The following is a 253,945-nucleotide window of genomic DNA, read 5'->3' as shown; positions in this document are numbered from 1 at the left end:
CTGGAAGCACCACCCACCTTGACCTCCCTGGTGACAACATTGCTTCCAAGGCTTTGCCCCCTTTGAATTCCGGGCGAGAGACGGAGGCAGCCGGTCACTCCGTGGTCCTTCGGTGCATGGAAAGATGGCTGAGCAGCTGCACTCAGGCAGGCAGGAGAGGGGAGGAGGGAGGGAGGGAGGCCTCCAGGCAGGGGGACCACCCACCCACAGACTCCCGGCCCTGGCAGCCCCAGAGCCCCCCTCCGCCTCCCAGCAAACAGAGCGCCGCTGGAGTAGGAGCAAAGCCACCCACGTCCCGCTTTGCAGGCCAAGAAGCGCAGCAGCGTCAGAGAGCAGAGAGGCACAGAGGGAGCCTGTTTGGCGGAGAGGCCTGGCCTGCGATGGAGCCTGGACTCGGCCGGGAAGCCCGGAAGGCTGTTGCCTCGGTTTCTAGCCAGACCTGTTGCTCTAAGATGCGTCCAGGATTGCCATCGATGGCGGATTCTCTCTGCGCTGCCCGGAGAGGCTCGTCTCCAAACCTGGCTTTGCAAAGCAATGTGTGAATTTCACCTTCCATAACGCCTGGTGGTCCTCAAGATTGCAGGATTAATTTCTCCCTCTTTCTCTACCCCCCCCACCACACACACCAGCCTTTTTTTGAGGGTGAGCGTCCTCTGAATAATAATATAAAATAATAAAAATTTATTTACTTCCCGCCCTCCCCAGCCGAAGCCGTGCTCAGAGCAGCTAACAACAATAAAAGTGACACAGCATTCTAAAATCAATTAATTCTAAAATCAATTCAGAATCAAATTAATGGCAACCATTGGGCTATAGTGCTTTAAGGATTACAGAAGGATGGGGTCAGACTGTGCCTTGGCCAAAGGCCTGGCGGAACAGCTCTGTCTTGCAGGCCCTGCGGAAAGATGTCAAGTCCCGCAGGGCCCTGGTCTCTTGGGACAGAGCGTTCCACCAAGTCGGGGCCAGTACTGAAAAGGCCCTGGCTCTGGTTGAGGCCAGCCTAACCTCCCTGTGACCCAGGACCTCCAAGATGTTTTTGTTTGAAGACCGTAAGGTCCTCCGTGGGACATACCAGGAGAGGCAGTCCCGTAGGTACAAGGGTCCTCAAAGCGATTCCGCCACACCGTATAGGAACATATAGGAAGCCACTGCAGTTATAAAAACATTGTTAAAACCGTTAATGAAATTGATGGACTATGCAGAATTGGATAAATTAACTGGAAGGATTCGAAACCTGCAGGCCCAGAGATTCTTAGAAGACTGAAGTAAATATATGAACTATTTGAAAAGTAGTAGTAATTAACAGATTACACTAGTAGGACTGCAAGAAGTTTTGTAAGGAGAACTATATGAAATATTGCAAGAAAGACTATGAGGAGAATTATTAGTTGATGATAATCAAGAGTATTAGATATATTAAGAAATGCAGAATAAGTGATAAAGAATGGAAATCATCAGAGGTGTGGATGGAAGTCTAAAACAATGTATAAGATAAGAAGTTATGTGATTGTTGGAAATTATATGTTAACAAAACCTAATTTAAAAAAAATATAAAGATAATAAAACCGTTAAACATACATACACAGGTAAAACGCTCGCAAAGACTATTTCAAACCCAGTAGCGATAGCAGCTGGGGTATTTTAAAAAATTATCCGCGGCAAAAGTGGCTTGTTGAAGACTGAAAGGATAGTGGCTCAAGAGTGAGGAAAGGGGGTAGGAAAGGGAACATTAATGTGAATGGCGCAGGATTTCTCTTTCAGAAATCTCACTTGGGGAAAATATCACCCGTTGCCCGGGGTGCTTCCGAATGGGGGTTTATTGTGTGAAAGGGGTTCCTCATGCAAGCGACTCTTTCAGAGAGTCCCAATGGCGTCCAAAAACCCAGGCAAAAACCAAAATACTGTAAGCTTTGAACCCGGGTTCACTGCCTAGCAAATGTGCTTCTTCATTCTGGCTCAAGTGTATTCCCCCCTCCCAAAACCCCAGGACCCCAATTTTGGATTTCTGAGTAGCAGCCTTCCCACAACACACAATGCCCACACTTAAGGCACGTACAAGCAGTTATACTTATTCTGATGACAACAGTGGATCACTAAGGTCTTCGCAATATAGGGAGCAGTGCACAAGAGGATTTTAGCCTGGACTAGTATATCCCATCTTCCCTGTGTGAAATAAATTTGTGACCTTAGGCCTTAACAGTCAGTCGGGGGGGGGGCAATGAGTAGGGTTATTCCAGCCCCAACACGCAGAAGGCAGCAGAGGATGGTTCCTGTGGTTTTCCATTTCTTAGCCAATTAGAGTCTAGGGTAGCTCTAAGCTTCCCCTCTGTTATCCAAGCTCAGGGTTGTATTTTTTCCTCAGTTTTATTGTTTTATCTTTTTGTAAACGGCTTTGAGGGATGCAGGTGGCACTGTGGGTTAAGCCACAGAGCCTAGGACTTGCTGATCAGAAGGTTGGCAGTTCAAATCCCTGCGACGGGGTGAGCTCCCGTTGCTCGGTCCCTGCTCCTGCCAACCTAGCAGTCCGAAAGCATGTCAAAGTGCAAGTAGATAAATAGGTATCGCTCCGGCGGGAAGGTAAACAGCGTTTCCATGCGCTCTTCTGGTTCGCCAGAAGCGGCTTAGTCATGCTGGCCACATGACCCGGAAGTTGTACACCGACTCCCTCAGCCAATAAAGCGAGATGAGCGCTGCAACCCCAGAGTCGGTCACGACTGGACCTAATGGTCAGGGGTCCCTTTACCTTTTAAACTGCTTTGAGGGTTGTTGTTTTTACAATCAAGCAGTGTATAAATCTTATGAAATAAATAAACGACATCCCGTTAGGATGACTTTGGTGTGTTATATGTGGGACTTCCCGTCGTTCCAGCTGTTTGAGGCAACTGGCCCCCTCCAGCAAAGAAACAGACCACACAGTGAAGTAAGTTTAAAGTATACTTTACTTACAGTCATGCATTGCCCTTAGCAACAATGATAAAATGCAGGCAAAGGTTCTTAGTTGGGGGGAAAACCCAGCAAGGGCAGCCTGAGACACATGTTTCAGGCAAAGGGATATGTTCAGGCATGTTTGCCTCTGTTGTGTGTAGCATGAATGGAGAGAGCGAGAGAGAGAAACGGAACAGAAAACAAGCCTTACTCTTAGGAGAAGGGTGTGTGTGATATAACTGAGACTACGCTAGCAATTTAGAACTCTGTGGTCCTTAACCCCTTCACATACTAACTAGCAGTTAGGTTTGACTTCAAATTTCCCAAAGAAACCCGGTACTGGGTTCGAGAAACTCTGCTTTGGTCTGGTCCAGTAGGGCTGTTCTTATGTTCCTGCCTTATCTTACAGGTTATGGTTGGGATGGCCCTTTCAGAAACAGGTTACTTTTGCTTTCCAGATGTTGAGGGATTGTCCAGTCTTCTCCAATCTGGTGCCCGTCCAGATGTTTTGGATTTCAACTCCCATCAGCCCCAGCCAGTACAGCCATGCTAGCTGAGGCTGTTGGGATTGGCAGCTCAAAACATCCATAGGGCAGATGCTAGAGTAGATTGCCAACACTGCTATGCCTAGCATGTGAAATTTGTAGAAATATGTAGCTGGTTACCATTGGAGACTTTAGGTTGTGATTGGACAAATCTCCATACTTCCAGGGGAAGGAGTTTTATTAAACAGAGACAGCACCTTCCACCGAAAGAAAGGACTCTTTGGATCCAAACTGGAATGTTGGCCCAACCTTGCTCTGATCCAGGAAGTCATGTCTAATATTCCTGCAAATTATATCCCTTTGTTGTTGTTTAGTCGTTTAGTCGTATCCGACTCTTCGTGACCCCATGGACCAGAGCACGCCAGGCACTCCTGTCTTCCACTGCCTCCCGCAGTTTGGTCAAACTCATGCTGGTATCTTTGAGAACATTGTCCAACCATCTCGTCCTCTGTCGTCCCCTTCTCCTTGTGTCCTCCATCTTTCCCAACATCAGGGTCTTTTCCAGGGAGTCTTCTCTTCTCATGAGGTGGCCAAAGTCTTGGAGCCTCAGCTTCAGGATCTGTCCTTCCAGTGAGCACTCAGGGCTGATTTCCTTCAGAATGGAGAGGTTGGATCTTCTTGCAGTCCATGGGACTCTCAAGAATCTCCTCCAGCACCATAATTCAAAAGCATCCATTCTTCTGCGATCAGCCTTCTTTATGGTCCAGCTCTTGCTTCCATACATCACTATTGGGAAAACCGTAGCTTTAACTATACGGACCTTTGTTGGCAAGGTGATGTCTCTGCTTTTTAAGATGCTGTCTAGGTTTGTCATTGCTTTTCTCTCAAGAGGCAGGCGTCTTTTAATTTCGTGACTGCTGTCACCATCTGCAGTGATCAATATAAACAATAATGAACCATAAAATAAAACTTATTTTTTGAAACGAAACGAAACCTACAGCAAGATGGAAAATAATGCTTTTTTTGTATACTTCCATTTTATTTCTATTTGAAAAAAATTATCCTGTTCTCCCCCCCCCCATTGCAATCTTTGATCAGATCCTCAGAACCAATTTTACACAACAAATCTGCTTCTATACTTAGTAGAGATTAGGCATCTGGCCTGTCTTGCTGCACAGTTTTCTGTTGGGATTTTTAATATAAATCAGCTGAGCAATTTGTGACCATTACTGTTAAAAACCCAGCAATGGAATGATGCCCTAAACACGTGCTTATTTGCTTAATAGTTAATCCAGCCCTGATCAGTATCCAGATTTCTATCCAATAATATATTTAATAGCACTAAAGTTGGAGATGGATGTATGCATTGACCGATCTCCTGGCATATCAGTTTCCAATATGGAGGTACCGTATTTTTCGCTCTATAAGACGTACCAGACCACAAGGCGCACCTAGTTTTTGGAGGAGGAAAACAAGGAAAAAAATATTCTGAATCTCAGAAGCCAGAGCAGCAAGAGGGATCGCTGTGCAGTGAAAGCAGCAATCCCTCTTGCTGTTCTGGCTTCTGGGATAGCTGCGCAGCCTGCATTCGGTCCATAAGACGCACACACATTTCCCCTTACTTTTTAGGAGGGAAAAAGTGAGCCTTATAGAGCAAAAAATACGGTAAGTGCTGACCAACACTCACCCTCTCCAACCTATAGGACACGCATAGGCAAACTCGGCCCTCCAGATGGTTTGTGTCAGAGCTGCCACCCAGTCCCAGCTCACATAGGACCAAGTCCGCCAGCGTTCACTTTATAAGAGTCTTTATTAAGTTACAGGTTTCATTTCCGAACTGCAGCGTGCAGCTCTACACCTTCTGCCCTAGGTCGGCGAAGACCCGTCTGAGTCCCCGCCTCTTGCACACCAGCTTAATACCCTAGCCTTGCTCCACCTCCTTCGCCTCTCCCTACGTCTCTGGGTCCTTCTGCCCCCCTGGGCCTCCTCCCTTCTACTCTCCTCTGACGCTGACCCCCCTGATCCTTCTGCCTCCTTGCGGCGGGCTTTGGGACCTGGCTCACTCTCCGGGCTGCTTACTGCTCCAGCTTCCGCTGCATTTGAACTTGGCGCGCGCCCCCAACTCTCTACTTTCCTCTTAACCGTTGCCTCGCTCTCTGAGGAGGGCGTGACCACCCCTGACTCGTGCCCTCCCTCCTGCTGACAGCCTCCGGAACCCGATGCCTGGCTACCTTCCTCCCTGCTGCTCTCAGTCTTGAGCGTGGGTCCCGACTTCCAGCTGCTGCCGCCCTCAGTTATGAGCGTGGGTCCCGACTTCCAGCTGCTACTCTCTGAATCTCCTCTGTTCCCTTCCTCCTGGGGTGTCCCCCCGGATCCCCCCCTTGCTCTGCTCACTGGGGCTCCCTTTTGGGAGTCCTCTGACTCACTGCTTAGGCTTGGAGATCTCGGGTCGTCATCATCACTCATTTTCCCTTCGGATTCCTCCCCCTCGCTCTCTGCTTCCTCCCTTCTCTGCGTCTCTGCTCCTGAACCCCTGACATCCATCCCCCCCTCGAAGCCCCCCCTTCCCCCCTCCCCGCTTTCAGTTGTGGGTGCTGGGTGCTCCATCATCACGGGAGGGAATGCCGGATACAGTTCGCTCCCCGTGGTTGGCCGCCAACTGAAGACCTCCGAGTCTTCCTCCTCGCGGTCGCCGACGTTGACCTGTTCCGCTTCCATCTCTGTACCGCCGTGCTCGAACCCAAGGTCCTCCCCGAACACGTCCATGTCAGTCTCTGCGTCGGTCGCTCGACCTGGCATCTCCAGCCACTTCCGGCGCCATTGCTCCTCCGGTCGATCGTCCCACCAATACGAGGTGTCTGACGCCGAACCCGCCGGCGATCCTTCTGGGGAACGGGTGCTCAGCGCGGGTTCCCCGTCCGAGTCGAATCCATGGAACGTGCTGGAAGAAAGTGTGGGCGTGAACAGCCAGTCGTCGAAGAAGCTCGCTGGCATGGGTCTGTGTGGGAAAAGGGCATGAAACTCGTCCTTGAGCAGGGGTTCCTCCAGAGCGTAGTCTGGCACCCAGCTATTGGCGCTGGCCCGGGTGCCCTCTCTGGCTAGGAGGTATTCGACTCCCTCTTCCCCCCATCTGGAGTCCAAAATCTCCGTGACCTCGTTGATGGGGTCTTGCTGCGTCACCCCTCGCGTCTCCGTCCGCTCCCGGAACGGACTCGGTGCCGTCCCTGGCTCCTGGAATCTGTGAGGTGCCTTGTAGGGAGTGAGCACCGACCTGTGGAACACCGGATGCATTCTGGAACCCTCCGGCAGCACCAGTCGGAAGGCTACCGGGTTGATCTGTGCTTCGACTTGGTACGGACCAATTTGCTTGTGCCCCAACTTCTTCTTGGCTAGTGACCTGGTCGGCACTGCGTGGGCTGCCAACCAGACCCAGTCTCCCACTTGGATCTCTTCGCCAACCCGCCTGTGCTTGTCAGCTTGCACCTTGTAGGCGTGCTTAGCTAGCTCCAGCTGCCGTCTGAGTTGATCGTGTACCGCCTGCAACTCTGACGCGAACGCGTCCGCCGTCTGTGGTTCTCCGTCCCCCACTCTCTCCCGTCCCGGGAAGGTTCTGGGATTCCTCCCATTGTTGGCGAAGAACGGCGTCACCCCTGTGGACACGTGCTTCGTGTTGTTGTAAGCGAACTCGGCGAGCGGCAGGTAATCCACCCAGGTCGCAGGTTGTTGATTGGCATAGCATCTCAGGTACTGCTGCATGATGGCATTGACCCTCTCTGCTTGCCCGTTGGTCTGCGGGTGTCTTGCTGATGCCAGATCGACCTTGACATTTAGAAAACTCATCAGCTTCTGCCAGAAATTCGAGACGAACTGGCGCCCGCGGTCGGACAGGATAGACCGCGGCAGACCATGCACTTTGAACACGTGATCTATGAACAGTTTGGCGGTTTGTTCCGCCGTGGCCACCTTCGCACACGGAATGAAATGTGCCATCTTGGTGAACAAGTCCACCACCACTAGTACAGCTGTCTTGCCTCTCGAGCTGGGTAGATCCGTAACAAAGTCCAGGGCCACCCTCTCCCACGGTTCAAACGGCGTTTGCAGCGGTTCCAGCAGTCCCGCCGGTGGTTTGTGCACCGGTTTGGCCCTCTGGCAGGTGTCGCACCTCGCAACGTAGTCCGCGACTTCCCCTCTCAGTCTGGGCCACCAAAAGTCCCTTGCGACTAATTCCACCGTTTTTTCCGTGCCAAAGTGCCCGGCCGTGGGTGCGTCGTGCAGCTGCTGCAGTACCCTGGCGCGAAGTTCGTCTCCCGGCACGTAGATGGCCCCTTTACGTAAGAGCAAGCCGTCTCGTATCTGGAACTCGTCGCCCTTCGCCGTGCCCTTGTGCACCTCTGCCATCTTCGCCTGCGCGAAGGAGTCGTCCTGCAACGCCCGCCGCACCGCATCCAGGTCTACTGTGGCTGAAGCGCACGCCCACGCTGTTGGCGCGAAGATGTGCATGGCTGCCGCTGGCGTCGCCTCTTCGAGGTATTGCGGTTTGCGGGACAGTGCATCCGCCATGACGTTGGTGTCGCCTGGGACGTACTCTATTCGGAAATTGAAGTCAGCAAAGAACTCCGCCCAACGTATCTGCCTCTGGTTCAGGAACTGAGCCGTGCGCCAGTGCTCCAGATTCTTGTGATCCGTGCAGACCTGCACCGTGTGCTTGGCGCCGATCAGGAAGTGCCTCCACGCCTTGAAAGCTGCATGAATGGCCAGCAACTCCCTGTCCCAGATGGTGTAGTTCTGCTCCGACTTGCTGAGCTTTCTGGAGTAGAACGCTCCCGGCCTCCAGACCCCCTGTGGGTCCCTTTGCAGCAGGACAGCTCCCACTGCTCTATCGGACGCGTCTGTCTCTACCCGCATCGGTCTGCTGGGGTCGATATGCAGCAGTTGCTCTTCCGACGCGAAGAGACGCTTGAGTGCTTGAAAGGACTGCTCCGCCTGCTCCGTCCAGATGAATTTCTTTTTCTTGGAGCTTAGCGTGTCCGTAATGGCCGCCGTCTGCATCGCGAACCCCTTGATAAACTTGCGATAGAAGTTGGCGAAGCCGACAAACCGCTGGACCTCCTTCCGGTTGCGCGGGCTCTTCCAATCCAACACCGCACGAACCTTGGCGCTGTCCATGGCTAGCCCCTTGTCCGACAACTTGTAACCCAAGAAATCCACCTCCGTCGTGTCGAACTGGCACTTCTCCAGTTTGGCGTACAGTCTATGCTGCTGCAGCCTCTTCAGCACCTCCCGAACATCTTGGTCATGGGCTTGCTGCGATTCGGAGAATATCAGGATGTCATCCAGAAAGCAGACGCACTTCTTGTAAAGGAGTCCCGCCAACACATGATGCATGAAAGCCTGGAAACAGTGAGAACCGTTTTGCAATCCAAACGGCATCACTCTGTATTCGTAGGTGCCCAGAGGCGTGAACATGGCTGTCTTCCACTCATCGCCCTCCCTCATGCGGATGAGATTGTACGCACCTCGCAGGTCCAACTTGGTGAACACGCGTCCATTGCGCACCGTCGCTAGTAGGTCGTCAATCCTGGGCATGGGGAAATCAGAAGGCTTGGTCATCTTGTTTAAGAGGCGAAAATCCACCACCAGTCTTTTTTGGGGCGTGTCTTTCTTCTTCACGAAGAAAACAGGACTGCCCCCTACTGCCCTGGACTCCCGGATGAAACCGCGCTGCAAATTGTGATCTATGAACTGTTTGAGTTCCTGTAATTCGTCCTCAGACATGGAATACAGCTTCCCTTTCGGCAGCGTCGCCCCTGGTAGGAGGTCAATCTTGCAGTCATATTGCCTGTGCGGTGGTAGCTTGTCAGCCTCTTTCTCGCAGAAGACCTCCAGAAAGTCTGCGTATTTGTGGGGGACTGCTTGCAACGTTCCCAACTGCAGTTGTGATTCCTCCTCCTCTCCCTCCTGTCTGGGCAGGATGCAGTGTTCTGCGCAATAAGAGGAGCCGAAGATCAGCTGTCTCTGGTACCAAGCCAGTGTCGGACTGTGCCTGTCCAGCCAACTCATGCCCAACACAATGGGCGTGTCCGACAGTTGGGTGACATTAAAACTGATGACTTCCCTGTGGTTGCCAAGGCGCATCACCATCGGTGGCGTTTGCTTCACCACCTGCCCCCCTAGCAACTCTCTGCCATCCACTGTGACGACTTGCAGGGGCAGAGTGGCAGGCAGTAGCTGTATAGCGTGCTGCTCCACAAAATCCTGCGCTATAAAGTCTGCGTTGCTTCCAGAATCCACAGAAAGCGGCACTTCGATAGTGACGCCATCGGGTAGCTGGAGAGATGCTGTGAGCTGCACTACTGGTTTGGGTGGGAGGGGGTCCGTGGGTTGCAAGATCGCTGGGGACTGCTTCACTGATGCGTCTGGCTGGGCCCCAGTGCCTCTGTCTCCAGCCAGACATCGTCGTTTCCCTGCTGTGGTTCTCCTTGCTGCGTTGCTGCAGTCACCATTGCTGAGGCTGCAGTGTGCTTGTGGAGCCTCCGGGGACACTCTTTCGCCAAATGGCCTGGATCCTCGCAGATGTAACACTTCCTGTTCCCTCTAGGAGGCTTCGCTTTCACTGCTGTCGGTGCTTGGGCTCTGGCTGCTGACTGAGCCCTTGCACCTCCAACCTCCATCGGTTCCCCTCCCCCTCCAGGCGGAGGTGTGGATTGCGCACGCGCTGCTTCTCTTGGAATGAAAGAGAAACTTCTCGCTGCTTCGCGCCCTCCACGTCCTTCATCTCTGCACCATACGTTCTTCCAGCCTCACCCCCACAGTCAGCGCCCTTTGGACCACCTCCTGCGTGCTTCGGGGCCTCTCCCCCCTTGCAATCTCATCCTTGACCGCAGAGCTTAGACCCTCCCAGAACAGGTCTCTGACAGGGGGCGAATCCCGGTCCCACTCTAAGGCACTGACCAGCGCAAAAAAGCGGGCGTGGTACTGCCGGACGCTTGCCCTCCCTTGTTTTAGTCCATGAATCTCCCGTCGGGCAAGATCCACATCAATAGTAGACAAAAAACACGCATCCATCGCTTTGATAAAGGCATCTGCATTCTGAAGCGCCGGATCTTTATCCCTCCACAAATTGCGTAGCCACGCTTTAGCATCCCCATGCAAATGGGATAGTATGAACCCCACTTTCTCTTCCTCATCTCTAAAGTCTTTTGCCAGCAGTTGCAGTGCGCACATTACGTCTGCTCGAAAATTGGGGTACTGTTGTAAATTCCCATCGAAGTGAGCCACAAGCCCTCCTGCTCTCCGTGCCAACCCAACCCCCTCCGGTCTGGGTCCTGGCTGCCCGTGTTTAACCCATGCTTCAAACCTGGCGTGGAGATCTCTGTAGGCGGCTGCCGCATCCTCCTCCCTCTTCTTGGATGCCAGTACCTCCGCGTTCAATTGGGTAACTGCCTGTTGCAGCGCTGCAACTGTCTCTGCTTCCGTCATCTCTGCTAACCGTCGTGAGCTTGCTCCCAAACACCGATCCCCTCCTCCAGCTGCCTCTCTCTCCGCTGCGAGATATCAGGTGTCCGAAGCTTTTGTGAGACGGGTCTTACTGTCAGAGCTGCCACCCAGTCCCAGCTCACATAGGACCAAGTCCGCCAGCGTTCACTTTATAAGAGTCTTTATTAAGTTACAGGTTTCATTTCCGAACTGCAGCGTGCAGCTCTACACCTTCTGCCCTAGGTCGGCGAAGACCCGTCTGAGTCCCCGCCTCTTGCACACCAGCTTAATACCCTAGCCTTGCTCCACCTCCTTCGCCTCTCCCTACGTCTCTGGGTCCTTCTGCCCCCCTGGGCCTCCTCCCTTCTACTCTCCTCTGACGCTGACCCCCCTGATCCTTCTGCCTCCTTGCGGCGGGCTTTGGGACCTGGCTCACTCTCCGGGCTGCTTACTGCTCCAGCTTCCGCTGCATTTGAACTTGGCGCGCGCCCCCAACTCTCTACTTTCCTCTTAACCGTTGCCTCGCTCTCTGAGGAGGGCGTGACCACCCCTGACTCGTGCCCTCCCTCCTGCTGACAGCCTCCGGAACCCGATGCCTGGCTACCTTCCTCCCTGCTGCTCTCAGTCTTGAGCGTGGGTCCCGACTTCCAGCTGCTGCCGCCCTCAGTTATGAGCGTGGGTCCCGACTTCCAGCTGCTACTCTCTGAATCTCCTCTGTTCCCTTCCTCCTGGGGTGTCCCCCCGGATCCCCCCCTTGCTCTGCTCACTGGGGCTCCCTTTTGGGAGTCCTCTGACTCACTGCTTAGGCTTGGAGATCTCGGGTCGTCATCATCACTCATTTTCCCTTCGGATTCCTCCCCCTCGCTCTCTGCTTCCTCCCTTCTCTGCGTCTCTGCTCCTGAACCCCTGACAGTTTGGGACTACAATTCCCATCATCCCTGACCACTGGTCCTGATAGCTAAGGATCATGGGAGTTATAGTCCCAAAACATCTGGAGGGCTGAGGTTGCCTATGCCTGTGATAGGAGAACAGTGAAGGTTTATCCTGGACAGCTTCTTTCCTTGGTGTCAAATATAATTTATGCAATATTTTCCATGATATTTTAATAGTAATTTTAATATTTTATTTATTTTTGATGTTCTGTTGTGTAAACTGCTCTGGAAGCAAGCAAATAAACAATAATACCTCTCTCCTGACTCTCATAGTCTTCTGAGGCCAATCTGCTGTTTCAATTCACCGTGTCAGTGGGTATGAAAAGAAATACAAGTCTATCCAACTAACTTTTTACATAGAGTAGACCCAATGAAGACAACAGACCTAAGTGGTCCACATTCACTAATTCCAATGGGTCTCCTCTTAGGATGACTTAGGATGCAGCAACCCAGTTTGTTGTGGGTTTTATTTGGTGTTTTTTAAAAAAAAAACTAAACAAATAATAATATAAATTAATTATATTTCTATTCCATTGGCTCATGGGGGGGCTGTAGTCAGGCACAGATTTAGGTTTGATGAGGCCCTAAGCTACTGAACGTAATGGGGCCCTTGAGATGTCCAGCTGTCCTTTGTCAACAACAAATTGTTGCTGTTTTTGGTGTTGAATATATGCCACGTGGTAATTTATGGACCCAATAGGTATCTCAAGCCATTTGCACATGTTGCCCTGCAACCAGTCTATGCAGAATGTAGGAACCCTATATATAGAAAGGAGCAAACCAGGGATATTTTAGGGAGCAGGCGGGGCCCATGACTTACATCCTTGGAGCCTACACAACACAAAACACTGTTGCTGTACGTAGATTTCATTTTATTGGTTTTTCATCTTCTGTTTTGGAAATGTACACCCAGTTTTTCCCCCTTTAATTTTTTTGGGGGCCCCCAAGAGAGTGGGGCCCTAAACTAGAGCTTGTTTAGCTTATACGTAAATCTGGCACTGGCAGTAATCCAAAACTTCTAGAAGGTACCCAGTTGGCACAGGCTGCCTCGGATAACCCAGCCGGCTCCTTAAAATCTGCGCTGCCCTCCCCCCAGATCCGTCGCTCGGTCACGCTAGACAGTGACCGACGGACACGTAACTTTTTTTTCCTCCCAGGGCGCGTCGGGAGGCGGAGGAAAGTTTTGGGTTTTCTGTGTTTTTGGGGGAGGGGGGGAGCGAGGCAGCCCCTCTCTCCATACGCGGGGCTCCTTGTTTTTCCCCTCTCTGGGCTCCCCAGGGTTTTTGGGGGGAGTGGGGGGGTCTGATTTCTCTCTCTCCCCCCCCTCTTCTCGGTCTTCTTCGCTCGCTCTCTCGCTTTCTCTCGGCGTCTCCTTCCCCCGCTGCGCTTCCATCGCGGAGGCAGAAGGGGGAGGCGGCGAGCCCGGGCTCCTCTCCCTCTTTTGGGCTCCCTCCCCCGGCCCCGCATTCTTGAGAAAGGAGCAAAAGCAACAAAGAAGCCCGAAGAGGAGGAGGAGGAGGAGCGGGCGGCGGCGGCGGCGGCGGCGGGAGGAACTGCCGCAAGAGGCGGCCAAAACTTTGCAACGCTTTTCATCTGCTTGGGAACTTTTGGCAAAAGTCCGCGCCAAGTTTTTCTTTCTCCAGCTCCTTCCTGACTTTTCGGGGGGACGGAAAAAGCATCCCGGGGGCTGCCTCGGCCGAGGGGGCGGCTCTCTGGATCATGGCCTTCGGTGGGGCCCAGGCCCAGGCCGAGGCGACGCCGAGGCAGCCCGGCCCGCGACTCCCGGGACGAGGCGCCTTGCGCGCGGAGCCCGGTGCGCCCTAGGCGCACGGCCGGGGAAACCCGAGGAGGCGCAGGCGGCGCGGACGCTCCGATGGCCCGGTTAGGGCTGGTCCGGTGGCTGCTTTGGGGGCTGCTGGGCGTGGGGCTGGGCGCCCCGGACGGCGAGGCGGCGGCGGGGGCCTCGAGGCTCAACGGGAGCGCGGCGGCGGCGGCGCCGTCGGGCCGGGGCGAGGAGCGGTGCAAGCGCGCGGCGCAATGCGAGGCGCTCCAGCAAAGCGTGTGCCTGGGCTCTCCGCTGCCCTACGCCGCCACCTCCACCCTCCTGGCCGGGGACTCCAGCTCGCAAGACGAGGCGCACGACAAGCTGCTCCTGTGGTCCGGTAAGGGGGCTGCTGGACGGGGGTTGGGGAGCCCCGCGACCGTGGCTGACATCAGTGGCGTAGCGTGGGTTGTCAGCACCCGGGGCAAGGCAAGTAATTTGCGCCCCCTAACCCGTGGATTTGCGCCCCCTAACCCTAACCCCCAGATGTTGCGCCCGGTGCGGCCGGCCCCCCCTGCACCCCCACGCTACGCCACTGGGTGACATGCAGCGTGCCAAAATGTGTGGGTGCCTGGCCCTCCATCATCCCCATCAGAATACAGTGGTACCTCGGGTTACATATGCTTCAGGTTACAGACTCCCCTAACCCAGAAATAGTGCTTCAGGTTAAGAACTTTGCTTCAGGAGGAGAACAGAAATCGTGCTCCGGCAGCGTGGCGGCAGTAGGAGGCCCCATTAGCTAAAGTGGTGCTTCAAGTTAAGAACAGTTTCAGGTTAAGAACAGATCTCCGGAACGAATTAAGTACTTAACCCGAGGTACCACTGTAATAATTTTTATTTATACCCCGCCCTCCCCAGCCAAGGCCAGGCTCAGGGCGGCTAACGAGCAATAATAAAAACAAGTTGAATGAATACAACTTCAAAACAAGATACAAAGACAACATTAAAATATGGAAACATTAAAAGAGGGGGAGGGAATCAAATTGGCTCCAAGCCAAAGGCCAGGCGGAACAACTCTGTCTTACAGGCCCTGCGGAAAGAAATCTGATCCTGCAGGGCCCTGGTCTCATGAGGCAGAGCGTTCCACCAGGCCGGGGCCACTGCTGAAAAGACCCTGCCTCTGGTTGAGGCTAATCTAACTTCCTTAGGGCCCGGGACCTCCAGGGTGTTGCTATTTATGGACCTTAAGGTCCTCTGTGGGGCATACTGGGAGAGGTGGTCCCGTAGGTACGACAGTACTAGGCCGTGAGGTACGAGGTTCCGTCAGTACGAGGGTCCTAATCCCTCCATGGGGGATTTTGTGCATGCTCTTGCACCCAGGGCCCCAGTGAGTTGACACCCGTGACGCAAAATACTGGCAAAATACAGGATCCTGCAGTTGGGGGACGATTCCTCCCCCCCCAAATCTGGTGTTGTAGTGACTTTAGAGCAATCCATTGCGATCTTTTGCAGCCTTCCAGGATGGCCATTCCAGAATTAGCCACACAGACACATGGGAAGCGGGTGGCGCTGTGGGTAAAAGCCTCAGCGCCTAGGACTTGCCGATCGCATGGTTGGAGGTTTGAATCCCCGTGGCGGGGTGCGCTCCCGTTGCTCGGTCCCAGCGCCTGCCAACCTAGCAGTTCGAAAGCACCCTCGGGTGCAAGTAGATAAATAGGGACCGCTTACCAGCGGGAAGGTAAACGGCGTTCCGTGTGCTGCGCTGGTGCTGGCTCGCCAGAGCAGCTCCGTCACGCTGGCCACGTGACCCGGAAGTGTCTCCAGACAGCGCTGGCCCCCGGCCTCTTAAGTGAGATGGGCGCACAACCCTAGAGTCGGACACGACTGGCCCGTACGGGCAGGGGTAACTTTACCTTTACACATGAATTGGTACATCTGCCTGCGTGTGGCAACCCATAGCTGGAAGACCTCTGTGGAAGACCTTCCACACATCCTTTCAAGCACATACATTTGGAGGGGGTCCCTAGCTTGGCAGAGAGGGAGGAAGGCAGAAGGCACCTGAAATAATAATAATTTTTTATAATAATAATTTATTATTTCTATTATTTCCCCAGCCACTCTGGGCAGCTTCCAACAAAGACCAAAAATACACTAAGATGTCGCACATTCAAAACTTCCCTGAACAGGGCTGCCTTCAGATGTCTTCTAAAAGTCTGGTTTTCTCTTTGACATCAGGTGGGAGGGCGTTCCACAGGGAGGGTGCCACCACCGAGAAGGCCCTGTGCCTGGTTCCCTGTAACCTTGCTTCTCGCAGGGAGGGAAATGGCAGAAGGCCCTCAGAGCTGGACCTCAGTGTCCGGGCAGAACGATGGGGGTGGAGACGCTCCTTCAGGGATACAGGGCCGTTTAGGGCTTTCAAGGTCGGCACCAGCACTTTGAATTGTGCTAGGAAATAAAGGGCAAAACTGTGCCAATGCAGGACGTAGCCGTGGACATTGAAATACGGGAGACTCCTGCATTATGCAGGACAGGTGGCAACCCCAGGCCCAAGAAAGAGCCCCCCTGGGGAGCTGGGGAGGGGTGGGGGCCGTGGAAGGAAGAGGCAGAGTCTGGGGAGCAGTTACCCGTGCAGGAGATGGAGGTAAATAAATCTTGCTTCCCAAGCAGCAAGAGGGCCTCTGAGCATGTGCAGAGTGCATGTCCCAAGGCCCCACGCATAGTAGGGTCTGCAGGGGGTGATTCAGGCCTGTGCAGGGATTTGTAGGGCACGCATATTGCTCTCTGGGAGGGTCTAACCTCCCTCCCCAGCACAGCAGGCTGGACAGGTAAGAAGGGCATCCATCAAGGTAGTGGGCATATATCACAAGGTTGGAAATAATCTGCAGGCAGCAATCTCAGGCCTATGAAACAATGTGCAGGTTTCCTACACAGATAATAATAATAATAATAATAATAATAATAATAATAATAATAATAATAATAAATTTATTTATACCCCGCCCTCCCCAGCCAAGACTGGGCTCAGGGTGGCTAACAACTAATAATAAAAACAAGTTGATTAAAATGCAATTTAAAAGATTAAGATACAACATTAAAACAATTAGGGAGCAATCTCTTCATTGGAGGAGAAAGGAAAAAGAAAGAGGAGGAGGGAATCAAACTGATTCTAAGCCAAAGGCCAGGCGGAACAACTCTTACAGGCTCTGCGGAAAGATGTCAGATCCCGCAGGGCCCTGGTCTCAAGAGACAAGGCGTTCCACCAGGCGGGAGCCAGTGTTGAGAAGGCCCTGGCTCTGGCTGAGGCTAATCTGACTTCCTTAGGGACCACTAGGGTGTTGCTATTTATGGACCTTAAGGTCCTCTGTGGGGCATACCAGGAGAGGCGGTCCTGTAGGTACGAGGGTCCTAGGCCGTGAAGGGCTTTAAAGGTCAAAACCAGCACCTTAAATCTGACCCTGTACTCCACCGGGAGCCAATGCATCTGGAAAAGCACTGGGTGAATATGCTCCCATGGCAGAGACCCCGTGAGGAGCCTCGCTGCAGCATTCTGCACCCGCTGGAGTTTGTGGGATAGTTTCAAGGGCAACCCCGCGCAGAGCGAGTTACAGTAGTCAAACCTGGAGGTGACCATCGCATGGATCACTGTGGCCAGGTCGGAGCGGGAAAGGTAAGGTTTCCTACACAGATGATGATGATGATGATTATATTTATACCCCGCCCTCCCCAGGGTTCAGGGCGGCTAACACCAGGTATAAAAACAATTGATTAAAACACAACTTAAAAACAAGATTCAAATACAACATTAAAATGCAGCCTCATTTCAGTAGAAACTCAAATCAAAAACTTTTTGGGGGTGAAAACGTCAAATCTTCACCAAGGCCAACTATCCAGACTGGTCCTACGTGGGCCTGAAAAAAGCCAGGGAAGTCCCCAAATAGGAGTTCCATCACAGAAGGAGAAAGGAAAGAGGAAAGAGGGGGAGGGGATCAAGTTGATTCCAAGCCAATGGAGAGATGTGGTCTCTGTGTAGGATATATCTTGGCCTCCCCCACTGCGGACTACGGCTTCCATCAGGTTGACCGCAGTGGCTTGGGCTGATGGGAACTGGAGTTGCAGAGTGCAAGCTTTGTTGACTTGCTTGTTTGTTGCCTTACATCCCACTGTTTTCTCCAAGGAAAACACCGTTTTCCTCATTTAATCCCCAAAACACCCCTGTGAAGTAAGCTCAAATGAGAGGTGGTGACCGGGCCCCAAAGTCACACCCGGTGAGCTTTTTGTCCGAGTGTCAGGATTTGAACCCAGGTCTTAGTGCGACGCTCTAACCACTACACCGCTTGGAAGAGGTGGAACTGGCACTTTATTCCTGTGATTCCACAGTTGCCTGGTGCAGTGTGGTGTAGTGGTTAAGAGCGGTAGTCTCGTAATCTGGGGAACCGGGTTCGCTTCCCTGCTCCTCCACATGCAGCTGCTGGGTGACCTTGGGCCAGTCACACTTCTCTGAAGTCTCTCAGCCCCACTCACCCCACAGTGTGTTTGTTGTGGGGGAGGAAGGGAAAGGAGAATGTTAGCCGCTTTGAGACTCCTGAAGGGGAGTGATAAAGCGGGATATCAAATCCAAACTCCTCTTCTTCTTCTTCTTCTTCTTCTTCTGCTTTGGCTTAAGCGTTTTCTGCTCACGTTTTAATGTCTGGACGGTACTGGGTGGAACGAATGGGAGTCTAAAGTCTGCGGAGGGCACCAGGTTGGGAAAGGTTGTGCCTCTTAAAAACGGCATGGCAAGGCTGCTTTTGGGCAAGCCTTGCTGGAAAAGGCAGTATGCGATATGCGCAGCCGGCTAGCATTCTGGTTGCCTCACCTCCAAAACGGCATTGTACAGACAACCCCCACCCCTTTATTTGCGTTCAGTATAGTGGTGCCTCACAAGATGAAAAGAATCCGTTCTGTGATTCTCTTCGTCTAGCGGTTTTTTCGTCTTGCGAAGCAAGCCCATTGACGGATTAGCGGATTAGCGCTATTAGCGGCTTTTAGCGGCTTATCTGCTGATCAGATCAGCTGATAAGCGGCTTAGCGGCTTAGAAAAGGGGGGGAAGGGGAAAAAACCAGCAGGAACTCGCAAGACATTGTCGTCTTGCAAAGCAAGTCCATAGGAAATTCGTTTTGCGAAGCACCTCCAAAACGGAAAACTCTTTTGTCTAGCGAGTTTTCTGTCTTGCGAGGCATTCGTCTTGCTGGGCACCACTGTATAGGCCTCACAAACATGCATTGCACCAAACCTGGAAGGGACACAGGTAAAGAGACCCCTGACCATTAGGTCCAGTCGTGGCCGACTCTGGGGTTGTGGCGCTCATCTCGTTTTATCGGCCGAGGGAGCCGGCGTACAGCTTCCGGGTCATGTGGCCAGCATGACTAAGATCGCTTCTGGCGAACCAGAGCAGCGCACAGAAACGCCGTTCACCTTCCCGCCGGAGCGGTACCTATTTATCGACTTGCACTTTGACGTGCTTTCAGACTGCTAGGTTGGCAGGAGCAGGGACCGAGCAACGGGAACTCACCCCATTGCGGGGATTCGAACCGCCGGCCTTCTGATCGACAAGTCCTAGGCTCAGTGGTTTAACCCACAGCGCCACCCGCGTCTCTGGAAGGGACATAAGAACGCCACAAAAAGTGGCAGGCGGGGGCTGAACAGGCTGTTTGCAGGCTTTCTGAATGGTGTTTCAGATAGATAGATAGATAGATAGATAGATAGATAGATAGATAGTAAAGGTAAAGGGACAAGGCAAACGCCCTTGTCGTGGCGAAGGGTCCTAACGCTGTGGGTTGCGGACGTGCATCTCGCATGGATCACGTTCGCAACCCGAGCGTCCACTGTACAGTGGTACCTCGGGTTAAGTACTGGAGGTCCGTACTTAACCTGAAACTGTTCTTAACCTGAAGCACCACTTTAGCTAATGGGGCCTCCCGCTGCTGCCGTGCCGCCAGAGCACGATTTCTTTTATATATATATATATAATATTTATCAATTTTAAAGGGTTACAAAAAGAAAAAAATTAAAAAAGCATATTAAAAAGATACAAAACATCACATCACAATAATAAAAAAGAAAAAAAGAAAGAAGAAAAAAACAAAAAATACAAAGAATCTTCCCATAGCTTATCTTTCATTTGCTTATTTCCTTGACCTCCTCACACCTCCCTTTTTTGTATTCTAGTTCAATTAGCTATTTCAGCAAGTCCTTTCCATCTTTTCCAATTTTTGTCCTCTATTTTATCTTAATATAATGTAAATTTACTTTCCCTCCTTCACCATCTAGCAATCTATTTTTTCTTAATCCTTTATAGCATTTCTGCTAAAACAGCATTATTTCATTCCAACATCCTTCTAACATTCCTTAATTTTACAATGTTTCTGTAAATAAGCTTTAAATTTCTTCCAATCTTCTTCCACCAACTCTTCTCCCTGGTCTCGGATTCTGCCAGTCATTTCCGCCAGTTCCATGTAGTCCATCACCTTCATCTGCCATTCTTCCCGGGTGGGTAGATCTTGTGTCTTCCAATATTTCACGATGAGTATTCTTGCTGCTGTTGTGGCATACGTTAAAAAAGTTCTATCATTTTTTGGCACCAGTTGGCCGACAATGCCCAGGGGAAAGGCCTCTGGTTTCTTCAGAAAGGTATATTTAAATACCTTTTTCATTTCATTATAAATCATCTCCCAGAATGTCTTAATCCTTGGGCACGTCCACCAAAGGTGAAAAAATGTGCCTTCAGTCTCTTTACATTTCCAACATTTATTATCGGGCAAGTGATATATTTTTGCAAGCTTGACTGGTGTCATGTACCACCTGTAAATCATTTTCATTAAATTCTCTTTTAAGGCATTACATGCTGTAAACTTCGTACCAGTGGTCCATAACTGTTCCCAGTCAGCCATCATAATATTATATCCAACATCTTGTGCCCATTTAATCATAGCAGATTTCACCATTTCATCTTGAGTATTCCATTTTAACAGCAAGTTATACATTCTTGACAAATTCTTAGTTTTGTGATCTAACAGTTCTGTTTCCAATTTTGATTTTTTTTTTTAAATCCAAATTATATGCCTCCATTATTTGGTAATAATGGAGCCAATCTTGCACTCTATTTTTTAGTTTTTCAAAACTCTGCAGTTTTAATCTGTCTCCCTCTTGTTCCAAAATTTCCCAATATTTCAGCCAATTGGCCTCCATATTGAGCTTGTTCTGAGCCTTCGCTTCCATTGGTGACAGCCACCTTGGGGTTTTATTTTCAAGCAAGTCCTTATATCTTATCCAGACATTAAACAGTGTTTTTCTGACAATATGGTTTTTAAACGCTTTATGTGCTTTAACCTTATCATACCACAAATATGCATGCCACCCAAATACGTTGTTTAAACCTTCTAGGTCCAGTACGTCAGTATTTTCAAGAAGCAGCCATTCTCTCAGCCAGCAAAACGTGGCCGATTCATAATAAAGTTTAAAGTCTGGCAGGGCAAATCCGCCTCTTTCTTTAGCATCGGTTAATATCTTAAATTTTATTCGAGGCTTCTTGCAAGATTTCTGTTCTCATCCTGAAGCAAAGTTCTTAACCTGAAGCACTATTTCTGAATTAGCGGAGTCTGTAACCTGAAGTGTATGTAACCCGAGGTACCACTGTATTTAATTTACACAAGGGTAAATTAAATACACCTGAAGTGGCTTAATCCTGCTGGCCACATGATCCGGAAGCTGTACGCCGGCTCCCTCGGCCAATAGAGCCGAGAAATAGTGCTTCATTTTAAGAACTTTGCTTCAGGAGAAGAACAGAAATTGTGCTCCGGCGGCAGGGCAGCAGCAGGAGGCCCCATTAGCTAAAGTGGTGCTTCAGGTTAAGAACAGTTTCAGGTTAAGTACGGACCTCGGAACGAATTAAGTACTTAACCCGAGGTATCACTGTATTATCCATTCTACTGTTGAACAGCTCCGTTCTTGTAACTTGAAGCCATTGGTCCTACTCTGGAGCAGGAGAAAACAAGTTTGCTCCATCTTCCAAGGGGCAGCCCTTAAGATATTGGAAGATGGCTCTCGTATCTCCTCCCGGTCTCCTCCTTTCCAGGCTAAACATATCCAGCTCCTTCAACCGTTCCTCATCAGGCTTGGTTTCCTTGTGTTCAAATACGGTGTTCTGAGTAGCCGGTCAGCTAGCTTGGCAATTTTTTGTTTCTTTTATAACTTTTAAAGCACGTGCATTTTAGCAAGTTGCAGGGAACCAGATAGAGGGCCTTCTCGGTGGTGGCGCCCGCCCTGTGGAACGCCCTCCACCAGATGTCAAAGAGAAAAACAACTACCAGACTTTTAGAAGACATCTGAAGGCAGCCCTGTTCAGGGAAGCTTTTAACGTTTAATAGATTACTGTATTTTAATCTCTTGGAAGCTGCCCAGAGTGGCTGGGGAAACCCAGACAGGTGGGCGGGATGTTGTTGTCGTTTACTTGTTTAGTCGTGTCCGACTCTTTGTGACCCCCTGGACCAGAGCACACCAGGCACTCCTGTCTTCCACTGCCTCCCGCAGTTTGGCCAGACTCATGCTGGTAGCTTTGAGAACACTGTCCCACCATCTTGTCCTCTGTCGTCCCCTTTTTCCTTCTGCCCTCCATCTTTCCCAACATCAGGGTCTTTTCCAGGGAGTCTTCTCTTCTCCTGAGGTGCCCAAAATCTTGGAGCCTCAGCTTCAGGATCTGTCCTTCCAGTGAGCACTCAGGGCTGATTTCCTTCAGAATGGAGAGGTTTGATCTTCTTGCAGTCCATGGGACTCTCAAGAGTCTCCTCCAGCACCAGAATTCAAAAGCATCCATTCTTTGGCGATCAGCCTTCTTTGTGGTCCAGCTCTCACTTCCATACATCACTACTGGGAAAACCAGAGCTTGAACTATACGGACCCTTGTTGGCGGGCGGGGTATAAATAATATATGATGATGATGATTATTATTATTATTATTATTGGTGGTGGGCGGGGTATAAATAATATATTATTATTATTATTGGTGGTGGTGGGCGGGGTATAAATAATATGTTGTTGTTGTTGTTGTTGTTGTTGTTGTTGCAGGTTCCAGGCCCCCATGGCCTCTGGAGAAAGAAGCTTTTATATTTTTGTTAAGGGGACAGGGATTGCCAATAACAGATGTCGAGGGATCATTGACTCCTGTCTCTTTTTTTATTTCAAGGTTTACGAAATGCCCCCCGCTGCTGGGACGTGATCCAGCCCCTCCTCTGCGCCGTGTACATGCCCAAGTGTGAGGATGGCCAAGTTGAGCTGCCCAGCCAGACCCTCTGCCAAGCCACCCGGGGACCTTGCACCATCGTGGAACGAGAACGAGGCTGGCCAGACTTCCTCAAGTGCACCACGGACCACTTTCCTGAAGGCTGTCCGGTAGGAGAGCAGGGGGTGTGGGGGCTGGACCTCCTGTAGGGGGAGCTGCAGTCGGGGGGGGAGTTGGGATTCTGCCAGGAAGACGGGGGCATCAGGCAAGGCCCCCAGCTGGCTCCAGCCACCGGCCGGCAGCCGGTCTCCCTTGGAACAGCATCAAACAGCGACACAAGCCTCAGATGATGATAATAATAATAATAATAATTAATAAATTTTATTTATACCCCACCCTCCCCAGCCAAGACCGGGCTTAGGGCGGCTAACAACCGATAATAAAAACAAGTTGATTAAAGTACAGTGGTGCCCCGCAAGACGAATGCCTCGCAAGACGGAAAACTTGCTAGCCGAAAGAGTTTTCCGTTTTGGAGGTGCTTCGCAAAACGAATCTCCTATGGGCTTGCTTCGCAAGAAGAAAATGTCTTGCGAGTTCCTGCAGGTTTTTTTCCTTCCCCCCCCCTTTTTCTAAGCCGCTAAGCCACTTATCAGCTGATCCGATCAGCAGATAAGCCGCTAAAAGCCACTAATAGCGCTAATCTGCTAATCCGTCAATGGGCTTGCTTCGCAAGACGAAAAAACCGCTAGACGAAGAGAATCACAAAACGGATTCTTTTCGTCTTGCGAGGCACCACTGTACAATTTAAAAGATTAAGCTACAACATTAAAACATCAAGATGCAGCCTAAGATACGTTTAGAGATTTGTGCACGCTCTGTCAGCGGAGTGTGCAAATCTCACCGCAGAAGAGGCGGCCAGAGAGCATAATGTACAGCATTTTATTCAGCATAGTTCAGGAACAAAGGAAAACATGTCTGCTTCCCTTCGTCTCCAGCAAAACAGCAGTAACACAAAACAGAAGTTCCCAGCAGACTGCTGGAAATAAACAGGCATGTGACACACAAAAGGGTCGTGCCTGTACCCTTTTAAGGTGGAATGGAACTATATCCTAACTGTGCTGGTTCCGGGGGCGGGGGGTGTTACTGTGCGGCGTGGTCTAAGTCTGGTCCTAGGTCGAGGGTAAGGAGGCTGTCTATCGGGTGAAGCGAGGTCCAAAGCGAGGAGTCGGGCGTGGTCAGGAACTCAGGAGAGCAGGTCAGGGTACCGGCAGGAACAGGTTACCAACGATGTTGCTTCCGCAACCTGGGAATGGGTTGGCTGGCCTTTACATCCTCTGAGGCATAGGGCGGCCCCGGTCCACAGGTGACTCGCCTCTCCTGGCCTGGAGGCGAGCACTCCTCCTGTGAGAACGTAGTTGCCTCCGCCTCTCTGCCCTGAGTCTCTGCAGCTCAGGAGAGGCTGGAGGGTTACTGGACCCAGGGGGAGAGTCACCTTCCCCTGACGGGGCTGGGAGAGGAGCACCTGCAGGCAATGGGTCCTCCATCACCTCCGGAGCCAGAGTGGATTCAGCTGGTGTCTGCTCCTGAGGATCCAGCACAGGTGAGGGCCCTTCAGGCTCAGGCCCCAGCCCCGGCTCAGCCGGCCCTGGAGGCGGGGACTCATGTGCAGGCTGGGATTCCTCAGGTTCAGCCTCTGAATCGGATTCCCAGGCCATCACACTAACAGGGAGATGAGCTGAGATGGAAAGCCCCTGTTCTGCAGTGAGAGGGGAGTCATGCAGCTCCGCCCATTCATTTCTCCTGGGGAGGTCAGTGGAAAATGTGCTCCAGAAGATCTGGGATGATCAAGGTCAGCGTTTTGCTACTGGCAATTGCAGCCACGTGGAGATTTCTGGGCCGCCACAGTTTTAAAACCTCTGCCGTAGTCCACAGTTTTGTTTTCTTTTGTTTTTAATTTTTATTTTTACCAACAACCAAAACACAAACATTGAAAACAAACAGTGAAACCCCCCCAAGCGGCTGATACATTGGGTATACATAATCAATAATAACATATTCAAATCAACCATATGTACAATTCTATAAACCTTAACGCTCCTCCCTCCACAAGGTTTGTTTCACTTTTAACATTTTAATTGCCCCCAATTGTTCGAACCTGCCCAAATAATTCAATATTTTCTCAAACCAATCCTCCTCCTTCTCACTGACCTTAAACCCTTCCATTTTATGTATCTTCACAGTTAGATATTCTAAGATTATGATATTTTTCAATTTTTCCCTCCATTGGTTCAACCCTAGCTCTTCTGCATTTTTCCAATTACTCGCTATAACCTGTCTGGCTGCAATTACCATCAATTTTCTCCATTTACATTCATCTTTTGTTTCTAACTCGGCGAATAAGAACCATTAATTTAGATATTTCCACCTTCCTTCCCACATTTCCCGATATTACTATACCAGTCTGTTTCCAGAATTCATTAACTAACGGACAGTCCCACCACATATGACTGCATGTTCCCATCACTCCACATTTCCTCCAACAATTATTAATTCCAGATTATGTAATATGATGTAACCTTACAGGTAAATACCATTTTTGTACCACAAAACTGTAGTCCACAGTTAATCCCATTTCCGTTTCCACTGCACAGAATGAGGTCCAGAACATCAAATTCAACAGCTCAGGGCAGTGTGAGGCCCCCCTGGTCCGGACGGACAACCCCAAGAGTTGGTACGAGGATGTCGAAGGCTGCGGCATCCAGTGCCAGAACCCCCTTTTCACCGAGAAGGAGCACCGTGAAATGCACGTCTACATCGCCTCCTTCAGCTCCGTCACCATTTTCTGCACCTTCTTCACCTTGGTGAGCATAGACTACTACAGTGCACTGTCCTTAGGGCTACCCTTGGAGACGGTTCAGACACTGCTGCTAGCGCAGAACTCAGCCGCAATAATATCGACCGGACTTCTATCATGTAGCAGCAATGATTGCAAGATCTGCACTGGCTCCCAATAATAATAATAATAATAATAATAATAATAATAATAATAATAATAATAATTTCTTATTTATACCCCGCCCATCTGGCTGGGCTTCCCCAGCCACTCTGGGCGGCTTCCAAAAGAATATTAAAATACTGTGATACATCAAACATTAAAAGCTTCCCTAAACAGGGCTGCCTTCAGATGTCTTCTAAAAGTCTGGTTTTCTCTTTGACATTTGGTGGGAGGGCGTTCCACAGGGCGGGTGCCACCACCGAGAAGGCCCTCTGCCTGGTTCCCTGTAACTTGGCTTCTTGCAGTGAGGGAACTGCCAGAAGACCCTCAGCGCTGGACCTCAGTGTCCGGGCTGAACGATGGGGGTGGAGACGCTCCTTCAGGTCTACTGGACCAAGGCCATTTAGGGCTTTCAAGGTCAGCACCAACACTTTGAATTGTGTTTGGAAACGTACTGGGAGCCAATGTAGGTCTTTCAGGACTGGTGTTATGTGGTCTCTGCGGCCGCCCCCAGTCACCAGTCTAGCTGCCGCATTCTGGATTAGTTGTAGTTTCCGGGTCACCTTCAAAGGTAGCCCCACGTAGAGCGCATTGCAGTAGTCCAAGCGGGAGATAACCAGAGCATGCACCACTCTGGCGAGACAGTCTGTGGGTAGGGAGGGTCTCATCCTGCGTACCAGATGGAGCTGATGTCTTCTAAAAGTCTGGTAGTTATTTTTCTCTTTGACATCTGGTGGGAGGGCGTTCTACAGGGCGGGTGCCACCACCGAGAAGGCCCTCGATAAGTTACTGAGCCCCTTTCAAGGTCCTGCCGTCAACCTGTAAAGCCCTTAACACCTTGCAAGCTGGGTGCTTGCCCTCGGAGCTGGACCTCAGTGTCCGGGCTGAACGATGGGGGCGGAGATGCTCCTTCAGGTAAATGTGGCAGCTTAGGGCAGGTGTAGGCAAACTCAGCCCACTCGGCGTTTTGGGACTACAATTCCCATCATCCCTGTTAGCTAGGGATGATGAGAGTTGTAGTCCCGGAAGATATGGAGGACCGAGTTTGCCTCGGCAAACTTTCAGGGTCAGCACCGACACTTTGAATTGTGCTCGGAAACGTACTGGGAGCCCATGTAGATAATCAAATCCATTCTGCGTTGGCTGGGCGAATCCGTCTCCAGCGGGGAATAGATGTGTGCAGGCCAACTGATCACGATTGAACTCCCTGCTGTCCTCAGGCCACGTTCCTCGCTGACTGGAAGAATTCGAACCGGTACCCGGCGGTCATCCTCTTCTACGTCAACGCCTGCTTCTTCATGGGCAGCATCGGCTGGTTGGCGCAGTTTATGGACGGAGCCCGCAGCGAGATCGTGTGCCGTGCCGACGGGACCATGCGATTGGGGGAGCCCACGTAAGTACCAGTTTGCACATCTCAGTACAGAAAGTCTTGATCTGATGTGTTAAGACATCTTTCCTCTTCTAACTAATTCAAGAGGGTTCTGGAAGCTTTTCTGCGTGACAGAAACAGGCAGAAGGTCCGTGGTGTTTGGGTTATTCCTTCTGAGAAGCTGAGTGTTGTTGTTGTTTAGTCGTGTCCGCCTCTTCGTGACCCCCTGGACCAGAGCACGCCAGGCCCTCCTGTCTTCCACTGCCTCCCGCAGTTTGGTCAGACTCATGCTGGTCTCTTCTAGAACACTGTCCCACCATCTCGTCATCCCCTTCTCCTTGTGCCCTCCATCTTTCCCAGCATCAGGGTCTTTTCCAGGGAGTCTTCTCATGAGGTGGCCAAAGTCTTGGAGCCTCAGCTTCAGGATCTGTCCTTCCAGTGAGCACTCAGGGCTGATTTCCTTCAGAATGGAGAGGTTTGATCTTCTTGCAGTCCATGGGACTCTCAAGAGTCTCCTCCAGCACCAGAATTCAGAAGCATCCATTATTTGGCGATCAGCCTTCTTTATGGTCCAGCTCTCACTTCCATACATCTCTACTGGGAAAACCATGGCTTTAATTATACGGACCTTTATTGCCAAGGTGATGTCTCTACTTTTTAAGATGCTGGAGAAGCTGAGTACAGCTGGTTTAAACTGGTCCTGTTATCTCTTTCTGTCTAGGTTAGGGGCAGGCAACCTAAGGCCTGGGGGCTGGATGCAGCCCAATCGCCTTCTAAATGTTTATTGGATGGGTTTCCCCCCTAAATTGATTTTTGAATTCTGAACTTATTGTTATTCACGTTTTATACTGTATTTTATGCTGTTTCTTGTTTCATCAATTAAGTGTTTTAAATTTGTTGTTAGCCGTCCTGAGCCCGGTTTTCTGAACCTGGAAGGGCGGGGTATAAATAAAAAATTATTATTATTATTTATTATAAATCTGGCCTGCGGACGTTCCAGGAATCAGTGTGCTTTTACATGAGTGGAATGTGTCCTTTTATTTAAAATGCATCTCTGGGTTATTTGTGGAGCATAGGAATTCATTCATTATTTTTTTCCAAAATATAGTCCGGCCCACCACATGGTCTGAGGGACAGTGGACCGGCCCACAGCTGAAAAATGTTGCTGACCCCTGGTCCAGGTCATGCTGACTATAAAAGTAGGGTCCGAAGGAACCTGGGTATCGCTTTCTCTTTCTATCTCTTTTCCTTCTGGTGTGGTGTTCTGTATATAGTATGCTTAGTGTTAAGGTTTAGTCTTATTACATATGTAAGTATTTGAAGAAGTGTGCATGCACACAAAAGCTTATACCCAGAACAAACCTAGTTGGTCTCTAAGGTGCTACTGGACAATTTATTTAGAGTCTTATTATGTTATTGTAAGTTTAAGTTAAGTCTGCTGCAACTGGATTTCTTATTTATGAATTTCTTATGGACAATGCCAATCCTGAATGTATTGGATATGTGACCATTATGCTCATTTGCCTTAAAGAAAAGCTTTCCTGGTGGGACGCGGGTGGCGCTGTGGGTTAAACCACAGAGCCGATCAGAAGGTTGGCGGTTCGAATCCCCACGACGGGGTGAGCTCCCGTTGCTCGGTCCCTGCTCCTGCCAACCTAGCAGTTCAAAAGCACGTCAAAGTGCAAGTAGATAAATAGGTACCGCTCCGGCGGGAAGGTAAACGGCGTTTCCGTGCGCTGCTCTGGTTCGCCAGAAGCGGCTTTGTCATGCTGGCCACATGACCCAGAAGCTGTACGCCGGCTCCCTCAGCCAGTAAAGCGAGACGAGCGCTGCAACCCCAGAGTCGTCTGCGACTGGACTTTGCAGTGAGGGGTCCCTTTGTTAGGATATTTCCGTTCCACCTTAAAAGGGAGCAGGATGTTTGTGTCACAGCCTGGGTATTTCCTGTTCACAGGATGTCATGTCTATGTTTGCTATTGCTTTCGTTTCTCTCTCTCTGTCTGAGACACTGACGCAGGCAGTCATGTCTTTCTTTGTTCTGATCAACGCTGAATAAAGCTTGTAAATAATGCTCTCCTGAGTGCAACTTTTCGCTGTGCATTATCTGCTGATAGAGTGTGCATGAGCTCTAGAAGAAACTCATGTCGCTAATTGCTGATACTGCGTGACTACGGGAGATCGATGGATCGTCCGGCAAACGGCTTGGGGCCATGATGGACTTTATCTCCCTGGCAGTATCCCAACACCCTTTACCTTTAAAGCTCTGCTGGATGAAATATAATTGCCTCTGCTGATCTATTTTTTGGGGGAATCCTGCAACCTGTTTAAGTTGTTACACTGCTAATTATACATTGGAATCTACCCTGGATCAATATTGAGTAGAATTTAAATGACAGCAAGTCCCTGTTGACATTCGTTCTGGGCCAAGTTCTCCCGCCTCGTAAGGTCACCTTGCATCCCGATTCCGTCTTCTGCAACATTAACTGCTGCTCCCAGTTTGGTGTCCTCTGGTCCTGATGGGAATTGTAATCCAAAATGTCCAGGACTGATGAGAGCATCTGGGGGGGCGGCAGGTTGGCCAAAGCTGCTTGGGTGCGGCTCAGCTGTTACGGGATGGTGTGGAGGGCTTTGGAGAGGCTGGGCTACGTGCCCTTTTCCTTCTGGTGGGGGCAGCCAGCAGATTTTCCTTTCCTTTAACTTTTTTTTTGGGGGGGGGGCCTTTTAAAATGCTTTACTTATTAGCTGAAAATTGTATAACAAAGATATTTGTTAAAGACAAAATAAAGATGAGCATAAAAATAAACAATCATTATCTGAGGATCCATGTAGATCCGTGCTTTGTAACCAGGTTTTTGCGCCATTGCGGTCCCACACAACAGTGATATGATGGTGAATTTGGGATGACCCAATGCAAAAATCCCAAGGATCCGTGGGCTTTTACCTCCCCCCTCCCAGGCAGCCTCCTTTATCTCTAGCGTCCTTATCTCCCTCCTGATCGCTTACCGATCAGCTGCTTCCTTTCAACACTCCCTTCCCTTCAAGCAGTTTTTTTGCTCCTCCTTTTCTTCTAATTTCTCTCCTCATTGCTTTAGTCTTCCTGTCTCCTCTCCTTGCAAATTTGCTGTCTTTACCTCCCCCCTCCCAGGCAGCCTCCTTTATCTCTAGGGTCCCTTATCTATCTCCCCATCGGCAAACAATCAGCGGCTTTGTTTCAACACTGACTTTCCTCTTTCCAAAAAAAAAAAAAAAAAAGCATGATCTGCTTTCTCCCCCCTGGGCAATTTGACTCCAGGGACCACACATTCGCTCCATAAGACACACAGACATTTCCCCTTACTTTTTAGGAAGAAAAAAGTGCGTCTTATGGAGCAAAAAATGCAGTGGTGCCTCGCAAGACGAAATTAATCCGTTCTGCGAGTCTCTTCGTCTTGCGGTTTTTTCGTCTTGTGAAGCAAGCCCATTAGCGGCTTAGCGGCTATTAACAGATTAGAGGCTTTAAGAAAAAGGAAACAAACTCGCAAGAACTCGCAAGACGTTTCATCTTGTGAAGCAAGCCCATAGGGAAATTCGTCTTGCGAAACGACTCAAAAAACGGAAAACTCTTTCGTCATGCGTGTTTTTCGTCTTGCGAGGCATTCGTCTTGCGAGGTACCACTGTATGGTACTCCCTTAATTGAGACTTGCTTTGTATACCATTCTGTTCTCAAAATAAATCCCTTGAATACGCGCTTAACTTGTATTTTCTCCCTGTCGTTTAACTTACTTTAAATTTTCTAAAACGATCCTGTTTGCGCACAGAAGTTCAATTGAAATCTGCCAATGGGTTAATATTTTGACAATGTTCTTTTACGCAGGCTCTGTATATGTTCCACTCTCTGATCAATTTCTCACCTGTAACATCTCATAGCCTTGCTGAGAGTCTTGCCAGTTCAGCGTACTCTCTTAATTTATTTTGCCAGTCTGATTTGGGTATCCTCTTCCTTCCAAAATTTTGCAATTAAAATTCCAGCGGCACCTGCGGCATACATAAAAACTCTCCTGCACTTTTTTGGGAATTTCATTACCCATAATTCCTAGCAGGAAGGATTCAGGCTTTGCGGGGAAAGAATATTTAATCATTTTCTTAAGAAAATGCCCTTTCCTCTACCCGCAGCTCCAACGAGACCCTCTCCTGCGTGATTATCTTCGTCATCGTCTACTATTCCTTGATGTCGGGCGTAATCTGGTTTGTCATGCTCACCTATGCCTGGCACACATCCTTCAAGGCGCTGGGTACCACCTACCAGCCGCTGGTGGGGAAAACCTCCTACTTCCACCTGGTCACCTGGTCCATTCCCTTCGTCCTCACCGTTGCCATTTTGGCGGTTGCCCAGGTAAATTTGCTTTTCTTTTATTTATTTATTATTTTTGGTATCCCACCTTTTCCCCCTAACGGAGACTCAAAGTGGTTTACGTAGTAAATCTGGATTCTTTTGAAAGTCGCATGAAGTTTTGCCTTGAATGTTCAGTGCCTGACAGAACGGACCACATTATTTCACCACTTTCTGCCGTGTGCTCTTCATATTTTTAGAACAAAAACCGATGGCAGTTTGGGAAAGTCACTTTAAATCCACCAAGATCAGAGTAGTTATGCTCCAGACATTCACTGATGATTTACTGGCAATCGCTTTTTTACATTGAAGGAAGGTGAGGACAGGTGACCCCACCTAGGCCCGAAGTCACCCCCCCCAATAATCACCCCAGGCCTCAAAACTGTAAAAATCCACAGCTAAAGTTTTCCTCTGCTCTGTCACAAGATGCTGTGCAGAGGCAAAATGTTCCTTTTAAAGGCTAATGAAGAGGCTCTGTTCAAAGCAAGCCTGAGAACGGAGTCTTATCTCATTCGGTTGCAACAAATCTGAACATGCTGAACGGCTCTCACCCCCCTTTCCTGGGAAGGGCGCCAAGAGTCCAAAAGAGTTTCAAAGCCAGGAGCTTTCTGTTCATGCTCAGAGGAACTCATGGGCAGGACTCCTGGAAAAGGAGGAGAAAGGGGAGGGAACTAGAAGGGGGATACTGTATTTTTCGTCCCGTAGGATGCTCCGTCCCATAGGACGCACCTAGTTTTTTTTGGGGGGAAATAAAGGGAAAAAAATTTCCCCACGGATGTCTGCCCGGCGCGGGGGGCGCTCTGCTTCAGGGTGCCCCTCGCGCTGTGCGGCAGGCTGCTATCCGCAGCCTAGACATCCCTGCCGGACCTCCCACAGGGCTGCCTAGGCTGCGGATGTCTTCCTGAAGCCTGGAGAGCGAGAGGGGTCAGTGCGCACCGACCCCTCTCGCTCTCCAAGCTTCAGCAAAAGCCTGCATTCGCCCCATAGGACGCACCCAGATTTCCCCTTCATTTTTGGAGGGGAAAAGGTGCGTCCTATAGGGCGAAAAATACGGTATGTACTCTGTGCAAATGCCTGTGAACTCGTGCTTGTTTGGGAACTATCACACTTGCTCCTTCTACCAGTTCATGGATGGTAGAAATAAAGCTTTTTCTCCGAACTATCCCTTGAGTGTCTGTTTGACTCCCACTCCCTTTCCCGGGTGCAATACTTTTTCCCACCCGAGGGCAAAGCCTCATAAGGCTACAACATAGGAAGGGAACCATAATTTTAAGTGATAAGACATTCGGCTAGTAGAAAAAGATTGAAACAAACTTCATCTCTGTTAAAAGAGCATGCAGAGAATATAGCTCACGTTTGTTCCAATCAGGCTGCTTGGAAATTATCAAAGGTTTTTGTTTCTGGCAGTGATCTATTTGGCTTCCCCATTAAAAAGCCTGCTGATCAAAGCTCTTAGAAATGCCCCCCTCCTCCAAAATTCAAGGCATCATAGTGCACAAGGTAAGCTTTGATTTGAGATCATTGGAGTGCGCTTAGTTGCTAAATTCCATTTTTTATGGAGAATATGGCAACAAAAGCCACAGAATTCCCCCCCCCCAAAAAAAAATTGCCTTTTTGCTGGGTGGCTTGGATTTTTCCCAGGGAAAGCGTTGTCCTTCTCATCCCGGGGAAGTTATTGTGTTGGACGCAGCAGTGCTTTATAATTGTCATTGGCTGGAAACTGCAGGAGGAGAGGGAGAGATTTGGTGTTTTGCAACTTTCTGACTAGTTGCAGGGCCTTAGCCAGACCTAGCAGAGTAAGCGCAGAATCCACGGAAGCAATTGGCGACTTGGCTGCAGACAGGATAGACGATGTAGGAGCCAGGTACTTGTAGTTAGGTGTTTATTATATACAGTGGACTATTTACAGGAACAGAACACGGATCTTTTGCTAGCTCTCTCTGACACGACTCACAACTCCTACGCTGACACACAGAACTACTGAACATGAACACTGAACTAACAGTTAGTGGGCCATTAATTATCACTCCCTTGAGAGAGCTTGACCAATCAGGGAGCTGTCTCCATGCCTCTGTTATCACCAGGCAGACTTACTCCTTCAGATTGCCTTCTGGCTGTCTGCCAAACCTTCATTGACTCTGTGTGAGTAGCTGCAAATACACAGTTTCCCAACAGTATGGACCCTTGGCCTCATCTAACAGGTGTTTCTTAAGCTCCTACGTTGTTGTCAAATGAGCCTTGACAGCTTGGAGAATGTTCCAGCGACACTCCTGCAAATTATCTTGGCAACTGAGCTGGGATATGGTGGTTCAGGCGACCCCAGAACTCCCTAAGTTGTTCATGTGGGAATGTTCAGGGAGGCAGGAGAGGATATATTGTTTATTAATATCCTTAATATAACTTAGCAGAGTTTTAACATTCCCCTTTTAAAAGCACAGCACTTAGCTTGTTGCAAGCTTGTTTAAGCTTCTCAATATTTAATTCTTGGTGATTTCCCTTATATCCCTCTTAAAAAGAATAGACACGACACAATCTTGTGTACAGTATATACAGTGGTGCCCCGCAAGACGAATGCCTCGCAAGACGGAAAACTCGCTAGACGAAAGGTTTTTTCGTTTTCGAGTTGCTTCGCAAGACAAATTTCCCTATGGGCTTGCTTCGCAAAACGAAGCTTGCCCCCACACCCCGGATCTCTTTTGAAGCAAGGGGCGGCGGGGGGTAAGATCGCTTCTCCCCGTTGCCAGCCCTGCAATCTCCGGGGACAGAGGAGAAGGCGTGCGCGCGCCTTCCCCTCTGTCCCCGGACCCCTTTTGAACCAAGGGGCGGCAACGGGGAGAAGCGATTCTCCCCGCTGCCCCTTCCCTTGCTTTAAAACAGGTCCCCTCTGTCCCCGGACGGTCTCCATAGGAACACATTGATTGATTTTCAATGCATTCCTATGGGAAACCGTGCTTCGCAAGACGAAAAACTCGCAAGAAGAAGAAACTTGCGGAACGAATTAATTTCGTGTTGCGAGGCACCACTGTATAAAAGAGGTTTACTCACACATTCATGAATTGACTTCCCCCTCACACCTGCACAATGCTTTTGTTCAAACCCTTTCCTCCTGTGTAGAAACGCTTTATCTATTACAGAAACCCCTCTAATATAATTACTTTATCATTTTTCTGCTGCTGCTGCTCCTATCTCAAATCCTGCCTGTGCTTGACTATAATACTTTGTTTCCTTTTTATCATAACTTTTTTGGTTTTTACACGTATTTTTAAACGTAACATCCGACATATATATATATATATATATATATGCAGGTTTTGGTGTCTTCGGGTGTCTTCCCGTGTAAGAGTCGGGGTGTCTGTGCGACGTTTCGACGAGGTCTCACTCGTCATCTTCAGGCTGGTGCTTTCGGCTTCTTGTTACTGGAACAGAGCAGAGTCTGGTGTTTGAGTTCCTATAAATACTGTTGAGGGGTGTGGTGTATAGCCTCCAACGTTCTGGGCAAAGAGGAAGTTCCTAGATTAGTGTGCCTTTTCTTCTTTTGTTCCTTAATTACTTGAGGGATATCTTGGGTGATTTCATGAGTGGTATTCAGAATATCCCTGGGTGGGTCATTAAGTGTAGATTAGTTGCTAAAGCTTTCGTGTCTTGACCTCTTGAGCTTGTGAAGAGTTTTTCTGAGAAGATGGCTGTGCTGCATTTAGTTGTGCTCTGGCTTGGCTTCGTGTATAGGGGCGAGCTATGGTTTTGTGCCTTGTGCCAGCCAGATCTGTGTAGGGATTGCAGGGGGGTGCAGCATCCGGAGGTGCCACTATAGTTTGGCTACTGGATGGAGTCTGTAATATGTCTGTGGAGAGGGTCTGGGTTTGGGTCTGGTGTGGTTGATTGGTGACGGCGTTCTGTGTGCCTCCTCCATAAACACAATATCAAAACAGCCTTCTGCACCAACCAAAAAATAGCCAATATCCTCAGAAACCCAAAAGACAAAATCCAGCTGGAAAACCAAGGGGTCTATGAAATACCCTGCAAAGTCTGCCCAGCCACGTACATTGGACAAACAAACAGACGAATAAATGCACGTATCGCAGAACACAAGAATGCCGTCAAAAAAGAAGAAAAAACTTCCTCTCTTTTCCAACACATGAAAGAAACAGGACATGAAATTAATTTTGCAGATTCCAAATTGCTCTTTAACATGGAACATCACCACAAGAGAATAATCATGGAAGCCATCGAGATAGAGAAACACCCTCACAACATGAACAAGCGTGACGACACGTCCCGCCTGCCAGACATCTGGAAATTAGCCCTCCCCACAAAAACCGACACCAGAACCAGAGGCACACAGAACGCCGTCACCAATCAACCACACCAGACCCAAACCCAGACCCTCTCCACAGACATATTACAGACTCCATCCAGTAGCCAAACTATAGTGGCACCTCCGGATGTGGTTTTGTGCCTTGTGCCAGCCAGATCTGTGTAGGGATTGCAGGGGGGTGCAGCATCATATATATATAGAGAGAGAGAGCATAGCAAACATTTGGCCATAAGAGCCTAAGCCTTCCAACCTCCTGGACTGATGGTTTTCCAACTTACTCTCTGATATTGCATTTTGTTATTGTAATTACTACTATTAAATCCTTTTCATAAATAAACAAATTATAAATCATACTTAGCAATAAATAATGAAGTTACTTTATTATTTTATAATTTTTATTATGACTATACTTCCCCCCCACAATATTCTTTGTTGATTTTCATTTACATACTCCACATAGACATACTGTATTACATTTTACATTTTTATTTGCTCCCCAGAGCTGACTTCCTTCCTTCCTTCTTCTGGCTTTTTATATCACATCTAATTTTTTTGCATTGTCTTCATCCGTTTTGTATATTATTGTTCTTCTTTTGTATTTCTCCATAGAGTGTCTATAGTCAAGTAAATCCTCCTGTATATACAATTCTTGTTGGCTGTCTGTATTCATTTACAACTACCACTGGTTAGATTAATCACATTATACATTTTACTTTTTATAATTTTCTTTATCCAGAAATTTTCTTTGTATTTCACATTATGAGGTTTATTTCAATTCTACTGGTTTCACTATTTCACCTTATCCTTCCTATGTATGACATAAATTTTCCCCATTCTTTTCGAAATGTTTCATCGCCCTGTTGTCTAATTTTCCCTGTTAATTTAGCTATTTCTGCACATTCCATTACCTTCTGTCGCCATTCTTCTATTGTTGGTAATTGCTGTTGTTTCCAATCCTGGGCTAACAATAACCTCGCCCCTGTTGTTGCATATAAGAACAATTTCTGGTCATTCTTGATATTTTTTCAAATAGTTCTTTGTGTCCTGAATCTGACCAGTCATCTTCATTTAATGGCCACGAGTTCCGGTGTCACAGGAGAGAGGAAAACACTTAATACTTTGTAGGGAGGAGGGGACAGAAAGCTGTTTCGGAGATGCTGTTGTGTTTTAGGTACAGTGGACACTCAGGTTGTGAACGTGATCTGTCCGGGATGCACGTTCGCAACCTGCAGTATTCACAACCCGCAGTGGCCTGTCTGCCCACGTGCGGATTGCGATTCAGCGCTTCTGCGCATGTGCAAAGCGCAATTTAGCACTTCTGCTCATGCACAACTGCCGAAACCCGCCAGTAACCCGTTCTGGTACTTCTGGGTTTCGGCGGTCTGTAAACCCGAGAAAACGCAACCTGAAGCATCTAACCTGAGGTATGACTGTACAGTGGTACCTCGCAAGACGAATGCCTCGCAAGACGAAAAAGTTTTCCGTTTTTTGAGTCGTTCTGCAAGACGAATTTCCCTATGGGCTTGACGAATTTCCCTATGGGCTTGCAAGTTCTTGCGAGTTTGTTTCCTTTTTCTTAAAGCCGCTAAGCCGTTAATAGCCGCTAAGCCGCTAATAGCCGTGCTTCGCAAGACGAAAAAACCGCAAGACGAAGAGACTCGCGGAACAGATTCATTTTGTCTTGCGAGGCACCACTGTACTTGTTTCCAGTTTTTTTAAAGCTTCCTGGCTTCTCTACCTGTCTTTCCTCCCTCCCTCTTGCTTTCCCAGGTTGACGGGGACTCTGTGAGCGGCATTTGCTTTGTGGGCTACAAGAACTACCGCTACCGAGCTGGTTTTGTCCTGGCCCCCATTGGCCTAGTGCTGATCATCGGTGGCTATTTCCTGATCAGAGGTGGGGCTCCTCTCAATTTGTTCTCTCTGGCGCTTTTTAATACTTAATGCTGTACCGTTTTTAACACTTGATTGGGAGCCGCCCAGAGTGGCTGGGGAAACTCAGCCAGATGGCCGGGGTATAAATAATTAATAATAATAATAATAATAATAATAATAATAATAATAATAATAATAATAATTATTATTAATTCTGCCGCTTCCCTCCTAGGTGTGATGACCTTGTTCTCCATCAAAAGCAACCACCCAGGTCTCCTGAGCGAAAAAGCCGCGAGTAAGATCAATGAGACGATGTTGCGCCTTGGTGAGTAAGCCGGACTTGCGTGGCAAGATCTGTAGGTTGCGGGGAGATTTTGGGAGTTCCTGCAGAGAAAAAGGAAGTTGAGACAACATTAATTGATTGTGATTTTATGTAAACTGTGTTATTTTTACTGTTGTTAGCCGCTCCGCGCCCAGCTTCGGCTGGGGAGGGTGGATATAAATAAAATTTTATTATTTATTACTCCTGAAGGACCAGCTGCCCTGGACACAGAATTGACCTGCGAAGTCTCCATGGACAGCTGTGAGTCCAGAATGACTCCCAGGCTGCGCACCTGGTCCTTCAGGGGTACAGTTACCCCACTGAGGACAAGGGAGTCCCCCACACCAGCCTGCCTCCTGTCCCCCCAAAAAGAGTACTCCTGTCTTGTCAGGATTCAACCTCAATCTTTTAGCCGCCAATCTGTTAGAAAGCAAATGGCAGAGGTGCAGAGGCCTGTGGGAAGAAACTATTGTCAATGAATCAAACCCAGTCAACGCAGTGCTTTCATAGCGGACACAGTGGCTTGCTCCATATTTCATAATTCCTCATAGCAATCCCACCTGACCCCCACGCTCTGGATATCTGCACCCCTCCATGCCCTGAAGTAGCTGGACGTGTGACGGGCTCAATTTCTTTCTCCCTCCATGGCAGGGATCTTTGGCTTCCTGGCGTTCGGCTTCGTGTTCATCACCTTCGGGTGCCACTTCTACGATTTCTTCAACCAGGCGGAGTGGGAGAGGAGCTTCCGGGAGTATGTCTTGTGAGTAGCGGGTGCCCACTGTTGTAAACAAAAAATTGCCCTTATTCCCATATGGGGTATCCAAGAGCCCATATAGAGTCCTTACGTGGGTTCCCTATTGGTAGGAGAGAATAACAGAGGCCAACCAGAGAATATTGAGAAGCAAAGCAGCTAGTAAGCCTGATCTTTATTGATCTGTTGCAACAGGGTCCTCACTCACCACACGCAGGAGAGAGGAGGAACCCAGAAAAACCTTATAAAACTTTTGAAATTGCCACCCTGTAGATCAAGACCACCCCCAGAAACATCATACATACATCACAAAAGGGGTGTAACCTAAGACCACCCCCCAGATACATTGTACGTACATCACAGAAAAGGCGGTCTACAGCAGAAATTTGAATGTTGTTTTTCTCCTGTCCTTGTTTATCTCCTGTCTGGCAGGTTACTTGATTGGATTGCCTGGGGAGCCTGGCCATTAGTTTGTAGTGATAAATACTTAGTTCCTGGGCCAGGTCACAGGCTCACACCCTATTCAAACACAGACATACCCTTAAGACAGGATTCGTGAAGGGAAAGACAATGGGGAGTTTTTTCCACTTTGACCTTGCAGAGAAAACATTTGCTCAGTTTAGGAATCAAAATGGCTTCAGGTCGGTCTTCTTGTGCTGGTCTATGTACATGCGGTTATGAACATTACCATATATCTAAGACCTCAAAATTCCTATCACAATATCCACGTTCCCCTCTTGATCTAGGCGGGGGGCCACTGGCTGCCTTTGTGGGTGGCTTTTTTTGTGGGTGGTCTCTTAGAGCAGTGTTTCCCAAACTTTTTTGGGCAACGGCACACCTGTTTACTGAAAAAAATCTCGCGGCACACCACCATTACAGCCCTGTGACGTCAGCGCGCAGCGTCACGCCGGGAGGGATGCACGAAAGTGAAAGTTTTTTCCCTCCCCCTTGCCGGGGAACCTCCAAGCTTTGGGGGTGGGAGGAGGCAGCAGAGCGAGGGACTGAGGGACGGCGGCAACTGAGGCGGCGGCGGCTGTTGTGGTGGTGGCGGCGATAACGGGCGGAGGAGGGGGCGGCGGCGGGGCTTGAGGAGCCGTCGCCGGGAGTTGCTGCTGCTGCTGTTGTTGCTGCTGCTGCCCGGACATGCCGGCCTCCTCCTCCTCCGCTGTCTCGCGCTCCTCCCTTTTGCACGCGCTGCCCCGCCGCTCGGCACCACCACCGCGGAGCCGCCCCCGGCTCGACGCGGATCCTCGCTGCCGCTGCCTCTCACCGCCCGACTCGCCCGCCTCCCTCCCATGGCACACCAGCCAATGTCTCACGGCACAGTAGTGTGCCGCGGAACACCGGTTGGGAAACACTGTCTTAGAGGCCGACCTGATGCCCTTCGGGTGCCATGCTGCGTAGCTCAAGAACTGAGGCACCTGGGTGGCAAAGGCTGGGATGGAGCAACACTCCAGGGGCATTGTGGGAAATCAAGATGGCGCCTCACGCTCCCAGCCGTCAAGCACTGGGGAGTATCGGAGCGGAGGGATGTATAAGGGATTTAAGGGGGCCCTGAAGACCCCTGGCAGATGCTCACATGCTGATGCCAAGCCTGGGAAATGCTGTATCTGCAGAAGAAACCCACTTTGAATTGTACACCAGGAAATCCAGGTTCTGCGACAACGTCCAGAATCACAGTGTATTTTTTATTATTTATTAAATTCGTATACCGTTCTTCATTGAAAGATCTCAAGGTAGTTCACAGAATAAAATATAAGATAGAACACAAGGAAATGTTTAAACCAGGGGTCTGCAACCTTTAAGACAAAAAGAGCCACTTGGACCCGTTTCTGAAGGGAAAAAAAACTGGGAGCCGCAAAACCATTGCGACATTTAAAACAAATATATCTCCGGAGCCGCGATCTGACAGCGGGCGGGAAGGTGACGTCGGGACGGTGCGTGACTAACGCACGCACTGCCCCCATGCGACGTCACAGCCAGTACAGCGCCCGCCACAGTGGGGAGTGTCGGGGCGCACAATGCGCCTCATCCCCTCCCTAGTATCCACCCGGAGCCGCGGCAAAGGTGTAAAAGAGCCACATGCGGCTCCGGAGCCGCGGGTTGCAGACCCCTGGTTTAAACCAAAACAACAAAACAATAACACGCCCAATCGCCCTCCCAGTAGAGCTCAGTTTCTTACACACAAACCATTGTCTGGAAGAAAGCATCACAATTCGACAGCAGCAGGGTTTCCCTATAGGATGCTTCATTTTCAGGCTATAAGTGGTACTTTGAGTAGCGGGTTCTACTCAAATCAATAATCTTTGCAGATTTAAAGAAATCTTTGTTGAATGACCTTATGAGCTTTGGCCAATGTGTTGGTTAAAGTATGAATTAAATTTGGGGTACTCTCATATTTTTTTTATTGCAGGGATGGGGAATCTGTGCTGTTAGACTACAACTCCCATCACCCTTGACTATTGTCCGTACAGGTTGCTGGGAGTTGTAATTCCCCATCGGGGAGGGGGCGCAGGTTCCCCACCCCTGTTTAAAAGGATTCACACATAATCCCAGAATTCCAACTCCACTCGCACAGGAGAAAATGTGTCTTCTAAGGGGGGCGTTTATTAGGCGGGGTGATCTACTCAGAAGAAAGTCCTATTGAATCCAGTAGCACTTACTCCCAGGTCTGCGTGGTTAGGATTGCAACCTTAACCTTGCAGCTATAATCTCCTGATAGCTCTTCAAATTCAGATGGCTGTTTGGAGATCTGAGGTTCCTTCCCCCTGTGTACCCCGGCTTTTAACACTTGAGGTGTATGTTTGACAGCTGTGGTCTAAACCACTGAGCCTCTTGGGCTGGCCGATCAGAAGGTCAGCGGTTCGAATCCCTGCGGCGGGGTGAGCTCCCGTTGCTCGGTCCCTGCTGCTGCCAACCTAGCAGTTCGAAAGCACACCAGTGCAAGCAGATAAATAGGTACCGCTCTGGCAGGAAGGTAAACGGCGTTTCCGTGCGCTGCTCTGGTTCGCCAGAAGCGGCTTAGTCCTGCTGGCCACATGTACTCCAGCTCCCTCGGCCAGTAAAGCGAGATGAGCACCGCAACCCCAGAGTCATTTGCGACTGGACTTAACTGTCAGGGGTCCTTTACCTTTACCTTTCCTTTTTTATTGTAAGTTGTTTTATAATAATAATATTAAATTTTTATTTATACCCCATCCTTCCCAGTTCAGAAAACCAGGCTCAGGCCGACTAACAACAAATTTAAAACACTTAATTGATGCAACAAAAAACAGCATAAAATACAGTATAAAACGTGAATAACAATGAATTCAGAATTCAAAAATCAATTTAGGGGGAAAATTCATCCAATAAACGTTAGATGATCACCCAATAAACGTTATATGATAACTTAGCTAGCTGGCTAAGTTAGTCCTACTTGGGCCAGCGAAGAGACCAGGGGAGAAATAGCTGTGGGATCCCAGAAGAAGAGAAGAAGAGGAGTTTGGATTTGATATCCCGCCTTTCACTCCCTTTAAGGAGTCTCAAAGCGGCTAACATTCTCCTTTTCCCTTCCTCCCCCACAACAAACACTCTGTGAGGTGAGTGGGGCTCAGAGACTTCAGAGAAGTGTGACTAGCCCAAGGTCACCCAGCAGCTGCAGGTGGAGGAGCGGGGAAGCGAACCCGGTTCCCCAGATTACGTGACTACCGCTCTTAACCACTACACCACACTGTCTCTTCATAAAAAGGCGAGGGGGAGGGAAGGAAGGGGAATAAAAGATCAGGCTAAGTTCAAATTGAAAGCCAGGCGGAATAGCTCTGTCTTACAGGCCCTGCAGAAGGAGGTTAAATCCTGCAGGGCCCTGGTCTCCTGGGACAGAGCAGTCCACCAGGTCGGAGCCATCACTGAGAAGGCCCTGACCCTGGTGGAGGATAGTCTGACTTCCTCAGGGATCTCTAAACTGTGATTATTCATGGACCTTAATGTCGATCCCATGAACTCTTTTTAATGCTGCTTTTAATTTGGTAACCCTCTCTGGGATCTTAGGGGAGAGGGCGGGCAACAAACAAATCAATGATAATCATAAGAATCTCATAATAATATTCTGCCCCCCCCCAGCAAGTTTCACCTCCGCTCTTGCCCCCTGCAGGTGTGAGGCCAACGTGACAATCGCCACGCAGACCAACAAACCCATCCCTGACTGCGAGATCAAGAACCGCCCCAGCCTCTTGGTGGAGAAGATCAATCTCTTTGCCATGTTTGGGACAGGGATTTCCATGAGCACCTGGGTGTGGACCAAAGCTACCCTCCTCATCTGGAAGCGCACCTGGGGCAGGTAAGAGCTGGGCCTAGCCAGCCTTGGAAGAAGCCGGGATTTTAATTTTGAGCCCATCCTGCGGCTTCCAGGCGCTAGAACCCCAGCTGCTCTGCACGGGACTTCTGGCCAACCCGACAATCCTGACCGTTACATAATACCATTTGTAAGAACTCGATATTTTAGTGTGTCAGCAGTTAAACTTTGGAACTCCTTGCCACTTGGCATTCTTTTCGCAGCACTGTTTTCAGTATCTGCTGAAACCATTTTTGTGGTTCTCCACCTGTGGGTCCCCAGATGTCGTTGGACTACAACTCCCATCATCCCTGAGCTCTGGCCTTGCTAGCTAGGGGTGATGGGAGTTCTAGTTCAACAACATCTGGGGGCCCACAGGTTGAGAAAGGCTGGGATAGACAAAAATTACCTGCCCAGCAGTTTAGAAATTTGAGGTGCATTTCAATGTATTTTTTTAAGTCTGGTTTTTTAAATTTTAAATACTTTATTGAAAAATGAAAAGTACAAAAATACAAGTGCACAAAAACGAAGAAACAAGAAATAGTACGCATGTAGAAAATGAAACAAAAAAAAGAGACTGTGCACGTTACAAAAAAGGGGGACGACGACTTGATATTTGATTTGAACTGATTTTAGAATGTTGTATTATTTTACTGTTGTTAGCCGCTCTGAGCCCAGCTTCGGCTGGGGAGGGCGGGATATAAATAAAATTGTTGTTGTTGTTGTTGTTGTTGTTGTTGTTAACCAGGCCTTAATCTCATATGGTACAGTATCTATAAAAAAGAATTCCAAATTTTGTTCAATTTCACCATGGCAAGTCTACATTTGTACACAACTTGTTAGTGTACAGCAAATTTGCACATATTTTCAATCCAATCATTAAAGGGAGCTGCGTTATTTTTCCAGTTTTTAACTTTCGAATGTTTTATATTATCGCTGGTGCTTTTTCTTAGGGGTGATTTTATTCCTCTCTCTCTCTCTCTCTCTCTCTCTCTTTTGGTAAACTGCTTTGAGGATTTTTGGGTATGTTTCCCCCCCTGATCAAGCAGCGTTTAAATTGCATGAAATAAATAAATCCCCTCCCTGCAGGCTGACTGGCCAGAGCAGCAACGAGCCCAAGCGGCTGAAGAAGAGCAAGATGATTGCCAAGGCCTTTTCCCGGCGCAAGGAGCTTCAGCACAACCCCAACCAAGAGCTCTCCTTCAGCTTGCGGACTGTCTCGCACGAGGGGCCGGTTGGTACGTATGCCCACAGGGAAGGGGGTGGTGTGGGGCTCCACGCCGGTCCGATGGAGGGCAACCTCCCACAGCCGGGCCAGGGCCGGATTTCGGTTTGATGCGGCCCTCAGCTGCTGAAGGTAATGGGGCCCTTGATATGTCCAGCTGTCCTTTGTCAACCACAAATTGTCACGCTTTTTTTGTGTTGAATATATGCTATCCAGTGGTACCTCTGGTTGCGAACGGGACCCATTCACTTGAACATGATGTTGGTATTGCGACATCACTTGAACATGATGTTGGTATTGCGACATCACTTGAACATGATGTTGGTATTGCTTGCATTTATTTTATTTTAAATAATTTTTTATTCAATTTTACACTATACATTTGAATTCACACATTAATCATCATCAACGTTTAGGATTCCCTGAATACTTAGACTTCCCTCTACCCCTCCATGGTTTCCATTATCAAACTTTTTCTACTGCATCATATTTTTTCTCTATTTTTCTTAAGATAGTCCATTTTTACCTTAGTTTCTAAGACATTACAAGCCTAACTCAAATCCTGCCAAAAGTTTTTAGCTGTTTACAGTGTTCTCTTAAGTAAATTGTAATTTTTCCTCATTCCTTGTTAAAGTTTCTATCTTCCTGGTTTCTGATTTTCCCGGTCATTTACGCCATTTTGGTGTAGTCAATAATAATAATAATAATAATTAATAATAATTTATTTCTACCCCGCCCATCTGGCTGGGTTTCCCCAGCCACTCTGGGCAGCTTCTAACAAAAGATTAAAAATACATTAAAACATCTGTCATTAAAGACATCTTCATCAACCATTCATCTCTTTTTGGGACTTTTATCTTCTTTCCATCTCTGGGGGTATTGCATACATTTAAATCATGTCATATTTAAAGAAACCGACACTTGGTGGAATATAAATGTCTTATTTTTACATTTTGTCTTGGGGAAATTCTGCATAATTGCATACAGAATTGTTTGAGCTGGGTTACAATTCCTGACACCCCTGAATGTTCCTGACCTTCAACATGACTATTTCCTTGCTGCTTTTTTTTTAATGCCATTTCTTTTTATCATTCTCCCACAAAATTGTGCCCAGTGTGGTTCACCACAGTATGTATTAACAGTTCAAACACAGATTAGAAGAAATATCATGATGGAATGCAACCCAGTGGGCAAGCGTTGGCCAAGCTGAGATAATTCTGAGGGGATTCAGGCTTTGAAGAACTCATTCTTTGAAATATTCTCCCCTTTCCCCTTTTATTTGTATACATCGTTATAATTTTCTTTTCCCAGCTGGTTTGGTTTTCGATATCAATGAGCCGTCGGGAGACGTGTCCTCTGCCTGGGCCCAGCATGTGACCAAGATGGTCGCCAGGAGGGGAGCCATTTTGTCTCAAGATGTCTCCGTCACTCCGGTAGCGACGCCAGGTAATCCTGTTTATTTTCTTCTTTCTTTCAGTAATATTCTGTTCGGCATGTAGACAAAGCAAGGGAAGCAACGACAACATTACAAAAATAATAATAATACTGGGTGTCTGCTATCAATGGCTTCATTTCACATGGCAGTTTATGGCATTTCCCTGATGTTTCCCCTAAACTGTCATTTTTGAGTGGTTTCGCAACCAATCCGTCTTCTTCACAGGGAGCTCTGGGAATTGTAGTTCAGTGAGGGAAACTTACAACTCCCAGTGCCCTTAACCCAGCTCCCAGAATCCTTTGGGGGTGAAGCCATGACGGTTTCAAGCGGTATCCCAGCCCTCGAAATGTATGCTTTGAATGTGGCCTTCCCTTTGATTCCCAGAGTTGTTCAATAATCAATCCTTCTTCTTCTCCAGGAATTGTAGCTCCGTAAGAAGAATGGTAGGGACGCAGGTGGCGCTGTGGGTTAAACCACAGAGCCTAGGGCTTGCCGATCAGAAGGTCGGCAGTTTGAATCCCCGCGGTGGGGTGAGCTCCCGTTGCTCGGTCCCTGCTCCTGCCAACCTAGCAGTTCGAAAGCACGTCAAAGTGCAAGTAGATAAATAGGTACCACTCCAGCGGGAACGTAAACGGAGTTTCCGTGCGCTGCTCTGGTTCGCCAGAAGCGGCTTAGTCATGCTGGCCACATGACCCGGAAGCTGTACGCCGCCTCCCTCGGCCAATAAAGCGAGATGAGCGCCGCAACCCCAGAGTCGGCCACGACTGGACCTAACGGTCAGGGGTCCCTTTACCCTTTTTACCTTTAAGGAGAACGGTGGGGCGGGGAGTCTCCTCATAACTTCCAGCACCCTTAGCGAACCCCCAGCTCCCAGAATCCTTTGCAGGGGGAAGCCATGATGGTTTCATGCGCCTCCACAGCGCTTACGGCCTGGGAGTGCCGTAAAATGAATCAGCCATTTCGAAGCAAGCAGCGATTTGGGGTTTTGAGGTGTGTGCGCTGGGGTGGGGGGCTTCTGATGGAGGTCCCGTACCCCCCCTAACCATCGCCTCTGCCCTTCCTTTGCCCACCCACACAGTGCCCCCCGAGGAGCGAGCCAACTTGTGGCTGGTGGAAACCGAGCTGTCCCCCCGGCGGGAGAAGAAGCTAAGCCGCAAGAAGAAGAAGCGGCGGAAGAAGAAGGAGGTCTGCCCCATGGGGCCCGCCTACGACCTGGACCCCTTCGCCCCACAGCGCCTCAGCTCCGTCCCTCGCCTCCCCCAGCTCCCCCAGACCAAGTGCTTCGTCACCAGCGCCAGGGAGGCTCAGGCCCTCAACGACGTCCTTGCACCCAGGGCCTACCCGGCCTGGCGGCCCGCGGCCCTGCCCCAGGAGGACCCTTTTTCCAGGGGGCCGCCCCCAGAGCACCCAGCGGCCCTCGGCTGCCGGCGGAACAGCGCCGTCCTGCCTCCCGTCAGCCACCCCTTCTGCCCGGATAACGGCCCCGTGGAGGAGGCAGGACCCGGAAGCGGCGCCTGGTTCTTCCCTGGACGCCGGCAGCCTCTGCCTCGCGGCAGCTTCCCCCAGCCGCCACCCCGGAGCGTGGCCCCGGGGCCTGCCTTTCTGAGCGGCACCCCGCGCAGGGCTCCGCAGGCCCAGGGGCGGAGAGGGGAGCTGCCAGCCCCTATTCACTCCCGGACAAACCTCATGGATGCGGAATTGCTGGACCTCGATTCTGATTTCTAGGATTTTGGAAGACCCTTTCCAGAGGACTTTGGGGGGACGAGGGAGAAGAGGTTTATTTGGTTGTAGAGCAGCCATGACGGGAGAAGCGGACGTTCCCAACTTCTGCCCCCACCAGAAGCGGTCTCCTGGGTTTATGCCCCGCTAGGAAGAAGCTATATTTTCTCTGCTGAGATAACAGGCGTGAAGAGACGGTTTTCTTTGAGCTCTTGTTTCTGACTGGTGCAAAATCTTTCCTTTCTTTCCTTCCTCCCACCAGGCAAAATCTTGCACGTCCCAACGCGTCCGCCGCTGCCTCACCGTTTGCTTAGGAAAACAGCCGGATCTCCTGAGATGGAGATCGCTGAATGCTTTTTCCACAGCATGGATCTTGCGGGATATTTATCGAGGGCCAGGGAGGGTTTTTGAGCAGCGACTGACGCAGCGCCTGTCGGGCAAGATGTTAGAGAGGCTCCCCAAGTCTTCTCCCTGCGCTTCCAAACAGAATGTCTTGAGGGCTTGCCAAATGGCGCTGCCCTGAAGTAGATCCAGGGTCTCTTCCCCGTTGGCGGTGTGTGTGAACGCTCCCTCCCTCCTGTGAGCGGGCGCACTGGTTTTCGTGAGGTGGGTGCAGAGAGGGAAGGGCTTTATTGCGGGGCCAGAAGGAAGGCGGTTGGGATCCATTCTGATCTTGTAGCTGAAGAACCTTTCCCACCTCATTATTTCCCGGGGGTCCCATGGCAGTGGTGGGTGGAGCCAGTGGCAAAAATGGGCGGAGCTACAAATAGAAAATTGTACAATAGGCCGAGCACCGAGTTCAGTGACATGTTCCGGCCGCCCATAAACACGCTGGCCTTGAGGCCTGGGGACAGATCTGAGGGTCAGATGTAGAGGTCTTCAGGGCCAGATTCAGACCCCAGGCCTGAGTTCCTCCACCGTGGTGTAGGATCCATGCTTTGGAGATCCAGCTCTTGCCTTGCACATTCGACGTTTGGCAAATAGGTGTCGCAAGGGAGAAGAATATTGATTGGACAAGCACAGCTTGCTGCATGGATGGGTTTGGGTAATGCGTAAGGCAGGGCTGCAAATCTGTACCAGAGCCCTTGGATATCGGCTATTGCAGGTTGAATCCCTGGAGAGTCTCCAGTCTGGAGGTCTGGACCAACTCCAGGGCTGGGGGAAGTTGTAGCTTTCTGAAGGTTCCTGGACTCCAATTCCCATCATCCTCTGCAGCACAGGGATGATGGGAGTTGTAGTGCAGCAGTATCGGGGGGGGGCGCGGGAACAGGATCCCCAGCTCTCCTCTATAGGACCACTTTGTGCAATCCTTCCAATGGGATTCATCCTACTCTGAGAACATTCCCCATAGAAAGAATTCCCAGCTGGGAATCAGGGTTGCTTGCGAGGACTAAGAATCCCAGCATGCAGTGCGTGCCACCTCTGTATTGCCTGATGGGAGTTGTAGTCTTGATTTTTGTCATCAGAATTGAATGCCCACTTGTGTCTCGCAACAAGGATGGGGGGAAAGCAACCGTCGTATTAAGTAAACACAAACGTCCTATTGGATATGGAGAGTTTGGGGGAGCGACGCCGCTCTGGTAACACATTGAAATTTTTCTGTTGCTCTTTTTTTAATTTCATGCCGTTCGTTAACATATCGACGTATAAAGCGCAGAGGTGAGTTTTTGTTTTAATAGTGTCAGAGCTTAGACTTCGTAGCCTTTTCATAGGAAATGAATTTTAAAAGAGAAAAATGCTACCCAGCAGTCCCTAGTTGGAGAAATAATGCCTTCTGTCTCGTAGTCCCAGGGTGGATGGCCTGAGGCTGCCTCCCCCCATGCTGAAGCTAAGCAGGTGTGGGGCTGGTCAGTGTCTGGATGGGAGACTGCCTGGGAATCACCCGTGGGGGAAGAAAAGGTTGACTAGGTGGGAATACAGATTTAAGAAATAAATAGTAATTGGAACAGTCCCCAAAGGACTGCCTCCTAAGGTTTTTTTTTGGGGGGGGGGAAGGTTGAGCTACAAGGGGGGAAATTACCTCTGTTGAAGGCCACAGTCCTTTCTGTATATATCTGGAAGTACAGTCATACCTCCGATTACAGACGCTTCAGATTGCTTTTTTTTGGGTAATGGACACCGCGAAACCAGGAAGTACTGGAACGGGTTACGGTACTTCCGGGTTTCGGCGGTTGCACATGTGCAGAAGCGCTAAATCATGCTTTGCGCATGCGCAGAAGCGCCGAATCGCAACCCGCGCATGCACACGCGCGGCGCTGCGGGTTGCGAATGTGCTTCCCGCACAGATCACGTTCGCAACCCGAGAGTCCGCTGTGATCCCCATTGATCTGAGAGAGGGACTCGGTACGCAACCAAGCCCTAGATCCTGTTAAAAAGAACAACCAGTGCAATCTTTGGCATGGTTACTCAGAAGTAAGCCCCATGGAGTTGAATGGGATTTATTCCCAGGAAAATGTGTATAGAATTCACAGCCTCGGTATCCTTATAGAATCAAAGAATTGTAGCGTTGGCAGGGGCCATCTAGTCCAACCCCCCGGCAGTGCAGGATCCTAACCGAATGCATTTTAATTCAGTGATCTAATTCACTGGCATTGGCTCGCTCTCTTCATCCTGCCCCCTCCCTTCCCCAGTTTCCTTGAAATGCAGGAAAAACTGATTTGTGCAAACCATAGTTCTGAAAGCAAGGATTGAAATACGATTTCAGATCCCGGTTGGAGAAGAAACAATGGCTTGACCAAGCCACATTTGGTCACTGTTGGTAAGCTGGTTAGCTGCAAACTAGAGGTACAGGTTTTCCACACCTGCCTCTAAGGTGGAGTGGGGAAGAAGAGAATCAGTGAATTATGGTCACTGCGGCTTATTCTTATCCCTATGAGCCTTGATTTCTTGGAACGTCTTAACCGGGGTCACCTTTATTCTAGTTTCACTTAGTGATCTAAATCAGGGGTCAGCAAATTTTTCAGCAGGGGGCTGGTCTACTGTCACTCAGACCTTGTGGGGGGCTGGACTATATTTTTGAAAAAAAATATGAATGAATTCCTGTGCCCCACAAATAACCCAGAGATGCATTTTAAATAAAATAAAAGGACACATTCTGCTCATGTAAAAACATGCTGATTCCTGGACTGCCCGCGGGCCGGATTTAGAAGGCGATTGGGCCGGATCCAGCCCCCGGGCCTTAGTTTGCCTACCCATGATCTAAATTAAGGGTACCTATGCTTAACACGCTGATCAGAATGTGGGAGAAAAATAATTGTGCTTTGGCGATTCAGCTGCGGTTGTTGCATTGCAAGCAGTTTGACTAGCTCTACGGTTCTGTGGCGCCCTTCCTAAGAAAACCAGGCCGTTTGTTAAACGGTGTAAAGCTGCCAGCTCTTCAAATAAAGAAATTTAAAAGTTCTGGGGTATTTCAAGTGGGTGGGATTTGAACCAGCACAAAAAGAGTTTTGTTCATCTGAGATGCACAACTAAAAATAAGAGGAGTGTATTTCATCTTGCTTTTGTGGCAGTTGACGGACAGAGGGGGAGGACCAAATGGTATTGATTGTGACGCGTACGGCAAAGAATGGAGAAGAAAACTGGTCTCTGCCCCCAAAGACCTTACAGTCAAGAACAAACTGCTGTTGGGGCATCACAGCTTGCTTTATAAATGTCATTCCCACCAATATAGCTGACGTTTTGATGGGGTGGTGTTTGTAACCCCCAGGCCAGAAGGCTGATCTGTGCTGTATTTTTTTAAGTCCTAGTCTAGGCTACTGAACTTGGGTAGGGTTAAGACAAGACCCGTACATTGTAAGCAACCAAGCATCTGGCGGAGAAAAGGAAGAAATCGTATATTTTCAATACGCAGCTGTCAAATAAATATTTACTGTTTTATATTCCAGTTGATTTCTATATGCTTGCACGAAAGTGGGAATGGGGTTGGGGCAGCTCCGATGGGAAGGGAGGCATTGCGCTGCCCAAGTCTCGCTGCCGCCGCTCTTGGCCCCCCTTCTCCGCCTTCCATGCCTGACCCACTGTGCACCGTTTCCCCACCACCACCACCGAAGAACCCACAACTCAGGGGCTGCCCAGGCTCACGGAGAAGGGAGATAGAAGCCTCGGAGGAAGGGGGAATGTGGCGGTTGAGATCAAGGCAGCAAATCGCCATCGCTGCAGCATCAACGTCCCGAACGTGTAGTATTTATTTATTTGAAGTGTCCCCGGATTCATTGGAAAAAATCGGGTAGCCTTACGATCTCAAGAGCTTTTCTTTCCACGATGATGAATTCTAGAAAGGGACATAGCTCAGTATTAGAGGTCCCAGGTTCGGTCCCCAGTGTAGACATCACTGGGCAGGATGGAGCGATGGTCTAGATTCCTAGACTTGTAAGGCTGGGAAGAGAGAGAAAAGGGGAGGTCTTCCTCGTGAGGTTTCTTCCGGCAGGTGGCACTGCGGAGCTGGATTTAGCTGCCCTGCTCCTTCCAGAGCAAGGAACTGGATGTGTCTTCAAAGCAGTTCCACCGTCTTAAAAGGGGGCAATTAGTTGCCTTCAGACTACATGGACCGTTCGTGAGCTGCATTCATGACCACTGTGCAGATCCGGCAATTATCGGCGCAGAAATCTGAGGCAGAAGGTGACAGGCGCTTAAGACAGGGGACTTGTGGGGTCGCCAACATGCTGCGGTCCACAGATGTTGCTGGCCTGCAGCTCCAATCAGCCGCAGCCAATGTGACCGATGGCAATAACAACAACAACAACAACAATTTATTATTTATACCCCACCCATCTGGCTGGGTTTCCCCAGCCACTCTGAGCGGCTCCCAACAGAATTTGTTGTTGTTGTTTAGTCGTGTCCGCCTCTTCGTGACCCCCTGGACCAGAGCATGCCAGGCACTCCTGTCTTCCACTACCTCCCGCAGTTGGGTCAAACTCATGCTGGTAGCTTCGAGAACACTGTCCAACCATCTCGTCCTCTGTCGTCCCCTTCTCCTTCTTTCCCAACATCAGGGTCTTTTCCAGGGAATCTTCTCTTCTCAGGAGGTGGCCAAAGTATTGGAGCCTCAGCTTCACAATCTGTCCTTCCAGTGAGCACTCAGGGCTGATTTCCTTCAGAATGGATAGGTTGGGTCTTCTTGCAGTCCATGGGACTCAAGAGTCTCCTCTGGCACCAGAATTCAAAAGCATCAATTCTTCGGCAATCAGCCTTATTTATGGTCCAGCTCTCACTTCCATACATCACTACTGGGAAAACCATAGCTTTAACTATACAGTCTATTAAACATTAAAAACTTCCCTAAACAGGGCTGCCTTCCGATGTCTTCTAGAAGTCTAGTAATTGTTTTTCTCTTTGACATCTGGTGGGAGGGCATTCCATAGGGCGGGCGCCACCACCGAGGAGGCCCTCTGCCTGGATCCCTGTAACCTCAATTCTCGCAGGGAGGGAACTGCCAGAAGGCCCTCGGAGCTGGACCTCAGTGTCCAGGTAGAACGATGGGGGTGGAGACGCTCCTTCAGGTATACTGGACTGAGGCCATTTAGGGCTTTAAAGATCAGAACCAACACACTGAATGGATGATGTTAGCAGCCTGGATAGCTCGGCTGGTTCGTGCGTGGTGCTGATGAACGCCAAGGTTGCAGTTGTGTTATAAGTAAAGAGTGCTCCTTTTTCCTTATGGGGTACCCAAGAACCCTTACAGAGTCCTTATGTAGGTTCTCTATCGGTAGGAGAAAATAACAGAGGCCTACCAGAGAATATTCAGAAGCAAAGCAGCTAGTAAGCCTGATCTTTATCAAACTGTTGCAACAGGGTCCCCACTCACCCCACGCAGGAGGGAGGAGGAACCCAGAACAATGGTGCACAAGCCCTTACATAGACTTTTGAAATTGCCCACCCTGTAGCCCAAGACCACCCCACAAAACATCATACATACTTCACAGAAGGGGCGGTCTACAGCAGAATCCTGTCTGCCAGGGTACCTGATAATGGTCACTGATTGGTTTTACCCAGGCATTCTGGCAATCCTTTTGTGATGGTAAATACTCAGTTCTTGAATTCAGGTCACAGGCTCACCCTGTTCATACACAAATACGCCCTTAAGACAGGATTTGCGAGCAAAGAGACAATAGGAAGGCTTTCCCCATTTCCTTCCTCCTTGCAGAGAAACATTTGAGGTCAATTTGGGAGAGTCAAAATGGTTTCAGGATTGCTCTCCTGTACGATTTCAGACACGTTTACATACTTACGTATGTGTTTGCCTTGTAAACTTATGATTTATATATATATGAGACCTTAGAATTCCTATCGCAATCCCCCCTCTGGAGCTATAATTTTTACTAAAAAAAAAATTTGCCCCACAAATGATAAACTGAGTTGCTTTGCGGGGGGTTGGGCGAGTTTATCCTCGGGGTCTATGATTCCAACTCTATGAATCTATGATTCTATGCGTGTTGTGATCTGACAACAGCTGGAGCTCAGCACATTGGCTAACGCTAGTAGTGCAAGGCGTACTAACATGCTGTAGGTGCAGAGGCAGCTGACGCGAGTTCTCATGAGAATTTGTGCCCACAGGCCAAACGCAGGAAGAGGCACGCCTTGACATCTGGCTTGCACGGCTCGAGAGTTGCCGTTGCGAAGGGAAGCTAAGAACATGGGAAGGACTCAGTGCTGGCAGCAGTGGACTAGATGGACAAGCAACCCAACGAATTACAAGGCACCTTTGGCCTCCTTGAGGTGCTGTTTATTATGTACTGAAGTTCTCACCCTGGGCCAGCAGGGGGATACTGTAGATAGTTTTCACTCAGGTCCACATATGCAAATAAGGCATTGAAAGTGACGTTCAGTGACTGGATAGTTACAGAAAGTTGTTACAGTTGCATTGTAGTGGAGCTCAATATAAGCAGGCTGGCTGAACCCTTCAGTTCAGTTCAGTTCTGGCCTGTGAATACAGTGGTACCTCAGGTTACATAGGCTTCAGGTTACAGACTCCGCTGACCCAGAAATAGTGCTTCAGGTTAAGAACTTTGCTTCAGGATGAGAACAGAAATTGTGCTCCGGCGGCAGCGGGAGGCCCCATTAGCTAAAGTGGTGCTTCAGGTTATGAACAGTTTCAGGTTAAGTATGGACCTCCGGAACGAATTAAGTACTTAACCCAAGGTACCACTGTAAACAAGAGCTGTTTGAAGAATCGCTGTGTCATCTGATATGTTCACCCACAACTTAACATTGTTAGCCCAACTTTGCAAGGGTATTGCTAAGTACCGGCGGCCGAGGTCCGGTAGTTGAAATTTTCATACAGTGTGCATACAATAATTTATTTATTTGCACAAATACGTACGTACTGCCCACTCACAAAAGATAGGAAGGCAGACCGCAATAGGCAAATGCAATAAAACATCAGAGAGCTGAGAAGCAGTACGGAATAATAAGGACACAAAAAGAGCCTATCTAGTAAAGCATTTTGTTCTGTGGATGCCTGCAGAACTTGCAAGCAAAACCTGAGCGTGACAGTCCTCTTTTAAAGCTGTCCCAAGTTGGTGGCCATCCCTGTCTCCAGTGGGAGGGAGTTCCACAGTTTTAACACTGCACCTGTGTGAAGGGCTTTCTTTTCTCTGCCCTGAGAATCTCCCAACACCCCACTTCCTTAGAGGTCCACGTTCTCGCTTTGGCAGCACGTATACTAAAATTTGACGGATGTCCATGAAAAGCTGCTCTCTCTGCTGCCTCCCTGCAATGCACCATGTTGCAGACTTCTCTTTTGTCTAAGCCCGTGATGGCCGAACTTGGCCCTCCAGCTGTTTTGGGACTACAACTCCCATCATCCCTAGCTAACAGGACCAGGAATGATGGGAATTGTAGTCCCAAAACAGCTGGAGGGCCAAGTTTGACCATCACTGGTCTAAGCAAAACGGCCCCCAGTGCTGTGCCCTTTGCTCATAGCCGAGTCGCTCCATCCCCTCGACTGCTCCTGTTTCCCTTGCCTGACCCTGTGATAGGAATTTTGAGGTCTTAGACATATGTTAAATGTTCATAAGTGTACCAACCAAGCACATACATAGATCAGCACAGGAAGACCGACCTGAAACCATTTTTGATTCCCAAACTGACCAAATGTTTTCTCTGCAAGGTCAAAGGAAAATGGAAAAGCCTCCCCCTTGTCTTTTCCTTCACAAATCCTGTCTTAAGGGTATGTCTGTCTATGAATAGGGTGAGCCTGTGACCTGGCTCAGGAACTAAGTATTTATCATTACAAAAGACTAGCCAGGCCCCCCAGGCAGGCCCATCAAGTGACCATTAAGTAGATAACCTGTCAGACGAGATAAACAACGCACTCAGATTTCTGCTGTAGACCGTCTTTTCTGTGATGTAGGTATGTTGTATCTGGGGTTAGGTTACACCCCTTCTGTGATGTTTGTATGATGTATGGAGGGGTGGTCTTGGGCTCCAGGGCAGGGAATATAAAATGTCTATATAATGGCGGGCACACCTTTGTTCTGGGTCCTCCTCGTTTCCTGCGTGTGAGGGGAGCACCCTGTTGCAACAGATCAATAAAGATCAGGCTTACTAGCTGCTTGGCTTCTCAATACTCTCTGGTTGGCCTCTGTTATCTTCTCCTACCAATAGGGAACCTACGTAAGGACTCTATATGGGCTCTTGGGTACCCCATAAGGGAAAAAAGGGCAGATTTTTGTTTACAACAACCCTTTCCCTTGGCACATTGTGGCTGTGCAAAGGGAGGCCTCGGGTTCTCCCGGGCCACTGGGCTTGCCCACACGCCACAAGCCTCTCTCCACCTGCACATGTTTTTCTCCACTGATGTCTGAACTTTCCTTCCCGCGCCTTCGCTTGGCAGAGCTGCCTGTGTGAGAAAGAGATGTGGGTGTGAAGGAACGGACGTTTGCTAGACAAATATCTGTGAAGCAGAAGCCACCGGGAGGGTTTTCTGCTAAAGATGCTGCCACGGAACTGCGCCATAAGCCCTTGTGAGTCATCTGCCTGGGATGTTGAGTGCCTGCGGCTCTGCTTCTAGGAACGCTGGCAAAAAAATTAATCCACATATTTCCCCTCGCTTTCCAGAATCTCTGGTGCATTTGAATTATTATTGATGCTGTGGGTTGTGGTGGTGGCTCAGGTTAGCTAACACCAATAAAATCACAGTAAAAACATAATAGGGGGAAAAGGGGGGGGGACCAATTTAAAATACAGTGGTACCTCAGGTTAAGTACTTAATTCGTTCCGGAGGTCCGTTCTTAACCTGAAACTGTTCTTAACCTGAAGTACCACTTTAGCTAATGGGGCTTCCCCCTGCCGCCGCGCCGACACCGTATGATTTCTGTTTTCCTCCTGAAGCAAAGTTCTTAACCCGAGGTAATATATCTGGGTTAGCGGAGTCTGTAACCTGAAGCGTATGTAACCCGAGGTACCACTGTACAAGTTAAAATGCAATTTAAAATGCAGCCTCATTTTAAAGTAGCTGATAAATAAGGCCATAAAGGGAGGAAAACATAAAGGTCAGACTGAGTCCAAATCAAAGGCCAGGCGGAACAGCTCTGTCTTGCAGGCCCTGCAGAAAGATGTCAAGTCCCACAGGGCCCTAGTCTCTTGGGACAGAGCGTTCCACCACATTGGGGCCACTGCTGAAAAGGCCCTGGCGCTAGTTGAGACCAGTCTAACCACCTTGGGACTTGGGACCTCCAAAATGTTGTCATTTGTGGACCTTAAGGTCCTCTGTGGGACATGCCAGGAGAGGCGGTCCCGTAGGTACGAGGGTCCCAGGCCGCATAGGGCTTTAAAGGTCAAAACCAGCACCTTAAACCTGACTCTGTACTCCACCGGGAGCCGGAGCATTGGATGATGACGAGGATGGGATATGAGAGAAAGAGAGAGAGACATTGATAGAGATATAGCTAGAGGTATTTGTTGTTTAGTCGTCTTAGTTGTGTTTGACTCTCCGTGACCCCATGAACCAGAGCATGCCTTGGAAACTATCACTTTCTTCTCAAAGCTTCTCCTTTTTTATGTCCATGGAATTTTCTTGGCAGAATACCGGAATGGATTGCCAGTTCCTTCTCCAGGAGCTGGACTCGCGGGGGTCAAGAATAATGTTATACAAATGTGTATACCCAGTTTTCTCATGTCATTTGTATATCACAAAAACAGCATAATAAACGTGGATAAAACTTGCAGAAGCACTGTAAAATTAAGGAATGTTGAATTGACGTTTGAATGAAAATAAGTGGTACTGGTAAAGAGATACCTAAGAAAATGTAAATAGGGACTGATAATCGAAAATGGATATTTATAATAATAGGTTAACATATGGAGTAAGGTTGAAAGTTAGAGGGTAAGGATTTGCTGAATTAAATACCTGAACTGGAATACAAAATGGGAGGTGTGAGGAGGTCGAGAAATTAGTGAAGAAAATATAAGATTTGAAAATATTAATCTATTTTTCAGTTTTGATTTTTGGCTTTTCTCTTTGTTCCTATTCTTTATTTTTTTATTTTATTTCTTTCTATCAACTGTTTTTCTATCGTGTATCTTTGCTCTGTTTTGCTTTTTGAATTTGTTGGAATTTGTTTTTGTTGTTTTATTGTTTATGAAATAATAATAAATATCATTTAAAAAAAACGTGGATAAAAATATCTACAACATTTCCCATTATCACTGGTCAATGTATAAGTTATTGGTTCATGAATTGTTCTAAGTGATAACCTTTCTCAACCTGCGGGTCCCCAGATTGAACTACAACTCCCATCTCCCCTAGCTAGCAAGGCCTGAGCTCAGGGATGATGGGAGTTGTAGTCCAACAACATCTGGGGACCCACAGGCTGAGAACTGAAGGGAAAGACGGGGAGGGGGGAAGACAGAGAAAGAGCCGTTAAGAACTCCAACCCCCAGCGTCCCCTGCGCGCCGCCTTCCCCGCCCCGCGATTGGATCCCGTGTTTCGCCCGCGGCGCCTGCCGGGAGCGGTAGTCCTCCTCCCCGCAGCCTTCCCCCTCCCAGACGGCGGCCGCGGACTGCAAGTCCCGTGAGCCCCCGCGCGTCGAGGCGTCCGAGAGTGGGCGGGGCTTCGCCTGAGGGAGCGAGGGCGCGCGTGTCCGCCCGGCCGCCAGTGTGTGAGGCGAGAGCCGGCGTCGTCGTCGTCGTCGTCGTCTTCCTCCTCCTCCTCCTCCTCGTCCTCCCCTGAGGCGGCGATGATGTCGGTGCGCGTGGCGGCCCCTCCGGCCGTGGAGCTGAAGGAGCTGGGCGGCGGGCCGCTGGACAAGGCCGGAGGAGGCGGAGGGGGGTCCGGGGCCTGCGCTCAGGCCGCCTCCGCGCCGCCCAACCCGCCGCCTCAGCCGCCCGCCGAGTCCGGCCCGCCGGTCGCGGCAGGCGGAGGCGCGCCGGCCCCCGCCAAGGCGCCTCAGGCTTCGGCCATGAAGCGCAGCGAGCCCGCGCCGGCTTCCTCTCGGGCCCAGCAGCAGCAGCAGCAGCCTCGGCTGGCCGGCGACGGGGGCGACAGCAGCGGCGGCGGCGGCGCGGGCGGGCAGCTGGGCGAGGCCCTGGTCAGCCCCGACGGGACCGTCACGGAGGCGCCCCGCACCGTCAAGAAGGTACCTGGCTCTGAACCCCCCTTCCATCCTGCCCCTTGCAGCGGGTTGGGCTAGATGACCCCTGGGGGGCCCTTTCCAGTGAGAGGCGGCACCCCGCCCTCTCCTACCCCCGCGTTTGGGTGCGCGTGTGTGAATGCAATCCGGAGGCAGGGAACTGGATAGAGCGTGGTGCTGATAACGCCGAGGTTACAGGTTCGGTCCCCGCAGGTGGGGTTGTCATATGTCCTCTTTTTCCCCCAGGGCACGCCCTCTTTTTAATGGGTAGAGTTGGCAAATGTCACCTCTTTATATATATCTCTGGAGACAGAGCGTTCCGCCACGTCGGGGCCAGTGCTGAAAAGGCACTGAACTGTAGTGTTGGAAGGGACCGAAAGGATCATCCAGCGTTATATGCAGGTTTTGGTGTCTTCGGGTGTCTTCCCGTGTAAGAGTCGGGGTGTCTGTGCGACGTTTCGACGAGGTCTCACTCGTCATCTTCAGGCTGGTGCTTTCGGCTTCTTGTTACTGGAACAGAGCAGAGTCTGGTGTTTGAGTTCCTATAAATACTGTTGAGGGGTGTGGTGTATAGCCTCCAACGTTCTGGGCAGAGAGGAAGTTCCTAGATTAGTGTGCCTTTTCTTCTTTTGTTCCTTAATTACTTGAGGGATATCTTGAGTGATTTCATGAGTGATATTCTGAATACCACTGGGTGGGTCATTAAGTGTAGATTAGTGGTAAAGCTTTCGTGTCTTGACCTCTTGAGCTTGTGAAGAGTTTTTCTGAGAAGATGGCTGTGCTGCATTTAGTTGTGCTCTGGCTTGGCTTCGTGTATAGGGGCGAGCTGTGGTTTTGTGCCTTGTGCCAGCCAGATCTGTGTAGGGATTGCAGGGGGGTGCAGCATCCGGAGGTGCCACTATAGTTTGGCTACTGGATGGAGTCTGTAATATGTCTGTGGAGAGGGTCTGGGTTTGGGTCTGGTGTGGTTGATTGGTGACGGCGTTCTGTGTGCCTCTGGTTCTGGTGTCGGTTTTTGTGGGGAGGGCTAATTTCCAGATGTCAGGCAGGCGGGACGTGTCGTCACGCTTGTTCATGTTGTGAGGGTGTTTCTCTATCTCGATGGCTTCCATGATTATTCTCTTGTGGTGATGTTCCATGTTAAAGAGCAATTTGGAATCTGCAAAATTAATTTCGTGTCCTGTTTCTTTCATGTGTTGGAAAAGAGAGGAAGTTTTTTCTTCTTTTTTGACGGCATTCTTGTGTTCTGCGATACGTGCATTTATTCGTCTGTTTGTTTGTCCAATGTACGTGGCTGGGCAGACTTTGCAGGGTATTTCATAGACCCCTTGGTTTTCGAGCTGGATTTTGTCTTTTGGGTTTCTGAGGATATTGGCTATTTTTTGGTTGGTGCAGAAGGCTGTTTTGATATTGTGTTTATGGAGGATTTTGCTAATTTTGTCTGTAGTGCCCTTGATATAAGGAAGGAGGGCCATGCCATTGTTTTCTTCTGTGTCTTGGTTTTTGGGGGGTGTTTCTTTTTGGATTAGCTTCGTAACCTTGTTTTTCTGGTATCCATTGGCGATTAACACATTTGAGAGATTCTGTAACTCAGTTGTCAAGTGGTCTTTGTCAGCCAGGCGTTTGGTTCTGGAGATGAGAGTCTTGGCTACGGAGTTTATTTGTGCAGGGTGGTGGTGTGATTGTGCATGTAAGTAGCGGTTGGTGTGTGTTTTTTTCGGTAGATAGTGTGTCCTAGGGAGCCATCAGGTTTTTTGTAGATTAGGACGTCAAGAAAGGGGAGTTGGTTGTTGTCTTCTATTTCCATAGTGAATTGTATTTTGGGGTGTAGGCTGTTGAGATGTGTGAGGAAGCTATCTAGTTTTTCTTTCCCGTGTGGCCAAATTACAAAGGTGTCGTCAACATATCTGAGCCAAAGTTTGGGTTTGTGTTCTGTGTTTGTGTTTGGGTTGTGATATGTTGACGACACCTTTGTAATTTCCAGCATTGTAGGGGGTTCGGCTGGATGAGCCTTTCGGTTCCTTCCGACTCTACAGTTCAGTGCCTTTTCAGCACTGGCCCCGACGTGGCGGAACACTCTTTCACAAGAGACTAGGGTCCTGCGGGACTTGACACCTTTCCGCAGGGCCTTTGGTTTCGACTCAGTCTGACCCTTATGTTTCCCTCCCCTTAGGGTCTTGATTTATCAGGTACTTTAAAATGAGGCTGCATTTTAAATTGCATTTTAACCTGTATTTTAAATTGGTGTCCCCCCCTCTCTTTCCCCCCTATTATGTTTTTAGTGTGATTTTGTTGGTGTTGGCCGCCCTGAGCCCGGCTCTGGCCGGGGAGGGCAGGGTATAAATAAAATTTATTATTAATATTATTATTCTATGATTCTAAGAGCCTGGCTTCGGGATCAAGTCCCAGTGGGACTCATCTTAAGTCCAGCACACTTTCATCACTGTGGCAAGAGAGATTTCCTGCACTGCAAGGGGTGGGCTAGACTAGATAGCCCTTTGGGATCCCTTACCCACCCTGCAGTTGATTCTATGACGAAAATCCCTCTTTTGCGTGTGGATGGGCACAGCCCTGTCCTGTTAGGTTCAGGTGCTCAAAAGTTCCAATTCTTCCTTTTTCTTCACCCTTCCTTCAGCAGGGCTTTTGTTCTCCTGGCTTGAGAGGTGTAGGAGGGAAGGCCAGCCCCCTGGGTCCCTGCAAGCGCAATAATAATAATAATTTTTAATTATTATTATTTATGTGCCACCCATCTGACTCGGTTGCCCCAGCTGCTCTGAGTGGCTTGCGGCACATTAAGTGCAGGCTGCTCTGCCAGCCAGCCCTCTCCCCATCAGTGGCAAAGCACCTGCAAAAGCCTCATGCTCAGTCCCCAGTGTCATCTCCAGGTAGGGCAAGGAAATACTGTTCTGTCCTGAAACCTTCCAGAGCTGCTGTCGGTCAGTGTAGGCAGTACTGAGGTAGACAGAGCAATGTATCTGCCTCAATAAGGCACCTTCCTGTGTTTCTGCTTTGGAAGGGCTATGGCTCACTGGCAGAGCATCTTCTTTGCATCCAGAAGGGCCTTGGTTCTATCCCCCCATGGCATCCCCAGTTCACGCTGGGAAGGAAACCTCGGGGGACAATACTAAGCTGGATGGATCAATGTCTTGAAACTTCCCATGTTCCTGTTTGCGAAGGTTTGTAGCTAGATGGCAGAGTTCCTGCTTTGCATCCAGAAAGTCTAGACAGAGGACCTTCTTGGCGTTGGTGCCCTCCCTGTGGAATGCCCTCCCATCAGATGTCAGGGAGATAAAGAATCACACAACTTTCAAAAAAGATCTGAAGCCCTGTTCAGGGGACATTTTATTATTTTTTATATTTTGCTGGAAGCCAATCAGATGGGCTGGGGAAACCCAGCTAGATGGGCAGGGTATAAACAATAAAATTATTATTATTATTAAGGTTCCCAGGTTCAACTTTCAATGTCAGTGTCAACAATACAGAGTTGGTGGGCTTGATATAAGATAGCCTGTAACTGCTGTACTCCATGTTGGCTGGGGTGTGTTAAAAATAAATAAATAAAGATTTATACCCCGCCCATCTGGCTAGGTTTCCCCAGCCACTCTAGGTGGCTCCCAAAAGAATATTAAAAACACAATGAATACATCAAACATTAAAAATTTCCCTAAACAGAGAGTCCTGAATGGAGGGCACCAGGTCAGGAAAGGCTGCACTAGTTCTTCCACTCATAGTTCCTTTAAATTAAATACATTCTTTGTAGTTTCTTCACCCCCTGGCCTCCTAACCCAGAAATTCCTGAGGAATTAGCCTAAGTGCAGGAGAAAGGCGTTCTGTGAAGAGTCCCCATTCTTCCCTTTAATAATTGGAGCAATGTAAAGAATGGGGCCCCCTGATCCACCTTCTCGCCCTCCCAACTCATGAAGCTCTTAGCCACAATTGACAGAATGGTTCTAGCGAATATAATCACCATTCCCTTTTCTTGAGAACTGAGTGCTGTTAGAAAGACATTCATTCTCTCTCTCTCTCTCTCTCTCTCTCTCTCTCTGTGTGTGTATTTATACAAACGCACACACGTATGTTGGTACCTTTTCCTTAGGTACCAGCCAAGGTCCTGCTTAAGAATGAGTAAGACTGTTGCTGTCCTCAAAAGTCCATTAGAAAGGGTTTTTTCTCTTCCCTCCCCATTTACATTCTTTGGATTTTTTGATCCAATCTTCCTTCTCTCAACAGGAACCTCCTTGCCAGATACTCTCAGAGCATTTGAGGGCTACTTTATTTGCCCTCCTTTTTTAGGACCGGCCTCTTTCTGAAATATCTGGTGGTTCTTGTACAGAGACCGTTTCCTTGTCTATTTGCTGATAGGGAGTAACAGACTTTATCTGAGTATGGTCGCACAGCCTCTCCCCTCCTGCCTCTTTTTTTCATAGTGGGAGATTCCAGGGCAGGTGGTGTTAGATCTCTATTTGCTGGGATCATTCACAATTTTCTCTCTCCTTACATTTCCTTAGATGTGTTTTAGTCTACAATTTCAGTTACTCTTTATTGCAGACAAAAATAATAATAATACAGGAAGCGGTGTGAGTTCATCAGAGAAAATTCCCAGCAGCAGCAATAATATAATACCTTTATTTGAACCAACAGAAAGTAATGTAAAAAAACAACAAAGCTAGCTAGCTTTTGAGTTTCACAGAATTCTTCCAGGTCATCATTTACTGACTTTTAGTCCAAATAAAAGGTATTATGCAACTGCTGCTGTTGGGATTTCAATTATGCATGCTTCAGGTCAAAAGGTGCAAGATGTACAGATCCTTGAGATGGGGGAAAATGAATTTAATCCTTGCCATTACTGTAGCAGCAAAGTGAATATCCAAGGAGGATATTGTACCTGTACTTCTCTCCAGTTTGTAGTTCTTTAATGTGGTGAAACTGTGCCCTTTCATCCTGAACTTCCTGCAACGAGACATAACAGATTCTGTTAATTTAATGATCAGTGTGCTGCTAGAGATTTGTGCCTTTGTAGCAGGAGATGAGATGTACTGAACTAGGAGTGAATGCAGTACATTCTTTCTTATCCACAGTTTCATTGTGGGGCTTGTTCTAGTGATTGGAAGTGGGTGCACAGCTCTCAAATCCAGGCCCTACTCTCCAAGGCACTATGAAGGTGACAGTAGCATGAATGCACTTTTACCAGCTTCAGCTTGAAAAATCAAAGGGCTTGTGTAACTGCCAGTCTAACACATCATTTGCAGGTAAATGTATCTTAAGCACCAAAATGCTATTTATTAGAAAGCAAGTCTGTTCAACATCTAAGCCAGTTTTTCGGGCCCCTTCCCAGGAAGAATCCAGCAGAAGGTAATGTGAACATGAAGAACTGCTTTGCTGAGATTCCTAGGGGCATCGGTCTGGCCACTGTATGTGAGAGAGAATGCTTGGCTATAGATGGGCATATGGATCTTAGCATATGAAATCAGTGTTCCTTCTAAACAGTCCTTAGTATTAAATGCTTCAGGTTTGATAACTCATACTTTCTGCTGTTTGTTGGCAAATGTGTTTTGATATCTATTTTTAAAGGAATACTAATGACACAGTATATAAAACGGTAAAAGACGTTTTTGGACATGCATCGTTTTGCGACACGGTAATTCAATTTTGGATAATTTCATGAAACAGTAGTTCAGTTTTACTAGCAAACTGGAGGTTAAACTAACCCTTTCCAGCCCCAGGAGAAGTGTGGGGAGCATACGTGCGACACACCTACACACTGCAGCTGACACATTAACGTGTCATGACACACAGTTTGAAAAGCTTTGGATTAGATATTGCTCACTTGCCACTAACTACCTCCACTCTAGTCTGCTGCTTCCATTACCACTTGCCTCCTTCCTTCCCAGGCTGTGTTCCCTATGCCTTCACTGTCATAAAGTAACAGACTAGCAGGAGAAAAATAATGAGGGTAATGAACTAACACATGTGGCTTTCACCCTGTATCGAAAATTTGATGAGTGACGGAAGTTGCAAGCAGTCAAAGCAAGCTGGAGGCCTTGCTTTCGCAAAATGACATTAGCAGGGGAACAGTAAAAGTGGTGACATTTTGTGATGTGTTGGTTGCAATGTAGGAAGTGGAACAAAGTTTATTGTGGACAAAGATGGAAAGATCATATAGCAGGAAGGATAAAAGGTCCATTTGATGTGAAAAGGTAACAGAGGGAAGATCATAAGCCTGGAGGCTTCCTTTTGTCTGGAAGGTACCCAGTGAAATGAAAGGGTGTCATTGGTTGTGCCAAAAGATATGAGGAAGAATGAATCATTGCTGATGCTGCACGAAGTTGCTATAAGTCATGGGTGACTAACTGGTGGCTCACAGATGTTGTGGGTCTCCAACTCCCATCAACCCCAACCAGCAAGGCCAGTGATTCGTTTATTTATAAGATTTTGTACCTACCCTTCACTGTAATGTCCCAGGGTGGGTTGCATCAATATAATAAACAATTATTAAAAAGATGAAACCATTGAAAAATAAAGCCCTTCCAAATGGAGCAGAACAGTATAAATTCAATGGAAGAGATGTGTTCAATGAAATGGTGGGTCCCACAAAACAAAATACCTTCATTATGAGAACTATAGTCTGTCAACATCTGGGGGACCACATGTTAGCCATCCCTTCTATAAGTGGTAGAGAGAGAGGTATGAATTTGGGGAGAGGTAAACAGGCAGGTGAGCATGCTGACAACAGAGGGTGGCAGTGGACTGTCCTAGCTAGATAGTCCTTGATGAATTGGATATGAAAGTGCTTAGTGGAACAACTGATGCTTGAACATTTAGAAGACAGAACTGTTTGTGATGTCTTCACTTCTCCAAATGTGCAATGAAACCTGAAACGAGGATTGCCTTACCCCCACTGTTAAGATGAGACATTCTTGGATTGAGTGGGACTTCCCAGTACTAAAGCAAGCTTAAAAATCTTCTCATAGTTGCCCATATGTATGTTCTGTTTGGCTCTCATTGGCTTCATTTTGTAATGTTTTCCTGCCTGGTAGCCCAGAGACAACTTTTACTTGCCACAGGTGGCAGAGCAATTGCCTCTTCACAAGCCTGTACAGTAGCCATGCCAATCTTGTATACCAAGAGGCCAGGAAGACAACTTACAGTGGTACATCGGGTTACAAACACCTCAGGTTACAAACACTTCGGGTTACAGACTCCGCTAACCCGGAAGTAGTACCTTGGGTTAAGAACTTTACCTCAGGATGAGAACAGAAATTGTGCGCTGGTGGCAGCGGGAGGCCCCATTAGCTAAAGTGGTACCTCAGGTTAAGAATGGACCTCTGGAATGAATTAAGTTCGTAACCAGAGGTACCACTGTATTTTGAAAGATTATGAAGAAGATAATGTCATTATATAGCTTTGGTTCCAAGCAAGCTTGGGCATTCCCTCTGTAAAATGGATTGTTAAGAGGGATGGGGGAGTCATTAGATATTAATCCACCCCAAAATACAGTGTAGTCAAATGATGGATGACTCTGCTTTTGGCAAAGTCGTGCTGCTACCAGTTCCTGTTCTGCATTTCATTTTACTGCCTCTTTCCATTAAGATTATACCAGGAGCTTATAAGAGGAGCTTGCTGGATCAGGCCAGTGGTCAGCATCTTGCTCTCACAGTGGCCAACCACATGCCAGCAACCAGGATTGGAGCACAAGAGCAATTTCCCTTCCTGTGCTGGTTTCCAGAAACTGGTATTGTGACGCATTGCTGTTTTCACCTGTGGAGGCAAAGTACAGCCTTCTCCTTCATGAATTTATCTAATCCAGGGGTTGGCATGGTTTACCTCACATGGGTCGGTTCACTCCAGTGGAGATCCCTCCAAGAGTGACCACGTGCTCCCATGATTTCCGCAGTCTGTGTCTGCGCAGACGCGATTTCCGGTGTCTTCATAGATGCAATTTTTGGCACCTCGGAAGCGAGTCCCTGCACCGCGCTGTGCCAGTTTAGAGCAGCGTGCAGGGACTTGCCGAGTGGGTGGCTCAGTTCGGGGGCTGCTCGGGGGCCGGTTAAACAACCCCCTTGGGCCGCTTGTGGCCCATGGGCCTTAGGTTGCCGACTCCTGGTCTAATCCACTTTTAAAGCCATCCAAGTTGGTGGCTGTCATTGCCACCTGTGGGACTTCCATAGTTTGACTTAGAATCACAAAAGTGTAGCATTGGAAGGGAACATGAGGGTTATCTAGCCCAACCCCCTGCAATGCAGGAATCCTTTTGTCCAACACGGGTCTTGAACCCATGACACTGAGATTATGAGTCTCTTTCAGTTGGGGAAGCACAGGGATACTTCATGCTTGAATGCCAGAGATTGAGCTGACAGTGCTGCTGCTTCCATTTTCATGCACACTCACAGTAAAACGCTTCCCTCTATGGAATTGTGATAGTCTGTTCTCTAGCCCAGGCTAGTAGAGGCAGAAACCTGCTGCCAGGATGGAGAAGCAGTGGTTTACTCAGTTGTTCACTTACCTCAGCAACACAGGAGTTTTTTATTTAATAGGGTTGAAATTGTGCTCTTGGCCTTCCAGTAGAAAGTTGAACCAAAATAATAGAACTGTTTGTTTGTGTTGCCTTGGAGGGAATGATGAACATACTTATAGCAAGTACAGTGGTACCTTGGTTTACGAACTTAATCCGTTCCGGAAGTCCGTTCTTAAACCAAAGCGTTCTTAAACCAAGGTGTGCTTTCCCATAGCAGCGGGGGACTCAGTTTACAAATGGAACACACTCAACAGGAAGCGAAACATATTCTTATTCCAAAGCAAAGTTCACAAACCAAAACACCTACTTCCGGGTTTGCAGCGTTCTTAATCCAAGTCATAAACTAAGCTGTTCTTAAACCAAGGTACCATCGTACCCTGTAAACCAGAGGTGGTGAATCCCTGGTCTGATCTGAACTGCATCCCCCCCCAGCAGTTAATTTTGGTACCCTAACACCCTACAGGTGGCACATTTTTTTGAATAAAAAAAGGAGATGTTGCATTGGATTGGGCAGATTGGTTTAAACTTCTCTGCAGTGCTGCAATTAGTCTGTGTGCCTGTGTGGCTGTCCTGTGTGTGTGTGTGTGTGTGCAAGCATGTCAGGTGCTGACACCAATTGTTGACATACAATCCCTGATGGGTTTGTTGAAAGTGAATCCAGCCCATGAGCCAAAAACGATTAGCCATTCTGGCTCCTAAACCTTACAAACCTTTTTCGGCTGTGGCTCCGATCTGGTGGAACACTCTGTCACAAGAGACCAGGGCCCTGCGGGACTTGACATCCTTCCGCAGGGCCTGCAAGACAGAGCTGTTCCACCAGGCCTTTGGCCAGGGCACAGCCTGACTCCCTCCCTCGGCAATCTTCGCAGAGCTCTGGCCCAATGGTTGCTAGTGGCTTGAATTAATTAATTTTTATAATGAATGATTTTAGAATGTTGTTTATGTTGTACTTTTGTATTGTTTTATTGTTGTTAGCCGCCCTGAGCCCGGCTTCGGCTGGGGAGGGCGGGATATAAATAAAATTTATTATTATTATTATTACAATTTCCCTCATATAGCATGTTAAAGCTGAGGCTAAAAGATAGTGGTTGGGTTGTGGTTGTAGAGTCAGTGCATGGCTGAACTGAGATTTGAGCTGGGGACATGCACTTAGCTACTGTGCTACAGCAGCTGGTTGGCTGCTGTGCAAACCTATTGTGCCTAATATAGCTCGAAGGTAGATTGCTGGGGCATTAAAAAAAGGGGGGAAAAACCTTTCAAGTAGGTTATACACCCACAGCTTTTCCTGATGTGATAGCAATCTGCTAACTGTTGTAGAAATCTCCCCATGTTGGCTATTTCCGTGATTGACTCTTTTTAAATGTCTGCCTGTTCTGAATCGTTTGCCATGTGAATAGATGATCCAAGGGTCTTGCAAATCCACCTTTGGCAAATGTTTAGCAATTCTGCCCTAAGCAGCCATGGTTGGGTATGCATAGCATGAGGTTTCATATGGCAGTCTTCTGTTAAATGTGCCTATATTAGGGTCGGGCCCAAAAAACCTCACATGATTACAGTTGCCCCAAGAATTGCCACGAGGCACAATTAAAATAAGTTTAAACGATGTCCAGGAGCTTATATAGTAACATTTGTGTCATGTAAAGAAGTTTCTACCTCCTTGGGGAGCACCTTCTTCCAGCAAGATAACTTACTAGTCACAGCTTAGTTAGATAAGCTATTTCTTGATCTCCTTGTAACAGATAGTGTGATCTGGTTGGAACAGATAGTGTGGGAACATCCTTGAGGAAATAAGAAATGTAGGACTGACCAAAGCAGGTATCTGGTTTGATTAAAATTTAATATGCCATTTGAAATGGACAATTTGTACGCTGCAGAAAACCTTTATTTCCTGGGATGTTAAGTATGCAGAGGGACATAGCTCATCATGCGGCGGATCAGAAATGATGCTGGTGGGTAATCCATGTGTTATGCAGATATCTTGGGAACTGCACTGTGAGGTCTTTCCCTAGCAGGTGCTAATCTCTGCTGACTGCAGTGTAAATTAGGTCTCAATGCCATTCACTGCATAACTTGAAAGTGTTTGCTTACCTTGCCAGGACTTACACTGGCAAGTCCTGCCCCCCCCCAACAAATTATAGTTTCTGTGGCTCTGAACAGTTTTTTTTTTTAAAAAAACAACGTAAACCATGCTCAGGAAATCAGAAGCAGCTTTTCACTTTTGTGCAAATTGATTGTGATATGAACAGTTTATTACCCACTCCACCTGTTCTTAGAGGACTCTGCCGCCCATTTTTATTTTAGCCATGTCCTACAAGAGCAGCTCATAGCTGTCATACGAGGCTCCTGTGAGATCTCAAATGGCCCTGCAAGATCTCGTGAGAGCTTCCAGGGACTGGTAAGCAAGGGTGTTTCTATTTATTTGGGGATTTTTTTTGGCAACCCATGCAAAGCTATGTGTAAGCAACATCAGCGCAAGTTGTGGTCCTATTGTATTGCAGTGAATGAGCTGCAATTCTGCATGATGCTGGATCCACTGTTGAGCTTCACACGTCCCTTTGTTTGCCTTAAGATAACTGTGTTCAAGAGAAGGATGTAGGTTTTAGCTTTGGTACTCGGAAGCTACAGGAAATTCGGTCTGTACTCTAAGCCATAGGAGCCCTTCAAGAACTGGACTAGGAAGGTGAGAGGAATGAATAACTTGCATAAGCTGCTCATTTGGACAAATGGGTCACATTGTGAAACTTGGGTATCTATGGTAGCTGATGGAGCTCAGGAAGGCCATTGTGGGATACTAGAGTACAGATTTTGGTATGAAGAAGAACTGAAGACTGAGAAATAAATGGATAACTTTGAGATGAATCCTGAAGAGGGTAGAGGGAATCTTGAGGGAATGGGGAATGAGGTTCTAATACTGTATATTATAAGCAGTGTGTTTTTCTGGAAGGTGTAGGACCTTTGCTTTTCTTCTGTAGAGTTCTTATAGCTGTGTTTGGCAAATACTGTAGATTATTAAAACTTCAAACTCATGAGAACTTTTTTTAGGTCTCCAAATGCTTTTTAAAAAAACAACACCGCACCAAAGAGTAATGTGCCTTGATAGTTGGTGACTCTGGCTAATCATAAATGGGTTGAACTAGTAGCAATCAGGGGATGAAGAAAACTCCATAGTATATTGTGCATTGATGGTTCATCTTGTATTCTTGTTTTATGCTGTCCAATTGCCTAACATTTGCAGTGTGTTTGGCTACCTAATTATGAATATTTGCCGATCAAATGTTCATTCTGCCAGTCAAATGGTATAGCCCAAACTATTTTGTCCTGTAACCACCAGCTTTTGCTTCTGGAAAGTTCTGGGCATGTGCAGTTCAGTCACCTGCAGCTTCACTCAGATGTTCAGTGGGGTTTAATTCCAAATCGAGTGTGTGCAGGATTGTGGCTTAACCTCAGATAAGTGATTTTGCTTAACAACCGTGCAGAAATGTTCCTTTTGTCTCTAAGCAGCTACGCTTTTGCAGTGCAAATGGTGTGTGGGCTGCATGACCCACAGGCTTTGGATTATGCTGCTAGGTTGCATAAACCCTCTGTTTAGTTGTAAGCCAATATGTCTCATTTGTGACGATGTGCATGGGACTCCTGGTTCAATCAGTTATTTAAACCACCAAGAAAAAATACAAATGTGAATAACTGTTGTGCAAATGAACTTGTCTTAAATCATTCCCTTTTTCCCAGCAGTGGTGGTGTGTGTGTGTGTGTGTGTGTGCTCTAACTGGTGGTTAGTATTTCTACTGGTGAAGTGTTCCACAGCTTCTGAAAGCATGCTAGAGGAAGACCGTAGCTCTGGGGTAGAGCATTTGCATTGCATGCATGAGGTGCCAAGTTCAATCCTCGACATCGCCAGGTAGGGCTGGTAGAGGCTCCTGTCTGAAACCCTAGATAAAGGTAAAGGGACCCCTGACCATTAGGTCCAGTCGTGGCCGACTCTGGGGTTGCGGCGCTCATCTCACTTTACTGGCCGAGGGAGCCGGCGTGCAGCTTCCGGGTCATGTGGCCAGCATGACTAAGCCACTTCTGGCGAACCAGAGCAGCGCACTGAAATGCCGTTTACCTTCCCACCGAAGCGGTACCTATTTATCTACTTGCACTTTGACGTGCTTTTGAACTGCTAGGTTGGCAGGAGCAGGGACCTAGCAATGGGAGCTCACCCCGTCATGGGGCTTCGAACCTCCGACCTTCTGATCGGCAAGTCCTAGTCTTTGTGGTTTAACCCACAGCGCCACCCGTGTCCCTCAAAACCCTAGATAGCTGATGCCAATCAAGGTAGACAATACTGAGCATGAGAGACCAGTGACTTGATGTGATATGAGGTAGCTCACTATGTTTCTAGAACAATTGTGTACATTCAACAAAAGCCTGACTTTGGGAACTCATGCTCAAATCCTCACTTAGGCATGACGCTCACCATCTTTCAGGGTGGTTGTACTGCTGAAATGCTGCTTTTAAATTTCTTGCGGGAAGGGATATGGATGTAACAAACTAGAGCATCCTAATTGCTGAACCCCCCCTAAACTTATACACCGGGCTATACTGTTGTCTTACTCTAGTCTAGCCCTAATGGCTTTTTGTTCTCTCGGTGCAGTCAGAGCACAGTGCTGATGAGTCATACAGAAGAGGACTGATGGTCCTTTGTGTGTTTCTGTGTTTTATTTGTCTTGTCAATGTTGACTTCCTCAAAGGTCTTCATACCCCTTTCTCTGCCTATTTCCCCCATAATAATAGACCTGTTGTGAATTATTGATCAATGTCAGCTAGGTTATCAAGGCAGCTTCTATCGTCCAGTAGTCTCAGGTTAAGAAAGCAGCCATTTGATAGAGCCAAATGCAGATTCCTTGATTTGCAACTCCTCCTCACAAATAGAGTTTTGGCAATAATTAGTACTGAGCTAAAAACGCAGCCTCTCCCACCTCATTGCTTGACAAGAAAGGAAAGTGGCATTTCTGGCCTTCATCTAATAAACATTGTGCAGCTGTTTTGTTTGCAGTAAGACATGCTCTTGGAAGAAATTGACAATTTCCAAATATATTCATTAGGAAGCCACTGCTACATGTTTAGAGATGGATGTCTCATCCAATGTTGCATGTTGACAAGTTGACACCCTGGCTGGCTCCTTGTGAGGCAGTTAGTTCTTGGGTTACCTTTGAAAAGGCGCAGAAGATGTTCTCTGTAAGTTGGTACTGGGATTCTCCCTTGGTGATTTTGCTAAATTTCTTGATGACTATTACTGTTTTTATTATCATTATTTAGTAGCTTTATTCACAAAAGTGACTAGCAATAAGTTTTAATGTTGATACTGTATTGTAACAAACACTTGTCCATAATTTCTTGCCTCCAACACAAGACTTCGCTTAAAACAAAACAAAACATTGGACTTTCCCTTTCATCCTCTCTTTTCTGTCTTGATTCTACCTGAGCAGACTTGGCGGATGGTGTTTGGAAATGTTGCTCTGAGCCTTTTCAGCTTATAGGTGGAATTTCAGCAGAGTCCACATCTACTGCCAGCAATCAGTAGCATTTTGAAGCTGCTGGAAGAGATAATCTTGAGATTTGGGGTAGGATAACATCAGTATATATCATAGAATTGCAGAGTTGGAAGAGACCCTAAGGGTCATCTAGCTCTAGCCCAACCCCCTGTGGTGCTAATTTATGATATTTAGCTTTATATTTCTTCAATGGTTAAAGCTTGGGATTGATCTTGTTGATGAAGATTAACAAAAATGATATTAAATACAAACAAAAAGGAAATGTAAGGTCTTAAATTAGAACCTCCAGCAACCTGTGCTACCAGTATTCATGTGGTGCAGAAAGATTTTAATAGTATAATATGCCACATCAGACTCTGGTTGTCATTGCTTTAAGGGGGAAAATGTCTTGTTCCACATTGCTGTAGACTATTTAGAACATTTTGTTTGCATGTGGTATCTGGGCTAATGTCCTAAGTAACCGGATTCTTTTCACAATGGCATACTTCTGCAAAAAACACTGGGTCGAGACCCATGAATATTTCCATTGTCAACCTTTGCTAGTAGACGTCTGTGTTACACAGAACATCTCCCGAGCCCTTATGTTTTTGTATTTTTCATACGTTTGAGAAAAAGACCTGTAACTTAAGAACTTCAGTTCTCCTCCCAACAGCAAATGACTATATAAAAATGTTCAACAAACCTTTCAGGTTTAATGAATCTGGCGCACTTGGGCCACTCTCTCGAAACTTGTTCAACCAGTTTGTTTGCCTATCAAAATCCAAACCGGGAGTTGGAATTCCAAGCTAGTAACAATCTCTTTTGACAGTAGTGTTTTATGTTCCCTTTTAGGCATCGTTTTTTGTGGCTGCCAGATCTTAATTGTCTTCTTTGATAGTTTCATTGCTGCACACACAACTGCTAGACAGAAAGCCTGGGTGTTAAGTTGCGCTCACCATTGATCTGTGTGTGCAGCCATAATTACTGTCAGGGCCATGAAATTTTTATTAAACTAGAATGAGCAAAAGGAATAATTTATCCGGTGAAACAGGACACTGGAAGGGTCTTGACTTAGCTGCCTTTCTCTTCTCTTTCTGTGGCCTAGCCTGATAAGCCTCACATAGTATATCTCATCTCCCTTCAGTTTATTTTTTTGAATCCATTTTGGTCATCTGGTTTAAGATGGTTCTGCTAACCTTGTGATGAAATTCCAACTCATGTTCTGAAGCTACCAACAGAAGAATGATGTGCATTTCTGAAACTACTGTTTCAGGTAGGAGAAGTGATCGACACTTTCCAATGTTACACCATTGAGTTGGATTTGTGGGGCTGCAGAGGGGTTGTTTTGTGCTTGATGGTGCAGCACTTCGGTTTTTTGGATATTGAATGATAGGCCAAGCTTTTCATAAGCTTCTGTGAAGATATTTGGGGTGGTTTGGGGGTCGTCCTCTGAGTGTTCACACACTACAAGCCACCCATGCCCTTATCTGGAGTTAGTTGGCCTTGTCTCAGTGACCCAGGCTTGCAGCAGATCTGCAAAATGGAAGAGGACACCATAACCTGATAACCTCCTGATTAGATTGCCCCTGTAAGTGGTGTTGCCCTTAAAGATGGTTCAGAAACTCCAGTTAGTGCAGAGTGTCTCTGCCAGAATACTGACATTGACTATGAGATATGAGTCACATGGTTCTGACCTTTAAAACCCTTCGTGGCTTGGGGCCAGGCTTCATGAACAACCTGTCTCAGCACATGCCTACCCATATCTTGCCAGCAGAGGACCTTCACCAGATGTCCCTCCCAATTGAAATGAGGCAGGATGTTACCAGAGACAGTGTGGCGCCCCTACTATGGGGACCCCCCCCCAATCTGCTTGGCACTTCCTCAGGCAGGTGTATTTTTGGCGGCGGGCAAAGACTGATTGTTCTTCAGATTTTTAAGATAGGCTTAGGTGTTGTAATTTGTTTATAGTATTATGATGCTTGGTTTGCTGCCTTTTAATATATCAATGGGACGCGGATGGCACTGTGGGTTAAACCACAGAGCCTAGGACTTTCCAATCAGAAGGTTGGCGGTTCGAATCCCCACGACGGAGTGAACTCCTATTGCTCGGTCCCTGCTCCTGCCAACCTAGCAGTTCGAAAGCACGTCAAAGTACAAGTAGATAAATAGGTACTGCTCTGGCGGGAAAGTAAACGGCATTTCTGTGCACTGCTCTGGTTCGCCAGAAGCGGCTTAGTCATGCTGGCCACATGACCCAGAGATGAGCACCGCAACCCCAGAGTCGGTCACGACTGGACCTAATGGTCAGGGGTCCCTTTACCTTTTAAGTATATCAATTTTATTATTTTTACCTTATACTTGCCACTTAAGGCTTGAATTTGATTGGCAGGTGGTATGTAAATACCCTAATAAAGAAGTAATTTGCCATTTCATGAAAAAGGGACTTGGCTACAAAAGCTTCAGCTTTTAAGGTGCAACACTGTTTTTATTCCACCACAAGTTAATAAGATCACCGTAGTCCCGTCCTCCCCGCAAATTTGCACCACATAGCTTTTGAGAATTGTGCAAGTTTCTATTGTTTTTATACCCCACCCTTTCTCTGAACAGGAGTCTGGGGTGGTTTTATATACAAAATTACATAAAACAATACAATGAAAACGTGTCTTAAAATTGCATCACAGTCAGTTAACTCAAGAGCAGCATACATTTATAGCACCATAACACTTGGGACCACTCCTTCTTGGAACCAGAGTGGCTGGGCAACTCAGTCATATGGGCATGGTATTACTCTAGGGCCAAAGATTTAGCAAGTCCAAGCTACGTGCGCCTTTTATGTGGTGTGCTATCCAATCCCAAAGCAAGCTGTCTCCCCTCAACCCCATTCATTGATCTGGGATCCACAGAATCTATGTTCTGTCAGGATTCTAGCCTATCACTGCCTCCAGACATTGGCCCTGGACCTCCTCATTCAGATGGTTTTGAGAGCTCAGGGTGTCATCAGCATATAGATGGCACCCCTCAAAACTCAAGATGATGCTTTCCATAAAGATTTTAAACAGAGAGGATGTAACCCTGCAGGACCTGGGGTAAAGCAACGTTCTGCCAATCTAGGAGTCTTGGTTGACCACAAACTTGACATGAGCCAACAGTGTGACACGGCAGCTAAAAAAGCCAATGCAATTCTGGGCTGCATCAATAGGAGTATAGCATCTAGATCAAGGGAAGTAATAGTGCCACTGTATTCTGCTCTGGTCAGACCTCACCTGGAGTACTGTGTCCAGTTCTGGGCACCACAATTCAAGAAGGACACTGACAAACTGGAACGTGTCCAGAGGAGGGCAACCAAAATGGTCAAAGGCCTGGAAACGATGCCTTATGAGGAACGGCTAAGGGAGCTGGGCATGTTTAGCCTGGAGAAGAGGAGGTTAAGGGGTGATATGATAGCCATGTTCAAATATATAAAAGGATGTCACATAGAGGAGGGAGAAAAGTTGTTTTCTGCTGCTCCAGAGAAGCGGACACGGAGCAATGGATCCAAACTACAAGAAAGAAGATTCCACCTAAACATTAGGAAGAACTTCCTGACAGTAAGAGCTGTTTGACAGTGGAATTTGCTGCCCAGGAGTGTGGTGGAGTCTCCTACTTTGGAGGTCTTTAAGCAGAGGCTTGACAACCATATGTCAGGAGTGCTCTGATGGTGTTTCCTGCTTGGCAGGGGGTTGGACTCGATGGCCCTTGTGGTCTCTTCCAACTCTATGATTCTATGATTCTATTTTCTGGTAGGGACCCAACCCTCAAAGTCACTTCAGGAGGATAACATGGTCAACGGTATCGAAAGCTGCTGAGAGGTTGGGAAGAATTTAACAGGCGTGTCTTTTCTGTCCTGATAAAAGTCATCACCCCAAGGTGACCAAGGCTTTCCCCCCATATATTCAGGCCTGAAGCCAGACCGAAATGAGTCTAGATAAATTGATGCCTTGTGTTTGGGAAAATATTTTAGGTTTATAACCCTTGAAGTCTCTTCCCGCTAGGCACTCTTCCCTTTTGTATACAATTGCTGTGTTTGGGCAAAGGGGAAAGAGACAACTCTTATCAGTCCATGCTGTGCCTCTAGCTACATTAAAAAGTGCTAGTGGCATAGACTGTTTTTTTGTGACAGCACAAATTGGAGATTAGATGGGAATTAAAACAATTGATTGCTGCAGGTGTGGCCTCTCCAGCGTGAATTTCAGAGGCATTATGATGTGACTTAATGGTGTCTGCATCTTTGATTGCATTTGTCAGCATTTCCAGGGTAATAAAGAGCTCTTCACAAGTTCAGACCTTGGTGTATAAACATTGTCTCTAAACTAGGATCTTAAATACAGAAATGGTTTCTCACACACTTTTCTTCTGCAAGTGCTGCTTGGACCACCTTAAAATTGGCATTTTGCAGATATTTGTGGGCTTTTACATTCTGCTGTATGATCGTGAAGCTGAGGCTCCAATATTTTGGCCACCTCATGAGAGGAGAGGACTCCCTGGAAAAGACCCTGATGTTGGGAAAGATGGAGGGCACAAGGAGAAGGGGACGACAGAGGATGAGATGGTTGGATGGTGTTCTTGAAGCTACTAGCATGAGTTTGATCAAACTGCGGGAGGCAGTGGAGGACAGAAGTGCCTGGCGTGCTCTGGTCCATGGGGTCACGAAGAGTCGGACACGACTAAACGACTAAACAACAACAACATTCTGCTGTATTCAGTGTATTGTGTTTAAAATATCCAAATAAAAAGCCACATGTGGGATTTTTATGGCTTGTGAGCATCCTGTCTCCACTTTTTTCTCCCTTGCCTCCTTTCAAGAAGTCAAGCTCCCTGCTGGCAGACTTTTCTCTGTTGTGCTTAATGACTAAATGCATTCCTTTTGCATTTAGTTGTGAGCATGCAACTGCGACCTGTCTGGCACTGAGGCTGCAGCTGTCATGCTTTGTCTGGTAGGAAGTGCTGGGGAGGAGTAGGCGGTCAAAGTGCTCACCAGCAAACAAAACTAGAATGGTGTATTCCTGGAAACAAAACCTAGGTTTGCTAGATAGGAAGCTGAAATTCAGGACCTTCAGGGCAGGCTTTTCAGAAATGCCACCTGTTCACATGCAGGGCCTGTTAGACAGGAGAGTTGAGCAGGGAAGATTTTGGTATGAGATTTGGTACAAGTCAACCCATATAGCAAGTCACTTAAAGTACTAGGTTTCTAGTAAGGTAAAGGTAAAGGGACCCCTGACCCTTAGGTCCAGTCGTGACCGACTCGGGTTGTGGCGCTCATCTCGCTTTATTGGCCGAGGGAGCCGGCGTACAGCTTCCAGGTCATGTGGCCAGCATGACGAAGCCGCTTCTGGCGAACCAGAGCAGCACACGGAAACGCCGTTTACCTTCCCGCTAGAGTGGTACCTATTTATCTACTTGCACTCTGACGTGCTTTTGAACTGCTAGGTTGGCAGGAGCAGGGACCGAGCAACGGGAGCTCACCCCGTTGCGGGGATTCGAACCTCCGACCTTCTGATCAGCAAGTCCTAGGCTCTGTGGTTTAACCCACAGCGCCACCCGTGTTCCAGGTTTCTAGTACTTAATATCAAGAAAGTGGCAGAACGGCTCTCTGCGGAAAAGCTGACAGAAGCTGCAGAGCAGCTGGTTTGTCATTTCTAGGGTATGAGGTATAAATATGTTGGATCTTCCAATGGGAACAGGGTAGAACTAAGCAATGTGCAATCAGTAGGATACAATAGTTAAAGAAGCCAAAGCGCCATAGGGCAAATTGCACATGCCAGAGAGGAACACCGTGTCTAGGTTTCATGATTAATTCTAGAAGTTTCTGAGCTAAGATGGGGACCAGAAAGAGGCGATGTCACGCTTCATCATAAATGGCATCCAGAGCCTGGTTTCAGGCACGACTGTTGTTTGAACAAATTGGAAACAGTTACAAGCGTACAGTCAAATTTACAGTGATTTATATGTAAGTGGGAAATTACCAAGGAAGTTGAACACAGTCACAATTTACTCCAAAGGGGAAATATCTAAAAATAACACACACAAAAAGAGGAGGGTACTTGTAAAAAGGAAGTTGGACTGGAAAATGAAGACAGTTAGTTCCTTCCAGAAGACAATTATTCAAAACCAGAATAATATTGTGGCTTGGACAGGGGGAGATATTTTGTTACATATTAGTGATGATTGGTCTTAGTTTGCTCTGACTGATTTCAATGTTCTGTTTACTTGAATTGTAGTATAAAATTTTCTCCCATGTGGGTCCCTTTGAGATTTTTGTGAAAAAGCAACTCATAAGTGAAACAGCTAATAAAATGTACTATGGCACATATTTTTGTGTTTTCATATTGTAAATTGCCCTGTGGGCCTCAAATGAAGGGTGGTATTTTATTATCTATTTCACTTATTGGTTTTTATTATTATTATTATTACTAAAAGTCTCAAAGGGACTCACGTGGGAGAAAAATTTATAATACAATTGAAATCAGTAAAAGCAAACTAAAAGCAGTCACCACTGAAAACTAGCTGCTGGAGGTTCTGCCAGGTATGCAGAAGAGTGCGCTCAAGATTCACACTTTCAAGCACAGGGCAGAAGGCAGCACTAAACTCTGGCCAGCATTATACAACCTTCAGGGATTTAGAGTCCGCTTATGAGAGTCTCACACAGTTGCAGTTTGTGGGTTACTTCCTGACTGCAGCATTCTGGCCACTGCTATTTTAATGTGCAAAAAATTTCCAATTTTATATGATGTGTTAATGCACTAAGAGCATTAAATCCTGGCCTAGTATCCTGGTGGGACGCAGGTGGCGCTGTGGGTAAAACCACAGAGCCTAGGACTTGCCGATCAGAAGGTCGGCGGTTCGAATCCCCACAACAGGGTGAGCTCCCGTTACTCGGTCCCTGCTCCTGCCAACCTAGCAATTCGAAAGCACATCAAATTGCAAGTAGATAAATAGGAATCGCTCCAGCGGGAAGGTAAACGGCGTTTCCGTGCGCTGCTCTGGTTCGCCAGAAGCGGCTTAGTCATGCTGGCCACATGATCCGGAAGCTGTACGCCGGCTCCCTCGGCCAATAAAGCGAGATGAGTGCCGCAACCCCAGAGTCGGCCACGACTGGACCTAAGAGTCAGGGGTCCCTTTACCTTTACCTTAGTATCCTGGTATTCTAGGCATATAAAATAAATATAGGGGCATTCAGAGGCAGGCAGGCATGCTTTCTGTCTGAAATGTAATCACCTGCAGAAGTCTTAGCTGTTGAGGTCGCTTCTCCCCGGCTGCATCATGCTGATGACTCCATGTGCATCCAGAAATATGTGTGGGAAGTTAAGTGTAGCATCATGTTGCTTAGCAACCAGATCCTTGGTCTAGCATTTCTGGATGCACAGCCTTTTAGAGCAGCTAGTGCTTGTGTTCCCATTGCCCAAACATAGCAATATAATCGGCATGCCCAGCAATTACGCTGCTGCTAAATACATATATATTTAGTACTTGAGAACATGTTGTGGTGTGTCACAAATTGCTTTTATGGGTAATGTTGGGGTTTCAGAACTTGTATTGGGACAAAGTCATGCCATGTGAATATGCCAGCTCTTGAGATCATCTGCTGAGGCCTTTTTGCCTGTGCCTTCTGAGGTGTGTGCCTGGTGGTGCGCAAGACATCCTTTCCCATAGTGGTGTCTAGTATGTAGAACTCCCAGCCATGAGTGGTTTTCTCCCCCTCTTTGTGTTTTGTTGTTGTGTGAAACCTTTTCTTTTCCAGCAAGCTTTTAACTTTTATTGCTGCTGAGCCCTGTCCCCTTGTGCCCTCTTATGAGTAAAAGAGTAGACGTATCATTTTATTTATTCATTTATTGCAGGCTAGCAATGTTTGGGGGTTTAGTAACACGGTTGTGCATCTATATGGGAATGGACTGCACATTCCAGTGCTTCACAAGAGAGAAGCATGTCGACAATTTTACATCCACCATACTGTTTTTCATTCACACTTTAAAAATAGGGTCTACCTTGTCCTGAAGGAAAGTTCTTTTTTTAAAGGGTGTGTGATGAATTTCTGAGCAATCTTGTCAAAACGGGAATATCTCCTACCTGTACTGCTACACCAGTTCGAAATCACAGTGCTCTAATTGTGTAACACAGTTCCACAGGTTGTCCTTAAGGTAGTGGTCACCAGAAAGGATCAGTTGCTATCTTAGACTGAGAAAGTAAAGGTTAAGTGGTTTATCAATGTAATTTATCAATCTCCCTTAAGCCAATTAGTGGTCTTGCTTTACTCTGAGCAATGCAATGCTGCTAGCCTTAGAAAATGCTTAAGGTTTGCCACTTAACAGCCACATGGGCCTTAGGTGATATATGTACAGTTTATCTTCTGTTCTCCTTATGGGATTTGCTTGCCGCATTTCAAGGCACCTGTATTACATACATTGAAGGCAAGGTAAATGACCTGGTCTCCTTGGCAGCAGACTATTTAGAAATGTAAGATTTCTTTTTTATGCCTAGAATACCAAGATACTAACCTAGGATTTAATGCTCTTAGTGCATTAACACATCATGTAAAATTGGCATTTTTTGCACATTAAAATAGCAGTTGTCAATTCATGGAAAGCTGCAGTAAGGAAGTAACCCACAAGCTGTGTGAGACTCTCATAAGCGGCTCTAAATCCGTGATGGTTGGGTAATGCTGGCCAGAGTTTAGTGCCGCCTTCTGCCCTGTGCTTGAAAGTGTGAAACTTGAGCGCACTCTTCTGCATACCTGGTAGAACCTCCAGCATTTAGCTTTTAACTGTTACTAGAGGGCTTCCCAAAACAACTAGCCCAGAATAACCAGAACATAGGCATTAAAGGCTTTTCTATCTGTGATGGATTGGACAACTCCTTCATTGCAATTAGAAATGTGAAGCTCACTGCCTGTGTTGAGAATGGATCTAGACCTGCTGTTCCGTGAACAACAGGGCACTTGTATGTAGAATGGACTCTAACCCAGTGGTTAAGTCTAACTTTAATGTTTGATGTTTTACTGTGCTTAATGTGTTTAATTATTATTAAAAAATTATTATTAATTTGTTGGAAGCCACCCAGAGTGATTGGGGCAACCCAGTCAGATAGGTGGCATATAGATAAATTGTTGTTGTTGTTGTTGTTGTTGTTGTTTGCTATTAAGAGGGATGGAGGTGCGAGTACATGAGGAGAGGTGGTTTTAACCAGTTACCTTTTCCTCCTTCAGCTCCCATCACTGCTCCCCCCACCCCAACTTTCTGGAGCAGATTTTCAGGAAATTGAAGTCTGGCTGCAACCCTGGGAACTTAGTTTACACCAGGATCTTAGAACTTTGAAAGTTCTTCATGTAGAACTGAGCTAGAATGTTGAGGTGAATAAATCTGGACATTCTCTGATATGGATACTTGCCTGTTCTACCAGATAATATTTATGCAGTAAACAAATTGTTAGCTGGAAGTACTCTGTTCCCATCATAACTTCAAGAGAGTGTCAGTATTATGAAGATTTAGTAGCTTTTTCTGCTCCAGAATTATGTACAGGATAGTAATATCTAGGAACATGTTCTATATTGAATTAGCCACCTGAATGAATGAATGAATGAATAAATTTATTACGGTCATAGACCAGAAGAAAGGGGAAAAAAAACTGCTGTCATTATGTAAAAGTAGTTGCCAAGGACATTTTTCCTAATAAACTGTGCATCAGTAGAATTACATTAGTCCCTTTACTCCCACTTAAGATCTGCTTCATTCAGACAGCTTAGCAGTTCTCCCTTCCTTGTGTGGGGAGGCTAGCTAATACCAACCATTATGATGATGGGAACCCACATAATCATAGTAATAATTGTGTGTGTGCGAGTGTGTGCTGGCAATTCAGTGGAGGGCTGATGGGGGGCATGCTGTTCTTGATTTTGAATCAAGTTTGTGTGCTGTATTGTTGGTGTTAACGGAAAAATCTGAGGGCTCCCCTGGACAAAAACAAATACACCAACCAGGATAACTTGGAGCAAAACAGCAGCCTGTAGGCTTGGCCTTTATTGATCTGTTGCAACAGGGTGCTCCCCTCAGCTGCAGGAGAGAGGAGGGACCCAGAAAAATGGTGTGCAAGGTCTTATAAAGACTTTTGAAATTGCCACCCTGTAGATCAAGACCACCGCCAGAAACATCATACATACATCACAGAAGGGGTGTAACCTAAGACCACCCCTCAGATACATCACACCTACATCACAGAAAAGGCGGTCTACAGCAGAAATCTGAGTGCGTTGTTTATCTCGCCTGACAGGTTACCTGTTTAATGGTCACTTGATTGGATTGCCTGGGGAGCCTGGCCATTCTTTTGTAGTGATAAATACTTAGTTCCTGGGCCAAGTCACAGGCTCACACCCTATTCAAACACAGACGTACCCTTAAGACAGGATTTGTGAAGGAAAAGACAATGGGGAGGCTTTTCCAGTTTGACCTTGCAGAGAAAACATTTGCTCAGTTTAGGAATCAAAATGGTTTCAGGTTGGCCTTCCTGTGCTGATCTATGTACGTGCTTGGTTGGTACACTTATGAACATTTAACATATATCTAAGACCTCAAAATTCCTATCACATTGGTCTTCAGAGCTTCCCAAGCAGCATCACGTTTTTGCTCCACGGTATGTGATGATAATCATGTAATAAGCTTGGATTTAAAAATACCTCTTCAGCATATTGGAGTGAGCCACGAGTCTAGCAAGTTCACTTACCACGTGTGGCTGACTAGCTGAAAGTCTGATCCAGTGGTACCTTGGTATCCGAGCGGCTTGGCTCCCAAACAAATCGGCTCCTGAACGCCGCAAACCCGGAAGTAAGTGTTCCGGTTTGCGAACGTTTTTCGGAAGCCAAACGTCTGACGCGGCTTCTGCTTGAGTGCAGGAAGCTCCTGCAGCCATATGGAAGCCACGTCTTGGTTTTCGAATGGTTTCGGGAGTCGAATTGACTCCCGGAACGGGTTAAGTTCAAGAACCAAGGTACCACTGTATAAGCCATGGGTAGGCAAACTAAGCCCCGGGGGCTGGATCCAGTCTGCGGACGCTCCGGGAATCAGTGTGTTTTTACATGAGTAGCATGTGTCCTTTTATTTCAAATGCATCTCTGAGTTATTTGTGGGGGCTGCCTGGTGTTTTTACATGAGTAGAATGTGTGCTCTTATTTAAAATGCATCTCTGGGTTATTTGTGGGGCATAGGAATTCGTTCTTCTTTTTTCCCCAAAATATAGTCCGGCCTCCCCACAAGGTCTGAGGGACAGTGGACAGGCCCCCTGCTGAAAAAGCTGACCCCTGGTATAAGCATTCCTGTTCCTTCCTTCTGAATCTCTGTGAAGTAGTTTTCCTCTGCTGTGGGCTCCCATTCCAGGCAGCTCACAGTATCCTGTGCATGTGCTTCATGTGCAGAATGCCAATCACCCCATTTCCTTTCCCAAGTGTGGGAGTAAATATTCACCAATCGTGCAAGTGGCATAATAAAACAGTTGCCTCTTCAGCTGTCAGAATGTTCTCCTTTGCTGGGAATGGAAATGTTAAGTAACTTTCCATTTCATTTTATTTTCAAGTGCACACATCATTGAATCAGTCTTCTCAATCCTATAAAATGTCAAGTACTTGATGGACTTTAGTTTTTACTAATACTTGTAATGCATGATTTGTCAATATTTCACATTTCTCTTATCTTCACTCACGTAATCTAGAAGTTGTACTTTCTTTTCCTGCCGGTGTGAAATTTCCATGAGAATATTCATGGAGCCTTGGCAAATGTTTTTATGTAAGCCCCTTAACCTCAAGTGAAGCTAATGGAGCTGTCAGAACAAATCTGCATCTAACCCCAAAAATGTTAGTAACAAAATAGAAAATGTTGACAAATGTTTAAATCAAGTGTTCCCAAAGATTACACACATTGCAAACATTTATTTATAACTGTGTGTGTGTGTGTGTATACACAAACACTCATAGTAATAAAAACAACCATTGTGAGTTATCTCAATGTACATCTTATCTTGACTGTCACTAACTTAGCTTAATGTTCCTGTCAGGGGATGATTAGCTGCTTGTGCTTAAAATTGTGCCCCCTCAGAGTTTGTGCGGCTCCACAAACCTCTGTGTGTGACAGAGCTCCTCAGACATGTCTGCTCTAGTCACTAGTAGAGTCTGACAGTGGCTGCCTGCGGAAACGTTTCCAGCAAAGAAGCTCCTTAACGGAAACGCGTCTCCTGGACTCACGACGTGGCAGCTTCCGGCGAAGAATGGGTCTCCCTACAGTTGCTTCTGACACCTCCCCGCTATTTTCGCTGGACGTGTCTCTCACCCCTTTCTCTCCCCTGCTGTTTCCTGCCTGGGCTGCTGCGTCTCTCTCAGCATTACTGAGATCCTCCTCCAGAGACCCCTCGCTCCCCCTGCTGGTCCCTGCTTTGGCTGCTGACTCTCTCCCAGTCTCTGGGAGCCCTACCAACTCCCTTTCCTCTGATGTCAGTTCCCTGACATCCACCTCCCCTCCAGGGCCCCCTTCCCCCCCGCCCCTACTCTCTCCTCTGGGCGGTGAGGAGCTGAAACCCCGAAAAGAATCCTCTTCATCTTCAGACGTCTCGAACATTTCCCTCCATCGGTTTTCGTTCCGGCTCGCTGAATCCTCCTCCGCCTCGGAATCAGAGAACCCCTCCAACTCTTCTTCTTCGTCGGTGGTGGCGAAGTATTCCCTCCGGAACCTCTCCACTGGCTGAGGTTTACGAGGGAATCTCTGATGAAAAGTTTCTATCAAAACCTCGTCATCTACATCCTCTGCCATGACCCAGGTGTTTTCCGACTCCGGCTCCCCTTCCCACATTACCAAATACTCTACTTGATCTCCCTTCCACCTGGAATCGAGAATCTCCGCTACATGGTAGCTGTGTTCTTTTTCCTCCATAGCTGGTCCCCTATTGACCCTCCCTTCTCTGTCCCCTTTATACGGTGACAGCAACGACCTGTGGAACACTGGGTGCAGCTTCATGTGGTTCAGTAACCGGAGTCTGAAAGCCACTGGGTTGACCTGCTGCGTGACTTCAAATGGGCCCAGCCTTTTGGGTCTTAACTTCTTACAACCCCCTTTGAATGGTAACCCTTGGGTGGACAGCCACACCTGGTCCCCCACCCTAATGCTTTCCCCTTCCCTTCTGGTTTTGTCTGCCTGCCTCTTATATTCCTCCTTCGCCCTGTTTAAATTAAGTTGGAGCTGGCGATGGATCGCTTCCATTTCTTCAACGAACTGTTCTGCAGCTGGAACGCTCCAGTTCTCCCCTTCCCCCCCTGGGAAGGCTCGGGGATGACACCCGTGATTAGCCAAAAAGGGGCTCATCCCCGTGGACACGTTCTCTGCATTGTTGTAGGCAAATTCTGCCAACGCCAGCTTCTCCACCCAATCATTCTCTCTGTCATTCACATAACACCTCAAATATTGCTGGAGGACACCATTAGCTCTTTCCGCCTGCCCGTTGGTTTCTGGATGACGGGCAGTTGAGAAATTCACCTCTACATGCAATAAGCTCATGAGCTTCCTCCAGAACCTGGAAGTAAATTGTTTCCCTCGGTCAGAAACCACCCTCAAGGGGGCGCCATGCAGCCTAAACACATTTTCCACAAACAATTTAGCGGTTTCTTCCGCTGTGACCGCATGTGAGCAGGCTATAAAGTGGGCCATCTTGGTTAACAGGTCTACCACAACCATGATGGCTGTTTTCCCTCTGGACCTTGGCAGATCAGTCATGAAATCTATTGCCACTGCCTCCCATGGCCTTTCCGGCGTGGGTAGTGGTTCTAATAAACCTGCCGGTGCCCGCCTCTCCCCCTTGGCTCGTTGGCATTGGTCACACCCTCTCACATACTCCCGCACATCTTCCCTGACCTTGGGCCACCAGAATTCCCTGGTAACCAGCCACATGGTTTTGTGTTGCCCAAAATGCCCTGCTGTGGGGCTATCGTGCAGTTGCTTGAGTACCTTTTCCCTCAATTCCCCTTCAGGTATATATAACGCTCCCTTGTAGTACAACGCCCCGTTTCTCTCCTCAAAACCCCCGGGTTTGTCTCCCTCCCTCCTGAGACCCCTGAGTTTGTCCTGGGCGTATTCATCCTGCACCGTTCCCTCTACCAGTTCCCTTTGCCCCACCAATGCCGCCCCACACACCCAGCGGTCCTCGGGAATGACATGGATCTCTTCGGGTGCACCCTCCCCCTCCAAATATTCAGGTTTGCGTGAGAGAGCGTCCGCCCTAACGTTCTCTGGGCCTGGCACGTAACAAATCTCAAAGTTAAATTTGGAGAACTCCTGGGCCCATCTCAACTGCCGTTGGTTGAGCACTCGCGCAGTTCTCCAATACTCTAGATTCTTATGGTCCGTGCACACTTGCACCTTATGTTGTGCACCAATTAGCAGGTGCCTCCATCTCCGGAAGGCCTCATGAATCGCAAGAAGTTCCCGGTCGTACACCGTGTAGTTCCTCTCGGATTTGTTCAGCTTTCGCGAAAAGAAGGCACACGGTCGCCACTCTGACTCCTCCTTCCCCGGCTGCAGAAGAAGCACCGCCCCTATGGCTCTGTCAGAAGCGTCTGTTTCGACCCTCAGCTTTTTTTGTAAATCCACATGCAGAAGTTGTTCATCAGAGGCGAAGGCCCTTTTCAGTTCCTCAAACGCTCGCTCCGCCTCCCCCGTCCAAACAAACTTCTTTTTACTGCTGAGACAGTCCGTGATGGGCGCCGTCAGGTGGGCGAAGTTTCGGATGAACTTACGATAAAAGTTTCCAAACCCTAGGAACCTCTGCACATCCTTCTTGGTTTTGGGTGTTTTCCATTCCAGCACTGCTTGAACCTTGCCGGGGTCCATGGCCAACCCCTTGTCTGACAAGCGGTACCCCAGGAATTCCACCTCCTTGGTATGAAACTGACACTTCTCCAGTTTCACCCACAGCCTGTTGGCTTGCAGCCTGCTCAACACTTCTCTGACGTCTCTCACATGTTGCTCCTCATTCTCCGAATACACCAACACGTCATCTAAGAAGGCCACGCAATTCTTGTAGAGCAAAGGCCCCAGTACGTGGTTCATGAAGGCTTGAAAACACGCGGAGCCTGTTTGTAATCCAAAAGGCATAACGAGGTATTCAAATGCCCCCAAAGGGGTGAACATGGTGGTCTTCCATTCATCCCCTTTCCTTATACGTATCAGGTTGTACGCCCCCCTTAGGTCCAGCTTTGTAAAAATCTTTCCTTTCCGCACCCTGGTCAAAATATCATCAATCCTGGGCATAGGAAAAGCCGCCGGCTCTGTCACTGCATTTAACTGCCGGAAATCACATACAAGTCTCGGCTTGTCCGTGTGCTTTTTATCCACAAAAAACACTGGGCTACCCCCCGCTGCCTTGGACTCTCTGATGAAGCCTCTCTTCAGGTTCTTGTCAATGAACTCTCGCAACTGCTGCATTTCCCTGTCTGACATGGCATACAACTTGCCTACAGGAAGCTGTGCTCCAGGGAGTAAATTGATCTGGCAATCAAAGGGCCTATGCGGGGGTAGTTGGTCAGCTTCCTTCTCGCTGAACACGTCGCTGAGATCAGCATACTGTGGTGGCACCTTCCCCTTCTCCATTACTTCAGTCCCTGCCAGGGTGGCTTGGGCCCCTGCTGACCCCTTTTCCCCCCTGCAGTGTTCTAAGCAATGTGCTGAACCGAAGGAAACCACTCTTTGATGCCAGCCCACCAGCGGATCATGTAGGGCTAGCCAGCTCATTCCCAAAATAATGGGAGCGCCTCCCAAGGTGGCCACATTAAACGCTATCAGTTCTGTGTGCCTTGCCACCCTCATTATCATTGGGACGGTCTGCAAGCTGACTCCTCCTCCCAATAGTTCCCTGCCATCGATCGTGGTCACCTGCAGGGGGTTGCTTAAAGGGATAGTCTGTATCTGGTGTTCAGCAGCAAACTCCTTGCTCATAAAATTGCAGGAGCTGCCTGAGTCCAACAGCGCCTTTATTTTTAGGGGGTGTCCATTTTGCAGCTCTAGCGACACTTCAATCACTAGAGCAGGTCGAGGAGCTTCTGGCACGGGCACTTTCACTGCTCTTTGGCCTGGCTGCAGTGCCCTGACGGTGGCAACCAGGCGTTGGCTTTTACATGCTCCGTTTCTCCCTGCTCTCCCCCCTCAACAGCTCCCACCATCCCTTGCCATTCCTTCCTCTGGGGGCAGACTCTGGCAAAGTGGCCTGGCTGTTGGCAGAGATAGCATTTCCGGGCTCCTTTTCCCTCCTTCTTAGCCCCCTCACTGGGCTTTGAAACTGCGCGCGCGCGGGCTGTTCCGATTTCCATCGGCTCTGCCGGCGGGAAAGCTGGCTCAGGAATGTCTGGAATGCGGAACTCCTTCCAACGTTCCCCTCTCCCTTCCCGCCTCTCCAAGGCTCTTGCCTCCTGGCGCGCTCCAATGGTCAGCGCAGATTTGGTCAGCTGATCCATAGACACCGCCCTGGGGCTCCGGGGCAGCTCGTCTTTCACAGCCGAAGAAAGACCTTCTTCAAATAGCATCTGAATGGGTGCCGCCGATAAATCCCACCCCAATCTGTGAATCAGCATGGTAAATTCAGTCCAGTACTCACGGACAGATCTGCTTCCCTGCTTGCAAGCCATTAGCTGTCTGCGCACCAATCCTGGTACCTTTCTGGGGAACTGAGTGGTTCTCCCCTTTTTGTCTGCATCCTGAGCCCTTCTCTCCTCGAGCCTCGCCGTCTGCAGCGCAAGTTGGACCTCCAGAGCTTGATACCTTTCTTCCAAGCTTGGACCAGCTCCAACCCCTGCCTCTCCGGTTCCGGCTGGGTTGCTCATGATGCTTTCTCCTGCACAGGCAGCGTACAGAGACTGTCAGACTGCTGTCAGGGGATGATTAGCTGCTTGTGCTTAAAATTGTGCCCCCTCAGAGTTTGTGCGGCTCCACAAACCTCTGTGTGTGACAGAGCTCCTCAGACATGTCTGCTCTAGTCACTAGTAGAGTCTGACAGTGGCTGCCTGCGGAAACGTTTCCAGCAAAGAAGCTCCTTAACGGAAACGCGTCTCCTGGACTCACGACGTGGCAGCTTCCGGCGAAAAATGGGTCTCCCTACAGTTGCTTCTGACACCTCCCCGCTATTTTCGCTGGACGTGTCTCTCACCCCTTTCTCTCCCCTGCTGTTTCCTGCCTGGGCTGCTGCGTCTCTCTCAGCATTACTGAGATCCTCCTCCAGAGACCCCTCGCTCCCCCTGCTGGTCCCTGCTTTGGCTGCTGACTCTCTCCCAGTCTCTGGGAGCCCTACCAACTCCCTTTCCTCTGATGTCAGTTCCCTGACAGTTCCCATGTTGCAGAAGAGAAAAAGAAACAGTATTGTTTAGAAAACACACTTTCTTTGTTTCCTGTCCCTACTTTGGTGTTGAATGTGTCTGGAGGTACCAGTGAGCAAAATTTGCAGATTTTTTTTGGCAAGGATCTAAAGAATTTCTTGAACCACACATCTCTCTTGCCATTTCACAAAATGCTTTAGACAAGTTACTGTAGTTATATGTACTTGTATTTACATGAACACCAATAAAAATTATTTGGACAAACTTCCTTGGTCATCAGTTTCTTGGTCAGCACAGAAATGCAACACACAGGAAATGGACAACGTCTCTTCTGGAAGTGAGGGCCAAAACTGAATACATCGCAACAGACCCCTAGGTAAGCTTTGCTAAGGTTTCTTTCCCCCTTCCCCAGTGTAGAGCTTTCTTTCTCTTTATTGTCCCCTTCATCAGGTATTTAGCTAGAAGGGGTAGTCAGCCACAGGTAAAATCAGGGGTCAGTGATCTTTTAAAGTAGAGGGCTGGATCACTTTCCCTCAAACCTTGTTCTTAAGCCTGACCCCCATTTTGTACCCATGATCAACTTGCCTAGGGCCCAGGAGATTACACTGCCAGGTTTCTGCTTGTATCTAGTCCGCTGTAGGGCGGAAATGTGGCACAAACGATGTAAAAACACATAGTAAGAAGCAAAACAATACCTGCTCCCGCAGTTTAAAAGGCCATAGGTTGTTTAATTAGCCAAAGGCCTGGGAGAAGAGAAATGTTTTTGTTTGGCGCCTAAATATATGTAATGAAGGCGCCAGGTAAACCTCCCTGGGGAGAGTATTCCACAAACAGGGAGCCGCTACAGAGATGGCCCGTTCTCATGTTCCCACCTTCTGGACCTCACTTGGAGGAGGCACATGAAGAAGGGCCTCAGCTGATGAGCGCAGGGTCCAGGACAGTTCCTATGGGAAGGGGCGGTCCTTGAGGTATTGTGGTCTTGAGCATATCACATGGACACCCTATTCTCCTGTTTACCAGCTAGCTTTGATGGATGAGATGGAAGGGTACGCTGGTGAGAAGCACTGGACCGCCACCTCTAATGTAATATGCAAGCAGTTTCTGTTGCTGCAGAAGCCATACTCTGTTTTGTGTCTAGAATGGGTATCTGGGTATAAGATGAGAGTAGCACGAGCCAGTTGCATAGCAGTCAAATGTGTTAAAACAGGAAACTGCTTTATTGCTTATTTCAACCAACAACCTAGGTAGCTAAAACCACCAGCTATGCACAAAGACCCCTGGACATTTTTTGATGACGCCAGCTACAAAATTTGTAAGACAAGATATACCGTCTTTTTCGCTCTATAAGACGCACCAGACCATAAGACGCACCTAGTTTTGGAGGAGGAAAACAAGAAAAAAAATATTCTGAATCTCAGAAGCCAGAACAGCAAGAGGGATCGCTGCGCAGTGAAAGCAGCAATCCCTCTTGCTGTTCTGGCTTCTGGGATAGCTGCGCAGCCTGCATTCACTCCATAAGACGCACAAACATTTCCCCTTACTTTTTAGGAGGGAAAAGGTGAGTCTTATAGAGCAAAAAATACAGTACATTTTTCTATAAATATATGTCCAGAACTCAAACAGTACAAGCCTTCTATATTGTATTATTTGTTGTCAAATATTTTCATGAAAGCATATGGCACAGTGCCGCTTAGTGTTTGTAGTGCCACAAGACCCCCTCTTTTTCCGCCATTAAGAGACTTTACGTGGAATTTGAAATGCTGACTTAATCTCAGCTAAGTTCCCATGAGAAAAATGGGATGGGCGTGATTCCGCTCTTTAGAGAGCTGTTTCTGTGACTGGAACAAGGTCTCTTGATTAATGCCATGCTCATTAACTTCATTTTCTGTAGCCCATTGACAGCTCTGTCATTTATCGCAATGGGAAGGAGAGCAGCACTAATTTCTGGCTGAGTGTTTCGCGCCACTTTCAAGCTGCCCAGGGTTAGGCCCCAGAGTGCTGAAGCTTCTCGCAAATGGCACGCTCTGTCTAGTGATGTCATCCAATTACATGTGATTCCTTGCCAGCGTTGCTTATGTGGCTCATTGGAACAAATTCTCTGCGGGAAGCAAGATGTGTGTGTGCATGTTCTGCGTGGTTTGCTGAGAGAAGCAGCAGTTTGTGACAGGCTGATGATGCATATGGGAACGGTTGGGGAGGGAAGGCTGGCTTTTGTGAGCACGAAGGAACTTGTATCCAGCAACTCGTATCTCCCTTTGGAGAGGTCTGAGCTTGGGATCTTGGCAAGGCAATTCTTGTTGGGATGTGAACACTTTTTTATTTTTACCTAGACTGCCAGTGGCAGTAACAGTTTACTCCCTCCGTGGTTTTTAAAGCATGCACCTAGAAAAGCAGTGTGTGAAGCATTGATTCCTGGGTTGGACTTGATGACCCTTAGGGTACCTTCCAGCTCTGTCATTCTTTGAAGCAGGCATGTTTTGGAAATGCATATCCATCACGTAGACACCCTTCTCAGAACCGCGATTGGTGCCAGCTTCCTGCTGAGGCAATTTTTAATGGAAAACTCTGATCTGCTGCCAAAGAACGTGTTGGATTGCCTTGAGCTCATCTCTTGTGAGGCTTAATCCATGGTGTTCATAGGTAATTGCTTAGGTGGGTAACGCTTGAGGCAGACAAGTGCAATATAATGCAGATGTGGTGGAAGTAGGCAGCTTGAAGGCTGCCCCTAGGTCATCTCCTTCTGGGAAGCAGGTGGCTTAAAGGACAGCTGCTCCCAAATTGATGTGTCCCAGACAGTTATGTACTGCAACTCCCATCAGCCCCAGCCAGTATGGCTAATGGTCATGGATGATGGGAATTGTGGTCCAAAACATCTGGAGGATATCAGGTTTTGGAAGGCTGGTGTAGGTGCTGGCAGTAGGAGCTGGGGATAGAAATAACTGCGTAGTGAGTTTGAGGTTAGAGAGGGAATGGGTAAGTGGGGGGGGTGCTGGTAGAAGGCGGAAATTTGAGAGAGACTGGAAATGTGTTTTAAGTTGGTTGGAAGGAGGCATTAACAGTGGTGGTTGTATTATAAAGTACGCCCTTGCGGAAGAGCCAAGGGTGTAGGTGGAGCTGTGGTTAATTCAGGTGGTGTACCTTTGGGCCAGGGAAGCCCTATCATTGTGTGGATGCTATTATCCACCTGTAGTCCTTAGGCTAGGGTGTGGCGTGATTCCTTTAAAATATCCTTGTTTTTCCTCTTTTAATATTGAAGGACTTTAATCCTGTCACTCATTTCTTTTCAAAATAAGCCAGTGAACAAGTTTACTGTTCCCATTTTACAGGTGGGTGTTAACTGATAGAATTGCTTGCCTGAAGGTAATCTAGTGAGCTCATGCTACCTGAACCCAGGTGTTTCAGACTAAAGCTCTTCATCTGTTTTTTTGGATTTATATTTCGTCTTCCATTTCATAAACATTGCAAGGCACTTCACTACAAAATAAAACCGTTTATTCAGTCTGTATAACAGTGGCTGAGTTTGGATGTAATCCTGGCCTTAAATCGTAGGATGCACAAACCGTGAGCCCTCCCGATCCATTCCACCATTCTTGGGGAAACAAACCCTGAAGCAGATGGCTTTGTGTTGCATTTGAACCGGTGATTATGGTTGCTTTAGATGCAACTCTATAGTTTGTTTCCCTGCTCCATATAGGGAGAAGTGAATGGTAAACTAGCATGCAAACTGGTTTGCATAACCATAGTTTATGACCAGCATTGTAACCCAACCCAGCCAGTGTGCTAAACGTGCAATAAAAATACAGTATTAAACACTGAACCATTATTAAAAACAGCCAGCAGCTAAAACTATTGGCGTGCTGAAGATGTTAATTGAAAATCTGGGGAAATACAGTGGTGCCTCGCAAGACGAAATTAATTCGTTCCGCGAATTTTTCCGTCTAGCGAATTTTTCGTCTTGCGAAGCACGGTTTCCCATAGGAATGCATTGAAAATCAATTAAAGCGTTCCTATGGTCAAAAAAAGTCCAAACAAAGCCAAATTTGGTACAACAAGAGTTTATTAAGTGCTCTTTAAAGTCACACATACTGTAAAGAGCATTTCAAAATTCAAACCCAGAATTTTTTTTAAAAAGCAGCAGAGTGGCCCAATGGTCAGAGAAAATCATAAAAATGCAGGAAAAAACCACAAGCTTCCAGATTCTTGCAAACCCCTTCCCAACACCAAGTCCTTGAATTCCAAACACCCCAACCCAAAATCCAACCCCCCCAAAAAAGTTTTAAAAGCTTAACTTACCAAATGGCTGCAAAAGAAGTTTTGGAAAAGCTTCAAAAATAACCAAAGTCTTTAAAAACTTCAAAAAAGGCTACTATGTACACTGTGTTCTATGAGTTGCTCCTCGAAGTCAAGTCGCAACTGTATTAACGGTGTTAAGAAAAAGGAAACAAACTTGCAAGACGTTTTCATCTTGCGAAGCAAGCCCATAGGGAAATTCGTCTTGCGAAGCAGCTCAAAAACGGAAAAGCCTTTCGTCTAGCAAGTTTTCCGTCTTGCGAGGCATTCATCTTGTGGGGCACCACTGTATGCCTAAAAAATAATGTTAGACTTGTCTATGGGAGAGTTATATAATGTAGGGTGCTATGACAAAAAAGGCCACTTCTGTGCCCATCGGCTGCCTAAAAGCACCCAGAGAGGGACCAGAAGATCTTGATGGGCAGCTTTATATGGGAAAAGGCAGTATTTTACATACTTGGGCACCAGGCTATTTACAGCTTCACAAAGTAGTGCTGAGATACAAGTTTTCCTCTAATGAAAACTTGGGCAGAAATGGCTCACTTTTGCCCTCTTCCCACCACGTGTTTTGCTGCTGCACTCCTCCCACCCAGAGACAGTTATTTTTCTATTTCTCAGAATCCTTCCTGAGCAGCGAGTGCTTCATTATGACGAAACATCAGTTGGATGGGGGAAATAAAAATTGCGACCGCCACCATGAACATCCTACCATGGCTATCAGATGTATGTTTGTAGCCTCCCGCTAATTTCACACCCCTGGAAGAATTGTCAAGATGCTTCCCCTACTTTTGGCACCTGCAGATGGAGCCTATTTTTGAACCGGGGCCCATTTGAAAAGGTTAATACTAAAATGGAAGCCAGGACAGTTCTTTCAATGATATTAATAGGTACATACCACTCAAATCTTGCCAGTGCATTCACTTACTGACCTGGTTTGCACATAACACTGACTCTTGATTTATTAAACTATGTTTCATTAAATCCTGGCTTGTTTGATTTTCTGATACCTGCCCAGTGGGCTAGGTTTTTTTTATTTATTTGTATGTTTTTAAGGAGGGGGGACAACAGGTTAGGTGCATCCATTAATTTCTGTGAGTCTGCTCTGAATATGATTAGTATTGAAGACAACCCATAAAGTTCTGTGGCTTTCAGGGCTGGTTGGCTTCCTTTGCCTGCCTGCTCAGCCAGTAGGATCTCCGACTTGGAAGCAATGCTTTCGATAAAAAGAAGCCATGTAATAGTTCTGAATGAGAAGCGTTCCTGATGCCTGCATTACTGAGTTCTGCAATCAGGACAGCTAGCTGAGTTTCAGAGCCTCACTGATCAATGAATCTTGTTGGTTGGCCTTTGGTAATTTCCTTTCTCTCCTTGCCTAATGTAACTCACTGAGTAGAGAGAGAGATGTTTGGAGTGAGGGGCAGGAAAGGAAATCTGAAATGGTTTTCCTCACTCAGCCCCCCATTTTTAAGTCACTTCACCAAATTTCAAATCCAGGCAAGTTCCAGAAGCAGTATTGTTATGTCAGGAAGCAATCTCACATGTTTTAGGGTGCTTGCATGAGAGCACGGCCCCCAAGAACAGGATGTACCAGACAGCTGGGTGGATTATGTGGACCCCATGAGGTCCATGGAGCACCAGTTGGGAAACACTGTTTAATGGTGATATTGCTTATTGTGGCTTTTTTTTTGCATTTAAATTGTAAACTCCCTTTGATCCAATATACATTAAAAGAGGATAATCATCAAATAAGCTTGCTATGAATCCCTCCCCCAGTATGGTATGTTAATGCCCTGAGTCTTTTGAGGAAGGGCTTTTGGCTTACAGGACTGAGAACTGCAGTTAGGAGCTACCATTTTATTCTGGAAAACACCAGGTAGGCTGCATTCAGGTGAGCTAGCTGTATTCATGTTTCTGATAGTGAACCTTATTGGCTTTTTGACCTTGAATGCAGTAAAGCTCCTTCGCATGATAGGGAACTCTTCTGAGGAGAAAAGGGATTCAGCCTCTTCAGATCTAAAGTAGGATATATAGCCCCTCTGGGAAAACTTGGAGCTCTACAAGCTCTGACCCCTGGAAGCAGCAGCAGCAGCCTGAGCAGATGTCAGTGGGTGTTCTTGGGGTGGGATAATGAGAAATCAAGCTTTCACTAACTTCAGTGTGCCGTTTTGGTGTAAATTCTTCCCTTCAGGCATACCAGCCCCAGCAGATCCTGCTCTCATATCCCTGTTCCATTCCCACATGAGGGCAGTGGCTGCTCTTGACTTTGGGGCATTTCCCATTAGGCTAATATGTGCATCTTGTAATCTGGACTTTCTGACCACTGTTGGCAGCTCTATTTATCACAGAGGAGACAGCTTACTCGAAATAAACCTGGTTAAGCTCACAGTGCTAAGAATAGTAAAAAGACCCCAATTGCACAGCCAAGAGGGCCCTCTTCTCATCTTAACACATAAGCATGGTGATAAACTCTCCTTTATTGGTGCTAATCTGACTATTTGCATGAGAGCAACGTGTGAGCAATCATACCAGTTTACATTCCCTCCGGTGCCTGCTCAGTACCTCATGCAAATCCCCACTGCTATATTCATCTCCTTGAGGTTATTACCCAGTGTGTTCTTGAATGACCCCCCCTCCACCCTTGCCCCTCTGTGAGTCAGACTTCAACAAATTTTGCTTGCGGAGCTGTTTTTGCATGTCTGAGCTTGGTATTCTTGAACCAAAAAGAGCTTTGTGACATGTTACAACTGTTGTATTTTTGCTTCCTTCCTACTGCTTGCTCACTCTTTATTTATCCCCCCACCCTCAGCCTCCCTCCTCCTTGTCAAGACTGACAATTTTGATTATGGCGTCTTGACATCACCTTGTAATATTTTCAGAGATTTTGTTTACCATGAACTCTGAGCACTTTGCCTGCACAAGGCTAGAGCGTTCTTTAGACGGGCCATTTCTAAAGGCTACAGTTGATACAATGGGGGAGGAGATGTGGTTTGTTCAGGCCTGTTTAATGACTCTAGAAAAATAGTGTTGGGTACTTAATCAGAGAGGACCCACATGGACCCACAGAGCCTGTCTACTCTCAACATCTCTCTTAAACTGCCCTGGCATGTTTGCAATGAAGGCTGACCTAGATATCCTTATACATAAATACCGTATTTTTCCGTGTATAAGACTAGGTTTCCCCCCTAAAAAATAATGTCAAAATTTAGGGGGTGTCTTATGCACGGATACATCTCCCCCCATTTTCTTAAAACTTAGTCTCCCAAAATAGGGGGTGTCTTATACATGGGGGCGTCTTACAGATGGAAAAATATGGTAAATCACTCACCAGCAGCACAAGACTCAATGGGTTTCCTTTGATTGCAGAGGCCTGGTGCTGATGAATAGATTCAATATATATATTTCCTTCATATAGAATACAGTGTTTAAAATGTTGCTGCTGGAACGTTTGCACACACAGTGTTAGAGCATGTACTTTGCATGTACAAGTTCTCACATTCAATCCCTGGCATTTTTACTGACAGAAGGCATGACAAGCTTGTGATCCTTCACATGGTGTTGGTTTCATAATTCCCACCATCCCAGACAAATTGGCCATGTTGGCTGGTGCTAACGGGAGTTGGAATTGAACAGCAATCTGGAGGGACACAGGCTTCCAAACTCAAAGGCTCATAGCAGCAGGGCTGGGATGGAATTGAGATCACGATAAGAGGAGACTAAACTAGGCTGGGTATGGACCAATTGTCTAATGTAGCATGTTCATAAGAAGCTGTAAGGATACTTCCCCTGGGTTATCTGCTTTCTCAGTTCAGTCTGTTGGCATTAAATTAGAAGTGTGCAGAACGCTCCTCTTTAATTCTAGAACACCTTTTACTCATATAGATGGCATAGCTTGCATGGGTGTTCTATCTTCAGTCTGGATTGTGTGGAAAGGCCAGATGCAAACTCCCCTCGTATGTCAACATCATGTGATTCCCTTTTAAAGTTGCTTTGCAGATGCCCCTTAAGGTTCCCTTTCTGTATTCTAAAATAAAGGCTGTTTTAAGCTATGGATATTGGGGAAGGGGTCTCTGTGGATAGAACACCTGCTTCTCAGGTCTCTGGTCTCAGGTCCAGTCTCTGATGTCATCTCCAGGTAGGGCTGGGGGAGACTCTGGTGCAAAAGAGATCTCTGGAGATCTTCCAGTCAGTGTAGACAATACTGAACTCAGTGGACTAATGGGCTGGTTCTGTATAAGACAGCTTCCTATATTCCTAAACTGTCATAATTTGAATAATGCTGATATTTCTGATGGTCCTCCACCCAGAAGGGAAGGGGGCGCTAATCGGAAAGAAACCGGAAGTAATGTGTCCCTGTCAGCTGTCTCCAGTGGAAAACAAGCACAAAACCATCACATAGTACTAAAGATAAGAAAATACTTTACTGATCGTAGGTTGCCAACTAAGGCTTTCCTCTACTGTTTCTTTGCCTTTGATTCCCCCCCCCTTCGGTGGGGGGAGTGGAGATAGTGGGCTGGTTGCTCTGAATGTACTCCATTCCTGCCACACTTGGTTAGTTTTTCAGACTTGACCACTTGCCTCATAAAATTAGAAACTCATTATCAAAGGTAAGTTGGAAGAGTGTCCTGGTGAACTTTGCCCTCTTAAGCTGCCCAGTTTTGTAATGTGGGGCAACTCCAGCGCGTTGACCTGGCCTTCTCCAGTTTCTCACTGGCAAGGTCTTTCGGAACAAGATGTGGTTACAGACAGCCCTAATCCTGCAAGCTGCTTTTCCTTTCAGCATAATCTAGGCAAACGCTTTCCCTTTAGGGAGGTGTGGAACATCCCCGGTTTAGTTATGCAGAAATAGTCCCCTCGCTGAAAAGTGGCGTCAGGTGTTCGGGAGCGACACTTATCTGCAAGAATCCTCCTTGCAAGCGTAGGATTTTCTACATGGTAAGTTTGCCGTCTTGGATCCCATCTGGTGTGCAAGGCGCCAGACTGCTGCTCACCATCATCCTTCATTCAAATAGCCGGCTTCCTTCATTTGCTTAACTAAATTGCTAGCCATGCAGTGGAGAGAGGCACAATGAGCTGTGCAGGATGCTGAAATCGCTCTTGATTGCTGAACTCCTAGCCGTCGGGGAAAAACGGAGTAGAAATGGCAAAAGGTTGTCAGTTTGATCAAACATATGGCACGGGGGTGGCTTGGGCTTTTATATGAGAAAAAGGCATGAGTAAGAGCCTTAATGAGTCACGCCTGAAGAAGGCTTCGTGTATGCCAGTTACACACTCGATAAGTACTTGACTGCCCCTCCTGATCATCTTTCAATCTGGCGTGACAGTTCAAATAGTATTGTTTGATAGTCCCTGCTGAAGGAACACTCTTGTGCAATAATGTTTCTTGCTTGCCTGGATTGAGGCTAGAGAGGGTGTGTGTGTGAGTGTAGGTAGAAACTAGCACACCGTAGAAAGGTAAGACTCGCATTTGTTGCATTGCTCACTTTTGCCTTTGGCCCCTGGAAGTGAATGCAGTCCTTGGATGAAGAGGGTTTTTCACCCTTCCCTGTTCCACTGTCTCACTTGACCTTGCAGTGTTTTGAAATGGGTCACTTTTTATTATTAAAAAAGGTAAAGGACCCCTGGATGGTTAAGTCCAGTCAAAGGTGACTATGGGGTTGTGGCCCTCATCTCGCTTTCAGGCCGAGGGAGCCGGCGTTTGTCCACAGGCAGTTTTTTGGGTCATGTGGCCAGCAGGACTAAACTGCTACTGGCGCACGGAGGACTGTGATGATTGCCAGAGCTCACAGAAACGCTGTTTACCTTCCCGCCACAGCGGTACCTATTTATCTACTTGCACTGGCATGCTTTCGAACTGCTAGGTTGGCAGGAGCTGGGACAGAGCAATGGGAGCTCACCCCGTCGCGGGGATTCAAACCACCAACCGTCTGAAAAGCAAGCCCAAGAGGCTCAGTGGTTTAGACCACAGCGCCACCCGCATCCCTGGTCACTTTTTATAGATGGGAACTGAACCTCTGAGGGTTGGATGGGAAGTTCTTCATACCTGAGGAGCAAAACACACAGAGAGAAAATGGAAGTGAGAATTCATGTGGGTGTTGTTGTTGTTTTGTAAGATAGGTCTACTTTAAACAGGAGCCTGCAGGAATGTGGCATCCCAGTTACAGATACTTCCTATTCCAGCCTTGCCACCTCAATTTGTGCTCCTTTGTGGGATTAATTTCAGTTCACTCGTGAGAAAGATTAAAAACGTGCAGAAACTTGCACGAGACGCCAGTGACACCTGTGAGATTTTAAACTGGTGTATTCTGAATCTTGGACAGCGCTGGCTACTTAACGTGGGGCCTCACCTGCCATGTGCCTCCCATGTTTTGAACTTCTCTCAATATTTGTTCCCCGCTCTCATTAAGGCATACCTGCTTGCGATAAATCTCTTCCTGACCACAGCTATGCTCATAAAAGCCTTGACTCAGACTGATTAAGCACAGTAAAACTAATAAAGCTTGTAGCGATCCATCTCAGCAATTGCTGGCTGTTCTAAGTTCTCACCAAGAGGTGTTGATTGATGTTCCATTGCTTTGCCCTCTCCCACTTCCATTCTTAATTTTGTTCACAGTCATCTGGATTTGAGCCTTCAAGGTGGTTTTTGGATTCACATCTCCCTCTAGTGTCAGCGCTGAGCATTACAGTCCCTAAAGACCCAATAAATCAAATCCTGTTTTGTTGACCAGTATGGGCTATTTGAAACCTAATTAGCAGTGTCTGCATTACATAATTATCACTGTCAGTCGTTCTTTGCACTTCTTTCCCACTCTGACCTCACTCTGCCCCAGAAAGGCATCCCTGTACACCTGACAGCTGAGAATCTCACTGTGCATCTGTTGAAGTGGGACTGTAGTCATCGAGGGCTTACATCAAGATTACACTCAAATGAACTTTGACCTTCAGCATGTGATACAGACTCTTGGAGCTACTCTGATTCCCCTGCCAGCCCACACCAGAGGCCATTGGCTGCAGTTGTCACGATATTTTTTTATCCATTTTCCATTTCTTAAAGGAAATCTGCCCCTCCTTCCTACAACTTCTGTCTTAACACTCGCCCAGCTTAAGACAGGGCCTGATCCAGAGTATTAAAGGGAAAAATAAGGTTAGAATGCATTAAGATAATTATAGGATAGAAAACAGAGGAAGATGGAAAGGAATTGCTGAAACAATTAACAGAAGTGGAATACAAAAAGGGAGGTGTGAGGAGGTCGTGGAAACAAGTGAACGAAAGATGGGATAATGAAATTGTTTGATTTATTTTATTTTATTTTATTGTTGTTGTTTTGTTTTGTTAGTTTAGTGTTTTGTATTGTGTGTGTTTTTTCTTTTTTTAGTGTTTACATTTTTTTGGAAAAGTAATAAATATATATATATTTTTAAAAAAGACAGGGCCTGATCCGCCTGTTTCTTACCAGGTGACCTTTTTCTGGATCGCCGAGAGCTTTGCAAGCCTGCTGTCTTTTTAAGGTTCTTCAGTGAATGTTTTGTTTTATGGCGAAACTTTGCCACCCAATGACTTTCAGGACCTGCTTTTTCAGGAGTCTTAAAATATGGGCCCTAGGAAGCAGAGAATATTCCGATAGTTTTAAAGAAGTGGTGGCTGGATAGCTGTTTTCACCCAAGGGTCATGTGGCTCGTGTCAGACAGGCAGAATTAATGGTGACATTTTCCTACCCGAATTGAGCACAGATAATATTTCCGGCCTTCGTCCCTTGTTTTAGTTGACAAATAAGATAGTACGTTTTAGACAGGACTTGCTATCATGCAGATGAGAATAAAATGAGTTGAGGAAGCAAATTTGCTGCTTTATGCATGTGAAGCATTTTTGTCTCTTCTTTTCTTCACCAGAGCTCAAAGTGGTTGTTAAAAGGTGCAGGACCTAATCCTTGACTACAGTTTTGACAAGCAATTATAAAAATATTGGTTTGTCTAAACTGCTATTGGGTGTGTGTGTCCTGGGGGCTTAACACTACACCTCCAAAGCACCCCTCCACAGTCTGTGTGATGTCAGGATCATGTATGCATCCTTCCTCTGTAATCACATCTTCCATTTTTTAAGTGCTGGAGACAAGTGTAATGCATGGCCTTGAGAGCTGAGTACTTAGATTTTTAAAAGTGAAACTTGCGCCATTAGGTTTGGAAATGGTTGCTAATAAAAGTAATAAGCCTGTCAGAACTGAAATGGAAATTAATCTGCAACTGAAATAATATGTGAGTTAAAGCTGCTTGTTGCAAACTCAAGTTTAAGAGCAAGTACCACTTACCATTTATTCCTGTCCACTTAGTACTGACAATGTGTACATTTCATTGCACTCTGCTTTTGGGTGCTCTGAAAGCCTTACAGAACGACTTCTCTTTTGGTGAGGAGCGCTTACATGACTGGGACTAAGACTTGTGCTGTTAATCTTACACAGTGTTGACTTGCGAAGACTGGAGAGAGGTGTTCTGAGGTGTTTGCGATTCTTGGGGAACGGCAGAAGGCTAACAGATGCAGATCTCACAGTCTTTTCCTGGGCACACTCACTTTGTGACCTCTTTGGATAAGTGTGTGTTTGCGTGCATGATTTTGCACGCCCTGCCACTGTCCAACAGAGGGAGCTGCAGGCAAGCGGATGGCTGTGCAAATAATTGCTGAGAACAATAGCCTTGCAGTTCTCCCAAAAGTCAAAGCTTTCAGAAGTTAATTTTAAATGCTGCCTCGCTGGTCTTTTGCCAGGTGCACTTGCTTGGCAGCTGGAAATCCTACTGGGCCCTTTTGCTTCAGTTCCATGAACTTTTAATGCTATCAAGTACCAAAGCTGCATGTGAGAAGACGTTTATTTTGCAGTGCATGTAAAAGAGGGCCTCCTTGACCTTGAGCTTTATTGATCCCCGCTATCGGCTGTCTGGGTGACGTCATCTGTTGGATATACATAGGCAGGTGGTAGATGGCCGCATTCACACAACACTGAGGCTGCCTGTCACAGAGCCTGACCTAAGAGTCAGCGCTGAGAGTGGCGTCTTGGAAGCGTCTGCTGCAAAGCCTAAACATGAGGGACAGGATTTAGAGTCCTTTGCCTGGCCAGGACTTGTGGCAAAATCCAATTTCTTGAGGAACCAGATGTTCTGTTGACTGCTTTGGAAGAGACAGCACTGTCCTGGGAAGGAGTTGCAGCACCTGCAGATTATTGCATAACCCTTCGCACAAACGGGAGCCTCGTAGAACCCAACCAAAGTCCCCTTCCTTTGGCAGCCGCAAATCCAAGCCTCACAAAGTGTCTGTGATGGAGAAGTGGGACAACCACGCAGGTGCCTCAGCATTCCATATGCCAGACTGGATGGTGAGTGAACTGCTGTTCAGCTCTCTGTACCAGCAGAACTGTCTTGATTGGAGCTGTATCATGCTGGACGGGTTTGTCTTTGTCTAGAGTTCTGCCAGATCCGAGGTGTGTGATCTTGTTCTTGACAGGGTCTAACAGCCCGAACTACCGTATTTTTCGCTCTATAAGACGCACCAGACCACAAGACACACCTAGTTTTTGGAGGAGGAAAACAAGAAAAAATATCTTCTGAATCTCAGAAGCCAGAACAGCAAGAGGGATCGCTGCGCAGTGAAAACAGCAATCCTTCTTGCTGTTCTGGCTTTTGGGATAGCTGTGCAGCCTGCATTCGCTCCATAAGACGCACATAACATTTCCCCTTACTTTTTAGGAGGGAAAACGTGAGTCTTATAGAGCAAAAAATACGGTATGTTATAAATGAGCAAGTGTCACCACTATCTGTAGAATGGAGCATTTCTACCCCAAGAGTTCCTTCTCAGTTTTACTTGGATAAAAAGTGGAATATCTGATTTCTTTATTTAGTCCGTTTAACAAAATTTTTACTTGATTGTAGTAAAACCTCTAAGCAGTTTACAGTAAATATTAAAATAATAAAAGTAGTTTGAAAACAATGGTAATAGATAATTAACAGCAGAGTAGTTTAAAGCACATCAGCACCTTGTGTGTGATGGGGACACCATAATGATTCACATACTGGAAGTAGAAAAATGAGGCAGTGACCTCGGGCAACAAATCTTTGGGTACCGTTAAAGGTGATGGAATCGGGGAATGGGTTGATCTGGCCCAAACAGCGCAATCCACCACAAATAAGCAACTTCGCATGAGCATTATTCTGTTCCCGTGTGATCCTCCTGTTCCTTTCCATGAGGCTTGCAAAGGAGAGCATCCTGGTGGATTGGGTCCACTGGCAATTAGGATCAAAGTGCTATTTGGGTTTACCATTTGAAGAATTGCAGGCTTTTAGGTTTGCATTGGGATTTGCAAATGTTTCTACCAATTTACCTGCTTGTGACTACCTTTTGAAGCACAGGACAGCTTTACGTGGTTGGTGTGGGTATCATAGTTGCTTTGCATGATACACAATGCCTTACTCTTGTCAGTGGGCAAGTGGCTTCCTTCAATGCTGTCATCAAGAACCATTTCTGTGAAAGCAAAAGAGTGCTCATGCCTGATAATTTTTTCCTGGGGTACTGGAATCTGATCTGATTTCTGTATAAAACTTTGCTTCCATGTTAAGCCTTTCTTGCAATTATTCCACACGCACTCGCTTCTTTCTCCAAAGATAGCTCCAAATGGCTATCCTGTACTCCTTTTGAGTGTAGGATAAGGGTAAGAAACATAGAGCTTTATTTGATAAGGATTCCATACATAGCCTTCCTTAACCTAGTATGGAACTGACTGGGGCTGATGGGAATTGTAGGCCAAAACATCTGGAACATACCAGCTTGAGGAAGGGTGATCTACACAGCTAAGCTCTGTCCTGGGGTGCTCAGAATTACTACCATTGATTCCTCCTTTAAATACTGCTTAGTATTCAGCTGCTATAGCAGACTACAAACCCATCCATCATAAGAGCAGATCCTGTAAATACGCCTAGCCATGGTGAAGAGGGAATGCGACCTAAAATCTAAGACACAATGCATTTATTGGGCTCTGGAAGTTTACCTTTGAGTTATTGCCTGTATGTGATATGACTGTCTTCACTGATGCATATTCGAAAGCACATTAGGAAATCAAGAAAAATTGATTATTGGTATCCAGCTATGTTGTTATACTCAGAGTAGACGCATTGAAATTGAAATCAAATCAATCAATACCAATTTAACCCAATTTATCAAAGGCTAAAAGCTTGTTTACTTTTGTACGGAGTGCCTTTATTGAGTATCTCTTAATCCATCTCATTTTAGCTTTTGTATACCTCTAGGAAAATACATGAGGTGTGTTAATAGTGTAGACATAAGGCTGCCTTTGCAGTTAACAGGTTTCTACAGTAGTCAGGTTTGTAGGATTTCTGAGTTTCACTGTGGCATCGGATATTTTGGCTGGGGGGGGGGAACACTCCACTCAGCATTGTTGGGAGTCACTCACCGCTCTGTCTGAATTTGGTGTTAGAGCATAGGGCAAAGGTTGCAGTTTTGCTGAAGTCTTGGTTCATGCTAGGAATAGAGCTGTGAACTCTGCTTTTAATTTGGTATGAGCCAGTGACAATGTGTATCATGATTTAAAGGTTAAACTTTAATCGCAATCAAAGTCAACTGCAAGACCATTTATAGGAAAGAAAAACGAGAGTACTATTAGATTTACAGTATTATGTGCAGAAGGGAAGGTATGGTTAGCTAGCTATAAAAAAAGTTTTTAGAAAGTTATATCGTTCCCTTCAGTAGCATCATCTTTATGAATAACTATTAGAACAAATGAAGTAGCAACATGGCAGATCAAAATAATAAATCAAACATATTCAAACAGCAGAGGCCATAAAACAATGGTAGAATAAAATAAAATCAGATGGCAATCTCAGACTTTTAAAAATGTAAGGTTATTTGCCTAGCACTGAAAAGTCTACCCGGCAAGAGCTTTCCAAAGATGGGGGCACCCCACCTGAGAAAGGTCCCTCCCCTGTGCCATCCAGCTAACATCAGAGGTTGGGCCATCCAGAGAATGGCTATCAACTGTCTCAGTCCGCAGGCAGGCTTGTGTTGGAGAAGCCATGGGCCTTGATGTCTTGAGGGTAGAGTCAAAGAACCAGGGCTCTGAATTGCACTCAGGTGGATCAACAGCCGTTGTAGGTTGAAAAGTCTCTGAAGCCTCAAACCTGGTATGTCGCACACTTAACATCCTCTAAATTTCCAGAAATTCTGTGATACCATCAATTCAAATACAGTCTTCTGTGGCTATGGTTATTTTTGTTTTAAACTTGGTTCCTTTTGCATTGTTCTGCCATAGCACAGCTGAAGAGCTGCTCTAACCAAAACAGATTTGGTTAATTGGTCAAGTACTAACAAATAATGGTCAAGCATGTTTGCTTTTTGCTTAATATTTATGTTAATTATGAAAACTGATTAATGTCGTTGCTTTGTAATGGTTAGCATTTTTAAGATGGTAATGAAATATTGCAGCATTAATGATGTTAGACAAATTTGTATTAATGTGAACAGTTTTGTTCTCCTTGGCTTATGTTTCTGGAACACTAAGGTTGGTCTACAAGTTTTTTAAAAAATGAAACTAAAACAGGAATAAAGTGAAGTAACAGCAGTTGTTCAAAAATTAGCCACATTTTTAAATGCAAGTGTGCTAAGGTAGGCATCAGCCTAATGCTTCAGGCATCATTACCATAATGATTTCATGGAGTATTTGCAATCAAATTAGGTCAACAGTTCATAGAATCATAGAATCATAGAGTTGGAAGAGACCACAAGGGCCATCGAGTCCAACCCCCTGCCAAGCAGGAAACACCATCAGAGCACTCCTGACATATGCTTGTCAAGCCTCTGCTTAAAGACCTCCAAAGTAGGAGACTCCACCACACTCCTTGGCAGCAAATTCCACTGTCAAACAGCTCTTACTGTCAGGAAGTTCTTCCTAATGTTTAGGTGGAATCTTCTTTCTTGTAGTTTGGATCCATTGCTCCGTGTCCGCTTCTCTGGAGCAGCAGAAAACAACCTTTCTCCCTCCTCTATGTGACATCCTTTTCTATATTTGAACATGGCTATCATATCACCCCTTAACCTCCTCTTCTCCAGGCTAAACATGCCCAGCTCCCTTAGCCGTTCCTCATAAGGCATCGTTTCCAGGCCTTTGACCATTTTGGTTGCCCTCCTCTGGACACATTCCAGTTTGTCAGTGTCCTTCTTGAACTGTGGTGCCCAGAACTGGACACAGTACTCCAGGTGAGGTCTGACCAGAGCAGAATACAGTGGCACTATTACTTCCCTTGATCTAGATGCTATACTCCTATTGATGCAGCCCAGAATTGCATTGGCTTTTAATTGCAGTTAATTGCTGCTCCAAGCCTAAGAGATGTGCATGCTTTTGAACGATATGGATCAGTGCAAAAATGGACCAATTTCAGTTACCTGACATTTTGGTTTGTGTGTTTTGTATATTTATATCCCATCTTCCTTTGATCATGGGACTCAGCCATCCAGGTACTGAGCAGACTCTGACCTGTTTAGCTTCCGCAAGGTGGCTGTCTCATGTGTCCTCAGACCATACCCTTCACCTTGTTTCTCTCGCATCCACCCCCACCACTTTCTTAGTTCAGCCCATCCAATCTCTTCCAAGTGGCATTCTTGCCAGCTGCTTGGTAATCAATGTGGCCGATGAGGAGGCAGTGAGAGATCAGTATAAGCAGTGGTTTGTGCAGTAGAATAGATGCACAGATCTGCCTTGTGTGAGAGGAAACGAGGCTGAACTTAAGAACAGTGAAGAGTTAAGTTGTTTGTGTTAATCCTCCTGAGGTTTTAACTCATGTGACATTCTAGCTGCAGGCTGGAATCTTAACCACTCTGAGGATTTAGCAAAGGCCTTGGCACCGCACCGCTAGTTAAGGTATGAGAGTTTGGCACAAGCAGCCACCTCTTTGAAAGTAGAAGTGATCTTTAGACCTTTTGGCTGAAACTTTAAGCATTGCAGGTTTGCAGTGTGATAAAAGGACCCCTGACCATTAGGTCCAGTTGTGGCTGACTCTGGGGTTGCGGCGCTCATCTCGCTTTATTGGCCGAGGGAGCCGGCGTACAGCTTCCGGATCATGTGGCCAGCATGACTAAGCCGCTTCTGGCGAACCAGAGCAGCGCATGGAAACACCGTTTACCTTCCCACCGCAGTGGTACCTATTTTTATCTACTTGCACTTTGAGGTGCTTTCGAACTGCTAGGTTGGCAGGAGCAGGGACCGAGCAACGGGAGCTCACCCCGTCGCGGGGATTTGAACCGCCGACCTTCTGATCGGCAAGTCCTAGGCTCTGTGGTTTAACCCACATCGCCACCCACATCCCGTGATGTTTCCTCTAAATTTCCCTAACCCCCGTTTTCTGAATCCAGCTGTTCTCTGCAAGAGAGAAGGTATGTGATTCAGCAGCAGAGCCAAGTCTGCCTCTGCAAACTGCGTCTCTGTGCCTTGGTCTCTCTCTCAGGTGTTAACCCATAAGCACACTTCTGGCTTCATTTGAGAAAGTAGGACAGCTGATAAGCATCTTGCCTGTAACAAGGCATCCCTTTTTAAGTTGCTGCCCGTCATCTGGCTTTTCTTTTCTGACTAACGAAGAGATCTTAGGCAGTTGGCAGGTTTCCCCCCAGCCCGCTCTTTAATGCACAGTGCAGTTCTGAGAGCCAGAAGTTCTGGGCGCCTGGGCGCCACTCTCCTACTGAAGCCCACTAGCCCTTGCCCTCCAGCACTGCAAACAATACCTCAGTGGGGACAGAACGAGGGCACCCAAGATAGAGGAGATATTATAGAAGAGGAAACGGTTCTGTCTGTATAGCTAAGGTTTCTGAGAGCTTACACCCTTGTACGACTTCATTTTCCAGGACATTTGTTGTCTGGAATGAAAAGTTGCTGATTAGCATTACCTGGCCTTGGCTGTGCTCAAATAGCTTGAGGTTTTCTTCTTGATTGTGAACTTACTTTGGCGGTGAGAGAGTTCCAGGAAGTGGGGAGTTCTCCTTTGAAACGGTACACATTGCAGAATCGCTAAAAGCACCATTGAGGTCTGTTAATGAACAAATAAATGGCTGGACTTTGGAACAAGGTGCATAATAGATGGCAATGGAGGACTCTGGGGGAACATCCTGTCGCTGCAGAGAGGTGTGTGTGTTTCACTCTGCAAGACCTAGTTGTGTAATTAATATCTGATGTTTGCTGTGCTACAACATGTGGATTTGCTTTTTATAAAGAAAAGTTCTTTTCCTTTTGTTATTGCCCGTATCCTTCTGAAGTGGCAGGCTGCCTGCGAACATTTGTGCCAGAGTAAACTGGTTCACGTGCAGTCTTTCCTTGCTCAAGGCTTGCAGCATCCAGCAGTGATCTGCATGTATGACTGAGTTGTCACACATGGCGCTCTTGTATTTCCTTAAGCAGAATTGCTTTCACTAGCGTTCCCTCCCTGTGGAATGCCCTCCCATCACATGTCAAGGAGATAAAGAACCACACAACTTTCTGAAGACACCTGAAGGCAGCCCTGTTTCAGGAAGTTTTTAATGTTTGCCGTTTTCCTATGTTTTTATATGTGCTGTGAGCCACCCGGAGTGGCTGGGGAAACCCAGCCAGATGGGCGGGGTATACATAATAAAATTATAATTATTAGAGGTGTTGATACTAATTGGCCATTAGTGTAAAGTGCTATAGCACGTTTGAGGTCCATTGGAAAGGTGTGTATATTTTGATCTTTAAACAGACCCCTGTGCAGAATCTGTAAGGAACCTCTCCTCCAGAAGGCCATTGATATGAGGAGAATCATAGATCAGTAAGTTTCTCCAGGCAAAAATAGGAAATTTGCTTAACATTGATTTTATAATTTGTTACAGTTCTAAGCCACTTTCATTATTTCATGGTTACAGGCAACTAATTGCTTTATCTAGTTGGCATTATGCAGCAGACCTATTATATCATATATCATATCATATATTACATAATCATGATAAAAATCATAGTGGATAAAATCAATTAAAATTACTCTCGTATAGCATTGAATAAAAGTATAAGTCTTTGGTTCCAAAATGCTTTAAAATAATTGACTAATATTTGACTATGTTTGATCAGTTAGTTGACCAGCCCTTTTTTGAAAGGGCAAATGCCCAATCCTGAATGAGGATCAAATTAGAAAGAATCAAAACCTGAAGTTTTTTAAAAAAGAAATTGTGGCATTGGGAGGCTGTGATGTGAGGCAGATTTTGCCCCAGAGCTTTGTTGCCTGTAGAAAATGTTCTGTTTCATAAGTACAAACAAATCGATGCCAAATTGATTTTAATAATGTAAGGAAAGCACATACTGCCCCTTCAAATTTTTACATGTATTCTAATACAAAATTCTACATAATATAACATTTAAACCACATTAAATGTGCTTTGTTTTTTCTCCTCAAATATTTCAGGTCAAATACTAATGGTGCCCGGCGGGGGGCATTAGCATGATGGAGGGTTTTTTTTTTGCTTTGTTTACTAATCACAAATGAAATTAAGATGCTAAGGTCACTCTTATTGCAGGACACCCCCCCCCCCAATCATTTACTTTGTACAAACTCGACACACTCACACACGACATACGCGATGTTTCTGTTATAAATTCATAGAAAATCAACCGTACATCGGATCTACACCGTTCTACTTTTATTTTGCTCCATGAAGAAACGATTTTCAAAGGGGGAAGGTTTGATACAGGGTGGCCATAATTCCTTGAGCATACCAACATGTACTCAGGAGCCCTACCCAGTTTGCATGCCAACCGTGATGGTCTCAGACAGAAGACCATCAGGGTCACAAAGGACTTGCATATGGGAGTGGATTCAACACGGACTGGGACATAGGACAATGATCAGCTCTTCCCTCTGGGGGCAGGAAACTGCCAACCCCCCTTTGTCCTCTGGAAATTACTCATGGGAGGGGGAAAGGAGGAACCTGTCAGGTGACAAGATTCTCAGGTTACCTCCACAACTCCTCCCTCAACCCCTCCTTTTTGTGATGTATCAATGATGTAGTTATTATGTAATCTTAGGGGTGTAGCTTGGGGAATTAGTAGCTAATAAAAGTTGGGGTCTTCTTTTGTTCTGGGCTTCCATCTTGTTCCACCTGGTGGCAGGTGGGAGTCCTTTCGCGACAGTCTTCAATAAAGACCAAGCCTACTGGCTGCTGTTTTGCCCTGGTATTCCTGGCTGGTGTCCTTGTTTTTTGTCCAAGGGAGCCCTCAGATTTCTCCATTAAAACACCCTCTAGGGCCTCATATAGCCAAAAACTATGCACGGGAAATATCAGCTGGTTTGGAGAAACCTCAAGTAATAGAACAGGCATCCCCAACCTTCAGCCCTCCCGATGTTTTGGACTACAATTCCCATCATCTCTGACCACTGGTCCTGTTAGCTAGGGATCATGGGAGTTGTAGGCCAAAACATCTGGGGGGCTTCAGTATTCAGGAAGAAACACTGGTGAGGGAAGGCCATCCCATCTGAATGGGGAACACACTAATATTTTCGTGCAGGCCCTACTACTTAAACAATGAATTATAGCTGAAGTACAAACCCTCCGTGAGTACTTTGATATAAGTGTATTGGAGTGCTTGAGTCATGGCCAGTGTGGACTTTGCTTTGGACACTGATCCTCAATCTCTTGGTTGTTCGACAAGCTGTAATCTTGCAAAAATGAACCACATTCAAGGTTTCTAGTTACAAGTAAGCCTGAATAACCGGATTACAATTGGGGGTCGGCCCCTGCAACTTTCCATTTGCTGTTTGTTTGAGTAATTCCAAAAGCTGCTTCCTTAGTCTCTCTCTCTCTTTCTTTTGGTATACCAACCTCCCTTCATAATACAACTTGAACCTCAGTGGAGTCGCTCTGTTATGAGTAACTGAGACAAGAGGCCTAAAATAACCTACAAATCCTGTACAACGTAGAATTCTGACATGGAAATTCAACGTTCTTCGATTGTATGGCTTGAGACAGCTGCTTAAACCATTGGGGACCAGCTTCTCTGCCTCACCAAGGATGTTGAAGAGAATGGCCAAAAGGAGGATAGCTTTCCATTTTGTGTGAGCCATTCTTTTCTTTGTGAGACGTCTTGTTGTTTCTTTGAGGGATCTGGAAATTTATTTTATTTAACAAAAATTATATATGGCTTGGGGACACAGGTGGCGCTGTGGGTTAAACCACGGAGCCTAGGGGTTGCCGATCAGAAGGCCGGCGGTTCAAATCCCCGCAACGGGCTGAGCTCCCGTTGCTTGGTCCCTGCTCCTGCCAACCTAGCAGTTCGAAAGCGCGTCAAAGTGCAAGTAGATAAATAGGCACCTCTCCGGCGGGAAGGTAAACGGCGTTTCCGTGCGCTGCTCTGGTTCGCCAGAAGCGGCTTAGTCCTGCTGGCCACATGACCCGGAAGCTGTACGCCGGCTCCCTTGGCCAGTAAAGTAAGTTGAGCACCGCAACCCCAGAGTCGGCTGCGACTGGACCTAATGGTCAGGGGTCCCTTTACCTTTATATATGGCCTGATGCTCTTGACGTTTTACAAGAAATATTAAAATGATAAAAAACAGTTGCAAACAATTAAAAAACATTTAAAGATAATTAAAATTAACAGTTAAAAAGACTGGAACATGTCAGCATCTTTACATGTCTGGATAAGCTTGCCTAAACGAAAAGGTTTTAAGCAGGTTGCTGAAAAGTATGCAGCAGAGGATGCTGCCTAATGTCAGTAGGCAGAGAATTCCAAAGTTCCAAAGCTACACTAAAAGATCAATTTCCTACCGATATGGAATGAGCATTATGCAGCAGCTGTAACAGGGCTAGTTCCACAGATTAAAGTGGTCAAACGGGCATGATCTTGCAGGTAAACTGGCCCCAAGTTAGCAGGTGCTCCCAGCTGAAATAATCCTTATATTCTTCCTGCAATTTCATTTGTCAGTTTTACTATCTCCCAACCGGCTCAATCTTTTCCTAATCAACTCTGTTGTCTTCCTGGTGTTTAGCATATACAGTGGTGCCTCGCAAGACGAAAAGAATCCGTTCCGCGATTCTCGTCGTCTAGCGGTTTTTTCGTCTTGCGAAGCAAGCCCATTGATTAGCGCTACAGCGGTCTAGCGGCTTTCCGTGATCAGCTGTTAAGCGGGTTTTTCAGCGGAACAGCTGATAGGCGGCTTAGGAAAAGGGGGGGAGCGAAAAAAACCCGCGGGGACGCGCAAGATTTTTTCGTCTTGCGAAGCAACCCCATAGGGAAATTCGTTTTGCGAAGCGCCTCCAAAACGGAAAACCCTTTCGTCTAGCGGGTTTTCCGTCTTGCGAGGCGTTCGTCTTGCGGGGCACCACTGTAGTATCCATGGTATCTTTCTTTATTAAGCAATTTCTAGACTGTTCCATAATATAACATGTTTAAGAGAAAATCCCGAGATATATATGCTATCTATACAGTGGTACCTCTGGTTACAGGCGCTTCAGGTTACAGACGCTTCAGGTTAGAGACTCCGCTAACCCAGAACTATTACCTCGAGTTAAGAACTTTGCTTTAGGATGAGAACAGAAAGCGTGCAGCAGCGCCGCCGCCGCCGCAGCAGCAGCAGCAGCAGGAGGTCCCATTAGCTAAAGTGGTGCTTCAGGTTAAGAACAGTTTCAGGTTAAGAACGGACCTCCAGAACAAATTACAGAAATTACAATTCGTTCTGGAGGTCCGTTCTTAACCTGAAACTGTTCTTAACCTGAAGCACCACTTTCGCTAATGGGGCCTCCTGCTGCCGCCGCGCCGCCAGGGCACGATTTCTGTTCTTATCCTGAAGCAGAGTTCTTAACCTGAAGCACTATTTCTGGGTTGGTGGAGTCTGTAACCTGAAGCGTATGTAACCCGAGGTACCACTGTAAGTTCTTAACCCGAGGTACGACTGTATTTGATTTGATATACCTCACATAAGTAAGTATGTTAATGAGTTCATTATTACTTGAAGTTGAAAAGGTTCATTGCTCACTTCAGTCACAATACTCCAAATGCTTTCTGTTTTGAGACATTCTTTTAAATGTGGTGCCAGTTCCCTCCATTTTCTTTGCAGAACCAGCAATGGCCATCTTTCATTTTACTCACAGAATAAATCTAGGGTTTTCTCCCTGTATCAGGCTTTAAAAGGGAATAAGTATGAGGTTTAATAGTGTGTGTGTGTGTATTCAAGACTGAAATTGCCCTACATGCTTTTGAATTTACATTCTGAAGAGGGCTGTACCACATTATTCTTCACTGAAACCCTGATTTCAGCAGAGTCTTTGGAAATAATGGACCTGTTGAATTCTGCTATCCACCCCAGTTGCTACATTCCATTCTGTTAGAGCAGCAGTCCCCATCCTTCTGACCTTCTAGAGTTTTGTGCAGTTTTCAAGATCTTCAGGCGGATTCTTACCCATTTTTAAATGATTGAATTCCATCTGGATGTCCATGAGCGACCTGCCTTTTGTCTCTGGAAGGAACCGGAAGAGGAGAACCCATGAGATTGTCATGATGCCCATGAAAACAAGAAAGCAGAAGTTGCCCAGATGACTCACTAAATAAGGGAACAGCATCCCGATCAAGTACAATTCCACCCAATGCAGTGTTGTGCCAATGACCAATGCAGCTGGTCTGGATGACTGTGTGAAGAGTTCTGCTGTGACGGGGAACGTTGTTCCTGAAGGCCCCACACCATAGAGAACGATGTAGAGGAAGATGAGAGCAACATTGCAATATGGTATCCAGAAGGTTCTGTCTTGCAGGGAGAGAGTAGTTGTGAGGACTGCCAAGGCCACTATCATGAGACCATATCCCCACAGCATCAGTGTCCGTCTGCCCGCACGCTCAATGATGAAGCAGCACGCAATGGTTGAGCAGAGCTCACAGGCCCCGATCCCTAGAGTGACGTAGGGGCTGAGTTCTTCACTAAACCCGGCTGTACGGAACACGTCAAAAGAGTAGAAGTAGATGGCACTGACTCCACTGACTGGTAGCGTACCTGACACTATGATCAACAGGTATATCTGGCATCGCATGGAGCGATCTCTGAAGAGCTCCAGCACGCTCATAATTTTTGCTTCTTTTGTGGCTGCCTGCTCCTTCAACAGATCATTCACCTCTGCTCTGTGGTCCCCTTCACCCCAGAGCTGTTTCAGAGATTTCAAGCAGCCTTCCATATCTCCCTTCTGGATTAAAAGATACGACGGAGATTCAGGGAAGAACGGGACTGTGATGAGCAACAGCAGCGCTATGATTCCGTTGCTGGCCAACAGGAAAGGCCACAGGGACTCTGTTCCTAAAAGTTCGCGGAGTCCCGTCAGTTGCCCAAGAAGTTTCCCCAGGTTTGCTAGAACTGCAATAGTGACATTGGTCAAGCCGCGGAGGTGCTTTGGAGAAATTTCTGCTAGGTACTGACCTTGGATACAGATGCCCAAACCTGCATTAAAACCATACAGGAGTCGTCCAAGGAGGATAATTTCGAAGGACTTTGCTATTCTGCTGGTTCCCATGATCACTGCAGCTACTAACATGAAGAGGCTGTTAAATATCATGCAGTTCTTTTTCCCACATTTTGCAGACAGATACCCTGAGAGGCAGGTTCCCGTCAGTCCTCCAATGCTGAAGATAGACACAATGAAAGACCATAGGGGCATGAGGCTCTGATCATCAATGGGAGCGTTGTATCTCTCCAGCCAGGTATCGTTGATGAACTTCTTGACGAACGGTGAAGTAAAATTGATCATAGAGACTTGGAATCCGAAATGGAAGCTTCCGCCCAAGCCCAGAACAATGGTCATCAGAAACATTTTTCGATACAAAACCAGGTTTGAGCAAAGGCTGGCCATCTTTCTGTCTTACAGATGTTAATAGTATTCTGTTGGAACTTTCCCTTCGCAATAGCTGCCCAGTTTCCTTTCACTGAGCCTTGTTGCTCAGGGACAGCCACAATTAAACGTGACTTTGTACTGTTTGCTGTACATGAACTTTTGCTGACTTTAGTGGGTAAAGTTCACCCTAGCAAAATATGCCACCCAAAATCTCCTGCTTAGCTCAGCCCATCCCTGAATATAATAATAATAATAATAATAATAATTATTATTATTATTATAATTATAATTATAAATTATATTTATAATTTATTTTATATAATTATAAATTATAATTATAAATAATTATAAATAATTATTATAATTATAATAATAGTAATTATTATTACTATTATTATTTATACCCCGCCCATCTGGCTGGGCCTCCCCAGCCACTCTGGGCGGCTTCCATAAAAACCAAAAATACAATAAAATATCACACGTTAAAAACTTCCCTGAACATGGGTCCCTTATACATCCCACTCCAGGCCATGAGAGAACTAGATGCTTTTTTTCTGCACTCCCATAGTATGGCACTTTGTTATAACCATCTACTTAAAAAAAAAAGGCCACTTTTAATAACATAATGATGTCTATATTTCCTACGTTTCCCCCCTAACCTTACTGTTTATATATTTTCCTATCTCCCCCTTGCAAGTATATATACTTGTAACCTAGGATGGCATGCATCAGTTGAGGTAGAGTGCAGTTCACAAATGCCATTACTAAAATGATTTTTTGTTCGTATTTAAAATGCTACAAAACTGTTTTGTGTTTGCAGTTTGTTTGAATCTAATTTAGCACCCCCTAGAGTTAAGACGTGGGTGGCGCTGTGCTCTAAACCACTGAGCCTAGAGCTTGCCGATTGGAAGGTCGACGTTTCGAATTCCCGCAACGGGGTGAGCTCCCATTGCTCGGTCCCAGCTCCTGCCAACCTAGCAGTTCAAAAGCACAAAGTGCAAGTAGATAAATAGGTAGGAAGGTAAACGGTGTTTCCATGCGCTGCTCTGGTTTCCCAGAAGTAGCCTAGTCATACTGGCCACATGACCTGGAAAAACTGTCTGCGGACAAATGTCAGCTCCCTTGGCCTGTGAGATGAGCGCTGCAACCCCAGAGTCGTTTGCAACTGGACTTAACTGTCAGGGGTCCTTTACCTTTTAGAGTTAAGTCATTGACTTGAGCTGAAGTCAACTGGGAAACCAAACATGGTTCCTGCAATTTTTGCTCCCTCAGGAGACAGGTGGCTCTTTGCCTTACCAGGATGCACCTGAGATAATACCATGAAGTGGATCCAGTATACACATGGATTCATTGTTGCTTTTCTGAACAGTTGGAATAGTTAGCTTTCTTCTTCTTCTGTGTCTTCATTGGGGCCCCATGTGTCAGAATAAGTTGTGGGGGGTTTTTGGTGCCTCCTGCAGACCACCAATCACCTATCTCTGTTAAGTGGTACTTTGTGTGCAAAATTCTTAGTTCATGGTCTTGCTGTATTTAACCTTGGACCTATCTAGCCCACTGGGTAGCAGATCTGTTTTTAGAGATGGAGAATGGAGGCTGAGGGAGAGAACTGACTGAAAGATGATTTGAACCTGACTCCTCCATATCTCACTCTTTTCCTAAGCAGCTGTGTGCCAGAGATTCTTCCCTGTGCATGATAGCTGGGAGTAGAAGATCAGGCTTCTCACATGCAGGATATTTTTTTAAAAAAATATGGTTGGGTATTATTTGCAGATCACAACTTGAGGGCTTTCTCTGGCGAATTTCTCAGGTGTCCTTGGCTGCAAAATTGACAGTGTCATTAGTTAGCCCCAAGAAGAAAACTCTGCACCACTTTTTCTTTTTTTGGAATAAGAGTTTTGTGTATTTTTTGCGCTCTTTGCCTTGCACAGGTTATGGGATTGAGCGTGTTCATGGTGGTATGGCTGTAGGCTGTGGCACATGCAGAGTTCTGCACCTGCGCCAGAAGTGTTCTGAGCACACCATCGTTCAGACTTCCCCAACCTGGTGTCATTCACATGTTTCGTTGTGCAGGCTGGGGCTGTTTTGCAAGCAGGACGTCCCAGGTTCAGTCCCCAGCATCTCACAACGTGACTGGGAAAGACTGAATGAGAGCTGCTGCCAGTCTGTGTGGACCATACTGAGCTAGATGGACCAAGGGACAGACTGATAATAAGGTAGCTTTCGACATTCCTATGACACCACCGGGTTCAGTCCCTGGACTGAAGCCCACATCCAGGCACTATCACAGGTGATGCGGTCTTTTCTTGGAAAGTACTTTTTTTGTAATAGTTGTTTTTATTATTATTATTAAAGATTTTCTTGTTTTACAGAAGTATGTGTAATGTCTCTCGTATTTTTTCCATGTAACATTTTTACAGATTAGTTTCATTTGTTGAGACATTAGTGGGGGGGAGGGGGGAAGATGGATGGGGTCGAGTGGCGATGTTTCTATTTTGCTTAATGTATGTAGGGTTTGGTGTCAGCGTTGCTCGTGCCGGTTCTCTGCTGTTCATTTGTGTTCCTTTGGTGGTGAGAGAGGTTGGGGTTGGCCTAGGGTGTGGTTGTTTGTTTGTGATTGGCTGTAGTGATCTTTGTTTTCGTGTGTGAGTGAGGTGGGTGGGTGTTTTGGATCAGGTTAGCCATATTGATTTGTATGCTGTTGGTGGGTTATTGTCATTATCTTGTTGGGCTGTGTATGTGATAAAGGGGAGCCATACCGGGGTGAAGACGTCTTCTTCTATTTGTCCCCGTGTCAGTTTCAGTTTATTGGTTAATTTTTCTAGTAAGGCTGTTTCCCATACTATTTGGTACCATTGGTCCATGCTTACTCCTGACAGGTCTCTCCAGTGTCTGGTTATGGTGTTTCTGGCTGCTGAAAGTAGGTGGGTTATGAGTTCTTTGTGGTGTAAATGAGCATTGTTGTCTTGGAAGATGTTTAGTAGGGCCAATTCTGGGGTGGTGTCTAATACTTGCTTAGTTATTTTACATATTTCTCGTATGGCTGTTGTCCAGAATAGTTGGATTTTGGGGCATTCTTGGTCTTCCTCTTTCCCTTCTCTTTTCAAGGAGGTGTCAGAACTGGGAAGAAAAACAGCCGTGTGCTTATTTTAGTCTCCTGTGGCTTCCTTGCATTATGCTTGTGCGTCTCTGAAGGACACAGTTTTCTTGCAACTGCAATAAAGGCAAGCAACCTTTTCGACCGTTGCAAAAAAGCCCAACAACCATCAACCAACGCTTTGGCCAATAAATGCCTTCATTGTTTTAGTTGCTCATTAGTTAACTTGGTTCTAATGTGTCTCTGTTTAAACTTAATCTGAGGCTGAGGAAAGGGAGGTTGTGGAAACAGGGGTGGGTGGAGAGAGCCTCAAATTTAAAGGTACCTAATTAGCAAGTTAACTATAGCAGGCAAGGAAATATTCTGGTTACATAAATGAGCCATTGTTACGCGCGCACAAGCCAGGCCATGTTAGAAACCGCAGCTTAATGGTTCTGAGGTGAGGGGAACACGATAAAACAACAATTAAAGGAGAAGGGAAAATGGGGTGAGGGAGAGAGAGAGAGAGAGAAGACCAGCAAAGCTTTGTTCCGCCAGGCACAAGCAGCAGAAATTCATTAAAGCTGCGGGCTCGTTCCCTGCCAAATGGAGCCCTGGAAGAGAGAGTTGAGGCCACCAGGCAAGAGGAAGGAGCCCTCTTTACCTCTCACAACCTCCCTCCCGCCTCTACCCTATCTTCCCTCCCCGAGCAAGAGAGTTGAAACCAGAGCGGACAGGGTCACTGGTGCAGGGAAAGGAGGTATAAAGGGGATGGCCAGCCGCCTCTCTCGGGAGGACTGCGCAGGGCTGGCGAGAGAGCTCCAGGTAGCAGCGCCATGCCGAAGCACAAGAAGTACAATGTCAACGGTGGTGACTCGGGGATGAAAGCCCAGGTGAGGGGAAGCCTTTCTCTTTCTTCCTGGAGCGGAGGCTGCGGTTCTGCCTGCCTTCCCCGTTTCTTTGGGAGGCAGCTAGAGCTCCAGCCCTGGTCTTCAGCTCTTTTCCTCAAGGTCAGGGGCAGAATCATAAAGCTGAGAATAGTAGTGGTGGTTCGAACTACCCTCCTGCATCCCCACAGCATGCCGCGAGGGGAAAGGTGGACCAGACCCCTTGGTTGGAACAGTATCCTCTCAGAACAAGGTGCATTCCTAAGCACCGCACATTGGCGGAGAGCTGATTGCATAATGTAGGGCCTGCTGCTCACGGAGGAGGAAGAGGAGGGTCTTCCCTGGAATATGGAAATCATTGTCACCCCCTGGTAAATTTGGCATCTAGCTTCAAATGTTCACGGCTGTCCGATTTGCAGAGTTGTATAAGCAGAGCTTACCTGATTGCAGCGGGTCAGGCTCACGAGTTGCACTCTGTGTGCCTGTTTAAGAATTTGCCCTGCAGAAAATTAACTTGCCTGAGAAATAGGTTTGTGTCTTTCAAGGGATGAAGCTGGCCCCCTTTGGCCAACAGGTGTCTCTACTCCAACTGGTGTTGGATGGCTGGAGGAGATCTGGTCACTGAAACTGAGGCCACTCATTTATATTACCATGAGGGAGTGCTGTTTCTTTTTGAGGTCAGGTTCTCTTTCGGGGGGGGGGGGTCGGGGGGCTAAAGTTTCCATGAGCCGAATGATGCTGCTAAAGTTCAACTGAAACTTGCATCGTAATTTTAAAATTGCTGCGTTTTTTTTAATACTGTCACAAATAAAGTCCGCCAGATTATAAAGGAACGCTTCGTATTTTAAAAGTCTAGTTCTGTCTTAGACCAATTAGAACAGAACATGTTTTATCCAACTTAGAATTGTATACACCAGGCATGGCCAAACTTGGCCCTCCAGCTGTTTTGGGACTACAATTCCCATCATCCCCGACCACCGGTCCTGTTAGCTACGGATGATGGGAGTTGTAGTCCCAAAACAGCTGGAGGGCCAAGTTTGGCCATGCCTGGTATACACTGACTGACTGCAGAGGTCAACAGCTGGAGGCAGCAGTTCTTCCAAAAACCAGTTGCTGGAAACCGCAGGAGGGCAGAGGACTCTTGTGCCCATGTTCTGTTTGATGGTTTCCTGCAGGCATCTGGTTGACTGCTGTAAGAACAGGATTCTGGACTGGATTGGACCCCTTTAGCTGGATCTAGCAGGCTTTTCTTGTTCCCACAGGATTAGTGGTTCACGAAGGGTGTGGCAGGAGAGGATGGCAAAGGTGGAGGAAAGATTCAAGGACAACCAAAGAAACATGTAAACATTTCAGTGTAGTTTAGTATAGTATCAAAATATATATTTTTTTTTATTTGCAGAGCATGAGAGCAAGAGACACACCAAGTGATACTGAGTTTGTATACACACATAAGGTACATATGTAAGAGGTGTGTTTATAGTTATATCTTGGGAATGATTTGTGTTCTTATGTAGTTGCATTGTTTTATACTTTCTGGGTTGCCGACGATCATATTGTGAAGTAGTTGTTTTCTATGTTATAAATCAGGCATAGGCAAACCCGGCCCTCCAGATGTTTTGGGACTACAACTCCCGTCACCCCTAGCTAACAGGACCAGTAGTCAGGGATGATGGGATCTTTAAATTATGATGCATCTTGTTTTGCCCACATAAATTATGATGCATCTTGTTTTGCCCATGCTTCTCTTTTTAAAAGGAGGGAAATAACACAGGCATCCTAAAATGATGAAGTAAATTATATGACAGCCTTAAAATAAAAATGCAATCAGATTAAAAATCCAGTAGCAGGAGTATCATCAAATGATGATTATTTCAAAGGCTGTTGTGGTTGCCTGACTGGTTTCTCCCCCCCCCCACATCCCCCTTCTCCTCATCTGACCTTGCTAACACTCTTTTTTGAGCAGGTGAATGCAGAGTGGAGGGGTTTATGTGGCTGTGCGCACTGGGAGGTGGTTTTATTTGGTGCTGCTTACAGCCACCTGCCAGATTGCGCACTTATAGTGGTAAATGACTGGGTTGTAGCCACTGCTAGTCCTACTCGGAGTAGATCTATTGAAATTTTTATGGGTATGTTCGTAGCAAAAGGAAGAACAAAAACAGTGGGGTCACTCAGAGGAGAAGATGGTGAAATGCAAACAGGGGACACAGAAAGGGCTGAACTCCTCAATGCCTTCTTTGCCTCAGTCTTCTCCAATAAAGAAAACAATGCCCGACCTGAAGAATTTGGAGCAAATGATTCAGCAAAGGAAACACAGCCCAGAATAACTAAGGAGATAGTACAAGAATATTTGGCTAGTTTAGATGTATTCAAGTCTCCAGGGCCAGATGAACTGCATCCAAGAGTATTAAAAGAACTGGCAGATGTGATCTCAGAACCACTGGCAGTCATCTTTGAGAATTCCTGGAGAACAGGCGAAGTCCCGGCAGACTGGAGGAGGGCAAATGTTGTCCCTATTTTCAAAAAGGGGAAAAGAGAGGACCCAAATAATTACCGCCCAGTCAGTCTGACATCAATAGCAGGGAAGATTCTGGAGCAGATCATTAAGCAAACAGTCTGTGAGCACCTAGAAAGGAATGCTGTGATCACCAATAGTCAGCATGGATTTCTGAAAAATAAGTCATGTCAGACTAACCTGATCTCGTTTTTTGACAGAATTACAAGCCTGGTAGATGAAGGGAACGCAGTGGATGTAGCCTACCTTGATTTCAGCAAGGCATTTGACAAGGTGCCTCATGATATTCTTGTAAAGAAGCTGGTAAAATGCGGTCTTGACTATGCTACCACTCAGTGGATTTGTAACTGGCTGACTGACCGAACCCAAAGGGTGCTCATCAATGGTTCCTCTTCATCCTGGAGAAGAGTGACTAGTGGGGTGCCACAGGGTTCTGTCTTGGGCCCGGTCTTATTCAACATCTTTATCAACGACTTGGATGATGGACTCAAGGGCATCCTGATCAAATTTGCAGATGACACCAAACTGGGAGGGGTGGCTAACACCCCAGAGGACAGGATCACACTTCAAAACGACCTTGACAGATTAGAGAACTGGGCAAAAACAAACATGATGAATTTTAACAGGGAGAAATGTAAAGTATTGCACTTGGGCAAAAAAAATGAGAAGCACAAATACAAGATGGGTGACACCTGGCTTGAGAGCAGTACATGTGAAAAGGATCTAGGAGTCTTGGTTGACCACAAACTTGACATGAGCCAACAGTGTGACGCGGCAGCTAAAAAAGCCAATGCAATTCTGGGCTGCATCGATAGGAGTATAGCATCTAGATCAAGGGAAGTAATAGTGCCACTGTATTCTGCTCTGGTCAGACCACACCTGGAGTACTGTGTCCAGTTCTGGGCACCACAATTCAAGAAGGACACTGACAAACTGGAACGTGTCCAAAGGAGGGCAACCAAAATGGTCAAAGGCCTGGAAACAATGCCTTATGAGGAACGGCTAAGGGAGCTGGGCATGTTTAGCCTGGAGAAGAGGAGGTTAAGGGGTGATATGATAGCCATGTTCAAATATAGAAAAGGATGTCACATAGAGGAGGGAGAAAGGTTGTTTTCTGCTGCTCCAGAGAAGCGGACACGGAGCAATGGATCCAAACTACAAGAAAGAAGATTCCACCTAAACATTAGGAAGAACTTCCTGACAGTAAGGGCTGTTCGACAGTGGAATTTGCTGCCAAGGAGTGTGGTGGAGTCTCCTACTTTGGAGGTCTTTAAGCAGAGGCTTGACAACCATATGTCAGGAGTGCTCTGATGGTGTTTCCTGCTTGGCAGGGGGTTGGACTCGATGGCCCTTGTGGTCTCTTCCAACTCTATGATTCTATGATTCTATGATTCTAATTAATGGACCTAACTCTTGATGGCATCTGGACAGCTTGACCGTAGTTTCCACACATTGGTAACCTCGAAGCTGGATTCCTGCAATGCGCTCTATGTGACGCTACCCTTGAGGGCAGTTCAGAGGCTACGGCCAGTGCAGTAGATCTGGGCTGCTTTTGGGAGCAAGCGAGTTCCAACATGCAACATGTTGTTTGTGGGATTTCCACTGGCTGCCAATCAGCTGTCGGTCCAAGTCCAAAGTTTTGATACTAAGACATAAGGTTTTAAACAGTTTGGGATCAGGCTGCTAGAGAGACTGCCTCATCCCTTATACAGTGGTATCTCAGATTAAGTACTTAATTCATTCTGGAGGTTCGTTCTTAACCTGAAACTGTTCTTAACCTGAAGCACCATTTTAGCTAATGGGGCCTCCTGCTGCAGCTGCGCCGCCGAAACACAATTTCTGTTCTCATCCTGAAGCAAGGTTCTTAACCCGAGGTACTATTTCTGGGTTAGCGGAGTGTGTAACCTGAAGCGTATGTAACCTGAAGCGTATGTAACCCGAGGTACCACTGTATACCCAGTACGTCACTGCATTCTGCAGAAGAGCTTCCAGAGATCTCAGAAACAGCATCCCTGTTGAGACATGGCATGGCAGGTGCCCAAGTCTCTGCTTGTTCTTCTAATTGCCAGTCAAAGGGCATGGGAAAAGTGGCATCTGGGGGGGGGGCAGAATTTTGTTTGCCCTCCAGATGTAAGGGAGGCACCAGTGCAATGGTGGTGTTAAAATGGGCAACCAGCTGTGTTGAAAAGCCAGAAATGGCACAGGAATGTGTTGGACCCTTTTGTGCACATGCTGCCAAGGAATCGTTTTCAGTGGCTTTCAACAACTGTTGGAAGACTTGCTTTCTGTTGATGGTGGATTAATGCTGTGATTTCTCAAGAATGGGGCTTTTGCACAAGGAACACGTACTGTAACTGTCGAAAGAGGGATTTAAGGGAAATGAGATGCTACAGAGTGCGAATATAACTGCTACTTTTCACCCATCTGAAATGTCTTGTTTTGCGAATAAAAATACTTCTTTATATTGAACTAACATTCATTAGTGACCCTAATCAAAGGAATTAGTGGCTCTAAAAGAAAGGTGATGTTGGCATTTATTTATTTTTCAGCAGTAGTTAGCATAGTTAAGGATTGTTAGAGGCCTGACCCCTTGTGGTCATGGGAATAAGTCTGATTTTAAACTGTTCCTTCTAGAACGCTTGCTGGGTTGATTCCATTGACTCAGGCTTCCTCAACCTCAGCCCTCCAGATGTTTTGAGACTACAATTCCCATCATCCCTGACCACTGGTCCTGCTAGCTAGGGATCACGGGAGTTGTAGGTCAGAAACATCTGGTTGAGGAAGCCTGCATTGACGGATAGATCCATTATTGTGACTTCAACAGGGAGGAGGATTTCCTTTGGTCAAAAGGGTGCAGGAGTGAGCAGAGTGGTCTAAATGCTTGCTTTTGTGTGTCTTTTGCACTCTTTTACTCATTTGATAGAAATCTGCTTGATTTCTAAAAACTGAATTTACTTAGCCCATCCTGCACTATTCCCCCCTTCAGTCTCAAGCAGCCTATTTGATTGTAACAGGTGGCATTCAATTTCCTGTCGAGGAATCCCATTTCACGTGGGTGTCAAATGTGCGCCCTCCGTTGCCTCAGTTGAATGAGGGCCTTACTTTCCTACATTTGCATGAGATTTGCCCTGCCTTCTGTGATTACACTAGTTTTTTCAGTCCTTGTGTGTCATTGGCACAACCATTTTGTGGATTATATACAGAAGGGTTTAAAAAGACACTTAATGGGTCCTTAGTTCAGTTGTTGGTTCTTGGGCGTGCCGACAACTTTCTTCGGACACCGATGGTAATGTAGCGCATGCCTCCTTGCGCCTGCTCAGAGCCTGAGTAATGTATGACTGTCCCCGTTCTCTCCTGTTGTTCGAACCCCCAGAGGTCCCCGGAACACATACCAATTCATAACAAATTAAAAATGTAACGAAACAACATTAAAAGGGCAGGAATGTGTTTTAAAACCAGAGCCAATCAAGATTTAAAACAGTGGTAAAAACATAATTAAAAAAGCTTGTGCCACCAAAACAATCCTGGAAAAGGCATTCCAAATTTGGGGTGCCACCACCTCGGTTCTGAAGGCAGCAGATCCAAAGAAGGTCTTGTCTGGCACCATCTTTATAAGCAGTGAAAGAAAGGACTTTTTATCTGGGGCGTATATTTTGCTATATTGCATGCTTTCTGCCATTTTCAGTTCTCCCTCCTTTTAAACAACTTTATTTCTAAATTGGACCCATGGTTCATGTTTTTAAAACTGACGTCCACCCTTGTCACCACTGGGTCATATCATGTTTTGTTCCGTGATAATATTGGAGGTTCCCCCCCAAATAATTTTCAGGTGTTGGTGTGGCAGCAGTCTACTGGAAAGTGTGTGTGTTTGAGCTTCTGACTCTTCGGAAATCATATGTGGTTTGGAAGCTTAGGTTTAACCGAAACAGCCTTGGTTTCTGAAAATACTTGACTTTGGTGTCTTTGCTGTCTTCATAGTGAGTATCTATAGCACAAAACTGTTTTGAGTCCCCACTGTGTAGCTTCTTACCACCTGGCACGGAGAGAGGGGTTTACTGTATTTTTTTGCTCTATAAGACTCATTTTTTCCCTCCTAAAAAGTAAGGGGAAATGTGTGTGCGTCTTATAGAGCGAATGCAGGCTGCGCAGCTATCCTAGAAGCCAGAACAGCAAGAGGGATTTCTGCTTTCACTGCGCAGCGATCCCTCTTGCTGTTCTGGCTTCTGAGATTCAGAATATTTTTTTCCTTGTTTTCCTCCTCCAAAAACTAGGTGTGTCTTGTGGTCTGGTGCATCTTATAGAGCGAAAAATATGGTAATTTAGAGTGCCAGGAACTCTTTGAACAGAACAGTAGTTTCTGTCCACTGTGAGTGGACTCTGCACCTCCAAGGCCCCTCATCTCCAGCCACTTGTCTCCTGGCAGTTGTGATTGGAAGGGAAGTAACAGGTTAAAACGCTGTGTGTTTCCTGGGGCTGAAGCACCCACACCAACAAGTCCACTAAAGAAGGTTAATGCTGAAGAAATTGCAACCCAGTCTAACTACTGATACAGGCAACTATTCCTTAACTTCAGCAGAACAATTGCATTTGTTGGCCTTTTAAATTTACCTTACCTTCTCTCTTGACAGATCCAGTTTGCGGACCAAAAGCAAGAATTCAACAAGCGCCCCACAAAGATTGGCCGCCGTTCCTTGTCCCGATCCATCTCTCAGTCATCAACGGATAGCTACAGCTCTGGTATGTGCTGTTTCTCCTAAGCTCTTCTTAGAGGCAGTTTCAGATTTTGAGTGGGCATCTGCATGTCTCTGTTCCCTCCGCTTCAGCACAACAGCTCGTGTGTAGCCAAAGCCAAATGTTCTAACATCCTCAAAAATAGAAGATGAAGACAGAGATTAATACAAGACTTGAGTCCTGACTTTGTTCTGGTCAGTGTAGGCTTTCGGAATGAATCACCGTCAGCCTTCTCTTCCATTTTTACTTGGTTTTCATTTGTTATGAATTGTTTAGCTGTTCCAGGAAAGACACCACATTCACAACTCGTGCTTAAGAACGAGTAATATTCAGAAAAGTATAAACAACTAATTTATTAACTATTTCAAAACAAATCAGCAAGTTTACAGTGAAGTTTCTCCAGCAGACTAATCAAAGCAACTCAAACCAATAAATTCCAGATTAGCCAGCCCACTAACATGTTCACATTTCGCAGTTCCACCTGCTCCTTCAGAGACACTGTGACCCGTATGGGGCAGGTCACACACCAGTTTCCTGGATACAGGAACCACCCTCCTACTGAGACTGCCACCTTGCTAGGATTCAGGCAGTATTTATTTATTTAACAAAATGTGCATACCTCCTGATTGTAATAAAACCTCTAAATGGTTTACATAAAATATTCAAACTATCAGGAAAAACAGTTAAAAACAACCAACCATTTAAGGATAAATGAAATTAACAGTAGAAAAGAAAAGCATGTCAACAGCTTTGTGTGTTTTTGGACCAGTGGTCAGGGATGATGGGAGTTGTAGTCCAACAACAGCTGGGGACCCAAATTTGAGAAACGCTGCTGTATAAGCTTGTCTAAACAAAAATGTTTTAAGTGGATGCCAGAAAACGCACAGTGAACGCATCTGCCGACCAAATGTCAACAGCAGGGTGTTCTAACGTGTAGGTGCTAGCATACTAAAAGTTCAGTTTTTTACAACTGCAAAATGAAAATTACAAGCAAGTTTCACACATCCATCAAGTGGGTACATGTGGGGTAAGGTGATCCTGCAGATCAACTGATCCAAAGCAGTTAAGGGCTTTGCCTTCCAGTAGCAATGCCTTGAACTTGACCCAGTAACAAATTGGCAACCCTCTTAGTTCTCTGAGCAGAGGTGTGTTGTGCTGACACTAACTGCAGTTTCTGGGGTCAAGGGACCCCACATAGAGTGCATTGCAGTAATCAAGACTTGAAGTCACCAGTGCCTGAACTACGGTTGCCAAGCTTTCCTGGTCCATGAATGGTCATAGCTGTTTTGTACTGGTCCGACTGAACTGGCTACCGATTAGTTTCCAGGCCCAATTCAAAGGGCTCGTTTTGACCCATAAAGCCTTAAATGGCTCAGGACCACAATACCTCAAGGACTGCCTCTTTCCACATGAATCTACCCTGACCCTGATATCATCTCCTGAGGTCCTCCTTCATGTGTCTCCTCCTTGAGAGCTCCGGAGGGTGGCAACATGAGAACGGGCCTTCTCTGCAGTGGCTCCCCGTCCGTGGAATGCCTAGGGAAGTTCGCCTGGCCTTCGTTATATACCTTTAGGTGCCAGGCAAAAACGTTCCTTTTTAACCAGGCATTTGGTTGACCTGATCAACATCCCATACCCTTTTAAAATGTGGCTCTTTTGGGGGGAAGGGAGGTATTATTGGGTTATTGCTTTTATTTTTATTTTATATATTAAAATATATAAAACCTCCACATATAGGGCAGTATATAGATTCAATCAATCAGTAATACCAGGCACAGCTAATAAAATGTGTTTCTAGCCACTGAGGCTAACTGGGCTTCCGGGCTGCATGCCGGTTCCCTCAGGAGGAGAGCAATCACATCCATGGCAGGCAATCAATCAATTTCTTGTGGTCCTCATTTAAAGCTTATAGCACTTTGAATTGTGCCTGGAAACTAATTGGCAGCCAGTGTACTCGAGCCAGGATTGGTGTAAAATGCTCAAGCTCTCATGCAACCCGGTGTGCAACGTGACCACCGAATTCTGCACCAGCTGAAGTTTCTGAACTGTCTTCGGAGGCAGCCCCATGTATATTGTGTTGCAGTAATCTAACCTAGAGGTTAAAGGTAAAGGGACCCCTGACCATTAGGTCCAGTCGCGGACAACTCTGGGGTTGCGGCGCTCATCTCGCTTTATTGGCCGAGGGAGCTGGCGTACAGCTTCCGGGTCATGTGGCCAGCATGACGAAGCCGCTTCTGGCAAACCAGAGTAGCGCACGGAAACGTCGTTTACCTTCCCGCTGGAGTGGTACCTATTTATCTACTTGCACTTTGACGTGCTTTCGAACTGCTGGGTTAGCAGGAGCAGGGACCGAGCAACGGGAGCTCACCTCGTTGTGGGGATTTGAACTGCCGACCTTCTGATCGGCAAGCCCTAGGCTCTGTGGTTTAACCCACAGCGCCGCCCGCATCCCATAAACCCAAAGGTTACTAGAGCATAAACAACAGAAGTTAGGCTATCCCTGCCTCTTGGCAGACAGCTGCTTTTGTCAAGGAGAGAGGGGGTCTGGTGATAAGCATGGTGCTTCTTCCCCTGGCTCCTGCTCACCACCTCCTCCCTCTGCTGCTGCTTATCATCTGTGTTATGTTTTACATTTTTTTATGTACACCGTTCAGGTATTTTCTGAATGTAGAACAGTTTATGAGTACTGAAACAAGTAAAATAAATTAAGAGGGCTGAACTAAAAAGAAACACCATTTCAGAATTAGCTGCAAAACTCAGACAAAAAGCTTGCACAGTTTACTGCAAAACTCAGACAAAAAGCTTGCACAGTTTACTGCCACAGAGTGTGGTAAGGGCACTATCTTAGAAAGCTTTGCAGAGGATTCAGCAAATGCATGGAACGAGGATAGGTCTGCCCATGCATATTAATCATGTTGAGATGTAACCTCTGTGTTGAGAGGGAACTCCAGTTGCCGTCACAACCTGATTGTGAGTGTCCCTAGTTGTTGCAGCAAACACGATGCTCATCTAGACCAATCTTTGGACTGATTCAGCAAGTCTGCTGTAACTTTCATTAGTTTTTAAGGATGCACATGCCCATTAGAATCTGCACCATTTGGTCTCATTGCAGAGTTCAGAATATATGTGTGCCAGGAGTTGCTTTGCAGAGTTCAAATGAGAAAACTACTAGGGTGGGACAATCTTGAAACTAGGGAACTAGAGAGAGAGAGAGGCAGGGTGATATTTCCAGACACTGCAGATATCTGCTGACAGGGTGATGTCTGCCTTGAGAGCTTTTTCCAAAGCCTCCTTGACTACTTTGCCTATATTCCGTGATACAGCAGTAGTGCAGAGAACCAATGGGTCTGGCCATGAGAGCCAATATGATTCCATCCTGCCTTTGGAACCTGAGGTCACAGTGACCATTTATGACTCATCTCCAGCCCCTGAGCACGACTTTGCCTTAGCTACAAAGAGATCCAGGAGGCTGAGTCTCAGATATGACCCTGTACATTCATATACATGCCCATGTATGACCCTTTTCTGCTGAGTGGAAAGTTTACGTGCTGCTACAATGGATGTCCCAAGGGTCTTCTCATGTGACTCTTACAATGATGAAATACCTGAGGTGTCCAAGTTGCCAACATTTTCAATACCAAGGAGGCCAAGTCGGTGTCGGTCCAAGCAGAAGCCGTTGGAGCATTGTGAGTGAGAAAGTGGGCATCAGAGCACACAAGGGCTGTGAAAGGAACCATGCAGAGATTTTGCAGTGAGGCTCTTAGGCACAGATAACCTTGGATACCCAGGTCGTAATCATTGACCTGCAGAAATGGTGGTCAAATCCTTGTAATGGAAGGATCCTGATACATCTTGAACCCTTTCTACGATCTGGCTTAATGTAGGATCCGAAATTGTCACCAAAGGGAAAGACGTACATGTAGCCGCTTACTTGAGGTCTGAGACAAATTCATGTTCAGCTTTGATTGTGATCTTGTGAATGTTTCTCTTCTCTGAGCGTCTCCAGCCCCATCGTTCAGCCTGGACACTGAGGTCCAGCTCTGAGGGCCTTCTGGCGGTTCCCTCACTGCGAGAAGTGAGGTTGCAGGGAACCAGGCAGAGGGCCTTCTCGGTGGTGGCACCCGCCCTGTGGAATGTCCTCCCGTCAGATGTCAAGGAAATAAACAACTATCCAACTTTTAGAAGACATCTGAAGGCAGCCCTGTTTAGGGAAGTTTTTAATGTTTGAAGTTTTATTTTGTTTTTAATGTTCTGTTGAAAGCCTCCCAGAATAGCTGGGGAAACCCAGCCAGATGAGCGGGGTAGAAAATGATGATGATGATGATGATGATAATAATAATAATAATAATAATAATAATAATAATAATAATAATAATAAAATGTCCACATCTTCTTCCAGCTGCCTCCTACACAGACAGCTCTGACGATGAGACCTCCCCCCGGGACAAGCAGCAGAAGAACACCAAAGGCAGCAGTGACTTCTGTGTGAAAAATATCAAGCAGGCTGAATTTGGGCGCCGGGAAATAGAAATTGCCGAGCAAGGTAAGAGAGAGCTGCCATTTTGGGTAACTTCATTAGATCAAGAGATCTTGGTCTTGTTGCCATTTGGGTATACACGTTTTCTGGCACAACTATGTGGCAGTAAGACCTGACTCTTCCAGTCTGCCCTGGGGAGCCCGTGGTGCACCACTAATGAAATGTAAGGCTTACAGTTGAGTTCAGCTCTCCCCAGAATCCCCACCCACCCCCAAATTGCTCCTGTTCCATATAAGATCATTGAATGAAGATTAAATCAGAGGAATGACAAATTGCTATTTTTGTCTCAAAAAACAGCACAGGCATTTGACTTCCATATCATTTTAATGGAACTTTGTAAATCAGAATTAGCAAATACAGTCCTAACATCGGGGAGGACCAATGAACTGGAAGGCTTAGCCATTCTCAGCAAATGCCCCTGCCTTCTTCAGCCTATTTTATTCCAGCCAGATCCAGAGACTGTAAATGATCCACCAGGTGGGGAGGAAGGAAGGAGGTATTAGCAAGGGAGAAAGGGCATGGAGAGGATACGTACACGGTGGGCGTTGTGTTGTATTAGCAAATGAGTGTCGTGAAATTTGGCAGTGCAATGTGTTGTTTACCCTTAAATCTTGACTCCATGAGTAAGACTGTTTCAGATGCTCTTGATCATTTGGAATTCATAGCTCTTGCTTGCATGGGCAAGTGGTACCCTCAGGCCACTAAGCAAATCTCATTGTATCACTTCCCGTCACTGTAGATGTGGAAGGCCTCTTATCTGAACACTCTCTCATCCAACCTAATAACCAATACCATTGTTTCTTTCTGAGATGAAACAAAACTGAGGAAAGCTTTCATTGGTTCGCCATCATTTTAAGTTCCATCTCTTCAAACAGCTGAGTTGTTTGGTGATGGAAGACCCATTTAGGGTTACAAAACAGCCAAACCAAGTCACCTTTTAAGTTTTAATTCCAAGGTTCTCAGCACAGTGCAAGCAAAACCAAGCTGTGGTTCTACAGATCCAAGTGAATCCTATTGTTGCCTGACAGTCTCTTTTCCCACATCGAGGTGGACGTTAGCATGGTTGCATTCTAAGAATGAGCTTAGCCTTGGAAGAAGTTGCCTGGGGAGATGGTGAAATCTCCTTTGCTCGAGAATCATTTCTTGGGGAAGCTTTTAGGCCACGCATGCCCTGCTTCAGGGCAGGGTGTTGAACCAGGAAAATTTATTGGGCTTCTTCCAGACCTGGGATTCCACTGTCTAATTATCTGTGTAATGTGGGAAGCGGGCACGTCCTTGAACGTTCACACCATTTCTGGGACTTGTCCTTGCAGATTATTCCCCACCCCACCCCTGGGTTACAGAACAGAACTTTGCAGTGCTTTGTTTTAAAGCGATAATCTTTCTGATGCTGAAGGCGATATGGGGAAATGTTTGCTGTCACCTGCTTGACATTTACTTGGCTTTTGGGTTTTGAGCATCTGTGCCCATTTTTGTGTGTGTCATTTCTTTTCCTCTTCCTTCCTAGAAATGCCTGCGCTCATGGCCTTGAGGAAACGAGCTCAGGGAGAGAAGCCGTTGGCTGGAGCCAAGATCGTGGGCTGCACGCACATCACAGCCCAGACTGCTGTAAGCTCTTCCGTCCAACCGGTGCTTGGCATCCAGCACGTGTGACAAGCCTAGTATGACACCTTGGCTCAAATATCTGATATCCCACATGGTGGCATTGAGGGAAGAATAGGCAGCTCAAATGCCACGATTTCTCCAGGAAGTTTCTGGATGCCTTCTGAAACACAGCCTTCAGAGGCTATGTTTCACTTTTGGAAATTCACACTGTTCTGTTCAGGAAACTGGCACCTCCTACTTGGTTGATTTTATCCCCTGCCTCTAAGTTTCCAAAGGGGCCTTACATTTCTCTGGTAGCTGAGCTTTCAGACCTTTTTCCTCACCCCAGGCTGGCATTGGCACATGGTACCTTTCGGCAGCTACTTGGATACCCAGTGCCCAGCCCCATTGGTGCCTGCTCTGTGCATCCCGTGCCATACAGATGAGCCTGTGTGAAATGCTGTTTTAATTTCCGATGGTGCCCCAGGGGACTGACAGTACATGTGGGAAGTTGAAATGGCCACCTGTTGCTGCTGCTTCCAGGTAAACCTACAGGTGGAGTTTGCTGAAACCTGAAGCCAGCCTTGTGCATGGGCTCACATGTGCCCCCCACAAATGTTAAAAAGTCCATGCTTGAAGGAATGTGGTTAGCTTGTTATAATAATATAACAATAATTTGTTATTTCTACCCCGCCCATCTGGCTGGGTTTCCCCAGCCACTCTGGGCGGCTTCCAACAAAACACTAAAATACAGTAGTCTATTAAACATTAAAAGCTTCCCTAAAGAGGGCTGCCTTCAGATGTCTTCTAAAAGTTTGGTGGTTATTTTTCTCTTTGACATCTGGTGGGAGGGTGTTCCACAGGGCGGGTGCCACTACCGAGAAGGCCCTCTGCCTCGTTCCCTGTAACTTGGCTTCTCGCAGTGAGGGAACCGCCAGAAGGCCCTTGGCGCTGGACCTCAGTGTCTGGGCAGAACGAAGGGGCCAGAGACGCTCCTTCAGGTATACTGGACCAAGGCTGTTTAGGGCTTTAAAGGTCAGCACCAACACTTTGAATTGTGCTCAGAAATGTACTGGGAGCCAATGTAGGTCTTTCAAGACCAGTGTTATGTGGTCTCGGTGGCCGCTCCCAGTCACCAGTCTAGCTGGATTAGTTGTAGTTTCTGGGACCCGTTCAAAGGTCGCCCCACATAGAGCGCATTGCAGTAGTCCAAGCGGGAGATAACCAGAGCACGCAACACTCTGACGAGACAGTCTGCGGGCAGGTAGGGTCTCATCCTGCGTACCAGATGGAGCTGATAAACAGCTGCCCTGGACACAGAATTGACCTGCCCCTCCATGGACAGCTGTGAGTCCAGAATGACTCCCAGGCTGCGCACCTGGTCCTTCAGGGGCACAGTTACCCCATTCAGGACCAGGGAGTCCTCCACACCAGCTCGCCCCCTATCCCCCTAAAACAATACTTCTGTCTTGTCAGGATTCAACCTCAATCTGTTAGCCGCCATGAATCCTCCAACTGCCTCCAGATTGTTAGGGAGCATTTGGGGAGAAGAATGCTGCCGAGAGTTCAACTCTTCCTCCCCATCCCCACTTATCCTCTGGGGCTGATAATTGTCTTGAGTCATGGCTCGTTGCCCTAGCTGCTTCAGCCAAGTTACCCAACTCCTGGTTGTAAAGGCTGTTTCTTCGACTTGCTCGCTGCCATTCTCCCCTGCTGATTTCACCGCCTGCTCTTCCAGCCAGAATTTTGGACGTGAGGTGGGGCATGGAGGGTTTATGGGGGTGTTGCTTCAGCACCTGGCAAGTACTGTAGTCACAGGAAAAACCATTGGGCATCTTCTGTGTATGTGAAATGAGAAGAGGGGTTAGACTTTTTCTTTTTCTTTTTTCTTTTATATAAATTTTTTTAAGTTTTTTAACATACCATTTTCAACAGTGATTAAACATACTTTTGCATCTTATTCAATTTTTTTGACTTCCATCAGTCCTGTCTGAAAATTTTCCAATCTAATCTCTTAGTATGCATTTCTTATTTTCCCTATTACATTTCAAACTCATAACCAATATCTCTATCTTTTTCTACTTTGTAACACTCCGTATATGTCTCCTTACAAAACTTCTTGTAGTCCTCCTAGCATAATTTGTTGATTACAGTTGCTCTTCAAATAATTCACATGAAGTATATGAGTGGTTAGACTTTTTTGACAGAAAAGTAAGGAGCTGAAGCAAAACATGGGGTCAGGAGTCTAAACTTTTGGAAAGAATTGCATTACTGGTTAGATGTGATCAGAGTATGGCTTTCTATGTGTTGTTGTTTGTACTTTCAGGTTGAGGAAGTAAAAACCGTACTAATGATACTTTAAATATATCCAAGGGTCCAGTTACAGATAGGTAGCCGTGTTGGTCTGCCATAGTCAAAATAAAAAAAATCCTTCCAGTAGCACCTTAAAGACCAACTAAGTCAGTTCTTGGTATGAGCTTTCGTGTGCATGCACACGAAAGCTCATACCAAGAACTAACTTAGTTGGTCTTTAAGGTGCTAATGGAAGGAATTTTTTTATATCCAAGGGTGTGCATGTAGTTTGCTGCTTTTAAAAGGGAACTTAATAGGTGGAAATTCTCTGTGTTACTGAATATTACTGGATGTGGCATACTTTTTGTGTGAAGATTTGTGGCAAATCCCAGACCCTCCCACTGCCGATTTTGCTCATTACAGGTTCTCATGGAAACCCTTGGTGCCTTGGGTGCTCAGTGCCGGTGGGCTGCCTGCAACATCTACTCCACCCTCAATGAAGTAGCTGCTGCCCTGGCTGAGAGTGGTAGGTATTTGGCTGCTTCAGAGCTGAGATCTCTAAAAAAATATTAAAGGTATTGCTGGAAGTGATTTCGGGGGTGGGGATTTTAAGACGCACTTCCCACTTCCGGTAAAAACATACAAAAGATTAAAACAAGAGCCATTGGTGCTAAGGGTGGCATTCCACTAAGTTTTACTCAGAGTAGACCCATTGAAATAAATGGACACAACTAGGGTATAGGGACCCCTGACCATTAGGTCCAGTCGTGACCGACTCTGAGGTTGTGGCGCTCATCTCTCTTTACTGGCCGAGGGAGCCGGCGTACAGCTTCCGGGTCATGTGGCCAGCATGACTAAGCCGCTTCTGGCGAACCAGAGCAGCGCACGGAAACGCCGTTTACCTTCCCGCCAGAGCGGTACCTATTTATCTACTTGCACTTTGACGTGCTTTCGAACTGCTGGGTTGGCAGGAGCAGGGACCGAGCAACGGGAGCTCACCCCGTCGCAGGGATTCAAACCGCCAACCTTCTGATCAGCAAGTCCTAGGCTCTGTGGTTTAACCCACAAGAACTAGGGTAGGTCCCTTAATTTCACTTGGTCTACTCTGAGTAACATTTGGACTACTGCTCTAAGATGATCTTTCTTCATGTGTAGCCTCCCATGCTATGATCTGCCTGCTGCCATCTGAAGTGCGTACCCTCCTTATCTCTTGTGCAGGATTCTCTGTTTTTGCCTGGAAGGGAGAATCTGAGGATGACTTCTGGTGGTGCATTGATCGCTGCGTCAATGTTGAAGGGTGGCAGCCAAATATGGTGAGTCCTAGAACCGTCGGCAGTGTTCATGAAATCCGGTTCTGGCCCCTAGAACGGCATTTGGACAATTAATAACAAAGGAAGCACCGTTGTGTCAAGCTTGTATTATTAGACTTTGACTCTTGGGCCATCTATCTGGGGACTTCCCTGGCTTTTTTCCTGGCCCATGTAGGACCAGTCTGGATAGTTGGCCTTGGCGAAGATTTGACGTTTTCATCCCCCCAAAGTTTTTGATTTGAGTTTCTACTGAGGCTGCATTTTAATGTTGTCTTTTAATCTTGTTTTTAAGTTGTATTTTAATCAGTTGTTTTTACCTGGGGTTAGCCGCCCTGAGCCTGGTCTTGGCTGGGGAGGGCAGGGTATAAATAAAAATTATTATTATTATTATTATTATTATTATTATTATTATTATTATTATTATTATTATTTGCAGTTTTTATGCACTGCTGAAAACTCAGGGCAGAGATGGTTGGTGTGTGACATTTGTGCTGGTGCATGAGCCAGGCATGTTTCAACTCCCTCAGGATCGGCGAAAGTTTATTTCTATGTTTTCTGTTGATGCTGGAAGTTATAATGGTCCTTCTCTCACCTTCTGAGCTTGCCTTCATTCTATAGGCAAACAATAAATAAGAGTATATCCTTTGGGTAGCCTGCGTGTGTCGCCACACTGTTTGCAGAACTGGTGAAAGCATCACAGTTTGTGGCTGGTTTCCGTTCTTGTGTTTCACTCCAAACTGTGACGGAGGAATGTGTGTGTTTTGAACCAGAAGATGGCAGCACCGCAAAGCTTACCTTGCCTGCCTTTGTGAGGGATGGCAGATAGCTGTAGTGCTGGGAGGTTGCAACTTGACGCCAGATGCAGGAAGTGTGTCTGGGCGGGCCAGTACCCAAAACATGGTGGGTGATTCTGCAAACCATTTGCTGCCCTAAAGAAGCTTTGAATCTCCATCTGGGTCCTGAACGTCAGGCTGGCCGCTGAGCCAGAGAGCAGGCGTTACCTGTGAAAGGAAAATGCATGGATGACACGAAAATGATGTTGATCTGGAAACTCTGCCAGGTTGTGTAGCTATAATTGGTGCAAAGGGAACCAAGGGTTTATTTTCCCCAAAGGGGCAGCCTTCAAGGAGAAAAGCCCCAGTATGAGGAACTTCAGTAATAGTTGCAAGGCAGATATAAGAATTAAGATATATTAAGGAAAAAGTTGAATTATGATAAAAGTGTGTATTGGCAATAAGCTATATGAAATCGAAATATGGAATAGACGGGAGGTTAGGTCTTTAGTGTTAAGAGCAATTTATGTCTTACTGTTTGTTAAGAAAATTCTGTGTCTATTGTTATCCCTGTGTGTAATTTGGTATTTGTGTTTTCTCTTTTTTCTTTTCTTGCTGTAGCAATAAAAAAATAAAAATAAAAAAGAGAAAAGCCCCAGTTCAGAGTTACTCTTCTCCACTACTGCTCTTAAACATATTTCAAGTGTACTTAGGCAGTGAGATTCTGGGCAGTGGGGTGCTGCTGGGTGAGAACCAGTTGTTACTGGGGTAACTGTGATTCTGGGGGAGAGTTAGGCTGGTGGGTGGAGGGGGGGAATAGAGGAATAGTGTCATAATACTATTGTCTCCTACTTGCTTCCCCTCGACTGTCCTCGGGTCCAGTATTGGACCACTTCGACCAGATATCCCCAGCCGATGTGGACAGACTCCTCCGAGCTGGAAAGCCCACCACTTGTCCTCTCGACCCGTGCCCGTCTTGGCTGATTAGAGCGTGTCCAGACAAGGTGCGGGCCCTCCTGGGGAATATCATCAATTTGTCCCTTGGCACGGGGACATTCCCAGGGGAACTGAAGGAGGCAGTGGTGCGCCCGCTCTTAAAGAAAACATCATTAGATCCTTTAGATCTATCCAATTACCGCCCGGTCTCGAATCTTCCGTTCCTGGGTAAGGTGATTGAGAGAGCGGTTGCTGAACAGCTTGGTGGGTTTCTGGATGAAACATCGGCTCTGGACCCATTCCAGTCTGGCTTCCGCGCTGGTCATGGGACCGAGACGGCTCTGGTCGCCCTAACAGATGACCTTCGTAGACAGCTGGATCGAGGCGGGTCAGGGCTGCTGATTCTTTTAGATCTATCAGCAGCTTTCGACATGGTCGATCACGAACTTTTGGACCACCGCCTTACCGACGTGGGGATCCAGGGCACAGTCCTTCAATGGCTGCGCTCGTTTCTCTCTGGTCGGGGACAGAGGGTGGCGCTTGGGGGGGAATTGTCATCGCGCCACTCCTTGGTGTGTGGAGTGCCTCAGGGCGCGATACTCTCCCCGATGCTTTTCAACATCTTTATGCGCCCCCTCGCCCAGCTTGTTCGGAGTTTTGGGCTGGGCAGCCATCAGTATGCCGATGACACCCAACTCTATCTGTTGATGGATGGCCATCCTGACTCGGCCCCAGACACACTGACCAGATGTCTGGAAGCTGTGGCCGGATGGTTACGTGGGAGCCGGTTGAAGCTAAATCCTTCGAAGACAGAGGTCCTGTGGCTGGGATGGGGCGATATGGGATTGGGGGGGGCAACTCCCATCTCTTGCGGGGGCGCAATTAGTGCCAGCACCGTCCGTTAAGAGTTTGGGTGTAATCTTCGACACCTCCCTTTCCATGGAGGCGCAGATTGCAGCTATAACAAAGGCGGCATTTTTCCATCTCCGCCAAGCTAAGCAGTTGGCTCCTTACCTCTCTCGCCCTGACCTAGCCACTGTGATCCACGCGACGGTCACCTCCAGACTGGATTATTGTAACTCGCTCTACGTGGGGCTGCCCTTGAGACTGACCCAGAAACTCCAGCGGGTGCAGAATGCTGCAGCGAGACTCCTTACGAGGTCTTCGCTGCGAGATCACATTCACCCGGTGCTATACCAGCTGCACTGGCTCCCGGTGGAGTACAGGATCAGGTTTAAGGTGCTGGTTTTAACCTTTAAAGCCCTATATGGCCTAGGACCCTCGTACCTACGGGACCGCCTCTCCTGGTATGCCCCACAGAGAAACCTACGGTCTTCAAATAAAAACATCTTGAAGGTCCCAGGCCACAGAGAAGTTAGGCTGGCCTCAACTAGAGCCAGGGCTTTTTCGGCTGTGGCTCCGATCTGGTGGAACACTCTGTCACAAGAGACCAGGGCCCTGCGGGACTTGACATCCTTCCACAGGGCCTGCAAGACAGAGCTGTTCCACCAGGCCTTTGGCCAGGGCACAGCCTGACTCCCTCCCTCGGCAATCTTCGCAGAGCTCTGGCCCAATGGTTGCTAGTGGCTTGAATTAATTAATTTTTATAATGAATGATTTTAGAATGTTGTTTATGTTGTACCTTTGTACTGTTTTATTGTTGTTAGCCGCCCTGAGCCCGGCTTCGGCTGGGGAGGGCGGGATATAAATAAAATTTATTATTATTATTATTATTGCTTGCTTGCTTTTGGGGTTGCTGAATATTTTGTTCTTAACGCCTTCCCCTTTGTTGGGTTATTTCAGAATGTGTGTGCATTTCTAGACTGTTCTGGTGCGACAGTAAAAGTCCTGTGGCATTGTTTTAAGTTGCTGCTGCTTTCAGGTTCAAGATGATTTGATGGTTTGGAGTCAATTTATTGAATATTTAAAGGACAGTTGTAAAAACTTAAAAACACTAACAGGACTGAAGTAACTCCTACAATGTAGATAAGAGGTGAAAAGATAAAACACGCGAGTGGATTTAATAAAGGATACCATCTGAAGGGAGGGAGGGAAGTCACAAGCTCAGCAGAGCAAAAAGGTGTATATGTTGTTTAAAGTATGATAAGAAAGAATATGTAAAGAAAATAATAAAAATTTATGAGAAGGGGGAAAAACGACGATTAGATGGTTTTATCTGGTTAGGCACCTGATGATTTGGTTTGTGAACTGCTCTGTGTTTTTCCAAATTAAGAGGGGTATGTAAGTGAACCAAACCAATAAATATTGGAAGGATCGGTTGGAATTCAGTGACAGAGGCAACCAGAATGGGCCCAGTTGGCGCTTTGTGTAGGCAAAAGGGCACCCCGTTCTTCTCCACAGGAACGAGGCATGTTTTGGCTGCAGTCCTTGTTCTTTCTCTTCATAAGGGTGCGAGGGAAGCTTGCCAAATTTTGCAGTTCTGGCCTATTAGTGCACATAATGGAGGAGGGAGAAAAAAAAAGATTATGCAACCTTCTTAATTAAGTGAAGATTAACAAGCACAACCCCTGATTGGGAAGGAGGAATGAGCATTGTATTGCAAACGTCTCTCCAGGCCACTAATCGGATGATTTTGGAGGGGGTGTGCTTTGAGCAAAGGACTGGGAAACAGCGGCTGCTGCTCTCTCCCTTGCCTGGTTTTCAACATCGTGATATATCACCAACTAAACATACTGATATATCACGATGTCTGAAATAAGGATGGAGCTATGTAGAGGCATTGGCTGGCTTCAGAGTTTTCCCGGATTGTGATTTTTGCCAGTGCCTGTTCTTGTGGTTTGCTGCCCCATGCATGAGGCAGGAGAATGCTGCAGAGTTAACAGGGGCTGGAGAATCAAGAGAAACATTGGCTGGCTTCATGGATTTTCACACACACACACACACACACACACACACACACACACACCATGTTTCATGATCTATTGCCGGGTCAAAAATTCTGAAACTGATTATCCCAATGTTGTTGTTGTTGTTTAGTCGTTTAGTCATGTCCAACTCTTCGTGACCCCCTGGACCAGAGCACGCCAGGCACTTCTGTCTTCCACTGCCTCCCGCAGTTTGGTCAAACTCATGTTCGTAGCTTCGAGAACACTGTCCAACCATCTCGTCCTCTGTCGTCCCCTTCTCCTTGTGTCCTCCATATTTCCCAACATCAGGGTCTTTTCCAGGGAGTCTTCTCTTCTCATGAGGTGGCCAAAGTCTTGGAGCCTCAGCTTCAGGATCTGTCCTTCCAGTGAGCACTCAGGGCTGATTTCCTTCAGAATGGAAAGGTCAGATCTTCTTGCAGTCCATGGGACTCTCAAGAGTCTCCTCCAGCACCAGAATTCAAAAGCATCCATTCTTCGGCGATCAGCCTTCTTTATGGTCCAGCTCTCACTTCCATACATCACTACTGGGGAAACCAGAGCTTGAACTATACAGACTTTTGTCGGCAAGGTGCTGTCTCTACTCTCCCCCCCCCCCCCAATAAGGACTTCAATTTGGTTTTGGATGATATATTGCTAAATCACCCAGCCACCTGCGATTCCCAGCTCAGTGCCTTGACAGTGGAGAACATAGCCTTTATAGTTAGTAACCAATGATAGCCTCTGGCTTCATTCTGTGACCAGCAGTTCCAAGGTACATGTCATTTGAGGTACCAGAATTTCTGTCTCTTTTGACATAATCTGGATGTCAACATGTCAAAATAGTTTTTATTGAACTTTTCAGGTTTTACATTTCCACATTAACATCTTTCATTATACCCATCCATTCACCGACTTCCCTCCTTCCCCTTCCAAGGTGCTTTTAATTTACCCATAATTCCTGCATATTCTTGTATATCCATCTAAATCACTCCCCCATTTTGCACCCTTTAAAATATTTTTACTGTTGAATTTACCTTAATACTGCCAGCATTGTCAATGTGTACAATTATTTTCCACATACTCAGCAAAAAATTCCCCACTCCTCTTTAAATACCTGCTCTTCTTGCTCTATTATTCCACTTCTTAGACCTGCTAACTCTGCATATTCTATCATCTTAAGCTGCAATCCTCCTAAATAGGGACCTCATTAAACCTCCATTTTCTGGCTAACAAAATCCGAGCCACTGTTGTTGCCTACTTAAATAAATTGTTCTGACACCTGGGTACCTGCTTCTGAACTATCCTAACAGGAATGCCTCTTGTTTTTTGGGGGGGAATGTTGTTTTAAACATTTTTTTCATCTCATTATATCTCATTTCCCAATATTCTTTTAACTTTTTTTGCATGCCCCCCATATATGGAAAAGTTCCTTCTGTTTCCTTACCTTTCCAGCCCAGATCAGATTCAAATTTATACATCTTAGCTCAGTGTTACTCAGCGTTAAATACCATCTATGAATCATTTTCATAAAATTCTCCTTCAAAGTGTAGCATGCAGTAAATTTCAAATCTTTTCTTCCACAGTTTCTCCCAGAGGTCAAATTCTATTTTATGCCCTTTATCTGATGCCCAGCGAGTCATTGATGCTTTTACCAGTTCATCTTTTGTTTCACACTCCAATAATAGCTTATACAATAGTTCTTCATTATTCACTAATAAATCTCTTTCAAATTGTGATCTTTATGGTCCAGAAGTCCATTTTTCTTATATAGTTTAAACCAGGCATGTCCAAAGTCCATTTCGGGGGCGTAATGTGGCCTGCTGGTCAGTTTAATCTGGCCCCTGTGGCAGTTTATTTCGGGGGGGGGGGAGAAATACGTAAAAAAACCCAACAACTTAAATCATAAAAAAGCTCAACAACTTCAATCCTAAAAAAAGGTCACCAACTTTGTTTGGCCCTTTGGTCGGCCCTCACTTCATCAAATCTGGCCCTCTTTGAAAAAAGTTTAGACGCCACTGGTTTAAACAGACCATACAATTGGTGGTACTGTAACAGATCTTTCACTTGGTTCCTTATTTCTTCCTTGAGAAGTCCACTAAGTCTCTATAAGTCACCCATTGTCTGTCCATATTGATTCTTTTGATTGTAATAGCTTCCATTGGCAGCAGCCCTAGGAATATTTCCCTTTCCATCAGGTTCTTATATTTCTCCAGGATGCTATACAAATTCTTCCTGATCACATGATTCAAAAAGCTCTTCTACATTTTAGTTTTCCCATACCACAGACATGCATGCCAGCCGAATCCTGCTGGCAGATCACTGTCGGACTCTCAGACGTACAGAGCAATGTCACCTTCGATAATATGTCTTTCCTTACTCTCTCCAAAGAATATCTACATCCACCAGTGGGCAAAACCTTTTACCCACCACATGTGCAGAATGCCAACTGGTGGGTCTGTGGCAAAGGAATGTGGTAGTAATAAAACGTTTGGTGTTGCAGATCTTAGACGATGGTGGGGATCTCACACACTGGATCTACAAGAAGTACCCCAACATGTTTAAGAAGATCAAGGGGATTGTAGAGGAGAGTGTCACTGGGGTCCACAGGTAAGAACTCTTGCGTGTTTTGGGTGAAGTGGGAACTGCATCCTATTTCACCGGTGCCCCTGTTTGGAGAGAAACCGCTTCCTTAATTTTATTACTCTTCGGTCTGTCCTCCAAAGCAATTCAGAGCAGCACCTTGACATGCCAGTAACCCATGGCAGTACAGTGGTACCTCGGGTTAAGTACTTAATTCATTTCTTAACCTGAAACCTGAAGCACCGCCGGAAGCACGATTTCTGTTCTCATCCTGAAGTAAAGTTATTAACCCAAGGTACTACTTCTGGGTTAGTGGAGTCTGTAACCTGAAGCGTCTGTAACCTGAGGTACCACTGTAATAGCTTGTGGTCACCTAGTACGTTTCATAACTGAAAGAGAATTTGGACCCGACTTTCCCATCTTTAAAAATGCAACAGCAGTTTGAATCACATACACTGCCCCCCAAACAAAACTCAGAAAGTGTTGCGAGGGCAGATGCATTAAAAAGTAACTTTTACTTATCAGACTTTCCACATTAAGGGGAAATCTGGATTAAGTGTAAAAAATGGGTGGGCTGGCATTTTAATGATAGCATCATGTGGACCTTGCAAAAAACAAAAAACCCTTGCAGGCATAAGCAGTGCTGATTTCACAATAAACCCTTAACTAGGAGCACCCGGTGCTGGTCAGTCAATTGTGTAGGTCAACAGAAGGCAGAAGAGCATCCAGGGAAATTGGAGGAAACCTTGGCTTTTATCCTTTCATTCTTTTCCCTCCCCTCTCACCCTAGATTGTATCAGCTATCAAAGGCAGGCAAGCTGTGCGTCCCAGCTATGAATGTCAATGACTCTGTCACCAAACAGAAGTTTGATAACCTCTATTGCTGCCGGGAATCCATTTTAGACGGGTACGTATCTTTCTGTTTAAATGAACACAGAGAGGAGAATGAGGTCTTCTCACAAGGGTCTGCAGAGAAGCAGCTGCAAAGGTGTAACTATGCCCAACCGTCCAAAATAGCCGCCACAGAACTCACACAGGCAATTAAGAAAATATATTTCTGCAATAGTTAATCTCTGGTTTTCAATTTGTACATGGCTTTTTATTGTGGATCTGTATGGTTGCTGTGATACTGTTTATGAACAGCCGTATACAAATATTCTTATGAATAGATAAAACATCTCACTTTTATGGCAGGAAAAAAGCTGGGGTGGTAACTCCCATTCTCCTATGCTGAAGCTTTCCAGTGAATGTGATTTCCATGTTTCCAAACCGCATAGTCTTGCCAGGAGAACGGGTGCAGTTTGGATTTGTTTATTCCAGATATAGTGCGTTGTTTTGTTTTTTTAAAAAGGCCTCTCTCGATGTTCGGTACAAATCCCGTCACAAGAACACTTCACTGTGGGAGAATGGCAAAGGAACAGACACCACGTGGCGGAGCTTTCCTCCCCTAAATGTCACAGAGCCACCAAACTCCTCAGTAGCTTCAGGAATAAGCTGGCCGCTAGCGCCTAAACCCAGAAGACTAAGAGGGAATTAAGAGCAGGATGTTGCTGACGTGGTAATTGCAGTTCTCATTCCGTAGCCTGGTGGGTTGAAGCTTTTATTACAAGACAACTCGACCCGGCATGTTCTTTTCCATCTCTTACGTTGCTATGTTCATCCAAGTTGATAACTATGAGAAGAAAAGTGTGTGTGTGTGGGGGTGTTATCCATGAAACAAAGGCATCTAGCTTGTTGTCCTGTTCTCTTCCTCTTGCTAAAGGAACACTATAGTCAATTCATCCCATGAGCTACATTTAGCATTGTTTCCCCAAACCCATATTTTCATTTCCCAGGGGCATTAGATGTCCGTGGCAAGAAAGCTCTTGCACGATCAGATCCATAACAGAAGGGAGGTGGGATTTAGAGCGTCTTTTGGGCTCTCCTGCAATCCTGCTCGACATGGGCTTAGAGGCCTGCGGAGTCGATGCCCATAGGCCCTGTGACTGGCTGTGAATTCTATCGGCCTTCTTTAGGCCTGTCTCTCTGCTTCAGGGCTGCTTTGCCTTGAGGCACAGCCGTCTCAGTGTTTGAGGAGGATTTGCAGCCAGCTGCCGTTTCTCAGTTCATACCCCAGTCTTTTTGAACACATCTCTCCCTGCTGGTAACATTGATGTTCACTGCGAGACATGGGTGGGCCTGACTCACTGAGGGTGGTCGCCTTTGCCAAAGATTTTACGCTTCCAGAGTGCCAGGTGGGGGAACACATGACTGAACATAACAGCTCCCTGCACATGGAAAATCAGCATGTGAGGGAGAAGGGTTCTATTCTGGCTTTCTCCCTGCGCTGGCTTTCCCTGTGTGGTGAATGGGTTTTTCTGGCATTCAGTCATGTGATAGGCACAGCTTGACCTCCCTCAGTGAGAACAAGGCTATAGTGGGCATGCTGCGGAAAGTTGCTATTAAAGCCCCGACCCCCAGTTCGCGAATTGGCTTCTCCATTTATTAAAATGCAGGCAAATTGCTGCTTCCTAATTCTACTAATATGCTTTCATGCAAATTTGATTCCAGTAGAGGAAATTATCACCGGCTCGCTCTTGTTTCTGCTGCTTGGCAGAATCATATGGAAGCAGTTGAAATATTTAAATCAGCTAGGCAGCTAGCTTGGGCCTTGTAAAATGGGCCACGAGAAACAGGAGCAGAACTGCAGTCCTATCCCTCGAGACTGCCACCTATATTCAGTGGAAAATTGAAGTTCCACACTCCCTACACCGCTAACCTATTTTACTTATCTGCTAAAAATAGACTACAATGTAGGGCACAGTTGCAGAGATGCCAAGTAGGGAAGAAGATATGCTAAGAGGGAGAGTTTCCATGTGCAGAACAGCATGGCTTCCTTCACCTGGAAAGCACCGCTTTGTGCTTCCCAAAAGAGCCCCCGGCAAAAGCTGGGATATCGCAAGGGCCAACGGTTCTCAGCATCTAAGGGGTATCCGTTTGGAGGCTTGAAAGGGACACGCAGAAGCAAAGAATCATAAACCAAAGAAAAAGCAGCATTAAAAGAATAGGAAGGAATTAAAATCTTCCTAAAGATACCCAGGGTCTGCAGTTACATTGAGCCCCCACATTTAGCTGCTTTGCAAGAGACAGCCTGGCTTTTACTGTTTTGCTTGTTGTTACCTTTATCACTGATTGACTCTCCCCCATCCCACTCCCTGTCATTCATTGATAATTTCCAATCTTTCGCCTGTTCCTGGCTTCCTTTTCAAACCACAGGATCGCTTTGCAGATTCCCAGATACCTGTGAAATAGGCTCTGTGTGTAAGAATTTGCAGGAACCCCCATGTGCAGATGATGTACAGTGATTACGCATCCAGGGCTCCCAAAGGATGAGGTGCAGCCTCTTCGCATGTGTACAAAGTGTCTTCGCGCATGATTGCAAGAGCCTACACATGTGGCCCCTACGTTGCAGGCCCCCTTGGCAAGAGTGGTACTGCTCTGTAATTTGTATAGCTCCTAGTTCATTTCACTGATGTTGCTTCACTGTTGAGCAATACACACAAGGGCCATTATTCACAAATCCAAAACCACTGTGCCCTTGAGCCTGAAATCCCGTACATAACAGAATTTCTCAAGATTAACTTTGCAACCCTCTCGTTTTTCCACAGCCTTAAAAGGACAACCGATATGATGTTTGGAGGAAAGCAAGTCGTAGTCTGTGGCTACGGAGAGGTAAGACTCGGATGTTTCCCCCTTGGAGCAAGGTGAAGCTTGTGGGTGGCATCATAGCTCCTTCTCCAGTTCTAGGGATGATTTCTCCAAGACTTCCCTCTGGATATCTAAGGGCACCTCTAGATAATGGTTTGCGAAAGGACTTAGAAAAGCATTCGTGCCTTGGACTTCTGAACTGCACAGAGTTCAGCTGGTGCTGTGTTGATCTCCCTCTTTCATCCCCCAACCTCCTGTTGGACCCCTGGAAACTTGCAGCACACAACAGTTTTAGCCCAGTGTCAAGACAAGCCTTGCACTCTGCATTATTTTTACACTCCATCCGGGTCGGGTGTCAGGTTATCTTGTGGGTTCTCCCTGCAGGCTTCCTGTGGCTTTTTTCATGACACTGTGTGATACAGAAAGCAGTCATGGAAGTTGCTTTCTTCCCTCAGTCATTTTTTAATCTCTTTCAAGATGAATGAAGGCCCTTCCTGGAGAGAGAGTCTCCATGCTGATAGGCGTCCGGAGTGGCTGAACCCAGAACTGTGGGGCTCTAGAGCCCTTGTATTTCCCAGAAGCTTTTTTTAAACCCCCATGGTGTTGTTGTTTTATATGCCGCTTGATGCCAAAATAGGCTTCTAAATGGTTTGCAAGAATAGAAACCAATTAAGGTAAAGCGACCCCTGACCATTAGGTCCAGTCGTGGCTGACTCTGGGGTTGCGGCGCTCATCTCGCTTTGTTGGCTGAGGGAGCCGGCGTACAGCTTCCAGGTCATGTGGCCAGCATGACTAAGCCACTTCTGGCGAACCAGAGCAGCGCACGGAAATGTCGTTTACCTCCCGCCGCAGTGGTACCTATTTATCTACTTGCACTTTGACGTGCTTTTGGACTGCTAGGTGGGCAGGAGCAGGGACCGAGCAATGGGAGCTCACCCCGTCATGGGAATTCAAACTGCTGACCTTCTTATCAGCAAGTCCTAGGCTCTGTGGTTTAACCCACAGCGCCACACGCGTCCCTAGAAACCAATTACACGAGCATTAAAATATAAACATCCACAGTTAAAGCATGCAATAAAACAACCCCATTACAACAACATAGTAATGGGGGACACAGGTGGAGAGATCAAGGGTCTACTTGCATAAAGAGGTGCATCTTCAAAAGCCGGCGGAATGCCAGTACAGATTAAGCCTTTCATATTTCAGGAAGTGCATCCCATAGCATTAGTGCCACCCCTGCTTTTCTTCTTTATTCAAGTTGTTAAGGACTTAACATACGGGATGTTGGTGTTAGGGCGCAGAACTGGCCTGTGTGCATTTTGAGGCTCCTGCAGAGCAAGCACCAGGTTGGCTTAGTGGTGGCCTCCGATCTCTGAGAGCACAAGGTGGCTGCATGTCTCCATCTTGCGTTGCACAGACAGGGGTCCTCGGGACAGCCAAACGCCTTTGCATTCTCTGCGGGGTGGATGGGAAGTGAGATAACACAGGAGACTGAACCGCTAACACTGATCGGCTGTTACTGGACAGAACTGATTACGGGGGAGCAATGGCACACTCACTGAACTGGCACGTCTGCAAGGGAACCTTCTGTAATCCCAGGAGGAAAAAGAAGATTTCACGTGTCCACGTTTATGTTTTTTGCACCACCTACATATAATTTGCAGCATCTGCATGTCCATTGACTTCAGGTTCATGGAATAAGCAGCTCCCAAGGGACATCCCTTTCCTGCAGTCCCCATGCAGAAATTCCCTTTGAAAGCCACTCTTGCTACACTGCAGGGTTGTGGAACCATTGTTCCTCTTGGGAAGTCCAGGGTTCTGTGTGAGATAGAATACCCCAATTTGAATAGTTCTTACCTGTCCTACAGGAAAACATCTTTCTTGCTTGGGTTCTTGTACAGTCATACCTCAGGTTACGTCTTTTCAGGTTGTGTCCCGCAGTGACCCAGAAGTACCGGAAAGGGTTACTTCCGGTTTTGTCGCATGCGCAGAAATGCTAAACCGTGCTTCGTGCATGCGCATAAGCGCCAAATCGCGCCACACACATGTGCAGATACAGTGCTTCAGATTGTGCTCATTTCAGGTTGCGAACGGGCCTCTGGAACGGATCCCGTTCACAACCAGAGGTACCACTGTATATAACCGGACATGCTTTTATTGTACCTTGACACACCTGGGCTTTCCTCTCTTTTGGACAGAAGCATTTTTCTGCTGTTGCGTGCGGATGCCCACTTGGGCCTAGTATCTAGTTACCGTATGCTTAAGCTCCCCACCCGCAAACGCTTGGTGCCGTTGGGTTAATTGCGCTGAAAGTACATCTTCTGGCCCTCCTCCCTCGGGCTTCTCCCGCCACAGGACCCAGAAATGTAGAGCGGCACTGTTGTTTTCCCCCAGCTCTTGCAGCGTTGAGTCCTCTGTGCCTCTTTCCTGACGTTCTGCTCTCCCGCTGTAGGTGGGCAAGGGCTGCTGTGCTGCGCTGAAGGCCATGGGCTCCATTGTGTACGTGACAGAGATCGACCCCATTTGTGCCCTGCAAGCCTGGTAAGAGCTGAAGCTGCGGAGGAACGTGGGCAGGGTCCTCAGTCAGCACCGGATTTGATCCCTTGCTTTACTGAATGCCGCTGGCCCTTCCTATTGCCATCCATTCATCAGTGGCCAACTTTGGAAGGGTGGGGCAGCGGGAAGGAGTTAAGAGAACCACGTGGATCAGAGTGAAGCTGCTAGGAGGCACCCAAAGTTTCCAGTTTTGAAGGAGTTTGTAACTCTAAAGCAGTGGTGGCGAACCTTTTAGAGACCGAGTGCCCAAACTGCAAACCAAAACCCACTTATTTATTGCAAAGTGCCCAGAGTGGGGGGGGGGGGAGCTGCTGTCCAAAGTTTTGGAGCTTTTTTGCTGGGGGTAGCAAAAGTTGCTTTGCTTTTTTGGGGGAGGGGAGAGAACAGAAATAAATGACCAATAATACCTTCGCTGGAAATACCACGCAGCACCGACTTCATCACCCGCATTTGAAATAAAAGGACACATTCTACTCATGTAAAAACACACTGATTCCCAGACCATCCATGGGCCGAATTGAGAAGTCAATTGGGCTGCATCCGGGCCCCTGGGCCTTAGGTTCCCTACCCCTTCTCTAAACGGAATTGCCACTCTCTCCCCACTACCCCTATCCTGGGTGGTCCTGGGGCGCTCAACGTCAGCAGAGCAGGAGCTTCACAGTGATGACGATGACAGCAACAACAACAACAACTTCTTCTTGTTGTTGTTAGTAGTAGTAGTAGTAGTAGTAGTAGTAGTAGTAGTAGTAGTAGTATAGTATTACCCCGCCCATCTGGCTGGGCTTTCCCAGCCACTCTGGGCGGCTTCCAACAAAGATTAAAAATACAATAAAACACCTGTCATTAAAAACTTCCCTAAACAAGGCTGCCTTCAGATGTCTTCTAAACATCAGATAGTTGTTTTATCTCTCTGACATCTGATGGGAGGGTGTTCCACAGGCCGGTTTTCAGATGGGGGTATTTTCTGCTGGGCTTCGGTTTTAGGGGTCTCTCTCTCTGCTTATTTCTCACAGCATGGACGGCTTCCGTCTTGTGAAACTGAACGAAGTGATTCGGCAAGTCGACATTGTTATCACTTGCACAGGTACGCTTGCGTCGCAGTGGGGTTTCGTTGTGCAAATGGTAGCGCGACCCCCTTTGGCAGTCTTCCTAATGGAACGGTAGAAGGAAATCCATAGCTGGCCGTGTCCCGGAAGGGTGGGCTGGTCCCAGCTCCTTCCATTTCAACCAGGGTTTGCGCAACGAAGACGTTCCCAGTGTGTGCTAGTTGTTCTTAGAAAGCCAAGGTGGGGTTTAGAGTAAGCACTCCATTCTGTAAATCTTGTTTCTTTGTGTGTGTTTGTAGGTAACAAAAACGTAGTGACCAGAGAACATCTTGACAGAATGAAGAACAGTTGCATTGTTTGTAACATGGGGCATTCCAACACTGAAATTGACGTGGTAAGAGCTGGGCTTTCTTTTCCCCCCAGTCTCTAGTAAAGGGCTTTAGGGATGGTCTTCCCTGCAATGCAGTGCATTATGGGATGGTCTACCTGCAATGCAGTGCATTATGGGAAACGAAGGAGGGTTCTGGGTCTTTTCTAGCAGAGCTGGATCCAAATTCAGGGGAGTGCTAGAGCAGCTTTTCTATAGGCAATAGAAGAAGAGGAGGAGTTTGGATTTGATATCCCGCTTTATCACTACCCAAAGGAGTCTCAAAGCGGCCAACATTCTCCTTTCCCTTCCTCCCCCACAACAAACACTCTGTGAGGTGAGTGGGGCTGAGAGACTTCAGAGAAGTGTGACTGGCCCAAGGTCACCCAGCAGCTGCATGTGGAGGAGCGGAGACGCGAACCCAGTTCCCCAGATTACGAGTCCACCGCTCCTAACCACTACACCACACTGGCTCTCTGAGCTCTGTGAAGCCTGAAAGATTGCCATCCTGCCAGTAGATATTTCTAGATACCTGTGTTCTGCTCCAAAGAAACACTTGTGTGGGGGTTATCCTCCTGAGGGAGTGTCATCTTCTGAACTAGAAAAACACATGGGTTGGCTTAATAATGAACAGAACTTTATGCCTGGTTTTATTACATTTTCATTCTGTCCAAGGAGCTCAGAGTATACCAGGTTTCCCCCCCTTCTTCCTGGCAACCCTGTGAATTGGGTTAGGCTGAGAGAGAGAGGCTACACAACCTTCACCTAGGGAGTTTAATGACTGTGTGTGAACTTGTATCCTGGGCCTGGACAGAGATAATAATAATATTAATAATAATAATATTTTTTTATTTATACCCCACCCTTCCTGGTTCAAAAACTGGACTCAGGACGGCTAACAACAAATTTAAAACACTTAATTGTAAAAGCAGCGCAAAATACAGTATAAAAACACGAATAACAATAAAATTCAAAGTTCAGAAATCAATTTAGGGGAAATCCATCTAATAAGCATTAGATAATCACCAGGGCTAGCTGGCTGAATTAGTCCTATATGGGCCAGCGAGGAGGCCAGGGGAGAATTAGCTGTGGGGTCTCGGAGCGGGTGATCTTCATAAAAGGGGAGGGGGAGGGAAGAGAAGGGAAATAAAAGATCAGGCTGAATTCAGATCAAAGGCCAGGCGGAATAGCTCTGTCTTACAGGCCCGATGGAAGGAGGTTAAATCCTGTAGGGCCCTCATCTCATGGGACAGAGCATTCCACCAGGTTGGAGCCATCACTGAAAAGGCCCTGGCCCTGGTGGAGGATAGTCTGACTTCCGTAGGGCCTGGGACCTCTAAACTATAGTTGTTCATGGACATTAAGGTCCTCTGCGGGGCAGACCAGGAGAGGCGGTCCTGTAGGTACAAGGGCCCTAAGTCACGACTATTAGTCTTCCCCAAGCTGGTGCCCTCTCCAGAATCCCCACCACCCCTGACAATTGGCCGTGATGGCTGGGGCTGGTAGGAGCTGGACCCCAGCAGCCTCTGGAGGGCACAAGGTTTGTGGAGGCTCCTGTGGCTGCGCTACTCGGCTGCTGTAATAAAAAGTAAACCTCAGCCTTTAAACCGGCAAAGTGGGTCATTCCGAACGCTCTTTGTGAAAGCACCCTTGAGGACGCTTGTCCGTGCTTCTTCCAGGCTCTCATTGAGTGCCTTTTCGACCCTTCGTCTCACCGGTAGGGGCAGATGGGAGTGCTGAACAGCTCCCCCCCCCCCAGCTTTCCAAAACAGCACAATAGGGAGGGCTGACATTTGTTCTTTTGGAACCAGGCAAACACCAGCCTTGTCCAAGTTTTTTTGGGCGGGAGGGCAGGGAGATAAGCAGTGGAGCTCGCTCACTCATCTGTCAGGACATCTGCTGGCATGCAAGCTTGTATTTAGCTGCTAAGCAACCCCTGCAGTAAACAGCTGCTAAACACTGACGTTCCTTCAGCCCAGGCCTCTCTGTGTGTCAGTGTCAGCGGAGGAGCTGGGTAATCGGAGCCCTCTGACAAGCAGGCCCCTGGTTTTGTCATTGTCCTTTTCAGAGTCGGGATGTGCCCATGCACCTCTCTAATTTAGGGGACAGGATTGTAGGCGACATTTTCCTGCCTCACTTGCCCTTACAGCATTTCACCACACCACAGCAACTGCAGTCCACTGCAACGCCTGGAATCACGGTTTGGTTTTCTAATGGGCGCTTCCCAAAATATTGTTGCCCCAGACACACCCACTGAAGCGCTCTTTCCATCAGTCCAATCTCACTGCTGGCGGGGGACTGGCCTGCGCTGCTGGCTTGCATTCAGAAATGTTGCAGAAAAGTGGGGTGGAGTGCCCTTTTTCTGGGCTGGTTTTTCCCCACTGCCTGCCCCCCCCCGAAAGTCAAGTATATACCCGTTACAGTGGTACCTCAGGTTACATACGCTTCAGGTTACAGACTCTGCTAACCCAGAAATATTACCTCGGGTTAAGAACTTTGCTTCAGGTTGAGAACAGAAATCGTGCTCCGGTGGCACAGCAGGAGGCCCCATTAGCTAAAGTGGTGCTTCAGGTTAAGAACAGTTTCAGGTTAAGAACGGACTTCTGGAACGAATTAAGTAGTTAACCCGGGGCACCACTGTATAAGTCAAGTATATACCCATTATAAGTCAAGTATATACCCATTATATACCCATTTCCTGCCATTTCTGCACTCCAGAGTGGATTCACGGTGGATATCAGTGTGACATAACAATTGGGGTTTTATAAAGACATAACAATTGGGTAAATTAATGATGATGATGATGATGAAAAAAACTTCAGAGTAATTTCAGTAATCAGCTCCTAACAATTCATGACACTGACCACAACATAATTCAATAGTGAGTCACAATTCATTTATGTAAAATCATTTGGATTCTCTAGAGCAAAGGTGATTAAGAGAGGGGTAATAACAGAGACTTGTAGACGTAAGTATGGGATGGAGAAAGTCCGGGACTTTTTTCTATCCCCTCACAATGCTAGAATGACACAGGTCGTCCCATGAAGCTCAGTGCCAGGAGTTTCAAGACAGGCAGGCTGAAGGTAGCTTTTCACTAACTGTTTTACGGGATCTGTTGCCACAAGAGCAGTTGCTTTAAAGATGAAGAAAGGGGAGGCTGCACTGGACAAATCCGTGGTCAGATTCAGCAAAGCAGTTCTTACTTCCTGCCTCTGGCGGTGCTGAATTGGTGAATCGGGGCCATCGAAGTGTAAGGCGTGCGTTGTCCTGCAGTGCCCACCCCCTGCAGACCTTAGATCTCGCTCAGCCGACGACAAGTTACTCCGTGCAGTGAGACTTTGTGCAGTGACCATTTCTGCTGACTCTGAAGGCCCTTTCTACTTCAGACTTTTCGAACGTTGTCTTCCAGGCCAGCTTGCGTACCCCGGAGCTGACATGGGAGCGGGTGAGGTCTCAGGTAGACCATGTGATTTGGCCTGACGGGAAGAGGATAGTGTTGCTGGCAGAGGTAAGGGAGTCGCTGTGGAACCCAGGAGGCCTTCCAAACAGGGTGGAATAGCTTTGCTGTATAATTGTGCCCACCAGATGTTTTGGACTGCACATCTTGTCGTCCTAAACATCTGGAGGGGCACTGTGCTGGTGAAGAAGGCTGGGTGTCATATACAAAAGCAGCTGGGTGGGTGCTGGGAGCTCCCTGTGTGAACATTGGTGGTTCAGAAGATGAGCTCCTCCTTCATCTTGGCTAACCTTTCTCAACCTGTGGGTCCCCAGATGTTGTTGGACTACAACTCCCATCACCCCTAGCTAGCAAGGCCAGGGCTCAGGGATGATGGGAGTTGTAGTCCAACAACATCTGGGGGACCCACAGGTTGAGAACCGCTGCTCTAGAAGCTTCTCCCAAGAGCTAACAGCCTTGCTGAGTCAAAGACAGAGCCGTCCAAGTTCACTTCCTTCTGAGGGGGCTCCTGCTACTTCCTCCTGTTGCTGTTTGGCGGTGGAGCTGAATTGATGGCAGCCCCTGCAGGTGAGGAGCCGTCTGCCCGTGGAGAAGCCAGCGCTGGATGCAGGAATGATGCGTTTTTGTCTTTCAGGGGCGCTTGCTGAACCTGAGCTGCTCCACAGTTCCAACCTTTGTGCTGTCAATAACAGCGACTACCCAGGTGAGTGGGATTTGCGGGGCAGTATTCAATAAACTAATGGGGACGCAGGTGGCGCTGTGGGTTAAACCACAGAGCCTAGGACTTGCCGATCAGAAGGTTGGCGGTTTGAATCCCCGCAACAGGGTGAGCTCCCGTTGTTCGGTCCCTGCTCCTGCCAACCTAGCAGTTCGAAAGCACATCAGAGTGCAAGTAGATAAATAGGTACCTCTCCGGCAGGAAGGTAAGCGACGTTTCCATGCGCTGCTCTGGTTCGCCAGAAGCGGCTTAGTCATGCTGGCTACATGACCCGGAAGCTGTATGCCGGCTCCCTCGGCCAGTAAAGCGAGATGAGCACCTCAACCCCAGAGTCGGCCACGACTGGACCTAATGATCAGAGGTCCCTTTACCTTTATTCAATAAACTAACATACTGGATCAGCCAAGAGGCCGTTTATTTCAGTTCTTTTTTCATAATGGTGACACAGGTTTTCCCCGAAAAAGGTCAGATGTCCTTCTCAGTGTGTGTTAGGCACCCAGAAAGGCAGCCCAAACAACAGCTTTGTGTTTTGCACCCCTCAACTCCTGCAATTCAAGGGGGAAGGGCAATGAGGGTGCCTTGCATGAGGGTCTCATACTGGGGTCAGCAAACTTTTTCAGCAGGGGGCCGGTCAACTGTCCTTCAGACCTTGTGGGGGGCCGGACTATATATTGGAGAGGGAAATGAACGAATAACCCAGAGATGCATTTTAAATAAAAGCACACATTCTATTCATGTAAAAACACCAGGCAGGCCCTGCAAATAACCCAGAGATGCATTTTAAATAAAAGGGCACATGCTACTCATGTAAAAACACACTGATTCCCGGACCGTCCGTGGGCCGGATTTAGAAGGCGATTGGGCCGGATCCAGCCCCCAGGCCTTAGTTTGCCTACCCATGGTCTCATAGCAAGCGTGGCCAGAGATCACAGGTGATGGGAGTTTGAGCCCCACAACATATGTAGAAGCCCAGGTTCCCCATCCCTGCCTCACACCTTCAGGAGCAAAAAACTGAATTCACACATAATGGAATACCGAATGGTTTGGTTTATGTAAAATATGCAGGGATTTATAGTATGCAAAATGAAAGAGAAGAAGGGAAGTCATTGATACTTTCAGAATGTTTAAGTGAGTATACAGTGCTAGGTCATAGAAGAACCCCTTCAAAGGGTATTTCAGGAGTTCTGTTGCCATTCCTCAGTTGTGACTCATTCTAGACAAGGGGTCTTGCTGTTCCACACCCCCCCCCTGCATTTTGAAATATCCACGCTCTGCCCCCACCCACCCTGTTCCCTTGCACTGGGCTATCGAGGACTCCCGCAGTTCAAGATGATACAGAGTGGAGCAGATCTGTGACCCAGCAAAATTCCTTGGGGTGAGAAATCAGAGGTTGGATTCCTTTCGTATTCAGTGTGTTTAGCTGATAGCTGTGTCTGGAGCGAACATGAGATGCCTCATTCACCCCCAGTCAGAACAGCTGCTCGTTTTAGCACTGGGCCATCCTTCCTGATTATAACCTGTGATCTGGCTGGCTTTGTGTGAAACAGTTGAAGTGCCTTCTTCCCCTGACTCCTGTCCTTCAATGTCCATCTTATGGGAAGCAGGGGTGCCAATTTGAATAAAATATTGGGGGGGGGGGCGCACGTAAGCCCTACCCCACCTATTTGATCAAAAGACAGCACAGGCACACACCATTTGCATGACGATGCTCATCAACTTTGGGAGGGGCCCAACCCCCTCATATATTTTATTGGGGGGCGAAGGGACCTTGCCCCCTAAGAGTTGGCTCCTGTGCAGGGAAGGATCAGGAATGGAAACAGTTTGGTGCTGGTGAGCTGCCATGGAATAGAATCCTGGGCTGGTGGCGTTTCTGGTCCCTTCTTGTTCTCTCCACCAGGTGATCCGCTCGACTTGAGCAGCCACTGTTGGGTAGATCTGTTCTGTGGCCAGAGATCCAGCTTAACCTGGTCTCTCTTCTCGTTTGTTTGCCAGGCTCTGGCCTTGATAGAGCTCTACAACGCCCCGGAAGGACGCTACAAGCAGGACGTCTACCTGCTCCCTAAAAAAATGGGTAAGCTTCAGCCATCACACCCCACCCTAAGGTACCCTCCTTCTTACCTGCTTCCTGCAGGTGGCAGGTTAGCACCGGGACTTGTTCCCGGCTGCTCTTGCTGCTGCTGCATCCCCAAGGCTCCTGGGGAAATGATGATGATGATGATGATGATAATTTATTCTTTATACCCCGCCCATCTGGCTGAGTTTCCCCAGCCATTCTGGGCGGCTTCCAACAAAGATTAAAAATACATTAAAATGTCACACATTAAAAACTTCCCTGAACAGGGCTGCCTTCAAATGTCTTCTGAATGTCAGGTGTTTGTTTATCTCTTTGACATCTGGTGGGAGGCCGTTCCACAGGGTGGGCGCCACTACCGAGAAGGCCCTCTGCTTGGTTCCCTGTAGCTTTGCTTCTTGCAGGGAGGGAACCGCCAGAAGGCCCTTGGCGCTGGACCTCAGTGTCCGGGCAGAATGATGGGGGTGGAGACGCTCCTCAGGTCTACTGGGCCGAGGCCATTTAGGGCTTTAAAGGTCGATTTCCTTTCCCTTTCTCCTGAGAGACTTCAGAGAAGGGTGACTACCCCAAGGTCACCCAGCAGCCGCATGTGGAGGGGCGGGGAAGTGAACCCGGTTCACCAGATTACGAGTCCACTGCTATTGGGTCAGGGATAGGGAGCCTGTGGCCTTTCAGCTCCTCTATCATTTCTCGCATCTAAAAAGTCCCAGCCATATCCCTCATCCCAGCCATCTAGGAATGAGGGGTCCATTTTCTCTTCGTTGCTTTTCTGATTATGGTAACTGCAGAGGCAGTCCTGAGTGTTTTGGGTTTTGTTTTGTTTTGTTGCTGCTGAACTTCCTGTTTCCATCCCGCCCACTTGCATTGTGGGGTGTTTGGGGTCTCTTCTGCAGCCACACGGACTTAACCAGGGCTGCTTTTCCCTTTTCAGATGAGTATGTGGCAAGTCTTCATCTCCCAACATTCGACGCACACCTGACGGAGCTTTCGGATGAGCAAGCGAAATACTTGGGTCTAAATAAACACGGGCCTTTCAAACCAAACTACTACAGGTACTTCCCTTTTGTTAAAATAAAATATAAATCAGGAAACCTCCCCCACCCCACCCCTGCCCCCATATAATGTCCTATATGCTGAAGATCTGAGGGTTGTTTCAGAGTCTGTGCTGTAGGGCAGGTAGCGAGGAGACCATAAAGGCACAATGAGGCCTTTATATTTCTCCAGCTCATGTCAGTGTGAGCACGTACCAGATCCTCCGTTATGGCAGGCATTTTGTCTGAAGATTATAGACTCAGTCTACAGTTAAAGATTACAGTTTGCAGTCACTTAGCAGCATGAAGGAAACAAAACTAGGTCCAGCGAGCAATGCCCCCCCCCAGCTACAAAAGCCTAGTTTTAACAGTACAGTGGTACCTCGGGTTACAAACGCCTCAGGTTACAAACACTTTGGGTTACAGACCCTGCTAACCCAGAAGTAGTACCTCGGGTTAAGAACTTTGCTTCAGGATGAGAACAGAAATCGTGCTCTGGTGGCGTGGCAGCAGCAGGAGGCCCCATTACCTAAGGTGGTACCTCAGGTTAAGAACAGTTTCAGGTTTAAGAAGAGACCTCCAGAACGAATTAAGTACTTAACCTGAGGTACCACTGTAAAGACAGCTGAGTCCCTCATTTATTGCACCCCTGATTCTGCCAGATCCAAGAATTCAGTAGCTTCCAGAGCCGTCTCCTTGTTTGGGGTGAGGATAGAAGCCTGTGTCCCAAGAGGAACGTAATTGGAGTTTGGTGGGCTTCACTGCAACTTCCTGCTCCCAAGAACGTGCAATCGCTTTACTAGCGCAGTTTAATTGAATGAAATGCATTCACTTACCTACAGGGAGAAACCTCCTACACTCATCCGAAAGTGTTTGTTCTGATTTAGAGTGCAGCGGGAATTAGGAGATGAGAAAAGAGCTCAGATGTTACGAGAGCAAATTATAAGAGCATTGCACAGCAGCCCTTTCTCCTCAACCCCCACCCCACCCCCATCTCTTGAAGGAAAGAGAAAGTGAATGCTTTGGGGTTATAATCCAGTTGTTTTGTAATTTATTTTTTAAAACAGGTATTAATTTCCTGTGGCTGTAGCTGGAAGGAAGAGGAGGAGCAAAAACCTCAAGACCTCTCTCGGCTACCGTGCAGGACAAACCAGTACAAGCTTCTGAACATAGAACCAGGCTTGCTGCCGTAGTACACAGTGTGTTAGGTTATTTATTTATTAAACTAGAATACTGTAAATGCGGCCTCTGCCAATGGTGTTTTTTAAACTGCCATGGGACTGTGAGATGATGGACTTTGGGGGGTGGTTTTTTGGGGGGTTGGGGAGTGGAAAGCTGTAGTTGGGGGCTGGGGGAAGGAGAGAGATTGTCTGGCCAAATGAATTTTACCGCAGATTATGTCAGCTTCAAGCAATCTTGTTATCACTGTTATGTCTAATCCAGTGTACAAATTAACAAAGGGGGCTGGAAGAGAGCAGCCAAAGTTGGATGGGCTTGAGAGAGCGGGGAGCCATCACTCCCAAGTTTCCTTCGCTTCTCTCTCTCTCTCTTTCTCTTGTGTTTTTGCCATGGCAGTTGGGAAAGCGGCTGCAGATTTGCTTTAACGTGGAAGCCTCACAAGTCCGCTCCACATGCTGCTAAGACACTTGCAACCTCATTGCGGGGGAAACCGTGTTCTGAATTTAGCTGCTTGTGCAAAGGGGAGGGGCAGCTTCTGGAGAGCAGGCCAGGCAAATGTTGCCCCCTCCTCTCTCCCCCCCCCCCCAATACCTACCTTGCTGGGGTCTGTGGAGCAGGCACCCTTTTTTGCATAAGATCATTGTTGTGCTTCTGCAATAGCCTTGCAGTTTTATATGCAAGTCGCGACGAGCTCCCTCCCTCTCTATGCCTACCAAAGCTTCATTCTTGCAGGACTTGTGGTGTTGGGGCATTACGTGCTCCTCCTGACGCTAAGCAGCCAAGCAACTTGTGTCAGCCCCTGCGGAACAGGGCAGCAGAACTTCTCGTCCCACAGTCCTCCTCTCTGTGCCAAGGGATTGTAGTCCTTGCTGAGAATAGACTTTGAGATCCACCTCTATTTGGTTTTAGGAAACGTCCAAGTCTCTCCCACCCCCGGTAGGGCAGCTGTTGCTTTTTAAACAGGCGCCGTCAACATCATGCAAATGTGACCTGGCCATTCGTTTGCACAAACTCAAATCTGCTTTCCAGTTGTTCGCAGGAGCAGAGCAGGTTCTGTTAGCGTGAAGCGAACCAGGGGTGAATTTGTCGGTGATGCTGCGCCTGAGCCAGTGGAAACATTTCCTGGGCAGGGCACATTGAAATGGATGAGCCTTGGCTTCCTTGGCCTTGCACGTCTCCCGCGATCCATTTTGAAAGTGCCTTGTGCAGGGATTCTCCTGCTGGGCCGTTCCCGTCGTGTCCCGATTCTGCTCTAAAGGGAAACCCCACCCAAACTGATTTTGCCTTTCCATTGAACTGCCCCAGGCTTCATGGTGTCCTATGAAAAGAGCACAGCTGCTCTCAGGTCCTGCCTGGGCGCTTCTCACTGGGGCATCTGGTGGAAACAGGATACTGGCTTTGGGGTAATCCAGGATCCAGGCACTTCTGGTGTCCTCAGATTCAGGCAAGACAACCGCAGGCTGCATCCAGACCAATATTCCTCTTGCAGTTGTTTTTTCCTTTTGTGTCTCTCCATGCTGGTATTATTCTGGCACTGCAGCCATAGATTTTTATCTTTTTCTACGATTATTAACACTCCAAATTGGCACAGTTGCAGCCAGGGACCCATACCCATTTGAATACATTTTATTCATTTCACCAGGAAAGAGGGAATGAATCCCACCTTCGGATGGGATCACGAAAGACCTGCATTCAGGGATGGCTTACCTTTTGCTGAAAGAACTTAGCTTGTGCATCTGATCTGCTACCTGAGTGTGTCAGAGCAACAGCAGAGCAAATTTCCTGGCAGGAGATAGCTTGAAAATGGAAAAAGAAAAAGTCTTCCGGTGGAGTCAGGAGAAGGTGGGGCAGAGCAAGGAGCAAAGCTTTTGTTAATTTAATTTAATTTAATTTAAGCTTTTGCCGGGGGGGGGGGAGCGGAGGGGAAGAAAAGAGAAAATGGGGTGCAGAGAGTTGCAGAACTAGTTGTGGGGGCCTGTCTGGCTTTCTGTGGAAATCTGCCCAGTCTCTGTACATCCTTCATGTTTTCAGTAGCAAAGGTTAGTCCGACTGTGATGTTTCTGGAGGGCATGGCTATGTGAAGAGTTTGACTGTGCAATTCTTCACCATTTCTTAAAAATCTGGTCGTGCGTTTTGTGATACCAGTGATGACCTATATAGGAAGGGGCTGTTGGGCAGTTTTGTTGCTTTTAATACAAACTGGGTCCGTTCTTAACTTTTCAAGAAACAAAACACATTTTTTTGCTTCTCTTGAGTATAGTTTGCACCTGCTCGACTTCCATCTGTCTGGTATGTGTGGTGCCTGAGTCCTTGAGGAGGAACTGCCAGGGACATTCTGCCTGCCCAGACCCCCAGGACACTTGGGGAGCAAGTGACAAGGAAATTGGGAAAGATTGAGGATCCAGGCCACCATCTCACACTGGGGGCTGCATTCACTTCTGCATAGAGGATGGTGGAAGGGCCCGGTTCTGTGCTCTGCAGTGGGGGAAATGGCTGTGTGAATTCACCGCCCTGCTTCTCCTGACTAGAGTTGAATGCTCTTCCACGTGGACTTTGGAATATCATGAAGCCCAAGGCCACCTTTGTTTGCTGCCCCCCAAATGCCCAGGTCCTTGACTTAGTCTGGCAAGGCCTGTCTTGTCCTCTTAGATGGAGCAGCGTTGAACCCGCTACAAGAAATATGGCTCCAGTTGTCAGGCAGACCGATTCTCCTAGAGTCTGTCCAAGTCCCTCTCACCCACCCAGTGTCTCGGCTACCAGGCATGATATACCCTCCCACTTCTCCAGCAAGAGACATCCATTCTGCCATGTGACCCCCAAAGTGTGTGACTTGAAAGGGGTGGGTGCAGTCGGGTGGGGAGAAGGGGGTCACCTGTTCAGGGTCTGTCACTAGCAAGAGCGTGTGATGGTGCTGTCCTCATTTGTAAATTTGTTCGCTCTAAATCATTTTTATCTTTGATGTAGAGAATGGCGGGAGGGAACAAACAGAAATGTCCCACAGAAAGGGTTTTATCTCCTCTGAAAAAAAAAAAATCTTCCTCTGTGTTCTGCTTATTTTCGTTTTATTTTTTTATTTGTCTGTAAAGCTATTTTGCTTGCTCAGCATTTCCCAATCAGTCTGGAATCGCCATACTTCTGTGATCATCTCTAAATCTTAAGCAAGTGTAATAAATGTTTTATTTTCTAACGTAACATTTCAAAGACTATTTAAAAAAGACAGGTAGGAGACACCAGCAAAACAAAAACGCATCATAAGGAAAAGCGGCGAATTGCGATCCGAATATCTGAAACCAGGAAAACAAATATCATGTCATAATTCTCTAATAAGGAAGTTTAAAAATTAAAAAAAACTTATGAGATTATAATATTTTCGAAAAAGGATGTTTTAAATATTAATGTCTGAGTGATTGTATTAGATCAGCAATAAGGACTCTGTAATCTCAAAAATAAATAAAATATTGTAAAATCCAAATGAGTCTTTCAAAAGTTTTTGGCAGTGTGCCTGGTTCCCTGTGACAATTGAGACAGAAATGAGGGAGGCCTCCCAAGTCCCAATGCAAAGGAAATTGAGGCGCCCCAGGCAGTTAGGTGAGAATGAAGGAAAAGGAAGCAGCGTTGTGCATGTGTTGAATGTTGCAAAACAATTGCAGAATCACACCCTGTGTCCACCTTTGATTCTGAACCCACCCTGGGGTAGTGGGGGGTGGGAATAGTTTCACAGTTTCGCAAACTGTCTCGCCAGAGTGGTGCATGCTCTAGCTTTCTCCCGCTTGCACTACTGCAATGCGCTCTACGTGGGGCTACCTTTGAAGGTGACCCGGAAACTACAACTAATCCAGAACGCGGCAGCTAGACTGGCGACTGGGAGCATCCGCCGAGACCACATAACACTGGTTCTGAAAGACCCACATTGGCTCCCACTATGTTTCCAAGCACAATTCAAAGTGTTGGTGCTGACCTTGAAAGCCCTAAACGGCCTCGGTCCTGTATACCTGAAGGAGCGTCTCCACCCCCATCGTTCTACCCGGACACTGAGGTCCAGCGCCGAGGGCCTTCTGGCGGTTCCCTCACTGCGAGAAGCCAAGTTACAGGGAACCAGGCAGAGGGCCTTCTCAGTGGTGGCACCCACCCTGTGGAGAGCCCTCCCATCAGATGTCAAAGAGAAAAACAACTACCAGACTTTTAGAAGACATCTGAAGGCAGCCCTGTTTAGGGAAGCTTTTAACGTTTAACGGACCACTGTATTTTAATACTTTGTTGGAAGCCGCCCAGAGTGGCTGGGGAAGCCCAGCCAGATGGGTGGGGTATGAATAAATTTATTGTTATTGTTATTGTTATTGAATGTCCCTGTGTTATGGGAGTGGGGAATGTTTTGGCTCTTGAGCTGCGCGGGATTCCTCCCTCTTTCCAAATCCTGATTGCTGGAACCAATCTTAATTGTGCCTGTGAGCAAAGCCTTGTAGGCTTATTGCTCCTCCGTGTGTGCAAATTGCCCTTAGAAAAGGTCTGCTGCAAGCTTATCACACCTGCTCCAAGGGCATCCGAAGGGCTGCTGGTTCCCCACCTCCGCTTAGCGGCATCACCTGCATCTGTGAAAAAGCTTAAGAAACCTGCGCGACCTTCTCCCATCTTGCAGCGCTGGAAGAGGCAGCGCCCGCCAAGAACAACAAAGAGGGTCAGTCTTTACATGTCCTCGGAGTCAGCAAAGTTTTAATAAGCTGTGGCATCAGTTCATCTCTCGCTGCAGCCCACTTATCTGGGTAAGTAATGGAAGAGGTTTGAATAATTCAGCACGGAGGCCGGCTGAGGTTTGCTCAACGCTTTGCGGCTTCCCTAGTGAAGAGAGGCTGCGGGTCGATGGCGACTTGAAACCTTTTTCCATCTCTCGTCAGCTCCGCTTAAGGCTTCTGTCAAGCTTTGTGTTGGGGGTGAGAAACAGAATGGGGGCCCTGTAAGCCTCTTCTCAAGCTGCCGGGGGCGCTCTGCTGGCCACGCCCCTTTCTCCAGGCCACGCCCCCTTTCTCCAGGCCACGCCCCTCACAGATCCTGCACCACCACCTCCTGTTCTTTTGCCCAAGGGGGAATTGTCCTTGAAGTGTAATCATGCCTCTTGCTTCCCCTGATGGAGAAGCTGTACAAACAGAGGTCCGGTGTGCAGATCAAGGGAAGAGATCTATATTACTGCTCCTTGGTCAGACCACACCTGGAATACGGTGTCCAGTTCTGGGCACCACAATTTAAAAGAGGATATCAAGAAGCTGGAAGGTGTGCAGAGGAGGGCAGCCAATCAAGGGCCTGGAAAGCAAGCCTGATGAGGAATGGTTGAAGGAGCTGGGTACGTTTAGCCTGGAAAACAGAGGAGATATGAGAGCCATCTTCAGATATCTCCTTTTAAAAAAAATATTATGCATTTTTATTGAGTTTTCTTTAACATAAGTCAAACAAACAAAACAAATACAATAAGGTTCCATAATACCTTATTTTTTCATCGGTCTGCCGAGTGCGGACTTCCCTCCCTCCCTTCAACAGGTTTTTAGTTTCCACTTTTCTTTCCGCAGTTTCTTAATAACATCCCATCCACATCGTTAGATTTACAGTGGTGCCTCGCAAGACGAAATTAATTCGTTCCGCAAGTTTTTTCTTCTTGCGAGTTTTTCGTCTTGCGAAGCACGGTTTCCCATAGGAATGCATTGAAAATCAATCAATGTGTTCCTATGGAGACCGTCCAGGGACAGAGGGGAAGCGCCGCTCTGTCCCCTCTTTTGAAGCAAGGGGCGGAGAGGAGAAGATCACTTCTCCCCCTTGCCGCCCCTTGGTTCAAAAGGGGTCCGGGGAGAGAGGGGAAGCGCCGCTCTGTCCCCTCTTTTGAAGCAAGGGGCGGAGAGGAGAAGATCACTTCTCCCCCTTGCCGCCCCTTGGTTCAAAAGGGGTCCGGGGAGAGAGGGGAAGGCGCTGCGCCTTCCCCTCTGTCCCCAGAGCTTGCGGGGCTGGCAACGGGGAGAAGTGATCTTCTCCCCGCCGCCCCTTGCTTCAAAAGAGGTCCGGGGACAGCGGGGAAGACGCCCTGCGCTTCCCGCTATCCCAGGAGCTTGCGGGGCTGGCAACGGGGAGAAGCGATCTTCTCCCCGCCGCCCCTTGCTTCAAAAGAGGTCCGGGGACAGCGGGGAAGACGCGCTGCACTTCCCGCTATCCCCGGAGCTTGCGGGGCAAGCTTCGTTTTGCGAAGCAAGCCCATAGGGGAATTCGTCTTGGGAAGCAACTCGAAAACGGAAAAACCTTTCGTTTTGCGAGTTTTTCATCTCGCGAGGCGTTCGTCTTGCGGGGCACCACTGTATTTTAATCCTGCTACAGTCTTTAAACTTCTGCAATTATTACTTATATATTCCCCAAATTTTCTCCACTCTCTTCTGAACTTTGTTTTCACTTGGTTACGAATCCTGTAAGTCAGTTTTGCTAATTCCGCATATTCTACCATTTTTGTCTGCCGCTCCTCCAATGTTGGTAATTCCTGTGTCTTCCATTTCTGGGCTACAAAATTCTAGCAGCCTTCGTGACATACATGAGTAATCTCTGGTCTACTTTTCCTATTTCTTCACCTATCAAGGCTAGCAAAAAGGCTTCTAGGTTTTTTTGGGAAGGTATATTTAAATAACTTTTTCAGCTTGTTATAAATCATATCCCAAAATTGTTTCATTTTCTCACATGTCCACCACATGTGGAAAAAATCTCCATCTTTCACTTTACATTTCCAACATACTTCACTGCTCATTCTATATATCTTTGCTAGCTTGATAGGTGTTAAGTACCAGCGGTACATCATTTGCATTACATTCTCGTTGTTGTCTAGTCGTTTAGTCGTGTCCAACTCTTCGTGACCCCCTGGACCAGAGCACGCCAGGCACTCCTCTCTTCCACTGCCTCCCGCAGTTTGGTCAAACTCATGCTGGTCGCTTCAAGAACACTGTCCCACCATCTCGTCTTCTGTCGTCCCCTTCTCCTTGTGCCCTCCATCTTTCCCAACATCAGGGTCTTTTCCAGGGAGTCTTCTCTTCTCAGGAGGTGGCCAAAGTCTTGGAGCCTCAGCTTCACAATGTGTCCTTCCAGTGAGCACTCAGGGCTGATTTCCTTCAGAATGGAGAGGTTTGATCTTCTTGCAGTCCATGGGACTCTCAAGAGTCTCCTCCAGCACCAGAATTCAAAAGCATCAATTCTTCGGCGATCAGCCTTCTTTATGGACCAGCTTCAAGGTGCTACACACTGTACATTTTAGACCCTCATTCCACAATTTCTCCCAAGCCTCATATTCAATATGAATATTCAATATATTCATCTTCAAACATCTCAAGGACTGTCACATGGAGCAAGCTTGATTTCTCCTGCTCTGTAGGGTAGAACTCAAACCAATGGATTCAATTTGCAATCAAGGAGATTCCGACTAAACATGGAGAACTTTCTGACGGTAAGTGTTTGACGGTGGAACTGTCTCCCTCAGAAGGTGGCAGACTCTTCTTCCTTGGAGATTTTTAAGCAGATGTTGGGTAGCCATCTGCCATGGATGCTTGGGATTCCTGCATTCCAGGGGGTTGGACTAGATGACCCCAAGGGTCCCTTCCGACTGTACAATTCTATGATTTTATGAAACAAGGCTGAGCTACACAAAGATCGGCTCTCGTTTCTGCTGCCTCACATCCCACAAGCATGTGGACCACAGAAGGTTTATACTTAACTTGGGGATGAGACCCTGGGACTGAAGAAGGTTTCTCACTCCTGTTTTTAGGAGCTACTTGATAGATAAATTGTAAAAATAAAATCTTTGTTTTGTTGGTAGTATATATCTAGCCTAAGGCCAAGGAGTTATAAAGGGGCATCCTTGCTCTTGCTCACAACAACAATCCTAAGAGGTAGGTTAGGCTGTGTGAGAGACAATTTAATAATAATAATAATAATAATAATAATAATAATAATAATAATAATAATAATTTTATTTATACCCCGGCCTCCCCAGCCAAGACCGGGCTCAGGGCGGCTAACACCAGATATAAAACAATTGATTGAAATACAACTTAAAAAACAAGATTAAAATACAACATTAAAATGCAGCCTCATTTCAGCAGAAACTCAAAAACTTTTTTGGGGATGAAAACGTCAAGTCTTCTCCAAGGCTAACTATCCAGACTGGTCCTACGTGGGCCAGAAATAAAGCCAGGGAAGTCCCCAGATAGATGTTCCAACACAGAAGGAGAAAGGAAAAAAGAAGAAAGAGGGGGGGGGATCAAGTTGATTCCAAGCCAAAGGCCAGGTGGAACAACTCTGTCTTACAGGCCCTGCGGAAAGAAATCAGATCCCGCAGGGCCCTGGTCTCATGAGACAGAGTGTTCCACCAAGTCGGGGCCAGTGCTGAAAAGGCCCTGGCTTTGGCTGAGGCTAATCTGGCTTCCTTAGGGCCCGGGACCTCTAGGGTGTTGCTATTTATGGACCTTAGGGTCCTCCGTGGGGCAGACCGGGAGAACTGGCCTGTGAGTTGTGCTACAGACAGGTATTGGGGCTGCCCCTTGGTGGCTCCCCCATGGGATGAAAAGAAGTGCTGCTTAGATGTGGATCCAGAGCCTAAAGTGCCTTGACTCTCAAGGCCTGTGGATAAGACCGACCTACAGATTTGGTTTTAACTGCTGAAGTTGAGCAAACCGCAGATGTCCTTCAGATCCTTGCCCAAGAGAAGGGCGAGATCGCTTCCTTTGCTCTCTCTGCTTCAGTGGCCTCTTATCAAGGGCTCCAGGTTGGGCTATTATCGCTAGATCTCAAGGGCAAACTTTCAAGGATCACGTCCTCTCGTAGCGCAGGCTTGATTCTCCCAAGGACTAGGACTCCATTGCTGGAGGAATCTGTTGCAATCTCCAAGGAAAACCCACAGGGACTGATGAGCCAGGAGATTTAGTGCAGGCACCCCCAAACTCTGCCCTACTTCCAGATGTTTTGGGACTACAACTCCCATCATCCCTAGCTAACAGGACCAGTGGTCAGGGATGATGGGAATTGTAGTCCCAAAACATCGGGAGGGAGGGCAGAGTTTGGGGGTGCCTGCTTTAGTGGAAAGCTCCATGCAGCTCCCACCAGCCATGGTCAGGTGATTTTTTTAGCTGAGATTCCTACACTTCAGGGGGTTGGACTAGATGCCACTTGGGGGTCCCCTTCCAACTATGGCAGGCATCCCCAAACTCGGCCCTCCAGATGTTTGCGGACTACAGTTCCCATCATCCCTGACCACTGGTCCTGTTAGCTAAGGATGATGGGAGTTGTAGTCCCAAAAACATCTGGAGGGCCAAGTTTGGGGGTGCCTGAACTATGGAATTCTCCGATTCTACAGTTGGGAGTTCTTTAAGTTTAGAGCAAAGGCAAGAGGAGATCTGATAGACGGGGGTCTGGCGGTCACCTGCCAGGGTGTGATCCCTGCATTGCAGGGAGAATGTTGTTGTTTAATTGTGTCCGACTCTTCGTGACCCCCTGGACCAGAGCACGCCAGGCCCTCCTGTCTTCCACTGCCTCCCGCAGTTTGGTCAAACTCATGCTGGTGGCTTCGAGAACACTGTCCCACCATCTCGTCCTCTGCCGTCCCCTTCTCCTTGTGCCCTCCATCTTTCCCAACATCAGGGTCTTTTCCAGGGAGTCTTCTCTTCTCATGAGGTGGCCAAAGTCTTGGAGCCTCAGCTTCACGATCTGTCCTTCCAGTGAGCACTCAGGGCTGATTTCCTTCAAAATGGAGAAGTCTGATCTTCTTGCAGTCCATGGGACTCTCAAGAGTCTCCTCCAGCACCAGAATTCAAAAGCACCCATTCTTCGGGGATCAGCCTTCTTGATGGTCCAGCTCTCACTTCCATACATCACTACTGGGAAAACCATACCTTTAGCCAATTCTGCCATTCAATGTCCTTGCAAGGCCCTGGCTGCATCCCGGCTCTGCAGAGCACTCTGGACATGCTCAGAGGTGAAACGAAACGCAGGGCGGGCGACGGCAAAACCCCCGGCGAGCCCCGCCCCTCGCCCCGCCCCCTGCCCCGCCCCCTTTTCCTCCGTCTGCCCTGGTTACAGTTCTCCCAACAGGTGTCTCCCTCCTTCCCGCCGCGGCCAATCGCCGCGAGGGGGTGTGCGCGCCGGCTCCTCCCTCGGCCGGCAGCCGGCCAATGGGGCCGCGGGGGGGGCGTGGCTCCGGCGCCCGGGCAGGGAAGTGCCTGTGCCAGCCCCGCACGTGTCTGTCTGCGCCGCGGCGATCGCCCGGAGATCCAGGCGGGTGGCTCTCCGGGGCGGCATGGAGGAGCCCGGCGCGGGAGGCGGCAACGGGGCGCCGGGCAAGGGCAAGGCTCCGCCCCCGGCCAAGGGCAGGGAGCTCTTCAGGAGCCAGCGGAAGGAGTCGGAGGTGCCAGTTCATGAATTTGTTTTTGGGGAGGGGGGACTCCCGGTGGATTGGGGGGGGGCATCCTGGAGCGCATATATATATATATATTTATATTTTTGGAGGTAAGGAAGGAAGAGCACCCCCCAAGAGGGACGGTGCCATGGCAGTCTACCCTGCGGGGACGTTGTGGGGCAATTGATTTTTTTTTTGGGGGGGGGCAGACCAGTGGCGTAGCGTGGGGGGTGCATGGGGGGGCCGCACCGGGCGCAACATCTGGGGGTTAGGGTTAGGGGGCGCAAATCCACGGGTTAGGGGGCGCAAATCCACGGGTTAGGGGGCGCAAATTACTTGCCTTGCCCCGGGTGCGGACAACCCACGCTACGCCACTGGGGCAGACTCCTGGTGGATTTGGGGTTGGGTGTGCCATCCTGGAGCGTGCATATAAATAAATATTAATATAAATATATATGGGGTGAGGTAGGCAGAGCACCCCCAAGAGGGACAGTGCCTTGGCAGCCCACCCTGTGGGGACGTTGTGGGGCAGGAGGGAAAAGGGATGTGGGGTCCCTGCTTATGTTGGAGAAAGAGAGCTGTGTCCGGGGGTGTCACGATGGGGCTGCAGAGTTGTGGGGTGGCGGGGAAGAGAGAAAGAGCCGGCTTTGGGGGCAGCCAGAGGGGCGCCTGCAAAGGGGAGGGTCTGGCGGCGCAGTGGAGAGAAGCGGGTGGGTGGGGGTCTTGCTGGACTCGACTAGAGGCGTTGCTGGGGGTCAGGAGGGTGGCGACGGCTTCTTTGGGTCCCGGCGTCGGTGGGGCTCGGGGATGCGGGGAGGGGAGTTTTGGGGTGACGCTCAGGAGAGCTCGGGTGGGGGCAGTTGGAGGGGCTGGCTAAAATTGGGGGAGAGAGAAAGAGCCAAATTGGGGGGGGGGCATTTGGAGAGAGCATGGGGCTGGTAGTGCCCGGCAGCCCCCAGATTGGAAATGTGTTGCCCTTGGAAGCGGGGCAGGATTTGTCCTGAGCCTGGCGAGGTGGGGGCTTCTTGCAGATAAATCCCATGGATTTCTGAGATGGGGGGGGGTGTCCTTCTTTCGCTTGGGTCTCTCAGGGTTGGGTGAACATTCTGCTGCTTCCGTGGAACCTTAAATCGCCCTATTTTCTGTTTCTGGAAGATAATAATAAATAATAATATTTTATTTATATCCCGCCCTCCCCAGATACTTGGGGGGGGGGGCGAATTGTTCCTCTAGCTCCTTTAGGATGGAGTAAAACAGCTCCTGTTTTGTGAATGGGTCTCTCTTCCCTGCGCCTCCGTCCACCTCCCGTTCTGATCCAAGCTTGCGCGCTTTTGCGCATCTGAAATCCTCCTTTCCCTGCGCTCATCTGTTCCCCAAACTCTCTTTTTCGCCAGGGGTTTTTACACGGAATGGTGGACTCTGCAAGGTGGAGCAGCAGCCCCCCTCCCCTGAATATTATCTGTTCCTGGTTTGCTGGCTTCCCCCTTTCCCCAACGCCCTCCCCTCTCTGTGTGGAGAGGCAGGCAAGTCCCTTGTGCGTAATGTACAAGAGCAGCTGGAGAACCGAGGCTTGTGCGTTGTGGATGTCAAGAGCCCAGGAAGGGGGAGGAGGAAGAGGCTTCCCTCTGCTAACGCCAGGGCGATTCCTCCTGCAGCTCTCCTCCAGCAAAAGACTGGCTGCTGTTTCTGCAAAACAAGGACGACACCACCGCTCTCAAAACCCCACGGATGTCTTGTTTGTTTCCTCTCTGGGGTTGGGCTGTGGCGCTTTGCAAAAGTGTGAAAGCACATGTGAGTCTGATCGAAGTGGGGCAGGCAATGGGGACAAGGAAGAAATGCACCTCTTTCCCAGGTGCAATCTCTTTTCTAAAATATATATATTTTTATTAAGTTTTACCTAACAAATTTCAGTTCAAACACATCATTCACACCTTCAATTCTCTGAATCCCTTGATTTCCCTCTGCCCTTCCATGGTTACCGTTATCAATCTTTTCCTACCCTTCTGATTATTTTCTTTAATTTATGGAAAAACAAATTACTACTTTTTTAACAGTTTTTTTGTACATTACAAGCATTACTCAAATCCTGCCAAAGTTGTTAGCTGTTTACAGTGTTCTGTTATGTACATTATAATTTTTTCCATTACTTCTTAAAATTCTTCTCTTCCTCTTTCCCAATTTTGCCATTTTGGCATAGTCCATCATCTTCATCAGTTGGAACCCAAACGTCCGATGGGGCTTCCGCGGCTTCTGATTGGCTGCAGGAGCTTTCTGTAGCCAATCAGAAGTGCGCCTTGGTTTCCAAACGTTTTGGAAGTCGAACGCACTTCCGGAATGGATTCTGTTCGACTTCTGAGGTACGACTGTATAAGGAAGGCACCAGACAAGCCTCCTGGGGGAAAGTATCCCACAAACGGGGAGCCACTGCAGAAAAGGCCCTGCTCTTGTGTTGCCACCCTCTGGACCTCTTGTGGAGGAGGCCCACGAAGAAGGGCCTCAGAGGATGATCACAGGGGCTGGGTTGGTTGAATTGCCCTCACTCCACCCTTGTTTGAGGGACGCAGGTGGCGCTGTGGGGTAAACCACAGCGCCTAGGACTTGCCGATCAGAAGGTTGGTGGTTCGAATCCCCGCGACGGGGTGAGCTCCCGTTGCTTGGTCCCTGCTCCTGCCAACCTAGCAGTTCGAAAGCATGTCAGAGTGCAAGTAGATAAATAGGCAGGAAGGTAAACGGCGTTTCCGTGTGCTGCTCTGGTTCACCAGAAGCGGCTTAGTCATGCTGGCCACATGACCCAGAAGCTGTACGCCAGCTCCCTCGGCCAATAAAGTGAGATGAACACCACAACCCCAGAGTCGTCCGCGACTGGACCTAATAGTCAGGAGTCCCTTTACATCCTTGTTTGCCCTCATTGACCAAATTTTGCCGGCTCCAGCTGGAATGATAGATGTTCTTTGCCTTTGGGGAAATACTCCTCCCCAGTTGCTAATGATTTTTAGAATTGATTTATTGGTTTATCGATTGCTAATGTGTTGCTTGCATACTTGTGCGCTGGGCAGAGAATTGTGGGAAACAAACTGCTGGAGCTCGTGACCTCACCACTGCTCTCGTGGAAGGAAAACCATCTCCGAAAACCTTCACCATTTGTAGGAGCTTAAAGTGTGGGTGTTTATGTCATCTTCAGGGGCTCTGTCCAGCCCCACACATCTGGGGGAGGCTGCCACTGCGTCCTCTCTCTTCCCAGTCTCCCGTAATCTCTCTCTAAATATATTTCCATGCGGTGTGCTTCTCCAGGAAAAATGGGAAAGTTACATGCCTCTCTTTTGATAGATGCAATGTTCAACCATATTTTGGCACCGCATGAATGAGTATATTCCTTCCTCTCTCCCCACTTCTCCCTTCTAATCAGTGTTAGAAACTCAGATATATCAGCTAGGTGCCAAATGGCTCCTTAGACCGGGGTTACAGTCGCTAAAACTGAATGCCTAGTTGCCATTTTGGAGGCCAGACTGCTATAAAGTCTTATTTTTCAATACAACTTTTTGATTCCTGTAATTCAGTCTTGATTGTGCAGGATAGAATTCTCCAGGATACGTTGCTAATGTGTGAAGACGGTCCAGATCCAAGGATCCCCAGGCATGCGCCGCCAGATGGTCCGGGCATCTTCGCAAGTGGCTTGTTGTCATTTAGTCGTGTCCGACTCTTCGTGACCCCCTGGACCAGAGCACGCCAGGCCCTCCTGTCTTCCACTGCCTCCCACAGTTTGGTCAAACTCATGCTGGTCTCTTCGAGAACACTGTCCAACCACCTCGTCCTCTGTCGTCCCCATCTCCTTGTGCCCTCCATCTTTCCCAACATCAGGGTCTTTTCCAGGGAGTCTTCTCTTCTCATGAGGTGGCCAAAGTATTGGAGCCTCAGCTTCAGGATCTGTCCTTCCAGTGAGCACTCAGGGCTGAGTTCCTTCAGAATGGAGAGGTTTGATCTTCTTGCAGTCCATGGGACTCACAAGAGTCTCCTCCAGCACCATAATTCAAAAGCATCCATTCTTCGGCGATCAGCCTTCTTTATGGTCCAGCTCTCACTTCCATACATCACTACTTGGAAAACCATAGCTTTTACTATACGGACCTTTGTCGGCAAGGTGATGTCTCTACTTTTTAAGATGCTGTCTAGGTTTGCCATTGCTTTTCTTCCAAGAAGCAGGCGTCTTTTAATTTTGTTACTGCTGTCACCATCTTCAGTGATCATGGAGCCCAAGAAAGTAAAATCTCTCACTGCCTCCTTTCTTCCCCTTCTGTTTGCCAGGAGGTGATGGGCCCAGTGGCCATGATTTTGGGGTTTTTTTTATGCTGAGCTTCAGATCATATTTTGCGCTCTCCTCTTTCACCCAAGTGGTTGATAGCCAGGTGCAAAAAGCGCCTGGCGAATTTCAAACCCTGATTCCAGTTTAAGGGACAAGTTTGGTGTTGCATCTGACCAGTGGTCAGGTTTTTAGGAAAGAGGAGGGCAGGAAGGGGTGCCAGGCAAGGCTAAGCCAAACTGCCATTGGTCATTGCATCTTAACCAGGCGGTCAGGATCTCACAGCCCTCCACCCTCTTTTGCTTCTTTGGCCCCATCCACCACTAGTGGCCCCCCACCAAGGTTGACAACATGCCCTCTGCCTGAAAAGGTCTTCCAACACCTGCTACTCAGAAGTAAGCCCCATTGAGTTCAGCAGAGCTTGCTCCCATGGAAGTGCATGCAGGTGGTTACTAACCTTTGTCTCCTATCATATCCAAGTTCTTTACTCCTCCAAATTTAATTACTCCGTTTCTCCTGCCCCTGCCAAGTCCCCCCCCCCTTTTTAATCCACTAACCTTTCCTCTGTTGCTGGCACTGTTTGGCGTGAAAGCTCCTGTAGTTTTCACAGAGCCAGGAAAACAAAGACCTCACTATTTCAGCGTGTGCCTGCTTATATTCTGGTTCTCTTCAGATCATATAAATCTCTTATGAAAGTATGCGCCTGCTTCTGAAAATCGGACGAAGGAACTGCAGCTGTGCTTCCTCTTAGCCTCAAAAGTCCCTTTTGGTGGATCAGGCCAAAGATCCCTCTATCCTGGAGCCAGTGAGAGCTGGACCATAGAGAAGGCTGATTGCCAAAGAATTAATGCTTTTGAATTCTGGTGCTGGAGGAGACTCTTGAGAGTCCCACGGACTGCAAGAAGATCAAACCGGTTTAGGGAAGCTTTTAATGTTTAACAGACTATTGTATTTTAATATTTTGTTGGAAGCCGCCCAGAGTGGCTGGGGAAACCATTATTTATAAATAATAAATTGCTGCTGTTGTTGTTAACCTCTCCATTCTGAAGGAAATCAGCCCTGAGTGCTCACTGGAAGGACAGATCCTGAAGCTGAGGCTCCAAGACTTTGGTCACCTCATGAGGAGAGAAGACTCCCTGGAAAAGACCCTGATGTTGGGAAAGATGGAGGGCACAAGGAGAAGGGGATGATGGAGGACGAGATGGTGGGACAGTGTACTCGAGGCTACCAGCATGAGTTTGACCAAACTGCGGGAGGCAGTGAAAGACAGGAGTGCCTGGCGTGCTCTGGTCCAGGGGGTCACAAAGAGTCGAACACGACTAAACGACTAAACAACAACAATCCTGGAGCCAACCCTATATCTTCAGATAGAAGCTCTCCCCCTGTTATCTGTCTCCAGGGGAGGAGTGGTAAATCATGAAGTGCAGGAGCTCATTGTGGCAGCTCCCCCAGGAAGAGTGCATGGCCATGCTTGATGTGTTGCTAGGTATAAATCCAACATGGCAGCCGATCCCATAATGCCTAGCTTAATAGGATCAGTTGACAGGCATAATATCTGGGTTCTGATCTGTGAGGAAGCTCACTGGGAAACGTGTTCAAAATTAGCCAGGTGCAAGGCGTGTTTGGACCTGGCTTGTGACCACTTGTGACCAAGTAATAATAATAGTAATAATAATAGTAATAATAAATTATTTAATCATGCCTCGCCCATCTGGCTGGGCTTCTCCACCATCTGGGCATAATTGAAAGTGGACTGTTTTCACAGACTAATACCCTGTCCTGTAGAATTCTGCACAACTGGAATGCATTTCTGGAACCAAATTGCTTTTTCTGCATAGCCTGAGCTGGAGCAGTCGCCTTTAAGGAAAAGAGGTTGTCATAGGCCAATATATATGTGGATTCTCCATGGATCACGCGACTTTCCTCCTTAAATCCTCAAAGTTCCTAACCTAGCTGAAGGTTCTCCTCTGAACTATCCAGATGTTTAACTGAAAAATCAATCCGAGTCAGTCCATCATTTGAAAAATAAGCCTTAAGAGCCGTCTTGCCCCAAAATGGCAAATGGGCATTCTGTTTTGGCAACTGCAACCTTTGCTTAAGGAGCAAAGTGCCTGGCGTATAGATCTGAATTTCTAACAGTGTTTTGCTCAGTCATGTTCCTGAACTTAGCAAAGGGATTGTGTGGCAAGCTAGGTTTCTTCGCCAGATCCCAAACATACAGCATTTGGCAAATGTGAAATAATTTGAAATTTGAAATACTTTATTGTCACTTGTGCAACTTGTATACCGTGAGATTACATGAACACCCCCCACTCAGCTCTCTTAGTCTTAATTCCCCTTGTTTACTGACGCACACCCACCAAACCCACAAGTCAGTTGCCCTGTTGTTATCTTTTCATTCAGCAGCCTAACAGCCCACGGATAGAAGCTGTTCTTTACCCTGTTGGTGCGACTAATCATGCTTCTATATATCTTCTGCCTGAGGGCAGGAGATCAAGAAAGTGCCGGCCAGGGTGTGAATCATCCCTGAGAATTTTCCTCACACTCCTGAGGCCACGTTCTTCTGCTTATTTCACCCAGCAGATTCATGGGACAGCCCATAATATCTTGTGCTGTATTCACCACCCTCTGTAGGCACTTCCTATCAGCTGATGTCAAACCAGCGTACCACACCGTGATGCAGTATGAAAGGACACTTTCTATTGTGGACCAGTAGAAGGAGATCATCAAATGTTGATTGACATTGTTCTTTCGCAAGACTCTGAGGAGATGGAGTCTCTGTTGGGCTTTCTTAACCACCTGGGTTGTATTGATTTTCCAAGTAAGGTCTTCACTGAGATAAACTCCCAACAGATGACATCATTTTTCTTGCTGTGACAGGGCTATGAAGTTATTCCAAACACTCTTGTTCCATCTAGTCTGTACCTGATAACTGCTGCTGGACCTTTCCTCCTCTGTATGAGCATCTAAATCTGCTTTCACCAACCGAGTGCCATCCAGAGATTTTGGAATACAGCTCCCATCAGCCCCAGTTGTAGTGCAAAACATCTGGGAGGAACCAGGTTGATGAAGGGTGATCTAAACTCTTCTTTATTTTTTATTTTTTATAATAATTTTTATTACATTTTTTCCAAATTACAGATAAAACAGAGAAAAGAAAGAACATGAAAAGTAGAAAGAAAGAAAAAACAGAAAATCACAACTATTTCAACAACTTATTTCAGATTTCTATCGGACTTCCCCGCATCTCCCACATAGTGCATTCTTGACAATAAAGTTATCAGCAAATTATAACCTTGTTTCATGTGTTTCTTTGTACTTTCAATTGCAGTTTAAGTTTAAATCTCTTATTTTCCATTTACTCTAAAAATATAACATATTGTCATTTTTACCCATTTAAACTTTGATTCTTTCATAAATATTATCCAATTTCATATATGATCCACTTTCGTTGCTGGGGCTAACATTCCAAGTCATACGGCATCTTAAGATTCATATAACTTATAATACTTTTGCAAATAGTCTTTAAATTTTTTCCAATCCTCCTCCATTGCTTCTTCTCCCAAATCTCGGATCCTTGCAGTCATCTCGGCTAGTTCCATGTAGTTCATCAATTGCGTCTGCCAGTCCTCCAGTGTGGGCAAATCTTGAGTCTTCCAATGCTTAGCAATAAGGATTCTTGCTGCTGTAGTAGCATACATGAAAAAAGTTCTATCCTTCTTTAACACCTTCTGGCCGACAATGCCCAGAAGAAAGGCCTCCGGTTTCTTGGGGAAGGTGTACTTAAACACCTTTTTTAACTCGTTATAAATCATTTCCCAGAAGGCCTTCAATCTTGGACAAGTCCACCAAAGGTGAAAGAAGGTCCCCTCAGCTTCCTTACACTTCCAACATTTATTATCGGACAAATGGTATATCTTAGCCAGCCCTTTGTAAATCACGTTGCCGTACTTTGGAAAGTGCTTGCTGCTGCGGGACGGCTGCAACTGCCAAGGTTGTTGTTTAGGAAACTTCAATGAAGGTCAAAGTGGGAAGAATTTTACTGGATTTAGGAGATTAGTTCTCAAGTGGAAAGAAGCTGAGCTCTAAAACTGGGGCTTTCTTGTTCAATTGCTGTGTTTCTCCCTAATTGTGAGAGAGTTTGTGTGTGTTTATTTGGCGTTGCATCTATCTCGCCTCTTGCAGCACACTGCAAATGCAGCCTGATGCAAATGTAATCTGTCATGGAGGTTCCAGTCAATTAACTCTCCCTTTCCCCTCGCAATAATTGGCCTTTGTTCAAACGGACAGGATCGGGCTGCTAAAAAAAAAAAAAAAAAGGTGCCACAGCCGACAAATCCATCTTGCCATTCAAAACGCAGGCAGAGTTTCCACCTTTCCCGAAATTGCGTCTGCCCTGCATTCGTTGGGGTGAGCAAACGCTGACATGGTGGGGCTTGTTAATTAACTGAGCCCTCTGTAGTCTTTAATACCCCCAAAACTCACTTTGTCAGCAAATCTGCGTGCTCCCTGCCGCCCGCCTATGTCTTAAGTGTTGATTCTTTGCTGCATGTTATGCAGCCAAAGCTTTCTCGCAAAATATTTGGCTGCAAATCAAGGGCTCGACTTGAGCTGAAACCGTGTGTGTGAAATTCAGGGAGATGACGGCGGCCACGATCTTTCTGCAGTAACCGGTGACCAGTGCAGATGATGGCACTGCGGCCCTTTGGATAAAGCTCCTTTCCCCTTTTTCACGGTGGAATAAGTAACCGAACTCCTTGGCCACCTTACTTCTCGCAGTGGACGGACGTCTGTCCGGAGCCTGCGCTCAAAGGCGGAGTTTGGATGGCGGTTCTTTGTGCGCAGGCTTTGTGAAAATCCTTGGACCTGGAGGGGGCGTGTAGGAAGCTGCCCTATCAGGGCCGGCCCAAGACATTTTGGCGCCTGAGGCAAACCACAAAACGACATCTCCTTCCCGCCAGGGGAGAAGGGGTGACTGAGGCAATAATAATAATAATACAGTTATACATCGGGTTGAATGTGCTTCAGGTTGAGAGTTTTTGTGTTTTTTTTATTAATATTTTATTAAGTTTTATCAATAAAAAAGTTCAGAAAGATACAAAAAACAAAAAAAATACAAAATTACAGAATACAAAAATACAAACATTAAACACAAAAAAGAAAACACATATAAAAGAAAACAATCCCTCTTTTTTTTAAACTTCCCATCTTTAGTTAACTTATTTTCCTGACTTCCTCACGTCTCCCTTTTTTGTATCCCTTTTGAAAATTGGTTCAGCAGGTTCATATCCTATTAGTTTATCTATTATCAATCCCATCTTACATTTTACCTTGTTGCTAGAACCCCTTCAATTCATTTCAATGTCATCAGCATTCAAAAATTTTACAATGTTTCTGTAAATAAGTTTTAAATTTCCTCCAATCTTCCTCCATGAGCTCTTCTCCCTGGTCTCGGATTCTGCCAGTCATTTCAGCCATTTCCATATAGTCTATTAATTGCATCTGCCATTCTTCCAGAGTGGGTAAGTCTTGTGTCTTCCAACGCTTTGCAATGAGAAATTCTTGCTGCTGCTGTAGCGTACATAAAGAAAGTTCTATCCTTCTTTAACACCGATTGGCCAACTATGCCCAGGAGAAAGGCCTCTGGTTTCTTCAGGAAAGTATATTTAAATACCTTTTTCATTTCATTATAGATCATCTCCCAGAAAGCCTTAATCCTTGGGCACGTCCACCAAAGGTGGAAGAATGTACCTTCAATTTCTTTACATTTCCAACATTTGTCAGGTTGAGAGCTTTTGGGTTGCACTCCACGGCAACCCGGAAGTAACAGAGTGCATTACTTCCGGGTTTTGCCGCTCACGCATGCGCAGACGTTCAAAATGATGTCACGCGCATGCACGGAAGCAGTAAAGCGTGACCCGCACACGTGCAGACGCGCCGTCGTGTCTTACGTTCTATTCAAGATGCGAACGGGGCTCCGGAACGGATCCCGTTTGCATCCTGAGGTACCACTGTAATAAGAATTTATTATTTATACCCCACCCTGGGCAGCTCCCAAAAGAATATTAAAAACACAATACAGCATCAAACATTTAAAAACTTCCCTAAACGGGGCCACCTTCAGATGTCTTTTAAAAGTAAGATAGTTGCTTATTTCCTTGATATCTGCTGGGAGGGCACCACCACCGAGAAGGCCCTCTGCCTGGTTCCCTGTAGCCTTACTTCTTGCAGGGAGGGAACTGCCAGAAGGCCCTCGGAGCTGGACCTCAGTGTCCGGGCTGAATGATGGGGGTGGAGACGCTCCTTCAGGTATACTGGACTGAGGCCGTTTAGGGCTTTAAAGGTCAGCACCAACACTTCGAATTGTGGTCAGAAACGTACTGGGAGCCAATGCAGATCTCTCAGGATAAAGATCAGTGTTGGGATCTGCTGCCCCTGTGGATCCTGCTGCCTGAGGCACTTGCCTCATCTTGCTTCATGGTTGGGTCTCCACCTCCATCACTCTGCCCAACACTTAGGTCCAGCTCTGAGGGCCTTCTGGTGGTTCCCTCCCTGCGAGAAGCCAAATTACAGGGAACCAGGCAGAGGGCCTTCTCGGTGGTGGCACCCACCCTGTGGAACGCCCTCCCACCAGATGTCAAAGAGAGCAACAACTACAAAACTTTTAGAAGACATCTGAAGGCAGCCCTCTTTAGGGAAGCTTTTAATGTTTAATGGGTTATTGTATTTTAGTGTTTTGTTGGAAGCCGCCCAGAGTGGCTGGGGAAACTCAGCCAGATGGGTGGGGTATAAATAATAAAATTATTATTATCAGTTACTGAAAAGATAACTGCTGAGATTTGTGCGGTGAAAGGCATAGAACCAGCAAAGCAATTTGATGCAGCCTGGCGGGACTTTACAGCTTACGTTTCAAACACCGAACCTGCACAACTCCTTATCTGCACCCTAGAGGAAAAGCCAACCCAAGCATCCAAATTAGAATGAATAATCTGTGCACGTGGTTAAAGATCTGAAGAGAGAACAAGTTTTGGGGGAAGGGGTAAAGAAGAAAAAAATAGGATAAATGAGTAGGTACAAAAGTACATACCGTTATGTATAACTAATAGGAGGATGAGTTTGAGGCATGTTATTGTTAGATTTTTTTGACTGAATGATTTTTATTTTTGTAAGTTATTCGACATCCCTGGGTGAAAGTGTGATCATAAAGAATGGGGAAATAAATAAATAAATAAATAAATAAAGTAAAATCCGTGCCCAAGAAGGAAATATGGCTCTCCTAAATTATGTGCTAGTTTAATATACATATGTAGAATTGTATTTCCCATCTCTTTGTAGAATCGCAGAATTGTAGAGTTGGAAGGGACCCCCAGGGGTCATCTAGTCCAACCCTCTGCAACGCAGGAATCTCAGTTAAAGCATCCATGACAGGCAGCTATCCGACCTCTGCTTAAAAACCTCCAAGGAAGGAGAGTCAACTACTTTCTGAGGGTGTCCGTTCCACTATTGAGCAGCTCTTACTGCTGAGTCTGGAATCTTCTTCATTGCAACTTGAATTCATTGGTTCTGGTCCTCCACTCTGGAACAGGAGAAAAAGCTCGCTCCATCTTTCATATGACAGGCCTAGAGATATTTGAAGATTACGGTCATATCTTCTCTTCAGTCTCCTCTTTTCCAGGCTAAATATACCCAGCTCTTTCAACCGTTCCTCATCAGGCTTGGTTTCCAGACCCCTGGTTATTATTTTTTAAATTTATTTAATCATTTTTTTCAATACAAACAACAACCGCAAAAGACAACAAAAACCATAATAACACCAATAACACAATTTGACAATTCAGATTTGAGTACACTGATATACTTATGACTTTTTAAACAATATTTCCCCACCTCTCTCTCCTTCCCCAACTTCCCATCACTGTCCGCCTTGTCGCTTAAATATTCCTTCCAGATTTCTTCATATTTATCCATTCTTATTTTGCGTCGACATGTAATTCGTTCGTATGCAGCTAATCTGTCCATATTATCAATCCATGTGCTCAATGGAATCTTTTTGCGGCTCTTCCAATTCATCAAAACAAATTTGCTTCTAATATAGCGTGGTACATCCATATTTTTTTTACTCCTTGTAATCTCCCACGTTTCCTGGAATATAATTTAGAATTAAATTCAATTCCCCTAAATAACAATTTCTTTTTTCTCCCTTGCGCGTCTTCCGGCTTGTCAGTATCCTACAGTTGTGGCACCGCATCTCTCTGATGACTTTCCATGCTGTAGTGTTAAAATTTTAAAAAGGAGGAAAGAAATGCAGTTTTATAACCCTTTAGTAACTGAGACAGCATCTTAAAAAGTAGAGACATCACCTTGCCAAAAAAGGTCCGTATAGTCAAAGCTATGGTTTTCCCAGTGGTGATGTATGGAAGTGAGAGCTGGACCATAAAGAAGTCTGATTGCCGAAGAATTGATGCTTTTGAATTCTGGTGCTGGAGGAGACTCTTGAGAGTCCCATGGACTGCAAGAAGATCCAACCTCTCCATTCTGAAGGAACTCAGCCCTGAGTGCTCACTGGAAGGACAGATCCTGAAGCTGAGGCTCCAAGACTTTGGCCACCTCCTGAGAAGAGAAGACTCCCTGGAAAAGACTCTGATGTTGGGAAAGATGGAGGGCACAAGGAGAAGGGGATGACAGAGGACGGGATGGTTGGACAGTGTTCTCGAAGCGACCAGCATGAGTTTGACCAAACTGCGGGAGGCAGTGGAAGACAGGAGGGCCTGGCGTGCTCTGGTCCAGGGGGTCACGAAGAGTCAGACACAACTAAACGACTAAACAACAACAACAACAAAGTATCTGAGGCATTTTTATGTACCTAGGCGGTGAGGCTTTCTTCAGTAGAATCCGGTAAGAGCTGCGTCGTGTGATTTATTCTGATGGTCTTCCTGTCTAAGATTCTTCCTTGCTCTCCACACCTCCAGGATTATATTAACCAGCTTTGAATCCCTTGACGTCTGCATAATCTCGCAGAATTCAGACGATGCGTCTCTCCTCCTTTCCAATTATTTTCAGGTTGTGTGTTGTATCCCCGAAAGAGAGAATAGACACCAGGCATGTCCTTCAATTAATCTGGGTCTGAGAGAAAACCAGGAGGGGATACAGAATCCGGCCTCTGGCCATAAATAGAGCGAGGCAGCCTATATCCATAGCTGTCAACCGTCCCTTATTTGGCGGGAAAGTCCCTTATCCCAGTGCTGTGTCCCGCTGCTGTCCCTTATGGATGATGTCCCTTAAATTTCCCGGGTTTCAAAGGAAGCAGCTCCTCTCCCTCCCTCCCTGCCGGCCAGGGAGGAGGGAGGCTCCAACTGGGTTGCTTGGCTGAGTTGCTCACCCAATAAGGAGTCTAAGAACGACTGGGGGGTGGAGCTTGCATGCCTTGTGCCGATCAAATCGGCTGCCTTGCCTGGGGACTCGCCTTTGCTCAGCGCTTCCCAGCGGAGAGGTGACGGTGGTTTCCCTTGCTGCATCCCCTTTGCCGGGTTGCTGCGCTGTGGGAACCACTGTGTGCTGGTCCAGGGGGAGGTTACTGTGGGGCGAGGTCCAGGACCTGAGTCGAGGGTCGGCAGACAGTTCTCCATGGGCCAAACGGGGTCCACAGCGAGGAGCCGGGCAAGGACAGGAACTCTGGGGGAACAGGACTGGGTGCTGGCTGAAACAGCTCTTCAATGACGTTGCTCCCGCACCCTGACCGGGCTGACTGGCCTTTATCTTCTCTGAGGCCAGGGGCGGCCCCGGCCCCCAGGTGACCCGCCTCTCCTGGCCTTAAGGCGAGCACTCCTCCTGGGAGAAACCAGTTCCCTCCGCCTCTCTGCCCTGAGCCTCTGCAGCTCAGGAGAGGCTGGAGGGTTACTGGACCCAGGGGGAGACTCATTTTCCCCTGACAGGGCTGGGAGAGGCGCACCTGCAGGCAATGGGTCCTCCATCACCTCTGGAGCCAGAGTGGATTCAGCTGGTGCCTGATCCTGAGGATCCGGCACAGGTGCAGGCACTTCAGGATCAAGGCCCTGCCCCAGCTCAGCCGGCCCTGGAGGCGGGGACTCCTGTGCAGGCTGGGATTCCTCGGGTTCAGCCTCTGAATCGGATTCCCAGGCCATCACACACCGCTTGAGGCTTCGTTTCGCTGCTGGTTGACTAAAATCCCTTGTTTTGGCTGCTGGTCCCTTATTTTCAAATCTGTAAGTTGACAGCTATGCCTATATCACTCCTTAAGGACTAGAAACCTGCAGCCAAAGATTTGGTACTTGCCTGTGATCGGAATGAGCGAACGGCTTCTAAAATTCGGGAATGTGAGAATAAAGACCCGGCGGTCAGTAATCTCAATTTGACCCTTTGAACCGGTACCTTCTGTTACTGTTATTCCAGAGTTGCGAGTTCGAGTTTTGCAACCCTGAGTGGCTTCGGGCCAATTGCTCTCTTTACTGTTTGGCTTCCAAAATGAGGGTAGCAGCTTCCCTGCAAATGATGAGGGGGTACAGACAAGGCTTGAGCAGACCTTGGAGGTGCAGTAGAAATAAAACGTTGTTTTTTTTTTAAAGGATGGAAGTCAATAGCTAATGGTTGAAAGCCCTTCAGTGAGTGACACTCCTTCTCCTCTCCCCTATTCCACAAATTGTTTGTGCCCCAGTAATATTCTATAGGGGAAAAGATCCCTGATAGTAGCCTAAGGGGACTCTGTCCCATGTAGGTCATAGCTTAGCCAGCGGCCATCATTAAAAGGCTAATGGGTGCTATGAATGGGGTTAGAAACTTGCTCCAGCCTAGGCAGAGACATCACCTTGCCAACAAAGGTCCGTATAGTTCAAGCTATGGTTTTCCCAATAGTGATGTATGGAAGTGAGAGCTGGACCATAAAGAAGGCTGATCGCCGAAGAATTGATGCTTTTGAGTTCTGGTGCTGGAGGAGATTCTTGAGAGTCCCATGGACTGCAAGAAGATCAAACCTCTCCGTTCTGAAGGAAATCAGCCCCGAGTGCTCACTGGAAGGACAGATCCTGAAGCTGAGGCTCCCATACTTTGGCCACCTCCTGAGAAGAGAAGACTCCCTGGAAAAGACCCTGATGTTGGGAAAGATGGAGGGCACAAGGAGAAGGGGATGACAGAGGACGAGATGGTGGGACAGTGTTCTCGAAGCTACCAGCATGAGTTTGACCAAACTGCGGGAGGCAGTGGAAGACAGGAGGGACTGGCGTGCTCTGGTCCAGGGGGTCACGAAGAGGCAGACACGACTAAACAACAACAAGAAAAGGCTCAATTGCATCCCACAAACATCCTGACATCACGATCCCTTTGGGACATGTCTAGCAGAAGTCAGGAAAGATCAACGTCCCAGTACCTAACACCTGTGAAACTAGCAAAAATGTATAGGACGAGTAGTAAAATCTGTTGGAAATGTAAAGAGAAGGGTGGAGATTTTTTCCACATGTGGTGGACATGTGAGAAAATGAAACAGTTTTGGGAACTGATTTATAATGTACTGAAAAAGATGTTTAAATATACTTCCCCCAAAAAATGGAAGCCTTTTTTGCTGGGCTTGATGGGAGAGGAAATTGAAAAAGCTGCACTCCAAAAGCTTCACGGATCTTTGAGGCTGGCGGGGGGGGGGAAGCAGCACTCCCCCCACCGCCAGCCCCACAAGCTCAGGGGGCAGCGGCAAGGCTGCGTGCAGCCTTTGAGCTGTTCCCTGACCTGCTCTTGAACGCACCTTGTTTTAGAGGGGGAGAACAAGAAAAAAAAATTTCCTGTTCTCCCCCTCCTATGGTCCGGTGCGTCCTATACAATGGTGCCTCGCAAGACGAAAAGAATCCGTTCTGTGATTCTCTTCTTCTAGCGGTTTTTTTGTCTTGCGAAGCAAGCCCATTGACGGATTACCGCTATTAGTGGCTTTTAGCGGCTTATCGGCTTATCAGATCAGCTGATAAGTGGCTTAGTGAAAGGGGGGAGGGGGGGAAACCAGCAGGAACTCGCAAGACATTGTCGTCTTGCGAAGCAAGCCCATAGGAAATTCGTTTTGCGAAGCACCTCCAAAACGGAAAACCCTTTCGTCTAGCGAGTTTTCCGTCTTGCGAGGCATTCGTCTTGCGGGGCACCACTGTAGAGCAAAAAATAGGGTACTTATCACTGGGTCACCTCAGCATATGTGTGTCCGGCCGTCTGCTGTGCCAGCCTCAGCTCACTTGGGTCTTCTGTTTCAGGGTTCGGTGGACTGCCCCAACCTGGAGTTTGAGTACGGGGACTCCGACATCTATGCTGCCGAACTGTCAGGTAAAATAGTGCATGCGGGGATGGTGGCGCCCTGAGCTCCCTTTGCTGCAAGGGAGCTCAGAAGAACGTAAGGAGAGCCTCCAGCTGGATCAGGCCCATAGCCTGTCTAGTCCAGCATCCTCTTCTCTCAGTGGCCAACCAGATGCGTCAATGGGAAACCTGCAGGCAGGATTCGAGCACCGGGGCAACACTCCCCTCCGCCCTGGAGAGCCATTGTGGCTGGTCGCCAAGAGCCTACTCCACCTCCATGAGTCTGCCTCATCCACACCCTTTTCCTGGGGCCACACCCCCTTCCCTTTAGGCCACACCCCCTCTGGACCACACCCCTTCCCCTTAGGTCACAAAACCTCTGGACCACATCCCCTCTTCAGGCCACACCCTCTCTGAAGCACACCTTTCCCTAGCCACACCCCTTCTCCTAGGCCACACCCCTCTACCACACCCCTGGACAACACATGTCCCCCTAGGCCACTCCCCTCTGGACCACATCATCTCCTCAGGCCACGCCCTCTCTGAAGCACACCTTCCCCTGGCCACACCCCTTCTCTTAGGCCACACCCCTCTAGACCACAACCCTTCCCCTGGACCCCAGCCCTTTCTCCCAGGCCACACCCCTTCCCCTGCCCTGATTCGCACCTTCCTTGAGCACTTTTGCCGGACTGGGATGTTTCCTTGATCCTTAACTGTTTGATGCCTCTTGTTTGTCTCGATGGAGCTTAAAAAGGTAAAGGTAAAGGGACCCCTGACCATTAGGTCCAGCTGTGGATGACTCTGGGGTTGCGGCACTCATCTCACTTTATTGGCCGAGGGAGTCAGTGTATAGCTTCCGGGTCATGTGGCCAGCAGGACTAAGCCGCTTCTGGCGAACCAGAGCAGTGCACGGAAACGCCGTTTACCTTTCCGCCAGAGTGGTACCTATTTATCTACTTGCACTTTGACGTGCTTTCGAACTGCTAGGTTGGCAGGAGTAGGGACTGAGCAACGGGAGCTCACTCTGTCGCAGGGATTCGAACCGCCGACCTTCTGATCGGCGAGTCCTAACCTCTGTGGTTTAACCCACAGGGCCACCCGTGTCGATGGTGCTTACAATCAGTCAGTATCATTTTTGTTGTTCTAGCCAGAGGCCGTGACAAACCCTCAGCAACAGGAACAATAGTCTGTCCGTCTGTCTGTCTGTCTGTCCGCCCATCCCTGTACAGAAACTGGCCTTCTGAACAGAAGTAAAATTCACATTCGTCGCTCCACCCACATTTATCTACTTATTTATTTCATAATATTTATATGCACTTGACTCTTTTTTTAAAAAACAAAAACCCGAAAACCTCAAAGCCGTCTCCAAAAAGATAAAACAATTACCATATTCTTTGCTCTACAGTACTCACTTTTCCCCTCCTAAAAAGTAAGGTGAAATGTGTGTGCGTCTTATGGAGCGAATGCAGGCTGCGCAGCTATCCCAGAAGCCAGAACAGCAAGAGGGATTGCTGCTTTCACTGCGCAGTGATCCCTCTTACTGTTCTGGCTTCTGAGATTCAGAATTCCCCCCCCCCCTTGTTTTCCTCCTCCAAAAACTAGGTGCGTCTTGTGGTCTGGTGCGTCTTATAGAGCGAAAAATACGGTAAATGTAAGAACAATCCTCAGGCCTGCTTTAAAACATGCAAAGGTTAAAATACGGAAGCCGGTTAAAATCAGATCCACTTTCTAAGCATCTGGGTCGGCTTGTCCAAACAGAAATGTTTTTCAGCAGCCCAGGGGAATATTCTGCAAAAAAATGATGACGTTGCATTTGGCGTTCCAAACTGTTGATGAAAATGCAGATGGGAAAAAGCGAGAGGAGCGCTTCATGCTGTAAAACAGAAAACCTCCCCATGTATTTGCACAAACTGCCCTGCTTCTCTCTGCCTATGTAGGCCAGCTGTTCTCTTCCATGGGGCGGAATTTACTTCCGAAAAACGAACGCCCTTCGTTGTAAGACACTGTATTAGATTATTTGACGAGGTCGTTTTCCAGGATATCGAAAGCTCGCGATTTGGGATTTGGATGTCTTCTGTCAGCTCACTGCCCACCCCGCTGTGTCGGCTGCTAGCAGAAAAAAACCCATCACTTCTTATCTCTCTTAAACTGTGTGCATGTTAGGATTTGCTGCGAGGAGAGAGACCCCACTGCATAAGAGCTGCCCAAGAAGTAATTAAGCTTAAATTCTGCAGCAGCTGAGTAAATGCAGAAATTCCCCCCTGCACACACACACTCCTTTCCTCTGCTTTCTCCCCTCACATAGATTTCTAGGCTGTAAGCTCCTTGAGGCAGAGAGCTTTCCCACTGGGCCTTATAAAAGCACCAGGCGTAGCATGAGTCCCACGCAGTGCCAGGTTTACGTATAAGCTAGACAAGCTATAGCTTAGGGCCCCACTATATTGGGGGCCAAAAAAATATTTAAAGGAAAAAAAACCTGGATGTACATTTCCGAAATATAAGATAAAAAACAAATAAAATAAAACCTACATACAGCAACAGTGTTTTGTGTTGTGTAAGCTCCTATGATGCAAGTCATGGGCCCCGCCTGCTAGCCTGCTCCCTAAAATATCCCTGGTTTGCTCCTTTCTATATATAGGGTGCCTGCATTCTGCATGGAATGGGTGCAGGGCAACATGTGCAAATGGCTTGAGATACCTATTAGGTTCCATAAATTACCATATAGCATATCACACAAAAAACAGCGACAGTTTGTTGTTGACAAAGGACAGCTGGACATATCAAGGGCCCCATGACCTTCAGGAGCTGAGGGCAGGCATAGGCAACCTCGGCCCTCCAGATGTTTTGGGACTACAACTCCCATCATCCCTAGCTAGCAGGACCAGTGGTGAGGGATGATGGGAGTTGTAGTCCCAAAACATCTGGAGGGCCAAGTTTGCCTATGCCTGGCTTTGGGCCTCATCAACCCTAAATCCGGCCCCGATCCCATGTTTGAATTTAGGGGAGTGATGCCTGGGAGAAGGGAGATTTGGGATGTGGTGGAGATTCTGTGGGAATCTCCCCTGCCAAGGCTTGCCAGACGCCATTTTCATAGAATCACAGAATTGTAGAGGGAACCCTGAGGGTCATCTAGTCCAACTCCCTTATTGCAGGAAGTTGCGGCATCTTTGATGCTGGGCAAACCCCTTGGAAACAACAACAACAACAATAATAATAATTTATTATTTGTGCCCCGCCCATCCGGCTGGGTCTCGCCGGCAACTCTGGGCAGTTTCCAACAAAGATTAAAAATACATTAAAATGTCAGACATTAAAAACTTCCCTGAACAGGGCTGCCTTCAGATGTCTTCTGAATGTCAGGTACTCCTTCGGGTAGTGATAAAGCGGGATATCAAATCCAAACTCAGGTAGTTGTTTATCTCTGACATCTAGTGGGAGGGCGTTCCACAGGGCAGGTGCCACCACTGAGAAGGCCCTCTGCCTGGTTCCCTGTAGCTTTACTTCTCGCAGTGAAGGAACCGCCAGAAGGCCCTCGGAGCTGGACCTCAGCGTCCGGGCTGAATGATGTGGGTGGAGACGCTCCTTCAGGTATACAGGACCGAGGCCTTTTAGGGCTTTCAAGGTCAGTACCAACACTTTGAATTGTGCTCGGAAACGTACTGGGAGCCAATGTAGGTCTTTCAAGACTGGTGTTATGTGGTCTCTGTGGCCGTTCCCAGTCACCAGTCTAGCTGCCGCATTCTGGATTAATTGCAGTTTCCGGGTGACCTTCAAAGGTCGCCCCACGTAGAGCGCATTGCAGTAGTCCAAGCGGGAGATAACCAGAGCATGCACCACTCTGGCGAGACAGTCCGCAGGCAGATAGGGTCTCAGCCTACGTACCAGATGGAGCTGGTACACAGCTGCTCTGGACATGGATTTAACCTGTGCCTCCATGGACAGCTGTGAGTCCAGAATGACTCCCAGGCTGCGCACCTGGTCCTTCAGGGGGCACAGTTACCCCATTCAGGACCAGGGAATCCTCCACACCTGCCTGCCTCCTGTCCCCCAGAAACAGTACTTCTGTCTTGTCAGGATTCAATCTCAATCTGTTTGCCGCCATCCATCCTCCAACCGCCCCCAGACACTCACCCAGGACATTCACCGCCTTCACTGGTTCCGATTTGAAAGAGAGGTAGAGCTGGGCATCATCCGCACATTGATGGACACCCAACCTAAACCCTCGATGATCTCTCCCAGCGACTTCGTATAGATATTAAAAAGCATGGGGGAGAGGACGGAACCCTGAGGCACCCCACAAGTGAGAGGCCAGGGGTCTGAACACTCATCCCCCAACACCCTTCCGTTTCCACGCAAAACGCGAGCTAGATTTTCGTTAAACCCTTGGCTGGCATTATCTGAATTGCTCTTTCTGTTGTTGTTTTTTTGTAGTGTTTTTAAATGTACACCGTGCTTTTCCTCTATTGCACTGAAGGCGAAACCTGGAAATTGTTGTTAAATTTATACAGTTCTTTTTCCTGGGGGTACGCATACCCCTAAACATTTTGTGAATCTAAGTTTGGCCTCATTGAAGGGCAGTATTTCAATATGAGTAGGAAAATGAGAGTACCGCAAAACCTTAAAAAAAAAAAGCGCTGAATTTATATACCACCCTATACCCACAGGTCCCAGGGCAGTTCACAACATAAAATCACAATATAAAAACACAAAATGCATAATAAAAACAAGAACGACCTAATAAGTCCCTCCCTCCCCAAAATCTTCTCTATAGAATAGACACATTAGATACCATCAAAGCATTTCTGGCACTGTCTCTTATTAGACATTTTAAAATCTCTGTGATATCTGCATGTGTGTACGGTCGCTGTTTTTAATGCATTTTTGCTATTTTACTGGTTTATTACGTTGATTTTATCCTTTAAGCTGCCTTGTTGTTTTGTATGAAAGGCACTCCATAATAGTATATTTAATAAATAAATTGGTGCTTTGATAATACAATCATTATTTTATTATTACCAAGACAATATATTCAGCAATATATTTAGTTCCAGCAGTATTTCACTCTTAGTTCCGAAAGGTACACCCCAGAATTCTTTTTTTTTAAAAAAATCTTTATTATACATCATTTTACAGTGGTGCCTCGCAAGACGAAATTAATCCGTTCCACGAGTCTCTTCGTCTTGCGGTTTTTTCATCTTGCGAAGCACGGCTATTAGCGGCTTAGCGGCTTTAAGAAAAAGGAAACAAACTTGCAAGAACTCGCAAGATGTTTCGTCTTGCGAAGCAAGCCCATAGGGAAATTCGTCTTGCGGAATGACTCAAAAAATGGAAAACTCTTTCGTCTTGCGCGTTTTTCATCTTGCGAGGCATTCGTCTTGTGAGGCATTCGTCTTGCGAGGTACCACTGTACATAGAACTTAACAAATACAATACATTACAATACATTATATACATACCCAACATACCTACATATGCTACGTGTACACCACAAATATTAGACTTCCAACTCTTCTCTTTATACTTTATTGCCAATCTTAACTCTGTACGTATTTCCTATTAGTTATTCTACTTTTCCTTACATTTAACTAATCAGATTTTACTACACCTTCCCTCAGTTTTCAAGATTTAATCCATATCTGTCAGGAAACTTACATTATCCGTATGATTTTTAAGATCTTCTTTGAAAGTTAACCGTTCTTTATTAAATTTTTGAATAGTATTTCCTCTTATTCTCCCTGTTAGTTTTGCAAGTATTCAACTGAATGATCAAACACTCCGGAATTCTTTGCTGCAGCGAGTTACACAGCTCTCCTCCCCCTTTTTTTTTGCAAACAATTTAAATTCCTTCCTTATTTCAGTTGCAGTGTCCAGAAAACTACTAACTGCAAAACTCTCTCTCTCTCTTTCTTTTCCCAACTGCTTTTAAAATAGACATCTGTTGCATGCCAGGTCCCTCTTGGACCACAACATCGTCAGTAAGAGGATGTGTAATAATATTGCGGTGTATTTATAGAGAACTCCTCATCTCCAAGGATCGTGGTGGCCAAGTGTGTGCCAGTCACGCTGGCAAGGGAGGACTCTGGGCAACGTTGGCGCGATGCCACCCAGGAAGTGAGAGACAGAGGGTCCTGAAGAATAGGACAGGTGTCAGCGTACGCGGGTGGCGCTGTCGGCTAAACCACAGAGCCTAGAGCTTGCAGATCAGAAGGTCGGTGGTTCGAATCCCCGCAACGGGGTGAGCTCCCGTTGCCCGGTCCCTGCTCCTGCCAACCTAGCAGTTCGAAAGCATGTCAGAGTGCAAGTAGATAAATAGGCAGGAAGGTAAATAGCGTTTCCGTGCGCTGCTCTGGTTCGCCAGAAGCGGCTTAGTCCTGCTGGCCACATGACCCGGAAGCTGTACGCCGGCTCCCTCGGCCAATAAAGCGAGATGAGTGCCGCAACCCCATAGTCGGTCATGACTGGACCTAATGGTCAGGGGTCCCTTTACTATCAACCAGTCAACACAGTTTTGCAAGGCAATTTCCCCATATACAGCTGACCTTTGCATGTTACTTTTGCAGATGTTAGCATTTTAAAGCACACTGTGGTCTAAACCACTGAGCCTAGGACTTGTTGATCAGAAGGTCGGCGGTTCGAATCCCCACGACGGGGTGAGCTCCCGTTGCTCGGTCCCTGCTCCTGCCAACCTAGCAGTTCGAAAGCACACCAGTGCAAGTAGATAAATAGGTACCGCTCCGGCGGGAAGGTAAACGGCGTTTCCGTGCGCTGCTCCGGTTCGCCAGAAGCGGCTTAGCCATGCTGGCCGCATGACCCGGAAGCTGTACGCCGGCTCCCTCGGCCAATAAAGCGAGATGAGTGCCGCAACCCCATAGTCGGTCATGACTGGACCTAATGGTCAGGGGTCCCTTTACTATCAACCAGTCAACACAGTTTTGCAAGGCAATTTCCCCATATACAGCTGACCTTTGCATGTTACTTTTGCAGATGTTAGCATTTTAAAGCACACTGTGGTCTAAACCACTGAGCCTAGGACTTGTTGATCAGAAGGTCGGCGGTTCGAATCCCCACGACGGGGTGAGCTCCCGTTGCTCGGTCCCTGCTCCTGCCAACCTAGCAGTTCGAAAGCACACCAGTGCAAGTAGATAAATAGGTACCGCTCTGGCGGGAAGGTAAACGGCGTTTCCGTGCGCTGCTCCGGTTCGCCAGAAGCGGCTTAGTCCTGCTGGCCGCATGACCCGGAAGCTGTACGCCGGCTCCCTCGGCCAGTAAAGCGAGATGAGCGCCGCAACCCCAGAGTCGGCCACGACTGGACCTAACGGTCAGGGGTCCCTTTACCTTTTGCAGTGTAGCAGAGAGAGCACAGTTTGTGTGCTTGTTTCCTCGCCCGGCTGTGTCCCTTCATAGGCTTTCTGCATCTTGCCCATTTTCCGCCCTGCCAAGGATGAGCAGGAATTGCTAACATGGGTGTATTTTCTACTGTTGGGAGCATCTGACATTGACTTGGCTCTTTTGGCCTGGGAGTCAGAGGAGCTCAGTTGGTAGAGCACAAGATTCTGAATTCCAGGGTCAATCAATATGTTTTATAGATGGTACATAGGGAAAGGTAAAGGGACCCCTGACCATTAGGTCCAGTCGTGGCCGACTCTGGGGTTGTGGCGCTCATCTCGCTTTATTGGCCGAGGGAGCTGCCGTACAGCTTCCGGGTCATGTGGCCAGCATGACTAAGCCGCTTCTGACGAACCAGAGCAGCGCACGGAAATGCCGTTTACCTTCCCGCCGGAGTGGTACCTATTTATCTACTTGCACTCTGACGTGCTTTTGAACTGCTAGGTTGGCAGGAGCAGGGACCGAGCAACAGGAGCTCACCCCGTCGCGGGGATTCGAACCGCCAACCTTCTGATCGGCAAGCCCTAGGCTCTGTGGTTTAACCCACAGCGCCACCCGCGTCCCATAGATGGTACTTAACACCTACCAAAATAGCTAAAACGTGTAAGACAGAAACAAATCTGTGCGGGAGGTGTGGTAAAAGAGAGGGGACACTTATACGTGTTTGGTGGACCTGTGAAAAAATCAAAAGCTTCTGGAACATAGTATATGACGAGCTTAAAAAAATGTTTAAGTATAACCTTTTGAAAAATACAGAAGCTTTTCTACTAGGGATAACGGACACAGGCATAGCAAGAGAAGATCAGAAAATATTCCTCTATGCCACAGGAGCGGCAAGGATCCTAATTGCTAAAAAGTGGAAAAAAGAAACTGTGCCAACAAAAAAGGAATGGCAAGACAAACTGTTAGAGAATATTGAACTGGCTGGATTAACAGAGGCAATTAGAGATCAAACTTGACAAGAGTTTCAAAAAGCATGGGGAGAATGCGGAGTATACTTCACAAAACAGTGCCCTAAAATACATACCTGGACTTGTTTCGATTAATGTCTGCAGGAGACTTTGTGGATATTTAAGTTAGAATTGGAAAAATCTTAATAATTACTCATAAAGGAAACAGCTTATAAGAAGTAAATAAGGAGCCCAGATACAGGATAAAGGAAGTCTTTTATTTGGTTGTTTGTATTGTTGTATGTTATGCTCATTGTATGTTATGTTCACGTTTAAAGAGGGTGGATTTCTGTATTGGGGGTGGGGGGTGTATGTTATGTTGTAAATAAAATTTCCAATAAAAATTTATATATATAAAAAAGAGAAGGTTGTGAGTCAGAGCCTCACGTTGGGAAAAAGATTCCTGCATTGCGCAGGGTTGGGCTAAATGACCCTTGCTGTCCCTTCCAGGGTGAATTTGATTTAAATCAAATCAATTTAAATCACTACTTGGTAAGACTTGACTTAAATCATATATTTTTAACAGAAAGGCTCCTTCTTGCTGGTATAATCTTAATATAAACAACTATTTTTTGTGAATAATAAATTATCCGAGTAGTTTTTACAGTTATATCAGAAATTACTGATTTGGTTATATATATATATATATTAAAATATCAACAACCTCAGATATGCAGATGACACAACCTTGATGGCAGAAAGCGAGGAGGAATTAAAGAACCTTTTAATGAGGGTGTAAAGGAGAGCGCAAAATATGGGCTGAAGCTCAACATCAAAAAACGAAGATCATGGCCACTGGGCCCATCACCTCCTGGCAAACAGAAGGGGAAGAAAGGAGGCAGTGAGAGATTTTACTGTCTTGGGCTCCATGATCACTGCAGATGGTGACAGCAGCCACGAAATTAAAAGACGCCTGCTCCTTGGGAGAAAAGCAATGGCAAACCTAGACAGTATCTTAAAAAGTAGAGACATCACCTTGCCAACGAAGGTCCGTATAGTTAAAGCCATGGTTTTCCCAGTAGTGATGTATGGAAGTGAGAGCTGGACCATAAAGAAGGCTGATCGCCAAAGAATGGATGCTTTTGAATTCTGGTGGTGGAGGAGATTCTTGAGAGTCCCATGGACTGCAAGAAGATCAAACCTCTCCATTCTGAAGGAAATCAGCCCTGAGTGCTCACTGGAAGGACAGATCCTGAAGCTGAGGCTCCAAGACTTTGGCCACCTCATGAGAAGAGAAGACTCCCTGGAAAAGACTCTGATGTTGAGAAAGATGGAGGACACAAGGAGCCTGGACGACAGAGGACGAGATGGTGGGACAGTGTTCTCGAAGCTACCAGCATGAGTCTGACCAAACTGCGGGAGGCAGTGGAAGACAGGAGTGCCTGGCGTGCTCTGGTTCAGTGGGTCACGAAGAGTCGGACACAACAGTATAATGCCCCAATTAGTCCAGCATCCTGCTCCCACAGTGGCTGAACACTCGCCTGTGGGAAACCCACCAGCAGGATTTGAACGCAAGATCAACTCTCCCCTTCTGAGGTTTCCAGCAATGGGGGTTCAAAAGTGTTGCTGCCTTCAACTGTGGAAGGCAGAGCATCGCCATTGTGGCTAGGAGCCACCGATAGCCTTCCTTCTCCCCAGTGAATTTGTCTAATCCATTTGCCCTCCTGCAACAGGCATTCCAGCCCGCCAGCGACAAGAAGCCCCTGAGCTAAAAATAGGAAGTCCCTCTTGCAGAGGGCTTGGCAGTCGCATGAACATGCATGCGCGTTCGTTCACACATGTGCCAAGGCCTCTCCCCAAAGCAGCAAATGAAAATAATCGAAATTTATTTATTTCCCCCCGAAAAAATTTATTAGTTTTCACAATATTATAAACAAACAAACACACAAGACAAACAAACACAAATCACAGCCTTATTGAAAATTACACTTATTAACTTTGTTAAGTGACCTCCTCACTTCCCCTTGGTTGAATTTCATTGCATGTCCTTTTAACGGTTTTCCAAATCCCAATTCTTATGAAATTTAACTTAAACATTAATATCCGTAAATCTTCACCTTATGGAATTAAACATATTAATTCATCACTTGACATAAATAAATTCCCAAGCCAATTAAGTATCTGCAAGTTGTTTTCAGTTAATTTAACTTAACAAATTTAACTAGATAATCATTAAATTTATTCCATTCTTCCTGATACTCCTCCTCCTCCTGGCCGCAGACTCTTCCGGTTAGGTCGGCTAGCTCCGAAAAATCCACCATCTTCTTCTGCCATTCTTCTATCGTTGGTAATTCTTGGTGCTTTCCACTTTTTAGCTAACAAAATACAAGCAGCAGTTGTGGCATACAAAAATAATTTAACATCTTTCTAATAATCGAAATTTAAACTGCCAATGCCATAATGCCATTGGGCGAGTCTGCGCTGCGAAGGCATTTGGAATATTGTGTGTGGTTCGGATCGCCTCACCTTGGAATGGATATCGCAGACTTGGAATGGGGCAGCCGAAAGGGTCAAGGAGACAGAGCGACTCCCCTAGGAGCAAAGGCTGAAAAAAAAACTGACAAAAGAAAGGACAGATAAGAGGAAATACTTCTTCATGTAGCGCATCTGTGGAACTCATTGCCACAAGAGGCAGCGATGGCCATTGATTTGGATGGATCTAAAAGCATCACCTGGAAAGCCATGGGTTAGAATCGTAGAATTGTAGTTCTCGCATTTCAAAACAGGCATAGGGAAACTCGGCCCTCCATATGTTTGGGACTACAACTCCCATCATGCCTAGCTAACAGGACCAGTGGTCAGGGATGATGGGAGTTGTAGTCCCAAAACATCTGGAGGGCCGGACCAGAAGGAGGAGGAGCACCAGGAAGAATGGAAGAATTTCAAAGGCTATTTACTCAAATACGCTAAGATAAATTAAATAGAATCACTTGCAAAATAATAGATAGGCTAAGGATTTAAATATGTGAAGTTATAGAATAACATGTTTAAAGTTAAGATGAAAAGAGACAAAGATGTTAAGAGGATTAAGTAAATTTTATGAGATTTTATTTTGGAAAACCGTTACAATGATATATAATGAAATTCAGTCAAGGGGATTTGAGGAAATCATTTAACAATGCTACTAAGATTGGATCAAGTTCAGTTATGATTTTTGTTTGTTTGTTTGTTTAAAATTTTGGAAAATCAATAAAAATTTTGAGAAGAAAAAAACATCTGGAGGGCTGAGTTTGCCTAGGCCTCTTTCAAACCTTCCTTCCTCCTCTTTCTGTGGTTCATTAAATTTATTCTTATCATTTCCTGCACATTGAGTTAGAACTGTTGTTAAACTATTGAAACATATATAAATGGAAACTATAAATAAAATTATTTTTATTTATTTTTTAAAGAATCCTAGGATTTTAGATGTGGAAGGGACCCTAAGGGTCATCTAGCCCAACCCCCCCCCCAGTGCAGGAATCTCTTGCCCAACATAGGGCTCGAACCCACAGCACTGAGATGAAGAGTGACACCTGGCTTGAGAGCAGTACATGTGAAAAGGATCTAGGAGTCTTGGTTGACCACAAACTTGACATGAGCCAACAGTGTGACGCGGCAGCTAAAAAAGCCAATGCAATTCTGGGCTGCACCAATAGGAGTATAGCATCTAGATCAAGGGAAGTAATAGTGCCACTGTATTCTGCCCTGGTCAGACCACACCTGGAGTACTGTGTCCAGTTCTGGGCACCACAGTTCAAGAAGGACACTGACAAACTGGAACGTGTCCAGAGGAGGGCAACCCAAATGGTCAAAGGCCTGGAAACGATGCCTTATGAGGAACGGCTAAGGGAGCTGGGCATGTTTAGCCTGGAGAAGAGGAGGTTAAGGGGTGATATGATAGCCATGTTCAAATATATAAAAGGATGTCACATAGAGGAGGGAGAAAGGTTGTTTTCTGCTGCTCCAGAGAAGCGGACATGGAGCAATGGATCCAAACTACAAGAAAGAAGATTCCACCTAAACATTAGGAAGAACTTCCTGACAGTAAGAGCTGTTTGACAGTGGAATTTGCTGCCAAGGATTGTGGTGGAGTCTCCTGCTTTGGAGGTCTTTAAGCAGAGGCTTGACAACCATATTTTAAGAGTCTCATGCTCTACCCACTGAGCTACCTTGCTTGCCCTGCTCTTAGGATGGGCAGTGTTAAGTTGTGGGTGAACATATCAGACGACACAGCAAGTCTTCAAACAGCTCTTGTTTATTCACAGGCCAGAACAGAACTGAACTGAAGGGTTCAGCCAACCTGCTTATATAGAGCTCCAGTACAACGCAACTGTAACAACTTTCTAAAACTATCCAATCACTGAATGTCACTTTCGATCCTTCATTTGCATGGCTATCTACAGTATCCCCCTGCTGGCCCAGGGTGAGAACTTTAGTACATAACAGGCAGGGACGGTGGCTCTGGCAGGTTCTGATTTGTCTCCCCCTCTTTCCCCCTTCTCCGACAGAACTGTACAGCTACACGGAGGAGCCAGAGTTTGCCGCTAACAGGAGGTGCTTTGAGGAGGATTTCCAAACACAAGGTATCTTTGAATTTTATTATTACGGTCCCAGACCAGTTCCGGCTCACTTACAATATCGGGAAAATCGTAAAACACAACAGGAATACATTGAATTGCAGTTGGGTATAACAGACAATTCAGATAGAGCGGCAGTTAAAAATCTTGATCACTAAAATATAACCTAAAATTGTCATTTAAAACCTGAATCATTTTGGTAGCACAGCTTGTTCCCTAAGTTTTACGGCAGTCGCACAGAATTTGGCCACCCTTAGCGTGATCTCTAGATCCTTGTCCTCTACCAGGAGTTTTAGACATTGAAGTTCAGACCCCTTTGGAATGTTTTCTCATTTCTCCTGAAAGTTAATAGCGATGGAGACAGGCGCACCTTGCCAGGGAAGGCATGCCACGAGCAGGGAGCCACCGCTGAAAAGGCCCTGCCATGGTTCAGTGCCAACCAGGGAACTCCCGGTGGAGTTAGCTGAACTCCTGGAAAGGGGCTAGGGAAAAGGGGGGGGGCATTTGGCAGTGATGTTCAGACTTTGGTTTTTTGGGTCCTTCTTTTCCGACAGTGAAGGACAAGCAGTGGTCGGAGCTGGATGTGGCTCAGCAAAAGGCCTATGTGATGCGGCTGCTGGATGGGCTGGAAGTAGTCAACAGAGAGAAGAGGCTGAAAGTAGCCCGGGCGATCCTCTACTTGGCACAAGGTAACCAAGTCGTCTTGGTCTGGCTGAAAACAGCAGCCCAAATGCACTGTGCTTTTGGGGCAGAATATTTTCTCTTTAAGAGAAAGAAAATGAAATGTATTACTGAACACAAGCCAAAATCACAGGTACCAGCTGTACTCAGCTTCCCGGAAGGAATAACCCAAACATCAGAAACCTTCTGCCTGCTTCTTTCACATAGAAAGATACCTTCCAGAAGCCTCTTGAGCGATGTAGAATAGGGAAGATCTCTGCACACCAGATCAATACTTTCTGTACTTAGAAATGCAAATTGACAGCATCGTCTCATGTCTCATGCCCCCTCCCTTACTGGCTTTTTCCCTCCCCTCCTCTCTTCTTCCCAGGGGTCTTTGGGGAGTGCGACACAGAGGCAGATGTCCTCCGCTGGTCCCGGCACAACAACTTCCTCCTGTACCAGATGGGGACCTTCACTGCCTTCCTGGAGTTGCTGAACATGGAGATGGCGTAAGATATTCTTCTGAAAACAGGATCTGAAGCTGGCATTTTAGTGCGGGCTCCTTTTGTCTCTGTTCCTGGAAATTGCTATTTCAATTTTTAAAAAATAAATAAATCAGGTGTGCATTGGGGAGGGGGAGTTCTGCTTCACAAAAACTCACAGACTGACCTGCGAGAGCAACCTGTGGAAGGACTGGGTAGGTGAAGCAATGGTGGACAACACATCGGGGACCACCCTGGTCGCCGGACGAGGGGTTTGAGGGATGGAAATATGTTTCAGCGGAACTGTCAAAGATCTACAACTAACTACAACTAATCCAGAATGTGGCAGCCAGACAGGTGACTGGGACTGGCTGCCGAGACCATATAACACTGGTCCTGAAAGACCTCCATTGGCTCCCAGTACGTTTCCATGGTGTTGACCTTTAAAAAGCCCTAAACGGCCTCGGTCCAGTATATCTGAAGGAGCATCTTCATCCTCATCCTTCTGCCCGGACACTGAGGTCCAGCGCTGAGGGCCTCCTGGCGGTTCCCTCCCTGTGATAAGCCAAGTTACAGGGAACCAGGCAGAGGGCCTTCTTGGTGGTGGCACCCGCCCTGTGGAACGCCCTCCCACCAGATGTCAAAGAGAAGAACAACTATCAGAGTGGCTGGGGAAACCCAGCCAGATGGGTGGGGTATAAATAATAATAAATTATTATTATTATTATTATTATTATTATTATTATTATTATTATTATTATTATAATATTCCCCCCAACATACACTCATGCACTCATGAGCAGCCAGATTATGTAGTCTAGTTGGTGCCATTGAGGAGGAAGAGCTTGACAAATTATGGAGTGGCTGCTCTCTCGCATAGCTAGGGCATTACGTATAAAAGCCCTACTATAGGATAAAGTAAGGACGTGGGTGGCGCTGTGGGTTAAACCACAGAGCCTAGGGCTTGCCAATCAGAAGGTTGGCAGTTCGAATCCCCGCGACGGGGTGAGCTCCCGTTGCTCGGTCCCAGCTCCTGCCAACCTAGCAGTTCGAAAGCACGTCAAGTGCAAGTAGATAAATAGGTACCACTCCAGCGGGAAGGTAAACGGCGTTTCCGTGCGCTGCTCTGGTTCACCACAAGTGGCTTAGTCATGCTGGCCACATGACCCAGAAGCTGTACGCCGGCTCCCTCGGCAACCCCAGAGTCATCCACGACTGGACCTAATGGTCAGGGGTCCCTTTACCTTTATTGGCTAAAGTGGGACAACAGGGGCCAGGAGGTGAGGAACGGTACTGAGCAAATTTTTGGCTGCCACACCTAGCATCAGACCTGGTGTGTCCACACAGGGGCAGGTTAAAAGACTTTGGGGCTTGGATCCCTCATGCCAGTTCAGTTTTGCATGTCACTCGTTCTTTCCCCACTATTTATATTTCGCATGAATATTTATTGCCTGCTTTTCCATAAACAAACGACCCCCCTCCAAAAAACCCCAGATTTTAGTAAAAAATAACAGCAACAAAGCAAATGCAATTCTAAAACAGCAATAGCTTTATGTGAAATTATGAATCGCTTCCCGCACGGCGAAAAGTCCGGAAGTGATTTACGAGACGGATTGAATGCAGTTTAGAAAATAACTTACACGTGTTTAAAATGTAAAGTAAATATGTCCAGTCCCCAGTGTTGCCCAAATGCCCAAGGAAACAAAAAAAATATCTTTGCCAGTGTGAGAATGATAAGGAAATTGGTTCATGTGGGGCAAGGTGGTCCTAAAGTGAAATGGCCTTTGGTGCTTGCAGTCAGTGATGGGGGCAGTGGTGGCGCAGTGGTTAGAGCGCTGGACTACAACCTGAGAGACCAGAGTTCGAATCCTCCCTCAGCCCAGGGTGAGCTTGGGCCTGCCCCAGTCTCTCAGCCTTACCTAGCCTTACTTAACAACCTCACAGGGTCGTTATGAGGATAAAACGGGGAGTTGTTTGCCACCCTGAATTCCTTGGAGGACAGCTGGGATAGAAACTGAAGAAATAATAAATAATTTCCCTGGCTGTCATTCTGAGGGCCACCACTAAAAAGGCTCTCTCTCTCTCTCTTTTAATGATATTTATTAAGGTTTCAAAGAAAAGAATTACATGAATTAAAAAAAGAAGAAAAACAAATACAAAAGAAAAAATACAAATACAAAAAAAGATAAAAATCACTTTTAAAAAATACATCAGTCTTTCCATACCTTACATTCATTTCCTTGTTTCCCTGACCTCCTCACGCCTCCCTTTTTTGTATTCCAGTTCAGTTAGTTAATTCAGCAATTTCTTTCCCTCTTTGTTTTTATCTTAGTCCTTTAACATAATATATTATAACTTTGGATTCTCACCTGTTTACAATCCATTTTTACATACACCTTTATAACATTGCTGCTTAAACCACCTAACTTCATTCTGACATCATTCTAACATTCATTAATTTTGCAATATTTCTGTAAATAGTCTTTAAATTTCTTCCAGTCTTCTTCCACCGACTCTTCTCCCTGGTCTCGGATTCTGCCAGTCATTTCCGCCAATTCCATGTAGTCCATCACCTTCATCTGCCATTCTTCCAGAGTGGGTAGATCTTGTGTCTTCCAATACTTTGCAATAAGTATTCTTGCTGCTGTTGTGGCATAAAAAGGCTCTCTCTCTCTCATACGCTGACTCACTTCGCCTCTGATGGTTTGCATAGAGAAGGGTCTCAGAAGCGGTTCGTGGCATGGAGGCACGAACCGAGGTGGTGATTAAAATTTGGCCGTGCTGGCTCACCCTGGTCGTCAGAAATAATAATTTAAAAATAATTTTAAAAGCTGCCACGTTCCGGGATTGTCGTACTTCGCCTCCATCTGCTAGCAGGAGACGGATGCTTTTCCCAAGTCCGGCAATTGCAAGCCATCTGCCAGGGTACAATTAATTGCCAGTGATTCCGCCCCCCATCCCCAATCTAAAGTCTCCAGAAGGAACAATTTGGTGGTATTTTACTCGATCTTTTCTGTGTATTCCAGCAACAGCCAAGCATCTGGGAGCGCCTTGAGGAAGCCAGCCATCTCTCTGGCTGATAGCACTGAGCTCAGGTGAGTCACTGATGTTGCCCTGGGACTGTCGGTAAACGACCCAGTAAAATTCAAAACAATTAATTGCACATTTCTTCAAATTCCAATCAGATGAGCTTGATTCAGCCATCTGCATCTCCAGCACTCCTTGCAACTCCCTGGCCTTCTAGCACCTCCCAGGTAATCCCACTAGCACCCCCCCCCAGGTTTGTTGTTGTTGTTTAGTCGTTTAGTCGTGTCCGACTCTTCGTGACCCTCTGGACCAGAGCACGCCAGGCACTCTTGTCTTCCACTGCCTCCTGCAGTTTGGTCAAACTCATGCCGGTCGCTTCGAGAACACTGTCCCACCATCTCGTCCTCCGTCGTCCCCTTCTCCTTGTGCTCTCCATCTTTCCCAACATCAGGGTCTTTTCCTGGGAGTCTTCTCTTCTCATGAGGTGGCCAGAGTCTTGGAGCCTCAGCTTCAGGATCTGTCCTTCCAGTGAGCACTCAGGGCTGATTTCCTTCAGAATGGAGAGGTTTGACCTTCTTGCAGTCCATGGGACTCTTAAGAGTCTCCTCCAGCACCAGAATTCAAAAGCATCCATTCTTCGGCGATCAGCCTTCTTTATGGTCCAGCTCTCACTTCCATGCATCACTACTGGGAAAACCATAGCTTTTATTATACGGGCCTTTGTTGGCAAGGTGATGTCTCTGCTTTTTAAGATGCTGTCTAGGTTTGTCATTGCTTTCCTCCCAAGAAGCAGGCGTCTTTTAATTTCATGGCTGCTGTCACCATCTGCAGTGATCACGGAGACCAAGAAAGTAAAATCCCTCACTGCCTCCATTTCTTCCCCTTCTATTTGCCAGGAGGTGATGGGACCAGTGGCCATTCTTCCAATCTTTTCCCCCAGGGCTCCTTTTTGGCTTTTGGACTTGAGAAGTTCTTGCTGGGAATATTTTTTTCGTTGGGGGGGCCTCATTCTCTTGGGGTGGGCAATGGGTTCAGGGTCACCTGTACCCCTGGTGGGCGGGGCTGGTGCCCCAAGTGGGCGGGGCATTTTCCGCCTCCCTTCCTGTGGTTCGGGACATTGATTTCTCCTCTCTGCTTTCCCACCAGGGTGTTGTTGAGTGTCATGTACCTAATGGTGGAAGCAATGCGCGTGGAGATGGAAACGGACCCCCCAACGTGGAAGGCCGCCCGTGATACATTCAGGACTGAGCTCAGTAGGTTTTTGTCAATTCTCTGATTGGGCACGGGGGGGGGCTTTCTTCTCCTCCCTCTGTGTAGTCTAGAATCATTACCTTTTTAAAATAAATTTATTTTTTTTATTCCCCCCCCAAAAAAATTAACATAATTTTTATTGAATTTTTATTGAATTTTTCCATTTTAATTCAATACAATACACATATTCGCAACATCTTATTTGCTCAAAGTGAGATTTGACTTCCTTCTACCTCTCTTTCTCGCATCCCTATAGCCTATAACATATCTTTCGCATTCCCATAATCACTTCTTTACCTATAATCACCTTAAGAAATCACATTCTTATTTATAAATCAGCATCATAATTTCACATTACAAAACATTTCACGTTAATGCTACAAACGTTTTTAAATGAGTACAGTTTTCTTTTGTAGCCTTATTAGACATTACCAATTGGTGGGCTCTGCGTTGCTCCCAGACAGGAGGAAGGAAGTCAAATGACACCGAGGGTTGGTTCAGAGAAAGAGTTCTTTATTCCTGCTCTCCGGAGCAGTAGAAAGGCACTTGCGTGGTCAGTCCACAGCAAGTCCAAAGAAATGAGAAATTTAATGCAGTATATATATTCTCCAGGCACCCTCTCCCCCTTCCCCAGGAATCCAGCCACGTCAGCTTGTACACGCAGGTTGACATCACAGATGTTCCTGCTCCGGTACTCCTGACCATAAAAGGGTATTCCTTCCTGTACTCCTGACCATAAAAGGGTATTCCTTCCTGTACTCCTGACCATAAAAGGGTATTCCTTCCTGTACTCCTGACCATAAAAGGGTATTCCTTCCTGTACTCCTGACCATAAAAGGGTATTCCTTCCTGTACTCCTGACCATAAAAGGGTATTCCTTCCTGTACTCCTGACCATAAAAGGGTATTCCTTCCTGTACTCCTGACCATAAAAGGGTATTCCTTCCTGTATTCCTGACCATAAAAGGGTATTCCTTCCTGTACTCCTGACCATAAAAGGGTATTCCTTCCTGTACTCCTGACCATAAAAGGGTATTCCTATTCCAATGCTCTTATCTTGGAGCAAGAGGTCGCCAACTCCAAGAACACACTGTGGCGCTGTTCCTGGACTAGGTCTGTGCGTCAGAATGTGGTAAGATAAGACCCAGACATGTCATCCCTACTCCACTGGAACAGCCAAGATCATCCTTTGCCGTGACTGATAAAGGAGAGAGCTTTGTTTATACAGCTGTGTTCTTGTTATGCATTTGCTCACCAGCTCAAGTTAATGCATTTTAGAAATGCTCGCTTGGAGAAAGAAGAAAAGGGGGGTTTTGGGTCCCGTTTCAAACTGACTGCACAGAAACCCATTCCTTCACTTTCAAATAATAAATAAATTTGCTCCAGTGCTTTTGATATTTTTCTTCCTGATTCCTGATTCTCCCTGTCAGCTTCGCCAACTCCACAAATTCTACCATTTATATTCTCCAGTCTTCCAATGTCGGGATCTCTTTCTGCTTCCACCTTTGAGCCAAGAGGATTCTCACTGCCGTTGTGGCATACATAAATAAATTGACATCTTTTTTATTCATTTCTTCATCAATTAGCCCTAATAAAAATGCCTCTGTTTTTTTTTGCTGAAGTTATATTTTAATATTTTTTTTAATTCATTGTAAATTATGTCCCAAAAAGCCTTGACCTTAGCACAGGACCACCACATATGTAGGAAGTTCCCTTCCTTCACCTTACATTTCCAACATAATTTGTCCTGGCACCTATACATTTTGGCCAGCTTACTCTGGGTAATGTACCAATGGTACATCATTTTCATTAAATTCTCTTGGAGAGCCACACATGCTGTAAATTTAATTGTTTTGTTCCACATTACTTCCCATCTCTCAAAGTCAATATTGTGTCAAATTTTTTTTATTAGTTTTCCAAATTTATAACAAACAAATAAAAAGAAAACATCAAAAAGAAAACAAGCAAATGTTTATCCTACCTGTAATAATTCCACTTTTGTTCACATTGTTAGGTGACTTCCTCAAGTCCCCCTGGCTGAGTTTCCATATAAATCATTGTAGCAGTTTTCCAAAACTATCTTCACATAAAATTTACTTAGTCAGTTAACATCTTTCTTTCTTTTCATTTGTTTTTTAAACCATAATATTCTACAACATCGCTTATTTTAATCCCAGGCCAATCTGATGCTCGCAAGTAATTCTATTTAAATTATCTTAGCATATTTAGCTAAATAGTCTTTGAATTTCCTCCATTCCTCCTGGTTCTTCTCCTCCTCCTTCTGGTCGCAGACTCTTCCGGTCAGATCAGCTAGTTCCCAAAAGTCCATCATCTTCATCTGCCATTCCTCCACTGTTGGCACTTCTTGTAATTTCAAATTTTTGGCCTTAAATAATTTTATTTATTCGGTTTTTCATATTAAAATTTTACAGTTGTATATACAACATAGAAACAAGATTCCAGATAGGTAATCTCCTGGAATTCCCTCCTCCCTTTTGTGGGTCCTATTGATTTTCGTTTTATTTATTTTTTATTTTTATAGTAATTTTTATTGAGTTTTCCATATTTATCATATTCACATTCTGTTACATAATTCTGTAACTTAAAGCATTGCTCAAACTGAGCATCGACCTCCTTCCCTCCCTCTTTCTGACTTCCAAACATCTTTGATAAATTCTTAGCATTTCTATAGGCACTTTTTTACCTTCTATCTTCTTTTTATATTTCACCTCTTTATATGTCAATCGGTTCCTTATTTTCATATTACAAAACATTTCAACTCAAGCCTACAAACGTTTTCGGATGTTTACAATGTTCTTCCACATAAAATACAAATTTGCTCCAGTCCTAGAGGAAATTAAAAAAAGAGAAAGATGTAAATTTGTTTATGTATGCCACAAGGACTGCAAGGATACATCTGGCTCAGAAATGGAAATTCCAACATTGGAAGAATGGCAGGTCAAGATGGTGGAATACATAGAGTTGGCAAAGTTGATGGGGAACATCTGGAATCAATGCGGCAAACTGTTTGTGGGTCTTATTGTTAATCATTTCCTCCCGCATCTTTTATAATAATCCAAATATTTTACCTCTCCGTTGTATCTCACCATTAAACTACAAGTGTTATTCAAATCCTACTAACAATTTTAACTGTTTGTAATGGTTTTTGAGATAAGTTATCAATTCCCCCCATTCCTTATTAAAATTTTGGTCTTCCTGATTTCTGATTCTTCCGGACATTTTAGCCATTTCAGCATAATCCATCAACTTGATCTGCCATTCTTCTTTGATCGGGACTTTAGCTTCTTTCCATCTCTGGGCCAATAACATCCGTGCAGCTGTAGTCTAATAATAATAATAATAATAATAATAATAATAATAATAATAATAATAAATTTATACACTGCCCTCCCCGGCCAGAGCTGGGCTCAGGGCGGCTAACACCAAAAAAATCACAGTAAAAACATAATGGAGGGGGGGAACCAATTTAAAATACAGGTTAAAATGCAATTTTATAATTTTTATTTATATGCGATTACTAAAAGCATTACCAAGGCCACAGACAGTTAAAGGCCAAGGGCCTGGTTACAGAGGAAAGCTTTTGCCTGGCGACTAAAGATATATAATGATGGTGTCGGGTGAGCCTCCCTGGGGAGAGCATTCCACGAACGGGGAGCCACCACTAAAAAGACCCTTGCTTTTTTTCTTTTAAAATAATATTTATTATTTTTAAACCTTACAAAAAAGAAAGAAGAAAAAAGAAGAAAAAAACATACAATACAATATATAAACAATACACAACACAACATTAGCACATTAAACAAAGCAAAAGCAAAAACAGTTCAAAAAACACACATCATACCATCTCAATATCCTCTCTTTCATTCCCTTGTTTCATCGACCTCCTCTCACCTCCCTTTTTGTATTCCATTTCTATTAATTGTTTCAGCAAATCCTTTCCATCTTTCTCTATTTTCTGTCATATGATTATCTTAACATATTTTAACCTTATTTTCCATTAAAATTATAATACTTATTTATGCTTAATTCCTTAAAGCATTTCTACTAAGGCCATATAATTTCCTTCCAACATTTTTCTAACATTCATTAATTTTACATTATTTCCATATATAGATTTTAAACTTTTTCCAATATTCTTCCACCGTCTCTTCTCCCTGGTCCCGAATTCTGCCAGTTATTTCCGTCAATTCCATATAGTCCATCAACCTGGTGATCTTCTGTCCGAGGCTCTTAACTCTTTTCCAAGTCCCTTCTGCGAGTCTTCTTCATGTTTATACATGCACTTTACTTTGTCTTCTCCTGATCTTGTTCTTATTTTTCTTCCTCTGATGCTGAAAAGTAAATCTCGAGGAAATTCCCACCTAGCAATGTTTTTATTCCTTCTCAACAAATCAGCCAGATCTCCATAGTTAAAACTAAAATTCACAAGGTATTTCCAGTCATATTTCAAAGTTCCTCAAGATCAAGTCTAGCAGTCCCCACAACTCCAGTCTCCTCCTGGCCCAAGTCCAGGTCCCAAAGGTCAGTGAATCCCTGCATGAAGGGATCTATCCAACTTTCCTTCTCCAGTCCAAGCGGGGCTCCAATCCTCAAAGTCTGGCTTTCTCTAGATTCCGTCATAAAAGGCATCCACTTGTAGTCATCAAATTGCATCTGTGAGGCTGGGGCTCTAAGAACTTTCTCCCCCGCCTTCTCCTCAATTTGCCATGTCAAGGTAGATCCCTGTATCGATTCCTGAATAGCTTCTGTATTAATATTCACTTTTTGTCCAAAATTAGTCACTTTTTGTTCCAAGTTATCAAGTTTTATAATGGTCACATCTGTCTTCCTATGGAGCTGTTCCAGTGAGTCATTAATCTTACTTAATGCAACCACTAAGGCTTCTTCTGTCAACATTCTTAACAGTCCAAGGTCAATCCCAGATTCTCACAGTCTTATCTTGCAGCTGGAAATTTCCCCAGCTCAGCTCATGTAACAATTTCAAAGGCTTCCTCTAGGGGGAAACCATTTCTATTTGTATCATTCCTTTTAAGCACAGCTCAAAGTTTTAGCCGATGATTTTAGCCGATGGAAGTTTAATCCTTTATGGAAAGCTTTCCAAGACTTTAGCTTGAAGCTTTTTTGCTCCAGTCTATTTACAAAAGGGGAAGGCGGACTTCCTGTTTGAAACCTCCCCGTTTCGGTACCAAATTAAGACGTTTAAAAATCCAATTTTCCGTTCTACTCACGGGTAGTTGTTTTAAAATCAAATTGTCCACAGGAAAAAGTCAGCCCTCTCCGGCAACAGCAATGTGGCTTCACTCCGTGAAAGAAGCAGTCAATTTGCAGCACCGTGCCACTCACCCCACGTCGCTCTGGATCCCCGAAACCGGGTTTCCCCACGAGTAGGGGAGGCGCAAAAGGTGCCAGCCGAATCCCACGTTCACAGGCTTCACCCGCCTGTGTTTTTTTGTGGGTCCCCGCCTTCGCCGTGGCGGTCGGACCCTAATTTCCACGAAGCGAATTCCTCCCGGTCAGAGGAATTCAGCCATTACCGGAGGCGCTAACCCGGAAGTTTCACTAAAAAGACCCTTGCATTTAAATGGAAGTCATTTGGAGAGCTCATTCGCAAGCGAATAGGAAAATCTAACTGATAAGAACAACACTGGGGAAGCGTTGGGAAGAACATATAGAGAGAACGACTTGTGGACGGTCCAGTACATGTCTCTACAACTATTAAATAATAATAATAATAATAATAATAATAATAATAATAATAATAATAATAAATTTCCTTTATACCCGGCCCTCCCCAGCCAAGACTGGGCTCAGGCCAGCTAACACCAGGTATAAAACAATTGATTAAAATACAACTTAAAAACAAGATTAAAATGCAACATTAAAATGCAGCCTCATTTCAGTAGAAACTCAAATCAAAAACTTTTAGGGGGATGAAAACGTCAAGTCTTCACCAAGGCCAACTATCCAGACTGGTCCTACGTGGGCCAGAAAAAAGCCAGGGAAGTCCCCAAATAGGAGTTCCATCACAGAAAGAGAAAGGAAAGAAGAACGAGGGGAAGGGGATCAAGTTGATTCCAAGCCAAAGACCAAGCGGAACAACTCTTTCTTACAGGCCCTGCGGAAAGAAATCAGATCCTGCAGGGCCCTGGTCTCATGAGACAGAGCGGTCCACCAAGTTGGGGCCAGTGCTGAAAAGGCCCTGGCTCTGGCTGAGGTTAATCTGACTTCCTTCTTTCTTCCTATTGCATTTGTATTGAATCCATAGCCCTCCAACCCCCCCCCCCCCTCTCGGCCCCTTTTGACTTGTGTCTCCCCACCTCACCCTCCTAGGTTTTCCTCTGCACGGCGAGGAGCCCTTTGCACTCCTTCTTTTCACCATGGTGACCAAGTTCTGCAGCGGACACGCTCCCCACTTCCCCATGAAGAAAGTCTTGCTTTTGCTCTGGAAGGTCCTCGTGGTGAGTGAGGTTCTGAGCTTGCCTTTCGACAGGAGCAACTCGGGCTCAAGCGACGCATGTTTGTGGCCTGTGGCAAATCACGCCTGCTGTAGGTCTCAAAGAAAAAGCGCTCCGTTACGTGCTACCCCGGTCTCCGAGCGGCGAGAGATGTCGGGGGTTCCAGGCGCTTACTCAGAGCTCAGTTTCCTTATAAGAAAAAAAACTGCTCTCTTTCCCTTCTGGGGTACCCAAGAGCCCATATAGAGTCCTTAATGGGTTCCTGCCAACTTAGCAGTTCGAAAGCACCTCAAAGTGCAAGTAGATAAATAGGTACCTCTCCGGTGGGAAGGTAAACAGCGTTTCCGTGCGCTGCTCTGGTTCACCAGAAGCGGCTTAGTCATGCTGGCCAATGGTCAGGGATCCCTTTCCCTTTCCCTATTGGTAGGAGAAAATAACAGAGGCCAACTAGATTATAAAGGTAAAGGGACCCCTGACCATTAGGTCCAGTCATGACCGACTCTGGGGTTGCGGCGCTCATCTCGCTTTATTGGCCGAGGGAGCCGGCGTACAGCTTCCGGGTCATGTGGCCAGCATGACTAAGCCACTTCTGGCGAACCAGAGCAGCGCACGGAAACGCCGTTTACCTTCCCGCCGGAGCGGTACCTATTTATCTACTTGCACTTAGAATCATAGAATCATAGAGAACATCTCACAAGGGCCATCACGTCCAACCCCCTGCCAAGCAGGAAACACCATCAGAGAACTCCTGACATATGGTTGTCAGGCCACTGCTTAAAGACCTCCAAAGTAGGAGACTCCACCACACTCCTTGGCAGCAAATTCCACTGTCGAACAGCTCTTACTGTCAGGAAGTTCTTCCTAATGTTTAGGTGGAATCTTCTTTCTTGTAGTTTGGATCCATTGCTCCGTGTCCCCTTCTCTGGAGCAGCAGAAAACAACCTTTCTCCCTCCTCTATATGACATCCTTTTATATATTTGAACATGGCTATCATATCACCCCTTAACCTCCTCTTCTCCAGGCTAAACATGCCCAGCTCCCTTAGCCGTTCCTCATAAGGCATCGTTTCCAGGCCTTTGACTATTTTGGTTGCCCTCCTCTGGCACCTTTGACGCGCTTTTGAACTGCTAGCTTGGCAGGAGCAATTATCCAGCAACAGGAACTCACCCCGTCGTGGGGATTTGAACCGCTGACCTTCTGATCGGCAAGTCCTAGGCTCTGTGGTTTAACCCACAGCGCCACCTGTGTCCAACTGGATTATATTGAGAAGCAAAGCAGCTAGTATCTCTCCCATCTGGCTTGCCCCAGCCACTCTGGGTGGCTTCCAACATATATTAAACATATAAAAACATAATAAAGCATTGCACATGAAAAAGCTTGCATGATTTTTGCAGGCTTAATTTTGTGGCTGGGGGGAGGCAGCTACAGAATGGTGTGTATTGGAGCTGTGTTTAGAACTTTGTACTTTCCCCAGATGGAGCAAAAAAAATATCTCTCACATCATCAGCAACAGCTAGACATGACAAGAGCGCAGGAATTGCTTTGCAGAAGCATATCAGTTCAGTCCTGCCGGATTTCCTGTTAAATATGTATTTGTTCGTTTATTTGTTTGTTAAATTTGCCATGTCCTTCCAACAAACGGTGCTTGAGGACAAGCACTGTGGGCTTCTGGCTGAGTGGGGCCACTGTGGGAACAAGATGCTGGGTGGAATGGGTCCACTCTGGCCTGATCCAGACCCTTCTGATGTTCTGATGACCCCACCACCTCCAGCTTCTCAGCTCAGGCTGCGTTGTTGAGGACCCACCTGGAAGCATAGCTGTCAACTGTCCCTTATTTGGCGGGACACTCCCTTATCCCAGCACCGTGTCCCGCTGCTGTTCCTTATTGATGGTGTCCCTTAAATTTCCCGGGTTTCAAAGGAAGCAGCTCCTCTCCCTCCCTCCCTGCCGGCCAGGGAGGAGGGAGGCTCCAACTGTGTTGCTTGGCTGTGTTGCTCACCCAATAAGGAGTCGGAGAACAACTGGGGGGTGGAGCTTGCATGCCTTGTGCCAATCAAATCGGCCGCGTTGCCTAGGGACTCACCTTTGCTCAGCGCTTCCCAGCGGAGAGGTGACGGTGGTTTTCCTTGCTGCATCCCCTTTGCCGGGTTGCTGCGCTGTGGGAACCACCGCTTGAGGCTTCGTTTGGCTGCTGGCTGGGCTTTCTGCCTTTGGCTCGGAGGGGCTCAGAAGTCGAACATACCTGTGCTCTGAAAATCCCTTATTTTGGCTGTTGATCCCTTATTTCTGAGGCTGCTGGTCCCTTATTTTCAAATCTGTAAGTTGACAGCTATGCCTTGGACCAACTCTTTCCCTTCTCTCTCTTGCCTCTGCAGTTCACCCTGGGTGGCTTTGACGCTCTGCAGGCCATGAAGGTGAAGAAGCGTCAAGAACTGGGCTTGCCCCCCCTGCCAGAGGACAGCATCCAAATCATGCGAAGATTGAGGGCAGCCTCTCCCCCTGCCTACGCCATCGAGCTGGTGGAGCAGCAGCAGCAGAAGCGGGGGCACCGGAGCAGGAGGGTAGGAGATTTGGGGGGGTGCTCACCTCTCTAAGGCCAACCAGGACTGGGCAAAACCCAGGCGATACCCATATTTTTCACTCCATAAGATGCACCTAGTTTTTAGAGGAGGAAAACAAGGGGGAAAAATTCTGAACGAAACAGTGGGTGTGTGATTTTTGTGGTTCATGCTGTGGCCACAGACATGTGATCTGATGGTGAATTTGGGGTGACCCAATGCAAAAATCCTGAGGATCCATGTGGATCTGTGCTTTGTAACCACGCTTTTGCGCCATTGCGGCCCCACGAAACAGTGGCTGAAGGATTTTTTTGGTGCAGGCCATAGCCATGGACATGCTATGTGATCTGATGGTGAATTTGGGGTGACCCTTATCTCTCTTCCGATCCCACCAATCAGCTGTTTCCTTTCAACACCCCCTTCCCTCTTGTTCGCCTTAGTGTCTTTTCCTTAGCTGGAGCAGTTTTTTGCTCCTCCTTTTCTTCTAATTTCTCTCCTTATTGCTTTAGTCTTCTTGTTTCCCCCCTTTGCAAGTTTGCTGTCTTTACCTCCCCCCCTCCCAGGCAGCCTCCTTTATCTCTAGCGTCCCTTATCTCTCTCCCCAATCGGCAAACAATCAGCGAATTTGTTTCAACACTCCCTTCCCTCTTTCTAAAAAGAAAGCACGATCTCCTTTTTGCCCCTGGGCAATTCGGTTCCAGGGACCACACATTCACTCCATAAGATGGACAGACATTTCCCCTTACTTTTTAGGAAGAAAAAAGTGTGTCTTATGGAGCCTCAGCTTCAGGATCTGTCCTTCCAGTGAGCACTCAGGGCTGATTTCCTTCAGAATGGAGAGGTTTGTTCTTCTTGCAGTCCATGGGACTCTCAAGAGTCTCCTCCAGCACCATAATCTAAAAGCATCCATTCTTTGGCAATCAGCCTTCTTTGTGGTCCAGCTCTCACTTCCATACATCACTACTAGGAAAATCATAACTTTAACTATACGGACCATTGTTGGCAAGGTGATGTCTCTGCTTTTTAAGACGCTGTCTAGGTTTGTCATTGCTTTTCTCCCAAGGAGCAGGCGTCTTTTAATTTCGTGGCTGCTGTCACCATCTTCAGTGATCATGGAGCCCAAGAAAGTAAAATCTCTCACTGCCTCCATTTCTTCCCCTTCTATTTGCCAGGAGGTGATCGGCCCAGCGGCCATGAGCTTAGGTTTTTTTGATGTTGAGCTTCAAACCATATGGTCTGAAGGTCTAACATTAATATACCCAAATTCATCCACCTCTTCCACACGACCATTTCTTTCCTGGTTTTTGATTTTTGCATAGCACACAAAATACATAAATCATGATATATTGCCAGGTCAGAAACTATGAAACTGATACCATGATATGGACTTCATTTTGAAGCCAACTTAGGCATACCAAACACATTGCCTCCCTTTTAAAAAATGTGTTTGCATCCACTCCCTTACCTTTCAGCAAAACTCAAAACCTCAGCGAATGTGGGTGTTTTGTAGCTGTTTCAAGAAGGGTTGAGATTTCTGCAGTGCAAACCTATTGCGTGCCAACTCAGAAGTTATGGTTTGAACAATTAGCCTTCTAGAAATAACCTGGAATGAATAAACGAGAAAGAAGTCCCTTTGAGCTCTGTGTGGCCTTCTCCCAGGTAAGTGGTAGGAAATTGCAGCCTTTGTCAAGGAAAGGCTACAAATGTATAGCCACTTTCCTGGAAGTAAAACCCATTTAACTCAGTGGGACTTCCGAATAAATACGCGTAAGACACGGCTGCAAAGTTGTGTTCATTGGTAGAAAGGAAGGCCGTTTTTAATGGTCTTTTGTTAAAGTGATATTTTTAGAGTAGGCTTATGAAAAAGCCCAAATGACTCTCCTCACCCCTGCTTAAAATGTTGATTTTTCCTATAGCGAGTTAAGTGTCCAAAAAAAGGTAAAGTTCTAACCTACATCTCTTTCCCCAAAAAAATTTTGTTATTCATTTTACAACACAATTAAACAACACAAACAGAAAAACAAACAATACAAACAAATTCTTGTCTTATCCTTATTTTTTTCTAAACATTGTTAGGTGGGCTTCCCCTAGTCCCCCCCCCAATCTGATTTTCATTTTACCTCATCTTTAGCAGTTTACATATATCATAATTTCTAACCATTTTTTTTTATCACGCTTACTTTTACCATAAAAATCTTCACATTTTATCACTTACAAATAATACTGTTTTAAAATACACTATCTTCTAACCCTACAGCCTATATCCAGTTCCAAAGCTGTTCTGCTTAAATATTACCATATTTTTCGCCCTATAGGACGCACTTTTTCCCCTCCAAAAATGAAGGGGAAATCTGGGTGCGTCCTATGGGGCAAATGCAGGCTTTTGCTGAAGCTTGGAGAGCGAGGGGGGTCGGTGCTTCAGGAACACATCCGCAGCCTAGGCAGCCCTACGGGAGTTCCTGGCAAGGCTCCCCACGCTGCGTATAGCAGCCTGCCGCCCGGCGGGTGGGACGCCCTGAAGCAGAGCGCCCCCCGCGCCTGGCAGACATCCGCAGCGTGGGGAGCCTTGCCGGGAACTCCTTTTTCCTTTATTTCCCCCCAAAAAAACTAGGTGCGTCCTATGGGACGGAGCGTCCTATGGGACGAAAAATACGGTAACATATTTTTTCAAATATTCCTTAAACTTTGTCCAATCTTCTTCCACCGTCTCTTCTCTCTGGTCTCGGAGTCTCCCGGTCAGTTCAGCAAGTTCCATATAGTCCATCATCTTCATCTGCCATTCTTCGATAGTTGGTAAATCTTGTTTCTTCCAATTCTTCGCAAATAATATTCTCATAGCTGTTGTAGCATACAGAAAAAAGTAACATCCTTTTTGGGGATTTCACCCCCCACTATACCAAGTAAAAAGGCTTCTGGTTTCTTAATAAATGTGGTTTTCAACACTATTTTCAGTTCATTATAAATCCTTTCCCATAAGTCTTTTACCTTGGGGCACGTCCACCACATGTGGTGAAAGGTTCCTTCTTTTTCCTTACATTTCCAGCATTTATTATCATGAGTATGATATATTTTTGCTAACCTTCTACATCTCAAGGGCTGGATTAGAGCTACTAAAACATTTTTTTTTGGGGGGGGAGTTGCTGTTTCCTCCCAACCAAATACAATCCTAATTTAGATTAGACTGGGGTTTTATTTTAGGGGGGGGAATGTGAATCTAGCTGTGGGGCAGCCAGGGAGAATACATATCTAGGAGTCCGCTATCAATTTTGCAGCCAGGGACGTGCGATAGGACCACCAACTTCTGCCGCCACGCCAAGCTTGCGTATTGGATATTGACTTTGCATGCTCGTGGTGGCAGCTTTTGGGGCCCCTGTGTGATCGTAAGAACACCAGAAGGATCTGCTGGATCCCCAGGGGCAGGGAAGATGGGCAGCAGGACCCTGCGCTGAAATGCTTCCCTTTCGCCAAAACTCAGAGCGGGACGTTCCAGCAGAAGGGGTGGAGTGCCACATCTTGCGTTCCTGCCACCCGAGGCAGCTTCTTCTTCATCATCATCATCATCATCATTTATTATTCATACCCCACCCATCTGGCTGGGCTTCCCCAGCCACTCTGGGCGGCTTCCAATAAAATAATAAAATACAGTAATACATCAAACATTAAAAGCTTCCCTAAACAGGGCTGCCTTCAGATGTCTGCTAAAAGTCTGGTAGTTCTCTTTGACATCTGGTGGGAGGGCGATCCACAGGGTGGGTGCCACCACTGAGAAGGCCCTCTGCCTGGTTCCCTGTAACCTCACTTCTCGCAATGAGGGAACCGCCGGAAGGCCCTTGGCGCTGGACCTCAGTGTCCGGGCAGAATGATGGGGGTGGAGACGCTCCTTCAGGTATACTGGACCGCGGCCATTTAGGGCGTTAAAAGTCAGCACCAACACTTTGAATTGTGCTCGGAAACGTACTGGGAGCCAATGTAGGTCTTTCAAGACCGGTGTTATGTGGTCTCGGCGGCCGCCCCCAGTCCCCAGTCTAGCTGCCGCATTCTGAATTAGCTGCAGTTTCCGGGTCACCTTCAAAGATAGCCCCACGTAGAGCGCATTGCAGTAGTCCAAGCAAGAGATAACCAGAGCATGCACCACTCTGGCGAGACAGTCCGCAGGCAGGGAGGGTCTCATCCTGCATACCAGATGGAGCTGGTAGACAGCTGCCCTGGACACAGAGTTGACCTGCGCCTCTGTGAACAGCTCTGAGTCCAAAATGACCCCCAGGCTGCGCACCTGGTCCTTCAGGGGCACAGTCCCCCCATTCAGGACCAGGGAGTCCTCCACACCTGCCTGCCCCCCGTCCCCCCAAAACAGTACTTCTGTCTTGTCAGGATTCAACCTCAGTCTGTTAGCCGCCATCCATCCCGCCTCATGGGTGGACCGGCTCTGGAGGCAGCTGTGGATGGGCTACTCAACTCCTCTCTACCCAAACAGTCATTCTTCTCCTCCTTTCGCCTTGCAGCCTCTGATGAAACAGGACAGCCTTGACATCTACAACGAGAGGGACCCCTTCAAGAATGACGAGGTGCTGGTGGATGAGGAGGAGCCTGATGACATCGACAACGGCATCGAAGGGGAGCTGGACCTCTTGGAGCGGGACACGGTCATCCAGGCCGTGTCGGCCCCACGCCCGCCCGTCGAGAGGGTCTCCTTCCCAAAGGGGCTTCCCTGGGCTCCCAAAGTCAGGTATTCCTACCCTGGCTCCTACCCTTCGGAGCGAGATCCTGGGGCCTGATCCGTGCAAGTGCTTGGTAGTGGAACGGCTGCAGCAACTCAGGCCGCAGCTTTGGAATCTCCCTGCAAGGAGAAAGCTAGCACAGCAAGGGAGAGCAGGCAGGACTAGTGAATGAATGAAGGAATGGACTTTATTACGGTCTCAGACCAGGATTAAAAAGCATATAGATAAAATAGCAGTTAGGATTTTTTTAACCAATAATTGTTAGTGCAAATGAGGACAAGGAAACAGGCATAGGATAAAACATCTGGATAAAATACAAGATTAAACACGGATAATGGATGGATAAAAAAACGAATAATTAAAACAGATAGGAACTAAAAACAAACAAGGGCACACAGTTAAAACAACTGTAAAAGCATAAGAACTAAAAGACTCGCAGTTAAAACAACTATAAGAGGCTGCAGAGTAAAAGCCTCTTAAATAGAGGACACTCACAACATTAGAAACTGCTGTGCAGATATGGTTAAAACAGACAATTAAAACAATGTACAACACAGAAATTTAGCAACAGTGTACAACAATAAACTGTCCCAGGGAGTTGACTCAGAATCACCCATGGAGCCGTGTTTGGGGCTTTTCATGACGGACTATTTTGAGTTGGGCGATGGTCTGCGCCTACAGATCTGTACACAGAGTCTGGCGACCATCCAGGTCATCTTCTGATCTTTGCCCAACACCAAAAGGTCAAATTTTTGCTTTTGCGGGAGGTCGGCGAGCCTCATCAGTACGGGATCCAAGATCTTACTACGTGCCTCGTTATAAAAGGGACATCTAAAAAACAAGTGTTCTGGGCTTCCTATCTCTCCCAATGGACAGGTGCAAAGTCTCTGAGCATAGGGGACCCTTCTGAAGGCTCCATCCAGGACTGGCGAGGGAAGAGCCGAGCTTCTGGCGAGTGTAAAGGCCCTTCTTGCATCCCTAGATACGAGAAAGAAGAGATATACTGCCGGTGCAGCTATATCTCTCTCGATTTCTCCAATTCTATTTGTCCCTGAGGTGGTGGTGGTTTTCTGCTTGAGAAATTCCTAAATTCTGCTGTGTGGCTAAACCAGCCCTGGGAGAGGGGCGTCCTTCAAACCGTGTGCCCATATCCAAATTGTTGCAGTCCACCCCCCAAAAGAAAAAGAACTGGATTTTTCTAAGAGAATAAATAAAACAGCCAAGGAACATGGTTGAATCTGAAGTCCCGGGGCTATTTGGGATGCGATGAGCACTTAATTTGCTTCTGTGCGAGAGCTGTGATGCTTGCGTGCTTATTACGCTTGGCCTACAAACCAATATTCAGAATAAATCCTTTTCACCTCTGTGTGATGCCATCTGAACGCAGATCGGCTGGAGGCAGAATGTTTTCTCTCAAGCAGCCTAGATATTGGACAGGGTCCGTCCCCCCCGCCCTGCCCCCTAATGTGTGGTGTGCTTTTGTTATATATTCCGCCTCTGCCCCCACCTCGCCGCCGCTGCAACATCCTGCTTCTCTTCCAGACAGAAAGACATAGAACATTTCCTGGAGGCGAGCAGAAATAAGTTCATTGGATTCACGCTTGGGCGGTGAGTTATCGTTATGCGTTTGGGGAGGGAAGTGTTGCACTTTGCGGCTGTTTGGGGCTTCTTGAGATGAAGTGAAGGTTTCTGCTCGACGTTGATCACTGACTGGGCTGCCGGCTGAATGGAGGAGAGACTTGTCTCCTAGGAGCTGGCTTGCATGTTGCAGAATAACAGTGGGTTTGCAACCATGCATGCCAGGGCTCTAATCATAGGGGTGGCACGGCTTGATTGTCAGAATACTGACCCTTTTGCCCCATGTGGTTTTCCCAACAAAAATCATTCCTTTCAGCAGAGCACCTAGCAGGGCCTGCAAGACAGAGCTGTTCTGCCTGGCCTTTGGTTTGGACTCAGTCTGACCCTTATGTTGACCTCCCCTTATAGTCTTGATCCATCAGCTACTCTTAAAATGAGGCTGCATTTTAAATTGCATTTTCAACCTGTATTTTAAATTGGTCCCCCCACCATTATGGTTCTAATGTGATTTTATTGGTGTTAGCCGCTCTGAGCCCGGCTCTGGCCAGGGAGGGCGGGGTCTAAATATATTATTATTACTATTACTATTACTATTACTATTATTATTATTACTCCAACATGTTATACGTGGGGCATCAGCCTCGTGTAGAACTAGGTGTCTAGGTTGCTCACTGGAGCAAAACTGTGTGAGCATACAGTGGTTACATACCTCGGGTTACATACGCTTCAGGTTACAGACTCCGCTAACCCAGAAATAGTACCTCAGGTTAAGAACTTTGCTTCAGGATGAGAACAGAAATCGTGCTCCAGCGGCACGGCAGGAGGCCCCATTAGCTAAAGTGGTGCTTCAGGTTAAGAACAGTTTCAGGTTAAGAACGGACCTCTGGAACGAATTAAGTACTCAACCCGAGGTACCACTGTACAATGATAATTCTGGTCCGACTGCACTGGCTGCCAACTACTGTATTTTTCGCCTTATAGGACGCACTTTTCCCCCTCCAAAAATGAAGGGGAAATGTGTGTGCGTCCTATGGGGCGAATGCAGGCTTTCGCTGAAGCCTGGAGAGCGAGAGGGGTCGGTGCGCACCGACCCCTCTCGCTCCCCAGGTTTCAGGAAGCTATCCGCAAGCCTTGGGAGCCCGTGGGAGTTCCCGCCGGGCTCTCAAGGCTTGCGGACAGCAGCCTGCAGCCCGAAACCCAGGGAGCGCAGTGGAGCGTACCCCGGATTCGGGCAGATCTCCGCAAGCCTGGGGAGACCGGCGCGACTTCCCGCCGGGCTCCCTAGGCTTGCGAATAGCAGCCTGTTCTGGGGGCTGGGGGGGGAATAATTTTTTTTCTTTATTCCCCCCTCCCAAAAAAACCCTAGGTGTGTCCTATGGGCCGGTGCGCCCTATAGGGCGAAAAATACGGTAGTTTCCGGCCCCAATTCAAAGTGCTGGTTTTGACCTATAAAGCCTGAAACGGCTCAGGAGCGCAAAACTTCAAGGACTGCCTCTCCCCATATGAACTCACCTGGCCCCTGCAGTCATCATCTGTGGCCCTTCTTTGTGTGCCTCCTTCTTGAGAGGTCCAGAGGGTGGCAACACAAGAACAGGGCCTTCTCTGCAGTGGCTCCCAGATTGTGAGATGTTCTCTCCAGGGAGGTTTGTCTGGCGCCTTTGTTACATATCTTTAGGTGCCAGGCAAAAACTGCCAGGAGCTCGTCTTACTCTTGAGTAGGACCCTGGCAGAGACACATGCCCAACAGGCATGTTCCCTTCCTCCTGGTTGATCGTGCAGGAGCTTCAAAAGCTTTTTTCAGCCCTAACATCACAGCGACCGATGCCAACCGACACCGGCACACTTAGGGATCCGCAGAGTTTGCGCAGCTTGCATAACAGACCTCAGCAACTCAGCATTTTGGCTAATCGACTTTATTTACATATAAACACACACGGAGCACTGCAACATGGCTCCCTCTCTCTCTAGCATCAGACAGCAAAGAGAAAGAACAAAGGACAATAGTCCCACTTCACGGAACACAAACATCCTGTCTCCGTCACTTCCCACTCTGTGGAGTCAAAACATACACCGTCATGTGATAGACAACAGTCCCATGACTGCAATCATGGAGCAGGAATTCTAACAAAAACACCCTCTCTTCTCCCAGGCCTTTGGCTAATTCAACCATCTACGGAAAACTGTGCCTTTGGGGGTGAAGTCAAACCGTTGGAGAGCTACAAGCCCTGATGTGGCTGTAGAAACCGATACAGGAGAGACATGTTTTGTTGCAGCTAGGGCTGCTGAGGTGTCTGGTTTCGCTGTTGCAGATTACCATGGCATTTTTTTTTCTCTGTGCTCTTCCCGGAGCGCTTGCACCGCCTTGCCTCCGTGATTGAGGGGGCTGGGGCCACGCAATGTCGTCATGTCATGCGTGCAGACACTTCAGAAAAGGCCTGTTCTTGTGTTGCCGCCCTATGGACCTCAAGGAGGAGGCACACAAAAGAGGGGCCTATGGTGATGACTGCAGGGTCCGGGTCCGGGTTCAAAATTACAGGGTCCGGGTTCAAAATTACAGTGGTACCTCCAGTTATGAACATAATTCATTCTGGAGGTCCGTTCGTAACCGGAAACCGTTCTTATCCTGAGGCGCACTTTCGCTAATGGGGCCTCCCACTCCGGAGTGCGACTTTCGCTCACATCCTAGGGCAAAGTTCACTACCGGGAGCAGCTACTTCTGGTTAGCGGACCTCGTAACCCGAAGCATTCGCAAGAAGGACCATTCGTATCCAGAGGTATTTCTGTATATGGTATATTGTATCTGGTGTATTCATACCACGAGAGCAAAGTCTACTCTTTAAGCACATTTTGTGGAGCCTTCCAGACAGTACAGATAAGGGGAATGCATTTAAACGAGCTAACTAAAATTATAAATCTTATCTAAATTATAAAAATAGTTGGGCATCATTCCCTGACGAGGCCGCAAACGTCAGTAAGCAGATGTGCATGCAGAGGGCTGAATAGGATAACGTTCATAATCTAACAGCCTTTGCTTGATGAGTGAGAAAATATTGCAATCCCTGTTCGTTTGAGCTTAAAGGTAATTGCAGAAAACTGTGTCAAATTAGGCGAATCTGAGTTAGTATTAGTGAATTAGTGAGTTGTAGGCTTTCTGAGTCTGTGTTATATTTATATTTTAACAATGCAAATGGTTGCAAGGTACATAAACAAACGATGGCTTGCATGTTTATTGTTGCATGGTCCACAGCTTAAAAAATAGAAGGTGATGCAAGGTGGAGAAATTGTTATTTGATAGAGAGATCAACCGCACTATGAATAATTAGATGATGGTTTGACACTAAGCCTCTCATTCCTGCCCCCTATCTCTCCCCCCTCCCTCTTTCAGGGACACAGATACCTTAGTGGGGTTACCACGCCCCATTCATGAAAGTGTGAAGACCCTAAAACAGGTAAATTCTAACTTAGGCGCTTACATGATGGCTCCTCTCTTTCTGATGGTGGGTTTTGTGGGGTGGGGATTGTTGGGAGAGCGCTCCGGGCTATCTGCAGCCCCACCGGACCGCCGAGCGTCCTCCGGTGAGCATAGCTCTGGAAAAGACACCCCCTTCTTCTCCAGGGCCCTCCAGCGACATAAACCAACTTGATTTATGCACACTAGCCTTCTCTCTTGACACAGCAAAAGAAAGAGGCATCTTAGTTCTAAACTACCGTATTTTTCGCTCTATAAGACGCACCAGACCACAAGACTCACCTAGTTTTTGGAGGAGGAAAACAAGAAAAAAAATATTCTGAATCTCAGAAGCCGGAACAGCAAGAGGGATCGCTGCGCAGTGAAAGCAGTGATCCCTCTTGCTGTTCTGGCTTCTGGGATAGCTGCGCAGCCTGCATTCGCTCCATAAGACGCACACACATTTCCCCTTACTTTTTAGGAGGGAAAAAGTGAGTCTTATAGAGCAAAAAATACGGTACTATTTATTTACAGAATATTTACAGACAACGGCATTATGGCGTCTGTTCTCTCCAACTCCGAGAACAAACAGAACAGTGCAAAAGTGAAAGTGCCATATTTTTCGCTCCATAAGACGCACCTGACCATAAGATGCACCTAATTTTTAGAGGAGGAAAGGGGGAAAGCCCCATTTTTGGGGAGATCAGCTCACAGTTTTGCAGCTTCTTTTGCAAAGGGAAAAAATCCTGTTTATATGGGGTTCAACTCACAGTTCTGCAGCTTTTTTAGGAAAGGAAAGGGAACCGTTTCTACAGTTTCCAGACAGATAATCTAATCAGCCAGTCCCATGTCGCTGGGGAAACAAACGGCTTCTGTCTGCAGAACATTCAACAATGGAGGCCTGGGCAAGAGCCAGCGATTGCCCACACATTCGCCCCATAAGACGCACAGACATTTCCCCTTACTTTTTAGGAGGAAAAAAGTGTTTCTTATAATATGGTACAGGTTCACAGACTCTTACACCGGAAGAGAGATAAATAAGAGAGTCTTCCTTTCTCAGGCTCCATTCAGACAGGCATGTGAAATATACCAATCACAAAATCAGCATCAGGGAGCATGAAATCCTAACAGGGACTTGTCAGTTGTGCACCAGTCCGTCAGTCATTGCTGCCACTGTGACTGAAGATGTCTTGGGCCAACTTAAAGAGAGACTCTCAGCAAAGCCTTCGGAGCCATGGGATTATGCCTTACTGTCCTTCCCATAGCTCTTGGTCTTGGAAAACTTTGCCTAGAAGTTCCTGCTAGCTGGTCAGAAATACCTCTACCGTAGTTCTTTCTCTGACCACCTGCCAGAAAAGGAACCCGAGGGTGCCCTCCACTCCGGGGGTGTCTGATAATCACCTTGGGGCTTCCCATGGGTTTGCCGCTCAAGTTGCCGTGATCTTTTGACCGAAGCCTCCTGTTTTTCATCTTGTTCCCCAGCATAAATATGTCTCGATCTCCGAAGTGCAAATCAGGAATGAAGAGGAGCTGGAGAAGTGTCCCATGTCTTTGGTAAGCTTCCTTCTGAGTCCGTCTCTTGGGCTGCACCCCAATTTTTTCAGAACATCAGCGTAAACCTGCTCCTAAATCTCGTTCTAATTGACGTGAAAATGTACAGGAGGAAAGTTCCCAAATCTAGAAGGATGTATGGGTCATTTTGGACTCACAGCTGTCCATGGAGGCGCAGGTCAATTCTGTGTCCAGGGCAGCTGTTTATCAGCTCCATCTGGTACGCAGGATGGGACCCTACCTGCCCGCAGACTGTCTGGCCAGAGTGGTGCATGCTCTGGTTATCTCCCACTTGGACTACTGCAATGCGCTCTACGTGGGACTACCTTTGAAGGTGACCCGGAAACTATGACTAATCCAGAATGCGGCAGCTAGACCGGTGACCGGGAGCGGCCGCCGAGGCCACATAACACCGGTCTTGAAAGACCTACACGGGCTCCCAGTACGTTTCCGAGCACAATTCAAAGTATTGATGCTGACCTTTCAAGCCCTAAACAACCTCGGTCCAGTATATCTGAAGGAGCGTCTCCACCCCCATCGTTCTGCCCGGACACTGAGGTCCAACGCCGAGGGCCTTCTGGCTGTTCCCTCCCTGTGAGAAGTGAGGTTACAGGGAACCAGGCAGAGGGCCTTCTCGGTGGTGGCCCCTGCCCTGTGGAACGCCCTCCCACCAGATGTCAAAGAGAAAAACAGCTACCAGACTTTTAGAAGACATCTGAAGGCAGCCCTGTTTAGGGAAGATTTTAATGTTTGATAGACTATTGTATTTTAATAGTCTGTTGGAAGCCGCCCAGAGTGGCTGGGGAAACCCAGCCAGATGGGCGGGGTATAAATAATAAATTATTATTATTATTATTATTATTATTAGTAGTAGTAGTAGTAGTAGTAAAGGGACACTCCCTCAGCAGAAATGCAAGTATGTGAAACTGTTCTAGAGAGACTGGTCTGCCTAGTCCATCTGTGCTCTGCTCCACTCTGACTGGCAGCATCTCTCTGTGCTCTCCAAGCGGAGGATAGTCACTCCTGGCCTATCTTCAACAGATTGTTTCATTGGATTGTTTAACTGCCTGCAACCTCTGCCCCTAAACTGTTCTTTCCTTGTACGTCCCAGCAGGGATTTAAGTCCTGGGCTGTCAGACTGAAGGTCTGATGCTGTGGCAACTGAGCTGTCTAGGAACCTAGAGGTTCTCACTCTCGGGTTAGTGCAGAGCTGTCTTAGCAAGAGAGGGGATGTTTAGAGAGACCCGGTGAATGGATTTCCCCCGTTGGATAACCCTGGGCTGTATCCAGCTAAGACGTTCCATTAGTGCCAGGATTTCTGCTTGAGCAATGGGACTTCATCCCCACTCTGTGTGCCATGCGCCTTCCCCAACTCTGCTCTGGTGGGTTAGGGGAACCCCGTAGAACAGATTTAGGGGGCTTGCACGGGGAGGGAGTGCTGCTGTGAAAGTGGAACTCCTTATGCTTATGGGACTCCTTTTCTTGCGGCCGGAAGTGTGGAGATCACAGTTCTTGGGTGATGTGCCCAGAATTTGAGTTTGCAAATTCCACATCGGGGGGGGGGGGGTCTGCAGGAAAGTGCCGGAGCATCTTTAGAAAAGTAGGAGTACTGGGCTGCAAGTGGAGCTGCCCCTTTTCCTGCCCTGGACTGATGCGCTTCACTGCCTTCCCTTCCCATCTCTCCCTCCTGTATCTGTCCTGTCGTGCTTCAGGGGGAAGAGGACGTGCAGGAGACCCCCTGCGAAATACTCTACCGGGTGATGCTCTACAACTTGCCACAGTACATGGTGGGTATCATCTGTCTGCGCTCTACGTGGGGCTACCTTTGAAGGTGACCCGGAAACTACAGCTAATCCAGAATGCGGCAGCTAGACTGGTGACTGGGAGCGGCCGCTGAGACCACATAACACCGGTCTTGAAAGACCTACATTGGCTCCCAGTACGTTTCCGAGCACAATTCAAAGTGTTGGTGCTGACCTTTCAAGCCCTAAACGGCCTCAGTCCAGTATATCTGAAGGAGCGTCTCCACCCCCATCGTTCTGCCCAGACACTGAGGTCCCACTCCAACCAACCACCCAACTCCCAACGAACTCCTCCCAGAGCTGGTTTTATAGTCCCTCTGACTCCACCCCCTGGGTTCTGATTGGGTAACTTGTTTAACTAATTCACCTCCAGCACTCTCATATGTTAACGTCACAATGCCTGATTTGGGGTTTGGGGCGGGTGTTCCCCCCTGCTACAGATAGCTTTGCTGAAGATCCTGTTAGCTGCAGCGCCAACTTCCAAAGCCAAGACGGACTCCATCAACATCCTGGCCGACGTGTTACCTGAGGAGATGCCGTAAGTGCTTGACTGATAAATCACCTGGTGGGTGACATCTGTGTAATCTCTCAGCGAGCTTGACCTGGGCAATGGGCGAAGGTCCGTCAGGTTTCTGTGTGATGGATGTTGCACACTTGTTGCAGATCAACTTTGCACCTTCACTCCTAAAAATTGTGGTCTCCCACACCTTTTTCTTGGGAGTCAGGCTTACTCATTTGAGACATGGTCTTTTTGGATGTATACGTGAGTGTCTTTTTCCTCACGTTCCTTCGTTGCAGTGCTGAATCCTCAGAAGGCTGTGGCAGGGTTTACCGTATTTTTTGCTCAATAAGACTCACTTTTTCCCTCCTAAAAAGTAAGGGGAAATGTGTGTGCGTCTTATGGCGTGAATGCAGGCTGCGCAGCTATCCCAGAAGCCAGAACAGCACGAGGGATTGCTGCTTTCGCTGCGCAGCGATCCCTCTTGCTGTTCTGGCTTCTGAGATTCAGAATATTTTTTTTCTTGTTTTCCTCCTCCAAAAACAAGGTGTGTCTTGTGGTCTGGTGCGTCTTATAGAGTGAAAAATACGGTAATATATATGCCCCCTACAGAGCAGCAATAATACCAAATTCATTAGGATTTGCAGACAGCAATAGAAGCTGTAGCAGTGGTTGGCTTGTTAGAATATGGCTTCAGTGGACCTTCTGATTGCATTTAGGCTCTGCTAGTACTCTTAAAGGGACACGGGTGGCGCTATGGGTTAAACCACAGAGCCTAGGACTTGCCGATCAGAAGGTCGGTGGTTCGAATCCCCGTGATGAGGTGAGCTCCCGTTGCTCGGTCCCTTCTCCTGCCAACCTAGCAGTTCAAAAGCACATCAAAGTGCAAGTAGATAAATAGGTACCACTCCGGCGGGAAAGTAAACGGCATTTCCGTGTGCTGCTCTGGTTTGCCAGAAGCGGCTTAGTCCTGCTGGCCACATGACCCGGAAGCTGTATGCCGGCTCCCTCGGCCAATAAAGCGAGATGAGCGCCGCAACCCCAGAGTCGGCCACGACTGGACCTAATTTTCAGGGGTCCCTTTACCTTTAGTACTCTTAAAATCTGTGTACCACCTTATACCCACAGGTCTCAGGGCAGTTCACAATTCTCTATCAGTTAATGAGAAAATAAATTACATTTAAAATGAGCGAAATGGAGGGGAATTCTCATGGCTGAGGTTTGCCAGTTGCTCTAACCTTCCTTTCCGTGGGGTTTTGGTGGATGACCTTTTTTCCCTTCCACAAATCAGCCTCACTTGGGTGCCCTTGCTTCCTCACAACCCCACGGCCTCCTTAATTGTTGTTACAAAGAAAGATGGGGAAATGCAACCGTTTGCTTTTAAATAAGAATGTCAGACGTCTTAGCAGGAAGCGTTGGCGGTGAACTGCTAGCCTGAAGTAGGAATCCCATCAAAGAAAAGAAGTACCTGGCCCTCCACTTGATTATTCATCTTTTTCATCGTTTTTCTCATTCTCTGACTTCTGGTGTGGCAGAGATGGGAGACCTCAGGCTCAGTGGCCAAATCAGCCGTCTAGGTTTGATTTGAGTTCCTATTGAAATGAGACTGCTTTTTCATGTTGTATTTTACAGTGGTACCTTAGGTTACATACGCTTCAGGTTACGGACTCTGCTAACCCAGAAAAATTACCTCAGGTTAAAAACTTTGCTTCAGGATGAGAACAGAAATTGTGCTCCAGTGGCGCGGCGGCAGCGGGAGGCCCCATTAGCTAAAGTGGTGCTTCGGGTTAAGAACAGTTTCAGGTTAAGAACGGACCTCCGGAACGAATTAAGTACTTAACCTGAGGTACCACTGTAATATTGTTTTTAAGTTGTATCTTAATCAATTGTTTTATATCTGGTGTTAGCCGCCCTGAGCCCAGTCTTGGCTCGGGAGGGTGGGGTATAAATAAAATTTATTATTTTTATTATTATCTCTGATTGGTCTTTGAAACTTTCCCCAACCCTCAGCTTTTGCTGGAGCTGCTTCGCCCCCTCCCTGTGTTGTTGTTTTTTTGCCTGGATTTTGAACTGGGTCGACGCTGAGCTGCTTTTAAGTTCTTCCTCCTTTCCCCCACCCCTTTCTGGGTTAGCATCACAGTCCTTCAGAGCATGAAACTGGGGATCGACGTGAACAGGCACAAAGAGATCATTGTGAAGAGCATCTCGGCCTTGCTTCTGCTGCTCCTGAAGCATTTCAAGCTGAACCACATTTACCAGGTGCGTCTTCGGAGCAGTAATAAGGCTGACTTCGGTCCCTTTCCCTCCCAGGTTTCTTGGATTGGTGTTCACATTTGGGTTTCTCTGTTATCTGTGGTTCTCCTAAGAGCCGTTCTTCAGACTGGTGTTTCGTTTTGCAGGGCATTCCGCAACCTGTCATTGATGCAATAATACTGCAGTAGAGGTGGATATATACAGTGGTGCCCCGCAAGACGAATGCCGCGCAAGACGGAAAACCCGCTAGACGAAAGGGTTTTCCGTTTTTGAGCTGCTTCGCAAGACGATTTTCCCTATGGGCTTGCTTTGCAAGACGAAAACGTCTTGCGAGTGTTCCGATTTTTCCCCGCTCCCCCCCTTTTTCTAAGCCGCTAATAGCCTTTTAGCCGCTAATCCACTAAGCCTTTAATAGCCGCTAAACCGCTAATAGCGCTAATCCGCTAAGCCGCTAATAGGGTTGCTTCGCAAGACGAAAAAACCGCTAGACGAAGAGACTCACGGAACGGATTAATTTCGTCTTGCGAGGCACCACTGTAGTACCGTATTTTTCGCTCTATAAGATGCACCAGACCATAAGACGCACCTAGTTTTTGGAGGAGGAAAACAAGAAAAAAAATATTTCAGAATTTCAGAAGCCAGAACAGCAAGAGGGATCACTGCGCAGTGAAAGCAGCAATCCCTCTTGCTGCTCTGGCTTTTGGGATAGCTGCGCAGCCTGCATTCGCTCCATAAGACGCGCACACATTTCCCCTTACTTTTTAGGAGGGGAAAAGTGAGTCTTATAGAGCAAAAAATATGGTACCTGACCTCCCACGCCCAATGTTATCACATTATTGCTGTCTGGAGGGGCACTCCTGTGCTATTGCACAACAGAAGCAGGAACACCCCCCAACAGTAACATCTGTGGTATAAAGAGTTGCAAGATGAATGGGGGGCAGAGGAATTTACATGATTTCAGGAGGAAGCTATGGGACGTGAACCGAGTGGAAACAAAGCAGTATGACACACACACCCCATGTCCGCAGCCATAAATAGTATTGAAAGCAGGATTATGTATAACCACTCTCCACTGGTGTACAGAACAGGTTCGGGTGAGGGGGATGGTCTTTCCAGTGTTGTAATATCAGCTTTTGGGGCTACCAGGTAGGCTTTTAGGAGCCGGGCAGCAATGGCCAGCAGTCAGTCCTTGGGATGTAGTTTAGGAAGGCATTTTACTCCCATAAAAGGGTTAGACTGTCAGACCAAAAAGAGCTTTAAGGACACGTTGCAGCTGCCAAGAGGACTGTGCTAAGCCTGAAATGTGGGGAAGGAGAGAAATTGGAAGCTGGAGCCCATCAAGCATAGCTGTCAACCGTCCCTTATTTGGCGGAACAGTCCGTTATCCCAGCTATGTGTCGCGCTGCTGTCCCTTATTGATGATGTCCCTTAAATTTCCCGGGTTTCAAAGGAAGCAGCTCCTCTCCCTCCCTCCCTCCCTGCCAGCCAGGGAGGAGGGAGGCTCCAACTGTGTTGCTTGGCTGCGTTGCTCACCCAATAAGGAGTCTAAGAACGACTGGGGAGTGGAGCTTGCATGCCTTGTGCTGATCAAGTCGGCCGCGTTGCCTGGGGACTCGCCTTTGCTCAGCGCTTCCCAGCGGAGAGGTGACGGTGGTTTTCCTTGCTGCATCCCCTTTGCCGGGTTGCTGCGCTGTGGGAACCACCGCTTAAGGCTTCGTTTGGCTGCTGGCTGGGCTTTCTGCCTTTGGCTCGGAGGGGCTCAGAAGTCGAACATACCTGTGCTCTGAAAATCCCTTATTTTGGCTGCTGATCCCTTATTTTCGAGGCTGCTGGTCCCTTATTTTCAAAGTTGACAGCTATGCCATCAAGTGGTCCCATGTGAAACTTTTGACTGTCTGAAGAGACATGCCCAGCAGCAAATATTGGAAGTAGCTGTGGTGTTTGTGTGTGTGTTAGTTAACCCTCTTTCCTGTTTCATGTTCTGGACTCCCTTCTCTCTCCAGTTTGAGTATGTCTCTCAGCACCTGGTGTTTGCCAACTGCATCCCATTGATCCTGAAGTTCTTCAACCAGAATATCATGTCCTACATCACTGCCAAAAACAGGTAGTGCCTGCATGAAAGTTAATCTCCTGTCCCTTCTGGGAACACAAAGGCAATTTTAAACCTGATGCGTTGACACCCATCTGTAATGGCAGTGAACTGATGCATGTGTGTGTCTCCTTTGATTTCCCCTGAAGCATCTCTGTCCTGGATTATCCCTCCTGCACGGTCCATGAGTTACCAGACCTCAACGCTGAAAGCTTGGTAAGGAGAACGACGATTACTCTTCCCATCCACGTTGCCTGTGGGCTAGGCAAGCTACAATGTAGGGGGCCTCCATTTGCTCTCTGTAAAATGGGATTAATAACGCACTTGCTGATGGATTCCAAAGCCCATATTAAACCTACCATGCTGGCATAAAATAGTGTGCAAGATTTCAAGTTTTCCAGAACTCTTAATCAGACTGCCATATTACCAATACTGACTGGCAGCAGCTGTCCAGGATTTCAGGCAGGGAACACACCTTTAAAAGGGGGGGGGGAAGGGTGTGGTGCATAGCTGTCTACGTTTTCCTTTTTAAAAGGGAAATTCCCTTATTCCGAATAGGATTCCTTGCAAGAAAAGGGGAAAGTTGACAGCTATGGTGTGGCGTTCTGGGAAAAACGACTTTGGCAATTCCTCCTGCCCATAGCCATCAACCGTCCCTTATTTGGCGGAAAAGTCCCTTATCCCAGTGCTGTGTCCCGCTGCTGTCCCAGATTAATGATGTCCCTTAAATTTCCCGGGTTCCAGAGGAAGCAGCTCCTCTCCCTCCCTCCCTGCCGGCCAGGGAGGAGGGAAGCTCCAACTGTGTTGCTCGGCTGCGTTGCTCACCCAATAAGGAGTCTAAGAACGACCTGGGGGTGGAGCTTGCATGCCTTGTGCCCGGCCGCGTTGCCTGGGGACTCACCTTTGCTCAGCGCTTCCCAGCGGAAAGGTGACGGTGGTTTCCCTTTCTGCATCCCCTTTGCCGGGTTGCTGCGCTGTGGGAACCACCGCTTGAGGCTTCGTTTGGCTGCTGGCTGGGCTTTCTGCCTTTGACTTGGAGGGGCTCAGAAGTTGAACATACCTGTGCTCTGAAAATCCCTTATTTTGGCTGCTGATCCCTTATTTCTGAGGCTGCTGGTCCCTTATTTTCAAATCTCTAAGTTGACAGCTATGCTCCTGCCATTGATCCCAAATGGGTTTTGACTATACATGATTTTGGCTTTGGGTGCGATCCCCAGAGCCTAACCCCTGTGTAAGTTGCAGGCTTACTGTAGTAACCAAGCAAGATGATTTGTGCCTCTGCCTCTTGAAAAAAATTAGACTTGTTTGTGTGTCTCCACCCCCTCGGAATCTGTACTTGCTAAAGTGCAGACTGGGCCATGACTGGCAATTTAAAAGGCCCCCATGAGCAGAGGATTTCTCCTGCGCACCGAAATGAATGGGCTGCCTATTTTAAGAGGGTTTGTTGCTGGGGTATGGATTGCTCTAATTTGAGAGGTACTCTTCCCTACTGCCACCAAAGTGCTGTACTCTGAAGCAACAGTGACCTCTAGTGGTTTACTAAGTGAGCAGACAGTGGTTAATGATTCCTTTGCTATGTGGCAGGTTTTCTTGGGGCCAAGTACAGTGGTACCTCGGGTTACATACGCTTCAGGTTACATACGCTTAAGGTTACACACTCCGCTAACCCAGAAATAGTGCTTCAGGTTAAGATCTTTGCTTCAGGATAAGAACAGAAATCGTGCTCCCGCGGCGCAGCGGCAGCGGGAGGCCCCATTAGCTAAAGTGGTGCTTCAGGTTAAGAACAGTTTCAGGTTAAGTACAGACCTCCGGAGAGAATTAAGTATTTAACCATCAGGTCCAGTCATGGCCAACTCTGGGGTTGCAGCGCTCATCTCACTTTACTGGCCAAGGGAGCCGGCCTACAGCTTCCGGGTCATGTGGCCAGCAGGACTAAGCCGCTTCTGGCAAACCAGAGCAGCACACGGAAACGCCGTTTACCTTCCCACCAGAGTGGTACCTATTCATCTACTTGCACTTTGATGTGCTTTCGAACTGCTAGGTTGGCAGGAGCAGGGACCGAGCAACGGGAGCTCACCCCGTCGCGGGGATTCGAACCGCCGACCTTCTGATCGGCAAGCTCAGTGGTTTAACCCACAGTGCCACCCTCATCCCTTCTTGGGGCCAAACCACTTGGGTGATTTTTTCCCTAGTCTTGAAGCCGCCCTGGGCCACCAGAATTGTATTGGCACTGCCACCTCCAAGATTCACTGCCTGAGACAGAGCTCTGATGTTGGCCACTTAGAGAGCCACCAGCCCTGGTCCATCCCACAGAGACCAGGAGAACGATGGTGCTAATTACGCTGACTAAGCCTTGACTGAATATTTAATTTCTATACTGCTTAATATATTGAAAATAACTCAAAGCGTTGCTCTGTGCGTTTCCTGCCCTGGCCTCCAAAAGCCCATTTCCATTGAAGGCCCCATTTGTATTATACATTTAAAGCAGTTTGACGCCACTTTAAACCGTCAGGGCTTCCCCCATATAATCTGTAGCTTGTTAAGGGTGCTGAAAGTTGTCAGGAGACCCTCCTATTCCACTCAACAGAGTTTCAGTCCCCAGAGTGGTGTGGCAATCAGTCTCTTTTCCCTGGGAACTCTTAAGAGCGCATTTCTGCACGTTCTTGCAGACCTGAATTTGATGCACAGATAGTGTGTTTAAGAGAGAGATTCTCCTGGTTCATCTTAAAGGTTATGATGGAACATAGGTATGAATGTGGTTTATAGCGCAGTATAGTGCGCACCCCGGAAATGATCTCTTTCAGCTTCTGCCTTCTGGAAGAAGGTACAGGGTTATAAAGACCAGGACTAGCCGCCTGAGAAACAGTTTCTACTCAAATGCAATTCTGGTTTTAAACGCAGTATAAGGAGTCTCTATAGTATATTGTGGGATGCAGGTGGCGCTGTGGGTTAAACCACAGAGCCTAGGACTTGCCAATCAGAAGGTTGGCGGTTCGAATCCCCACGACGGGGTGAGCTCCCGTTGCTTGGTCCCTGCTCCTGCCAACCTAGCAGTTCGAAAGCACGTCAAAGTGCAAGTAGATAAATAGGTACCACTCCGGCAGAAAGGTAAACGGTGTTTCCATGCGCTGCTCTGATTTCGTCAGAAGTGGCTTAGTCATGCTGGCCACATGACCCGGAAGCTGTCTGCGGACAAATGCCGGCTCCCTCGGCCTATAGAACGAGATGAGCGTGCAACCCCAGAGTCGGTCACGACTGGACCTAATGGTCAGGGGTCCCTTTACCTTTTATAGTATATTGTATTTTAAAATGGGGTTTCAGAGTTTTTAGGGCTTTTTGAATGTCTTATGTACATTTTTCAGTTTCATTGTTCTGTATGGGACAATGACAATAAAGATATCGTATTGTATTGTATCGTATTCTAGCTGTGCCGGGCCCAGGCTGTTTAAAGCTTTATCAGTCCTTACTAGCCTATTCATGCTGTGACTGCTTCCTTCCTCTTCAATTGCAGGAAGTGGGGGACAACATCCAGTTCTGTTGGAGGAATCTCTTCTCCTGCATCAACCTTCTGAGGATCCTCAACAAACTGACCAAATGGAAGCATTCCAGGACGATGGTGAGATGCCAGCTGGCTGAACTAGCCTATGTAGATATTACACACTGAGCCGATGTGCTCCCGCAGTGTGTGTCGTGAGACCAAATATGTAATGAAAGAATGATTCATCTACTCTGCCGTATCTAGAGAAGAGAGCGTGAGCTGGCAAATTACGTGACGCCACCCCCAGCAATGCAGATGGCGTCAACTTTCCAAATTTCATGTGGGTTTTACAAACCCGTGTTTCAGATGTCTCTCATTTTTCGGTCTCTACAGCCACAGCAGACGCCATAACTTCCCAACAGTTTGACTTCACCTCCAAAGGTGTACTCCTCCTTTGTCTCTCGAGGCAGACGGATGCCAACAACAGAAACACATTTTTCAGATGGCTTTCCCCCCTAATTATATATATATATATTTAACATATCATTTTCAACAGTAATTAAACATACTTTTACATCTTATAGTTTTTTTTACTTCCATCAATCACATCTGAACATTTTCCAATCAATTCACTTAATATACATTGCTTACTTTCACTATTACATTTAAATCTCACAACTAATATCTCTATTCTTTCTCTACTTTGCAATATTTCATATATTTCTCCTTACAAAACTTCTTGTAGTCCTACTAGCGTAATTTGTTGATTACAGTTGCTCTTGAAATAGTTTTGTATATTTCTTCCAATCTTCTGTGAATCTCTGGTCCTGCAGGTTTCGAATCCTTCCTGTCATTTTATCTAATTCTGCATAGTCCGTTAATTTTGCCTGCCATTCTTCTTTCGTCGGAATTTCTTCTTGCTTCCATTTCTGGGCTAACAATATTCTTGTCGCTTTTGTTGCATATAAGAACAATTTAACATCTTGTCTATTAATATCCTCACCTATAATACCAAGTAAAAATGCTTCTGTTTTTGTTTTTTAAATTTTAGAGATGTATTTCCTGGGCTTTAAATGTAGTGTGTGTGTGTGTGTGTGTGTGTGTGTGTGTGTGTATTTTAATGAACCTGTAAAGGTAAAGGGACCCCTGACCATTAGGTCCAGTTGTGACCAACTCTGGGGTTGCGGCGCTCATCTCACTTTACTGGCCGAGGGAGCCGGCGTACAGCTTCCGGGTCATGTGGCCAGCATGACTGAGCCGCTTCTGGTGAATCAGAGCAGCGCACGGAAACGCCGTTTACCTTCCCGCTGGAGTGGTACCTGTTTATCTACTTGCACTTTGACGAGCTTTCGATCTGCTAGGTTGGCAGGAGCAGGGACAGAGCAATGGGAGCTCACCCCGTCGCGGGGATTCAAACTGCCGACCTTCTGATCGGCAAGTCCTAAGCTCTGTGGTTTAACCCACAGTGCCACCCGCGTCCCTTTCCCACTCATATTGAAAGCCTTAAATGTATTGTTTGCCTGTTCCTGCAATCATTAAGACTGTACTCCTAAAATAAATATATCTTGTTCTGTTGCTTCCTGTTTGGTATGTCGGTAGATGTTGGTGGTCTTCAAGTCTGCGCCTATCCTGAAACGGGCTCTGAAAGTCAAGCAAGGCATGATGCAGCTCTACGTCCTGAAGCTGCTGAAGATCCAGACCAAGTATCTCGGGCGCCAGTGGAGGAAGAGCAACATGAAGACAATGTCCGCCATCTACCAGAAAGTGCGCCATCGCATGAACGACGATTGGGCTTACGGCAACGGTGGGTGTTGCAAATGCCTTCCTTGCCCGGAAGGGTGATGCTGGTCTTGGCTGAGCATTCAGTGGGCATTCCCCATCTCTCTATCATCCACTGAACATCTGATCTGTCTCTTTTGCTTGCACAGGGCACCAATCACGCTGCCCCTCCAGGTGTTACTGTGTCATAAACCCCATCAGGTCAATGTGGTTTAGCAACGTTCAGGTGTATTGACTTAGCTGGGCTCCTTAACTGCAGATTTTAAGACGCGGTGTTCCCTTTGCCTATGCAGTGTCCCATTTGGGGTACTTTCCATTGTGACCCCCTGAAGCTGCCATATACAGAGTTAGTTTGCTGTTCCATTTAGCCTCCGACTGGCAGTGGTCTCCAGGACTTTAGAGATCAGAGACCGTTCTCAGTACCAACTACCTGAGATGTCTTAGCTGGAGAACCTAGGGAACGCGACTGGGACCATTACCATGAAATGCATATACCTTATTTTTCACTCCATAAGACGTACCTTTTTCCTCCTAAAAAGTAAGGGGAAATGTCTGTGCGTCTTACGGAGCGAATGTGTGGTCCCTGGAGCCGAATTGCCCAGGGGCGAAAAGCAGATCGTGCTTTTTTTTTTAGAAAGAGGGAAGGGGGTGTTGAAACAAAGCTGCTGAGCAGCTGATGGGCAAGTGATGGGAGGGAGATAAGGGACTCTAGCGATAAAGGAGGCTGCCTGGGAGGGGGGAGGTAAAAGCCCATGGATCCTCAGGATTTTTGCATTGGGTCACCCCAAATTCACCATCAGATCACATAGCATGTCCATGGCTACAGCCTGCCCCCAAAAAATCATGCATCCGCTGTTTCGTGGGGCCGCAATGGCGCAAAAACGTGGTCACAAAGCATGGATCCACATGGATTCTCAGGATTTTTGCACTGGGCTACCCCAAACTCACCGTCAAATCACATATCATGTCTGTGGCCACAGCATGAACCACAAAAATCATACATCCACTGTTTCATTCAGAATATTTTTTTATTATTATTTTCCTCCTCTAAAAACTAGGTGTGTCTTATGGTCAGGTGTGTCTTATGGAGCGAAAAATACGGTATTCTCTCCAGTAATGATGAAATGACTCATTCTTGGGGCCACTAGGAATCCAAGGATGTCACTCCAAAGACCATTATTGACACTATGAGTCTCAACGCTGACAGAGCTCAGGCCCAAACCAAAAGAAGTTGTTCTGTATTACCAGAAAGAGCACCTTCCACTTTTCATCTTGGCTCTCTCTTGTCTTGTTGGCACGTAGATATCGATGCTCGGCCCTGGGACTTCCAAGCTGAAGAATGCACTTTACGAGCCAATATTGAAGCCTTTAACAGCCGGAGGTATGATAAATCCCAGGACTCTGAATTTGCTCCAGTGGACAACTGCTTGCAGAGTGTGTTGGGGCAGCCCCTGGACCTTCCGGAAGATTTCCATTACTCTTACGAACTGTGGCTGGAGAGAGAAGTGTTCTCACAGCCCATCCGCTGGGAAGAACTGTTACGCTATCCGTGATGGCACTGGGAAGCTTCACCTGAACCAAATGCCATCTTGGTCTCTCCAAATAATAGGTGCTGTGTCCTGGGGGAAAGGGCTTCTGTGTTTGGGGGCAGTGGCGTAGCGTGGGGGGTGCAGGGGGGGCCGGCCGCACCGGGCGCAACATCTGGGGAGCGCGCTCGCACTCTCAACTCTCTGCCCCTACCTGGCTCACTCACTCTCACTCACTGCAGTGCTGGCTGTGCGAATCCGATCCGAGCCGCCGGGTCGCCGCCCACTGTGGAGGGGGTGTGTGCCAGGCATGCGGTGCGGAGAGAGAACGAGGGACTATCTGGGGGAGGGACAGTGCAGCGGCCGCCCAGCGTAGCGCTGAGCACGGGAGAGAACCACACCAGACCAGACCAGGCAGCAGCAAGAAGAAGCTGGCAGCGGCGGCAGGTTAGGGGGCGCAAATTACTTGCCTTGCCCCGGGTGCTGACAACCCACGCTACGCCACTGTTTGGGGGTACTTGTGTCTGGCAGAAAACTTTTTAGGGTGAGTTGAAATGTTAAACACCTTAAAAATGCCCTCAACTTTGCAAGAATCTTCCCTTTTCTCCCTGACTGCTTCAATCTACTGTACATGGGCCTGCAGGTAGCAACAGAAGTACTGGTTCTGATCCATTTACACTGATCTATCTTGAATATTATATATTTAAATATCTAACGTGGATGAGCTTTCCTTTCCTGCTTGCTTTCATGCGGTGGTTGTTGTGTGTGCCAAGTTGTCCAAGACTTGAGTCACTACCATGCACAATTCATGTTTCTAAATATCTCAGCAAATGTTTACCTTTTAAAAAACTTGCAGCACTCCATGCAGCCTGCTTCCCTAGAAACTGCAAACTCCACAGTTCATAAAAAGCAAGCTGTAAATGTCAGTCTGACACCCAGCTATATTCTAAAGAGCATCTAGGCATGAAAACGATGAATGGGAGCGATTCTTTTAATAGAAAACAGTGCATACAGAACCAGTTTGGGGGGATCCAATTGCAAATTAAGCAAGTTTCTCCACATCTAGAATGAAAAATTATTTGTTCAATTTTCCTTATGTTGCTTCCATGAGCTCTACTTATTCACGTTGTGAGAAATGTTCTGCTTGTTCACGTTTTAAGGACGTCTTTGTACATCACTAAGCCTGCCCCCAAGTGGACCTTCTGTGGGTGTGAGTGAGAGATTGGAGAGATTGTTGTGCCAGAAATGAGGCCAAAATCAAACCCTAGACCCAGTCTGGAAACACTGAGGTTAATGGTAAAGCTGTGTGCACTTTGTGTGTGCAAAAAGACATTTTAACAGGTATAATGTATAACACAGCAAAGCCTTTTTCTCTGTAAAATGCAAGTAAGAGGATTTTTATTCTCTGTACTCCTATATGCATTGGCCAATGTTCTTCCATGCTACCTCTTAAAGGCACAAAAGGGCACCCACAAATTGCTCCAATCAACGTCTGTGGAAACATGCAAACATTTTATATAAAGGGGTAGCACATATATTTCACTCCCTGCTAGATGTATGAATGCCAGAGATTGTTCCATAGTTCATTGGTATGAGTGGGAGCCAGATATCTCTCTTGGTGAAGCACCTGCACTCTTTAAATCCCCTTGCAACTTTAAGCTTCCTATTTAATGTGAGAAAACTGTAAACACAAGTTCCCAGAATACATGTATTCTCTCTGTTGCTGTGGAGTGAGAACGTTTGTTTCCTAGTGTGCATCGAGACAAAGCATTTTTCAAGGAAATGGCCATATGAAGTCAGTCCAGTTTTTAAGCACAAGTTGTAACCAAGAATAAAAGCTACTCTTCAAGGGTGTGTGTGTGTGTGTGTGTTCTTTCACGTTGTTCATTTTAATGATTTGTAAAAAGATCACCACAGATGCATTCGCATGAACTCAGGAAGGAAGTTTTAAGCCACTGTATAATTTCCAGTACGAGTTTTAAATGCTCCAGGGACTAACAAGATATTAGACATGTGCAGTTAATAATAAAAATAATAATAATAATAATAAATTTTATTTATATCCCGCCCTCCCCAGCCGAAGCCGGGCTCAGGGCGGCTAACAACACTAAAATAGTGCAACATTATAAAAACATCATAAGAATTAATTAAAATAAAAATTGATGGCAACCATAAACTAAAGTATTGTAAAGATTGCCAAAGGAGGGAGTCAGGCTGTGCCCTAACCAAAGGCCTGGTGGAACAGCTCTGTCTTGCAGGCCCTGCGGAAAGATGTCAAGTCCTGCAGGGCCCTTGTCTCTTGTGACAGAGCGTTCCACCAGGTTGGAGCCGCAGCCGAAAAAGCCCTGGCTCTAGTTGAGGCCAGCCTAACCTCTCTGTGGCCTGGGACCTTCAAGATGTTTTTATTTGAGGACCGTAAGTATTAAGTTGTGGGTTGACATAGCAGCCGGCACAGCGATTCCTTCAAGTAGCTCTTTATTAAGGTAAGCTGGAACAGAACTGACTGTGAACAGCTCAGCCGGCCTGTATTTATAGGCAGCCGGCTGTCAACATTGTAACCACAACAGTCCAGAGTTCCCGCCTAAAATAACTGCCGCGGACCTGAGTGAAAACTATCTACAGACCTGAGTGAAAACTATATACAGTATCCCCCTGTTGGCCCAGGGTGAAACTACACTACATAACACCCCTCCCCACCGAGATAAGGCGTTAGTTACAATCGTAATGGTTTCCTTATATACAGCACTACGCGTAATGGTTCAGTTAGGCACAAAAGCATATCGGTTACATTTCCCATACTTAGACCAACAGTGATACCTGTCCAACAACATAGTCCTTTAAATAAGTTGGGCGCTTGGAAACTCTGCCAGACCGCCGGGAACTGGTAGCCAAGTCCGGAGGGCCACACAGTTCTCGCTGAGGCTGTGGTGCGACCCTAGGTGGCGTTGGAACCAACTCCCCTGGATCCGCTGCTGTGGGTGGAGCCTCCGCAAGTGGAGTGGTCTGAGTCTGTTCTGAAACGGCTTGGTTCGGCTCCACGCTGGCAGTTTGCGAGGGAGGTGTAGGTGGGGCCTCGCCATCTGTACGTGTCTCTTCTGGAGCCGCAAGCGCAGTTGGGGGCACCTCGGTAGTGTCCAAGTCGCCAACCCTGCGCCTAAGCTGGTCTATGTGCCGTCGCCACAAACGTCCGTCTTCGAGTGCCACCTGGTACGAGCGAGGTCCAGTGACTCCCACTACTGTGGCTAGCACCCAAGGGATGTCCCCCACATAGTTCCGGGCAAAGACCTGGTTTCCTGGGACAAATGACCGTGGTGCGTTGGCACAGCCTGGGGGTTCAGGCACGGTAAAGTCTGGGTGTAGCCGGTCGAGCGGTGACCTGAGGCGGCGGCCCATAAGCAGTTCAGCAGGACTCCTCCCTGTGGCCGCATGAGGGGTGATGTGTTGCACGAACAAGTATTCGGCGACCCGCTCATGCCAGTCTCCCCGGTCCAGGCGCGCCAGTGCCTCTTTTGTTGAGCGCACCATTCTTTCCGCTTGCCCGTTGCTGGATGGATGAAAAGGTGCCGTTAGGGCATGGCGGATGCCCAGTCCCAAAAGATACCGCTCAAACGTGCCTGACGTGAACTGCGGTCCGTTGTCAGAGACAAGGACATCAGGACACCCATGCGTTGCAAACAGGCCTCGCAGCACCCGGATGACAGCTTCGGTAGTGGTGGAGGGCATCAGGGTGACCTCCAGCCATTTGGAATAGGCGTCCACCACTACCATAAAGGTCCGGCCATGAAAGGGGCCAGCCAGATCGATGTGCACCCTCGACCAGGGTGTCTTTGGCGTCTCCCAGGTGTGTCCCTTAGCTGCCGGTGGTGCAGGCCTCGACTCTTGGCACGCTTGACAGGCGGACACCCAGGCAGTGATGGCATCGTCCATATTAGGCCACCAGACGTAACACCGAGCCAACGCCTTCATTTTGACAATTCCCGGGTGGCCAACGTGCAGAGCCTCCAGGACGCGCTGACGGAGTCCCTGGGGAATCACGACGCGGTCTCCCCACAGCAGACAGCCGCGATGAGCTGAGAGTTCATGTTGTCTGGTTGCGAAGGGCTGGAACTCCGATGCAAAAGGCCCTTGTGGCCACCCCCTCCACACCCAGTTGAGCACCCGGCTGATGGTGCGATCCTGGGCAGACGTGGAGGCCACAGTGGCAGCCGATACAGGCGCTGCCGGAAGATCCTCAATCAGAAGGAGCGATGAAGCTGGAGCCGGGTCTTCCACAAATGCTGGAAGAGGGCAACGGCTGAGGGCGTCGGCATGGCCCATCGATTTCCCCGGGCGATGGATGAGCCGGTAGTGGTAGGCAGCCAGGAAAACAGTCCATCGCAGCATGCGTGGTGAGAGGACCGGTGGAGTTGGACGATCACCGGCGAGGAGGCCCAGGAGTGGCTTGTGGTCAGTGATGAGGTCAAAGGTCCTGCCATAGAGGTATTCATGGAACCTCTTCACTCCAGCCACAAGTGCCAATGCCTCCTTGTCGAGCTGGCTGTAATTCCGTTCCGTCGGAGATAGTGTCCTGGAAAAGTAGGCGAGCGGTGCTTCTCTTCCATCTGGAAAACGGTGACTAAGGACAGCACCGATGCCAAAAGGTGAGGCGTCGCAGGCAAGGACCAGCGGCCTGGATTCACTGTACTGTACCAGCACACTGTCTGAAGAAAGGAGGGCCTTGACCGCATTGAAGGCCGCCGTCTCTCGATGACCCCAGGCCCAAGGCGTCTTAGTGCTAAGGAGTCGGTGAAGAGGCTCAGCCACTGTGGCTTTGTGGGGCAGGAACATGTTATAAAAGTTCAGCAGCCCCAGGAATGCCTGCAATTCCGTTTTGTTCTTTGGGGTGGGGACCTGCTGCATAGCGCGGATCTTGGATGTGGTTGGATGAAGGCCGGAGGCATCGATAAGATAGCCCAGGAACTCTACCTGTGGAACGGCAATCTGGCACTTCTCCCTCTTTACCTTGAGCCCGGCCTCCTGGAACCTGGTCAGCACGGCACGGAGGCGCTCGAACAGCTGCTGGTGTGAGTCTGCAGACACCAAGACGTCATCAAAATATGGTACCACGCCAGGAAGCCCTTGCAGGAGACGCTCCATAAGGCTTTGGAAGATGCCAGGAGCCACACTCACCCCGAACTGCAACCGGCGGCAACGGAATGCCCCCCGGTGGGTGAAGATCGTCTGGGCTTCAGCAGTGGCATCATCGACTGGCAGTTGTTGATAGGCTTGGGCAAGGTCCAGCTTAGCGAAGACCTTACCCTCACCCAGGGAATGCAGCAGGTGTTGGACAACAGGAACCGGATAAGCGTGCTGCGGAAGTGCCTTGTTGATCGTGCACTTGTAGTCAGCGCAGATTCTCACCGACCCATCTGGCTTGACAGGCGTGACGATGGGGGTTTCCCACTTTGCGTGGTCAACCGGCTCCAAAACTCCTTGGGCGATCAGTTTGTCCAGTTGTTCGTCCACCTTAGCCTTGAGCGCAAAGGGAACCCGGCGTGGCTTTAGCTTGATGGGGGCGACTTGTGGATCAAGGCTAAAGGAGATGGGCGTACCTGTATATTGTCCCAAGGTGCCGTCAAAAACCTCGGCAAAGTCTTTGACCAGACCCTCAGTCTTTGCGTTAGAGATGCAGTTGATGCCGGTGACTTCCAGGCCGAGGGCATCAAACCAGTCTAGCCCTAGGAGGCTTGGCCGCTGACCTTCGACCACCACCAACCGGAGCAGGCCCGAAAAATCCTTGAAGGCGATCCGGAACCGGCAAACGCCTACCACGGGAACGTCGTTTCCCTGGTAGTCTCTCAGGTGTACGCGGTGAGAGTCGAGTTGCCTTTTGGACACTCTGGGTACCAGTCTTTTGATGGTGCTCCATGACACGATGGACAGGGCAGACCCGGTGTCGATCTCCATGTCACATGGAGCTCCTTCAATGAGCACCGTGACGTTCAGCTTGCGTCGCGTAGGCGAGTTGGTTTGGCCAATCGTGGTTCCAGACGGGCAGCGGAAGTTGGTGAGAGCGAAACAACTTTCCTTGGCAGACTGGAGTGAAGACTTGAACTTGCGAGTCGATGAAGGGGGGGTGTCAGACGGAGCCGATCGGCAGACCTTAGCGATGTGGCCCCTTCTGGAACACTTCCTACAGATGGCGTCTCTGAATCGACACTTGGCACGGGAATGGTTGCCTCCGCAGCCAGCACATTCTGGTTGGCCCTTGGACTTCTGTTGGAACTTCCTGCGCTCCCGCTTTGTCTGGTGCACGTCATCGTCTTCACTGGAGGATGCCTCATCACTGCTGGCCTCTTCATGATGCACTGGAACTGGCTCCCTAGCAAGACGCGGGCTGCTGGACTTGCGGATCTCCTGGGCGGAGCGTTCAGCAGCTTCTGAGGCCACAGCCTCCTCAATGGCTTTCTGTAGCGTGAGGTCTGGCTTGGCTAGGAGACGCCGTTGCAGATGGATGTCCCGGACCCCGCAGACGATTCGATCCATCAGGGCAACGTCTAAGTCTCGGAACTCACAGTGCATTGCAGCCTGTCGCAGGGCGGTGGTGTAGTTGTTGATTGACTCCCCCTCTGCCTGGTTCCGGTGGTAGAACGCATGGCGGGCAGCAATCTTGGACGGCTTCGGTGCGTAGTGGTTGCGGAGCTTCTCTTGGATCGTGTCCCATGGTGTTGCCTGGACTGCTTCAGGCGCAACCAATGCTCGGGCCGTCTCAAACACCTCAGGCCCACAGAGGCTGAGGAATAGGCCCCGCTTCCGATCCGTTGATACTGCTGTCAGCTCGTTGGCTTGGAGGTAGCAGTCGAACCGAGCGAGGTAGGAGTCCCATGATTCAGAGGCTGGCGCAAACGGCGGTAGAGGCACAAGTGAAGCCATGATTCCGATGCCAACGTGAAGGGCGATGGGTGGAACACAGCGCTCTAGCCAGAACAGTCAGCTCTGAATTGGTTCTGCCCAGTGATTTCGCTCAGTGATTTCGCTCAGTGATTTCGCTCTGTGATTCAGCTTAGTTCAGAGGCTGGCCGCATCTGGCTGTGCTCTGATGTCCATCTATCCCATCCTCGTCGCCAGTATTAAGTTGTGGGTTGACATAGCAGCCGGCACAGCGATTCCTTCAAGTAGCTCTTTATTAAGGTAAGCTGGAACAGAACTGACTGTGAACAGCTCAGCCGGCCTGTATTTATAGGCAGCCGGCTGTCAACATTGTAACCACAACAGTCCAGAGTTCCCGCCTAAAATAACTGCCGCGGACCTGAGTGAAAACTATCTACAGACCTGAGTGAAAACTATATACAATATCCCCTGTTGGCCCAGGGTGAAACTACACTACATAACAGTAAGTTCCTCTGTGGGGCATACCAGGAGAGGCGGTCCCGTAGATACGCGGGTCCTAGGCCGTGTAGGGCTTTGAAGGTTAAAACCAGCACCTTAAACCTGATCCTGTACTCCAGTTAGTTCCAGCAGCAAGTCCAACAATAAATGCTAGTATGCATGTGCCATTATTATTATTATTATTATTAGGATTTTTCACCCTACCATTCCTGTCAAAGAAGCACAGATAATGATTTTACAGTGCAATCCTACCCTTTGCCCTCCTCAGAAGTAAGCCATATTGAATTCAGTAGAGCTTAATCTCAGGTAAATTCCAGCCTTAGGCTGGCACCATCTCTGATTGCATTTTGGGGCTTCCTTAAGCCAGACGGATCAAAGTTGACCTTTTTCAGATAATATAATTTCAGTTACAGCCGTGGTCATGCCGGGCTGGTGCAGCTGCATTGTGTGTATATTGCCATATTATTATTATTTAATTTATTTATTTTTGAGAAAAGTAAGGTTTGCAAATAACACCCTCACAAAGAAACAGTCAGCTCACACTTACAATAAAAAAACACCTTTACAATTGATTTTTTTAATATATATTTTTATTAGTTTTTTAACATATCATTTTCAACAGTAATTAAACATACTTTTACATCATATTCAAATTTTTGACTTCCTTCAATCCTGTCGGAAAATTTTCCAATCTAGTCTCTCAGTATGCATTTCTTATCTTCCCTATTACATTTCAAACTCATAACCAATATCTCTTATCTTTTTATACTTTGTAACACTTTGTATATTTCTCCTTACAAAACTTCTAGCGTAATTTGTTGATTACAGTTGCTCTTCAAATAATTCATATACTTCTTCCAATCTTCTGTAAATCTGTACAATTGAAAACGTTCTTAAACTTTGAAAAAAACATGATAATTTAATTGTTTTATTCTTTCTGTAAACCGTTGAGAGAGGGTTTGGGTTCGGTTGTTGTTTTTTTACAGTCAAACAGTATATAGTTTTTGAAATTGATATTAATATAAGCAGACCAAATTGGTGTCCTAATGAGATTGATGATTATAAGCTGTATGTTCAAGATCCCAGCTGCGGGATCTTAAGACCACCAAGTAGTAGTAGTAGATGGCGCATGTTTTCTCTCCCATCCTTGCCACCATAATTGTTGGCAGGGTCCACTTCCCGTGGGCCCACCTACAATAATCCCCACACGCCACAGCGTGGCGAGTACAATTTTAACTGTGTGCCAATATCCACAGATGTCAAGGATTCCTCCAAGTGAATAGGAAAAGTAATTTCTGAGGGGAGAAAAGGCGACACAAAGCAGGCCCTCAATGTTATGTACTGAAGATCTCAACCTGGGCCAGCAGGGGGATATTGTAGTTATGCAAATGAAGGATCGAAAGTGACATTCAGTGATTGGATAGTTTTAGAAAGTTGCTACAGTAACGTACTGGAGCTCTATATAAGCAGGCTGACTGAGCCCTTCTGTTTAGTTCTGTCCTGGCCTCGGAATAAACAAGAGCTGTTTGAAGAATTGCTGTGTTGTCTGATATGTTCACCCACAACTTAACACTCAACATACACCTAAAGAGGCATGATTACTGTTAAGTTGTGGGTGAACATATCAGACAACACAGCAATTCTTCAAACAGCTCTTGTTTATTCACAGGCCAGAACAGAGCTGAACTGAACTGAAGGGTTCAGCCAACCTGCTTACATAGAGCTCAAGTACAAAGCAACAGTAACAACTTTCTCTAACTATCCAATCACTGAACGTCACTTTCAATTCCTTATTTGCATATGCGGACCTGAGTGAAAACTATCTACAGTATCCCCCTGCTGGCCCAGGGGGAGAACTTGAGTACATAATTACATTGCCATATACTTAATCAGTGAGACTCGGGTGAGAGGTGGTGTAGAAATCTTTTGTGCAAAAAGGGAATGAATAAGAACTCTGTGGGTGCGTGAGCGAGTTTGTGTATTTTATAGGCAGCTTTTGTCTTGCTAAAAGCCAATGACAAACCGAATATAAAGTATATGTTATACAATCTATAATAGTGTTATGTACTGAGTTGAATAGGATCCAGAATGCAGCAGTCTGATTGGTCCTAGAACAATAGGATTCAGAATGCAGCAGTCTGATTGGTCCTAGAACTATAGGATCTAGAAGACAGCAGTCTATGATTGGTCCTAGAACAATAGGATCCAGAATGCAGCAGCCTGATTGGTCCTAGAACAATAGGATTCAGAATGCAGCAGTCTGATTGGTCCTAGAACTATAGGATCTAGAAGACAGCAGTCTGATTGGTCCTAGAACAATACAATCCAGGATGCAGCAGTCTGGTTGGTCCACATGAGCCACCCAATCCAACTCCATGTGGAAGTGAATCCGCAACCTGATTGGTCTACAGGAGAATCCCAGAATTAGCCAATCATGTGGGGCCCATTGTGTAAGTAATGTATATAAAGCAGACATTCTGGGGGAAATTCCATTCCTTGCTACTATGAGCTGAATAAAGAGCATAAAATCCACACTCGACTCTGAGTATATTTCAAATTGTTGTTGTTTAGTTGTGTCTGCCTCTTTGTGACCCCCTGGACCAGAGCACGCCAGGCCCTCCTGTCTTCCACTGCCTCCCGCAGTTTGGTCCAACTCATGCTGGTCTCTTTGAGAACACTGTCCCACCATCTCGTCCTCCGTCGTCCCCTTCTCCTTGTGCCCTCCATCTTTCCCAGCATCAGGGTCTTTTCCAGGGAGTCCTCTCTTCTCATGAGGTGGCCAAAGTATTGGAGCCTCAGATTCAGGATCTGTCCTTCCAGTGACCACTCAGGGCTGATTTCCTTCAGAATGGAGAGGTTTGATCTTCTTGCAGTCCATGGGACTCTCAAGAGTCTCCTCCACCACCAGAATTCAAAAGCATCCATTCTTCGGCGATCAGCCTTCTTTATGGTCCAGCTCTCACTTCCATACATCACTACTGGGAAAACCATAGCTTGAACTATACGGACCTTTGTTGGCAAGGTGATGTCTCTGCTTTTTAAGATGCTGTCTAGGTTTGTCATTGCTTTTCTCCCAAGAAGCAGGCGTCTTTTAATTTCATGACTGCTGTCACCATCTGCAGTGATCATGGAGCCCAAGAAAGTAAAATCTCTCCCTGCCTCCATTTCTTCCCCTTCTATTTGCCAGGAGGTGATGGGCCCAGTGGCCATGATCTTAGTTTTTTTGATGCTGAGCTTCAGACCATATTTTGCGCTCTCCTCTTTCACCCTCATTAAAAGGTTCTTTAATTCCTCTTCACTTTCTTCCATCAAGGTCGTGTCATCTGCATAACTGAGGTTGTTGATATTTCTTTCTGCAATCTTAATTCCGGCTTGGGATTCATCCAGCCCAGCCTTTCGCATGATGAATTCTGCATACAATCATCATCATCAACCTTTTTATTCGACCGTCAGTCAGAAAAAGTACATTTATCAATACACAGTTAAAAGCTCCAGGAGGATTTTTGAACTTAGCCAACACTAAAATGGGCTAGACAGATAGCCCCATAACAGGGAGACAATATATCTATCTATCTAATACTATATTTATCTGATTCTTCTATTTAAGAGAGAATGGGGGAGATTTTCCCGCCCTTTTCCCTCACAGTCGCCTGTTGGAGGCAAAGCGCTTGTTCGAACAGAAGGGGGAGGCGCCTCTTTTTCCCGCCTTTTCTCCTCCCTCCTCACAACGGCAACTGCCCCCGGAGTGCGCACGCGCGGGCTCGGGTCTCGCTAGGTTACGCTGGTTGCCCGGTTACGAAGGAATGACCTCATCGACCCTCCTCCCCTCCTCCTTTCCCCCTTTTCCGAACCATGGCAACCGAACGGGGCGGCGAGGTAAACAGAAGGCGGCAAGCCCCGCCCCCCGAACGGCCAAGCGCCGCCCGGCAAACTGGCAGCGCGAGGCGGCGGCTCCGTCTGGTCCCGCGCACGCAGGCGCGGGGGCGCGCGAGCTCCGCTTTGGACGGGTCGGGAGAGGAGGAGCTGGCTTGGCTGGTGAGTCCCCGCGGGACGACGCGTGTAGCCCGGGCGGCACGTGGGAACGCGGGCTCGCGTGTTAAGGAAGAGGACGCGTGTCGGCTAGGGAAATGCGTTGCCTGTTAGTGAAGGAAGCGGGGAGGGGAGTAGGGGGCGAAGAGAAGTGCCCCAACCTTTTAACGGCAGCTGGAGTTATAGACCTGCCCTATGCTCAGAGAGGGTGCTATTAATATATTGAATAAAGGGAAACTGGTCAGTAAGGAAATTATCCTTTTCTGACCTTCCTTGAGCCTCATTTTTCAGAAAATGAAACTTTCCCTGCTCTGTTGTACCAAGAGTTCACTGAGATACTTCCTGCTTGCTCCATCTATCAGCTTCTCCTCAATGGATTTGTCTAATCTCCTTTAAAAGCCACCCAATTGGTAAATTATGGAATAAAATTTAAAGCGATTTGGAGATATGGTCAAACCTAAAACTGTCATCAATGGGCCGGATTTCTGTGATTAAGATGAATGTGCTGCCAAAGATGCTTTTTTTGTTTCAAGCCCTCCCAATTATAGATAATGTGACATGCTTTAAAGAATGGCAGAAAGCACTATCCAGATTTCTCTGGCAGGGGAAGAAATCCAGAATTAAATATAAATTACTGACGGATTCTAAAGAAAGAGGGCGGGTTTCCCTGCCAGATTTAAAAAATTATTTTGAAGCTGCTGCACTTTGCTGGATTAAAAAATGGATGCAATTAGAAGACACAGATCTATTAAATTTTGGGGGATTCGACAATGTGTTTGGCTGGCATGCATGCTTATGGTATGACAAGGTAAAGGCCCATAATGCAGGTAATCAGGCCTTTCTTTTATACAATATGCCCTGATTCTCATCCACAAAATTGTTCAGTAAAGTCAGATACTGTGTCATCACAACAGTGTTATCTTATAACATCTTATGTCGTTACTTTACGGTACTTTCTTTTCTTTTTACATTGTAGGCATTGCCTTTGGAAGTATTAAAAAAAATTTAATTGCCTTGCATTGGGACTAAACACAATGGTCACTGGCTCAGTCCAGTGAAAGGACATCACTATGGTAATGTATAGTTTCACAGATCCCAGTGCTAACGAGGCATCCGTTGCTTCTGGGGCGGCAGGAAAAGCTGTTTCTTTTCCAGACCCCTTTGGCTTTCTCTTTACGCATTCTGGGTGGTGCTTCATTATTCTCCCACAGCGACAGTAGCCTGCATTCAATTGTTCTATTTCATTAAAATAACGTATATAACATCAGTGCTTTTTTTTCTTAAAAAAAAATATGTTTAGGGGTACTTTCATTTTGACTCTAGAAAAATCACCGTTTTATAGTTCAAATCGGGGGAAATAAATACGGAAAATGGAAAAAGTACAAAGATTCACAAAATGTTTAGGAGTACAGTGGACGCTCGGGTTGCGAACGTGATCCGTGCGGGATGCACGTTCGCAACCTGCAGCGTTTGCAACCCACAGAGGCGCGTCTGCGCACATGCGGGTTGCGATTCGGCGCATCTGCGCATGTGCAAAGCACGGATTTAGCGCTTCTGCGCATGTGCAACCGCTGAAACCCAGAAGTAACCCGTTCCGGTACCTCCGGGTTTGGGCGGGTGCGTAACCCGAAAAAACGCAACCTGAAGCGGCTGTAACCCGAGGTATGACTGTGTGCATACTCCTCTCCCCCCCCCCCAAGCACTGTACTATATAACACCTTTCATTTTGCAAAGAAAGAAAGAAACGTTTGGTCTGCATTCTAGCCCACTGTTGTCAAGGCTGGACTTTTTGTTTCCCAGGGATCCAACATTACATTCAACGGGGGATTTATGGCCCTTCAGATGTTATGGGGTGGTGCTGTGGGTTAAACCACAGAGCCTAGGACTTGCCGATCAGAAGGTCGGCGGTTCGAATCCCCGCGAGGGGGTGAGCTCCCGTTGCTCAGTCCCAGCTCCTGCCAACCTAGCAGTTCGAAAGCATGTCAAAGTGCAAGTAGATAAGTAGGCACCTCTCCGGCGGGAAGGTAAACGGCGTTTCCGTGCGCTGCTCTGGTTCGCCAGAAGCGGCTTAGTCTTGCTGGCCACATGACCCAGAAGTTGTATGCCGGCTCCCTCGGCCAGTAAAGCGAGATGAGCGCTGCAACCCCAGAGTCGGCCACAACTGGACCCTTTACCTTTACCTAGATGTTATGGGACTCCCAGCTCCCATGAGCCCCAGCCAAAGTGGCCAATGCTAAAAGGTGATGGGAGCCAGAGTCCAGCAATCCCTGAAGGACCCCAGGCTCCTCAGCTGCTGTTCCTCTTCCACCCCTTTCCCCTATGGGGCTGCCTTTGAAGACTTGCTTCAGCAGCTTCCGGTTAGGAGAGCAACAGGTTCCCGGCCGCTGCTGTAGAACCATAAATAACTTTGGATCTGAGTTTCCTAAAGGGCTGTCACTTCCCACCTGAACTGGTCCAAATATTGAGCCTGCCCTCCAAACCGCCCCCCCACCCCGCAACCAGAGGTAAGTCTGATGGGGCACTGAAGATGGGAACTTCCCATCTTTGGAATTCCCTCCATGAGGAGTCATTCTGTTTCTTTCAATTTGTTTGGTTTCAGGTAGAGATCACGCCCCCCCAAATTTAACACTCCAATTTATCCAACCTGTTGCTTTAATGTTTGGAATTGTTCTTTGATTTCATT

General features: G+C 47.1%; 4 protein-coding genes and 1 pseudogene across 8 annotated transcripts in view; 4 read left to right on the top strand and 1 right to left on the bottom strand.

Annotated features, from left to right (window-relative positions):
* The first annotated feature begins 13,148 nt into the window (after window positions 1-13,148).
* Window positions 13,149-48,654, top strand: SMO (smoothened, frizzled class receptor). Of its 2 annotated transcripts, XR_014223669.1 has the most exons (13): window positions 13,149-13,980; window positions 22,802-23,007; window positions 25,489-25,698; window positions 27,053-27,225; window positions 31,355-31,574; window positions 37,657-37,780; window positions 37,991-38,083; window positions 38,732-38,840; window positions 42,964-43,149; window positions 44,233-44,381; window positions 45,680-45,814; window positions 46,882-48,132; window positions 48,167-48,654. XR_014223669.1 is itself a non-coding variant. In XM_082238820.1 (12 exons), exons 1-12 carry the CDS (start codon window positions 13,692-13,694, stop codon window positions 47,526-47,528), a joined length of 2,541 nt encoding a protein of 846 aa, XP_082094946.1. In that variant the 5' UTR covers window positions 13,149-13,691; the 3' UTR covers window positions 47,529-48,654. The 2 variants fall into 2 exon arrangements, 1 of the variants encoding a protein (XP_082094946.1); XM_082238820.1 differs by having other exon boundaries at window positions 46,882-48,654.
* Window positions 48,655-58,589: 9,935 nt separating this feature from the next.
* Window positions 58,590-160,878, top strand: AHCYL2 (adenosylhomocysteinase like 2). 2 transcript variants are annotated; one of them, XM_082238969.1, is made up of 17 exons: window positions 58,590-59,099; window positions 127,724-127,832; window positions 132,226-132,369; window positions 133,871-133,971; window positions 136,663-136,765; window positions 137,458-137,552; window positions 144,626-144,732; window positions 145,496-145,612; window positions 148,353-148,416; window positions 150,845-150,933; window positions 151,962-152,032; window positions 152,294-152,388; window positions 155,771-155,869; window positions 156,453-156,521; window positions 158,529-158,607; window positions 159,539-159,659; window positions 160,706-160,878. In XM_082238969.1, exons 1-17 carry the CDS (start codon window positions 58,701-58,703, stop codon window positions 160,710-160,712), a joined length of 1,869 nt encoding a protein of 622 aa, XP_082095095.1. In that variant the 5' UTR covers window positions 58,590-58,700; the 3' UTR covers window positions 160,713-160,878. The 2 variants fall into 2 exon arrangements, with proteins under 2 accessions (XP_082095095.1, XP_082095096.1); XM_082238970.1 differs by lacking the exons at window positions 58,590-59,099; window positions 127,724-127,832 and adding an exon at window positions 131,265-131,512.
* On the bottom strand, window positions 99,865-116,840 carry LOC309541333 (solute carrier family 2, facilitated glucose transporter member 5 pseudogene; annotated as a pseudogene). 2 transcript variants are annotated; one of them, XR_014224564.1, is made up of 2 exons: window positions 115,163-116,840; window positions 99,865-99,885 (listed from the first exon to the last, which is right to left on the bottom strand). The product of XR_014224564.1 is annotated as a solute carrier family 2, facilitated glucose transporter member 5 pseudogene (transcript). The 2 variants fall into 2 exon arrangements; XR_014224565.1 differs by lacking the exon at window positions 99,865-99,885 and adding an exon at window positions 103,738-103,838.
* Window positions 160,879-171,054: 10,176 nt separating the features above from the next.
* STRIP2 (striatin interacting protein 2) lies at window positions 171,055-239,977 on the top strand. Its single transcript, XM_082238821.1, has 21 exons — window positions 171,055-171,228; window positions 187,756-187,825; window positions 200,619-200,693; window positions 201,242-201,376; window positions 201,739-201,859; window positions 204,859-204,927; window positions 206,006-206,112; window positions 212,461-212,588; window positions 214,962-215,147; window positions 219,647-219,870; window positions 221,405-221,470; window positions 224,826-224,889; window positions 226,371-226,442; window positions 228,152-228,226; window positions 228,682-228,779; window positions 230,873-230,999; window positions 232,997-233,097; window positions 233,232-233,298; window positions 236,594-236,698; window positions 238,160-238,364; window positions 239,642-239,977. The coding sequence occupies exons 1-21, from the start codon at window positions 171,121-171,123 to the stop codon at window positions 239,890-239,892; spliced, it is 2,454 nt and encodes an 817-aa protein (XP_082094947.1). The 5' UTR covers window positions 171,055-171,120; the 3' UTR covers window positions 239,893-239,977.
* An 11,138-nt stretch (window positions 239,978-251,115) lies between these two features.
* Window positions 251,116-253,945, top strand: part of SMKR1 (small lysine rich protein 1) — a 5,002-nt gene continuing 2,172 nt past the window's right edge. Inside the window, exons 1-2 of the mRNA XM_082239366.1 lie at window positions 251,116-251,268; window positions 252,239-252,335. Coding sequence (XP_082095492.1) covers window positions 252,333-252,335 — 3 coding nt within the window. The 5' untranslated portion in view covers window positions 251,116-251,268; window positions 252,239-252,332. The remainder of the gene's footprint in view (window positions 251,269-252,238; window positions 252,336-253,945) is intronic.

The sequence above is a fragment of the Podarcis vaucheri genome (assembly GCF_965113315.1).
Source record: "Podarcis vaucheri genome assembly, chromosome: 10".
Classification (NCBI taxonomy): domain Eukaryota; kingdom Metazoa; phylum Chordata; class Lepidosauria; order Squamata; family Lacertidae; genus Podarcis; species Podarcis vaucheri.
This window is presented reverse-complemented; position numbering and strand designations above follow the sequence as displayed.

Bases quoted from the DNA above. Each gene is read 5' to 3' on its own strand.
- SMO (XM_082238820.1), top strand. From the start codon at position 13,692: ATGGCCCGGTTAGGGCTGGTCCGGTGGCTGCTTTGGGGGCTGCTGGGC. The intron at 27,226-31,354 runs GTAAGTACCAGT...CTCTACCCGCAG, and splicing joins ATGCGATTGGGGGAGCCCAC to CTCCAACGAGACCCTCTCCT. The intron at 38,841-42,963 runs GTGAGTAGCGGG...TGCCCCCTGCAG, and splicing joins AGCTTCCGGGAGTATGTCTT to GTGTGAGGCCAACGTGACAA.
- AHCYL2 (XM_082238969.1), top strand. From the start codon at position 58,701: ATGATGTCGGTGCGCGTGGCGGCCCCTCCGGCCGTGGAGCTGAAGGAG. The intron at 150,934-151,961 runs GTAAGAGCTGAA...TATTTCTCACAG, and splicing joins ATTTGTGCCCTGCAAGCCTG to CATGGACGGCTTCCGTCTTG. The intron at 155,870-156,452 runs GTAAGGGAGTCG...TTTGTCTTTCAG, and splicing joins GGATAGTGTTGCTGGCAGAG to GGGCGCTTGCTGAACCTGAG.
- STRIP2 (XM_082238821.1), top strand. From the start codon at position 171,121: ATGGAGGAGCCCGGCGCGGGAGGCGGCAACGGGGCGCCGGGCAAGGGC. The intron at 224,890-226,370 runs GTAAATTCTAAC...CTTGTTCCCCAG, and splicing joins GTGTGAAGACCCTAAAACAG to CATAAATATGTCTCGATCTC. The intron at 226,443-228,151 runs GTAAGCTTCCTT...GTCGTGCTTCAG, and splicing joins AGAAGTGTCCCATGTCTTTG to GGGGAAGAGGACGTGCAGGA.